This window comes from Dermacentor albipictus, chromosome 10, assembly GCF_038994185.2.
Source record: "Dermacentor albipictus isolate Rhodes 1998 colony chromosome 10, USDA_Dalb.pri_finalv2, whole genome shotgun sequence".
NCBI lineage: Eukaryota > Metazoa > Arthropoda > Arachnida > Ixodida > Ixodidae > Dermacentor > Dermacentor albipictus.
Genome location: NC_091830.1, coordinates 97,199,350 through 97,419,663, shown reverse-complemented (window position 1 = coordinate 97,419,663; position 220,314 = coordinate 97,199,350). Strand labels below are relative to the sequence as shown.

Below are 220,314 nucleotides of genomic sequence, written 5' to 3'. Positions count from 1 at the left end.
CCATGGACATCAGTATCGCCGCGTTTTCTCGAACGCTGAATTCACAACGAAGAAGAAGTGGCGACATCATGGCGAACGCGGAGCCGGGTGAGTTCCGACTTTCTGCAACTGTAGTTACCTAATACCCTTGGATTATGTGCCCAGTTTTTTGTATGCTGTGCCTTAGTAGTGCATTAGTGAGAAGGCATTTGAGATATTTTGTTTGCACGTGCAGCTTTTTCGCAGTGGCATGCTTTTGTCATGTACGATTTTGACACCGTCAGGGCTCAACGGTTGCCAATGGCGGTGTGCGAGTCAATTGTGGCGCCTGTTTTAGATGCGCGATATCTGAATGAATGCTGACGCGGTATATCAATTACCATGTTTGTTTTTGTTCACAGGTGCGGGTATACCTGTGACTTCGTTTTATCCGTGCCACCGAACCCGTTCCACACGGCTACAAGCAACAATAGACGTGCTGTTCAAGGAGCTCGACAACGGCAACTTGTCCGACGTAGACGGCAAATTTTGATGACTCTGACGTCAAGGGTGTGCGGCATTCTGCTTCTGATGAAGCTCAAATGGAGAGCGACAGTGAAAGCTCTGATGACGAGAGTGCATTGGACACATCTGGCGGCTGGAGACGAGAATTGTTCAAGGCACCGGACTCAACATACACATGTAGGTGATGTCCACGAAGCACCGGAACTCGGAGAGCTGCTGTCACCGAGTATTTTGAAGGGAATGTGCCGAATATTGTATTTCTGGATCTGGTTGAAAAAACAAACCAGTACTCAATGATTCACGAAGACAGCTCCGTCAACACCAACGAGGCAGAGATAAGGCGTATAGTTGCATTACATATCACGATGGATGTTCTCCACTACCCGAGGCTGGGACTTTATTGGAAGCTGAACATGAAGTGCGATCATGTGGCGTCTGCAGGCATGTCGCGCAACCGTGTATCACGCGGACTCTACCGACCATCTCTGTAATGTGGACCACTGCTTGATGTTTTCCAAAGCAAGTGTAAATGACTCGTAGCAGAGGAGCGCCTCTGCATAGCAAAGCAGATGGTGCCTTTCAAAGGGCGGCTTGACATAAAACAGTATATCAAAGGCAAGTCGCACCCATCGGGCATGGAAATATTTATGCTCTGCGGCGAATCTGGCCTTGTATATGACTTTCTACCCTATCACGGGTCCACAAGAAAGGTTGAAGTCCACGTCAAGCAGCACTATGGTGTTACAGGCGCGATAGCTTTGCAATTAGCTGACAGAATTCCATCTGCTGTGGGACACAAGCATTTTTCTACAGCTATTTCATGTTCTGCCACTGCTCAGTGAAATGTTGTGTTGCTGTTGATGAAATGTTGATGCCGGCACTGTAAGATCGAACAGGTGTGAAAAGTGCCCTTAGAAAACTAAAAAAAGTACTGAAAAAAGTGGCCGCGGTTCTTCAGAATCGAACTACCATTCACTCGCGAAAGTGGATCTTGAGAATGACGTTTCATTTTATGAACCTCCAGTGGTCAACGCTTGGTTTGAGTACAGGCGTGACGCAGACAAACAGAGCATCCCTAAGCAGCTTGATCTCCTTGTCTTCATTGTAAGAGTCATTGAGGCACTGTCAGCAGCTGGGTCGAAACATGTGGCACCCAAGTGGGGAAGGCCTTCAATCACCATTGCAGGCTTCAAAACACCCAAGAATGGCAGAAAATAGACCTGTCCAGGATGTAAGGTTTGATCAGCTCGGACATTGCCAACTGCACGCTGACACGAGGGAAAGAAGAAGCAAGATGGAAGGCTGCACAGGAAGAACCCGCATAATGTGCGAGAAATGCAAGGTTCACTTGTGCCTAACAATGTTGTGAAACTGCTTCAGGGCTCTCCATACGCGTGTATAACATCTCTTTGATCACTTTGACGATTTGGAGTTGCCCTATGTCCTTTTGAATAAAGCTGCCACATATTTCACTTTGCAACCATTGAGCCCTGATGTACGGTTTTAACACCATGCTTGTAACTCTGTAAGTACCGACATTATGAATTTGAAATTTTTTGGTGATGTTATTTATGTCCTAAACAAGAAAATAAATGCATCGAAAAAAATCTGCGAAGAAAGTAAAAAAATCAGGGCTGAAAGGGTTAACGCATGTATCTGATTCTTGCCTATCCCTAGTTTCTTCTTCACTACTTTTAGGCTTCCGCCATGTGCACGGTGTCCTTTTAGGACACCCTGCATATGGAGTAATATGATATTGTTCGAAAGGTGCTTATTTACAGGGTGAAAGAAGGTTCATGAGGAAGCTACAAGCATGGTCCAGCCGGCGCAGAGTACCCCAAAGATCACGTGCACGCACTACCCTTCTTCTTTCTCTGCTTCAGTCGCGCAGTGCTGCGACATTTTTCCCGGGAGCAGACGAAGCTCGCTAATCGAGTTAAGGGGACATGTGATGATACTGCTTTAGTTTGGCCACGTGAACAACTTGCGTCGCACGTGAACGCTGATTACTTACCATCACTTTAGTTGCGACATAGTTCACATCACTCAAGCGGCTGAGTATAATGAATGGTCCCGTGTAAGTGGCGAAAAACTTGCGGAAGAATCTATTTGTGCGAGCAGGTGTCCAAAACCAAACATAGTCACCTGGAGTAATGCTGACGGGGATATGCCGCCCATCGTAGCCAATCATGCTGTTGCCTTGTGAGGACAACGTCCTAAAATGCTCCAGTCGACGTGCATCTTCAGCACGACACAGAGTTTGGGTGATTCAAGGATCTTTGTGATCCGATAAAGGTAGAATAGTGGCCAGAAAGCTCTGGGGAGCACGTGCGTACAGCAAAAAGAAAAAAAAACGGCGCATATCCAATAGCTTCATGCTTGGCACTATCGTACGCGTACGTTACAAAAGGTAAGACGGCGTCCCAATATTTGTGGTTAGCAGCGACATACATTGATAACATGTTAGTAAGGTTTCAATTTGTCCGCTCCGTGAGGCCATTGGCTTGTAGCTGGTAAGTAGTGCAATACAGATCCACACGATAAGCAGATGCACAGATGAATACGATATGCAGATCCACACAGCCGTAAAAGTTCTTCAACAACGACGGCAGTGAATAGCCATCCAAGGTCACTGATGACAACCTGTGGAGCACCGTGACGGAATATGACGTGATCTAAGAAAAATGAAGAGACACATGCTGCAGTGGCAGATGGAAGTGTCGTCGTTTGCGTGTAGCGAGTAAGGTAATCTACGCATAATATAATCCAGCGTTAGCCAGCTGACGTCTTTGGGAGCGGGCTGAGCAAGTCGATGCCGACTTTTTCACAGGGTAATGTTGGGGACCTAAGTTGTTGCAAAACGCCTGCTGGGGCTGTCGTCGTGTGCTTGTGGTACTGGCAAACGCCACAGCTGGCGACATACTTTTTCGTTGTTTTCCAGAGCTAGGGCCAGAGAAATCTCTGGCTAAGTCGATGTAGTGTGCGTGCGAAGCCAAGGTGTCCGGACGCGATATTGTTATGCATGGAACGAAGGATAGCAGGGCGCAGGTTTTCGGGCACAATTAGAAGCAATGCGGACCACCAGCCGAGTAATTTTGTTTTGTATAGCAAATCATTAGAAAAGTAAATTGTGTTGTTCCTGCTGGCTCACATCCAGCTGGCCGTAGGGATTTCAAGGTAGGATGGCAACGATGCTCGATCTCGAAACTACTCAGGTCTTGAAGGTGGGAGCAGATGGAAACTAGGTAGTCATCGAAGTCTTCATCGTCAGCTTCAGTGTGCGGCGAAATGCGACCGGATAGGCAATCAGCATAAGTGTGGCACCGTCCGCTCTTGTAGTTGACGGAAAAGCTGTACTCTTGAAGGCGCAAAGCCGAGCGGGCCAACCGGCCAGACGAGACACACAGCCCAACGAACCAATAGAGTGAATGACGGTCAGTTACAATCGTGAATGCGCGACCGTGTACATACGGACGGAACTTCTGAAGGGGGAAGATTACTGCTAGACACTCGAGTTCAGTAACGGTGTAGATTTTCTCCGCTTTTGTAAGAGTCCGACTGGCATAGGCAATGGCATACAGGCGGCCAGCGCAGATCCGAACAAGCACAGCGCCAACACCCACGCCGCTGGCGTCAGTATGTACCTCAGTTGACGCCTCCGGATCAAAATACCGCAGAACCGGTCCACAAGTCAACAAAAATTTTAGCTGTTGAGACACCGATTCGCAATCAGCAGTCCACAAGTATGGGGTGTCTTTGTGAAGGAGAGACGTAAGGGGAGAGGCAAGCTGTGCGAAATTCTTGATAAAGAGCAGGAAATATGAGCAAAGTCGCTGGAGCGTTCCATAAGCCAAAGGACATAACGATGAACTCAAGGAAACCGTCAGGTGTCACGAAGGCTGTTTTCTTCTTATGTGAGGGGTGCATGGGAATTTGACAATATCCTCACCGTAAATCAAGAGAAGAGAAAGACGACGCGGAGTGGAGGCACTCGACGGCGTCGTCTATTCGTGGTAGCGGGTACACGTCTTTCTATGTGAATGTGTTTAGGCGGCGGTTTGATTCCTGGATCGCTCCTTTCCGTACCATTTCTTTGACCTGCTCGGCGGTGACTTTTCTCTGTGAAGGTGAAACGCGATAAGGCTACTGACGAATTGGCGTCGCTTGCCCTGTATGGATGCGGTGTTGCATACGAGACTCCGGTGGTTACTTATTAGCCGTCATTATACTTATCACTCGCCATACACATTGCAGAAGCTTTCTGACATTTTTGACTGGTTTATTTGCATACGCCTACCAATAGCAATATTAAATAAAGAGAAATTGTAGGTGTTCTCTTTATTAATAAAGTTATTATTTATCGCATTCACTTGCATGTCCGTATTTTACACGATTGCTACGTATGCGATGGTGAATGCACCTGGCCATTTCATTCACAACATCCCACTACACGAGGTATCCAACCTATGTTTGTGAAAGGCCGTCCTATTATACGTGTCGCATTTGGCGTAAATGTCGTCAATAATTAAAATTAGACATTTTACCGTAGGTTTACTCTGCATTCTTGCACATATTGATGTTCTGCTCTTAGTAGGGCTGTGGTGCTACATGGAATATTGTCTTCAATTTACCATTTATGCTATGTTGTCGAATGAGAATAATATCATTTTCTAGTTTCGTTGCCCAGTCATAAACTATATCAATTGCTTCGTGATTCGCCTTGAAGAACTCTATGTATCAACCAAAAGAATAGTGTTTTATAATTACCAAATGCCTCTTGCCTTATTAGCACACAAGAGCTGCACCCGCTGCTAATTTGAATATACACGAGCATGAGTGGGTGAGCGTACGAGGCATATAATCCTAGAACAACTCCCAAGTATCACACAGGCATCGAAATATGCGCCGTGAAACATGCGGCAAAAATGCGTTCTTGTTATCAGTTACCTTTTTAAGAAACCACCGTTTTATGCTTTAAAGCAACAACTTGACTGCAATGCTTAGGAATTTGCCACTTATTTTGGTGATGAACTTCTCGAAACAAGCGTCATCCTGAAACTTCGTTCTCAGCGAATACGCCTTGCAAACATGCCGGCTACAATTTGAAAATGGCCATATGCGTCGTACCCTTATTCATTCGAAAGGTAACTTTTGAATTATTGCTATTTGACGATTATGTGTGTCCATTTTTCCTGCAATTATTGTCCGCCTCAGTAGATTATCCAGCTGAATGACTACAGTTATGCTGTCGGTCACAGCTGATTGTGTAGAAGTTATTTATGATCTAAAAAAGCAGCCGGTATATTGTAGCGGATACAGCTCTACCAAATTTCCCACATGACCTACTATAATGTAGCGTTAACAAATCTCTCGTCTCGCTACCCTTGTAGCATGCATGACGTGCTGGCAAAATGATCCACTCCCAAGCGCGGTGTCTCCTTCTGAGCTTTCCGAGAATTTAAAAGGCATTTGAGATCTTCCGCAAGTGAAAGTAAAATATTTCAGCAATCTAGGTCCGATACCTAAAATTTGCACACCATTCGTGTATTTCCACTATGGGCAAGAAGTAATCAGTGCTTCTCAGAGCTCATTCTGCTCTGTTGAAACCATTCGGTGAAAGTGAAGCCTTGTGTGGAGTTCTTGTGGTGCCGTCGCCAGCCATTGGCAGCTTTCTACACAATACTTAACCAAGCGCGCTGTGGATTTTTACCAGGAAATTGTGTCACGTGCAAAAACCCAATTTATTGTGTGCATGAGCCGGTTGGAAGAAAAATCAGATGTAAAGTAAAACCAATTGGAATAGTTTAGCGGAAGAACTGTGCTGATACAAAGTTTGCATTATCACAATATCATCGTCATTGCCTGTTCCAAGCGCCATTCTCCCCAGTTCGACGAAAAGTTGGTATTGTACACCGACATAAGTAATACAATGGAGTGTGATCCATCATTTTTCCCAAATGCGTTCGAACAATATGCTGCCATCTTTTTTTACCTCGTGTCGCGTTCACGCAACGCTAAGAAGAGCAGCCGCGCTAAAGTTCTTTTTCAGTTTTACAAGCTTATATTTTTCTTTTAAGCGCTTTCAATGAAAATTGCACATTTGCGCCTCATAGTTCACCACCATCGGCCGCATTTACACACAGTCTTCATTTTGCAGGGATTTAGAGTGCGCACCTTTTAGAGTGAACCTGGCAACGTTTAATGCTAGAACGTTATCTAGTGAGGCGAGTCTAGCACTACTATTCGAGGGATTAGCGGGAATTAAATGGGATATAATAGGGCTCAGTGAGGTTAGGAGGACAAATGAACCATATACAGTGCTAAAATGCGGGCACGTGCTGTGCTACCGAGGCTTAGCGGAGAGAAGAGATCTAGGAGTCCGATTCCTGAATAATAAGGATATAGCTGGTAGCATACAGGAATTCTATAGCATTAATGAGAGGGTGGAAGGTCTTGTTTTGAACCCTATCAATGGTACAAGTTGAAGGTCGTACACGTCTATGCGCATACATCCAGTCATTATGAGCAGGAAGTCGAAACCATCTATGAAGATGTGGAATTGGCGATGGGTAAATTCAAAACAAGATACACCATACTAATTGGCGACTTTCGTGCAGGGTAGGAAGAAGCAGGCTGGAGACAAGTCAGTGGGGCAACATGGCCTAAGTTATAGGAATAGCAGGGGGGAGTTATTAGTAGAGTTTTCAGAACGGAATAATTTGCGGATAATGAAGACCTTCTTCCGCAAGCGGGATAAACCAAAGTGGACGTGGAGGAGTCTGAATGGCGAGATTAGAAATGAAATAGACTTGATACTCTGCGCTAACCCTGGCATCATACAAGGTGTGGACGTGCTTGGCAAGTTGCGCAGCAGTAAGCATAGGATGGCAAGATCTCAAATTAGCCTAGACTTGAGGAGGCAATGGAAGAGCCTGGTACATCAGAAGCTGATCAATGAGTTAGCTGTAAGAGGGAAAATAGACTAATTTCGTATCAAGCAACAAAACAGGTATTCGGCGTTAACTCAGAAAGATGACCTTAGTGTTGAAGCAATGAATGACCATCTTAGGGGCATCAATAAATAGTAACTTAGATAGTAGTAAATATTAACTTCCTGAGACAGGATATCGGTCAGCTAATCAAGGAGACGAAAAATCTGATTAAGAAGCGCCAATGTATGAAAGCCTCTCACCCTACAGCTAGAATAGTATTGGCAGAATTTTCCAAGTCAATCAACAAGCGTAAGATAGTTGACATAAGGAGGTATAATACGCATATACTTCAGCTTGCTCTCAGGAACGGAGTAAGCCTAAAAACAGTGAAGAAGAAACTAGGAATACGCAGGATTCAATGTATGCGTTAAGAGACAAAGCCGGCAGTACTATTACTGATATGGATAAGATAGTTCAAGTGGCTGCCGATTTCTACAGAGATTTAGACAGTACCAGTGGCACCCACGACAATAATGGAAGGGCGAATAATCTAGAAGTATTGACATCCCACAAGTTACACCGAAGGAACTACAGAAAGCCTTGGGAGCTTTGCAAAGGCGAAAGGCTGCTGGGGAGGATTAGGTAACAGCAGGTTTGTTGATGAATGGTGGGCAGATTGTTCTAGAGAAACTGGCCACCCTCTATACGCATTCCAAGAGAAAGGAAGCGTAGCAGTGGGTGGCAGAACGTTAGGTGGGCGGATGAGAATAAGAAGTGTACAGGGACAACATTGCCACAATTACCACATGACCGGTGTAGTTGGAGAAGTATGGGAGATGCCTATGAGCTTAAATGGGCGTAGCCATGCTGATGATGACGATGATGATGCTTTATTTTTAACTGCAAAGCGCTTATTGTGAAAACACTGAAGACACACGCATATATTTGCGCGTATGATCAGTGTTCGAAAGCTCGTATGCGCGGCACACTGCGACCGGAATAGAGTAGGCGTATATATATTTACACGATCACTTATTGCAGCTTTTCGCAGAGGGCTAGCTCTGCCATTTTCTACATATCTTCACAAGGTGTACTGTTTACGTGTTCAATAAATTATTGTTACATGAATCTTTCTCAGTTTAAGCGCTCATTCAGACAGCGTGTATAAGTTCCTCGCAAAAATAAGGAGGTCCCCATACCAAAATGAAGAAATTCTTTGTTTCTTGCAGGAGAGTGTAGTCGCTGTATTATTACAGTGAAATGTCCATAAAACTTTAAGCAGGGAGCCCTTTCCGTATTTGAACGGAGAATTTCGCCGTATTCTAGAAATTACATACTTTCTATATTTTACCTGCGATTCCTACATATAATGAGGGAAATCCTCCATATAATGACGGGAATTTTTGCAGTGTAGCATCATAGCATCGCATGCTGGACTTTAAGCGTGGCTTCGGGTTTATCTTTGCGTTGTGAGGACTAGACAGCGTGGACACGGGGTTTTAGAGAATAGATGTGGTTTTATAGGGAAAAGAACACGGCAAAACTATAGTCCCGGTGCACGTGCCGCGAAAATAGCTACGAAACTGAGCCACTACTTGTGCAACATGCAAGACAAGGTTGCCAGGATACGTGAAGGCTCACATCGCACTCCTTTTTGTTAATGTTCGCGATGCGCTTTCTATTTCACACCCTACCCCTCTTCTTAAAAGTCATAATCTTGCAGCCACTGAGGTTTCCGAACGAGACACCGAGGCAAGTCACAACAGTGAAGTGCAGCGTAGTCATTGTCACTTGGAGTCGGGTGTGGCGTTTCAGTTGCGTATCCTTTGTCTAGTCGCTTACCGAAGAATCACGAGTGGCAGTACCAGCTTGAAATTCTTCACAGATGGCAGTGGTTGGTTGTCTATCGAACTGCTAGACCTGACTTAAAGTGCATAGTCGACATATGAATGTTGAAATGGCTTCAGTTGGCTGACATGGGCAACCTTTTCGTCGGCTGTCGAAGGACTTTCCATGGCAGCACTGACACCGCGCGTAACAAAAGTAATAGGAGTTTTCTTGTCTTTGATCTTGTATGGGCATTGAAATGTTGGAGTTAGGTTTGTTCTACCATCAGTAATAGGCTCCATATGAGAGCCACATATACTGACGGACACGAAAGGTCACGTCACGATGGGTTTTATCATATTGACGTTTGCGACTATAATTTGCCTTTGCGGAGTTTTCTTGTGCTTCAGCACGAGTGCTTGCGAGGGTCTCATCTCTTGGAATGCGGAACCGTTCTGTTGGTAGGTTTCGAATATAACTGAGGAGGAGTTCGAATGGCGACAATTGTAAGCTTGTGTTCAGGTTGTGTTCGCGGCGAACGCAACAGCAGAGAGAACAACGATGACTGGGAAAGCCCTAGTACTCAATCATGGCATACTCGTACGTTTCGCAAGAAGTGCTCGACTCTGGCGCTCAACAAAGTCGCGGTCCTCTATACTGTATCTGTAAGGTTGATGGTCATATGGTAATTCATCAGACACAAGGTAAACAGAGTGGTCAATCTCTTCGTAATGACCCAGATCATTGTTATGATTGGAGAAGAGGTCGACATGCTGGCGCATGAACCCGCCGCGGTTGCTCAGTGGCTATGGTGTTAGGCTGCTGAGCACGAGGTCGCGGGATCGAATCCCGGCCACGGCGGCCGCATTTCGATGGGGGCGAAACGCGAAAGCACCCGTGTACTTAGATTTAGGTGCACGTTAAAGAACCCCAGGTGGTCGAAATTTCCGGAGTCCTCCACTACGGCGTGCCTCATAATCAGAAAGTGGTTTTGGCACGTAAAACCCCATAATTTACATTTTTTTATGCTGGCGCATGAGGTCTTCAACTGCAGTGGCTTCTAGCTGTACTTGTGCACCTATGTGAGCATCGCTCAGCTTTGGGTATTGGTGTTCAAAGTTGTCATCGTTCCTTAAAAGGGTTTAATCTGGTTCACGTGGTAATATTTCACGTAGCTCTCCGTGAATTTCGAGAGATAACCACGTCGGTTGGGTGTTTTCCGGCAACCGTACTAACTACAGGAAGCCTGTAGATTACGTTCCTTGTGTGAAAGGATCAATAGTGCTACTGGGCAACACAACAGCATTGGACATCCTTGGTAGCACTTTCTCCCGCCATCATATCCCAACACCCATGCTAGGAGGGTGAATGTCCGTTGGACGAGGTGGCCATACAAGGAGCTATGCGGAGCTGCCTCACACTGGTTCTCCCTGAGAATCTATAAGCAAGGAGTTTCTAGCCAGAACTAGCACCTCGGGTACTGCATAAACAGGACCTACAGTGATTCGAATGCATAATGTGCAAGCTTGTACGATGCCATCACCACCTACAACAGATGGGAGGTTGGTTGATTGTACCAGTTTGACAGATCGAATGAAATTGAGCGAGAACATTGTCTGTACATAACCACTGTCTAGAAAGGAATCAAGAATGCCTATAAGTGAAATGCCTGCTTCAGTTACAGAACACTGCAGACGTCCCTACTCAAGTGGCTCAAAAACGTGAAGGTACGCCATGGAAGCAAAATTCCTTTCTTGGCTGGATGGCTGTCGGGCATCGGAACTGGCATGAGGGCACTGCGATGCAAGATGGCCGGTTAGACGACTGGTATATCATCATCAGCAGCAGCAGCAGCAGCAGCAGCCTGGTTACGCCCACTGCAGGGCAAAGGCCTCTCCCATACTTCTCCAACAACCCCGGTCATGTACTAATTGTGGCCATGTCGTCCTTGCAAACTTCTTAATCTCATCCGCCCACCTAACGTTTTGCTGCCCCCTGCTACGCTTCCTTTCTCTTGGAATGCCTATACAGGGTGGCCAGTTTCTCTAGCACCATCTGCCAACCATCCTTCAACAAACCTGCTGTTACCTGATCCTTCCGCCTTCTCTCATTGCTTCTGTTGACAGACCTGCGATGGGGTGCCTCGGTCAGCTGGTAGCACCTCGTCGAGACGCAACGCAATGACGACCTGTGCCGGCGTGTACTCGAGCAGCTAGGTGGCTCTAGTGCGCAAGAGTCTACCGTCGGTGAGTTTTACTGTTATGTGCTCCTTGACGATGGCCTAATCCTTCGCTACACTCGGCAAACTGGCTACAACGACAGCAAGTCCCTCTTTCGCGCAATGATCTCTAAGTCTTTTAACGCCCTTGTTTAGTTACTTCCGCAACTCTGCTTTGGCTTGTCAAAGTTGTGACAGCAAAACGTCATCATCATCATCATCAGCCTGGTTACGCCCACTGCAGGGCAAGGCCTCTCCTATATTTCTCCAACTACCCCGGTCATGTATTAGTTGTGGCCATGTCGCCCCTGCAAACTTCCTAATCTCATCCGCCCACCTAACCTTCTGCCGCCCCCTGCTACTCTTCCCGTCCCTTGGAATCCAGTCCGTAACCCTTTATGACCATCGGTTATCTTCCCTCCTCATTGCATGTCCTGCCCATGCTCATTTATTTTTCTTCATTTGAACTAAGAAATCATGAACTCGCGTTTGTTGCCTCACCCAATCTGCTCTTTTCTTATCCCTTAACATTACACCCATCATTCTTCTTTCCATAGCTCGTTGCGCCGTCCTCAATTTACGTAGAACCCGTTTCGTAAGGCTCCAAATTTCTGCCCCGTAGGTGAGTAAAGGTAAGACACAGCTATTATACACTTTTCTCTTGAGGGATAATGGCAACCTGCTGTTCATAATCTGAGAATGCCTGCCAAACGCACCCGAGCCCTTTCTTATTCGTCTGATTATTTCCGTATCATGATCCGGATACGCCGTCACTACCTGCCCTAAGTAGATGCATTCCCTTACCACTTCCAGTGCCTCGCTACCTATTGTAAATTGCTGTTCTGTTACGAGACTGTTCTGAGACATGGTTTGTCTACGACTATGCGGAAATGACTGTTACTGTGAGGAAATGTGAGCAAAAATGCAACTTCACATGCTGTCTTTCTACTTACGACGCAGATTGCACAGTTGCACAATGTGGCCATCTAAAGCGCGTAAGAGGGCTTCAAGATCATCTCAAAAGCTCTATGTAAAATAAAATACCTTGTATTGTTTAATTCCAAGTGCTAGGCATAACAGCAACACTGTCACACTTGAAACAGTTCTGCTGTGAGATGCATATATGGGAGAATGTCTGCTAATACAATTACATAAGATTATAATCAACCTGCTCTTTAGCATAGTGTAACAACTTGATTTTGCAAGCGTTCCAGCTACTATTAAAAGCGTTAATAGACGCTGACTGCATAACGCATCACGGACAAGATGTAAAGTATGCATGCACAATAATATGCTATCCATGCAAAGAAATGAGAAACATAAATGTCATGACTTGCCACGAGAAAAGCTTTTCTCATTACTAGGTGTTGTTACTTTTGCAGCTTTCTGTTCTGTGCCTGCTCGGCATACAACCGTATAACATATATTAAGTTTGCAGCATTTTAGCCGTACTGACGTTGCTTTGTTTGCAGATGAGGAGAAGATTTCCCGCCACTTCATCGTGACCTGCACATGTCCGTCACCAGTTCCTACTGATGGGCGGTGTTCTGCACTTCCAAAGTCATCTTCCGCGGATTTCCTGGAATTCAGTGTTCTTCAAGGTGACTTTCCATTCTTCATTTCCAGCGCCTTCGCGAACTTGTTTCGCATGACCTCGTGCAGTAATAAGAATTCGTTTCGGTTTATTTATATTAAGCATGTTGTGTAAAGATATACCCACAACATTTTCTCAAATTTCTCATGACTTATGAGGTTTCTTGAGTGACATGATATGAAGTCAAGTTCATAGAATTTAGGAAATTCAATTTGTCCTATAAATTACATTCTTCACTTGTTGCCATTTGTTTGCACTCATTTCATTATTTGTAGTTTTCTACTCACCATATCATTGCTTCGTTCTTGACAAATAAAATATTTAAGTGTGCATATGTGCTTGTGTCTAGTAATTACTTTTTCATCACTTAGCATACTCTACTTAAAACTGTCATTCATTTAGCACCGTAATTTGGATTTCACACAAATGCTCCTTTTGTGCGACACTTTGTGCAACAATATTTAACTTATTTGTGTTTCGTTTGGCTATGGAAGTTTAGATTTCTATTACAGGGTATCGAACTTTTTCATTTCTTTTTACACTAGTAAGCCTCTCGCTTCATTCAGTTAACCACAAACCCAGTAGGCTGTTGTTTCATATCTTAGATCGCAATAGAATCCACATATTTGGCGTCCACAAACTCTTTCACAGACCTAAAGAAAGTAGCCAATGTTTGTACTAGAGTTATGAGGTGTGCCTTTCTGCAGTGACCACTGGCAGTTCAAAATCATCTGCAAAGGAAATTGTCTGTTCCTTTAGAAGTGCTGACTCTTGGAGGTGCTGGTAATCCATACTCCGTTTGTTGCCTTGCTCCGATCTGCTCCTGACACTCACGTCCATGCTATATTCTTGTGCCTTGTTTGTTGGCATCGGTTCATCTATTGAAGTACAGGAATGACTACAGTGACTTGGTAATCCGCGTTTAGTGCTGTTCATGGATATTTCAGTTGCTTGTTGCGTGTGATTTGAACATGCTTATGATGGGCTGACGTTGCCAAGGTCATTTTCACCATCATTTTGCCATTGTTGCTGTTCTCACCTAAAGGGTTCTCCAACGTATGTTTTTAGATTATTCCTGTAGTCCGAGCACTTAAGTTCATTCAAATTATGTGAACGTGGACTTAATGAGAACTTTTGAGGGTTTTGAATTTTGTGTCGGAAAGTAGGAAGAAAGAACCAGAAGAAGGGGAGCCAGGGACAGCTTGCACGCTTTAGTTACATTAGATATATGTAAAGCCTATGACAGCATTGAACATAGAATTTTAACAAATCGGTTACAGAACCATTGGTTTGCAGGCTATATTGTAGCATGGATGCATGAATTTTTAAAAGACAGGGAATTCTATTGTTTTCGAAACGGCTATTCTTCAAAAAACATGAGCGAACAAGAGGCATGCCTCAGGATTGGTACTTTGATAGTATCATTTAATATTTTACTGAGCAGATCCCCGTTCACCCAGGTGTCAGTACATACCTTTATGCTGACAATGTTGACTTTTTTGGTATGGCTAGCAACATATACTCTGTTTACGAAATTTTGCAGTCCTATCTAAGGAAACTGGAAGGCTGGCTGGATAGCTTACACCTAAATCTGAATACTAATAGGTGTGCTATCCTTCCTTTTGCCGTAAAACCCAGTATACATATCATTTAACAATCATTTCGAAGGTATCCGACAAGTAGAGTCACTCAAGTACCTTGGAGGTGTCTACAAGGGGAATTCTTGACTGGCGGCCGCATATTGAATATATTGCGACAAAAGGAGCTTGTACAATGGGCATTTTGTGCGAGTTGTGCAATCGAAGAACGGGTACACGAAAAAAATCCCTTTTGATGGTATATAATAGGTACGTTCGTCCAGTGTTAGAATTTGAATGTGTTTTATTCTCAGGTCTTCCATCATGCAAGCTTCGGCCGCTAGTTTTGTTAGAATGAGAGGCGATACGTCTGGTGTTTAGGTCTTCCGAAATACTTTGCAAATGCCGTGTTATACCTGGAAGCAAGAATCCCATCCATTTTATGCCGATTTCAACTTCTGACCGGTCAGACTTTCTTAAGGCTATCTAAATCACCAATAAACCCCAAATAATTTTCATCTCCGATCCAGAATTATTTTTTCCTGTTCGTTAGCCCAGGGTTGATACAGCACAGATTATATTCGTGCAAACATTACTTGAATCACTAGATGGGCAAATTCGCGATGTGCTTCCTAATATTACGCATTCAAATTGCCCGGAGATCAGGTTTGATGACATTTTCCCAAACCGCGCGAAACTACTCCCTCACGGCATCTTAAACGTCATATTGCAAGACCACCTAAGCACCCTAGAAACTAACGTTATCATTGCACAGATGCCTCACAGTGTGAGGAAAAAAACTGGCATTGGAATATTTTGTCCTGCACTCGACTGGTTTTTTCTTTGGGATTTCCTGATTTTGTGCCTATCTTTTGGCCGAGTTTTTAGCAGTAATCCTAGCTTTACGTAAATTAGACCGAATGATTACAACAGCTGCTATTCTGACTGACTCCCTTTCTGTATGCTATTTCCTTCCCGCTACTAATGAGTCACCCATGCTCAAACACCTCCACTTGCCATTTCCTGCCCATGTGCAATGTGTTGATTTGATTAGGGTGCCTGGTGAAACTGCCGATTCACTGGCAAAGTCATCACTTTCCGGCCATGTTCTTCCTATTCTCCCAGTGACAGCACAGATCACAGTGGCAAGATTTCGGATGCGATCAATTAGACTAGCCTTATCAAATCCAGATCTGATTGCTTCTCCAGATTATAAGCACCTAGCACCTAGTCCTAAACGAAAAGAAAGGGGGTTAACCAAGGAGCCCGATTTTTATTAGTCATATCATGAGAAGCGAAGGTTGTGGATTCGGTTCCCAACTGCGCCAAATTGTTTTTGGATTTCATTTCCAATGTTTATCATTTCTTTATTTCATTTATTAAGCACAAGTAACTTCCCCTATGTTTTGCGTGGTGTCAGTGTTGGTTGGCTTCTCATGATATAGCACCTAGTCCTGTTACACAAAGATGCTTGAGGACTCTCTCACCAAATTACGTTGCTGCATACCCTCCCTGAATTTCTACTTACACAGGACGACTTTGGTTCCCCTCCCCACTCGTCATTTTGTAATGAGGAGGAAACGATACAGCACTTTCTTCCATCTTGTCGCTGCTTTACTGCGGCGACGGAAAAAGATTGTTGGAAATAACTTTTCGAAGGATTGGCCTGGATTTCACAGAACCTAGTCTTTTGTTCGGGGCGTCCACTTTGGGATTCAGCCACAGAAAAGTTTGCTTCGCTGTCCAAGCATTCCTTACAGAATCTTAACGAATGCCCTGCTAAATTCTTTCTTTTTTTACTGATAAATTAATTATTACTCATTCCATGTGACCATCGTGATAATATTTTAACAGTTATTTCTGCGCTATTCAATACTGATTGCATAGATATGGGTAAATTTATGCTCCATATTAATTTAGAATAACCCACCCATTTCTTGGCCAATCCCCCATCGTGGGTAGGAGCCACACCCTGTGACAGGCTAAAATAACAAAAACAACTGCTCGCACGCTTGGTAGCATCAGCAAAATTGAAGAACAGAAAAGGAAGAAGAAGAAGCGGGTGACGAACGACCAGGCGAGGCACTCGTGATTTGGAAGACGCAGGACCAGTTCGCTGTTCCGGGAGCTCCTGATGCAGTACCTGGGGCGGCCTTGAGGATGCGCCTGTCTGTTGGTGCAGATGCGGAGTGGCGCCTGGTGTAATGCCGTTGAGAGCAGGCCTGGCTGTTGCTGCTCGTAGCCACCTGTCCTAACAGCGTAAGGCGGTGTCATGGACGAGGCTTAATTGAGGCCTAACCGAGGCCTTTGCATTGAGGCCACCTCTTGCTCAAGGTGGCACGTAGAGTTGTGGTGGTGGAACCCACACGCCTGACACCGGTTCGAGTGCGCTGGCCGCGGTAATGCAAACGGGGCCCGTCGCCTACGTCATCTGATTATCAGTGCCGTCATCGTGTCTTTTCTCGCCTCGCACGATGGTCATCTTGGCTTGGCTCGCCTCCAACTAGAATCGTCACGACAGTATTCCCGCCAGTCATCGTCACCATCGGAACTGAACCTGTAACACGTTTTCACTTCTGTCCTGAACACTGCGCACAGGATCTAATGAAGACATGTGTTTGTTTTAGTGAATTTCGTTCTGTGCTCCGTTCACTGCTTGTTTTGCTTTAATTTGAACATCTTCCAGAAATGTTAGGTTATGTCTGTGCGCGTCTCTGACGTTCATTACCGCTTGACTGCATGTCGACATACGTGACGAACAACCGTTACAGTTGCTGCTCGGTTCCTTCCGTCCTAACTACCAGTGATTCCAGAAGCGCTGCGTCCCTTCTCTTGCTATGCCTCATCACTTATTCAAAATTCCCAGGACACCTAAGCGCATATGATGACTTGCCAGTGCGAAAGCATCAATGTTCATTTGAAGGCCGCGGTTCTTCGAGGTTTCCGCTGCGGGTAATGTTTTCGAGATTTCCCGTGGGGTATTCTATGAAGTTTTCCGATTAAATTGGTGCGTGTTATTGTTTCACAATTGCTATGTTCGCACAACTTTACGTGGCTGAGTACATTTGGCATAATCAATTTAAAGACAGGAGCAGTGCACATGCACACGGTCTGCCATGGTTAAATGCGGCGCCTGATGAAAAAATTGGTTCACATATGCGAGCCTCGACGGAGCAGAGCGAGCTAAATGGAACACCTGCTGTCCCGTTGGCGTCCAGCTATTGCGTGAGGGAAGAGGGCATCGCCGTAACGTGCCTCTGCCTCTACGCTCGCTTTTCTGCATTCTTCCGCACCTTTACATCGTTGGCGATGTATTGGCGTGAACGGCCACATTTTGATGCTGTCGAGGTGGATGCCACCGACAATGTAGATGTTTCGGTCTTCATAGCGGTACGTGCTACATGAGTCAGCAAGCAGGAGCAGCCTGCGGTGCCAACGCCACATGCAGCCGACGTCCTGCGCGAGGCTAAACCGAAGAGGCAGCAGCTCCTACAAAGGCCGGCTTGCGTGCGCAGCAGCTAAGCCCAGATGGTGTGACAGAGAGGCGGGGCTTCGCTTTGGGCGAGTTGCTTCGTAGTTAGTAGGGAATGTGTGAGGAAGAAAAGGACAGAGAAAACTCGATACACAGATGAGCGCTGACTTGCAATTGAATTTTCGTTGCAGCAACCACGCCTATCCATATCACATTTCCAAAGGACAAACATGACCTGTTTTATCCATAATACCTACGTTAACACGGAAACGTTCGGACGTAAACTTTGATAACACTCTACACACGCTACCATAACACTCAAGATCATGGAAATGGCTACAACAGGATCTTAACACAAGGAAGATGAAAAAGCAACAAGACCATTGCCTAACATGCCAATTTCTTTACAAAGGCAGGTGCACACGAGGGGCGCGACAGCATTGCAAGGATGACCAGCTTACGTCCACTGTTTTTGCAGGTTACCCTTACATGGTTCATCTGCTCCGAGGTGTGGAATTGCTGACTGCTGAACGGCGAAGATCAGCCACCCGTTTGTCTGATATTTCCAAACCCGATGCCAACTCTTCACACGATCAGCACATGCGCCTGGCAACACGGGCGTTCAGTCACTTCACCTACTGCTGATCCCACTACCAGCGGGACCGGATATAAACAGCCACCATCGACGATTCTAGTTGGACACGACACCATTGCAAGGATGGCCAGCTCACGTCCACTGTTTTTGCAGGTTAGTTATTTGAAGGGCGCTGCGTCTTCCAAGACCAGAAACTACTGCTTATTTCAACTGTCGTGCCCGACAGATTTCGCTGATGCACTTAAACGAATGCTAGCGTTTTCAGGGGTTGTTTTTCTCGCTCTACCTGTACTTTTGCTAGTACTTTCTGGTGATGTTGCTTGTACTTTCTTGTGATACCCCACAAAATCTTGCAGTTTACGTTGTCATAAAAGGCCACATATAACGGTCTGCTTTCTATTCTTGATATTTTAATAGACTGAGTAAGAACAAATAAGTTCTCATCCAAACGCCTATCTATTCAGAATCCATTTTGATGTTCTCCCAAAACGTCATTATTCTCTGCTCATTCTTGCAGCTTTAATTTGATTGCCGGCATTGCTAGCGTATATATTACAGATGTAATTGTTAACGGTCCACGCAACTGAATTCTATCTTTCTCCCCCTTACCTTTAAAAATTAAGTTTATTCTGCTTTGCCGCCAACAGTCTAGTATTCGTCTATCTTTTGAAGTTTTTTTCCCCTGCTTTTTGCAGAGCTCCGTTAATTGTTGGTCCTAGTTCAATAACCAGCCTAACGGGAACCCCGTCTAGCCCTGCGGCTGTGCGCTTACGAATTTTCTCTTCGGCTTTCTTCCAGTTGAAATTACTCAGCACCAGCTCCTTTTCCACCTGGTCTTCTCTCATGCGCTTTTACTGTTCACATAAAGCCTTGGCATTGCCTTGGAAAGATTGAGCTGTTATTTTCAGGATGTAATTTAGTGCAGGTTCCCCTATCAGTTTGTTTCCATCTTTGTCTAGGATATATTGTTGTATTGTTGTTGATGTCCTGTCTGGGGATGCGTGGAGGCGAGCGCCACCTGGCTAGTGTTGCTAGGAACAGAGCGCGGCGCGATGGTCCTATTAAGACAGACTAGAAACGGCAGCTGGTAAGCGGTTTCTGTTTGTGTATCCCCGTAACACAATTATGTTTTGTATATTGGAATGACATTCCGACGCTATCGTATCTGCAGGTTGTAAGCCGTACTTTGCGAATTTTTTGATGTATTATACTTTGAGAAATTCAATTAGTTAAGCAACGCGTGTGTACCATGCGGTGGGGCTGCGTGGATCGGGGTCAGTGGTTCCAGATGATTTTACTCATACGGACAATGCCGCCCGACGCCGACGCCGGATTTTCTGCAACATCGGGCCCTGGACACTATCGCGTCAAAGCGGAACGTGGGATTGTAGAGGCGCTCCTTATCAGGGAGTCGGCTGACATTTCCGTCAGCAAGCCGTACGTTTTACTAACGGACGCTGATATTCGGCTATCTCACAGGACACAAATAGGTAATCTCATTTGCCGCTGTAAGAATGCATCATTCGTTAATAGTTTTTTTAATTATGGGGTTTTACGTGCACTTTCTGATTATGAGGCATGCCGTAGTGGAGGACTCCGGAAATTTTGACCACCTGGCGTTCTTTAACGTGCACCTAAACCTATGCACATGTGTGTTTTCGCGTTTCGCCCCCATCGAAATGCGGGCGCCATGGCCGGCATTGGATCCCGCGACCTCGTGCCCGGCCACCATAGCCACTGAGCAACCACGTGGGTGATGCATCATTTCTGTTTCACAGGTGTGATGTTGTCCTCGTAGACATCTGCCTTCATAAAAAAATTGGAATGTTAGGCAGTCGTCTTGTTGCTTTTTCATCTTTCTTGTGTTAAGACCCTGTTGCAGCCGTTTCTATGATCTTGAGCTTAATGGTAGCATGCGCAGAGTGTTATGAAAGTTCACGTGCAAACGTATGCGTGTTAACGTATGTATTCATGACAAAACAGGTTATTTTTGTCCTTTGGAAATGTCATATGGCGTCTTCCACTCTTTATAAGAAGGCGTGGTTGCTCCAATAAAAATTGAATTGTAAGTCAGCGTTCATATGCGTACCGCGTTTTTATTGTTCTTGTCTTCCTCGTACGGCGTTCCCCAACTAACTGGGAAGAAACTCGCCCAAATCGAAGCCCTGTCTGTCTGTCACCCCATCTGGGCTTAGCTGTTGCGCGCGTACGCCGCCCTTTGTAGCAGCTGCTGCCTCGTCGGTTTAACCTCGCGCAGGACGTCGGTTGCATGTGGCGTTGGCACCGCACGCTGATGCTGCTTGCTAACTTATGCAGCACGTACCACTGTGGAGTGTGAAGCACCTACATCGTTGGCGGCCTCTACCTCGACAGCAGGAAAACGTGGCCGTTCAGGTCCACACATCGCAAACGATGTAAGGGAGCGGAAGGATGCGGAAAAGCGAGCGTAGAGGCAGAGGCTCGTCGCGGCGATGCCCTCTCCCCTCACACAATACCTGGGCGCCAACGGGGCAGCAGGTGTTCCGTTTCGCTCGCTCTGATCCGTCCGAGGCTTGCATGTGCGTGCCGATTTCTTCATCAGGCGCTGCATTTAGCCATGGCTTACCGTGTGCATGGGCATTGCCCCTGTATTGGAATTGAACACGCTTAATGTACTCGACCACGTAAAGTGGTGCGAACGTAAAAACTGTAAAACAACCCACACCAATTTGATCGCAAAATTTGATGGCGTACACCGCAGGAAAGTCCGAAAACATTACTCGTAGCGCAAAATTCGAAAGATCGCTCAGTGGCGTTCAAATGAACATTAATGCTTTCGGATTCACGACTCATCATAAATGCTTAGGTGTCCCGAGATTATTTTAAATAAAGAGATGAGGCGTAGCAAGCGACATGGCGCAGGGCTTCTGGAATCAGCGCTAGGGAGGACGAAAAAGATGGAGCAACAATAGTGTCAAAGCATACATCGGATAAAATTTTAACTTGGAACCGCAAGTACGCCTATATGTTGATCAAAATGACCATGGCGACTTGAGCACAGCATAAGCGTTTACAAATCAGACACAATAAGTAAAGACAATATTCAGGAACTCAACGATATGTGGATTACGATGCCACAGTACTCATTTCGATAGCTTCAGTACTTCCCTGAATATACGCGAGCGCCAGGGATTACGCTAGAACCTTCTATGAGTGAATTTCACTTCCTGACATCCTGGCATGACGTGACAGCATGATTGCGAACTTTTGCGAATGTCATGAATTGTTCCGTTCCTTGTCTGTTGTCACTAAACCTTGAGTAATCTGACTGTATGAGCGACGCGAACTGTCTAATGCTTTCATGAAGGTACGCCGGTACCAACGATTACACTGAAACCTTCTACGAGTCATACAGAAAAGCCGACGCAGATCAGATTTTCGACGATTGCAAATTTTGCTAGCTGCTATCGCTATTGTGCTCTTCGCCGTCACTACAATTTCATTATATACAAGCAATTAGCCTTAGCCGCCGCACTTCATGGCCTGCATGAAGTGCGGCCATGAAGCGACACAACAACGTCCACTGTCTTTTTTGTGTGTGATTTCAGAACCGCTAATGCTCCTGTCCTTATATTTCCAAGAGAGAAGCGGTGTTTGTTCCACCAGTGACAGCTACCAAACATGTTATAACTTCCAAGCATGCCTTTCCAGAGAAGCCGTAGGATGTCACCCCTCCTCCTCCTGGCAGTTCTAGCACCCAATTATATTTTTGATACTTGGCTGAAATATGTTACGGCGGAATTCTTTTCGCCTGACGAGGACATGAAAAACAAGTTCTGCACTGCAGCAGCTAGCTAGGGTACAGCTTATCTGACAACATCGAAAACAAAAACGTTTCTTTTGTATATTTTCACATATTCTGGATTCACTTGCACTTTAAAACATCCGTTTAATATTGCGGGAAAACAAAAATATCAAACGTAGGATAACGTGCTCTTCATTTGACAGACATTTCTTTGTATCCAGCTTATAAAGAAAGAAAGAAACAGATGGCGTAGAAAGCAAGCGTTCTCGCAATGCAAAGAGCGCTGCCCTGTTCTATTACTCACGTCCTGGATACGACAGATGTCAGACAATTTTGTTCAGTTTAATTACTCCCAAGGGAAAAAATAGCTTGCAATAACCGCAGTCTAGTAAACCCAGCTTCGTGTTACAGGCAAAGTGCGCTGCGCCGAGGCACACCGTAACTATATGCAGCATATTTTAAATGTACGCAGTGGTGTGTTTCAGGCACTTCGTTATTCAGAAACTTTAGTGAGACTTCAACATGCGGCAACCGCTCCTAATGCTGCGTTACCGTTCTCGGAAATACCGAAGATTCCAGCATTTCCACTGGTCGGAAGTGGCTGGATTTATTTGCCTCTGATCGGTGAGTTAGCCCAGCGTTTGCATTTCATGGAAACATCGATGTCTGTCTTACGTCAGAGGTATTGTGAGGATGTCTGCCACAAACTACTCGATAAATAAGACAGATGCAGAGGCAGGCTTTAATAAGGGTACAGCATTTGGCGCGAATATTACTTTTTACATGAAAAGTTACATCTCAACATAAAATATCTCGCAGCTGATTAACACATGAACTACTACTTGAAATAGTAATCTGCTTCTTCTTCAGATAAGAGTTCACTAGATTAGTGATTGCTCGCGGAATTTTTATTAAACGTTGTCCTGACAAGCTCGAGTTCCCGGGTTTCATCCAAGACGCGGAGGCACCATGTGAATGGGGGCCAAATGAAGAGGCACAGATGTTACCTTGATCTGGAGTGCCGCATTACTGTTTGCTTCATATGTAGATCCTATATAAATATTATAGATTGGGATAAGGTGCCCCAGAAAGGCTGGCTAACGTTTCGATAGGAGGGCATATATTTGTCTAATGCGGCATTGTCATCCTCGGCAGGGCTAGCGCAAGTTTCACGGGTTAGTAGAGTGACGTCACAAGCAACCGTTGTCGGTGGCGGCTGGCCGTGAAGGGAGAGACTTAAAAGAAAATGAACGCTGTCGCCTGACATCTCTGTGCACGGTTTCTAAGAGGAGAGGGTAAGGGCGGGATGGAAGGTGGCAAAAGAAAAAACAATGGCAGTGGCTTAGCTCGGCTATGCCAGGATATACGTAGCGAAGGCTAAGGCGTAGCATGTCTAGCCTTGGTTAAACTTGATTGCAAGTCCAGGTTAGTCTGGTTGTCTAACTATGTTGCGACGTTTAGCCCGTCGTTCGGCGCGCTGTTCGTATGTTTCCTGGGCGATTCGATTCCTCTTCATCTTGGTCTGATGTCGATTCCAGGTCTCCTCCTGCTTATCAGAATTGTCGCCGTCCCTACTGTCGCTTGAAATGTGGTTGCGGCGCACGCGCCCTCTCCTTTTCAGTTGTCTGACATGTTATCATGCACGCGACGCAGCTGGCGAAGCTAGCGCAGGCGAACACAACGACGAGGAACGCGGTGTGACGTCATGTGCCTCCTTGGAGCACGGCCATGGCGAAATCGCAAGTTCGCGGCCAGTAAAGCTTTCGCTTTGAAATAGAAACAAACAATGAAATAAAAATACGGACATATGAGAGTGTTGGGGAAGCGAGAGGCTAAGGAGCCTTGAGTTGTGTCGTAGGCGACTTCCTATTGTGGTTTTAGAAGAGCAGGTCATTGCGTGAGTAACGAAAATCAGTAGTTGAAATGATGACTTGAGTAGCGTAGCAGCAGTGCCCCGGGTAATTTTGAAGTTTTTAAGATGGCGAGAAGGAGTCTCGGGGCAATGAATGGGGTAGTTGGAAGGCGAAGGCTTGGTCTTTCAATAGATGTTTAGCCTCAGTAGTTCGCTGTAGGCGTTGTCACGCCATTGCATAGAAGTGGTGCGATCCTTTGCAGTCGAGCCGCCAAAATAGGTGCCCTTGCTTCCTTGCGTATGGGACTCAGTATGGGCGAGGGTGCTGAAAAAAATAAGAAGTCAAAGGGACAATAAATAAACTGAAAAACAGATAGGAGGGTGGAAGGAGAAAAAAAAGTCCGAGTATTACGATACTCCCTAATGTGCAATTATAGCGCACCTTTATACGTGTTTTCATTTCGTGATATATTCAGCCAAAGAATTTGACACCGAAATCGTCGCACCGACTGGCAGTAGACCAGTGCCATCAGCGCCTTCGAAGAGGGAGGGGCAGTACGGGAATGCTGGAATGATGAGCGGCATCGAAGCCAGCTGCGGAACATCCAGATGACGAATGCGCGACCAGGGGAACCCGCGCTTTCACACGATTAAGCCCAGACCACACGTACGCTTGCGGACGCGCGCACGCTTGCGTTCGCGCGTCCACGCATGCGCAGACGGTGCGGCATGGCTTGTACGCGTCGAAACGTGGCGAGATCTCGGGGAACAGCTCCTGCCTGTTATCGCGCGCTTGGATTGCCTCGCGTCGGCGCGCCTGGCTACGCAGCTACGGCGCGGAACGTTCAGCCCTCAGTGAAGCAGATATATATCGCAAGGCCGATCCAAATAGGTCGCGAAGCTTCAGCCGAAAAGCGGTTCAGTACAGATTGTCACCGACATCAGCATGGGGGATTATGGGAGCAGCGATTGAAGCGCGACTATGTTTGGAGGGAACAAACATTGGGAAAGAAAAACGCGTTTTTTAATTCAAAAGAGACACAGTTAGATTCATTCAACGAAAATAAAATTCCAAGACAATTTTATACATTCTTGACGAGTTAAGAAAATAAAAGTTTAATTTTATTATTATTAAGAAATGCATTTCTTTTAAGCGCCCATCGCTACAGGGAGCGTTGACGCCACTATCACTCGCAATGCAATGCACGTCTTGAAATGGGCAGAAAGGCGCACTCGTATCACCTGTTGAAATACGCCCCCCTCACAGTTTGTGCTTTCTTGCTTGTCAAAGTTTGTCTGATTTTGGTGACGCGTGTACCTTCATTGCTTCTTAATCTGTTCAGTCAAATGTAGTGAGTTACGACCGCCAGATAATTGTGTAGTTGTTTTCGTGCGACCGCGCTGGCCGATGGGCTTGGCATCCAACAATAGGATCAGCACTCTACATCTAAAGCTTTCGTCGGCTTTCAAAGAAAGTACGTTCTGTGCAGGGATGCGATTTCGACAACCGTACGGCTGGCCTTTTCCTGCATCGCTTTCCACGCTGAAAGCTCGAAACGCCCATCAAGTCGAATGGCAGGGCATTTGAATATATAGCTCCAAAGGAAGAACAAAACAAATTTCGCGCCTTCGAAAACAAAATGACGTCACTTTTGCTTTTAACGGACATGGCATCACATTATTTTTTCTTCCGCCGGAAGTGTTCCCACCACATACAGATGGCGCTAAGCCCCATGGACCGCCGATGGACTGCCAGGTTTTGAACGTATAGGCTCCTATGGAAGCTTCGCTACCAGGTACATTTACCTTGTATATCGTGCAAGAATTTCCTTCTTATGCTGATTTAGCAGCTATAAAAATATAACAATTACGTTTATAGATATGGAAGCATTTTTAAACACTGGCAATAATAGGGGGTTGTGACCAAGTACTGCGCCAGGGTTGCCAACCCTGCCCTGGTTCCAGATAAATAAGCTTGGAGCACCATGTGGGCAAAAGTATGAAACCTCCCCCCACCCCCAAAATATGGAAATTCTCATCATGGGACAACGAGTCATGGAAGTGGATAGCATGCGCGTACTAGACATGCTAATACAAAAAAAACCCAGGAAATTGAAACATCATTGAAGAACTACCCACCACGGTCAACCACACGCGTAGACTCCAGCGGCGAATAAGTGCATGGAAGCAAGGCATGAAAGAAAAAGACGTGGGTTGACTCACCAGTATCCTAATCAATAGCCGCCTTACATACGCTCTACCGTACGTACATCTCCAAAAGAGCAAAAAAGTAGAAGAGCACAGTCCAGACCACCGAGTTTGCAAAATAACGCTCGGGCTACCACGAAACACCTCCACCGCGAAAATCATGCAAATCAGCCTACGCAACGCCACAGACGAGCTCATTGAAGCACACACAATGGAACACAGCCACCGACTAAACCTCAGCGAACAGAGCGGTGGAGATTCGCAAAACTGGGGCACGTCAGCCGCGACGCCGACAGATTCACACAAGTACCGCATGAAATAAGGAAAATAATCATAATCAAACCGCTACCCAGGGACGTGCTTTCCGGTCGCCACGAAGCCACAAGGAGAAGCGAGCAAAAACACTTCAGAAAACCTACGGCGAAAACCCATGGGCCGTCTGCACTTAAGCAGCCCAATATTCCAACGGAAAGGTAGGATGTGCCATCTGCGCCAGGACAGACTCAACCTTGGGCAACACAGCGAAAATTGCCGCGGCAGCGACGATTTGAACCAAAAGGACAGAAATGGCAGAGGAGGCAGCTGTAGTCCTAGTCATTGACTGAACAGGCTGTCGGACTTCCTTAAGTGATTCTAAAGCAGCCATAAACAACATTGCAGAGGGCTCACTAGCGATTCCAACCATGCGAATTCTGGAAGGAAAGCACGCCCACATTGAAAAAAAAAATGAGAGTGCTATCGGTGCTGGCACACGCGGAGAAACCCTGTAACGAAGCGGCACATCAGCGCGCTCGAGGATTCGCAGCTGAGTAGACGAGCACCTCAGACCCCGCACGACCCAGTAAAAGGCTTTTGCGCATACCACGACATCACACAATATTATAGCCTAAACAGACGCACAAAACCCCTAGAACACTAGTCGCTCACCAAACACCAAGAAACCCCATAGCGGCGACTACGAACGAACTCCTACCCAAGCCCCACAGATATGCACACGCATACTCTAACCAAGTAAGCAGAATCTGTAGATTTTGTTGGGAACTATCAACACTGTGTTATGTAATATAGGACTGCGAGGAGGACAAGCTTTCTCTTAACCTCATGGGCTCTCCCTCACCTGAAGCATGAGAGGCGGTGCTGCTCAGTTATTGGCTGGATACCCAACTACAGGCCATATAACGATCTCAAGAGGTCGCCATCCAACATCGCTTCAAGGCCATCGCGCCGGCCTGAAGAAACCACGCCTAATCATCCCACATAACGCTGACGAAAACGCAGACAGTCACATTAACATACGCTGAAGAGGATAAAAGTGATAGCCTCCGCGCTCATGACGTACTCATTACAGTACTTGATATTTTTATTCGAACACGTTGATACTCCCTGTTGTTTTCTCTAATCAAAGGTCATGTGTGTGAGTGTCTTAATTACGTCTACAATTAATTTACTGTGCCTAATGAACTTCCTCCTTATTAACACCAAAGCTCGCATGATTCGACTCCCACCAATGCTTCGACTCCCGCCAGATGTTGTGGTCTCGACTTCCTGAATTAGCAATATCTTAATCAGCTTGCCCTGATTAACAATAAAGGTCGCTTGTTCGACTCCCACCAAAGGTCCTGGGTTCGACTCTCAATCTACACGATGTAAACTGGAATCCAACTTGGAAATATGGCCAGTTCTCGCGCATACCTCCAAATGGGTTACACTTCCACCAAAGGTCGTGCGTTCAAATGCCCTAATTATTTGTATCTTAACTGTGTCCTATTGAACTTTGCCTTAACACCACATGTCGCGTTGATGCTTCTTCGTGTCGGCTTCACACATTCTTATAAAGAAATTGACGACCTAATTCTTCTTAACACCAAAGGTCATGGGTTCGACTAGGATCAAAGGTCGTGGGTCTTCACTTCACCTTAATTAACACTACAGAGGGTGGGTTCGACTCCCAACAGATATCGTAAGTTCGACTGCCTATGAAGTTCGGTGCTATGACACCAGACAGCAGATTTCGCCTTAATAAAATTTTCCAGGCTACCTCTCCTCCATCATGTAGCGCATGAGTGTGTTTACCAAAGAAGCGTCTCTAGATATACAGCCCACCATCTCTCGTATGACACTCTTCACAGTTTGACTCTGTTTGTCATTGTGAGCGCTTAAGTTTTCACGGCTGCAGGCGTCATTCCTCCGTCGACATGTTCGTCGTCTTTGCAGGTCGGTATGATATTCGTGATGGCAGTGTAGCTGCGTGGGATATGCACCAGAGGTATGGCCCCATTGTGGCCCAGCAGCTGCCGGGTCGCAGGGCAATTGTGCGCCTCTTCAGCGCAAATGACATTTGGATGCTGTACCAAGAGGAAGGAAGGACACCGCGCCATGTTGGATCACTGGCTCTTAAGCTATCCCACCAAAGCCAAAAGCCGCAGGTTTTTGCAAATGACGGCCTACTGCACGCGTAAGTCTTATTTATGCATGTGTCCTTTTCACTGTACTCAAACGCACACGCGAACTTCATATACATATCCGTTTTGTTCTGTGCAACTCACACTTTGCAAAATTATTTAGTTCACCCTTTGGAAGCGACGCCGACGACATGCTGCCGTACGTGCGGCTGGTAGCCATCTTTATTTTGCAAAAATGCTGTACCACTGCACGCGCTCCCCTGGGGAGACGAGGCTACTGAGCGAGCTGCCCACTCCGGAAACACACACACTCGCTCGAAATGTGGCCTGTAAACACGCTGAACTCTAAGTATCTAATAGGCCACGCTTGCTTATACTCGTTTACTACAGGATACGACGTAAAAAAAGTACCCGATTGGATTGGAAGCAATGCTCAATATTGCAAGCCGAACGCATTCAAGCACTGCACCTCGCATCCTCTGCACCGGTGAACACATACACATTAGGTCACAAATGCCGGCGGGAATAAACGAAGAAGATTTTTCATTGGCCTGATCATGCGCACCATACCGGAGGGCTCGCCGTGTACAGCGAGGGAAATGCACTGCCTGCGGAATTCGTGCATCGGTGGATTGTTGTTCGCATCATCGCAGTGGCATTTAGGTGTACGTTCTTCTTACCAGATTCGCACATGCATGAGGCAAATGAGAAAAAGCGTTTAGCAGGAGCGAAAGTAAACTAAGTAACATTACGCACCATGGGACGTGTATAGTTTGGGGAACCAGCGCTGGCCAGGAGGCGCGTTGGACGTTTGAGTGTGCAACTGAAATATGCTGGTGTCATCCGATAAGGAGCGCACGAAAATGGTACGACATTGTGGATTATACCAGACTTGCGCCTGTACCAGCGTTTCCTTTAGCTCTATGCGTTCAACCGAGCTCTGGTCACGATCATGCGCATTAGACATGCGCTTATGCATTCTCACACGGCGATGTCCAGTCACGCCTGAATGTAGACGCGTATACTTCAAGGTGAGTGGTGAAATTTACCACGTTAAATCGCAGTATGTGCTGCTCAAAACTATTTCCACCGCTCGATAGGCTGCGCTGATAGGCTGCATGCAAAGTTCTATAGCTGGTTGCCTATAGGCCTCTTTGATATCATTGCACTTTCTCCATTGCAGTGAAATCTTTCTCCAGTGACCTCCCCCATGAAATTGCAGCCATCACTTGTCCATCAACCTTCCTAGAAAGAGTTACGTCCCACCTGTCATCATGAAAAAAAAAATGTTTTACTTTCGCACGTTAACCCCACCCCTTATGTAAAACCCCCTGAAAGGGATCTTTAAGGAAATAAAAATGAAATGAAATGAAAAGTAGTTCAGGAAGTGCAGCAAATTCTTTTTATTTATTTTCTTAGTGCAGCGGACGGCCTCTGTATGTTTCAATTTTTTTCCTTTGTGAAAATGCGCGAGAGTTCTCGACAAGTTCACAGTCGGCCTGCGCTTGTTTGCTAGGAGGTGTAGCTCATGTGCAGCACGTACACGGCAGCAGCCTAGCTTCGTGTGCACGAAAGCCGCCAGTTTGCCGCTTCGTGTTAAGGGCGTTTATTGAATAGCTTCGTCGCTGTACAGATGGTTCCTTTCTAAGACAAGGAAACGGCTGCGTCTTTACAAAATGACTTGTAAGGAAGGTTGTTTAGGCACCATGGTAAACATCTGACGAGCTTTGATAAGGCCATTTTCATCCTGCTCCTCGCCATTGCCCAGGTTGTTATCGCTAACTTCTCAACTGGAACGCCTCGTTTCGGAAAATGTCGCTGCCTATTCTTTTGGACATCAGTTCGCATGCTTAGCGTTTCGGCCTTCCGTTTGTTTTATGCGTTGACATTAGGAGTGTCGAAGTGGAAAGAAGTGTATATGAGTAAATCGTTGGAAGCTGGTCAAGTGGCACAGGTAATGAGCGAGCGGAGCAGCTTAGAAGACAATGTCTACGTAGCTCCCTACCAAAAACTTGCAATGTCCTAAACTCGTTTTACCTGATGGATCAGAAACAACAAAGAGGTGTGATATATTGATAATGCATGTGTCTCGCATTTACCGTACAATTGCCACTGATCCCAAAATTTGGCAGATACACTTAAGACTACTTGCGTAAGAATAGCCCAATGAATTTTACTGTTTGTAGAGGTCGCAACGCAATCTACGCGCTTACGTCATACGCTCTTGACGCGTGTCACATTGTCCCCATTGCCTGCCCCGTACCGAGCCCAAAGATGGATGCGCTGGTCCTCACCTATAGTCAACGAGATGGCTGCGACGTGACGTGTGCAGTGACGCACGCACTAAGAACGCCTTTAGTCAGCTAGAACTTTAGAGCCACCATGGCGTGGGGAAAGCGTGCTAGTCTCGCACCCCACCGATACTGAAATTTACCAAAATTTCCTGAAAAGCAATTACTTAAATTTGTTTACACAGGAATTTCACGTCGATGCGATTGTTCTTTGAAGTGTCCCTACTCACTGCGCATTCGACCATTTTTGGTACCTCCTTTTGGTCACGTCGATGAAAGCGGAATTTATTTGAGTGGGGCATTATGCGCCATCATCCATTTTCGAATTCGCAGCTTCGAGCAGCTTAAAACCTGAAAACGGGAAACCTTTTCCACTGAAAAGTGTAAAAGAGCGCCAGTTTTTGCGAGTTACCACGACTATCTCCTATCGGGTATGTTTCAAGCATCTTTGTGTATCCTGTCTATGTATATGTATGATATATATATATATATATATATATATATATATATAAATGTTTCTTATAGCTATATAATAATTTGCAGAAATCCATGGTCAAAAAGATAAGAAATTGGTGTTCAACGCTTACGCCGTTTGAAGGGCAAGCTTTGTCACAGTCACAGTATATTGAAAAAGTCTGGTGCAGCAGCCGAGACAGCGGAAATATATTGTTAAAAAATAACAGAGTCTTGTCTCTGAAAAATAAGTAGCAGTTCTATATATATATATATATATATATATATATATATATATCGAGAGAGAGAGAGAGACGGAGAGAGGAAGCGCGCAGCTAAACATTGACGTCCAACATTTCGAAGTAATCGTCGAAATTATGTCTGTTCTTGCTTTTCTAAGTGCGCGTGCACTTCTATCAATTTATTAAACACCGGATACCAAGTACTAACTTCAATAGGTATATCATAAGCAAGACAACGCTGAGCTGGCCTTGGGGTGCTCGCTCGGCAAACGCGAGAAAGCAAAGCAAGAAGAGAGAATAGAAGTCATTCCGGGGAACGGGTGTTGTCTCTGTTTCTACTTCTCAATGGTGCAACCGCAACGTCCGAACCGGAGCTCCATTGCCACTGGAACTAATTGAATGCCTGGTGAGCGTTTAGCGTTTACATAAAAATTTCTGCATTGCTTGTGCGGCCCACAATGCACCGTTGTAACGTGTAACTCCGCTAATGCGTGCTTGTTTGCTAAACAGTACCTCCAGCAAAAGTTTGCATGGTGGATTCTTCGGCTGGAAGATTACACTTACGACATCCGACACTGTGCAGGAACGCAAAACCAGGTTTCAGGCGCCCTCTTATGAAACCCGACTGCTGTATGCTCCCCACAAAACCGAGAAGGCTGGATCATGCTCTCCCAGCAACACGTTTCGAAGAATCAGTGTGTGCACATAGACTTAGAACCGATTATTATGAATTCCCTGAAAGATATGAGACGTACCTCTCAGCTTACTTTGCGCGAATATGCATTGTATCGTCGTTGCTGAATAAATCAGGAAGACGAATGCCCCCTTCTGGTCATTCCTAACTCCTTACGATCAAGCATTTTGCACGCCATCTATGATACACTCAAAGGAGGCTACGTGGGATATCGAGCCACCTTGCGCCAGGCACAGGAGCGCTTTTGGTGGCCGATAATGGGCACTGCCATCGAACGGCGGCTCTGGAACGGCAAACGGCGTGTCATCGTGTCGCTAACGTGCACGGGTCTTTGCTCGATTTCTGCGGTTTGGAAATGGCTTGACTCACAGCGAGGCATGTCCGTCGACAGACTAAGCATGCCTTGCGCGTGGTCCGCTTTAGGCAGGTTGCTAGAAAGCAGCCGTTCGTGCTTTCGAACTGAACAGCTCTAAACGCCACTCATGGATAGAATTGAACTAGCCCTCAGGAATGGAGGAAGCCTAAAAGCAATGAAGAAGAAACTAGGTGTTGGCAAGACTCAGATGTACGCGTTAATAGACAAAACCGGCAATATCATTACTAATATGGATGAGATAGTTCAATTGGCTGAGCAGTTCTATAGAAAGTTATACAATACCAGTGGCACCCCCGACCATAGTGGAAGAGACAATAGTGCAGAGGAATTTGGCATACCAGAAGTAATTCCGGAAGTAAAGAAAGCCTTGGTACCTATGTAAAGGGGGAAGGCAGCTGGGGTGGATCAGGTAACAGCAGATTTGTTGAAGGATGGTGGGCAGATTGTTCTAGAAAAACTGGGCACCCTGTATGCGCTATGCCTCATGACCTCGAGCGTACCGGAATCCTAGAAGAACGCCAATATAATCCTAATCCATAAGAAAGGGGACGCCAAAGACTTGAAAAATTATAGACTGTCCGTTTATAGCTTACTGTCCGTTTCCTACAAACTGTTTACTGAGGTAATCGCAAATAGAATCAGGAACACCTGAGACTTTTGTCAACCAAAGGACCAGGGAGGATTTCGTAAAGGCTCCACAACAAAAGACCATATTCACACTATCAATCAGGTGACAGAGAAATGTGCGGAATATAACCAACCCTTATATATAAAGCTTTCATTGATTACGAGAAAGAATTTGATTCAGTGCAAACCTCAGCAGTCAAGGAGGTATTAAGAAATCAAGGTGGAGACGAGCCCTATGTAAAAGTACTGAAAGATATCTATAGCGGCTCCACAGCCACCCTAGTCCTCCATAAAGAAAGCAACGAAATCCCAATAAAAATCCATCAGGCAGGAAGATACGATCTCTCCAATGCAATTCGCAGCGTGTTTACAGGAGGTATTCGGAAACCTGGATTGGGAAGAATTGGCGATAAGTGTTATTGGAGAATACTTTATTGAATTTGCGTTTTGCTGATGATAATGTCTTGCTCAGCAACTCAGCGGACCAATTACTATGCATGCTCACTGACCTGGAGAGGGAAAACAGAAAGGTAGGTCTACAAATTAATCTGCAGCTAACTAAAGTAATGCTTAACAGTCTCGGAAGACAACAGCAGTTTACGACAGGTACCGCGGCACTGGAAGTCGTAAGGGAATACATCTGCTTAAGGCAGGTAGTGACTGCGGATCCGGATCATGAGACTGAAATAATCAGAAGAATAAGAATGGGCTAGGGTGCGTTTGGCAGGCATTCTCAGATCATGAACCGCAGGTTGCCGTTATTGCTCAAGAGAAAAGTGTATAACAGCTGTGTCTTACCAGTACTCACGTATGGGGAAGAAACCTAGAGGCTTACGAAAAGGGTTCTATTTAATTGAGGACGACGCAACGAGCTATGGAAAGAAGAATGATGTGTGTAACGTTAAAGGATAAGAAAATAGCAGATTGGGTGAGGGTACAAACGCGATTTAATGAGATCTTAGTTGAAATTAAGAAAAATAATGGGCATGGGCAGGATATGCTGAAGTGAGGAAGGAACAGCGAAGTGAGGAAGGAAGATAACCGAAGGTCATTAAGGGTTACGGGCTGGATTCGAAGGGAAGGAAAGCATGGCAGGGGGCGGCAGGAAGTTTCGTAGGCGGATGAGATGAAGTTTGCAGGCACAACATGGCCACAATTAGCACATGACTGGGGTATTTGCAGAAGTATGGGAGAGGCTTTTGCCGTGCAGTGGGCGTAACCAGGCTGATGATGATGGTGATGGTGATGATGATGATGATGAAACGCCACTCTATTTTCCGTGTCTTCGAGTGCCCGTGCGGCATTTCGCAATGCACTAGCGTGATGACTGGGCTTTCTGCGTGCTAACTGCGCCTTTTGACACACTAACTGGTTTCGCTTCCTCAGACAATCTAAAACGGCGAAGTTGCACACTGCTGGAGCGTACTTATCAGACCCCCGTGTCAATTGTCAACATCTTTTACAATTTATGAAGCATAAGGAAGAATACAAATTTATTTCTGTGAGATTTGATCACGGTGCCACTAGGCACAAGTGCCTAATCCGCTAATCATTATGCCACATATATTTTTACGCGAAACCATAGCTATCGAGCTCCTTATAACGGCGGTGGCTGTCAACTGTGAAGCAAGCAAACGATAAAGGCGCCTGGAGCTGAAGAAAATAAGGCGTTGGGGTAAATACCGAGCGCGCGGAAACGTTGCGCAACCTAGAGGAAAGTATTGTTAACGTTAAATTAAGGCGGAAAAGACAAACAAGCCGAAGCATGGCGGAGGACAAAGGTAGGCACAGGCACGCTGGGTTCACCTCCTCTGGTAGTTTTTACAGGTTTAGTTTGCGAGGTAGATGGACTGGTATAGATGTATCCTCCTCGCGCGCATACGCTGTGTGCAAGTCAAAGCGTGCGACGTTAAGGCGACGATGGCGGCTCAATCTCGCGCGCGCAAGGCTGAAAGCGTGCCGTATTCCTGCACGCGCATGGCACCGGCAAAGTCGAGGGAGGCACGGCGTTGTACCTCGGCTGCGCGCTGTTGTCGCAATGGGCTAATCGTGAAAGGGAGCACAGTCTAGGTAGGCCGACGGTCTCTATCTTTGAATGCGCTGTGTTACAGTAAGCGAATGTTATCAAAAGGCATTCTTCTGCCTCGACTACTGCGTATGGCGTGGCCGCCGGTCTGCGATGGGGGCAGTGTAGAGCTTGAATCATACACCTTCAAGATGAATGATTCAAGGTGACTGATTTGGCGTCATTCACATGACCTTGAGTCATTCACGACTTGTACTCTCGCGATTCGTATGATGGGCAGCACTGAATCAGTGCTCATAACATTCGCTAGCACCTTCAGAACCCACTTTGTATACTTTCATTTCGTCGCTTTCCGATGCCGCCCTTAAAAGCCTAAGCCCCCCATATGCACACGTTGTCTTGCTCTGGGACAACGTGCCCACCAATGCTCTCAGCACAGCGTTCAGGCAAAGTGCCATCGCTGTGCTGGTTCTCTACCCACAGATCCTACCGCTCACATGTGTCCAACCCTGGTGCACTCATTGCAAAGTAAACACTCATCCCTCTCTCAAGACCACCTTCCCGTTCCTCCTTGCTAAGCAACGCGAGTGTGCTAAAGCCGCGTATCTCCGTTAGACAGCTTTGCGCCAGGCCATGCAGCCGAGCCTTTCCTCCACCGCTTCTTTCGCTAATCATGCATCCTCTTCACTTCCGGCCCCTTTACAGAGCGTACCGAGCTAAATAAGAACATCGCCACGTTCACCACCCTGTCCTCTAACACCCTGGTCGCCCCATTAGCTGACCTGGTCGAAACCAGCACCACCGCACACCAAACTCGCATAGTTCAGCTCGAAACTTCGATTGTCCAGATTCTCACCACTCCCCAAGCCCAATCGAAGCAATCGGGATCTTTCGCTTTTGTGCTCCGCTCCCTCCAGGAGCCACTACCCCCGGCCAAAAGAACAAAGATTTACCTGGAAATTCTTCTACATCTATGCTATCGTAGATGGCGCGTGGAAAGCACCTCGCGATTGTGCAGTGGGACTGCCAAAACCTTCACCGCAATAACACTCCCTTCCACGGGTACGTCCTCACCCACACCTTCTTGCCCTATTTTCGCCTTCTCCAGTAGGCTCGCACGGCCTGCACAGTCCCAGGTTACCGCGAATACCATACCCAGACCGACGTGCTGCTTGCGTCCATTTAAGCACGCAGCGACATCCTCGTCGAGCCACTTGATATCCCCTCCAGCCTCCAATTTAGTTGGTGTGGTGTATTACCAACCTTCTTCCCGCATCTCACTCGCCCTTCTGTCTTCCTCCTGTCACATCCTCTTTATTCACTGCCTTGGGCAATTTCCTTCATTCCCATCCTCCCACTACCCATCTCCTCCTTGGGGCAGACATTAACGCTCCTCAGACGCTCTTGGGCTACTCCCACACACTCAAACCTGGCAGCCTTCTCCACTGTCTTGCCCTGGAACGCCACCTCAACCATCTTAATACCCCTGGCTCCCCTACTCGAGCGGGCAAGCGCTCCATGGCACCCGACCTCACTTTCTCGTGGGGCTCCCTTTCCTTTCACTGGCAGGTCAAAGCCGAAACCCTTCTCAGCGATAACTTTTTCATTCATATTAGCACACCTTTTTCCCACATCCCTCGATGGCACCCAGAAACTCATACTGGCCGTCACACATTTCGCACTAACCTTTCCGCCTGTTTTGAATCTTACGACGAGTGGACGTCGCGTATCACCGCAGCGGTTTCCACCAGTAGCCGTCACGTTCACTCACGTCACCCGATCTCAGACCCGGATCTTCATTTTCTCCCTCTTAGGGCGTCGCTGTAAAAGTCTTCAACGTTCCTTCCGCTCCCAACGGCCAAAATACCAAACTTTTCTTCCGGATTGCTGCTTTGCGGGCCGAGATAGTCACCCATGGCGCATCCCTTGAGCATTCCCGTTGGAGTGCGCTTTGTGAAGACTTCGAATCCGCATTGCATTGGTCCGTTTTTAAATCTCTCGTAAGTGCTAAGCCTGCCTTTGCTCCCACTCTAGCAAAAGCCCTCACTCAGGGGACTCCGTCCGAGGTCTTTGACAAGCTAACTTCTGTGTATCTCTCGCCCCCTCTCACACATTCCTACCCAGCCTACTTGAGCGATCCTGTCCCAGACCGAGACCGCCTTTTCACTCTCCGCAGCTCGAAGTCGCCCTGCCTGCTATTGCTACTCGCTCGGCCCCTGGTGAGGAGCCATCACATACACCACACTCTCTAACCTTCCTGGCCATGCCAAGAAATTTCTCCTACAGACTTTCAACAATGCCTGGGACAGCAGCTGCTTGCTGAGTTCTCGCCCATCCTCCCTTATTTCTATGATCCCGAATCTGGGCGACCCTCCCTCCCTTTCTAACCTTCGCCCTATCTACCGGACGCCGTGCGCTGGCAATACCCTCGAGCGAATGGCTCTAAATCGTGTTTCTTATTTATAAATAAATAAATAAATAAATAAATAAATAAATAAATTGCGTTCACTTGTTTGTATCCGCAAAATAAAGGTACATGAAAGGATATCACGATTGTCGGTATTCGTTCAACTAAATTATGTTTTAGTTTGGTTCACGTGCAGCTACCGTGGTTCTTTAGTGGCTATGGTGTTAGGCTGCTAAGCACGAAGTCGCCGGATCGAATCCCGGCCACAGCAGGATTCATTATGATTTTGATGGCGCAGAAATGCGAACACGCTCGTTTACTTAGATTTAGATGCACGTTAAGGAAACCCGGGTGGCCCGAATTTCCCGAAGTCCCTCCCTACGGCGTGCGTCATAATCAGATCGTACTTTTGACACTTAAAACCCATAATAATAAAAAAAGTTTGCTTTACGTGCTTTTGTAAAACTGAATATTTAATTGCAACACTCTCCTCGCAATTTTCCTCAGCCAAGGTGACGAGTGGCGCCGAATTCGGTCTCAGACGCACACCAGCGTTTCTGCACCGCGTGCGGTGCAAGCATACGCCAAAGGCATTGCTGACGTTGTCGACGACGCAATTTCTCTGATTGCATCGGCACGGGATGAAAAGGAAGAAGTGGAAGACTGCCATCTGCTGATGAGAAGGTGGGCTTTAGAATGTAAGTGCAGCACCTCAAGACATCTTTTAGTATGTATCGTGGAAATGTGCATGAACAAGGCATAATTCCATGTGTGTTTCTTCATAAATGCGTTCCGTCCCCTCTGCGACGCCATTTTTCATCACAGTTTGCTTTCATGAGCTTCCGATATTGCAATGGGATTGTGCCTGCTGTTGTAATTGCTGCACTCCGCAACGCCATCATGTAACCACCTTTCGGCTGTCACGCGCTACTGGTACCAGATGGCGCATCTGACTTCAACACGGTCGTTCTTTCTCGACGAATCAGCCCGTCTATCATCTGATATCCGGTAACCTTCGAGAAATCTTCGCGTTTTCTAAAACAAACTTGATCGCCAGTGCCATGGAGGAAGGAAAGCGTAGAAGAGGTGCCGGTGAGCACGGACGTGTTGGCGGAAGTCAGCTACGCCGGAAGTCACGTGCTGTTTTCACATACGAGCAGTTTGACTAGTATCCTAAGCCTAAACGTAAACGTCAACGGCACTTGGCCCATAAAAAGTGAGATAAAAATTCTTTTCCCGCGCATTCCTCGGAGCAGATTCTGTTCGCGAGGCAAGCTGATTATGGAGCGTGGTGTGTAAGCTGAAAAGTTGTGTTTCGGTCAATGAGTGCGAGTGCCAGCCGGCGGCAGACACTCAAGTAATCACGGCGCGGGTCTTCGTCGTCGTCGTCAAGGTCCCACACAAAAGCACAGAAGCGCGTCTGCTTCACTGAAACTGTTCCATAAGTTTCGTAGGCTTTGTTCTGACGCGTGCGCGCCGTTAAAAGATCGCACCTATTGGCCCCGGTGAGGTGACTGCAGGCGGAAAGGTAGATGACACACCAACATGGCTGTATTTCCGCCTTCAACAAGGGAACGTCATGGCCTCTCCTATTTTCTTTCTTTTCTCCGTGGCCAGTGTTGTGTCTGGAAACCGTGTAACGCCTGTAAATATAAGTACAGACGAGTGCGGCAGGGCTGTGCGACGACCGCGCTTGTGGCCATCACCGCCGAAATGTTTAGGGCACGCGTTCGCCGAATGAATTTGCAGCGTTGATTTTCGCAATTTAGCTGCCTTTTCTTGCTGTTTGTCCGCCCGCCGGCTTACACCACCACACGAACGTGACACTATGATATTCTGTCCCTAACGTTTGCAACATTTCTGAATAATATAGAATGGAAGCGCAGCAATGTTTTATGATCGCTGACATATGTGACCACTTGGCCTAAATCAACGTGCTTCATTTGTTGCACCTCAAACCACCTCATCCGATATTACAGAGCGATCCTAACCTTTTCTTATTCTTGTTCTTCGGTTTACAATGGGCAAGTAAAAGGAAACACTATCCTCCTGTCTCAGACCTTTGTCTCGCTGGAGCAACAGAAGTAGGAAGTGATCTCTACTTTAAGATAATCACAAGTATCACAACTTATTGAACAATGCAAACATTCCATTCCAGCCGCCTGGTAGGCAATGAGCGGTAATACAATATATAGATCAAACGATATTACAACGGCAACATTGCCGCTATATATATATATATATATATATATATATATATATATATATATATCAGTCATATAACGAGCAGCCAACAAACACTGACACCAAGGACAACATAGGGGAAATTACTTTTTTCTTAATAAATGGAATGAAGAAACGATAAACTAACGGAAAATAAAGTGGATGAACAAACAACTTGCCGCAGTTCCCACCTGTGGCAAGTTGTTTTTTCGTCCACTTTATTTTCCAATAATTTATCGTTTGTTCATTTCATTTATTCAGTAATTTCCCATGTTGTCCCATGTTTCCCAAGTAATTTTCCCCATGTTGTCCTTGGTGTCAGTGTTTGTTGGCTTCTCATGATATGACTAATAAAAAATGGCTGTGGCTTAGCTTAGGGTAAGCCCAGGATGCGAAGCATACTAGCCTTTATTTTAGATGTGAACCACTGTTTAGCCTGGTGAGCTGCTGTTGCTTGGCTATATTTGGTTCGGCTAGACGACGAAACAACTCATGCGTTACTCTGCTTCGCCTTCAAGAGTGGAACGCGACAGCGTTCCCGTCGACCCGCCAAGGGGTCGACGGCGCTGCGACTGCGTGCCTCGCATTGGACGCGGTGAGCGTCGAGCAACGCCGCGTTCGGCGCGGCAACAAAATGTGCGCCTGAGCAAGCGACGTACGCCTGAGCCAGAAACAGCTCGTTTCTAAGGCAACACCGCATTCACTAGAGGCGCTTTTGTATCGCTTTGAAGCATCGTACTCGTGGCTCAGTGGTAGCGTCTCCGTCTCACACTCCGGAGACCCTGGTTCGATTCCCACCCAGCCCATCTTGCAAGAGTTGAGCCAAAGCCACCTAGAAAATCAGTCTCTGTAGCACGCCGCAACATTCGCTTCTCATTCCAACGAGCAGCTCTGACTCCAGGAGGCATCTCTCCTCGTGAGTGTCTAGCAGAGGCAAGCGCAGCTGCTTATATACCGCCGCGAGCGATGGCGCGAGTTGGAGCCTCGTTTCTCTTCTGTCGTGACGTCACGGTGTCACGTGGTATTGACGGCGACACCGCCGCGCCTGAGGAGCTGGGTTGAGCTCTCGTAATATGCTTCGCATAAAATCGGGCTCCTCGGTAACCCCCTTTCTCCTCGTTTATTACATAACGAGGGTCTCGAATCCGGCAACATTGATGCCTTCAGGTAGCATATGTGGGTTTATTGACCAGTTGCCCGCACTCAAAAAGATCACGTTCTCGTGAGGCCTGCGGCAACAAGGACGTTCCACGTCCACCGCCAAGGTCTGTGTGTGGTGGCGCTGGCTAACACTCCCAGGGTTTTTATCATCATCATCAGCCTAGTTACGCCCATTGCAGGGCAAAGGCCTCTCCCATGCTTCTCCAACTGCCCCGGTCATGTACTAATTGTGGCCATGTTGTCCCTGCAAACGTCTTAATGTCATCCGCCCACCTAATCCGCCTTCCTGGATGCATCACCGCTCGCATGTCATCACGCCCTTATGTTCCCGCATGCGCGCGATGACTGCCCTATCTCCGCCCTGGAAGATAGTCATGGTCTGTTCACCGCTGGATTCGACAAGATACTGACCTCTGCCATCGGTGACGTCAGCCTGGATGGTGCACTAATGCGAGTCACGACGCCGGCTCCGTTCAGTATAAAAGCCACACCGCAGCTTCATCGCTTCAGTGGGCAAGGCAGCAGCAATACAGGCCGGATGTTCAAACGCTGTCTCTTCTTCGTGCAGGTATGTTACCTTAAGGACGCTTATTGTATTCGATCTGACAACCACTTCTTATTGCTGATGCCTTGCCCACACGAACGTCTTTCTGCATATATTTCTGTATGTGCTGATCTTGTTTACTGTATGAGCAGCCTCCTACTGAGTGGCGATATTGAAACAAACCCGGGCCCTACAAAACGCTCCGCCACTCAAACAGATGAGTCTGGCTCTATGATATCCGAAATGTTCGCTCAGCTTCTTGCAGGGCAAAATAAGATAACAAAAGATATAGCCGACATGCGAAAATCTATCGACGCTCGATTTGAGGCAATTGAAAAACGCATAGTTGATCTTGAGCAGCAGGCGCCCACGGTTAGCACAACCCACTACGATAACCTGCAGAGCCAAATTCAGAAAATGTCATCCACTATTAACACACTTTCTTCCCAAAACGATGATTTGGAAAATCGCTCGCGTCGCAACAACCTTATTCTTTATGGTCTGACAGAATCTGAGCATGCCACTAATGAATCGCTGCAATCGCAAGTTAAGAACTTTTTTACTGACGTACTAAAGCTTGATTTTCCTCAAATCGAGCGATTGCATAGGCTTGGTAGACCTAGAGGTGGGAGACCTCGCCCCATCATTATGAAGCTCCTAGATTTTCGCGAAAAGATTAGTGCTCTAAAGAACGGCTATAAGCTAAAAGGGTCTCAGTGGCGATTATCTGAAGATTTTTCTTCAAACGTACGATCCATCCGTAAAAAACTATGGGACGCTACAGCAGAATTCCGTAACAATGGTTCAGTGGTACACCTCAGGTACGACCATGCATTTGTTGATAATCAGCTCTACAATTGGGATGTTGTTTCCAACTCTCTTGTAAAAGCTCCTGACCGCACCACTCACCATCATTTACCGCTATCCCAGGGGAACAATCCTTGACTTAACGATGACAAGTACGATAAACTTTGTATATTAAATCTTAATGCAAGAAGCCTCTCTAACAAATATTCAAGCTTTTCCTCTTTGGTGGCATCACATTCCCCACATGTTATCGGTGTTACTGAGACCTGGTTGCATAACGACATCCTTGACTGCGAGGTAACTCCCCCAGGATATAACGTCATAAGAGTAGACAGGAATGCGGGCAGAGGCGGAGGCGTTGCCTTGTTTTTGCGCTCTGATCTACAGTTTTCTGTACTACAATCCCCACTTGAAATCGAGACGGTCTGGTGTAAGGTGCACATTGGTAAAACAAATGTAATCATTGGTGTGTTTTATCGTCCTCCCAGACATACCTCAAATGAAATAATGATCCCTAACACGTTCATCCAAGAGCACGGTTTTGGCTCCTCAAATTTAATCTGCATGGGGGACTTCAATGTACCTAACGTTTCGTGGGCTTCATAATCGATAACTGGAGATAACGTCCCTCTTTCTAGAGAGCTGCTTGAATTTACACTATCCCTTGGATTGAAACAAATTGTATCTAACCCTACTAGAGAGTCCTCCATACTAGATTTGATTTTCCTAAGTGCACCGCTCTTTACGAGTGGCTTTGAGTGTGAGATTACGGACAGTATTTCCGATCACAAAGCTGTTATTACTACTATTAATCTTTCAGTTTCAAGGCGCCACTATGAATATACCAGTTTTTACGATTATAATCATGCAGATGATACGTCCATACTTGATACATTAAGCATTTCATTCGACAGATTCTCCCAGTTATGCACTACCAGTGATATCAATGCTATAGTATCCCATTTTGAAAACATTGTCCATACTTGCATAGAGCGCTATGTGCCATTGAAAACAAAAAAGAAAAATCTAGATCTTCCTTGGATGACAAGGGAAATACTGCATTTGAAGCGTCGAGTAGCCAGAGCACGTCGGAAGCGCCACATGAATGCCGAAACAAATGTCCAGTTCCGCTTTATGAAGGAAGAACTCCGTCAAAAAATGGACGCAGCTAAGAACTTTTATTATCAGTTCACTCTACCTAACTTAGTTAAAAATAACCCACGAAAATTTTGGAGCTCAATTTCGCCAATAAAGAACACCACCCAGACATTTCTATTAGATGATTCCGAAGTAAGCGATCCTGGTCGTATTGCTAAAGCATTCAATGAATATTTTCAGTCTGTATTCACACAGGACAATGGCGTAATTCCTCCCTACTCCACGACAACTAACATGTCCCGTGCAATTAACAATGTTACAATATGTAAGCAAGGAGTCCTGAACCTTATTTTAAATCTTGACACCAAAAAAGGCTGCAGTCCAGACAATGTCAACAATGTGTTCCTTCATCGTTATGCGCTCTGGACGTGTCAATACCTCACCATGATTTTTGAGAAATCTGTATCCACTTGTACAGTTCCTTGTTCATGGAAACGGGCTAGAGTCATTCCATTGTTCAAATCTGGGCAGAAACAATCTCTACTAAATTATAGACCCATTTCGTTAACTTCTCATGCATGCAAACTCCTTGAACACATAATTTATAAACACATTATCACTTTTCTCGACTCTAATAATATTTTATGCAGCGCTCAGCATGGATTTCGTAGTGGTTTTAGCACAGTGACTCAATTAACTGAATTTACACATGACATCGCTTCTGCTCTTGATTTAGGTCATCAATTAGATGCACTCTTCATTGATTTCTCCAAAGCATTTGATACTGTACCACATCCTAAACTATTACATAAACTAAGCTCTATCCTTAATAACCCTCTTCTCGTTGACTGGATCCGTAGTTTTCTTTATGATCGTTCACAGTATGTTTCTTTTAATTCATTCAGCTCTCCTGACGCATCAGTATCTTCCGGTGTGCCCCAAGGTTCTATTTTAGGGCCATTGCTTTTTTTGCTTTACATTAACGACATTCCAAGCTCTGTTTCAGTAAAAATTCGGCTTTACGCTGACGACTGCGTTCTCTACAATGTCATTTCCTCACCTAACGATCATAACACTCTGAATCAATCTTTTATAAGTTTTTGTGAATGGTGCGAACTCTGGCTAATGAACACTAACTTCAAGAAAACAGTCGCCATGTCCTTTCACAAGCATGCTAATTGCTCATATTTCAACTACTCCTATAAATCTACTTTTCTGCAGCGCGCACATGAATATAAGTATTTTAGGCCTCCTTTTCACTCCAAGATTATCCTGGTCAGAACATATTCTAACAACTTGCAACAAAGGACTAAAAAAACTTGGTTATCTAACCCGAACTCTACGTGCTGCCCCCCAAAGAAACTAAACTCATCACATACAAAACACTTGTAAGACCTATTCTTGAATATGCGTCTACCATATGGAACCCTTACAAAATTTCGGACATCCACAAAAATTGAATCTGTTCAGAAAAAGGCGGTTCGTTTCATATACCGCCGTTATGATAGAATGTTTTCACCGTCATCTCATCTGAATATGCTTGGTTTAACCCCTCTTTCCCACCGTCGTCACATTAATTCTCTGAAACTTCTACACTCTCTATTTTACTCTCCACATTATGCTTCCCCTAACACATATCTGGCCCGTGCAAAGCCCCTAATCACGAGAAACAGCAATGACTTAAACTTATCCGTCTTTTTTGCTCGCACCAACACTTTTAAATATAGTTTTTTTCCTCGGACAATTGAACTCTGGAATGACCTGCCTGGTTCCATCCGTTGTTTACCACATAGAGAATTTGGGGATGCCATTGAATGCTCCCCTTATTCATGTTACTCACGTATGCTTCCTTTGTATAATGATTTTCTTTCTCGCATTTGTATTCACCCACTCCTGCAATAGCCCTTCTGGGCTGCAGTATTTGTAAATAAATAAATAAATAAATAAATAAATAAATAAGTAAACTTTCTGCCGCCCCTTGCTACGCTTTCCTTCCCTTGGAATCCAGTCCGTAACCCTTAATGACCATCGGTTATCTCCCCTCCTCATTACATGTCCGGCCCATGCCCATTTCGTTTTCTTTATTTCAACTAAGATGTCATTTACACGCGTTTGTTGTCTCACCCAATCTTCTGTTTTCTTATCCCTTAACGTAACACCGATCATTCTTCTTTCCATAGCTCGTTGCGTCGTCCTCAATTTCAGCAGAACCCTTTTCGTAAGCCTCCAGGTTTCTGCCCCATATGTGAGTACTGGTAACACACAGCTGTTATACACTTTCCTTTTGAGGGATAGTGGCAACCTGCTGTTCATGATTTGAGAATGCCTGCCAAACGCACCCCAGCCCATTCTTATTCTTCTGGTTATTTCGGTCTCATGATCCGGATCCGTGGTCACTACCTGCCCTAAGTAGATGTATAGTACACATAAATACCCAAGAAAGCGTTAGCTCAATTGGTAGAGCATCGCACGCGAAATGTGAAGGTTGTGGGTTGGTTCCCACGTGCGGCAAGTTGTTTTTTCATCCACTTCACTTTCCATTAATTTATCGTTTCTTCATTTCATTTAATAATTTATTAAGAAGAAAGTAAGTTCCCCTACGTTGTCCCTGGTGTCAGTGTTTGTTGGCTGCTCATGATATGACTAATACAAATCGGGCCCCTCGGTTAACGCCCTGTCTCCTCGTTGATATATATATATATATATATATATATATATATATATATATATATATATATATATATATATATATATATATATATATATATATATATATATATGCATTGCCACGCTGACGAAGACGATGTTGTCAACTTGTTTGGAAGAAGACGACGCGCTGAAATTCGCCCACTGCCTACCATCTTGTCAGCCGCTATGATTGTTGTAAATATACGTCTGACTGTGTTTAATCTCGTAACCTTTTTGGTGTGGGTTGCGGGATCATTATCAAAACGCATTTACGCAGCGGGCGCTCCTTGGCTGCATCTACAATGGCAGCACAAGGCGAGGATGCTTCGGGCCCGTCTGCACCCATGCCCACCGTCATTCTAGTACAACCCCGCAACCCAGGAAACTTTTCTGGCACCGACAACACTGATGTTGAAGACTGGCTTCAACTATACGAGCGGGTGAGCTCCAGCAACAACTGGGAGCAGACCATCATGCTCGCTAATTTGACATTTTACCTCGCGGGCAAGGCACGCGTCTGGTTTCAGACCCACGAGGAGGAACTTACCAGTTGGGACATTTGTAAACAGAAGGTGAAAGATTTCTTTGGCAAGCCTGTTGGACGTCAGCGCGCCGCCCCAAAAGACCTCGCTCCGCATGCCCAGACGTGCACTGAATCCTACTTCACGTACATTCAGGACGTGCTCGCTCTTTGCCGCAAAGTGGATCCGAAGATGTCCGAACCTCATAAAGATTCACGCGTCATTAAGGGCATCGCAGATGATGCCTTCCACCTCATTGTTTTCAAGAATTCTTCCAGTGTGCAAGCCATTATTACCGAATGCCGGCGGTTTCAAGAAGCCAAGAGTCGCCGCATTGCCCAGCCATTTCCCCGCCTTCCCAACACGGCTGCTACGTCCACCTGCGAAGACCTTATCAGTCCACCCACGCCCGATCGCTCTGATGACGTCCTACATATCATCCGACGTGAAATAGAAGCCGCATCTCCTGTACCAACCCCAACCCATGGCCCCGACAATTGACGGGCGACCGTCTCACTGATACAGTCCGTCGTGCGCCAGGAATTCGCCAACATTTGCTTGACTAACGACTGCTCAGCTAATCGATCTGACTACACTCCGTCCAGCATTGTCATACTTACCCGCAGCCTGAATGCCCCAGCGCGGTATCGCAATCTGGCCGAATGGCGCACTCCAGACGACAAGCCTATATGCTTCACTGGTGGCCGTATCGGCCATATTTCACGTCACTGCCGGTCTTTGTGGATTTCGACCCCCTGCCCCTACCTCCCAACCTACGGCCCTCAAGCTGCTCTTCGGTTCCCTGGTATAAATCGTCACTTACAGCGCATACGTAGACGGAGGACAAAAAGGACGACGTAGACAAGCGCTGACTTCTAACTGATTTTTACTTTCAGAAACAAACGTATATACCCTGAAGCACCAAGACAAAAGCGCCCTCTACAAGCAGCAACCCGACATGAGAATGCATTCAGAATTTATTACCTAAGATGAACGAGAACGCATGTGCGATCTCAGGAAAACCAGTTCTCTGTCTGTTAGTGCGATTGATGGCTTACTAACGTACTAGCGTACTCAAACCTTGCTTTGGTTCCCCCCGCAAACGCAGCCAGTACATTCTGGCGATACTTCTCTGCCTACCCGCTCTAGCCGCACTCCTTCGCCACGTCGCTGCTTCTCCCGATCGCCCCTTACTCGCCGATCATTGTCCCCTAGCTCCTTCCGGCGCACCCCTCTGGAAAACTAATGGGTGCAACACCTGGTAGTGATGCTGCCAAACCGACCAGACGCGAAAATTCTCTTCTGACCTTGCCCACACATCGGAACCTCATTAAAGTGAACGTGGATGGTGTACTTGTTACGGCTCTGATTGACACTGGCACGCACATATCTGTGATGAATGCTCAGCTTCGGAATCGTCTCAAGAAAGTCCTTACTCCTGCCCCGTCGCCTATGGTCCAAGTCGCGGACGGTGGAACACCTGCCGTTATTGGCATGTGTCCGGCTCACATGAGTGTCGCCGGACATCATACTTCTGTTTTATTTTATGTTCTAGAGCACTTCCCTCACGACCTCATTCTGAGCCTTGACTTTCTGTCTACACATTCCGCTTTGATAGACTGTTCTGGTGGTGTTGTGCAACTCGCTCTACCTGCTCCTATTCACCCGCCCTATAGTGCTCCGATACAGCTATCTTCAACAAAGCATATTCGCCTCCCTAACCGTGCTGTTACCTACATAGGTGTCTCCCCCGTTCCACCTATACCAGACGGTGACTACATCGTATCCCCTAATCCGGATGTCCTGCTCTCGCATAACGTCGCTTTTCGTCACACCGTCATTACCATTTCGGACAACGCGTCCTGCCTTCCACTTGTGAACTTTGGACTTTGTACTCAAGTACTCCCGCGCGGAATATCCCTGGCGCAAGTAACGCCGGCCAGAGACTACAATATTTCGGCTTTAACTTGTAACAGCTCCTCGTGTTCAACTCTTGCTTCGCCCCCTGTTCCTTCAGACTTCAATGCCCTAACAGAAATGATTGCTCCCGACCTTCCACCTCAGTGTGCTAATGAACTACGTTGCCGCCTTGCCTCATACTGGGATATATCCGACCTTGGAGAGCGCCCTCCAGGACAAACATCTGTCGTAAAACATCGAATAAACACTGGTGATGCAAGCGCGATCCATCGGTGACCCTACCGCGTCTCACGTACTGAGCGACAAATCATTCAACATGAACTTGAGAAGATGCTTTCTCGAGACATCATCGAACCTTCCTGCAGCCCATGGGCATCCCCTGTTGCACTAGTTAAAAAGAACGAGAACGGTTGGCGATTTTGCATGGATTATCGACACTTCAACAAGATAACCGAGAAGGACGTCTATCCGCTACCACGCATTGACGATGCGCTGGATTGCCTGCATGGAGCACAATATTTTTCGTCGATCGACCTTCGCTCCGGCTACTGGCAAATTGCCGTCGACGACATGGACCGTGAAAAGACAGCATTTATTACTCGCGATGGCCTGTATCAGTTAAAAGTGATGCCTTTCGGTTTATGTAATGCCCCGGCCACATTTGAACGAATGATAGACGCCCTCCTACAGGGTTTCAAGTGGTCAATCTGCCTCTGTTACCTGGACGACGTGAGTGTTTTTTCTCCGAATTATGCGACACACCTCGAACGCCTATCGACGATCCTATCTGTTTTCCGTCAGGCGGGGCTACAATTAAATTCGTCCAAGTGCCACTTCGGTCATCGCGAAATCTCTGTGCTCAGGCATCTCGTCGATTCTTCTGGTGTATGCCCTGATCCCGATAAAATACGGGCAGCGAAACTTTCCCGTGCCAACATGTGCCAAGGATGTTCGTAGCTTCTTCGGCATTTGCCGCTACTTCCGTCCGTTTGTCCTAAATTTTGCGAACGTTGCGCGCCCTTTCAATCAGCTCCTCAAGGAAGACGCCGCATTCATTTGGGGCCCTGAGCAAGCTGGGGCTTTCACCGAGCTGATTGGGCTGCTTACGTCCCCGCCAATTCTCGCTCACTTTGATGCATCAGCTCCAACAGAAGTCCGTACCGATGCAAGTGGCCACGGTATTGGCGCTACCTTGACACAGAAAGAACAAGGGCGAGAACGTGTTCTCTATCGCCTACGCCAGCCGCCTTCTTTCTTCTGCTGAGCGCAATTATTCCATCACCGAACGCGAGTGTCTGGCTCTTGTTTGGGCAGTGGCTAAATTCCGCCCCTATTTGTACGGCCGTCAATTCACAGTCATCACTGATCACCACGCTCTGTGTTGGCATGCGTCCCTCAAACATCATTCAGGGCGCCTTGGCCGCTGGGCTCTGCGCCTTCAAGAACACAACTATTCAGTTGTATGCAAGACCGGCCGCTTACATCAAGATGCGGACTGCTTGTCGCGCCGTCCTGTCGACCCTCCTGGCGTTCCTGCGGCTGGCATACCTGTCACCGTTCTCTCCCTGGCTGCTTTTCGGGATATTAGAGCCGAATAACGTTGGGACGCCTCCTTACAAGACCTTATTTAACGGCTCACTTCAACGACGCCCGATCCTTCCCTTCGCATGCTTGAACTCCAAGATGATATATTGTACCGCTCTAACATGCGCCCGGATGGCCCTGCCCGGTTCTTCGTTGTGCCTGAGCATCTGCGTCAGACTGTTCTCGCCCAGCTTAATGATTTCCCGACTGCCAGTCACTTTGGCGTGTCATGGAGCTATGACCGCGTTCGTCGGCGCTTCTATTGGCCTGGTCTATACCATGACGTCTGCCGTTAGGTCGCTGCGTGTGACCTTTGCCAACGACGCAAAAAGCCGACCACACTCTCCGCTGGTCGCCTTCAACCACTTGACGTACCATCAGAATCATTCTTCCGTGTAGGTGTTGATCTTGTAGGCCCTTTTCCTACTTCTGATTCTGGAGACAAGTGGATTGCTGTAGCTACAGACTACGCCACCCGATATGCAATCACACGGGCTCTTCCAACAAACTGTGCAACCGATGTCGACGACTTCCTCCCAGAGAACGTCATCCTTCACCACGGCGCACCTCGACAGGTCCTCACCGACCGCGGCCGCTACTTTCTTTCTAAAGTTGTGAACGATATTCTGCACTCGTGTGCGACTAAACACAAACTTGCTACTGCTAACCATCCACAAACAAACGGTCTAACCGAGCGCCTTAATCGCACCCTTACTGACATGCTGTCCATGTATGTCTCCGCTGACCATCGCGACTGGGACGTTGCGCTGCCCTTCGTTATTTTCGTCTATAATTCGTCTCGCCATGATACCGCCGGCTTCTCTCCATTCCTCCTCTTGTTTGGCCGCTACCCTACGCTACCTTTCGACACCATTCTGCCTGCTAGCTTGAATTCCACGTCCGAGTACGCCCGTGAAGCCATACTCAAAGCTCAAGAAGCACGCCATATTGTCCGACGTCGAATTGTGGAGTCGCAGGACGATCAGCGGCGCGTATATGACGCCCGCCATCGGGGCGTCCATTACACAGAGGGCACCCTGGTTCTCCTTTGGTTGACGTCGCAACGCGTTGGCCTCTCGGAGAAGTTACTTTCACGCTAATCTGGCCGTTACCGTGTCTTGCGTAATGTAACGGATGTCACGTACGAAATCGCCCCTCTTGACCGAACCGTCGCTCAGCATCACTCCGAGGTGGTCCATGTCGCGCGTTTTAAGTTGTATCACTTGTCCGCCTCCTAACCAGCACCGAGCCGGTGCTTCCGCCGCCAGGGGTCATGTGACACGCTGACGAAGATGTCAACTTGGTCGAAAGAAGACGACACGCTGGGCTTCGCGCGCTGTCTACCATCTTGTCAGCCGCTACGATTATTGCAAATATCCTGTAAAAATTCTAACCCCGCAACAATATATATATATATATATATATATATATATATATATATATATATATATATATATATATATATATATATATATATATATATATATATATATATATATATATATATATATATATATATATATATACTTATATATATATATATATAAAGAGAGAGAGAACAGAATAATGTGCGGGTGATGAATACCTTCTTCCGGAAGCGGGAGCCCGAATGGGGACACTAGCAATGAAATAGACCTTATGCTCTGCGCTTACCATGGCATCATATCAGATGTGGACGAGCTCGGCAAGGTGCGCTGCAGTGACCATAGGATGGCAACAACTAGAATTAGCGTAGACTTGAGGAGGGAACTTAAGAAACTGGTACATATTGTTACGTAGGAAGACACCGACGAAAAGTTATTTACAAGTATATTTACAAGGCAATACGCCGCAGTTGACCAAGAGGCAACAGCCCGCGCTAGCTTCCAATCGTCGTCTTCGTCTTCTTCCTGCGCGGCTCTTCGTCAGTGGGAATACGACCCCGTAGCATTACCCCCGGCGGCAAAAGCGCCGTCCCGGAGCGACTAAAGGCTGGACTCGGAAGCAGTGTAGTAGCTCTTGAGCCTACTGACGTGCACGACATCACTGGACGCCAGAGTAGATGATGAGGTTGAGCTCACAGGAGCAATTTCATAAGTCACAGGCGTCACCTGGCGAAGCACGCGGTAGGGCCCTGTGTATCGCGAAAGGAGCTTTTCGGAAAGTCCAACGTTACGACAGGGCGACCACAGGAGCACGAGTGCACCAGGCGAAAACTGGACGTCACGGTGGCGGGCGTTGTACTGACGCTGCTGCGTGGTTTGCGAGTCCGTCAGTCGAGCACGGGCAAGCTGGCGTGCATGATCGGCGAGGGCGATGGCGTCGCGCGCATACTCGGTTGTTGAGGTCGCAGCAGGAGGAAGTACCGTATCAAGGGGCAAGGTCGGTTCGCGACCGTAGAGTAGATAAAATGGAGAAAATCCGGCGGTGTCGTGCCGGGAAGAATTGTAAGCAAAGGTGACGTAAGGAAGGGCAACGTCCCAGTCGTGGTGGTCCTTCGAAACGTACTTGGACAGCATGCCGGTAAGGGTACGGTTTAAGCGCTCTGTCAGGCCATTCGTTTGGGGATGGTATGAGGTAGCAGCTTGTGTTGAATAGAGCAGGAACGCACAATGCCGGCGATAACTTTCGAGAGGAAGTTACGACCGCGGTCAGTAAGCAGCTGTCGCGGGGCGCCATGCACTAAGATAATGTCACGCATGAGAAAGTCCGCGACGTCAGTGGCGCAACTGGTAGGTAGAGCCCGCGTGATAGCGTATCGGGTGGCGTAATCAGTTGCGACGGCTACCCATTTGTTCTCAGAGGATGACGTGGGAAAGGGACCGAGGAGGTCTAATCCAACACGAAAAAACGGTTCCACAGGGACGGCGATCGGCTGGAGATGACCGGAAGGTAGCACCTGAGGCGTTTTCCGACGCTGGCAGGGATCACAGGCAGCAACATAGCGTCGGACGGAGCGAGCAAGACCAGGCCAATAGAAGCGGCGGCGGACGCGGTCGTACGTGCGGGTGACGCCAAGATGTCCTGCAGTGGGTGCGTCATGCATCTGAAAGAGCACAGTCTGTCGTAGATGTTGTGGCACGACAAGAAGAAGATCAGGGCCGTCAGGGAGGAAGCTCCTTCGGTACAGAATGCCGCCCTGGAGGACATATCGGCGAACGGATGCGTCGGTAGGTGCAGAGCGCGGACGCTCGATGAGTACTCACAGCGATAGGTCCCGGTACTGCTCATCGGCGATGTTAGCGAAGGCAGACACAGAGAAAATGCCGTCGGCGGTACTACTGTCGGCGTCGTCAGGCCCGTCTACCGGGTAGCGAGACAGGCAGTCAGCGTCCTTGTGTAGTCGGCCAGATTTGTAGGTGACAGAGAACGAATATTCTTGGAGGCGTAAGGCCCAGCGACCAAGTCTTCCTGAAGGGTCTTTCAATGAGCATACCCAACAAAGCGCGTGATGGTCTGTGATAACAGAAAAGGGTCGGCCATATAAGTATGGGCGGAACTTAGCAACCGCCCAAACTAGGGCCAGACACTGACGCTCAGTGATGGAATAGTTGCGCTCCGCGGGCGAGAGGAGCCTGCTGGCGTAAGCGATAACACGGTCGTGGCCACGCTGGCGTTGTGCCAGTATTGCGCCAATTCCGTGACCGCTGGCATCAGTACGGACTTCGGTAGGCGCAGAAGGATCGAAGTGGGCCAGAACGGGGGGCGTTGTGAGAAGATCGATGAGAAGCGAGAATGCAGAGGCCTCGTTATCGCCCCACTGGAAAGGGGCGTCTTTTTTCAAAAGCTCGGTTAGTGGTCGTGCTATGGCCGCGAAATTTTGGACGAAACGGCGGAAGTACGAGCAAAGGCCGATGAAGCTGCGCACATCCTTGACACACTTCGGAACAGGGAAGTGCGTAACAGCATGGATCTTGCCTGGGTCCGGTTGCACTCCGTTCGCGTCAACGAGATGTCCAAGGACGGTAATCTGTCGACGGCCGAATTGGCACTTCGATGCGTTGAGTTGTAGACCGGCTCGGCGAAAAACGTCCAGGACTAGTGAGAGGCGCTCGAGGTGCGTAGCGAATGTTGGGGAGAATACTATAACGTCGTCTAAGTAGCACAGGCACGTGGACCATTTGAAACCGTGAAGAAGGGAGTCCATCATGCGTTCAAAAGTGGCAGGAGCGTTACATAGGCCGAACGGCATCACCTTGAATTGATAAAGACCGTCGGGTGTTACAAAGGCAGTCTTCTCGCGGTCGAGATCGTCCACGGCAATCTGCCAATAGCCGGAGCGAAGATCAATAGAGGAGAAATAGCGAGCACCGTGGAGGCAGTCAAGGGCGTCATCAATCCGAGGTAGGGGATACACGTCCTTTTTGGTAACCCTGTTAACGTGCCGATAATCCACGCAAAAGCGCCATGAGCCATCCTTCTTTTTTACCAGCACAACCGGTGACGCCCATGGACCACATGACGGTTCAATAATGTTCTTGGCAACCATTTTGCGAACTTCGGTGTGAATCACTTGACGCTCAGCCGGTGATACTCGATACGGGCGGCGATGAATAGGAGGGGCATCTCCGGTATTAATGCGATGTTTAACAGCTGTTGTTTGGGCCAAAGGACGATCGTTAAAGTCAAAAATATCTTGGTAGGAAATGAGAACGCGGTAGAGCGCACGAGCGTGCTCGGACGGCATGTCGGGTGCAATCATTTTCTGTAAGTTGGCGATGGTACAAGTCGCCGACTGCGATGGTAGAGGAGGATCGGTTGAATTGTCGTCTATTGAAATCGATGCTACAGAGTGATCCTCGAATGAGCAAAGTTGGGCCAGAGACATCCCGCGTGGCAGCACTTGTGTCGTCAAGGCAAAATTGACCACTGGCAGGCAGACGCAATTCGCCGTAATAGATAAAATAGTATGAGGTAGTGTGATCCCGTGCGTAAGGAGGACGTCTTGCATAGGAGCCGCGATGTAGTGACCGTCGGGCACTTGCGGGGATGACACGAAGTCAACGTAAGTCAGTGCCGAAGGTGGTAAGCGAACGAAGTCGACGGAACTGAGGCGAGGAAGGTGTTCTTCAGCGGGATCCAGAACAGGCAGGTCGAGGCGGAGAGTACTGGCGGAGCAATCGATGAGAGCAGAATGTGCGGAGAGGAAGTCGAGGCCGAGGATGATGTCGTGGGGACAATGAGCGATGACTGTGAATAGCACGGTAGTGGAGCGATCGGCGAAGGAGACGCGGGCGGCACACATACCAATTACGGGGGCTGTTCCGCCATCGGCGACACGGACAACAGGCGTCGTGGCGGGCGTGACTATTTTCCTCAGCCGGTTACGAAGATCCGCGCTCATTACCGACAAATGCGCCCCAGTGTCTATGAGAGCTGATACAGGAACACCGTCGACTTGCACGTCAAGAAGGTTCAGATGGGTGGGCAACGTCAGGAGAGGATTTGGCGGCGGAGGGAGCAATGCAGCGTCACCTCGAGGCGCTACATCGTCTTGTTTTCCGGCTGGGAGCGGCGTCCGAAGGGAGTCGGCGAATATGAACGACTGGGCTGGGGAGAGCGAGATTGGCGTCGTTGGGGCGAAGGCGAACGAGAATAGGGTCGGCTCGGCGCAGGAGAATCGGTGGCGGCATTATCTGAGCGGGCAACATAGGGACGAGAAAGGCCACCTGGGGGGCGAGAGTAGGCAGAATATGTAGACTGGTTCAGAGAACTCCAGCGACTGCGGCAGTGCCGAGAAATGTGCCCAATTCGATGGCAGTGAAAACAAATTGGCTTGTCGTCTGCAGTGCGCCATTCAGAGGGGTTGCGGAAACGTGGAGGGTAAGAAGGTGCGGGACGGGGTGGAATCGAAGATGCCGGGTGGGGATCAGGGCGATGGGCCGAGCAGATGGTGTGAATACCCATGTTGGCGAACTCCTGGCGGACAACTGCCTGGATCAGGGAAACAGTGACTGCAGGTGCATTGGAGGGGCTGGAGTCGAACGCAGCCGGATAGGCGGCCTCTATCTCACGCCGGACAATCCTGGTAACATCGCCAGTGTTGTTGGGACGAGGAGCGTCGGCACAGGAAGATGTCGCTGGGGTGTTGGGCAGACGGGCAAACTGTTGGTCGATACGTCGGCTTTTAGCGAATTCCAGGCGGCGGCACTCTTTTATAACTGCATCCACGGTGGCGACGTTGTTAAACACGAGCAAGTTGAAGGCGTCATCGGCAATGCCTTTGAGGATGTGGGAGACCTTGTCGGACTCAGTCATGTGTGCGTCAACTTTGCGGCATAGAGCCAAGACGTCCTGAATGTACGTGACGTAGGGCTCCGTTGACGTCTGCACACGACCGGAAAGCGCCTTCTGCGCGGCAAGTTGGTGACCGTAGGGGTTGCCGAACAAGTCTCGAAGCTTTTGCTTAAGCGAATCCCAACTGGTCAGCTCATCTTCGTGCGTCCGATACCAAACTCGAGGTGTGCCACCGAGGTAAAAGACGACGTTGGCGAGCATGATAGTTGGGTCCCACCGGTTATTGCGGCTGACGTGTTCGTAAAGGCTGATCCAGTCCTCGACGTCTTCCCCATCTTTTGCCGAGAATACGCCAGGATCACGGGGAGCGGAGAGGGTGATGTAGGTCGTCGAAGTGGCAGCAGGTGTCGGAGCTGGTGGAGTCGGGTAGGCGTCGCCGGGAGCCATGAAGGTAGGCTCGACGGACCGTCCACTGCGAAGCTCTGTGACGAGGTACAGGGAACGTCCACCTCCACCAAATATGTTACGTAGGAAGACACCGACGAAAAGCTATTTACAAGTATATTTACAAGGCAATACGCCGCACTTGACCAAGAGGCAACAGCCCGCGCTAGCTTCCAATCGTCGTCTTCGTCTTCTTCCTGCGCGGCTCTTCGTCAGTGGGAATACGACCCCGTAGCAATATGAAGCCGATCAATGAGTTAGCGGTAAGATGGAAAATGAAGGAAATACGGATCAAGCTACAGAGCAGGTATTCGGTTTTAACTCAGGAAAGGACTTTAGAGTGTTGAAGCAATGAGCGGCAATCTTATGTGCATCATTAAGGAGGGTGCAATAGAAGTAGGTGGTAACTCTATTAGACAGGATACCGGTAAGCTATCGCAGGAGACGAAAGATCTGATCAAGAAACGTCAATGCATGAAAGCCTGTAACCCTACAGCTAGAATAGAACTGGCCGAAATTTCCAAGTTAATCAACAAGAGTAAGACAGCTGACATAAGTAAGTATAATATGGATAGAATTGAACATGTTCTCAGGAATGGAGGAAGCCTAAAACCAGTGAAGAAGAAACTATGCGTTAAGAGACAAATTCGGCAATATCATTACTAGTATGAATGAGATAGCTCAAGTGACTGAGGAGTTCAATTGAGATTTATACAGTACCAGCGGCACCACGACGATAATGAAAGAGAGAATAGTCTAGAAGAATTTCAAATACCAGAAGTAATGCCGGAAGAACTAAAGAAAGCGTTGGGAGCTATGGAAAGCGGTAATGGAGCTGGGGAGGATCAGGTAACAGCAGATTTGTTGATGAATGGTGGGCAGATTGTTCTAGAAGAGCTGGCCGCCCTGTATACGCATTGCCTGATGACGTCGAGCGTACTGGAATCTTTGAAGAACGCTAAATTAATCCTAATCCACAAGAAAGGGGACGCCAAACACATGAAAAATTACAGACTGATCAACTTACTGTCCGTTGCCTACAAAGTATTTACTAAGGTAATCACAAATACAGTCAGGAACACCTTACACTTCTGTCAACCAAATGACAAGGCAGGATTCCGTAAAGGCTACTCAACAATAGACCATATTCACACTATCAATCAGGTGATAGAAAAACGTGCGGAATATAACCAACACCTATATATAGCTTCATTGATTGCGTGAAAGCGTTTCATTCAGTGGAAACCTTAGCAGTCATGGAGGCATTATGAAATAGAAATGAGGGTGGAGACGAGCCGCGTGTAAAAATACTAAAAGCATCTATGGCGGCTCCACAGCCACAGTAGTCCTCCATAAAGAAAGCAACAAAATCCCAATAAAGAAAGGCGTCAGGGAGAGAGATGCGATCTCTCCAGTGCTATTCACAGTGTGTTTACTGGAGATATTCACAGACCTGGATATGGAAGAATTGGGGAAGAAGGTTAACGGAGAATACTTTAGTAACTTGCGATTCACTAATGATATTGCCTTGCTTAGCACTCAGGGGACTCAGGGGACCAATTACAATGCATGCTCACTGACCTAGAGAGGCAAAGCAGAAGGGTGGGTCTAAAAATTATCCTGAAGAAAGCTAAAGTAATGTTTAACAGTCTCCGATGAGAAGAGCACTTTACGATAGGTAGCGAGGCACAGGAAGCGCTAAGGGAATACATCTACTTAGGGCAGGTAGTGACCGCGGATCCGGATCATGAGACTGAAATGATCAGGAGAATAACCATGGGCGGGGCAGCATTTGGCAGGTATTCTCAGATCATGAACAGCAGGTTGCCATTATCCCTCAAGAGAAAAGTGCATAACAGCTATGTCTTACCAGTACTCACGTGCGGGGCAGAAACCTAGAGGCTTACGAAAAGGGCTCTACTGAAACTGAGGACGATGCAACCAGCTATGGAAAGTAGAATGATAGGTGTAACATTAAGGATAAGCAAAGAGCAGATTGTGTGAGGGAACAAACGCGAGTTAATGGCATCTTAGTTGAAATCAAGAAAAATAAATGGGCATGGGCTGGACTAGTAATGAGGAGGGAAGATAACCGATGGCCATTAAGGGTTACGGACTGGATTCGAAGAGAGAGGAAGCGTAGCAGGGGGCGGCAGAAAGGTAGGTGGGTGCATCAGATAGAGAAGTTTGCAGGGACAACATGGCCACAATTAGTGCATGACTGGGGTAGTTGGAGAAGTTTGGCAGAAGGCTGATGATATATGTATATATATATATATATATATATATATATATATATATATATATATATATATATATATATATATATATATATATATATATATATATATATATATATGTCCTAAGCCCTATTAACGTACTTCGTCGTTTTCCTTTGTACATTGCTATTATAATCTTCCCTGTTCTACCTCGCGCATGAGCTGGGGCGGTACCTTTTTCGGAGTAAAAGGCGTTGGACAGCTTGGTCGGTCTGAGTCTGATAAAGTGGTGGAGGTGTGCGGGGTAACAACATGTAGATCGAAGAATGGGGAGGCTGAGAATCGCTGTTGTCATGTTGAAGACGAAGAGGCTGCAGCTCGTCTATTCGCGCACATGTGAAAGTGATGTCTCGGACAGAACTCTGATTTTGCACAATTAGGGCGCTGAACGCGACATACCCAGTGCCTTTTAATATGTGTCGAACGGGATCAGTTTCCATCATGCTAGTGTTCGTATCGCGGCACAGAACCAAGACGCACAAGACGAGATGGAAGACACTTGTGGAAGTTGGAGGCGCGTGCCCAGCCTGTTTGGTGACTTTTACATGGCCAGAGGAGCAAGCGAAGATTTTCCGCAGGTTGGAGGTAAACGTAGACCAATCCGCGATGTCGGATTCGGGGTTGAAATACCCCGTCTTTGCAACACCGGTCAAGTATAATGCGACGTGCTTCAATTTCTCGGTGTCGTTCCACTTATTGCAAGAACTCACGCGGTCGTAGTGGTCGATCAAATCACCGACGTCATCAACGCTGAGTCTCACAAAGATGGCTCTTCGCGTTGAGGGCTCGTCACAGTCCAAGAGGGCGCCGCAAGCGTAGTCGTTTTTGTGGTAAGGTTAGAGACACCGGAAGAGCCGGGGTTGGAAGTGTCCATCGTTGTAGGGGTAGCGGTGCGCAGGCCATGACCGGAACGTAGCTCCACGGAGGACGGGAATGCGAGAGGGATTCGGGATCTTGATGTACCTCCACCAGTTTTGCTTCCCGAGTTGCACATTGCCATGAACTCGCCCGGCAAGGCACAGAAGCTACCCCAGCTAAGCGCAAACGTCAATGCGACAACAGACACTGTGACATACGTTTTCCCACTGGAGACCAATTCATGCTTTGGACTCCAGTCCGCACTCCAGGATTTTGTGAGAAGTTTCTTCAACGCTAGATGGGCCTATACACCATTGTGTAGAAAACATCTGCAGTGAACTATCTGTCCACCCAGTACTCCATCACTCACTGGCACCGCCCCAATGGCAAAATTGTTCATGTCTCGCTGATGAAGCCCTTCACTACCCGGTTACCTAAACTATAATCGGCTGGCCGCTTCCATGACGGGGCGAAGTTAGTGTAAGCACTATTAGCGCGCTTCGTCATTTTCATTTGTACATAGCCATCTTCATCTTCCCTGTTCTTCTACTTCTTCGCGCATGAGGCCGGGCGTTGCCTTATTTGGAATGAAAAGCGCTGGTCAGCTTGGTCACTCGCGGTCTTATAATATATATATACATATATATATATATATATATATATATATATATATATATATATATATATATATATATATATATATATATATATGGCCTTCTGGCAGACCGCTTCAACAGTTTGGAATGGATTTGTGGGCACCTTTTCCGACGTCAACGTCCGACAACATGTGGATGTGCGTCGCCACCGACTACGTTACCCGCTACGCGGAAACAAAAGCCCTGCCCAGAGGTAGTGCAGCGGAAGGAGCCAAATTTTCCCTAGGGAAGATCCTGCTGCGACATGGTGCGCTTGCATTCCTCATTACTGACAGAGGAAAAGCTTTTACACCTGAGCTTACTCAAGCCATCCGGCACTATAGCCAGACAAGTCATCGCAGCACAGCTGCCTGCTATCCACAGATGAATGGTCTTACGGAGCGGCTGGATAAGACCCTCGCCGGCATGCAGAAAGTTGACGACGACACTCGACGCCATGCTGCCCTACATCGCTGATGAAAAGAATATCTATGTCGCCGATTATCTCCAGCCCGCCGCAGAAGCCTGGCAGACAACGCGGCTGCGCATCAAGAACCAGCAGAGGACCGACAGCCGGCACTGCCATCTCCGGTGACGCGACGTCGAATACCAGCCCGGCGACGGTGTCTGGGTCTGGACTCTAATACCACGTCGAGCACTTAGCGAGAAGCTGTTACGCTGCCTTTTCGAACCCTACAAGATCTTCCGACGTATTTGTGCACTGGACTATGAGGTCGTGCAAGAAAGCTTGTTGGAATCATAGCGGTGCCACGCCCGATCTGAAGTGCGCTCCGTGGTGCGTCTTAAGCGATTTTACGGTTTACGGTTTTATGATCATTACTACGGTTGCTTTTGTTGTTCGTTTTTCTCTGTGTTTGCAGCCTATGGGCGATGCCTTTTAGGAGGGTGTATTGACACGTGTACTTGATTATCATTCATTGGGGAACCGCGTTTCACCGTCTTACATATGTTATCGCTCAGCGCAGGATGAGCTAGCACACATCGGAAGTTTCTGGAATGATGTCGATCGTGCTATCGGCTGTCTGTTGTCAATGAACCTTTTGTAATCTGACTTGCATATATTCACGACGCAAACTGTGTAGTACTTTATGAAAGACAGGCGTAAACCAGCGATTTCTCCGGAACCTTCGATGACTCACGCAAAACGACCACGTGCTTGACCCGTTGCTTAGATTTCGCTGATCGCCGACCTGTGTTTGGCGAAATATAGCTGCGGTTTCAGTGTGATTGTGTCGGCACAAGTTCGCCCACTAAAAAGTTAGTTTTGACATTCACAGATGTGGCACTGTGTTATTCACCGTTATTACTACGTGACGTTTCGGCCGGACCCCGGCCGAAACGGCAATAAACCGCTACATACGCGTGTCTACTTCACTGAGAATATTTACCCGGACCCAGAACTGCTTTCGTTTTGATATATATATATATATATATATATATATATATTATATATATATATATATATATATATATATATATATATATATATATATATATATATGTGTGTGTGTGTGTGTGTTACGGATGAGAGAGATTTATTACAAGATCATTGGGGTGGCGTAGAGACGTAGTCAGGGAACCACTTATGTGGCATTTCTTGATTCGGGAACACTATGATGGTAGTGCTTCAGGCGGCCCACATGAACCACTTGAGTTTTCCGCGACCAGCGATTATCGACGGTCAGCTTAGAATTAAGTAGTTGACGTAACTTAATCGGCTGACTATCACGAATGGACCACTGTACGTTCAAATGAACTCGCGATACAAGCCTTCCTCCCGTAGAGGTGTCGATAGTAAAACATGATCGCCAGGAGCGAAAGTGACATGTATATGCCGGGCGTCACATAGTGCCTTGGTTGAAACTTACGAAGAGAGCCTTCCTAAGCGAGCTAACCGATGCGCTTCTTCGGCACGACACAAGGACTGCAGAATCGGTGTGTCTTTTTTTAGTGTGAATGGCAAAATTGTGTCTAAGAACGTTTGGGGACTGCGGGCGTACAACAGATAGAAAGGCGCATGCCCGGTTACTTCGCGCATGGCTGTATGGTATGCGTGCGTGACCAAGGGCACTAGGGCATCCCAATTGTTGTGATCAGCTGAGACGTACAGTGAGAACGTCTTGCGAAGCGTACGATTCATGCGTTCGGTGAGGCCATTTGTTTGTGGGTGGTATGGCGTTGAATGGCGATGAGTAAAACCACAAAGGCACAGCAGTTATTCAACAACATCGGCGGTAAATTTCCTTCCAGGTCATTTATAAGAACAGTGGAGCCCCGTGACGCAGGATGACAGAATGAAGCAGAAAACAGGACACATCATCGGCGGTAGCACAGGTAAGCGCCGGAATCTTAGTATAGCGCGTCGAGTAGTCGGCGCAAGCAATAAGCCAGTGACGGCTGGTAGAGCTCTTGTGAAAGAGGCCGAGCGAATTGATACCAACTTCTTCAAATACTAAAATAGGTGGGTTCACTGGTTGCAAGAAGCATACAGGAGGCGTCGCCGGCTTCTTATGACGTTTGTCAACATAGGCAACATGCAATGTACTGTCTTGTGCTCTTCGACAGCTTCGGCCAATAAAAACGCTGGTGTAATCGATGAAGCGTGCTAGCAAAGCCAACGTGGCCCGATGACACCGACCGCTCTTGTATTGACAGAAAAGGTATGCTCTTGAAGGCGTAACGCCCAGCGTGCCAGCCGTCCACAAGGATCTCGCAGTCTAACAAGCCAACGAAGATAATGATGACCCGTCACTATCTTGAAATGGCGACCGTACAGATATCGCCTAAACTTCTGGGTGGCGAAGACTACTGCCACCAGACATTCCAATTCAGTGACAGTAATTTCGCTCTGCTTTCGTTACAGTTCGGCTTGCGTACCCAACGACGTGCTGGCGCCCATGATGAAGTGGAACGAGGACGGCGCTGACATCCTCACTGCTAGCGTCAGTGTGGAGCTCAGTCGGCCTCGGGATCGAGCTGGTACAAGAGAGGTCCAGAGGTTAGTAGATACTTCAGCTCACGGAACACGTCCTCGCACCCTGTATACGTAGAAATTGTCGTTGTGAAGCAGGCACGTGAGTGGATCCGCGAGCTGGGCGAAGTTAAAAAACCGGCTGCAGTACGACCACAGGCCCAGGAAACTACAGAGGCCTTTCGTTGTCTTGAGTTGGCTAAAATAGCGCACTGCAGCAGTCTTTTCAGGGTCAGGTCGAATGCCATCTTTCTCTGCGAGAAGACCGGGCACGAGGGTCTGGTGCTCACCGAAGTGGCACTTCTTTGTGTTTAAAGCCAATCCGGCGTTTTGTATACGGTCCAGTACGACGCTAAGTCACTGATTGCGCTGCTCAAGTGGTTTGCTAAAAATGATTACATCATCGTGGTAACGCATGCAGGTCTCCCATTTAAATCCGCACAGCAATGCGTCCAGAAACGTCTCAAAAGTTTGTGGCGCGTTGCATAAACCGAAAGGCATGGCATTAAACTCGAAGAGACCGTCTGGCGTCACAAAGGCAGTTTTCTCTTTCTCTGTCGGGTGCATCGGTATTTGCGAGTATCCCGATCGTAAGTCAACGGTGGAAAAGCTGGGGGCTGCATAAAAACAATCAGCAGCATCGTCAATTCGTGCCAGAGGGTGCACGTCCTTCCTTCGGCTGCGTTAAGTCTTCCATAATCAATACAGAATCTCCAAGAATCGCCCCCTTTTCTTAACTAGTGTCACTGGAGCGGCCCAGAGATTGCAACGCTCCAGAACAATACCTCTCTGCAGCATTTCTTGAACTGCTTATCGGTTACTTTTCGTTCCGGGTGGGAGACGCGGTACAGCTTTTGGCGAATAGGCGTCGCTTGGCCGGTGCTCATGCGATGTAGCGGCCGCGAGTCAGAAAGCGAAATTGGATGCTCATTGGATGCAAATGGAAAACTTGCGCATTGCGGGCGAGCACCTTTTGCAATTCTTTCCGTTGTGAAGAGGATTGCGACTTGTTCGTCATACGGTAGAATTCCATGGTGTAGTCGCAATTTGCAACCCTGGCATCGGCGGAAGCGTCAACGGCGTCTATACTGACGGTCGCTCCTTAGTCAAAGGTGGCCTGCTGGAGTCCCCTCGGCAGTAAAACTTGCTCCTAATACGCGTTCACCGTCCACACGTGAGCACGACCATCTACACATACGATAATGGATCGAGGAATCAATACATTTATCTTCGCCATAGCATGGTAGTACAGCTCAATTAAACAATGACAGCGATGCGGAGGGCAATGCGTGGAAGTCACCGGAACAAATGCCGCAGTCTGAGCCGGTAAAACGACATTGTGAGGCACAGAAAAACTCTGCTTGTTGACGCCAGAGATTGCTCGTGTGGCTCTTATCCCGTGACTTCGAAGAGAAATTTAAGCAGCCCCACAATGTAACATTACACCACACACATAAAAAAGTGAATCCCAAGGATGATGTTTCGAGTGGTGTGTTCAAAAGTAACAAATTCATTTGGAAAATCTTGTCCACCCACACTCACTGTACCAGAGCAAATTCCATCGTGCCGCTGCACTTAACCCCCCACTCCACGAGAAGGTCTCTTTGTCTGACGCGAACATTACTTTGTGTCCTAGGCGATTCTCAAACAAAACACTGATTACAGAAACTGTAGTGCGGTATCGACTAAGGCATCAGTATTTAAACCATCAACACAGATACACACTTTGTCTTTGTGCATGGCGACAGGCGGAGGACTATTTGACCGTCCCGCGAGCTCACATTCATCGGTCGCACTAGCTAGTTTCCCAGCTGGGATGGTGGTGAAAGTGAATGACGAGGAGGTGATGGCAAGGGACGATAGCCGCTCTGACGAGGAGTAAGATTGCGATGGGAAGCTGGGGACTCACGCCGGGATGCACGTTCCCGCGGTTGCCGTCGAAGAGGCAGGCGTTCTGCCACAGTGCACTATGTTGGGCTCCAGAGTGATAGTCGGGTATGCCTGAAACTTGCTCCTGCCGTCGGCGACAATACCTGGCTATGTGTTCACCAATACCGCAGCTAAAGCAACTAGGTGGCTCGTGGTACACAGCATAGGCATAACAATTGACACTGATTTAGCTTGGCTATGCCAGGATATACATAGCGAAATTTAAGGCATAGCATGGTTAGCCTTCGTTAATCTTGCTTGCAAGTACAGGTCAGTCTGGTTGTCTAGCTATGTTGCGGCGTTTAGCCAGTCATTCGGCGCGCGGTTGGTCTGCTTCCTGAGTGCTTCGTCTCCACTTCATCTCGTTTCGATGTCGATTCCAAACCTTCTCCTGCTTATCAGAATTGTCGCCGTCCATACTGCCGCCTCAACTGCAGTTGCGGCGCACGAGCTCTCCTTTTCAATCATCCGACATGTTATCAGGCATGCGACGCAGCTGGTGAGCGGAGGGTAGCGCAACGACGTGGAACGTGGTGTGACGTCATACCAAACGGGGGAGCGGACTGGCGCGGCGCTGCGCAGCTGCGGAAAGCCTGTGACTAGTGGCGCATGTGCAGTAGTGACTAGCGAGCGAGAGAGAGAGAAAGAGAGGTAAATATCCGCGGCGACAGACGCGTTGTGACGTCATGTACCTCCTCGGAGCACCGCCCTGGTCAAATCGCAAGTTCGCGGCCAGTAATGCTTTCGCTTTAAAATGGGACTACGGCTGGCTATAACGGGGAGCCAGGCGTTTGGGTGGTGTGGTCTGACAAGTTCGAAGGTACACGAAGGGCGCTGAAACTCCAGAGTGTCGACGCGCACGCGTTCATCATGCAAAGACAGAATTTCGCTGTTAGATTGCAATTGGCGAATTCCCGGCTATTCGAGACAGCGAACGTAAAGCTTGCATTTGGGGCACTACAGCCCTGCGTCTCTTCCTCCACCTTGTGCTTGAATGCGCTTAAAATAATTAACGAGTTGACGTACTAACAAGGCGATGTCGCGGGACGACCAGACGTCCACGCTTGCAACGGTGTTCCCGTTGTCATTACACGACGCGTCTTCAGCACCTCAAGTGCACGGCAGTGACATAGTAGATCGGACGGAGTAGGCAGGCCTTCCTTTAATATACAAAAATTGTAGACATCTTCAGCGGTCCCCTTCAGAAGATGTACGACCTTAACTTCATCCGATATGGCCGTATTCACAATTCTGCACCACAGTTTCAATACCTCTTCAACGCAAGTTGTGCATGCTTCTCAGGGCAACTGTGCTCTACGCGAAAGCGTATGGTCAGCCTTCTTTCTTTCTTGAAAGTCAGCCTCCGAAGCAGCTCTCGATTTCGTCAACGAACCTTTCCACGTTGTCATCGTGCATTCGCTATTGTCGCTGTTATAGCTAAGTGCGGTTCCGATGAGAAAGAAAGCGACGTGAGCAAGTTATGAGTTGTTATCGCTTAGCCGTTGATAATGCTTCAGCCTGTCGTTAACGGCCTCTTCAGCTTTGCCGGAAAAGGTGCGCCGTTCTTTCTAAAGGCCCGCTTATAGTCCGACGTTATGGGCGCGCGGGCGAGCGTCGTTCGCGGTCAGTCACGCTACGTCGGTTGTGCTGCGCCAGCCGAGATGCCATCCCCTCTATACGCGGCGTGCACGCCGATGGCCGCGCCACTGGTGGCGGCCTTGCGCAGAACGCATGGGAGAGGAGCGAGCCGCGCGCCGTAGCACGCCGTAGTTTGTTGCGTCGCTGATAGTGCTTCTCCGCCTTATTTGTGTTTTCAGAGCAAAATAGGCAACACCCTTCGCATGTGTGGGATGGCCAAAGCTTCCGAAGAATGTCGAAGAAAAATTGTTGCAGGGTGGGGGGCTCAAATACCGGCGAAAACGTGCCGGCGATACGGTTCCAATTATTCCCCGCAAAGCCTCATCAGCAGGAGCAACGGTGGCAATGGAACGTCGCTTCGGCGCGAAATTTCTTGTTCTCATCCTTTCCTTTGTCGCTTCGGTGTCTTTTCTTTTTTATTATTATTCTTTACTCGATTGTTGTTAGACGCGTAAGCGACGAAGTTCGTCTGCAGTGCAACATGCGGTTTAAAGGCATTTCTAAAGTTCGGAATGCCGTTTGCCGCTTATATTGTTTTCCGCTTCTTTACCGCGTTGGGCTAGCTAGGAAGCACGACTGCACGAGCGCATTGTATTGTATGTTAAAGCTACAGAAGTTTGCAAGAACTGAAATTGTTAGTTTTATGTGGCTCGGTAAATCCTCGCACCAGCTGTCACGCACTTCATGTTTTTACATCGATTTTATGCGTGGCTTCGCACATGTTTAACTGTTGCTAGTTGCTTCATGCATAACTCTTGATTCTTTTAAGCTGCGAGGTTTTCACCCTGCCTCGTTTGTAAAGGGTATAAATCACGCTGTGTCTTATCGGAATGACACCAAGCAAGTGCTTCTTTAACAGCTTTATTCATTTCGCCCGAGGGCATCTTAAATATTCTGGCTTTTTGGGAAATGTGTTTAGAAAATAGGTAGCTCAGGGCGAGAATTGCTAATAGTTCCTGCATATGGTATTTTTGTTACATTTTTCGCTGATCCATTTTTCGCTGAATAGTTCGCGTCACGTTTGGTAAGTCATCACACATTGATGCTTTCTGAGCAGACTTAACACGCCGAGTGATTTGTTTGTTTCACAACGTAGTCGCTTCTTGCAAGTGAATTTTGTACTCAACTGAATTCTTATTATGCTTACGCCGCATAGGACTAAATTCGGCCTTGCCGCCAGCGCTGGATCTAATTTGACTGGCGCTGCTCTGCCTTTAAATATATCATGTGGCACCTCTCTCTAGTAACATTTAAAAAAAACTACTGCAAAGTTAGTCAGACTATAGCTTTGTACGTTTCCAAGCAGCTCCCTTAGGGAATTTAAAATTGCAAAAACTGCAGCGCGAACGGCAGTTCATCGGCGGTACAGCGCTAACACGCGCTTTTATTAACCCGTGCGTTTGGTGGCTTCGTTGACTATGTAGTGTACGCGTTTCTATCAATAAATCCGCAATTATTCTTCTTCAGGCGACTTTCACTACACTTATTCGGCGGCGTCACATGTATTCATCGGCAGAATAATCACAACGGCATATGCAGACATCGCACCGTGCGGATTTGTTATCTAAGTCTGCACTAACGACGGGTGCTTATTACCGAGGTACAGAAGCAGCTTTACGGCAAGGGTAGAATTTAAAAAAGAAAACACGGTCGAGACATCGCATTAGTCAACAAAATTTGTCGGCTAGTTTACATGAGCTCCACTTCATGTAAATGGTCTTCATGGCGTTTGTCTGCGGGACGCACCTGGCGCGTATGTGGACCATGTTGCCCCAAACACCGGTAACATCTTGTTCATACCCGCTCCCACAGAGGTCTGCGTCTTCCCTACAGCTGTCACCGCAGAAGAAGCAGTCTGGCGCCCGAATAAAGGACAAATCGCAGCCGCGAACTTCAGTCACCCTTGCTGCAAAGCGTTGTCGTCTGCTACTGCTCCCACGCGTATTGTTGGAAGCGCCCGCTAGGTGGCTATCAGTGGCGCCTCTATAGGCGGTGCACGCGGCCTATACTTCAACGCGCGCGCCGTCGGCTGCTATCTTCGGAGCATGCGCAGAGCGTTCGCCAAGTCGCGCGCCGTCCGCAAAAGCCGTCAGCGGAGTTGTGTAGGCGCCTTTTTCTTCGCGCGCAATGCATTGTGGGTCGACGCGGTTGGCGGCGCCGGCGCGCGAATGGAGCAGGAGCCAAATATGCGCCGAGCTCGTCGGGGCGCGCTGGCAGCCGCCGGTTACGTCGGCGCTGCAGTGCGTCGGACTATAGAAGTTGTTTTCGCCAACGTAACGTAGCTTGCGCGCGCGCGTTACGTCGGACTATAAACGGCCCTTTAAAGGGAAGCTGAAACACTTTTCGAAAAAAATGAGTTCTCTGCGGCATTCTACAGTTTTGAGTCCCCTGAACACGAATATATCGTTCAAAAAGGGCGGAAACAAGCGCAAGCGGCTGTTTTTTCATGAAAACGCGCACCAGCGCCTCAGGGTATCGCGCGAACGCCGCTGTTGCCTGTGATTGGTCGGAGCAGCTGTGACGTCAGTGGCGGCAGTCGCCGGTCGGCGCCGCCGTTTCAGAGCGTAGCACGCTGTTCTGTTCTGGCTGCATAGCTGAGTTGTAAGCATTATGGAACGTTCTCGCTGTCTCGGACAGCTTGTATTTTCGCCGTACATGTTCGAACCGACAGCCGATACGGAAAACGATGGCGGCAACGGCGGCAACGACGATGTTGAGTGTACCAAAAGCGAGAGCGATGTGTACACCTTCTCGCGCGCTGGAAATCTTAGCTGTTACGTATGCTTTTTTTTTCATGTAGCTGCACGTTCCAATGACGGGATAAAAAATGCGCTAAAGTGTCACTGGGAACTTGCTGCTGGAAGATTGCCGAAGCCCTAACTTCTCATTATATTGTAAACACAGGTACAATTCCGCGATGTCAAGCACCTTGCCGCTGCTTGTCGGAAGTCCCGTGGTTTTCTGAGCGTTGATACACGATCGCGAACATAAGTGCCGCGTTTCAAAGCGCGCTCATGCAGTGCTGCGAGGTACAGTCATGGAAGTTGCTTATCATACACATCCAGATCGAGATGGTCAGGGGGATTATAAGTGCAATATTCAGAATATGGTTCGACGACTTTGCGATTGTGGCTCGATCAAGAATCGGTATGCGCGCTCCATGCTAGTGTTGACATAAAGATATTAGGCAGTTTTAGCACCGCCGTGTGGTAAACATGATAACTGCAACCGTACGTCGAATGTCACTAGGCAAGCCTATACTCCAATTTATACCTCAGGTGCAACGCTCTGGAAGCTACGCACGAAGTCCGGTTACCAAAATTTATTACTGCGCGCGTTTCCGTCTATGGTTCGCAGCGTGCCAGCGGCATTTGCTCGCGCGAGCATGAACGTGAAGCTGCCGCGACGGGCTGCAATTAAAGAATGCCGAAAAGAAAATTGATTTAAAAGAACGTGTTAGCAGCCGTATAAGTACACGGATTGTTTCTATGGGTAAATTCTTTTTTTTTCATTCAGAACTGAGCTTATATATGAAAAGTTTTCTCAAAAATCGGGTCAAGAAACACCGAACTTTTCTAAGTGCGAACGCAGCCACTGCAAGAAGTATCTCAAGCCTCCACAGCGTTGCACCTGATGTATGAAACGGAGTATAGCAACGCTAGCAACAACGCGTTTCCGCATTTGTCGTAAGGCTATCCGGCTATCGCGGAAATGGTCCGAGCACAGCACAGTTGATTTCGTCGGCACGAACTTATCTCTCCTCACCGCACTGCGCTGCAAGCTTCTTGTCCTTCGGGAACCTGTGAAACACCACATCGTCTCGCCCGCGTGTGTTCGCGCAGCCGATTGCTGCACAGAACGAGGGCATGTTGGGCGCCCTTGGCTGTAGGCACTCACGCAGCACAGAAGGAAAGAACAGTTTACGAAAATCGCAAAACAAACGTGAGCGGCGGCGGCGGCAAATCTCTCGTAGCGTCGTTCAGTAAAGCGCAGGACGGAAAGAGGCATGCCAGCGCATGCCAGCACGCCGGTCCGGCAGCTCGGTCCCCGCCAGTGACGTCACTCTCGCCGGTTCTCTCCTCTGGTAACCTCCTCACCCGGCGCTCCGGGAAGATATGGGGGCGTGTCCGCGGGGGTGATTTAGAAAGCGATTTCCGCCCCTTATATTAACAAAACGAAGAAAAAATTTCGGAACCGTAAATTATTAGGTCTGTTCTTCCCAATCCCAGCAATTCATGGAAATTGAAAACCGCTTCAGCTTCCCTTTAAAGGCCAAGATATAGTCCGGCGTTCTCGGCGTGCCAGGCCGCGGCAGGCGAAGTCGGATACGCTGCGCTAGCGACGCCAGGGGTGCAAGAAATTTGCTTCCTCTAGAATTCGGCGTGCGCGCGCAGCTCGAGGCTGCCGCCATCTGTGCGTCCAGGAGCGCAAATTCATCGCCGCGGCGAACAGCTGTTTACATGGCGCATGCGCGTCTTGCATATACCCTCGCCGTTCGGGTAGCGAGCGCGCTTCTCGTTCCGCGCGCTGTTTGTGCGCTAAGATGAAAACTTTTGCGGGATGGCGTTAACTTGTCCTGACAGCCAGAAAAAAAAAACATAAGGTTTTACGTGCGAAAACCACTTTCTTTCTGACCTGGGGTTCTTTAACGTGTACCTAAATCTAAGCACACGGGTGTTTTTCGCATTTCGCCCCCATCGAAATGCGGCCGCCGTGCCTGACAGCCAGAGCATCGCACTCATATTGCTTGTACTTCGGCTACGTCAAAAACGGAAGCGGACCATGTATGTACATGCGAAAGCTATTCGACAAGCGCCCTCAACTCGGGGACTACCACCAGCTAGTACAGGAGCTGCGAAATGCAGCTTACCTGTGGCGAGACCACACTGCTTTCGTATAGCTTCCCACGCGTTGTTCTTGCGCTCTGTGTCGCGGTAGCCCATGCGTTTCACATCGTATACACATGGAATGTTGCAAATCGCTTCAAGCAGGCGTCCTCACCCGCGCTGTCATCCCACACGGATGTTGAAAAAACCACAGCCACACTGTCAGTACGCGCACCGCAGGCCGCCATTCTGCCTTCTGCTCGCTGCCGCTGCAGCGCGCAGTGCATTCTGGTCTAGCGGCAGCCACGTGAAATAGAACACGCTCTATGTCCGCGCCGGCGGCGCTGTGCTCGCCAAGCGCGCCTGGGCACGCCGGCTACGCCGTGACGCCGGACTGTAGAGTGCGCGCTTTTTACCGACGTCGCTTAACCGCGCCGCTCGTGGCCGCGCGCGCGCGTTACGCCGGACTATATCTTGCGCTTTTAAGGGATCCAGCAGATGACTTGCCTTGGCGCTCACTGTCATCTTGCATGCTTGCGTCATGGCTGTCGCCAGTTGCTTGTGGTTCGTTCATGTCCCTGTCTTCAGGCGGTAGCGATCGTTCAGCACCGTCCACCAAATCTTTCGGTACGGATGACATGTATTTCTTGCCAAGAAGATCGAGGGGGCCTATACAAGATATTGCAGGCAGTCGGGCAATTGCTACACTACGCGCAGTTTTTCCATGTCTTCTTCGGCGGCGCCTCGCCGCCTAACAATATATATATATATATATATATATATATATATATATATATATATATATATATATATATATATATATATATATATATATATATATATATATATATATATATATATATATATTGTTACGGAGCGATCCATATCTCAATGAGCGCAAGGTTTGGCAGAGTGGTGAAGGCGACGTTGCGGACTCTTGCACGTTTGCTGGATCGGACTTGTCTTGCCCAAGTTCTGTTTCTAAATATTTTCAAACATGTCCTTCACCTACGTCTCGCCTCCATTGCGCTCTGGTGGAATTGCTGGGAACGTCACGCCTTGCAACGGAACTCCGCAGTGGCCGTCGTGTTGGAGATATGCCTGCAATGGTGGAAAACTCGGCGCCTACGTCAGCGCCCGCCACTACAACGCCCATGCTTGTGCAACTCCGAGATCTGGGCGTGTTCTGCTGTTCCGGTGAAAAGGAGTTGAAGACTTGGTGGCGGAGTGTGTGAGTGCTAACAACCAATTTGACCCTACCCAGATATTGGTAAATGTTATTTTCTACCTCAGAGGCACTGTCAATATATGGATAGATAAGCACGAAGCTGAGACCGAGAGCTGGGCACTTGAAAACAAAAACTACGAGAAACCCGCCGTGGTTGCTCAGTGGTTATGGTGTTAGGCTGCTGAGCACAAGGTCGCGGGATCGAATCCCGGCCACGGCGGCCGCATTTCGATGGGGGCGAAGTGCGAAAACACCCGTGTACTTATATTTAGGTGCACGTTAAAGAACCCCAGGTGGTCGAAATTTCCGGAGTCCTCCACTACGGCGTGCCTCATAATCAGAAAGTGGTTTTGGCACGTAAAACCCAATAATTTCATTTCAAAAACTACGAGATTTGTTTGGGAAGCCCATTGGCCAGAAGATCACCCCGAAAAAGTTGTTCGCGTCGCGTGCACGTACGTCTAAGAAATTTTACGTCTCGTACATTGAAGACGTGTTATCGTAATGTGGAAAGGTTGATGCCGAAATGCTGGAGGACGACGATGTCGGGCACATCTTGAAAGAGATCACCGACAATGCCTTCAACTTTTTAGAGTCGCCGCCTTTACAAAGGAGTGCCTACGTTTTGAGAAGGCTAAGAGCCGGCGCATTCGGCATGCGTTTGCCAGTCTGCCCAAACGGCGGCAACGTTCTCTTGCGAAGACCACACGGCAGCACAGCCCCGAATTCCACCACATCAACTTACGCGGATTCTACTCTGCGAACTTGAGGCGATGACCCCTTCCCCAGTTCACGCCGGGGATTCGAGCTCGATTACGACTCCATTCTTTCAAGGCAATCTCCGCCAGGAGCTTGCCGACATGGACATTCACCCTGTGTGCACCGTGGCCAGCCTAGCACAAACTTCTAGGCGTCCGCCCTTATACTATAGAGAGCGGCGATTCGCTACGCGGTCTCGCGCCCTGTTGCGTGGACAGCTAATGATGACCGAATGATATGGTTTAATTGTCACCGTATCGGCTACGTCGCCTGTTACTGCGCGACCCGCTGGTCATCGCCGAATCCAATGCCGCCTACGCCTTACCGCACACCGCACAGGAACCGCTTCCCACCTTCAAACTAGTCATATTTCAGCAACGCCGATGCTCCCACAAGAACTAGTCGCACCCCATCGCCGCGTGGAACCAGCCACGCTCGCCTCTAATCAAACGCTCGTAGTGTCGCTCGCTGCTGGCTAGCCGCCCGCTGCGGACCCGCACGTTAGCGTTCGTAGCGTAAGTGCTGATGTACAGGTTTTCTAAATCAACTGACTGCAAAATAATGAAGAAGGCAAAGCATGATCCTGATCATCTTCAAAACCACCAGAAGTTAGAGGATAATGACTTCCAAAGCCTACTGTAGTTCGCCAACTAAATTTTGAGGAAGTGCTTCGATGAGCCAGATTTATTCAACCACGTTCTTTGGACGTAGCAAGCTACCTTTACGAGAAATGCACACGGCGAACTAAATAACGCCCGTTATGGGGGAGACCAGAACCGGAGCTGGTTGCGGCAATTATACCACCAGCACAAATCTTTGTTTAATGTCTGGTGGAGAATTTTAGACCGTAGGATTACTTGCCCAGTCTTCTACGACCACTGGCTGAATGGACTGGGCTAACTCGAAGGAATTTCGAAAAGTCCATTGGACGGTTTTTGCAATGACTTGCCCCTGAAGGGTCTTCGTGACACATGGTTACAGCATGATGGTGTGTACGCTGCCCTCCCCCCCCTCCATAGGAGCAGTCAAACTCGAAGATGTCTTGATATTACCTTCCAAGGACAGTGAGTTGGGCGGCACGGTCTAGTGTAATCGCCCGCAAAGTCATAGGACATCCCCTCTCTCGACATCTCTTGATGCGGATGCGTCAAAGACCGCGTATGTCGAACCGATAGCACGACACCAGATGCACTAAAAAGTGGAATTGCGCATGTTTGCAGCAAAAATTCCGATGTCCTCAGAAGCGCAGGGGCAGACGTATTGAATCGGCGGCAGTGCTACATCGCTTCAGAATTCTTGTTCGAGCACATCTTGTAATGTGGAAAAAATAAAGGCATGCGCCCGCAACACGCATTTCGAAAAGCATATATGTGCGCTGCATATGTCATTCATGACGCGTGCTACAATTTCTGTCATGAAGTTTTTCCGCAACACAGCACGAACCTGAAGAACCTGATGGCCTTGCTCCGTTTCTTTTTGTTTTCTGCTAATTAATAAATCACATAATTCGCTTTTCATTTATTTCCTCTGAAATTCTTTAGCCTAATGGCCTGGCTCCTATTTTTGCACTCGAGAAATAAAGCAATGTTGTGCTCTTCTTTACACTCTCAATTTAAGCCTGGCCCATATTAAGCTATCTTGCACGATGAGCGTGCGTGGCCGTGCCGGCCAGGTGGTGTCTTATTAGTTAAATAGTTTCATAAAATAATTACTAGAGTGAACTGTGGCGCTGCGATCGTCTGGTTGGTCTGATCTTCGGACTCGTGGATTCAGACGTTCTTGTATATATGCTTATTCCGCTTTACATATCCACATTGTCCTAAATATCTAACTGATGTATACTTTTCAAGTGTAGAATACTCTGTTAACAAGCGCAATTGCTACCAAGTGCCGCGGCTCAACCCATCGACGTGGTTAAATTGAAACGCACCAATCTTCTCAACATGCTGGCTTGCTCGGAAGAAATTCATAAGAGCGCTCTATCCCTCTTGTACATGCTTGCGTTGTTCATGGCCTAATGGTTTCAACATCGGGCCTCGGTGCAAGAGCTCCCATGTTGAAATTCTGCCATCGCGCAATTTTATTGACGTTTGTGTATTGATTACTTAGTACTTTGTTTAAGAATGCGAACTGAGAAAGCCGCGGAGCCCTTTGAAGCCAGAGTGAGAAATTTTAGTAAAATTTATGTAAGTAAATGTTATTCTCGCAATTAAAAACTATGGGGTTTAACGTGCCAAAGCACTTTCTGATTAGAAGGCACGCCGTAGTGGAGGACATTGGAAATTTCGACCACCTGGGGTTCTCTAACGTGCGCCTAAATCTAAGTACACTGGTGTTTTCGTATTTCGCCGCCATCGAAATGCAGCCGCCATGGCCGGGATTCGATCCCGCGACCTTGTGCTCACCAGCCCAACAGTATTCTCCAATTGCCCATAATTCTAAAATGTAATGTAACTTGCGCTTTTATTGGAATTTTCATTGCGAGCAACCTAAAACCTCATTTACAAAGTTGCCTTTTAATCGACTTAGATCGTCTTTGAAAAGGTAGTCTATGAAAAGGTACTTGCTTTCGTACCTTTATTTAATGTTTACTCAGACCTTCGTTGTCTCTATTCATTTCCCCTCATCATCATCATCATCATCAAGCTATTTTAAGTACACTGCAGGACGAAGGCCTCACCTTCGGATCTCCAATTACCCTTGTGCTGCGACAACCGCTCCCAGCTTGCGATAGCGAACTCCTCAATTTCATCACCAAACCTAGCCTTTTTGCCCTACTCGACTGCGTTTCCCTTCTCTTGGCACACATCCTGTAACCATAATGGCCCATCGGTTAGCTAACCTACGCCTTACATGACCTGCCCAGCTCCATTTCTCTCTCTCAATGTCAATTAGAATATCGGCTATGCCCGTTTGTTGTTTGATCTAAACCGGTCTCTACCAGTCTCTTAACGTTACGCCTGCCATTCTTCGTTCCCTCTTTGAACGGTCACTAACTTGTTTTCGAGTTTCTTTGTCAGCCTCCAAGTTTCTTCCCCATTTGCTAGCACCGGTAGAATGCACTGATTGTACAGCTTTATTTAGTGTTAATGGTAAGCTTTCAATAACGATCTCCCCATGTCTGCCATATGAGCTCCAACCCAATTTTCTTCTGTAAATTTCCTTCCCATGATTAGCGCCTCCTGTGAGTAATTGACTTCGGTACAAGTATTCCGTCGCAGGCTGTAAAGGCTGACTGGCGATCCTGAACTCTTGTTTCCTTGCCAGGCTCTCGATCATTATCTTTATTATCTGTATATTATTCTTCAACGCCAGTCTCACACCCTCTTTGTTAAGGTCCTTAATGATTTGTTGTAACTCGTCCCCAGCGTTGCTGAATAGGACAATGTCTTCTACAAAGCGAAGGTTGCTGAGATATTTATCGTTGATCCTTACTCCTAAGCAGTCCCAATTTAATAACTTGAATACTTCTTAGAAGTATGCAGTGAATTGCATTGGAGAGATTGTGTCTCCTTGTCTAACCCCGTTCTTTATAGATATCTTCCTACTTTTCCTGTGGAGAATTAGGGTAGCTGAAAAGAAGCACTCACACAGTTCTTACTTTCGGGCCTTCTCCTGAATGTGTATCACTGTCATGTATGTATGGTATTTCGCATTTATAATAATAAACTTCAATCAAGTTTATCAATATATTTCAATCAACCACTGTTTCCTCTAATTATTATTTTATGAAACTGAGATAATAGAGCATTCTCTTGCGTGCTTCGTCCGGCTGTGCTTTTTGTGTTTTCTCGCCATCTGCCACTTTCACGGGGGCATCTATTAAAAGAAGGAATCTTTTCCCCCAAAGCTAGCTGGAGTCGACCATCCGCCACCTACATCGCTCCAGATGGAAGATATCGCCAGTGGAAGCGTGGGGCTCACCGAGTCTGCCGATAGCACCACAGAAGAGGCATGGGAATGAGAGGGTGGATTCGCAGTATTCAGAGGTCGTGGTATGAAAAGGCAACTTGGCCGGAGATCAGCACGGTGTGACTGGACGATGACTAAGGACGCCCAGTAATTTATGATACGGTAGATGGCTACATCGACAAGTGACAACTTGAACAGTCTTACTAGACAATTCTAAAAAGAATTCTTCAACTACAGAGCACCAGGCCAGTAAATTAACCTGGAATCAACTCTCGCAATAAAGTAGTTACAGTTGATGCGACAAGTGCAACCACACTAGAGAATTCGAAGGGATGTCAGACACTTTAAGAATTCCCGTGCGCCCTTTAAAAGTGTGTGAAGGATACCTCAATTGGCGTTATTTCTGACGCCGATTCTCAAATCACGGAGGAGAATCTAACCAAACTTGTGACATCAACAGTTCGGGTATTGAATTGCCGTCGTTTCAGACAGTCACATTGCATCAAGCTAATGTTTGACTCAGCTTCTTTACCAGCATGGTTTAATGTGGTGTATTGAGGCATCCTGTGCGGCCATACGTGCCAAAGCCTCTAGAACGTCGCATATGCCAGCAAGTAGGTTACTTGAGTGCAGTCTGCAAGAATGTCATGACATGTGAACGATGCGGTGGGAGTCACCAAATGTATTAACTGTCAACGGGATGCACCAGTGTCCCAAGCATGCTAAACCACATGACTCGGCCTCCTCCTTGGGGCAGACATTAACGCTCCTCAGACGCTCTTGGGCTACTCCCACACACTCAAACCTGGCAGCCTTCTCCACTGTCTTGCCCTGGAACGCCACCTCAACCATCTTAATACCCCTGGCTCCCCTACTCGAGCGGGCAAGCGCTCCATGGCACCCGACCTCACTTTCTCGTGGGGCTCCCTTTCCTTTCACTGGCAGGTCAAAGCCGAAACCCTTCTCAGCGATAACTTTTTCATTCATATTAGCACACCTTTTTCCCACATCCCTCGATGGCACCCAGAAACTCATACTGGCCGTCACACATTTCGCACTAACCTTTCCGCCTGTTTTGAATCTTACGACGAGTGGACGTCGCGTATCACCGCAGCGGTTTCCACCAGTAGCCGTCACGTTCACTCACGTCACCCGATCTCAGACCCGGATCTTCATTTTCTCCCTCTTAGGGCGTCGCTGTAAAAGTCTTCAACGTTCCTTCCGCTCCCAACGGCCAAAATACCAAACTTTTCTTCCGGATTGCTGCTTTGCGGGCCGAGATAGTCACCCATGGCGCATCCCTTGAGCATTCCCGTTGGAGTGCGCTTTGTGAAGACTTCGAATCCGCATTGCATTGGTCCGTTTTTAAATCTCTCGTAAGTGCTAAGCCTGCCTTTGCTCCCACTCTAGCAAAAGCCCTCACTCAGGGGACTCCGTCCGAGGTCTTTGACAAGCTAACTTCTGTGTATCTCTCGCCCCCTCTCACACATTCCTACCCAGCCTACTTGAGCGATCCTGTCCCAGACCGAGACCGCCTTTTCACTCTCCGCAGCTCGAAGTTGCCCTGCCTGCTATTGCTACTCGCTCGGCCCCTGGTGAGGAGCCATCACATACACCACACTCTCTAACCTTCCTGGCCATGCCAAGAAATTTCTCCTACAGACTTTCAACAATGCCTGGGACAGCAGCTGCTTGCTGAGTTCTCGCCCATCCTCCCTTATTTCTATGATCCCGAATCTGGGCAACCCTCCCTCCCTTTCTAACCTTCGCCCTATCTACCGGACGCCGTGCGCTGGCAATACCCTCGAGCGAATGGCTCTAAATCGTGTTTCTTATTTATAAATAAATAAATAAATAAATAAATAAATAAATAAATAAATAAATTGCGTTCACTTGTTTGTATCCGCAAAATAAAGGTACATGAAAGGATATCACGATTGTCGGTATTCGTTCAACTAAATTATGTTTTAGTTTGGTTCACGTGCAGCTACCGTGGTTCTTTAGTGGCTATGGTGTTAGGCTCCTAAGCACGAAGTCGCCGGATCGAATCCCGGCCACAGCAGGATTCATTATGATTTTGATGGCGCAGAAATGCGAACACGCTCGTTTACTTAGATTTAGATGCACGTTAAGGAAACCCGGGTGGCCCGAATTTCCCGAAGTCCCTCCCTACGGCGTGCGTCATAATCAGATCGTACTTTTGACACTTAAAACCCATAATAATAAAAAAAGTTTGCTTTACGTGCTTTTGTAAAACTGAATATTTAATTGCAACACTCTCCTCGCAATTTTCCTCAGCCAAGGTGACGAGTGGCGCCGAATTCGGTCTCAGACGCACACCAGCGTTTCTGCACCGCGTGCGGTGCAAGCATACGCCAAAGGCATTGCTGACGTTGTCGACGACGCAATTTCTCTGATTGCATCGGCACGGGATGAAAAGGAAGAAGTGGAAGACTGCCATCTGCTGATGAGAAGGTGGGCTTTAGAATGTAAGTGCAGCACCTCAAGACATCTTTTAGTATGTATCGTGGAAATGTGCATGAACAAGGCATAATTCCATGTGTGTTTCTTCATAAATGCGTTCCGTCCCCTCTGCGACGCCATTTTTCATCACAGTTTGCTTTCATGAGCTTCCGATATTGCAATGGGATTGTGCCTGCTGTTGTAATTGCTGCACTCCGCAACGCCATCATGTAACCACCTTTCGGCTGTCACGCGCTACTGGTACCAGATGGCGCATCTGACTTCAACACGGTCGTTCTTTCTCGACGAATCAGCCCGTCTATCATCTGATATCCGGTAACCTTCGAGAAATCTTCGCGTTTTCTAAAACAAACTTGATCGCCAGTGCCATGGAGGAAGGAAAGCGTAGAAGAGGTGCCGGTGAGCACGGACGTGTTGGCGGAAGTCAGCTACGCCGGAAGTCACGTGCTGTTTTCACATACGAGCAGTTTGACTAGTATCCTAAGCCTAAACGTAAACGTCAACGGCACTTGGCCCATAAAAAGTGAGATAAAAATTCTTTTCCCGCGCATTCCTCGGAGCAGATTCTGTTCGCGAGGCAAGCTGATTATGGAGCGTGGTGTGTAAGCTGAAAAGTTGTGTTTCGGTCAATGAGTGCGAGTGCCAGCCGGCGGCAGACACTCAAGTAATCACGGCGCGGGTCTTCGTCGTCGTCGTCAAGGTCCCACACAAAAGCACAGAAGCGCGTCTGCTTCACTGAAACTGTTCCATAAGTTTCGTAGGCTTTGTTCTGACGCGTGCGCGCCGTTAAAAGATCGCACCTATTGGCCCCGGTGAGGTGACTGCAGGCGGAAAGGTAGATGACACACCAACATGGCTGTATTTCCGCCTTCAACAAGGGAACGTCATGGCCTCTCCTATTTTCTTTCTTTTCTCCGTGGCCAGTGTTGTGTCTGGAAACCGTGTAACGCCTGTAAATATAAGTACAGACGAGTGCGGCAGGGCTGTGCGACGACCGCGCTTGTGGCCATCACCGCCGAAATGTTTAGGGCACGCGTTCGCCGAATGAATTTGCAGCGTTGATTTTCGCAATTTAGCTGCCTTTTCTTGCTGTTTGTCCGCCCGCCGGCTTACACCACCACACGAACGTGACACTATGATATTCTGTCCCTAACGTTTGCAACATTTCTGAATAATATAGAATGGAAGCGCAGCAATGTTTTATGATCGCTGACATATGTGACCACTTGGCCTAAATCAACGTGCTTCATTTGTTGCACCTCAAACCACCTCATCCGATATTACAGAGCGATCCTAACCTTTTCTTATTCTTGTTCTTCGGTTTACAATGGGCAAGTAAAAGGAAACACTATCCTCCTGTCTCAGACCTTTGTCTCGCTGGAGCAACAGAAGTAGGAAGTGATCTCTACTTTAAGATAATCACAAGTATCACAACTTATTGAACAATGCAAACATTCCATTCCAGCCGCCTGGTAGGCAATGAGCGGTAATACAATATATAGATCAAACGATATTACAACGGCAACATTGCCGCTATATATATATATATATATATATATATATATATATATATATATATATATATATCAGTCATATAACGAGCAGCCAACAAACACTGACACCAAGGACAACATAGGGGAAATTACTTTTTTCTTAATAAATGGAATGAAGAAACGATAAACTAACGGAAAATAAAGTGGATGAACAAACAACTTGCCGCAGTTCCCACCTGTGGCAAGTTGTTTTTTCGTCCACTTTATTTTCCAATAATTTATCGTTTGTTCATTTCATTTATTCAGTAATTTCCCATGTTGTCCCATGTTTCCCAAGTAATTTTCCCCATGTTGTCCTTGGTGTCAGTGTTTGTTGGCTTCTCATGATATGACTAATAAAAAATGGCTGTGGCTTAGCTTAGGGTAAGCCCAGGATGCGAAGCATACTAGCCTTTATTTTAGATGTGAACCACTGTTTAGCCTGGTGAACTGCTGTTGCTTGGCTATATTTGGTTCGGCTAGACGACGAAACAACTCATGCGTTACTCTGCTTCGCCTTCAAGAGTGGAACGCGACAGCGTTCCCGTCGACCCGCCAAGGGGTCGACGGCGCTGCGACTGCGTGCCTCGCATTGGACGCGGTGAGCGTCGAGCAACGCCGCGTTCGGCGCGGCAACAAAATGTGCGCCTGAGCAAGCGACGTACGCCTGAGCCAGAAACAGCTCGTTTCTAAGGCAACACCGCATTCACTAGAGGCGCTTTTGTATCGCTTTGAAGCATCGTACTCGTGGCTCAGTGGTAGCGTCTCCGTCTCACACTCCGGAGACCCTGGTTCGATTCCCACCCAGCCCATCTTGCAAGAGTTGAGCCAAAGCCACCTAGAAAATCAGTCTCTGTAGCACGCCGCAACATTCGCTTCTCATTCCAACGAGCAGCTCTGACTCCAGGAGGCATCTCTCCTCGTGAGTGTCTAGCAGAGGCAAGCGCAGCTGCTTATATACCGCCGCGAGCGATGGCGCGAGTTGGAGCCTCGTTTCTCTTCTGTCGTGACGTCACGGTGTCACGTGGTATTGACGGCGACACCGCCGCGCCTGAGGAGCTGGGTTGAGCTCTCGTAATATGCTTCGCATAAAATCGGGCTCCTCGGTAACCCCCTTTCTCCTCGTTTATTACATAACGAGGGTCTCGAATCCGGCAACATTGATGCCTTCAGGTAGCATATGTGGGTTTATTGACCAGTTGCCCGCACTCAAAAAGATCACGTTCTCGTGAGGCCTGCGGCAACAAGGACGTTCCACGTCCACCGCCAAGGTCTGTGTGTGGTGGCGCTGGCTAACACTCCCAGGGTTTTTATCATCATCATCAGCCTAGTTACGCCCATTGCAGGGCAAAGGCCTCTCCCATGCTTCTCCAACTGCCCCGGTCATGTACTAATTGTGGCCATGTTGTCCCTGCAAACGTCTTAATGTCATCCGCCCACCTAATCCGCCTTCCTGGATGCATCACCGCTCGCATGTCATCACGCCCTTATGTTCCCGCATGCGCGCGATGACTGCCCTATCTCCGCCCTGGAAGATAGTCATGGTCTGTTCACCGCTGGATTCGACAAGATACTGACCTCTGCCATCGGTGACGTCAGCCTGGATGGTGCACTAATGCGAGTCACGACGCCGGCTCCGTTCAGTATAAAAGCCACACCGCAGCTTCATCGCTTCAGTGGGCAAGGCAGCAGCAATACAGGCCGGATGTTCAAACGCTGTCTCTTCTTCGTGCAGGTATGTTACCTTAAGGACGCTTATTGTATTCGATCTGACAACCACTTCTTATTGCTGATGCCTTGCCCACACGAACGTCTTTCTGCATATATTTCTGTATGTGCTGATCTTGTTTACTGTATGAGCAGCCTCCTACTGAGTGGCGATATTGAAACAAACCCGGGCCCTACAAAACGCTCCGCCACTCAAACAGATGAGTCTGGCTCTATGATATCCGAAATGTTCGCTCAGCTTCTTGCAGGGCAAAATAAGATAACAAAAGATATAGCCGACATGCGAAAATCTATCGACGCTCGATTTGAGGCAATTGAAAAACGCATAGTTGATCTTGAGCAGCAGGCGCCCACGGTTAGCACAACCCACTACGATAACCTGCAGAGCCAAATTCAGAAAATGTCATCCACTATTAACACACTTTCTTCCCAAAACGATGATTTGGAAAATCGCTCGCGTCGCAACAACCTTATTCTTTATGGTCTGACAGAATCTGAGCATGCCACTAATGAATCGCTGCAATCGCAAGTTAAGAACTTTTTTACTGACGTACTAAAGCTTGATTTTCCTCAAATCGAGCGATTGCATAGGCTTGGTAGACCTAGAGGTGGGAGACCTCGCCCCATCATTATGAAGCTCCTAGATTTTCGCGAAAAGATTAGTGCTCTAAAAAACGGCTATAAGCTAAAAGGGTCTCAGTGGCGATTATCTGAAGATTTTTCTTCAAACGTACGATCCATCCGTAAAAAACTATGGGACGCTACAGCAGAATTCCGTAACAATGGTTCAGTGGTACACCTCAGGTACGACCATGCATTTGTTGATAATCAGCTCTACAATTGGGATGTTGTTTCCAACTCTCTTGTAAAAGCTCCTGACCGCACCACTCACCATCATTTACCGCTATCCCAGGGGAACAATCCTTGACTTAACGATGACAAGTACGATAAACTTTGTATATTAAATCTTAATGCAAGAAGCCTATCTAACAAATATTCAAGCTTTTCCTCTTTGGTGGCATCACATTCCCCACATGTTATCGGTGTTACTGAGACCTGGTTGCATAACGACATCCTTGACTGCGAGGTAACTCCCCCAGGATATAACGTCATAAGAGTAGACAGGAATGCGGGCAGAGGCGGAGGCGTTGCCTTGTTTTTGCGCTCTGATCTACAGCTTTCTGTACTACAATCCCCACTTGAAATCGAGACGGTCTGGTGTAAGGTGCACATTGGTAAAACAAATGTAATCATTGGTGTGTTTTATCGTCCTCCCAGACATACCTCAAATGAAATAATGATCCCTAACACGTTCATCCAAGAGCACGGTTTTGGCTCCTCAAATTTAATCTGCATGGGGGACTTCAATGTACCTAACGTTTCGTGGGCTTCATAATCGATAACTGGTGATAACGTCCCTCTTTCTAGAGAGTTGCTTGAATTTACACTATCCCTTGGATTGAAACAAATTGTATCTAACCCTACTAGAGAGTCCTCCATACTAGATTTGATTTTCCTAAGTGCACCGCTCTTTACGAGTGGCTTTGAGTGTGAGATTACGGACAGTATTTCCGATCACAAAGCTGTTATTACTACTATTAATCTTTCAGTTTCAAGGCGCCACTATGAATATACCAGTTTTTACGATTATAATCATGCAGATGATACGTCCATACTTGATACATTAAGCATTTCATTCGACAGATTCTCCCAGTTATGCACTACCAGTGATATCAATGCTATAGTATCCCATTTTGAAAACATTGTCCATACTTGCATAGAGCGCTATGTGCCATTGAAAACAAAAAAGAAAAATCTAGATCTTCCTTGGATGACAAGGGAAATACTGCATTTGAAGCGTCGAGTAGCCAGAGCACGTCGGAAGCGCCACATGAATGCCGAAACAAATGTCCAGTTCCGCTTTATGAAGGAAGAACTCCGTCAAAAAATGGACGCAGCTAAGAACTTTTATTATCAGTTCACTCTACCTAACTTAGTTAAAAATAACCCACGAAAATTTTGGAGCTCAATTTCGCCAATAAAGAACACCACCCAGACATTTCTATTAGATGATTCCGAAGTAAGCGATGCTGGTCGTATTGCTAAAGCATTCAATGAATATTTTCAGTCTGTATTCACACAGGACAATGGCGTAATTCCTCCCTACTCCACGACAACTAACATGTCCCGTGCAATTAACAATGTTACAATATGTAAGCAAGGAGTCCTGAACCTTATTTTAAATCTTGACACCAAAAAAGGCTGCAGTCCAGACAATGTCAACAATGTGTTCCTTCATCGTTATGCGCTCTGGACGTGTCAATACCTCACCATGATTTTTGAGAAATCTGTATCCACTTGTACAGTTCCTTGTTCATGGAAACGGGCTAGAGTCATTCCATTGTTCAAATCTGGGCAGAAACAATCTCTACTAAATTATAGACCCATTTCGTTAACTTCTCATGCATGCAAACTCCTTGAACACATAATTTATAAACACATTATCACTTTTCTCGACTCTAATAATATTTTATGCAGCGCTCAGCATGGATTTCGTAGTGGTTTTAGCACAGTGACTCAATTAACTGAATTTACACATGACATCGCTTCTGCTCTTGATTTAGGTCATCAATTAGATGCACTCTTCATTGATTTCTCCAAAGCATTTGATACTGTACCACATCCTAAACTATTACATAAACTAAGCTCTATCCTTAATAACCCTCTTCTCGTTGACTGGATCCGTAGTGTTCTTTATGATCGTTCACAGTATGTTTCTTTTAATTCATTCAGCTCTCCTGACGCATCAGTATCTTCCGGTGTGCCCCAAGGTTCTATTTTAGGGCCATTGCTTTTTTTGCTTTACATTAACGACATTCCAAGCTCTGTTTCAGTAAAAATTCGGCTTTACGCTGACGACTGCGTTCTCTACAATGTCATTTCCTCACCTAACGATCATAACACTCTGAATCAATCTTTTATAAGTTTTTGTGAATGGTGCGAACTCTGGCTAATGAACATTAACTTCAAGAAAACAGTCGCCATGTCCTTTCACAAGCATGCTATTTGCTCATATTTCAACTACTCCTATAAATCTACTTTTCTGCAGCGCGCACATGAATATAAGTATTTTAGGCCTCCTTTTCACTCCAAGATTATCCTGGTCAGAACATATTCTAACAACTTGCAACAAAGGACTAAAAAAACTTGGTTATCTAACCCGAACTCTACGTGCTGCCCCCCAAAGAAACTAAACTCATCACATACAAAACACTTGTAAGACCTATTCTTGAATATGCGTCTACCATATGGAACCCTTACAAAATTTCGGACATCCACAAAAATTGAATCTGTTCAGAAAAAGGCGGTTCGTTTCATATACCGCCGTTATGATAGAATGTTTTCACCGTCATCTCATCTGAATATGCTTGGTTTAACCCCTCTTTCCCACCGTCGTCACATTAATTCTCTGAAACTTCTACACTCTCTATTTTACTCTCCACATTATGCTTCCCCTAACACATATCTGGCCCGTGCAAAGCCCCTAATCACGAGAAACAGCAATGACTTAAACTTATCCGTCTTTTTTGCTCGCACCAACACTTTTAAATATAGTTTTTTTCCTCGGACAATTGAACTCTGGAATGACCTGCCTGGTTCCATCCGTTGTTTACCACATAGAGAATTTGGGGATGCCATTGAATGCTCCCCTTATTCATGTTACTCACGTATGCTTCCTTTGTATAATGATTTTCTTTCTCGCATTTGTATTCACCCACTCCTGCAATAGCCCTTCTGGGCTGCAGTATTTGTAACAAAATAAATAAATAAATAAATAAATACGTAAACTTTCTGCCGCCCCTTGCTACGCTTTCCTTCCCTTGGAATCCAGTCCGTAACCCTTAATGACCATCGGTTATCTCCCCTCCTCATTACATGTCCGGCCCATGCCCATTTCGTTTTCTTTATTTCAACTAAGATGTCATTTACACGCGTTTGTTGTCTCACCCAATCTTCTGTTTTCTTATCCCTTAACGTTACACCGATCATTCTTCTTTCCATAGCTCGTTGCGTCGTCCTCAATTTCAGCAGAACCCTTTTCGTAAGCCTCCAGGTTTCTGCCCCATATGTGAGTACTGGTAACACACAGCTGTTATACACTTTCCTTTTGAGGGATAGTGGCAACCTGCTGTTCATGATTTGAGAATGCCTGCCAAACGCACCCCAGCCCATTCTTATTCTTCTGGTTATTTCGGTCTCATGATCCGGATCCGTGGTCACTACCTGCCCTAAGTAGATGTATAGTACACATAAATACCCAAGAAAGCGTTAGCTCAATTGGTAGAGCATCGCACGCGAAATGTGAAGGTTGTGGGTTGGTTCCCACGTGCGGCAAGTTGTTTTTTCATCCACTTCACTTTCCATTAATTTATCGTTTCTTCATTTCATTTAATAATTTATTAAGAAGAAAGTAAGTTCCCCTACGTTGTCCCTGGTGTCAGTGTTTGTTGGCTGCTCATGATATGACTAATACAAATCGGGCCCCTCGGTTAACGCCCTGTCTCCTCGTTGATTTATATATATATATATATATATATATATATATATATATATATATATATATATATATATATATATATATATATATATATATATATATATATATATATATATATATATATATATGCATTGCCACGCTGACGAAGACGATGTTGTCAACTTGTTCGGAAGAAGACGACGCGCTGAAATTCGCCCACTGCCTACCATCTTGTCAGCCGCTACGATTGTTGTAAATATACGTCTGACTGTGTTTAATCTCGTAACCTTTTTGGTGTGGGTTGCGGGATCATTATCAAAACGCATTTACGCAGCGGGCGCTCCTTGGCTGCATCTACAATGGCAGCACAAGGCGAGGATGCTTCGGGCCCGTCTGCACCCATGCCCACCGTCATTCTAGTACAACCCCGCGACCCAGGAAACTTTTCTGGCACCGACAACACTGATGTTGAAGACTGGCTTCAACTATACGAGCGGGTGAGCTCCAGCAACAACTGGGAGCAGACCATCATGCTCGCTAATTTGACATTTTACCTCGCGGGCAAGGCACGCGTCTGGTTTCAGACCCACGAGGAGGAACTTACCAGTTGGGACATTTGTTAACAGAAGGTGAAAGATTTCTTTGGCAAGCCTGTTGGACGTCAGCGCGCCGCCCCAAAAGACCTCGCTCCGCATGCCCAGACGTGCACTGAATCCTACTTCACGTACATTCAGGACGTGCTCGCTCTTTGCCGCAAAGTGGATCCGAAGATGTCCGAACCTCATAAAGATTCACGCGTCATTAAGGGCATCGCAGATGATGCCTTCCACCTCATTGTTTTCAAGAATTCTTCCAGTGTGCAAGCCATTATTACCGAATGCCGGCGATTTCAAGAAGCCAAGAGTCGCCGCATTGCCCAGCCATTTCCCCGCCTTCCCAACACGGCTGCTACGTCCACCTGCGAAGACCTTATCAGTCCGCCCACGCCCGATCGCTCTGATGACGTCCTACATATCATCCGACGTGAAATAGAAGCCGCATCTCCTGTACCAACCCCAACCCATGGCCCCGACAATTGACGGGCGACCGTCTCACTGATACAGTCCGTCGTGCGCCAGGAATTCGCCAACATTTGCTTGACTAACGACTGCTCAGCTAATCGATCTGACTACACTCCGTCCAGCATTGTCATACTTACCCGCAGCCTGAATGCCCCAGCGCGGTATCGCAATCTGGCCGAATGGCGCACTCCAGACGACAAGCCTATATGCTTCACTGGTGGCCGTATCGGCCATATTTCACGTCACTGCCGGTCTTTGTGGATTTCGACCCCCTGCCCCTACCTCCCAACCCACGGCCCTCAAGCTGCTCTTCGGTTCCCTGGTATAAATCGTCACTTACAGCGCATACATAGACGGAGGACAAAAAGGACGACGTAGACAAGCGCTGACTTCTAACTGATTTTTACTTTCAGAAACAAACGTATATACCCTGAAGCACCAAGACAAAAGCGCCCTCTACAAGCAGCAACCCGACATGAGAATGCATTCAGAATTTATTACCTAAGATGAACGAGAACGCATGTGCGATCTCAGGAAAACCAGTTCTCTGTCTGTTAGTGCGATTGATGGCTTACTAACGTACTAGCGTACTCAAACCTTGCTTTTGTTCCCCCCGCAAACGCAGCCAGTACATTCTGGCGATACTTCTCTGCCTACCCGCTCTAGCCGCACTCCTTCGCCACGTCGCTGCTTCTCCCGATCGCCCCTTACTCGCCGATCATTGTCCCCTAGCTCCTTCCGGCGCACCCCTCTGGAAAACTAATGGGTGCAACACCTGGTAGTGATGCTGCCAAACCGACCAGACGCGAAAATTCTCTTCTGACCTTGCCCACACATCGGAACCTCATTAAAGTGAACGTGGATGGTGTACTTGTTACGGCTCTGATTGACACTGGCGCGCACATATCTGTGATGAATGCTCAGCTTCGGAATCGTCTCAAGAAAGTCCTTACTCCTGCCCCGTCGCCTATGGTCCAAGTCGCGGACGGTGGAACACCTGCCGTTATTGGCATGTGTCCGGCTCACATGAGTGTCGCCGGACATCATACTTCTGTTTTATTTTATGTTCTAGAGCACTTCCCTCACGACCTCATTCTGAGCCTTGACTTTCTGTCTACACATTCCGCTTTGATAGACTGTTCTGGTGGTGTTGTGCAACTCGCTCTACCTGCTCCTATTCACCCGCCCTATAGTGCTCCGATACAGCTATCTTCAACAAAGCATATTCGCCTCCCTAACCGTGCTGTTACCTACATAGGTGTCTCCCCCGTTCCACCTATACCAGACGGTGACTACATCGTATCCCCTAATCCGGATGTCCTGCTCTCGCATAACGTCGCTTTTCGTCACACCGTCATTACCATTTCGGACAACGCGTCCTGCCTTCCACTTGTGAACTTTGGACTTTGTACTCAAGTACTCCCGCGCGGAATATCCCTGGCGCAAGTAACGCCGGCCAGAGACTACAATATTTCGGCTTTAACTTGTAACAGCTCCTCGTGTTCAACTCTTGCTTCGCCCCCTGTTCCTTCAGACTTCAATGCCCTAACAGAAATGATTGCTCCCGACCTTCCACCTCAGTGTGCTAATGAACTACGTTGCCGCCTTGCCTCATACTGGGATATATCCGACCTTGGAGAGCGCCCTCCAGGACAAACATCTGTCGTAAAACATCGAATAAACACTGGTGATGCAAGCGCGATCCATCGGTGACCCTACCGCGTCTCACGTACTGAGCGACAAATCATTCAACATGAACTTGAGAAGATGCTTTCTCGAGACATCATCGAACCTTCCTGCAGCCCATGGGCATCCCCTGTTGCACTAGTTAAAAAGAACGAGAACGGTTGGCGATTTTGCATGGATTATCGACACTTCAACAAGATAACCGAGAAGGACGTCTATCCGCTACCACGCATTGACGATGCGCTGGATTGCCTGCATGGAGCACAATATTTTTCGTCGATCGACCTTCGCTCCGGCTACTGGCAAATTGCCGTCGACGACATGGACCGTGAAAAGACAGCATTTATTACTCGCGATGGCCTGTATCAGTTCAAAGTGATGCCTTTCGGTTTATGTAATGCCCCGGCCACATTTGAACGAATGATAGACGCCCTCCTACAGGGTTTCAAGTGGTCAATCTGCCTCTGTTACCTGGACGACGTGAGTGTTTTTTCTCCGAATTATGCGACACACCTCGAACGCCTATCGACGATCCTATCTGTTTTCCGTCAGGCGGGGCTACAATTAAATTCGTCCAAGTGCCACTTCGGTCATCGCGAAATCTCTGTGCTCAGGCATCTCGTCGATTCTTCTGGTGTATGCCCTGATCCCGATAAAATACGGGCAGTGAAACTTTCCCGTGCCAACATGTGCCAAGGATGTTCGTAGCTTCTTCGGCATTTGCCGCTACTTCCGTCCGTTTGTCCTAAATTTTGCGAACGTTGCGCGCCCTTTCAATCAGCTCCTCAAGGAAGACGCCGCATTCATTTGGGGCCCTGAGCAAGCTGGGGCTTTCACCGAGCTGATTGGGCTGCTTACGTCCCCGCCAATTCTCGCTCACTTTGATGCATCAGCTCCAACAGAAGTCCGTACCGATGCAAGTGGCCACGGTATTGGCGCTACCTTGACACAGAAAGAACAAGGGCGAGAACGTGTTCTCTATCGCCTACGCCAGCCGCCTTCTTTCTTCTGCTGAGCGCAATTATTCCATCACCGAACGCGAGTGTCTGGCTCTTGTTTGGGCAGTGGCTAAATTCCGCCCCTATTTGTACGGCCGTCAATTCACAGTCATCACTGATCACCACGCTCTGTGTTGGCATGCGTCCCTCAAACATCATTCAGGGCGCCTTGGCCGCTGGGCTCTGCGCCTTCAAGAACACAACTATTCAGTTGTATGCAAGACCGGCCGCTTACATCAAGATGCGGACTGCTTGTCGCGCCGTCCTGTCGACCCTCCTGGCGTTCCTGCGGCTGGCATACCTGTCACCGTTCTCTCCCTGGCTGCTTTTCGGGATATTAGAGCCGAATAACGTTGGGACGCCTCCTTACAAGACCTTATTTAACGGCTCACTTCAACGACGCCCGATCCTTCCCTTCGCATGCTTGAACTCCAAGATGATATATTGTACCGCTCTAACATGCGCCCGGATGGCCCTGCCCGGTTCTTTGTTGTGCCTGAGCATCTGCGTCAGACTGTTCTCGCCCAGCTTAATGATTTCCCGACTGCCGGTCACTTTGGCGTGTCATGGAGCTATGACCGCGTTCGTCGGCGCTTCTATTGGCCTGGTCTATACCATGACGTCTGCCGTTAGGTCGCTGCGTGTGACCTTTGCCAACGACGCAAAAAGCCGACCACACTCTCCGCTGGTCGCCTTCAACCACTTGACGTACCATCAGAATCATTCTTCCGTGTAGGTGTTGATCTTGTAGGCCCTTTTCCTACTTCTGATTCTGGAGACAAGTGGATTGCTGTAGCCACAGACTACGCCACCCGATATGCAATCACACGGGCTCTTCCAACAAACTGTGCAACCGATGTCGACGACTTCCTCCCAGAGAACGTCATCCTTCACCACGGCGCACCTCGACAGGTCCTCACCGACCGCGGCCGCTACTTTCTTTCTAAAGTTGTGAACGATATTCTGCACTCGTGTGCGACTAAACACAAACTTGCTACTGCTAACCATCCACAAACAAACGGTCTAACCGAGCGCCTTAATCGCACCCTTACTGACATGCTGTCCATGTATGTCTCCGCTGACCATCGCGACTGGGACGTTGCGCTGCCCTTCATTATTTTCGTCTATAATTCGTCTCGCCATGATACCGCCGGCTTCTCTCCATTCCTCCTCTTGTTTGGCCGCTACCCTACGCTACCTTTCGACACCATTCTGCCTGCTAGCTTGAATTCCACGTCCGAGTACGCCCGTGAAGCCATACTCAAAGCTCAAGAAGCACGCCATATTGTCCGACGTCGAATTGTGGAGTCGCAGGACGATCAGCGGCGCGTATATGACGCCCGCCATCGGGGCGTCCATTACACAGAGGGCACCCTGGTTCTCCTTTGGTTGACGTCGCAACGCGTTGGCCTCTCGGAGAAGTTACTTTCACGCTAATCTGGCCGTTACCGTGTCTTGCGTAATGTAACGGATGTCACGTACGAAATCGCCCCTCTTGACCGAACCGTCGCTCAGCATCACTCCGAGGTGGTCCATGTCGCGCGTTTTAAGTTGTATCACTTGTCCGCCTCCTAACCAGCACCGAGCCGGTGCTTCCGCCGCCAGGGGTCATGTGACACGCTGACGAAGATGTCAACTTGGTCGAAAGAAGACGACACGCTGGGCTTCGCGCGCTGTCTACCATCTTGTCAGCCGCTACGATTATTGCAAATATCCTGTAAAAATTCTAACCCCGCAACAGTATATATATATATATATATATATATATATATATATATATATATATATATATATATATATATATATATATATATATATATATATATATACTTATATATATATATATATAAAGAGAGAGAGAACAGAATAATGTGCGGGTGATGAATACCTTCTTCCGGAAGCGGGAGCCCGAATGGGGACACTAGCAATGAAATAGACCTTATGCTCTGCGCTTACCATGGCATCATATCAGATGTGGACGAGCTCGGCAAGGTGCGCTGCAGTGACCATAGGATGGCAACAACTAGAATTAGCGTAGACTTGAGGAGGGAACTTAAGAAACTGGTACATATTGTTACGTAGGAAGACACCGACGAAAAGCTATTTACAAGTATATTTACAAGGCAATACGCCGCAGTTGACCAAGAGGCAACAGCCCGCGCTAGCTTCCAATCGTCGTCTTCGTCTTCTTCCTGCGCGGCTCTTCGTCAGTGGGAATACGACCCCGTAGCATTACCCCCGGCGGCAAAAGCGCCGTCCCGGAGCGACTAAAGGCTGGACTCGGAAGCAGTGTAGTAGCTCTTGAGCCTACTGACGTGCACGACATCACTGGACGCCAGAGTAGATGATGAGGTTGAGCTCACAGGAGCAATTTCATAAGTCACAGGCGTCACCTGGCGAAGCACGCGGTAGGGCCCTGTGTATCGCGAAAGGAGCTTTTCGGAAAGTCCAACGTTACGACAGGGCGACCACAGGAGCACGAGTGCACCAGGCGAAAACTGGACGTCACGGTGGCGGGCGTTGTACTGACGCTGCTGCGTGGTTTGCGAGTCCGTCAGTCGAGCACGGGCAAGCTGGCGTGCATGATCGGCGAGGGCGATGGCGTCGCGCGCATACTCGGTTGTTGAGGTCGCAGCAGGAGGAAGTACCGTGTCAAGGGGCAAGGTCGGTTCGCGACCGTAGAGTAGATAAAATGGAGAAAATCCGGCGGTGTCGTGCCGGGAAGAATTGTAAGCAAAGGTGACGTAAGGAAGGGCAACGTCCCAGTCGTGGTGGTCCTTCGAAACGTACTTGGACAGCATGCCGGTAAGGGTACGGTTTAAGCGCTCTGTCAGGCCATTCGTTTGGGGATGGTATGAGGTAGCAGCTTGTGTTGAATAGAGCAGGAACGCACAATGTCGGCGATAACTTTCGAGAGGAAGTTACGACCGCGGTCAGTAAGCAGCTGTCGCGGGGCGCCATGCACTAAGATAATGTCACGCATGAGAAAGTCCGCGACGTCAGTGGCGCAACTGGTAGGTAGAGCCCGCGTGATAGCGTATCGGGTGGCGTAATCAGTTGCGACGGCTACCCATTTGTTCTCAGAGGATGACGTGGGAAAGGGACCGAGGAGGTCTAATCCAACACGAAAAAACGGTTCCACAGGGACGGCGATCGGCTGGAGATGACCGGAAGGTAGCACCTGAGGCGTTTTCCGACGCTGGCAGGGATCACAGGCAGCAACATAGCGTCGGACGGAGCGAGCAAGACCAGGCCAATAGAAGCGGCGGTGGACGCGGTCGTACGTGCGGGTGACGCCAAGATGTCCTGCAGTGGGTGCGTCATGCATCTGAAAGAGCACAGTCTGTCGTAGATGTTGTGGCACGACAAGAAGAAGATCAGGGCCGTCAGGGAGGAAGCTCCTTCGGTACAGAATGCCGCCCTGGAGGACATATCGGTGAACGGATGCGTCGGTAGGTGCAGAGCGCGGACGCTCGATGAGTACTCGCAGCGATAGGTCTCGGTACTGCTCATCGGCGATGTTAGCGAAGGCAGACACAGAGAAAATGCCGTCGGCGGTACTACTGTCGGCGTCGTCAGGCCCGTCTACCGGGTAGCGAGACAGGCAGTCAGCGTCCTTGTGTAGTCGGCAAGATTTGTAGGTGACAGAGAACGAATATTCTTGGAGGCGTAAGGCCCAGCGACCAAGTCTTCCTGAAGGGTCTTTCAATGAGCATACCCAACAAAGCGCGTGATGGTCTGTGATAACGGAAAAGGGTCGGCCATATAAGTATGGGCGGAACTTAGCAACCGCCCAAACTAGGGCCAGACACTGACGCTCAGTGATGGAATAGTTGCGCTCCGCGGGCGAGAGGAGCCTGCTGGCGTAAGCGATAACACGGTCGTGGCCACGCTGGCGTTGTGCCAGTATTGCGCCAATTCCCTGACCGCTGGCATCAGTACGGACTTCGGTAGGCGCAGAAGGATCGAAGTGGGCCAGAACGGGGGGCGATGTGAGAAGATCGATGAGAAGCGAGAATGCAGAGGCCTCGTTATCGCTCCACTGGAAAGGGGCGTCTTTTTTCAAAAGCTCGGTTAGTGGTCGTGCTATGGCCGCGAAATTTTGGACGAAACGGCGGAAGTACGAGCAAAGGCCGATGAAGCTGCGCACATCCTTGACACACTTCGGAACAGGGAAGTGCGTAACAGCATGGATCTTGCCTGGGTCCGGTTGCACTCCGTTCGCGTCAACGAGATGTCCAAGGACGGTAATCTGTCGACGGCCGAATTGGCACTTCGATGCGTTGAGTTGTAGACCGGCTCGGCGAAAAACGTCCAGGACTAGTGAGAGGCGCTCGAGGTGCGTAGCGAATGTTGGGGAGAATACTATAACGTCGTCTAAGTAGCACAGGCACGTGGACCATTTGAAACCGTGAAGAAGGGAGTCCATCATGCGTTCAAAAGTGGCAGGAGCGTTACATAGGCCGAACGGCATCACCTTGAATTGATAAAGACCGTCGGGTGTTACAAAGGCAGTCTTCTCGCGGTCGAGATCGTCCACGGCACTCTGCCAATAGCCGGAGCGAAGATCAATAGAGGAGAAATAGCGAGCACCGTGGAGGCAGTCAAGGGCGTCATCAATCCGAGGTAGGGGATACACGTCATTTTTGGTAACCCTGTTAACGTGCCGATAATCCACGCAAAAGCGCCATGAGCCATCCTTCTTTTTTACCAGCACAACCGGTGACGCCCATGGACCACATGACGGTTCAATAATGTTCTTGGCAAGCATTTTGCGAACTTCGGTGTGAATCACTTGACGCTCAGCCGGTGATACTCGATACGGGCGGCGATGAATAGGAGGGGCATCTCCGGTATTAATGCGATGTTTAACAGCTGTTGTTTGGGCCAAAGGACGATCGTTAAAGTCAAAAATATCTTGGTAGGAAATGAGAACGCGGTAGAGCGCACGAGCGTGCTCGGACGGCATGTCGGGTGCAATCATTTTCTGTAAGTTGGCGATGGTACAAGTCGCCGACTGCGATGGTAGAGGAGGATCGGTTGAATTGTCGTCTATTGAAATCGATGCTACAGAGTGATCCTCGAATGAGCAAAGTTGGGCCAGAGACATCCCGCGTGGCAGCACTTGTGTCGTCAAGGCAAAATTGACCACTGGCAGGCAGACGCAATTCGCCGTAATAAAATAGTATGAGGTAGTGTGATCCCGTGCGTAAGGAGGACGTCTTGCATAGGAGCCGCGATGTAGTGACCGTCGGGCACTTGCGGGGATGACACGAAGTCAACGTAAGTCAGTGCCGAAGGTGGTAAGCGAACGAAGTCGACGGAACTGAGGCGATGAAGGTGTTCTTCAGCGGGATCCAGAACAGGCAGGTCGAGGCGGAGAGTACTGGCGGAGCAATCGATGAGAGCAGAATGTGCGGAGAGGAAGTCGAGGCCGAGGATGATGTCGTGGGGACAATGAGCGATGACTGTGAATAGCACGGTAGTGGAGCGATCGGCGAAGGAGACGCGGGCGGCACACATACCAATTACGGGGGCTGTTCCGCCATCGGCGACACGGACAACAGGCGTCGTGGCGGGCGTGATTATTTTCCTCAGCCGGTTACGAAGATCCGCGCTCATTACCGACAAATGCGCCCCAGTGTCTATGAGAGCTGATACAGGAACACCGTCGACTTGCACGTCAAGAAGGTTCAGATGGGTGGGCAACGTCAGGAGAGGATTTGGCGGCGGAGGGAGCAATGCAGCGTCACCTCGAGGCGCTGCATCGTCTTGTTTTCCGGCTGGGAGCGGCGTCCGAAGGGAGTCGGCGAATATGAACGACGGGGCTGGGGAGAGCGAGATTGGCGTCGTTGGGGCGAAGGCGAACGAGAATAGGGTCGGCTCGGCGCAGGAGAATCGGTGGCGGCATTATCTGAGCGGGCAACATAGGGACGAGAAAGGCCACCTGGGGGGCGAGAGTAGGCAGAATATGTAGACTGGTTTAGAGAACTCCAGCGACTGCGGCAGTGCCGAGAAATGTGCCCAATTCGATGGCAGTGAAAACAAATTGGCTTGTCGTCTGCAGTGCGCCATTCAGAGGGGTTGCGGAAACGTGGAGGGTAAGAAGGTTTGGGACGGGGTGGAATCGAAGATGCCGGGTGGGGATCAGGGCGATGGGCCGAGCAGATGGTGTGAATACCCATGTTGGCGAACTCCTGGCGGACAACTGCCTGGATCAGGGAAACAGTGACTGCAGGTGCATTGGAGGGGCTGGAGTCGAACGCAGCCGGATAGGCGGCCTCTATCTCACGCCGGACAATCCTGGTAACATCGCCAGTGTTGTTGGGACGAGGAGCGTCGGCACAGGAAGATGTCGCTGGGGTGTTGGGCAGACGGGCAAACTGTTGGTCGATACGTCGGCTTTTAGCGAATTCCAGGCGGCGGCACTCTTTTATAACTGCATCCACGGTGGCGACGTTGTTAAACACGAGCAAGTTGATGGCGTCATCGGCAATGCCTTTGAGGATGTGGGAGACCTTGTCGGACTCAGTCATGTTTGCGTCAACTTTGCGGCATAGAGCCAAGACGTCCTGAATGTACGTGACGTAGGGCTCCGTTGACGTCTGCACACGACCGGAAAGCGCCTTCTGCGCGGCAAGTTGGTGACCGTAGGGGTTGCCGAACAAGTCTCGAAGCTTTTGCTTAAGCGAATCCCAACTGGTCAGCTCATCTTCGTGCGTCCGATACCAAACTCGAGGTGTGCCACCGAGGTAAAAGACGACGTTGGCGAGCATGATAGTTGGGTCCCACCGGTTATTGCGGCTGACGTGTTCGTAAAGGCTGATCCAGTCCTCGACGTCTTCCCCATCTTTTGCCGAGAATACGCCAGGATCACGGGGAGCGGAGAGGGTGATGTAGGTCGTCGAAGTGGCAGCAGGTGTCGGAGCTGGTGGAGTCGGGTAGGCGTCGCCGGGAGCCATGAAGGTAGGCTCGACGGACCGTCCACTGCGAAGCTCTGTGACGAGGTACAGGGAACGTCCACCTCCACCAAATATGTTACGTAGGAAGACACCGACGAAAAGCTATTTACAAGTATATTTACAAGGCAATACGCCGCAGTTGACCAAGAGGCAACAGCCCGCGCTAGCTTCCAATCGTCGTCTTCGTCTTCTTCCTGCGCGGCTCTTCGTCAGTGGGAATACGACCCCGTAGCAATATGAAGCCGATCAATGAGTTAGCGGTAAGATGGAAAATGAAGGAAATACGGATCAAGCTACAGAGCAGGTATTCGGTTTTAACTCAGGAAAGGACTTTAGAGTGTTGAAGCAATGAGCGGCAATCTTATGTGCATCATTAAGGAGGGTGCAATAGAAGTAGGTGGTAACTCTATTAGACAGGATACCGGTAAGCTATCGCAGGAGACGAAAGATCTGATCAAGAAACGTCAATGCATGAAAGGCTGTAACCCTACAGCTAGAATAGAACTGGCCGAAATTTCCAAGTTAATCAACAAGCGTAAGACAGCTGACATAAGTAAGTATAATATGGATAGAATTGAACATGTTCTCAGGAATGGAGGAAGCCTAAAACCCGTGAAGAAGAAACTATGCGTTAAGAGACAAATTCGGCAATATCATTACTAGTATGAATGAGATAGCTCAAGTGACTGAGGAGTTCAATTGAGATTTATACAGTACCAGCGGCACCACGACGATAATGAAAGAGAGAATAGTCTAGAAGAATTTCAAATACCAGAAGTAATGCCGGAAGAACTAAAGAAAGCGTTGGGAGCTATGGAAAGCGGTAATGGAGCTGGGGAGGATCAGGTAACAGCAGATTTGTTGATGAATGGTGGGCAGATTGTTCTAGAAAAGCTGGCCGCCCTGTATACGCATTGCCTGATGACGTCGAGCGTACTGGAATCTTTGAAGAACGCTAAATTAATCCAAATCCACAAGAAAGGGGACGCCAAACACATGAAAAATTACAGACTGATCAACTTACTGTCCGTTGCCTACAAAGTATTTACTAAGGTAATCACAAATACAGTCAGGAACACCTTACACTTCTGTCAACCAAATGACAAGGCAGGATTCCGTAAAGGCTACTCAACAATAGACCATATTCACACTATCAATCAGGTGATAGAAAAACGTGCGGAATATAACCAACACCTATATATAGCTTCATTGATTGCGTGAAAGCGTTTCATTCAGAGGAAACCTTAGCAGTCATGGAGGCATTATGAAATAGAAATGAGGGTGGAGACGAGCCGCGTGTAAAAATACTAAAAGCATCTATGGCGGCTCCACAGCCACAGTAGTCCTCCATAAAGAAAGCAACAAAATCCCAATAAAGAAAGGCGTCAGGGAGAGAGATGCGATCTCTCCAGTGCTATTCACAGTGTGTTTACTGGAGATATTCACAGACCTGGATATGGAAGAATTGGGGAAGAAGGTTAACGGAGAATACTTTAGTAACTTGCGATTCACTAATGATATTGCCTTGCTTAGCACTCAGGGGACTCAGGGGACCAATTACAATGCATGCTCACTGACCTAGAGAGGCAAAGCAGAAGGGTGGGTCTAAAAATTATCCTGAAGAAAGCTAAAGTAATGTTTAACAGTCTCCGATGAGAAGAGCACTTTACGATAGGTAGCGAGGCACAGGAAGCGCTAAGGGAATACATCTACTTAGGGCAGGTAGTGACCGCGGATCCGGATCATGAGACTGAAATGATCAGGAGAATAACCATGGGCGGGGCAGCATTTGGCAGGTATTCTCAGATCATGAACAGCAGGTTGCCATTATCCCTCAAGAGAAAAGTGCATAACAGCTATGTCTTACCAGTACTCACGTGCGGGGCAGAAACCTAGAGGCTTACGAAAAGGGCTCTACTGAAACTGAGGACGATGCAACCAGCTATGGAAAGTAGAATGATAGGTGTAACATTAAGGATAAGCAAAGAGCAGATTGTGTGAGGGAACAAACGCGAGTTAATGGCATCTTAGTTGAAATCAAGAAAAATAAATGGGCATGGGCTGGACTAGTAATGAGGAGGGAAGATAACCGATGGCCATTAAGGGTTACGGACTGGATTCGAAGAGAGAGGAAGCGTAGCAGGGGGCGGCAGAAAGGTAGGTGGGTGCATCAGATAGAGAAGTTTGCAGGGACAACATGGCCACAATTAGTGCATGACTGGGGTAGTTGGAGAAGTTTGGCAGAAGGCTGATGATATATATATATATATATATATATATATATATATATATATATATATATATATATATATATATATATATATGTTCTAAGCCCTATTAACGTACTTCGTCGTTTTCCTTTGTACATTGCTATTATAATCTTCCCTGTTCTACCTCGCGCATGAGCTGGGGCGGTACCTTTTTCGGAGTAAAAGGCGTTGGACAGCTTGGTCGGTCTGAGTCTGATAAAGTGGTGGAGGTGTGCGGGGTAACAACATGTAGATCGAAGAATGGGGAGGCTGAGAATCGCTGTTGTCATGTTGAAGACGAAGAGGCTGCAGCTCGTCTATTCGCGCACATGTGAAAGTGATGTCTCGGACAGAACTCTGATTTTGCACAATTAGGGCGCTGAACGCGACATACCCAGTGCCTTTTAATATGTGTCGAACGGGATCAGTTTCCATCATGCTAGTGTTCGTATCGCGGCACAGAGCCAAGACGCACAAGACGAGATGGAAGACACTTGTGGAAGTTGGAGGCGCGTGCCCAGCCTGTTTGGTGACTTTTACATGGCCAGAGGAGCAAGCGAAGATTTTCCGCAGGTTGGAGGTAAACGTAGACCAATCCGCGATGTCGGATTCGGGGTTGAAATACCCCGTCTTTGCAACACCGGTCAAGTATAATGCGACGTGCTTCAATTTCTCGGTGTCGTTCCACTTATTGCAAGAACTCACGCGGTCGTAGTGGTCGATCAAATCACCGACGTCATCAACGCTGAGTCTCACAAAGATGGCTCTTCGCGTTGAGGGCTCGTCACAGTCCAAGAGGGCGCCGCAAGCGTAGTCGTTTTTGTGGTAAGGTTAGAGACACCGGAAGAGCCGGGGTTGGAAGTGTCCATCGTTGTAGGGGTAGCGGTGCGCAGGCCATGACCGGAACGTAGCTCCACGGAGGACGGGAATGCGAGAGGGATTCGGGATCTTGATGTACCTCCACCAGTTTTTCTTCCCGAGTTGCACATTGCCATGAACTCGCCCGGCAAGGCACAGAAGCTACCCCAGCTAAGCGCAAACGTCAATGCGACAACAGACACTGTGACATACGTTTTCCCACTGGAGACCAATTCATGCTTTGGACTCCAGTCCGCACTCCAGGATTTTGTGAGAAGTTTCTTCAACGCTAGATGGGCCTATACACCATTGTGTAGAAAACATCTGCAGTGAACTATCTGTCCACCCAGTACTCCATCACTCACTGGCACCGCCCCAATGGCAAAATTGTTCATGTCTCGCTGATGAAGCCCTTCACTACCCGGTTACCTAAACTATAATCGGCTGGCCGCTTCCATGACGGGGCGAAGTTAGTGTAAGCACTATTAGCGCGCTTCGTCATTTTCATTTGTACATAGCCATCTTCATCTTCCCTGTTCTTCTACTTCTTCGCGCATGAGGCCGGGCGTTGCCTTATTTGGAATGAAAAGCGCTGGTCAGCTTGGTCACTCGCGGTCTTATAATATATATATATATATATATGGCCTTCTGGCAGACCGCTTCAACAGTTTGGAATGGATTTGTGGGCACCTTTTCCGACGTCAACGTCCGACAACATGTGGATGTGCGTCGCCACCGACTACGTTACCCGCTACGCGGAAACAAAAGCCCTGCCCAGAGGTAGTGCAGCGGAAGGAGCCAAATTTTCCCTAGGGAAGATCCTGCTGCGACATGGTGCGCTTGCATTCCTCATTACTGACAGAGGAAAAGCTTTTACACCTGAGCTTACTCAAGCCATCCGGCACCATAGCCAGACAAGTCATCGCAGCACAGCTGCCTGCTATCCACAGATGAATGGTCTTACGGAGCGGCTGGATAAGACCCTCGCCGGCATGCAGAAAGTTGACGACGACACTCGACGCCATGCTGCCCTACATCGCTGATGAAAAGAATATCTATGTCGCCGATTATCTCCAGCCCGCCGCAGAAGCCTGGCAGACAACGCGGCTGCGCATCAAGAACCAGCAGAGGACCGACAGCCGGCACTGCCATCTCCGGTGACGCGACGTCGAATACCAGCCCGGCGACGGTGTCTGGGTCTGGACTCTAATACCACGTCGAGCACTTAGCGAGAAGCTGTTACGCTGCCTTTTCGAACCCTACAAGATCTTCCGACGTATTTGTGCACTGGACTATGAGGTCGTGCAAGAAAGCTTGTTGGAATCATAGCGGTGCCACGCCCGATCTGAAGTGCGCTCCGTGGTGCGTCTTAAGCGATTTTACGGTTTACGGTTTTATGATCATTACTACGGTTGCTTTTGTTGTTCGTTTTTCTCTGTGTTTGCAGCCTATGGGCGATGCCTTTTAGGAGGGTGTATTGACACGTGTACTTGATTATCATTCATTGGGGAACCGCGTTTCACCGTCTTACATATGTTATCGCTCAGCGCAGGATGAGCTAGCACACATCGGAAGTTTCTGGAATGATGTCGATCGTGCTATCGGCTGTCTGTTGTCAATGAACCATTTGTAATCTGACTTGCATATATTCACGACGCAAACTGTGTAGTACTTTATGAAAGACAGGCGTACACCAGCGATTTCTCCGGAACCTTCGATGACTCACGCAAAACGACCACGTGCTTGACCCGTTGCTTAGATTTCGCTGATCGCCGACCTGTGTTTGGCGAAATATAGCTGCGGTTTCAGTGTGATTGTGTCGGCACAAGTTCGCCCACTAAAAAGTTAGTTTTGACATTCACAGATGTGGCACTGTGTTATTCACCGTTATTACTACGTGACGTTTCGGCCGGACCCCGGCCGAAACGGCAATAAACCGCTACATACGCGTGTCTACTTCACTGAGAATATTTACCCGGACCCAGAACTGCTTTCGTTTTGATATATATATATATATATATATATATATATATATATATATATATATATATATATATATATATATATATATATATATATATATATATATATATGTGTGTGTGTGTGTGTGTTACGGATGAGAGAGATTTATTACAAGATCATTGGGGTGGCGTAGAGACGTAGTCAGGGAACCACTTATGTGGCATTTCTTGATTCGGGAACACTATGATGGTAGTGCTTCAGGCGGCCCACATGCACCACTTCAGTTTTCCGCGACCAGCGATTATCGACGGTCAGCTTAGAATTAAGTAGTTGACGTAACTTAATCGGCTGACTATCACGAATGGACCACTGTACGTTCAAATGAACTCGCGATACAAGCCTTCCTCCCGTAGAGGTGTCGATAGTAAAACATGATCGCCAGGAGCGAAAGTGACATGTATATGCCGGGCGTCACATAGTGCCTTGGTTGAAACTTACGAAGAGAGCCTTCCTAAGCGAGCTAACCGATGCGCTTCTTCGGCACGACACAAGGACTGCAGAATCGGTGTGTCTTTTTTTTAGTGTGAATGGCAAAATTGTGTCTAAGAACGTTTGGGGACTGCGGGCGTACAACAGATAGAAAGGCGCATGCCCGGTTACTTCGCGCATGGCTGTATGGTATGCGTGCGTGACCAAGGGCACTAGGGCATCCCAATTGTTGTGATCAGCTGAGACGTACAGTGAGAACGTCTTGCGAAGCGTACGATTCATGCGTTCGGTGAGGCCATTTGTTTGTGGGTGGTATGGCGTTGAATGGCGATGAGTAATACCACAAAGGCACAGCAGTTATTCAACAACATCGGCGGTAAATTTCCTTCCAGGTCATTTATAAGAACAGTGGAGCCCCGTGACGCAGGATGACAGAATGAAGCAGAAAACAGGACACATCATCGGCGGTAGCACAGGTAAGCGCCGGAATCTTAGTATAGCGCGTCGAGTAGTCGGCGCAAGCAATAAGCCAGTGACGGCTGGTAGAGCTCTTGTGAAAGAGGCCGAGCGAATTGATACCAACTTCTTCAAATACTAAAATAGGTGGGTTCACTGGTTGCAAGAAGCATACAGGAGACGTCGCCGGCTTCTTATGACGTTTGTCAACATAGGCAACATGCAATGTACTGTCTTGTGCTCTTCGACAGCTTCGGCCAATAAAAACGCTGGTGTAATCGATGAAGCGTGCTAGCAAAGCCAACGTGGCCCGATGACACCGACCGCTCTTGTATTGACAGAAAAGGTATGCTCTTGAAGGCGTAACGCCCAACGTGCCAGCCGTCCACAAGGATCTCGCAGTCTAACAAGCCAACGAAGATAATGATGACCCGTCACTATCTTGAAATGGCGACCGTACAGATATCGCCTAAACTTCTGGGTGGCGAAGACTACTGCCACCAGACATTCCAATTCAGTGACAGTAATTTCGCTCTGCTTTCGTTACAGTTCGGCTTGCGTACCCAACGACGTGCTGGCGCCCATGATGAAGTGGAACGAGGACGGCGCTGACATCCTCACCGCTAGCGTCAGTGTGGAGCTCAGTCGGCCTCGGGATCGAGCTGGTACAAGAGAGGTCCAGAAGTTAGTAGATACTTCAGCTCACGGAACACGTCCTCGCACCCTGTATACGTAGAAATTGTCGTTGTGAAGCAGGCACGTGAGTGGATCCGCGAGCTGGGCGAAGTTAAAAAACCGGCTGCAGTACGACCACAGGCCCAGGAAATTACAGAGGCCTTTCGTTGTCTTGAGTTGGCTAAAATAGCGCACTGCAGCAGTCTTTTCAGGGTCAGGTCCAATGCCATCTTTCTCTGCGAGAAGACCGGGCACGAGGGTCTGGTGCTCACCGAAGTGGCACTTCTTTGTGTTTAAAGCCAATCCGGCGTTTTGTATACGGTCCGGTACGACGCTAAGTCACTGATTGCGCTGCTCAAGTGGTTTGCTAAAAATGATTACATCATCGTGGTAACGCAAGCAGGTCTCCCATTTAAATCCGCACAGCAATGCGTCCAGAAACGTCTCAAAAGATTGTGGCGCGTTGCATAAACCGAAAGGCATGGCATTAAACTCGAAGAGACCGTCTGGCGTCACAAAGGCAGTTTTCCCTTTCTCTGTCGGGTGCATCGGTATTTGCGAGTATCCCGATCGTAAGTCAACGGTGGAAAAGCTGGGGGCTGCATAAAAACAATCAGCAGCATCGTCAATTCGTGCCAGAGGGTGCACGTCCTTCCTTCGGCTGCGTTAAGTCTTCCATAATCAATACAGAATCTCCAAGAATCGCCCCCTTTTCTTAACTAGTGTCACTGGAGCGGCCCAGAGATTGCAAGGCTCCAGAACAATACCTCTCTGCAGCATTTCTTGAACTGCTTATCGGTTACTTTTCGTTCCGGGTGGGAGACGCGGTACAGCTTTTGGCGAATAGGCGTCGCTTGGCCGGTGCTCATGCGATGTAGCGGCCGCGAGTCAGAAAGCGAAATTGGATGCTCATTGGATGCAAATGGAAAACTTGCGCATTGCGGGCGAGCACCTTTTGCAATTCTTTCCGTTGTGAAGAGGATTGCGACTTGTTCGTCATGCGGTAGAATTCCATGGTGTAGTCGCAATTTGCAACCCTGGCATCGGCGGAAGCGTCAACGGCGTCTATACTGACGGTCGCTCCTTAGTCAAAGGTGGCCTGCTGGAGTCCCCTCGGCAGTAAAACTTGCTCCTAATACGCGTTCACCGTCCACACGTGAGCACGACCATCTACACATACGATAATGGATCGAGGAATCAATACATTTATCTTCGCCATAGCATGGTAGTACAGCTCAATTAAACAATGACAGCGATGCGGAGGGCAATGCGTGGAAGTCACCGGAACAAATGCCGCAGTCTGAGCCGGTAAAACGACATTGTGAGGCACAGAAAAACTCTGCTTGTTGACGCCAGAGATTGCTGGTGTGGCTCTTATCCCGTGACTTCGAAGAGAAATTTAAGCAGCCCCACAATGTAACATTACACCACAAACATAAAAAAGTGAATCCCAAGGATGATGTTTCGAGTGGTGTGTTCAAAAGTAACAAATTCATTTGGAAAATCTTGTCCACCCACACTCACTGTACCAGAGCAAATTCCATCGTGCCGCTGCACTTAACCCCCCACTCCACGAGAAGGTCTCTTTGTCTGACGCGAACATTACTTTGTGTCCTAGGCGATTCTCAAACAAAACACTGATTACAGAAACTGTAGTGCGGTATCGACTAAGGCATCAGTATTTAAACCATCAACACAGATACACACTTTGTCTTTGTGCATGGCGACAGGCGGAGGACTATTTGACCGTCCCGCGAGCTCACATTCATCGGTCGCACTAGCTAGTTTCCCAGCTGGGATGGTGGTGAAAGTTAATGACGAGGAGGTGATGGCAAGGGACGATAGCCGCTCTGACGAGGAGTAAGATTGTGATGGGAAGCTGGGGACTCACGCCGGGATGCACGTTCACGCGGTTGCCGTCGAAGAGGCAGGCGTTCTGCCACAGTGCACTATGTTGGGCTCCAGAGTGATAGTCGGGTATGCCTGAAACTTGCTCCTGCCGTCGGCGACAATACCTGACTATGTGTTCACCAATACCGCAGCTAAAGCAACTAGGTGGCTCGTGGTACACAGCATAGGCATAACATTTGACACTGATTTAGCTTGGCTATGCCAGGATATACATAGCGAAATTTAAGGCATAGCATGGTTAGCCTTCGTTAATCTTGCTTGCAAGTACAGGTCAGTCTGGTTGTCTAGCTATGTTGCGGCGTTTAGCCAGTCATTCGGCGCGCGGTTGGTCTGCTTCATGAGTGCTTCGTCTCCACTTCATCTCGTTTCGATGTCGATTCCAAACCTTCTCCTGCTTATCAGAATTGTCGCCGTCCATACTGCCGCCTCAACTGCAGTTGCGGCGCACGAGCTCTCCTTTTCAATCATCCGACATGTTATCAGGCATGCGACGCAGCTGGTGAGCGGAGGGTAGCGCAACGACGTGGAACGTGGTGTGACGTCATACCAAACGGGGGAGCGGACTGGCGCGGCGCTGCGCAGCTGCGGAAAGCCTGTGACTAGTGGCGCATGTGCAGTAGTGACTAGCGAGCGAGAGAGAGAGAAAGAGAGGTAAATATCCGTGGCGACAGACGCGTCGTGACGTCATGTACCTCCTCGGAGCACCGCCCTGGTCAAATCGCAAGTTCGCGGCCAGTAATGCTTTCGCTTTAAAATGGGACTACGGCTGGCTATAACGGGGAGCCAGGCGTTTGGGTGGTGTGGTCTGACAAGTTCGAAGGTACACGAAGGGCGCTGAAACTCCAGAGTGTCGACGCGCACGCGTTCATCATGCAAAGACAGAATTTCGCTGTTAGATTGCAATTGGCGAATTCCCGGCTATTCGAGACAGCGAACGTAAAGCTTGCATTCGGGGCACTACAGCCCTGCGTCTCTTCCTCCACCTTGTGCTTGAATGCGCTTAAAATAATTAACGAGTTGACGTACTAACAAGGCGATGTCGCGGGACGACCAGACGTCCACGCTTGCAACGGTGTTCCCGTTGTCATTACACGACGCGTCTTCAGCACCTCAAGTGCACGGCAGTGACATAGTAGATCGGACGAAGTAGGCAGGCCTTCCTTTAATATACAAAAATTGTAGACATCTTCAGCGGTGCCCTTCAGAAGATGTACGACCTTAACTTCATCCGATATGGCCGTATTCACAATTCTGCACCACAGTTTCAATACCTCTTCAACGCAAGTTGTGCATGCTTCTCAGGGCAACTGTGCTCTACGCGAAAGCGTATGGTCAGCCTTCTTTCTTTCTTGAAAGTCAACCTCCCAAGCAGCTCTCGATTTTGTCAACGAACCTTTCCACGTTGTCATCGTGCATTCGCTATTGTCGCTGTTATAGTTAAGTGCGGTTCCGATGAGAAAGAAAGCGACGTGAGCAAGTTATGAGTTGTTATCGCTTAGCCGTTGATAATGCTTCAGCCTGTCGTTAACGGCCTCTTCAGCTTTGCCGGAAAAGGTGCGCCGTTCTTTCTAAAGGCCCGCTTATAGTCCGACGTTATGGGCGCGCGGGCGAGCGTCGTTCGCGGTCAGTCACGCTACGTCGGTTGTGCTGCGCCAGCCGAGATGCCATCCCCTCTATACGCGGCGTGCACGCCGATGGCCGCGCCACTGGTGGCGGCCTTGCGCAGAACGCATGGGAGAGGAGCGAGCCGCGCGCCGTAGCACGCCGTAGTTTGTTGCGTCGCTGATAGTGCTTCTCCGCCTTATTTGTGTTTTCAGAGCAAAATAGGCAACACCCTTCGCATGTGTGGGATGGCCAAAGCTTCCGAAGAATGTCGAAGAAAAATTGTTGCAGGGTGGGGGGCTCAAATACCGGCGAAAACGTGCCGGCGATACGGTTCCAATTATTCCCCGCAAAGCCTCATCAGCAGGAGCAACGGTGGCAATGGATCGTCGCTTCGGCGCGAAATTTCTTGTTCTCATCCTTTCCTTTGTCGCTTCGGTGTCTTTTCTTTTTTATTATTATTCTTTACTCGATTGTTGTTAGACGCGTAAGCGACGAAGTTCGTCTGCAGTGCAACATGCGGTTTAAAGGCATTTCTAAAGTTCCGAATGCCGTTTGCCGCTTATATTGTTTTCCGCTTCTTTACCGCGTTGGGCTAGCTAGGCAGCACGACTGCACGAGCGCATTGTATTGTATGTTAAAGCTACAGAAGTTTGCAAGAACTGAAATTGTTAGTTTTATGTGGCTCGGTAAATCCTCGCACCAGCTGTCACGCACTTCATGTTTTTACATCGATTTTATGCGTGGCTTCGCACATGTTTAACTGTTGCTAGTTGCTTCATGCATAACTCTTGATTCTTTTAAGCTGCGAGGTTTTCACCCTGCCTCGTTTGTAAAGGGTATAAATCACGCTGTGTCTTATCGGAATGACACCAAGCAAGTGCTTCTTTAACAGCTTTATTCATTTCGCCCGAGGGCATCTTAAATATTCTGGCTTTTTGGGAAATGTGTTTAGAAAATAGGTAGCTCAGGGCGAGAATTGCTAATAGTTCCTGCATATGGTATTTTTGTTACATTTTTCGCTGATCCATTTTTCGCTGAATAGTTCGCGTCACGTTTGGTAAGTCATCACACATTGATGCTTTCTGAGCAGACTTAACACGCCGAGTGATTTGTTTGTTTCACAACGTAGTCGCTTCTTGCAAGTGAATTTTGTACTCAACTGAATTCTTATTATGCTTACGCCGCATAGGACTAAATTCGGCCTTGCCGCCAGCGCTGGATCTAATTTGACTGGCGCTGCTCTGCCTTTAAATATATCATGTGGCACCTCTCTCTAGTGACATTTAAAAAAAACTACTGCAAAGTTAGTCAGACTATAGCTTTGTACGTTTCCAAGCAGCTCCCTTAGGGAATTTAAAATTGCAAAAACTGCAGCGCGAACGGCAGTTCATCGGCGGTACAGCGCTAACACGCGCTTTTATTAACCCGTGCGTTTGGTGGCTTCGTTGACTATGTAGTGTACGCGTTTCTATCAATAAATCCGCAATTATTCTTCTTCAGGCGACTTTCACTACACTTATTCGGCGGCGTCACATGTATTCATCGGCAGAATAATCACAATGGCATATGCAGACATCGCACCGTGCGGATTTGTTATCTAAGTCTGCACTAACGACGGGTGCTTATTACCGAGGTACAGAAGCAGCTTTACGGCAAGGGTAGAATTTAAAAAAGAAAACACGGTCGAGCCATCGCATTAGTCAACAAAATTTGTCGGCTAGTTTACATGAGCTCCACTTCATGTAAATGGTCTTCATGGTGTTTGTCTGCGGGACGCACCTGGCGCGTATGTGGACCATGTTGCCCCAAACACCGGTAACATCTTGTTCATACCCGCTCCCACAGAGGTGTGCGTCTTCCCTACAGCTGTCACCGCAGAAGAAGCAGTCTGGCGCCCGAATAAAGGACAAATCGCAGTCGCGAACTTCAGTCACCCTTGCTGCAAAGCGTTGTCGTCTGCTACTGCTCCCACGCGTATTGTTGGAAGCGCCCGCTAGGTGGCTATCAGTGGCGCCTCTATAGGCGGTGCACGCGGCCTATACTTCAACGCGCGCGCCGTCGGCTGCTATCTTCGGAGCATGCGCAGAGCGTTCGCCAGGTCGCGCGCCGTCCGCAAAAGCCGTCAGCGGAGTTGTGTAGGCGCCTTTTTCTTCGCGCGCAATGCATTGTGGGTCGACGCGGTTGGCGGCGCCGGCGCGCGAATGGAGCAGGAGCCAAATATGCGCCGAGCTCGTCGGGGCGCGCTGGCAGCCGCCGGTTACGTCGGCGCTGCAGTGCGTCGGACTATAGAAGTTGTTTTCGCCAACGTAACGTAGCTTGCGCGCGCGCGTTACGTCGAACTATAAACGGCCCTTTAAAGGGAAGCTGAAACACTTTTCGAAAAAAATGAGTTCTCTGCGGCATTCTACAGTTTTGAGTCCCCTGAACACGAATATATCGTTCAAAAAGGGCGGAAACAAGCGCAAGCGGCTGTTTTTTCATGAAAACGCGCACCAGCGCCTCAGGGTATCGCGCGAACGCCGCTGTTGCCTGTGATTGGTCGGAGCAGCTGTGACGTCAGTGGCGGCAGTCGCCGGTCGGCGCCGCCGTTTCAGAGCGTAGCACGCTGTTCTGTTCTGGCTGCATAGCTGAGTTGTAAGCATTATGGAACGTTCTCGCTGTCTCGGACAGCTTGTATTTTCGCCGTACATGTTCGAACCGACAGCCGATACGGAAAACGATGGCGGCAACGGCGGCAACGACGATGTTGAGTGTACCAAAAGCGAGAGCGATGTGTACACCTACTCGCGCGCTGGAAATCTTAGCTGTTACGTATGCTTTTTTTTTTCATGTAGCTGCACGTTCCAATGACGGGATAAAAAATGCGCTAAAGTGTCACTGGGAACTTGCTGCTGGAAGATTGCCGAAGCCCTAACTTCTCATTATATTGTAAACACAGGTACAATTCCGCGATGTCAAGCACCTTGCCGCTGCTTGTCGGAAGTCCCGTGGTTTTCTGAGCGTTGATACACGATCGCGAACATAAGTGCCGCGTTTCAAAGCGCGCTCATGCAGTGCTGCGAGGTACAGTCATGGAAGTTGCTTATCATACACATCCAGATCGAGATGGTCAGGGGGATTATAAGTGCAATATTCAGAATATGGTTCGACGACTTTGCGATTGTGGCTCGATCAAGAATCGGTATGCGCGCTCCATGCTAGTGTTGACATAAAGATATTAGGCAGTTTTAGCACATCCGTGTGGTAAACATGATAACTGCAACCGTACGTCGAATGTCACTAGGCAAGCCTATACTCCAATTTATACCTCAGGTGCAACGCTCTGGAAGCTACGCACGAAGTCCGGTTACCAAAATTTATTACTGCGCGCGTTTCCGTCTATGGTTCGCAGCGTGCCAGCGGCATTTGCTCGCGCGAGCATGAACGTGAAGCTGCCGCGACGGGCTGCAATTAAAGAATGCCGAAAAGAAAATTGATTTAAAAGAACGTGTTAGCAGCCGTATAAGTACACGGATTGTTTCTATGGGTAAATTCTTTTTTTTTCATTCAGAACTGAGCTTATATATGAAAAGTTTTCTCAAAAATCGGGTCAAGAAACACCGAACTTTTCTAAGTGCGAACGCAGCCACTGCAAGAAGTATCTCAAGCCTCCACAGCGTTGCACCTGATGTATGAAACGGAGTATAGCAACGCTAGCAACAACGCGTTTCCGCATTTGTCGTAAGGCTATCCGGCTATCGCGGAAATGGTCCGAGCACAGCACAGTTGATTTCGTCGGCACGAACTTATCTCTCCTCACCGCACTGCGCTGCAAGCTTCTTGTCCTTCGGGAACCTGTGAAACACCACATCGTCTCGCCCGCGTGTGTTCGCGCAGCCGATTGCTGCACAGAACGAGGGCATGTTGGGCGCCCTTGGCTGTAGGCACTCACGCAGCACAGAAGGAAAGAACAGTTTACGAAAATCGCAAAACAAACGTGAGCGGCGGCGGCGGCAAATCTCTCGTAGCGTCGTTCAGTAAAGCGCAGGACGGAAAGAGGCATGCCAGCGCATGCCAGCACGCCGGTCCGGCAGCTCGGTCCCCGCCAGTGACGTCACTCTCGCCGGTTCTCTCCTCTGGTAACCTCCTCACCCGGCGCTCCGGGAAGCGATGGGGGCGTGTCCGCGGGGGTGATTTAGAAAGCGATTTCCGCCCCTTATATTAACAAAACGAAGAAAAAATTTCGGAACCGTAAATTATTAGGTCTGTTCTTCCCAATCCCAGCAATTCATGGAAATTGAAAACCGCTTCAGCTTCCCTTTAAAGGCCAAGATATAGTCCGGCGTTCTCGGCGTGCCAGGCCGCGGCAGGCGAAGTCGGATACGCTGCGCTAGCGACGCCAGGGGTGCAAGAAATTTGCTTCCTCTAGAATTCGGCGTGCGCGCGCAGCTCGAGGCTGCCGCCATCTGTGCGTCCAGGAGCGCAAATTCATCGCCGCGGCGAACAGCTGTTTACATGGCGCATGCGCGTCTTGCATATACCCTCGCCGTTCGGGTAGCGAGCGCGCTTCTCGTTCCGCGCGCTGTTTGTGCGCTAAGATGAAAACTTTTGCGGGATGGCGTTAACTTGTCCTGACAGCCAGAAAAAAAAAACATAAGGTTTTACGTGCGAAAACCACTTTCTTTCTGACCTGGGGTTCTTTAACGTGTACCTAAATCTAAGCACACGGGTGTTTTTCGCATTTCGCCCCCATCGAAATGCGGCCGCCGTGCCTGACAGCCAGAGCATCGCACTCATATTGCTTGTACTTCGGCTACGTCAAAAACGGAAGCGGACCATGTATGTACATGCGAAAGCTATTCGACAAGCGCCCTCAACTCGGGGACTACCACCAGCTAGTACAGGAGCTGCGAAATGCAGCTTACCTGTGGCGAGACCACACTGCTTTCGTATAGCTTCCCACGCGTTGTTCTTGCGCTCTGTGTCGCGGTAGCCCATGCGTTTCACATCGTATACACATGGAATGTTGCAAATCGCTTCAAGCAGGCGTCCTCACCCGCGCTGTCATCCCACACGGATGTTGAAAAAACCACAGCCACACTGTCAGTACGCGCACCGCAGGCCGCCATTCTGCCTTCTGCTCGCTGCCGCTGCAGCGCGCAGTGCATTCTGGTCTAGCGGCAGCCACGTGAAATAGAACACGCTCTATGTCCGCGCCGGCGGCGCTGTGCTCGCCAAGCGCGCCTGGGCACGCCGGCTACGCCGTGACGCCGGACTGTAGAGTGCGCGCTTTTTACCGACGTCGCTTAACCGCGCCGCTCGTGGCCGCGCGCGCGCGTTACGCCGGACTATATCTTGCGCTTTTAAGGGATCCAGCAGATGACTTGCCTTGGCGCTCACTGTCATCTTGCATGCTTGCGTCATGGCTGTCGCCAGTTGCTTGTGGTTCGTTCATGTCCCTGTCTTCAGGCGGTAGCGATCGTTCAGCACCGTCCACCAAATCTTTCGGTACGGATGACATGTATTTCTTGCCAAGAAGATCGAGGGGGCCTATACAAGATATTGCAGGCAGTCGGGCAATTGCTACACTACGCGCAGTTTTTCCATGTCTTCTTCGGCGGCGCCTCGCCGCCTAACAATATATATATATATATATATATATATATATATATATATATATATATATATATATATATATATATATATATATATATATATATATATATTGTTACGGAGCGATCCATATCTCAATGAGCGCAAGGTTTGGCAGAGTGGTGAAGGCGACGTTGCGGACTCTTGCACGTTTGCTGGATCGGACTTGTCTTGCCCAAGTTCTGTTTCTAAATATTTTCAAACATGTCCTTCACCTACGTCTCGCCTCCATTGCGCTCTGGTGGAATTGCTGGGAACGTCACGCCTTGCAACGGAACTCCGCAGTGGCCGTCGTGTTGGAGATATGCCTGCAATGGTGGAAAACTCGGCGCCTACGTCAGCGCCCGCCACTACAACGCCCATGCTTGTGCAACTCCGAGATCTGGGCGTGTTCTGCTGTTCCGGTGAAAAGGAGTTGAAGACTTGGTGGCGGAGTGTGTGAGTGCTAACAACCAATTTGACCCTACCCAGATATTGGTAAATGTTATTTTCTACCTCAGAGGCACTGTCAATATATGGATAGATAAGCACGAAGCTGAGACCGAGAGCTGGGCACTTGAAAACAAAAACTACGAGAAACCCGCCGTGGTTGCTCAGTGGTTATGGTGTTAGGCTGCTGAGCACAAGGTCGCGGGATCGAATCCCGGCCACGGCGGCCGCATTTCGATGGGGGCGAAGTGCGAAAACACCCGTGTACTTATATTTAGGTGCACGTTAAAGAACCCCAGGTGGTCGAAATTTCCGGAGTCCTCCACTACGGCGTGCCTCATAATCAGAAAGTGGTTTTGGCACGTAAAACCCAATAATTTCATTTCAAAAACTACGAGATTTGTTTGGGAAGCCCATTGGCCAGAAGATCACCCCGAAAAAGTTGTTCGCGTCGCGTGCACGTACGTCTAAGAAATTTTACGTCTCGTACATTGAAGACGTGTTATCGTAATGTGGAAAGGTTGATGCCGAAATGCTGGAGGACGACGATGTCGGGCACATCTTGAAAGAGATCACCGACAATGCCTTCAACTTTTTAGAGTCGCCGCCTTTACAAAGGAGTGCCTACGTTTTGAGAAGGCTAAGAGCCGGCGCATTCGGCATGCGTTTGCCAGTCTGCCCAAACGGCGGCAACGTTCTCTTGCGAAGACCACACGGCAGCACAGCCCCGAATTCCACCACATCAACTTACGCGGATTCTACTCTGCGAACTTGAGGCGATGACCCCTTCCCCAGTTCACGCCGGGGATTCGAGCTCGATTACGACTCCATTCTTTCAAGGCAATCTCCGCCAGGAGCTTGCCGACATGGACATTCACCCTGTGTGCACCGTGGCCAGCCTAGCACAAACTTCTAGGCGTCCGCCCTTATACTATAGAGAGCGGCGATTCGCTACGCGGTCTCGCGCCCTGTTGCGTGGACAGCTAATGATGACCGAATGATATGGTTTAATTGTCACCGTATCGGCTACGTCGCCTGTTACTGCGCGACCCGCTGGTCATCGCCGAATCCAATGCCGCCTACGCCTTACCGCACACCGCACAGGAACCGCTTCCCACCTTCAAACTAGTCATATTTCAGCAACGCCGATGCTCCCACAAGAACTAGTCGCACCCCATCGCCGCGTGGAACCAGCCACGCTCGCCTCTAATCAAACGCTCGTAGTGTCGCTCGCTGCTGGCTAGCCGCCCGCTGCGGACCCGCACGTTAGCGTTCGTAGCGTAAGTGCTGATGTACAGGTTTTCTAAATCAACTGACTGCAAAATAATGAAGAAGGCAAAGCATGATCCTGATCATCTTCAAAACCACCAGAAGTTAGAGGATAATGACTTCCAAAGCCTACTGTAGTTCGCCAACTAAATTTTGAGGAAGTGCTTCGATGAGCCAGATTTATTCAACCACGTTCTTTGGACGTAGCAAGCTACCTTTACGAGAAATGCACACGGCGAACTAAATAACGCCCGTTATGGGGGAGACCAGAACCGGAGCTGGTTGCGGCAATTATACCACCAGCACAAATCTTTGTTTAATGTCTGGTGGAGAATTTTAGACCGTAGGATTACTTGCCCAGTCTTCTACGACCACTGGCTGAATGGACTGGGCTAACTCGAAGGAATTTCGAAAAGTCCATTGGACGGTTTTTGCAATGACTTGCCCCTGAAGGGTCTTCGTGACACATGGTTACAGCATGATGGTGTGTACGCTGCCCTCCCCCCCCTCCATAGGAGCAGTCAAACTCGAAGATGTCTTGATATTACCTTCCAAGGACAGTGAGTTGGGCGGCACGGTCTAGTGTAATCGCCCGCAAAGTCATAGGACATCCCCTCTCTCGACATCTCTTGATGCGGATGCGTCAAAGACCGCGTATGTCGAACCGATAGCACGACACCAGATGCACTAAAAAGTGGAATTGCGCATGTTTGCAGCAAAAATTCCGATGTCCTCAGAAGCGCAGGGGCAGACGTATTGAATCGGCGGCAGTGCTACATCGCTTCAGAATTCTTGTTCGAGCACATCTTGTAATGTGGAAAAAATAAAGGCATGCGCCCGCAACACGCATTTCGAAAAGCATATATGTGCGCTGCATATGTCATTCATGACGCGTGCTACAATTTCTGTCATGAAGTTTTTCCGCAACACAGCACGAACCTGAAGAACCTGATGGCCTTGCTCCGTTTCTTTTTGTTTTCTGCTAATTAATAAATCACATAATTCGCTTTTCATTTATTTCCTCTGAAATTCTTTAGCCTAATGGCCTGGCTCCTATTTTTGCACTCGAGAAATAAAGCAATGTTGTGCTCTTCTTTACACTCTCAATTTAAGCCTGGCCCATATTAAGCTATCTTGCACGATGAGCGTGCGTGGCCGTGCCGGCCAGGTGGTGTCTTATTAGTTAAATAGTTTCATAAAATAATTACTAGAGTGAACTGTGGCGCTGCGATCGTCTGGTTGGTCTGATCTTCGGACTCGTGGATTCAGACGTTCTTGTATATATGCTTATTCCGCTTTACATATCCACATTGTCCTAAATATCTAACTGATGTATACTTTTCAAGTGTAGAATACTCTGTTAACAAGCGCAATTGCTACCAAGTGCCGCGGCTCAACCCATCGACGTGGCTAAATTGAAACGCACCAATCTTCTCAACATGCTGGCTTGCTCGGAAGAAATTCATAAGAGCGCTCTATCCCTCTTGTACATGCTTGCGTTGTTCATGGCCTAATGGTTTCAACATCGGGCCTCGGTGCAAGAGCTCCCATGTTGAAATTCTGCCATCGCGCAATTTTATTGACGTTTGTGTATTGATTACTTAGTACTTTGTTTAAGAATGCGAACTGAGAAAGCCGCGGAGCCCTTTGAAGCCAGAGTGAGAAATTTTAGTAAAATTTATGTAAGTAAATGTTATTCTCGCAATTAAAAACTATGGGGTTTAACGTGCCAAAGCACTTTCTGATTAGAAGGCACGCCGTAGTGGAGGACATTGGAAATTTCGACCACCTGGGGTTCTCTAACGTGCGCCTAAATCTAAGTACACTGGTGTTTTCGTATTTCGCCGCCATCGAAATGCAGCCGCCATGGCCGGGATTCGATCCCGCGACCTTGTGCTCACCAGCCCAACAGTATTCTCCAATTGCCCATAATTCTAAAATGTAATGTAACTTGCGCTTTTATTGGAATTTTCATTGCGAGCAACCTAAAACCTCATTTACAAAGTTGCCTTTTAATCGACTTAGATCGTCTTTGAAAAGGTAGTCTATGAAAAGGTACTTGCTTTCGTACCTTTATTTAATGTTTACTCAGACCTTCGTTGTCTCTATTCATTTCCCCTCATCATCATCATCATCATCAAGCTATTTTAAGTACACTGCAGGACGAAGGCCTCACCTTCGGATCTCCAATTACCCTTGTGCTGCGACAACCGCTCCCAGCTTGCGATAGCGAACTCCTCAATTTCATCACCAAACCTAGCCTTTTTGCCCTACTCGACTGTGTTTCCCTTCTCTTGGCACACATCCTGTAACCATAATGGCCCATCGGTTAGCTAACCTACGCCTTACATGACCTGCCCAGCTCCATTTCTCTCTCTCAATGTCAATTAGAATATCGGCTATGCCCGTTTGTTGTTTGATCTAAACCGGTCTCTACCAGTCTCTTAACGTTACGCCTGCCATTCTTCGTTCCCTCTTTGAACGGTCACTAACTTGTTTTCGAGTTTCTTTGTCAGCCTCCAAGTTTCTTCCCCATTTGCTAGCACCGGTAGAATGCACTGATTGTACAGCTTTATTTAGTGTTAATGGTAAGCTTTCAATAACGATCTCCCCATGTCTGCCATATGAGCTCCAACCCAATTTTCTTCTGTAAATTTCCTTCCCATGATTAGCGCCTCCTGTGAGTAATTGACTTCGGTACAAGTATTCCGTCGCAGGCTGTAAAGGCTGACTGGCGATCCTGAACTCTTGTTTCCTTGCCAGGCTCTCGATCATTATCTTTATTATCTGTATATTATTCTTCAACGCCAGTCTCACACCCTCTTTGTTAAGGTCCTTAATGATTTGTTGTAACTCGTCCCCAGCGTTGCTGAATAGGACAATGTCTTCTACAAAGCGAAGGTTGCTGAGATATTCATCGTTGATCCTTACTCCTAAGCAGTCCCAATTTAATAACTTGAATACTTCTTAGAAGTATGCAGTGAATTGCATTGGAGAGATTGTGTCTCCTTGTCTAACCCCGTTCTTTATAGATATCTTCCTACTTTTCCTGTGGAGAATTAGGGTAGCTGAAAAGAAGCACTCACACAGTTCTTACTTTCGGGCCTTCTCCTGAATGTGTATCACTGTCATGTATGTATGGTATTTCGCATTTATAATAATAAACTTCAATCAAGTTTATCAATATATTTCAATCAACCACTGTTTCCTCTAATTATTATTTTATGAAACTGAGATAATAGAGCATTCTCTTGCGTGCTTCGTCCGGCTGTGCTTTTTGTGTTTTCTCGCCATCTGCCACTTTCACGGGGGCATCTCCTATTAAAAGAAGGAATCTTTTCCCCCAAAGCTAGCTGGAGTCGACCATCCGCCACCTACATCGCTCCAGATGGAAGATATCGCCAGTGGAAGCGTGGGGCTCACCGAGTCTGCCGATAGCACCACAGAAGAGGCATGGGAATGAGAGGGTGGATTCGCAGTATTCAGAGGTCGTGGTATGAAAAGGCAACTTGGCCGGAGATCAGCACGGTGTGACTGGACGATGACTAAGGACGCCCAGTAATTTATGATACGGTAGATGGCTACATCGACAAGTGACAACTTGAACAGTCTTACTAGACAATTCTAAAAAGAATTCTTCAATTACAGAGCACCAGGCCAGTAAATTAACCTGGAATCAACTCTCGCAATAAAGTAGTTACAGTTGATGCGACAAGTGCAACTACACTAGAGAATTCGAAGGGATGTCAGACACTTTAAGAATTCCCGTGCGCCCTTTAAAAGTGTGTGAAGGATACCTCAATTGGCGTTATTTCTGACGCCGATTCTCAAATCACGGAGGAGAATCTAACCAAACTTGTGACATCAACAGTTCGGGTATTGAATTGCCGTCGTTTCAGACAGTCACATTGCATCAAGCTAATGTTTGACTCAGCTTCTTTACCAGCATGGTTTAATGTGGTGTATTGAGGCATCCTGTGCGGCCATACGTGCCAAAGCCTCTAGAACGTCGCATATGCCAGCAAGTAGGTTACTTGAGTGCAGTCTGCAAGAATGTCATGACATGTGAACGATGCGGTGGGAGTCACCAAATGTATTAACTGTCAACGGGATGCACCAGTGTCCCAAGCATGCTAAACCACATGACTCGGCCTCTATATGGTGCCCGAAAATTGTACATGAAACACGGATAGTCAGGAAGATGGCGAAAGATAATTCTTGTCGCAGAGAGGCAGCTGCATCAGTTCACCGATGGCGATGGCGCTCACGGCAAAAGCACACGCGTGCCGACAGAAAGACCGCATGAAACGGAGGCTCGACCAGCGCCCCTCAACTTGTCCGCACAACCTTTAATAAAATCGGGAAACCAATCGAAACACCGAGTGATCGCTCCGCTTAATCGAGGGGGGCTAGAACGCCCGCAGTAAATGGCCTCGCGCACGATGCAGATGAGGTTTTCTGGCCTTCCCTGCCATTTATAGCTTCTCGCAAGGACATACGGACGAAGGCTCTACGATGCGTCCTGCTGACGGGCTTGATGGAGCCAAGCTCTAAGAGCATGCTTCGAAAGCGGATGAATACAATGCGGCATGCGCTCTCTAGTCTCCGCACGCCATCAGCTTTGGGTGCCGCTTGTGGCTCCACGGTAGTACCTCGATATGACGCTATCATCAAGAACATGTTCTTATGAAAAGCGCATGTTGTCGTTGTTGTTGTTGTTATGCAGTAGAACGTGTGTAGTCTGCGTGGACGCCTTTCAGGTCTTCGAATATGCATATTCAAATATCAATTCCCTTTGGTGGTTGTTTGCGCGTCCAACATTCGATCCCTCTTCCAACTGTAAGGATGTTTACAACTTTGATTACGGAAAGACGTTTCCAGAAGCAAAGTTCTGATATTCATAGTTAGTGACATGGCTTACGCCCGATATATGGTCCCTGAACATGCTTCTAAATAATTCGTCTGTTTGACGGTAAGACATCAGCACCACTTGTTTTCGATCATTGGAGGCTACACACCGTCGAGAGAGAGGTTTGATCGCCTACATGTTAGCTCTCTCGTCTAATTGTGCACTGGACCACATGTAATAATTGCAGACCTTAACGCCCACCATCAATTATGGGGCAGTGTTACGGTGAATACGGGGCGAAGAATTGGCAAACTTCATGCATACCGAAAGTTTCGCAAGTATTAATGATGGTTTCCCTACATTTCTCGGAGGCGCAACATATAACAACTCCTTACACGTTGCATTTGTGTCAAGAAGCTTTCTAACCTCAACAACCTGGCGCACAGATCTGGATATGCGTGGCAGCGACCACATACCTACATATGTAGAACTGCAATGGTTCCTTCAAGCTCCTCCACCTCGTATTCGTTGTACTAACTGGCAAGATTATTAGACATTCGTGGACAACGCTTGATCAAAGCAACCTTCGCCGCCTGATCTTGAACGTATTATTGCCACAGCCCTTCATGATATGACAAAATTCATGCGCGTATGGGTACCTAGAAGCTCCACGTATTTGCAGAAGCGAGGTCTACAATTGTCGCCTGCAATGTGCGCGCCCTTTCATATAAACGCAAGGCGATGCACCGCCACGACATTACGATTAACGGCTCAGCCATACCGCGCGTAACGAAGCACATATTCCTAGGAGTGATGATTGACCGAAACTTATGCTAGTCGAAGCAAGTGTCCATGCTGACGTCCGAGTTATCAGCTTCATACACATGCTTAAATATATAGCATGCAATTGTGGCGTCCGTCAGAGAGGTCACTGCTCCAGCTATATGAATTACTTTTCGTAGGCTACCTACGATACAGCTTACCGATTATTACAACATTCGCCCCTGGTGCATACGTACACTGGAGAGCTTACAAGCTCAAGCACTCAGAACATGTCTTGGTCCCCCACGCTTCACTTGGACAAAGGCCGTGCTTTCGGAATCACGCGTACATCGTATAGACGCTTATCTCTCACGCCAACCTTTAAAGGCATATGTCCGAGCATTCAGCCGCCATGAATGTCGCCCTCTAATGACTGTACGCATGCTGCGTCCTGACAGCACTATCTTGTAATCTCTTTCGCGTCCTGAGAACGTCCTTCCCTGCGGCTTTGCTACGGAAAAAGCAGCCACCGTACCAGCGTGTACTTTGTCAAGACCTGTAGGGAACCTATCCATTCTCAGAATAAGGAAAAAATGGCCAGGCTTAGCTTGGTTAAGCCAAGAATGCGTTGCATAATGCGCGAGTTGGGGCCCAGCGTTTCCTCCGGCTGTCGTGACGTCACACCACTTGGTTGCGCTAAAGGTCAATGGTGGCTGCCCGGCCGCGCCCAAGGGCTGAACTGAGTGATTGCAACATGCAACGCATAAAAATAGAAGCAACTTAATAACAAACATAGCAAACTTAAAAGAGAATGGACCCATATATGAGACGCGCAGCAATGAACAGTGGCTCATACCCTCAATGGTGGCTGCCCGGCCACGCCCAAGGGCTGAACTGAGTGATTGCAATATGCAACGCATAAAATCGCGTATCCCCTGATGTAGACCTAAACAACTTACTGACAATATCTGAAGCTTGGCACACACGTGTATCTGAAGAACACGCCGCTTCCATAAAAATAATTACTGATGGTGCAGTGTCGACAGCCACTTCAACCTCGGCATTCGTAATACCATTTAAATGGAGATCAGTAAGCGCTTTCATCTCGACCACCAAACTAAATCAGTGGTCGCAGAGATTTTTGCCATTCCGGAGGCAATTCGTTATGTATCGATGGAGCCGCATAAGACTTGGACCATGCTTTGTGGTTCAAAGGTGGCACTTCAAGCGATCGATTTCGCACTTTGATGAGGAACTTACTGTGCCCTTCCTGAAGAGGTGACCGAATCACACGATGTAGCCCTAAGAGGTTGCCACTGCATAAGGTATCACTGGATTCTGGTACATTGTGATTTACATGCGAATGACCTCGCCTACGCCGAGGCAAAGATTGCACACATTAATGCCACACCGGTGCGCATCCCATTCTCACAGCCAGACACTAATGCCCTAATGTATAATAGATTTCTGCGGTATAATACTGAAATATATTGGGCCTCACTAGGCTACCGTCATCGCCGCATGCACGTACTCGACCCAGAGATCAAAGTACGCATACTAGCAACGATGAAAAGGTGCAATGCAAGATCGCCGCATAGGCGTAGCGTCTGGCTGCGAAGTTCTAGGGCTCTACAGGGCCCTTCACGTCATCCAAATGTGGATAGGCGTTCTAGTTTACCTAATGAAGCCCTCAGAGAGGAAGACAGGAGAGCACCGCAACAAAGGTCACACAACTCAGGCAATGCAGGCACAAGGCTTCGACCAACTCGTGGTGTCGTCCCCTTTCTCGAAGCTGTGCATAGTACTTGTTATTATCCACTATAATATATATATATATATATATATATATATATATATATATATATATATATATATATATATATATATATATATATTGTAGCGAAGAGATTGTAGAAGGGACGCTAGTGGGTCGAGCGCTCCTGCTCAGCGAAGGCTCTCGTGCTTGGAAGCTGTGACTGCCCTGCCCGTCGACGTTGCGCTGCTCCCGAGCTCTGCCAAATAAACACCTTCAGAATTGGTGGAGGTACGGGGTAACCTCAGACGATCATCCTCGAACTCCGGTCCCGTACCCTACCATCTACCATGCCCAAAGACGCCTCCCAGCAAACGCCTCCTCCTGCACCCACTGCGTGTCCCGGGGTGCCTCGTCATCGCGACCCTCCTATCTACACTGGAGCGGACGACACTGACCTGGACGAATGGCTCATGGCGTACGACAGGGTAGGCGACCACAACAAGTGGGATGAAGCAGCCAAATTGAGCCATGTTCTGTTCTACCCCGCTGGAGTGGCCAGCCTGAGGTATAACAACCATCAAGCAGAGTTCCAGACATGGTCGGAATTTAAGACTTCCCTCGCCGATGTATTTGGTCACCCTGCTGTTCGCAAGCTGCGTGCCGAGCAACGTTTGCGAGAACGAGCTCAACAGCCAGGCGAAACATTCACCAGTTATATCGAAGATGTCCTGGATCTATGCAGGAAAGTCGATTCGACCGTGGCGGAGTCTGATCGAATCCGAAACATACTGAAGGGCATAGAAGACGACGCCTTTAACATGTTGCTGGCCAGAAGTCCACGCTCTGTGGCTGAAATTGTCACACTGTGCCAGAGCTATGAAGAACTCCGCAGGCAGCGGTCACTGACCCGTCGATCTCTACAGCGTGACGAACACCTCGCTGGTTTGGCTGGCATGTCCAACCAGGCAGCGTTGCTCGCCGAAATGAAGGCGTTCGTCCGCGAGCAAGTCGCCCGGCAACTCTCGTTGATGGATTTTGCACAGCCGCAGTCGGTACACGCGCCTACGCCAAGTTTTGCGCCTCCGCTTCCCCGCGTCATAGCGCTAGAACTGCACGAGGTTTTGCCTGAGCACAACTAGCGTGTTCCTGCGGCTGCGCCTCACAGCTACGCCGAAGACATGGCCAGCCCCAAGAGATCCCGACGGCTGTGCCACTCAGCTACGCGGAAGTCGTCACCAAGCCTCAACAAGTCCCTCAACGGGGACCTCTCACGTACGCCGAAGTCCTCGCTATGCCCCGACAACAGCCTGCTATGCAATCACTTCACCAGGCGCCACGTCCAGCGCGTCCTTCCACATGGATGGGACCTGCCGCAACGACTCGGTGGCGTACAGCGGACAATCGACCAATATGTTTTGCGTGCGGCTATGCAGGCCAGGTCGCACGCTACTGTAGTCGCGTGCAGTCGCCTAGCGCTACACCTTATGGGCCAAGTTCTATGGCGGGTTCTCCGCGCCCTTATTACGACGACAAACCTCGGGCTGCGTCACCACCATTCCGCCGGTCCGCCAACATCCGCCGCTCAACATCTCCACGCCGACGCTCCCCATCACCGATGCGGCCTCGTCCCGAAGCTCGGGATGAGGAAAACTAATCGTCGCAGTCCACGAAGCAAGGGCTGCTGCGCCGTCGAAACGCGGAAGTCCTCAACGTAGCCCGACCAATGTGATAGACGTGTTAGTTGACGGTGTGCGCACATATGTCCTCGTGGATACCGGAGCTGCTGTATCAGTAATGGACGCAAAGCTTTGTCGCTTCCTTCGAAAGGTTACGACCCCAATTGCTGAATTCGCCCTCCGCACAGCAGGCGCACAGCGTATTCACCCGATTGCGGCGTGCACCGCTCGTGTTCTCATCGAGGACCTTGTATACGCCGTCGAATTTATTGTGATTTCCTCGTGCTCCCACGAAGTTATCCTGGGGTGGGACTTTCTCACCCGCCACGATGCCGTCATTCATTGCGCACGGGCCGAACTAGAACTGTCGCCGATCTCAGATATGACGCTTGCCGATGATGCTTCTTTTGCAAACAAACTACTCGTCAGGCACAACATCAACGTTCCTCCCAACTCGTCAGTGATTGTATCAATGCATTGCAGCAGCCTCTCTGACGCCATCGCACTACTTTCTCCATCAGGCCGCTTTTATACTCGAAAATGTCTGTTGCTGCCTTTTGAGACTGTGAACGTCAAACAGGGCTCCACAACTATTTTTGTCTGTAACCCCTTCTCATACCCTGTGATGCTGCTTCAAGGCGAATGTCTTGGCCACGTGGAAGTGAGCGACGCCGTACAAATTACGGATGTTCCCGAAGACACGTCCTGCGCCAGTTACAACACGCTCGGTTCTCTCTCGACGTCCGACCCTTTGCCCACAGGTGTGTTCGATTCATCTATTGCCGATGGCCTCACCCCACCTCAGCGTTCGCAGCTTCTGCGCATCTTAGAAGAATTTCGTTCTTCTTTTGATGTCGAGCAACCTTCCTTGGGCAGGGCGTCTACTGTCACGCACCATTTGACACTGGCTCCCAACCGCTATTGCAGCAACGACCATATCGCGTCTCTGCCACGGAACGTCGTGTGATTAATGAGCAAGTGGACGATATGCTTCTCCGCGAAGTGATCCGACCCACGAACAGTCCATGGGCATCCCCTGTCGTCCTTGTTACTAAAAAAGACGGCTCGGTACGGTTCTGTGTAGACTATCACCGCCTGAACAAGATCACTCGCAAAGATGTATACCCGCTGCCGCGAATTGATGACGCCATCGATAGCCTACAAGGCGCAGAATTCTTTTCATCTCTAGATTTACGCTCCGGCTATTGGCAAGTACCCATGGCTGACGTCGATAGGCCGAAGACAGCCTTTGTCACACCCGACGGCTTATACGAATTTAACGTCATGCCGTTTGGACTTTGTGATGCGCCAGCAACTTTTGAACGCATGATGGACACAGTCCTCCGCGGTTTGAAGTGGCACACGTGCTTATGTTATCTCGACGACGTTGTTGTTTTTGCCTCTGACTTCACCACGCACCTTCAACGCCTACGGCGTGTTTTGGCTTGCTTAGCGAACGCTGGCCTTCAACTGAACCTAAAGAAGTGCCGATTTGCAGCGCGGCAGCTCATGATACTAGGTTATGTCGTCTCGAAGGATGGAATCCTCCCCGATCCAGCCAAACTTCGTGCCGTAGCTAAATTTCCTACACCGACGTCCATCAAAGAACTGCGCAGTTTTGTAGGTTTGTGTTCCTACTTCAGACGCTTCATTCGCAATTTCGCCGCTGTCATATCACCCCTGACGAAGCTCCTTGGCAGCAACGGACCTCTCCATTCGTGGTCGTCGGAGTGCAACGAGGCGTTCACTAAGCTCCGTCGTTTGCTGACGTCTCCTCCCATTTTGCGCCACTACGATCCAACGTCACCTATTGAGGTACACACAGATGCCAGCGGTGTTGGCCTCGGCGCTGTCTTAGCACAGTGCAAAGAAGGGTTTCCTGAATATGTTGTGGCATATGCAAGCCGTATGCTTACTAAAGCTGAGACCAATTACACCGTCACGGAAAAAGAATGCCTGGCGGTCATCTGGGCGCTTACCAAGTTCCGGCCCTATTTTTATGGTCGCCAATTTGATGTCGTCACGGACCATCATGCACTATGCTGGCTGTCGTCATTGAAGGATCCCTCAGGCCGTCTCACCCGCTGGGCGCTTCGCTTACAGGATTACGATATCCGCGTACTGTACCGCAACGGACGCCAGCATGCTGATGCTGACGCCCTCTCACGTTCTCCCTTGCTAGACGACAATGCCTGCTGCGCAATATCCCAGCGTGACGTTTCGTCCATCGACATTGGGACCATCGCTTCTGAGCAGCGCAAGGATCCCTGGATTGCCTCCATCATAGACTGCCTTGCTGATCCGTCATCGCAGCCAACCACTCGTGCATTGCCCCGTCAAGCTCGCCATTTCGCCATTCGCGACGACCTGCTTCATCGACGCAATTACACCTCTGACGGCCGCCAGTGGTTATTAGTTGTACCTCGAAGCCTGCGTTCTGAAATTCGCGCATCGTTCCACTCTGATCCACAGTGTGCGCACTCGGGACTTTTCAAAACCTACCAGCGCCTCCGACTACGCTACTACTGGCGAGGAATGTACAACTACATTCAAAAGTGCGTTCGTTCATGCCCCGACTGCCAGCGCTGAAAATCTTCACCCCACCTCTCGCCAGCAGACCTGCAGCCTCTACCCTGCCCTACCCGGCCGTTCGGGCGCGTTGGCATCGATTTGTACGGACCACTTCCCCTGACGTCGGCTGGTAACCGCTGGGCCATTGTGGCAGTAGATCACCTTACACGATACGCTGAAACCGCCGCTCTCCCAGCAGCTACAGCGCGTGATGTTGCATCGTTCCTGCTTCACCGATTCATCCTGCGGCATGGTACACCTCAAGAATTGCTCAGCGATCGCGGACGCGTCTTCCTGTCGGAAGTAGTTGAAGCGATTTTCAAAGAGTGCCACGTTGTTCATCGTACGACTACACTCTAAACATTTTCACACCCTTATGGGTGTAATGCGGGTGTATTCATCTTTTCACCCTTGTAAACACCCTTGAAGCACCCTTTTTTGACGAAAAAGGGTGTTCAACAAGAAAACACCCTTGGAACACCCCAGTCTTTCTAATTTACACCCTAATTATAAGGGAGTAAGTGAACAAGCTTACAGTATATGATGAATGAACATTTCCAGTTAAGGCGTTGATATTGGCTGTACATGAAACGCGCGCTACCTGCGCTTGAATCAGGTAGCTGGAATGATTAGATCGGGGCACCTAGGCAGCAGCGCACTGGCTCCGAACAATGGTCAAAAATGAAGTTTCCCACGAATGTCGATATTGAACGGATGACACTAACGCGCAGACTTTGCATAGCCAGATATCTGCAAAAGGCTTCATATGATCAATAGCAAAATATTTACAATGCTATCACTGAATACTTAAAGGTGTGCAACCAGTTAGACTGGGAATGGTTAGGAGTGAGGGCTAACGGTAAATAGCTCACCAACTTACGGTTCGTAGATGACATTGGCATACTCAGCAACACTGCAGACTATTTGCAACAAACGTTTGAGGAACATGTCGAAGAAAGTGTAAGTCTGACTGAGAGTTAGTATGCAGAAGAGAAAAGTAATGTTCCGCAGCGTGGCGAGAGAACGAATGTCATGGTCGGCAGTCAGCCTCTAGAACCTGCGCAGAAATACGTTTATTGAGCTTAATTACTCGCAGGGGCCTCTGATCAAGGAAATTAACAAAAATAAAACATTAGCTGGAGAGCTTACGGCAGGCATTACTAAATCATGACCAGGGAGCTTACTGCTAACCATTGCTTTCTACCGTTACTAACGTATGGGGCCGAAACTTGGAAGTTACCAAAGAAGCTTGGGAAGACGTTGAGGACCGCGCAACGAACGATGGAATGAAAATTATTAGGCATGGTGGTAATAGACTGGAAGACAGGGATGTGGATTAGAGAGCGAACGGGAATAGCTGATATACTGGTTGACATTATGAGGAAGAAGTCGTGCTGGGCAGACATTGCAATGCGTAAGGGAGAGAACTGCTGGTCTATTGGAGTTGCAAAATGGGTGCTAAGGGAAGGAAAGCACAGTCGAGGACGGCAGAGAATAATGTGGACGTGATGGAATCGGGAAACTTGAAAACACGTGGAACCAGTTAGCATAAGACAGGGGTATGGGAGATCGCTGGAGAAGCTTTCGTCCTGCGATGGACGTCAAAATAAGCTGATGATGATGATGATGTGACGACATCCATGCTAGCTTCGCGGCATGTCTTTCATGTTATGTCATGCATGCGTGTCATGCACGTTCTGATAGCTCGATTTCCGTCGATTGCGGGGGGGGGGGGGGGGGGCGCTAGTAGCGGCGTAGCCAAGTGGGGCACACCGGGCACTTGTAACGCTCACTAAAAGTAAAATTTTTGCTGCTATGGCAATGGCACCGCTCCTTCCCCCTCCACGGTCAATTGGGACCCCCCCCCCTCCCCCCCCCACGAAAAAATTTTCTGGTTACGCCACTGTGGGGAGGGGGGTGTAAGATTGCTCTAGACCCCTCCCCCTAACTTGTCAACGGAAACGGGGGACGGGAGGGCAGCTGCCGCCGGGCCGCAAACCTTAGGCAGCCCAATTAACGGCTGCATTTCCCTTTGGACGTGAATACTGCATTAATGCCATTACACTGCAGGATTCGTGGCGGTTCGAGGGCATGCGACAATAAAAAAAAACACATACAGCCATCAGAAAGTCTTAGCTTGAGCAGATCTTTGGGAGCTGGGCAAGACTCTCACAAAAGAAAAAAAGCTTGGCACCCCTCTTACAGGCATTGTCAACTGCAGGTCCCACCGCTGACTGTACATTTCCGGTAAAAAAAATTACCCATGAACTCCTCTCGGATTTGTCTAAGTGTGCGTAAGCATTGTGACTCTTCCTCATCTACACGCAGTCCATGTCGTTATCAATGTTATGAGACTTGATCCGACAAGTATAAGCGCCAGCGCTGCGGCGACACGGGCTGCTCTGGTCGGCAGCGCAAGCAAAGTACTGCAGGTGGTGGGGCCAGGCGCGCTGGTGACGTTCCGTTCGTTTTGAGCCGTTATCGCTCTTTAGCCCTCCTCATCCGCGACGAACCATTATCAACCGTTCTCCGGCGGCGGCTGCTTGTGGCACGGCCAGGCGAACCGTATCTTGAAAGCGAACTGCATTGTGGACAGAGTGTGCCCACTGCTGAAAACTTCACGCGCTGTGTTCTCACCGTTTACTTCGCTTTGAAAACAGACGCGCGCACACCTATCTTGAAAGTGATCTGCGAAAAGCGCATAGTGCGGCATAAGCTGAAAGCTTCGTGAGCGCAGTGTTCTCGCCGCTTCGGTCGCGTTGAAGCCTTGAAGCGAGAGCTAGCACGAAGGTGAATTCACTCGCTGCTGCGGGTTCTATATTGAAAGATTTCGTGCGGTACGGACTGACGGACGGATGGTTTTTCTTGTTGGGGAAGTATAGGAATGCTTACGTTATAAAAAAAAATCGCAGGGTTCGCGAATTTCGCGATAAGAACCAACACCAACCTACTCCCCCACCCCCCGCTGAGCGATGCCGTCTTGATCGCCCCCTCCCAACCCCAGGAAAAGGGACACTACCTTTCTATCTCAGTTGAAGAAAGGATGATGAAGCGTTAACAACGACAATAACGGCATTTTCTAACGAGTTGTCTTATGGCCTCTGAGATTTGCGCGCGAAGCTGGCGCGCGCGAACCTGAGAGGCCATAATTGGCCGCCTAATAGCATAAAAAGACAAAGATAATGCCAAACGACACAACTAAAAATTCAAACAAAGAACTGATCTTAGCTATACTGTTTGGGGAAAAGAAATAAAAAATTAGACAGCCGCAACACACGCCACTAAAGCCACCATCGCCGGCATAACGCGGAACCAACTGTTGGCAACATTCATTCGCGCGTCATTGCTTCGTCCGCGTCGTCTCCGCAACAAGAGCCGCCATCTTCTCGCGCCTAACGTTTTGCATGGTTTTGTTCTCTGCAATCCGCGCACACAGCTCATCGGTGGCTGCACGTCTGCTCGGCGTCGCAATGCGGCCTGCGTCATTTTCTGGTGCTCGCGCAATCGGTGTGAAACATGTCGCATGTGAAATGTTTGATAGAAGTGCCTCACGTCCAAGTCAAGCCGCCGTACGGGTGTATGGCTGTGCGCCCCGTTCTCGGAAGCGTCGACGGGTTTCCGGCATGCGGATTTCAGGTACGTGCAAATGCGTTTCGCCCTCCTATTGAGCTCCGGAGCAAAGCGTGCAATATTTCATGTGAAAGATGCAGTGCCCGTGATCATGGTGTGAATTTCGAGCGGCAAACGAGAACTTTGGCACTTAAAGCATACCGCGGCTGCTAAGTCAGCGTGGAAATTCTTTTACGTTACCGTAATATGTTGCTGTCAGTCTAATCTGCGGCTTGTGGATAGCTAGGCCATTGACGTTTGCTTGTGGCAGCGATAGGTGTATAAATGGAAGCGGTAATAATTTTCGAGAGCAGAGTTTTTTCGCTCGATGTTTGGTCGTGTTTATGGCGTTATGAAAGCTGGAAAACTAAATGGCTTGATCGTGCTTAGTTCCAACTCTAAGGGGCGTAACGTTGGCGCTGTATATGTTTGTTTTGGGTGTCACGAGTACCACTTTCATGCTTTTGTTGCATGAGAGTGCTAGCTGCTGCGTGCCGTCTGGGTAGAACACAATAAAAGCAATTTCCTCACTCATACGTATGCAATGTGAGGTAACAAAATTTCCAGCGTTTTATTCGGAGCATAAATATCCAGTATAGTTTAGTAAGAAACTCAAATTCTGTGTTAGCTTAGTAGGCGTGAAACAAGTGAAACTCGCAATTCCTTTTTGAATTGTTAGCCCAAACTGCACCGCCCCCAGATGCGTCATCGGGTAATTGACAGTAGCTTCGCTACGTGAGTTGTTTTATGCGCCTATATTGCCCGGTTAAGTATCCTGTTCATTTATGCTGACGCTCGTTCATCTTGATTTTAAGCGGTTACTATCCCCGAGTACCGGACGATGCCAAACTTGTGAGGTGTAGTAAACGCGGGAAATTCAAAGTGGCGTGGCTGCAAGGCCCTGTTTTTACGTTTCTTGCATTCAAAGCCAACAGACACAGTATCACTGATTTATTTTCCATTTCTGCTGTACTTGATCAATCTAATGTGACAACTGCATTTGCTCTTTAATGTTCTTCGTTTACTGTGTATTCAGCTTGGCTGCCGCCCTCTCTTCAGAGGATGCCGCTGTGATAGCTCTTTCGTATAGCACATGCCTCTAGGCCCTTGTGTTTCAAGGGCTCCCGCGAGGCAGCAGTGCTCCAAGTAATTTTACCATCCTATATATTTTCTATTTTGCATCATTCTTCCACGATGGATTTTAATGTTAATAGTATTTGTCATTAGTCATCGCCATAATGTTATAGCACGTAGATTTTACGCACTTCACATCGACAATTTTTAGGCCAGTTTACAGCCAAGTCACATCTCCCATAATACATCGTCAACATTACCACTTGTCATGGCGCTCTTTGGCCAAACCTGGCCCTTGCGCCATAAAACACCACACATCATCATCATCAGCTTGGCTGCCAGAAAATGCTTGAATTCCTTTCAGTATCCAAGTGACGAAATATTTCACTGACGGCCGTGTGTGAAACACGCAAGATGACAAAACTGATAGCAAAATGATGAGATATTTCTTTTATAGCGTTTGGACTCTACTTTTGGTGAGGATGTCGATCGACCTTGGGCCTGGCGACAGCACACCCGACATCGCCAAAGTGCAGCCTATCAGCTGAGTGCCCCCGAATGGACCATCAACATCGGAAAATGAAGCAGAGCCAGGTAGGGACAATTTTTACTTTGGAACAGAATACTGACAGCTGCCTCTTTTTTTAAGAACTAAATAACATATTTACAAACCAATCCTTTCTCTTTGTGCAGCCTACATATAATTGTTTTTTGCTTGTTATACAGACCTTCAGAAAGCAGTTCTGAACCCTTTTTGCATGCACAAATTAATAAAGAGGAGTGCACTTTCTCAAGAAATTGATGCACTGAAATGTGCGTTCGACACACAGTGAGATGCAAAATAACCAACAACTTTAAAGCGGTAAAAATAATTTGAAACATGTTCTAACATCATAGCCCGCCTTGGCATACGGATCTAAATATAACAGCAACGGAGGTGCATGCAGAGAAGTGTTTGTAAATGTTTGCAAGATATGTACATTGTCTAAGAAATTGTTTTTATTTACTTGGAGCTTCTTGGTGCCATGGTAGTGCAGTAAAAGCTCAAAATGATGCCCCTGCTCCTAATAAAGCACTTTTAGATTTTAAAATTAAATTATGGGCTTTTACATCCCAAAACCTAAAGTTTTGGTAACCAGGCTTCTTTAATGTACACCTGAATCTCCGTGCATAAGCGGTATTGCATTTTACCCTCATTGGAGGGCAGCTGCCATGGCCTAGATTGAAGCTGGGACCAGCATGACTGAGCAGCATGGCATCATAGTAAGTGGGCTATTACACCAGGTCAGAATGAGAAATACTGCTTAGAACTACCAACTTCTTGGCTCACAAGCACTTTGCACTAAGTTAAAGGAGTATGTAGTACTGTCAGTGGCCGTTTATGTACCAATTTCTTTTTAACCTGACTCCATTATTAAAGTGCGAAGCTTCAATTAGTCAAAACCAGCCTAAATTACAGAACCAGCTCAAAACACGCACCATGTATAGCTGGATTTGGACATGAAAATGGAGTCAATTCATGTCGCCGAAAATGGCGGTGGCAGTCACACTATTTCATGCATTTTGCCTAAAACATAGTCAATAATAATTAATCAATTTCTAAAATATTCTTCTCAAAAAGTTTTTTTCAAGCATGAAAGGCGGAGCCAAATGGTGTTCAGGTGCACGAGCAGTTAGTTGCACGGCACTTCTTGCATGTGTTCACTGGCTTCTTTCTAGCTTGAAAGAAAAATTTGTTGCACCTATTGAGCAGTAGAAAGCTGGATTGGGAATTTTTCAGGATGCTCTACAATTTTCGCACTGACACTTTTGCTTTGAATATAATATTTGAGCAGTTAAGTAATCGTTACTAACTAATTAACTAATTAGAAGAAATGTAAGAATTGGTTTCGCTTCCTCAAAACGATGGCAAACGACATTGCCTTGGTGCTGTCCAGCTACGTGGCACTTGTACATATTTAAAGCTTGCACATGTCATACAGACCACCTGGTAATTACAAGGCATATATAGAAGTGGCTAAGTTGTGTGAGCCAGCCATATGTAGCGAATCATGAGAAACAGCCATGTTTCTTTCACTTAAGGGCATGATAAGATTTACATGCTCGACACCTTGCATCAGTGTGTTCTAGGCCTGTTCGTAGTTTAGCTGCTACATAAACAATATTTCTCCACACGTAAGCTCATATGCATCTTTCAAGTATATTGCCCCGTGTGTCCAAAATAAACCATCCTCGCGCTTCCTTCATTATGTATACATCTGTTGCTGTGCTAAATTTTTAACATGCAACTGCACAAATTTTCATCTAGTTTACATATTTCCTCGTTGTTTGGTGGCTTTATTTCTGAGAAGTTGTTTTCGTTAAACCCTGTTGCACACACCAGTACACAGCATTTCTGCCTACAGTGGGAATTGTTTTTTTTCAGATTGACATAAATACACCTTGCCTGGGCAATGTAAGGCATTCTACATAACACGGCCCTGCAATAATGTTTCATATTGCATTCCAGCATCATACAGAACTGTTTACTTACCAGATTAGAATATGTATAAGTGTTGGAAGTAACAGAACTGGAAGAAGCCAGCAGATAATGAGGCCAAGGAAAGCATAGAGGAACATGTTTTAAGTTTTTTATATGAAGTATAGAACTGATGAATTCTAGGTAAGTGAAAGTGGATTAAAAGATATCCACCTCTTGGTGGGGAACGGACCCATAACCTTCACATTACGCATGTTATATACTAACCACTGTGGTACTACGGCCGTGTTCGAGCGCGGACAATCTGAGGGGCCATTGTGGACGGTTGAATGCTGCCTCGGTGGCACAGTGGTTAGTGCATCGCATGTCTAATGCAAAGGCTGTAGGTTCGTTCTCCCCCCATGCCTGTTTTTTAGAGCGCAGCTCTTTGGCGTCCGTTCCTGGGTTTCGCGTCGTCGTCGGCGTTGTCGGCCTCGTAACCAGCTCCGCCCCCCTTCGCTGGAGTGGGAGACGAAGGACGCGAGCCGCGAATGGCGGAGACCAATGAGAGCGGCCCCTTCAGTGACGTGCGCGCGCGATGCTGGTGTCATGCGGACCCTCCTTACGGCTCGATGCGCACTCGTGTCTGGTCTCAGCCGATCCGCTCGTTTCGTACTATCGTCTGCTCGCGCCACAGCTCTCGCCCGCGCCTGTTTGCTTCTGTTGGGTCGGTCTCGTTCGCGCTTGTTTTGGTTGTTATTTCGACAACAAACGGTTACAAATATCCCTCGAGGCCAGCGCACCTTCCACAACTTAATGCGGTGAGTGTAAGACTCGTATCTCCGCGAATCCCATTCATGCAAGTGCGACGACTGATGCACGGCGGAGGCCAATATGGCATTAAGGGCCCAGTTGTGAACGTCTTTGTGAACGTCTTTGAGAATCAAGCATTGGTGTACCAAGTCGAACATATATCAGTCTATTTCTCCGACCACAAAGCTTCCTTCATGACTGTCAAGAACTGTTAGTGGAGTCTTTGTTAAAGGAATACGTGTGAAAAATAAAAAAAAAATTCTGTGATAGCGCATACATGTGTTGCTCGATTTCTTTGCCTCAATCTATCGAAAAGGTGAAACTGCTTATTTGCTGCGCTCAAATTTCGCATTAGGAAGTAACGTAATCGTGGGTAATTTTTTTTACCATTTTCATTTCCTTTTATCATTTCTACATTTAAATAGAAAATTAGAAATAAGTTTCCACGTGCCTTCCCTGGCATCTTCCAGCTGTGATTCAGAAAAATTTTGACCCTCAGTATCCGTTCTTCTCGTTTGGAAGAACAGGAGCTTCATTTTAAAAATAATGAATTCACCTTGTTCAGCATCTCAATGTGGTCTCAAATCTTATCACAGCATGTGTATTACTAAGTGAAGTTTTTGTTAAGATGATATAGCATGCGACCTAATTAGTAGCCTTTGTGTACAGATATATGACTAGTCTAATAAATAGGAGGATTTTAAGAAGCACTTCTAACATGGTCTGAGCATGTGTTTAAAAAAACTAATCTAGCATGATTTCAGGCATAGCTGTTGCCCCTGAAAAATATTTGGATCATCTGCATTGGCATTGTTTTTAGAGAGCACCAATACTGCTTTGATAGAAGTAGCCTCGTGGAACATGAAGCGTCGCTTCTTGCTTAGTCAAGGAAATATTATCTGCATATCTGACGTGCATGTGTCATATGCTCGAATGCTGTTTAAAGGCTGCTAATAAGAAAATTACTTCACTTGCCTTCCAGAGATTGCTTCAGTAGTCTATGCTACTCGATCATAAACAATTTACCAGAGTGAACTTTCATCACAGTTGCCTTTGCAATGTTTATGCAAAATACAATTGCCTACTAGACATGTGACTGCACTAAAACTTGGAATTAATGACCAGTAAGATTTATGGGACCAGCAAAACTTAGTTTATTACTCCAGAACAAAATGCGAGGCACTTCGGTTATTTCTGCCATAGAGTTTCTTACAGTAATTACTAGAGGGAACTCTGGCGCTGCACTCGTACCACCATGGGAATGATGGGAAGCACATGGATTTGTCTTATATTCGTGCTTGTGAATTCAGACGTTCTTGTGGCTTCGTATATTATACGCTATATAAATCTTATTGTCGTAAATTTCAGCGCAGTCTATACTCTTCGAAGTGCAGAAGACGGCGCCAACATGCACAATTGCTATTAATTGCAACGATTGAGCTTGTCCAGGTAGCCAAATCGAAGGGCACCAAGCGTCTCAAGGCACTAGTATGCCCGCGATAAATTCATCAGGGCGTTGCACTCGCTTGTCCTTACATGCCTCCGTCGCTTAATAGTTTCAATATCAGACTTGTGTTCTAGAGTTCCTGTGTTTGAATCCTGTCGTCGGACGATTTTAATGTTTATTTATTTATTACACAGTATATTGTTGAAAATGACTAGAATACAAAGTCACAAAGCCGTTTGAAGCCAAACAGACGAAGTTTAGGCAAATCCATGTACTTCCCATAATTTCCATGCTGGTACAGCCGTTCTTGTTTGATCTCCTGTGGACACTAACGTCAGAGTTCCCTCTAGTAATTATTGTATGAAACTCTGATTTCTGCGCCTCGCTCGTGCAGAAGCGGCACCACACCTGCTGCGTAAACGTGCACTACCTTTCGGCGGAGTGCAGGGAATGCTGTGAACTCGCCATGTACATAGCCTGCACTAAGTAAAACAAATCACAACGTGCAGGTGCTACCACGTTGAACTGGTGGAATGAGTAGTGAAATGCAGTACCTCCTGAACTAGTTCAGAAAGTGCAGGTTAATCAAGTGGAGATTATATAGCAACAGAAGTTGAGTGATTCTGCATTACATTCACGAAATGTACTTCATGATACTTTTCCATTTATTTCCTCAGTTATTAAGAATCCCTTTTGCATTGTTGGACAAAACTACAGAATGCCAACATATTTTCCAGCATTCACTGGTAGCAAACATGTCAAAACATGTTCTAGTGTCTGGATTGCCGCTTTAGCTGTTAACCCCCAAGTTAATTCCGGAAAATGTACCAAATGTTTTACGTACTCAATTTTCGGTGTCATTCTCTTTCTAAAAATATATTACTTATTGGTCTCTGGTTAGAAATAACACAAAAATAAGAGCTGCTCTTGAGGGCAGCTTTCCCTCAATGCCGACTGTAACTCATCTTTGACAAGAGCAGCATAACGTCGGGCAGAAAGAGTGCAACTAGTCATTGGCGATATTGGTACTACCTCCAGTCACTAGTACAGCTTGTGATCAATGGTTAAAGGTTGCGACTTTGTTGCTGCCCAATTTTAATTCTGCAGTTGTTACACTTGGGTGTAGCATGTGTACGTACGTGTGCATGCATTAAAATGACTTCACGCTAGAGCAAAGCAACTAGTGCAGAGAGGCATTAGTCATCTTTATATATTTGCTTTGTAAAGATGCACTAACTTTATCTTTTGCAATATAGACTTGGCGCTCATTGGCCAAAGATGCACTTGTGCTACTAAAACCTACCAATTAATTCGCTTTTTGCAGTAGCAGGTGCTTATTCCTTTTTCAGGATCGGTCTGTGAGTTCTAATTTGTTTTTCTTGAACTGTGCAATTCCCACTCACAGGACTGCATGTCATCTAAGGTGTTCCTTTTTCAATCAAGAATGTTGAGGTTGTGTTTGTGAAACTCGATTTCTTGCCTCAAACGAGCTTGTACAAACTGACCAAGCTGATAATTCTACCTGCTTATAAAATAAATGTGTTGCGGTTATGAACCCTCATAATGAATGACACACAGTATAAAAATTTTATCTAATAAAACAATTTATTGAAAATTTTCATGTTTTTCGCGTTCGTGTTCACTTCTCTACTCGTGTCCTGTCTGCATGCCTCACCTCTTTTTTTGCATATTAAATATCGTATAAACTTAACCATGCTTTTTTACCACAATGCAGGAGGAAAAGGTTCCGGTAACACTGCATTCAGTATGGTGGCCCAGACGTGTATGCAAGCAACCTCCTTCATGTGGACCAAGAACTACTCTGCAGTGTCTCACAGACTTCCATGCGAAGCCCTCAACATTCTCGTCTCAGTGGAATGGCTGCTCATCTATCTGCGTGTCCATCACCAAGATGGCCAGTTGTAAAGCTCCTGTACCCGTTTAAGACAGCTTAATGATTTTTTTTTATTTAGTTTTCATGGTTGGCCGTAGAATCTTAACATTTTTGATGTTTCCAACGTTTTTACCTGGCCCAAAGTGGTGCAATAACTTTAAACCAGTGTAATGTATTTGAGTGATGCTCACTCTAATGCCTATCTGGTTTTGTTTGTGTTTAAGAAATTTGAATGTCTGATGAGGTAACAGCATTTAAACTTGTCATCGTGGCTCTTTTCAGTGAGCTGCTAGGAAATAAGATGCAAAACTTATCACACGCCAGTTGTAGCATTTTTGTTTTCAAGACTAAAGTATACATGTTTCAAAAGATGGAAAGTGGGGAAAAAAGCCTCAAGAACATAATCATCCTAGGATTGTCATGTCCTTACAACTCTGCAATGACTAATGCCTCATACATCTTGGGAGCACATTGGTCGCAATGCCTACAGGTATACTTGATAAGAGAATAGCTTGCACTCAGATTTGCCACGCAGTTGATGGCTGATAGCTTTTGTTTGTCGTCTGCATGTTACTACTATGTATTCAATATTCATTTACATGTGCTGCGGTTTTTTGCAGTCACACACACACACACACATATAATATATATATATATATATATATATATATATATATATATATATATATATATATTCTTCGTTTCAATAAAAATTTAGTTGAGAGTTAGCGCTCATCCTGTCTGCTTCTAGTCTGTGTCCGTGTCACTTCGCGCTACAATCCAAGATCAGGTTACTGTACCAACTTGCCCAACTTTTTATCTTTGTGTTAAAGACACACTCAGACTTGTTCTTACTTATGTGACCGGTTATATTTGTGCTTTCTAATAAGATGCAGTGCTTTTCAAATGAAAACATGTGATAGTTCGTAGTGAGGTTATTTAAAAAAAACTGTTCTGCTTAAAATTTAATTGAGCAAGCCTGTGCCATTATTCGGTGCTTATGTCTTTGTATTGATATAGTTTTACTCATCTTCCTTTTTACTTTTAAAATGTGCAAACATTATTATGTAACCATTTCTCTGGAATGAAATAAATACTTCTGACATTTCGTCACAAATTTTACAATGATTTTGTTCAATTAGGTAACCTTAGACTAGCTGATTGTTATTCTGGTAGCTTAACTTACAATGCCTGTAGAATATTCAATGCAAGCACATGGTGAAAAATACACTAACTTATTGGGTATAAGCAGGTCACTGTCAGTAAATGGAGCATACGTATATTTCAGAAAATAGTGCATGCTTACATATTGAACAGCATGCACAGCTACACATGCTGTTTTGTTCGTAAATGCTGAAAGATTATTCGACGTGGAAGCACTTTGTTCTTGGGCTTTCAGTGCTACCTTTAAGTCATATATGTGAAGGTACTAGTAGAAGCATCCCGTGGAGATAAATGACAACTTTGATGAATAGAGGTATAAAATATGTGCTTAAAACGGCAAAATACTGCTTGACAGGCAAACGTATGCTTCTGTAGTACTGCACTTGTTACCGTCGCCAATACATGCATTGCTTGCGCTCTATTGCATTCAATATGAGCTACAGCAGCGAGCTGTGGTGTCTTTCCCTCCTGGTCGAGCTGGTGTTGCGAAAATTTTTGACCAAGAAAAGTGGAGGTTTTTAATCATTTCTGAAATGCATGTAACTATGCTTTTGGCTGTGTGCTGTTTCCACGGAGTTATAAGTACTGGTGCACCAAGGTGCGGGAGATCCTGTGTCCTTAGTGCAGCGCGCATTGTTATTGCGCTCTGCATCCTGCCGGCAGTGTACTATCACTGCAGAGGAAGATTACGAAAGCATGGCGTGTGTGCCTTGCTGCAATGGCGAAACCTTAAATTGTTTGCCTGAAAGGGCCACACGTTATGCTACCACATGACGGACCAGAAGCGCAATATGACGACGCCTCACAGATTCTGGCTCATACTGAACAAGGTAGTACCATAGCTAAGGCTAGGCAGCATTCACAACAGCTAGTCTGCCCATTAACTACATGGCTGTAGTGAACGCTAAAATACTTGCAGGGATAACACCCTTTTGGAAGGGTGTTGTCACATGCTACATCCATATTGAAAGGGTGGTTGTCTGTGTTACACCCCATATAGAAAGGGTGTTGTTTGCTTTACACCCATAGGTGAGGTGACGTCATATTAACACCCCTTCTTTTGTGGGGTGTTAATGTGCACCCTTTGCTTGGGGTGTAGCAATACACCTAAAAGGGTGTCACCCATGGGACAAGCCATTTACACCCTTAAGGGTGTTAAAAATTTTAGAGTGTACGGCGTACCAGCTTCAAACGAATGGCCTCACAGAACGCTTCAACCATACGCTCGGCGACATGCTTTCAATGTACGTTGCCTCCGACCACACGAACTGGGACGCCATTCTGTCATTCGTCACCTACGCGTATAATACCGCTACGCAGAGCACCACTGGATTTTCGCCCTATTTCTTGCTGTATGGTCGACACCCTTCGCACACCATCGACACTATTCTTCCGTACCGGCCGGATGCATCCGAGTATGTCCCTATTTCTGACACGGTCGGACATGCAGAAGAGTGCCGCGACCTCGCACGGGCCTTTACTTCTGATGATCAAGAGCGCCAGAGGAGCACCCGCGGTGACGCCTCTGCCACGGTCACCTTCTATCCGGGAGCGCTCGTGTGGCTCTCAGTCCCTTTAACTGCCCCTGGCCTCTCATCAAAACTGGTCCCTAAGTATGAAGGCCCTTATCGTGTTCTCGAACGCGCATCTCCTGTAAACTATGTCATCGAACCAGTTGAGCCATCTGAAGATATGCGCCGCCGTGGACGAGACATTGTCCATGTCGACCGTTTAAAGCGTTACTACGACCCGCTCATCGTGATGAGCTGTTAGGTCGCCGGACGGCTCCCTTCTCGCTCCCGGGAGGTGATTGTAGCGAAGAGATTGTAGAAGAGACGCTAGTGGGTTCAGCGCTACTGGCTCTAAACGCTAGTGGGTCGAGCGCTCCTGCTCAGCAACGGCTCTCGTGCTTGGAAGCTGTGACTGCCCTGCCCGTCGACGTTGCGCTGCTACCGAGCTCTGCCAAATAAACACCGTTAGAATATATATATATATATATATATATATATATATATATATATATATATATATATATATATATATATATATATATATATATATCAGAAGAAATACCGGAAGGGAAGGAGGTGCAATGTCAAGGAGATGAGCAAAACTAGAACACGGTAAAAGCGAGAGCCAATGTTACGACAAGACTTGCCTTTTTCAAGGCCATACATGCTTTCCTCGGCATAATAAATGTAGGTGTGGTTCTTCTAAAGGGGAGAAGTAGTAATGCGGGTCAGTGCTGCAACGAGTGAAGATGTGTAATCGGTGAGGGTGCAGAATTGAGAATAAGGGATGGCTGTGCTGAAGAAGGCCGTTGCCCCAGTCGTGTGTCAGCCGGCATGTCAACGGCCATGTGCACAGCACCCCTTTATTACCTGTTCGGTGGAGGTCATGGGCTAGCGGGTCTCTGACAGACATAACAAAACGAGCGGCAGAAAACGGTGCTCGTGAAAAAATTACTGAAATGGAATAAATATTTAAATAAAGAAAAAAACAGCAAAAAGCCACTAAGAAACCAAATTAGGTGTTGCGGGCTCTATCTTGAAATTTAGCATAGCGAATAGAATCCAAAGATCCCTTTCAAACGTTTATGCCTATTAGCTTCAATGTGTTGCAGTTATGGATAACGTATGATCTCTTTATTTTCTTTCTCGTTAAGAACAGAAATTTGGCTGTAAGCTAGCATTGTCTAAAGGTCATTTAGGTGGTGGATATAAATGCTGTCCCCCGCAGGGGCGTCTGCGTAAGCAGGCGTTTGATGGTTTGCGACACCACGTACCCGAGCATACGAGGGTTGGACCCTCCCGCGTGTAGCCGTGCGCAGCTTAGCCGTGTCAGGGGAAAGGGGGATCCTGGAGGTTGAGCCGATGCTGGGTGTCTGGGCCTTTAACGCCCCCCGGCGGAGGCAACACACATCCATGGCCTCTGCTTCACATAGACGGCACCTCCAGACTGACCCACTTGGAGGAAATCGGCAGTCGCCTTTTCCTGTCCCTCTATTCAATCTTTTGCTTTCCCTCTCGCTATCTCTTCTTTCCTGTCTTCTCATCACTTCTTCTCACTTCCGAAGTTCTAGGCGGCAAGGGTTAACCTGGTGTAAGTATCCAACCTTGGGTATGTTATATTGGGTTATAGAGGCTACGTACAGCTGGCGTCTGCGTTTCCTCCCGGACTCGTGGCGTCCCCTTGTTGGGCTCGGTGGTGGGCGGCTGGCGTAGCTACCGAAATAAATGAATTCTGCATGGCTAACACGTCATTCCCCCCCCCCCCCTTTCCGATCGTCCTCTTTCAAAAAGAGGGTGCACCGAAGAAACTTTTCAACTATTCAGCCAGTGCAAAGAAACTTTCCCCCGCTACCATGTAATACACAATCAACATCCTGAAAAGACAGTCAGAACTATCTCACCTTTCATCGTAGCTAAATGCCTTACGGAAACACTAGGTGCTGTCAACAAAGTGACGAAACTGAGCAGTGGCGACCTTCTTCTTGAGGTCCGCGACACTGTACAACATGGCAAACTCTCCAGTCTCTTAGCGTTCCGTAATGTGAAAATCACTTTTACTCCCCACCGATCACTGAACACGTCTAAAGGAGTCATCTCTGATGAAGCTCTGTTGAGCCTAAGCGAGAAAGAGCTCCTGGAGGGCTGGAAGAAACACAATGTGATTCAGGTGCAAAGAATAAAGATCCAGCGAGACAACCAAGATATCCCAACTAAACATCTCATTCTCACCTTTGCGTCCAGCGTTCTACCAGAAACTTTAGAAAAAGGATATATCAAACTTCGAGTCCGGCCTTACATCCGAAACCCGCGAAAATGCTTCAAGTGTCAGAGATATGGCCACGGTTCGCAAAGCTGCCGTGGCCGACTGACCTGTGCGAAGTGTGGCGAACACGAACACGAATCCAACAACTGTAATGGCACACCCCACTATCCCAACTTTGACGGTGGACACGCAGCATACTCTCGAACCTGCCCCACGTGGAAAAAAGAAAAAGATATAATAACAATGAAAATCAAAGGAAACATGTCATTTCAAGAAGCGCGGAAACTTGTTTCCTTTTTCCATACCTCAGGGTATGCTGGTGCGGCGCGCAAGGGGGCAACGTCGCAGCAGACGCCGGCTCCGGCCCAGCCCACAACGAGCGTGGCTGCGGCCTTGCCACCAGCCCCCCTGGCGTCAGCAGCCAGCGCTGCTGCGCCGTCCCCGAAGGAGGGCCCATCGACCTCTGGGTTGGTGGTCTCCAAGGCCCTGCTTTTCGAGGCAAGGCCTAAGGTGAAAACACCCCGCTTGTGTGAGCGGAACTCCAGCGGTTCCCAAGAGTCGATGGACACAACCCCGAGCCAGAAGGCGCATCTAGCGCCTCGGGAGCGGCGCGAGTCTCACGACCACTCCAAAACAGACAAAACTCGTACCATAACCACGGGGCCTGAAAAGGCTCCGTAAGTCGTTCCTCTGACTTGACTCCTCTTGACACTCAGCATAAAAACACGAACAATATGGCTACACAAATCATACACTGGAACGTTAGAGGTCTTATCCACAACCTCGATGGCATTAAAGAACTCTTACACAAACATAGCCCAAAGGTGCTGTGTGTTGAGGAGACACATCTTAAATGCACACAAACTTTCTTTGTCAGTACGCCATATACCGTAAAGACCGCAACGAGACGAATACCTCGTCTGGCGGTGTTGCAATAGTTGTAGGCAAGTCCGTAGCTTGTCACCAGGTCGCCCTTCAGACGCCCCTTGAGGCAGTGTCAATTCGGGCAATTATATTTAGTAAATTGATCACTGTATGTTGCTTATACATACCCCCTAATTTTCATCCGGAAAAAAATTGATTTGTATGACCTTATTGACCAACTTCCGGACCCTTACATACTCGCCGGCAATTTTAATGCCCACCACACCATGTGGGGAGACTCACGATGTGACGCGAGAGGCCATTTCATTGAAAATTTCCTCGTGAACTTCGGTGCATGCCTCTTCAACAAGAAGGAGCCAACTTATTATAATATCCATAATAATTCATATTCATCAATAGACCTGTCTATTGGCTCGGCTTCAATTTTCCCGAACTTGTACTGATATGTAATAAAAATCCCTTTGGAAGTCACCACTTTTCTGTAATGTTAAATTCAATGCCTCAACATGAATGCCCCCTACATACACCCCGGTGGAAACTAGCCTCCGCCGAATGGAATAATTTGAAGGAAGCAACTTATTTATCACGAGATCTTATCACTGATTTTAACTTAGACAATGCAGTAGCATATTTTACTTGTTTTATAATCGACGCAGCTGAAAAGTTCATTCCCCAAACACAACGTCTCTCTTGTGAAAGACGGGTACCCTGGTGGAATGAACAGTGCAGACTGGCACGAAAGAAACAAAACAAAGTGTGGGGTTGGCTGCGTCGCTCCCCGACTGCAGAAAACCTCATAGAATTTAAACTGACAAAGTCACAAGGGAGGCGCACGCAGAGACAGGCAAGGAGAGCTAGCTGGGAGAGGTTTCTCTCGGGCATCACATCCTACACTCAAGAATGTAAAGTTTGCAATGTTGTAAGAAAGATAAAGGGGCAACAAATTCACCCCCTGCCCTTAGTGGCCGACCAAGGGACTACCTTGGAGGACCTGGCGAACGCTCTGGGCGAACACTTCGAACATTTATCAAGCTCCACTCATTACACAAAAACATTCCTCAAATATAAACACTTAGCTGAACTTAAGACACTTGATCGTAAATGCCATCCGGATGAAACATATAACCGTCCTTTTAACACTGCCGAGCTTAAAGCTGCATTGAGCACATGTAGAAACTCTGTACCGGTAGCTGATAGAATCATCTATGACATGATTAAGAACTTACACGAAGACACGCAAATGACACTTCTGGCACTTTTAAACTCTATCTGGGCTGCCGGATACCTCCCATCCTCATGAAAGGAAGATATTGTTATTCCCGTCTTGAACCTGGGTAAAGAATCTTCCTTGGCGGCAAGTTATCGCCCAATAGCTCTTACAAGTTGTCTTTGTAAGCTAATCGAAAAAATGATTAATCGTAGACTAATACATTTCTTTGAACTGAACAATATGCTTGATCCCTATCAGTGTGGCGTCAGAGAAGGGCGGTCCACAACTGATCATCTTGTACGCATTGAATCAAATATCCGCTATGCATTTGTACATAAACAGTTCTTCTTATCGATATTCCTCGATATGAAGAAGGCGTATGTCACGACGTGGCGATACGGGATCTTGTGAGACTTGTCGGGGATGGACATCCGTGGAAATATGCTAAACATAATAGAAAGCTATGTGTCCAAACGTACCTTCCTCGTGAAAATCGGCAATGTATTGTCGCGACCCTTTATACAAGAAAATGGTGTACCTTAAGGAGTTGTGCTTAGCTGCACACTCTTTATCGTGAAAATGAAGAGCCTTCGTGCTTCATTACCACCAGCGATTTTTTATTCTGTTTACGTAGATGATATACAAATAGGCTTCAAATCCTGCAGCCTTGCAGTGTGTGAGAGGCAAGTACAACAGGGCTTGAACAAAGTATCTAAATGGGCAGACGAAAACGGATTTAAAGTGAACCCGAACAAACGCTCTTGTGTGCTTTTCACAAGAAAGAGAGGCCTCGTTGCAGATCCTAATATCGAAATGTATGGCCAGCAAATCCCTGTAAACAAAGAGCACAAGTTCTTAGGTATCACACTTGACTCAAAACAAACATTTATTCCACACATAAAGTATCTCAAGGTGAAATGCTTAAAAACAACTACCTTCCTGAAAAATTGGAGGACGCTTAAGCTTCGCCTTCAAGAGTGGAACACGACAGCGTTCCCGTCGACTCGCCAAGGGGTGTAAGACAATGCGCTACGGCGCAGCGACTACGCGCCCCGCATCGGACGCGGTGAGCCTCGAGCAACGCAGTGTTCGGCGCGGCAACGAAATGTGCGCCTGAGCAAACGGAACGAACCAAAGAACTCGGTGTCTCGGAGGAGGAAACGATCTACGCCAACCGAACGTCGTGATCGGCACGGGCAGAGAGATAGATAGATAGTAATCTAAAGAAAGGAACGGCGCTTGATTCTGCAACCCGTGTGGGAGAACGGCGAAGCGTCGTCAGGGGAGAGGGAGTCGGGGCCCCGACGCGCCTGGCACCGGTCCGCGCACAGCCCCAATGCGCACGTGGCACGCCACCTGTCGGGGCAGCACCGTACAGTGAGAGGAGGGGGTCATCTGTGTTTGCCGCAAGATGGCTCTGCGTGTGCGGTAAGCACAGAAGAAATGTTGCGCAAACGTACTGCACTACTCATGCAAATGCGACTTCTGTAAGTTACTTGCTCATAATTACCGATATACACCGCAGTATAACTTTCTACGGCACGTTTCGAAGGCAACACCGCATTCACTAGAAGCGCTTTTGTACTTCTTTCAAGCATCGAACTCGTGGCTAAGTGGTAGCGTCTCCGTCTCACACTCCGAAGACCCTGGTTCGATTCCCACCCCCCCATCTTCGAAGTTGCTTTTTATTTATGAAGTGCCTGCCATGATTTATCGCTCACGGCCAACGCCGCCGACGCCGACGACACCGGCTTTTCTGAGACACGAGCTCTTTAATGCTATCGCGTTAAAATTTTATCCCATACAACATGGGGCAGCGACAGAAAATGTTTTATGAATCTTCACAAAAGCCTCATTCGATAACGATTGGACTACGGTGCCGTAATTTATCATTCTGCAGCCCCGAGTGCGCTAAAGATGGTAGATCCGGTTCACCATTTAGGAATTCGATTCGCCACTGGCGCTTTCAGAACATGTCCCATTGAAAGTCTGTATGTCGAATCAAATGAGTGGTCACTCCATCTCGACAGAACATACAACAGCCAAACATATTTCCTGAAAGTCCACTCTAATTCTGAACATCCGTGTTTTAGTACCCTTAACGATATGACATATGATACACTCTTTCGTAATCGTTCCTCTGTAAGACAGCCCTTCTCACTTCGTGCGAGGGAGCTTAGTGTTGAAATGGATGTCCGAATCCTCAAACATCGCCTAATGCCTCCAGCTAAGCGGGTACCTCCTTGGGAGTGGCAGGTGATACAATGCGATATACCTTTCATACAAGTTACAAAACACGCTCCAGAGATTGAAATCCAAATGCATTTCTGGGAACTCCAATACAAACACTGCTGCATGGAGTTCTACACAGACACATCGAAGTCACGCGAGGGGGTGTCATATGCAGCCGTCGGCCCACCCTTCTCGGAATCCGATGTACTGCATCCGGAAACAAGCATCTTTACGGCTGAGGCCTATGCACTACTGTCGGCTGTAAAGCATATAAGGAAAACAAAACTAAAAAATCTGTTATATATACGGACCCCCTAAGCGCTGTGAAAGCTTTGATGTCATTTTGTAAGCACAAAAATCCAGTAATCAGTGAACTATATTCCGTCCCATGTAAAGCGTATATATGTAACCAGCATGTCATCATATGCTGGGTGCCGGGTCATAGGGGCATCGAAGGTAACCATCTGGCGGACCAGATGGCCACATCAATTGCATCGTATTCTGTTCATCCTACCGCAGCAGTCCCTGTTACAGATCTGAGGCCCTCCTTGCGCAGGAAACTGCGAAACTACTGGCAACGCTTGTGGGACAGGGAAACAAATAATAAGCTGCACGTAATAAAGCCACAATTAGGGTTCTGGCCTTCTGCAATAAAATCACGCCGGACAGATATCCTATTCTGTCGTCTTAGAATAGGACACACATTTGGCACCCATAACTTTTCACTCACCGGAAATGACCCTCCAACCTGTGGCAGATGCGGAGAGAGGCTCACCGTGCTCCACGTCCTCCTGGAGTGTCGGAAAGCCGAATCTGAGAGAAGGCGACATTTTTCCTTAGGATACCGTCAACACATTCCTCTTCATCCTGTAATGTTTCTCGGTCCAGAACCGCTTTTTAACACAAAGACTGTCCTAAGTTTCCTCAGAGATGTTGTCCTACACGTTATTAGTCCCATACATTCGTAGCGCTTCCTCTCTTGAGAGGATGCCGCTGTAACAGTCATACTGTATAGCACATGCCTCCAGGCCCTTGTGTTTCAAGGGCTCTGGCGAGGCAGTAGTGCTCCAGGTAATTTTACCATCTCACATATCTTTTATAATGCATCATTCTCTCACGATGGATTTTATTGCTCCTAGAACATGTCATTATCATCGACATAATCTTATAACAGATAGTTTTTGCGCACTCTAGAGCGACTATTTTTAAGGCCCCTTTACAGCCACGTCACGTCAACCTCATTGAACTCATAACTACATTGCGAATTCATCAACACTGGCTTGGCACTCTTTGGCCACACCTGGCCCTTGCGCCAATAGAAACCAAACATTCATTCATTCATTCATTCATTCATTCATTCATTCATTCATTCATTCATTCATTCATTCATTCATTCATTCATTCATTCATTCATTCATTCATAAACGTTGTCTTTACTGCAGATTCTTATTATTGGTTTCGCTTGTCCGACAAAAATTCCTTGCTTGCAGTGTGGCGGGTGATCACCACGTGAGCAACACCCGCTTATACGGAAGCCCACAACCACCCACGAAGCCTTAAAGGAAACAGCTACCTGCAGTAATAAGCATACAGACACACAGGCAGACATCAGTGCAGGACTCCACAAGAAAATAAAGCGTAAAAAGACACTACCTGAAGAAGTTTCGTCCCGGACTTTTGCCCGAACCAAAGAAAAATGACTGCCCCGCACTACGGAGAGAACACGCTATAACAAATCTCGCCCTTTCCTCCAATCCCGCAAAGTATGCGTCAAAAAAACAGGGGGCGGCAGGTATAGCCAGCAATGTTTACACTACAAGAGTCGTCACCCGCGAGAATGCAAGCAAGGAATTTTTTTGGACAAGAAAAACGAATAAGAAGAATCTTCAGCGAAAATAACGATTATATCGACCACCTAAATGACCTTATAACAACGTTGCCAGAAAGAAACTGTTCACAAGTTGCTCTCAACTCGTACCCGAGCACATGAGGGTTGGAGCCTCCCGCGTATAGCCGTGCGCGGCTTAGCCGTGTCTGGGGAAAAGGGGATCCTGGGGGTTGAGCCGATGATGCGTGTTGGGACCTTTAAGGCCCCCCGGCGGAGGCAACACACCCCTTTGGCCTCTGCTTCACATAGACGGCACCCGCGGACTGACCCACCCGGGGGAAATCGGTAGTTGCCTTTTCCTGTCTCTCTCTCCCTACAACCTTCGTCTTTTTCTTACTTTCCACCTTTCCTGTCTCCTTCTCATTTCTTTATTACTTCCGACCTTCCTGGCAGCAAGCGTTAACCTTGTGTGAGTAGCCAACATTGGTTATATCATATTGGTTATAGCGGCAACGTACAGCTGGCGTTTGCAGGCCCTGTTTTTCAGGCCCTGCAGCGTCCCCTTGTTGGACTCCATGGTGGGTGACTGGCATTGCTGCCGAAAACTACAGGTCCACACATGGCTACTTCCCTCCCTCCACTACCTGACCGCCCTCAGAGAAGAGGGCGCACCGATGAAGTCTTTCAATTTTTTGGCCGCTAAAAAGAATCGTTCCCGCGTTTCCATGTCATCCATTCTGCAAAACCAGATAAGCCAGTACGAACAATCTCATCCTTCCTTGTTTCCAAGTCATTGACTGAAGCCTTTGGTCCTGGATATAAGGCGTCGCGGATGGCATGCGGTGATCTCCTCCTGGAGCTCTGCGATCGAAAACAATACGAAAAATTGTCAACACTAGTGTCATTTGGGGAAACCCAAATAATTAAAACCCCGCACCGCACGATGAACACCACCCGTGGTCTTGTCTCTGACGATGACTTGGTGGAGCTCACTGAGGCTGAACTCTTGGAGGGCTTCAGTGACCAGAATGTTATAAATGTAAGACGAATTAAGATGAGGCGAGATGGAAAAGAGATCAAGACGAAACACCTGATACTCACGTTCGGCTCAAGTGTCCTTCCCGAGTCCATCGAGGCCGGTTATATAAGACTTCGTGTTCGACCATACGTTCCCAATCCTCTCAGATGCTTTAAGTGCCAACGTTTCGGCCACAGTTCACAGAACTGTCGAGGCCGGCTGACTTGTGCCATGTGCAGTGACAAAGAACATTCCTCTGAAAAATGCCAGAACACCCCACATTGTGTTAACTGTGATGGCGAGCATGCCGCATACTCGCGCGCCTGCCCGTCCTGGAAAAAAGAAAAAGAAATCGTGACCATAAAAGTAAAAGAAAACATCACTTTCAAATAGGCACGGAGGAGGGTGTCATACCTGTCTAAGAGCAGCTTTGCCGATGTGGCGCGTAAGGGGGCAGCGTCACAACGGCCTCCGGCGGCTGTCCGACCCACAAGCAGTGAGTCGGCAGTTACTCCATCTGCCCCCGCGGCGGTTGCAGCTAGCGCTGCTCCGTCAACACAGCAGGGGGGACCATCGACCCCGAAGGTGGGCGCAGCTGAGGCTGCCTAAACCCCCCCGGCCCCTCCCAGCGCTGGCAACAGCCGGCGCAGCCAAATCCCGCAGGGTGCCCCATCGACCTCCGGGCTGGTGGGGCACATGCTCTCAAGAGCATGTGTCCGGCGCCTCGCTAGAGGCAATGGACACTTCACCTGTCCTCAAGGCGCACCAAACGCCTAAGGAGCGGCGAGGCTCCCTCGAACGCTCCAGAAAGGGCAGAACCCCCGTTACAGGGCCTCGAAAGAGCTCTGTAACCTAAGACATCACTTCCGTTTCCGTAAACACAGCACAAATTTTCTTTAAATATGGATACGCAAATCATACAATGTAATGTCAGAGGTCTTCTAAAAAATCTTGATGACGTGCAAGAACTCATCCATAAACACAATCCAAAAGCGCTGTGTTTACAGGAAACACACTTAAAACCGAAACACACAAATTTTCTTCGACAACACGTTACTATTCGCAAAGATCGCGATGATGCTCTCGCATCATGGGGCGGTGTAGCAATTATAATTCAAAAAAGCATAGCCTGTCAACGTTTGTAGCTACGAACGGCCCTTGAGGCAGTGGCGGTTCGAGTCATTCTGCTAAACAAGCTTATCTCTATTTGCTCACTTTATATACCCCCACATTATAAACTAAGCAAACATGAATTTCAGTCCTTTATTGATGAATTGCCAGAGCCCTATGTTGTTCTTGGCGATTTCAATGCACATAACTACCTGTGGGACGACCCTCGTATAGATGCGCGAGGACGCCTTCTCGAACAGTTCCTCTTTTCTTCTGGTGCTTGTCTGTTGAATAAGAAGGAACACACATATTACTCTCTTGCAAATAGAACCTATTCTTCCATAGACCTTAGCATAGTCTCCCCGTCTGTACTGCCTGAACTTGAATGGGAAGTTACCGACAACCCTTACGGCAGCGACCACTTCCCTATACTGCGAAGATCACCGAAAGAAAATGAATACCTACCACACGCTCCTAGATGGAAGGTTGAGACAGCTGATTGGGAGAAATTCCGATCTCTGTCTAGTATCTCATGGGCTGACCTGTCTTCGTTAGGAATTGATGCTGCAGTCGAGTTCTTTACAGCATTCATAATAGATGTCACATCTAAATGCATGTCCGAAGTGAGTGGTCTGGCATGCAAACGACGTGTGCCGTGGTGGAACAGCGAATGTAGGATCGCCCGTAAGAATCAGAACAAGGCGTGGGGGTTGCTACGCGCTTCTCCCACTGCAGATAATCTTATGAACTTTAAAAAAATGAAGTCCCAAGGCAGGCGAACCCGCCGACAGGCCAGAAGAGAAAGCTGGCACAAGTTTTTATCAAGTATTAAGTCACTTAGGGATGAGGCCAAAGCCTGGAACAGAGTAAATAGCGTTAGAGGGCGGCAAACACATTCACTCCCCCTGGTAAACACACAGGGAGATACACTGCAAGACCAGGCTGACTCACTTGGGGAATATTTTGAAAGCGTGTCAAGTCTAACAAATTATACACAATCCTCTCTAAAACACAAAGAAACAGAAGAACGTAAGCCATTACCAAGTAAAGGTCGAGAGAATGAGCCTTACAACCGTCCCTTTAGCATTGCCGAGCTAAGAGCTGCCTTGATCACATGCAAGAGCTCTGCACCAGGACCTGACAGAATTATGTACGACATAATTAAGAACGCACACACTGATACACAAATGACTTTACTTGCACTTTTTGACACTATTTGGGCTGCTGGATATCTTCCACTTGCATGGAGAGAAGCGATTGTGATTCCCATTATGAAGCAAGGTAAATATCCTTCGTTGGCGTCAAGTTACCGCCCGATAGCCCTCACAAGTTGCACTTGTAAGCTGTTTGAGAAAATGATTAATCGGCGACTCATACATTTCCTGGAATTAAACCAAATGCTTGATCCCTTTCAGTGTGGCTTCAGGGAAGGGCGGTCCACAATTTATCACCTTGTGCGCATTGAGGGAAACATTCGCGACGCCTTTCTACATAAGCAATATTTCCTATCCGTGTTCCTCGATATGGAGAAGGCGTACGACACAACGTGGCGCTACGGAATCTTGAGAGACTTGTCGGGAAGGGGCATTCGTGGCAATATGCTCGCCCTAATAGAAAGCTATTTGTCCAACCGTACCTTCCGAGTAAAAGTCGGTAATGCACTGTCACGTCATTTTACGCAGGAAACTGGTGTACCCCAGGGAGGTGTGCTCAGCTGCACTCTTTTTATTGTTAAGATGCACACACTACGTGCTTCACTGCCACCGGCCATTTTTTATTCCGTATACGTCGACGATATACAAATAGACTTTAAATCCTGCAACCTCGCAGTATGCGAGAGACAGGTACAGCAGGGCCTGAACAAGGTTTCCAAGTGGGCTGACGAAAACGGATTTAAGACCAACCCCCACAAAAGCTCTTGTGTTCTATTTAATAGAAAGAGAGGCCTGGTTCCAGATCCTTGTGTTCAACTGAGTGGACATCAAATACCTATCAACAAAGAACACAATTTTTTAGGTATTATACTTGACCCCAAGCTCACTTTTATACAGCACATTAAATATCCCAAAGAAAAATGTCTAAGGACAATGAACTTGCTTAAAGTTCTATCCCACTCAACATGGGGTAGTGACAGGAAGTGTCTGATGAATGTTTATAAGAGCCTAATTCGATCACCATTGGACTATGGTGCCGTCGTATATAACTCTGCCGCTCCGAGCGCACTAAAGATCCTAGATCCTATCCACCATCTAGGTATCCGCTTAGCCACTGGTGCTTTCAGAACAAGCCCAATTGAAAGCTTATACGCGGAATCAAATGAATGGTCGCTCCATCTACAGAGAACTTACATCAGCCTTACATATTTTCTAAAAATACACTCCAATAATCAACATCCATGTTTTAACACTGTTAACGATATGACCTGCACTACACTTTTCGATAATCGCCCCTCTGTAAGAAAGCCTTTCTCGCTCCGAGTGAGGGAGCTTAGTGAAGAAACGCGTGTGCCACTCCACGAGCTTCGCCTAATGCATGCAACCAAGTTGTTACCGCCTTGAGAGTGGCAGGTCATAGAATGTGACATATCCTTTTTAGAAGTAACAAAACATGCAGCAGAGATGGAAATACGAACTCATTTCCTAGAACTCCAGCACAAGCACTCCTGCGCAGAGTTCTACACAGACGCTTCGAAGTCTAATGCCGGGGTGTCGTATGCTGCCGTCGGCCCATCCTTCTCGGAATCCCACGTACTGCATCCGGAAACAAGCATATTTACGGCTGAGGCCTACGCATTACTCTCTGCTGTGAAGCATATAAGAAAATCAAAACTTCCAAAAGCAGCGATCTATACAGACTCCCTAAGCGTCGTGAAGGCCTTGATGTCAGCCTATACACACAAATATCCTGCACTTAGTGAACTCTACACCGTCTTGTGTAAAGCGTACATATCTAACCAGTGTATCATCATATGCTGGGTGCCTGGCCACAGGAGCATTGAGGGTAACGTTCTGGCGGACGAGATCGCCACGTCAATCGCATCGCAAACTGCTAACTCTGCCGCTGCGGTGCCTGTCACAGATCTGAGGCCTTTCTTGCGAAGGAGATTGCGGGACCACTGGCAACGCATGTGGGACGCGGAAACGAATAATAAGCTCCATCTCATAAAACCACAGTTAGGATTCTGGCCCTCTACTACAAAATCGCGCCGAACAGATGTCCTATTCTGTCGTCTTAGAATAGGACACACGTTTGGCACCCATAATTTTCTACTCACCGGAAGTGAGCCTCCAACTTGTGGCAGATGCGGGGAGAGGCTGACCGTACTCCACGTCCTCCTGGAGTGTCGGGAAGCCGAAACTGAGAGAAAGAGATATTTTTCATTAGCATACCGACAGCACATTCCTCTTCATCCTGCAATGCTTCTTGGTCCAGAACTGCTTTGTAATGCAGACACAGTCCTAGGTTTCATCAGAGATGTGGTCTTACACGTTATTAGTCCCATGCATTCGTCCAGAGGATGCCACTGCGATAATTGTTTTGCATAGCACATGCCTCCAGGCCCTTGTGTTTCAAGGGCCCTAAGGAGGCAGTAGTGCTCTAGCATTTCTTAAAATCTGCTATATTTTACCTATCGTATCATCCTTTTTAAGTGCACCTAAATGTTCATAGTACAAGTCATACGTCATGGCCATAATTTTATTATACAGATTTTACGCACTCCAGTGCGTATATTTTAAGGCCCCTTTACAGCCACGTTGCACCAACTTCATTGTAATCATAAGTACACTGCAAACCCATTAATTAGCACAGACATGGCGCTCTTTGGCCATACCAGGCCCTTGCGCCAAAAAACCCCATACATCATCATCATTGCTCTCAACTAAGCTTATGATGTCGCGTCAAGATGTCGCGTCGGAATTAGCTATGGAAAAGCCTAGGCCAGAATCTGACAGACCGCCAGTCTTTATACAAAGATTGGCAGTGGCTTAGCTCGGTTATGCCGGGATATACGTAGTGAAAGCTACGGCACAGTATGGTTAGCCTTGGCTAATCTTGATTGCAAATCCAGGTTTGTATGGTTGTCTAGCTATGTTGCGGCGTTTAGCCAGTCGTTAGGCGCGCTGTTCGTCTGTTTCCTCGGTGATTCGTTTCCCCTTCATCTCGTTCTGATGTCGATTCCAGGCCTCCTCCTGCTCATCAGAATTGTCGCCTTCTATATTGCCGCCTCAACTGTGGTTGCAGCGCACGCAAGCTTTGCTTTTCAATCCTCCGACATGTTGTCAGGCATGCGACGCAGCTGGCGATCGACGTGGAACGCGGTGTGACGTCATACCACATGGCGGCGGCGGACAGGCGGGACGCTGCGCAGCGGTGAAACCAAAGGTCAGTGGGTCGCCTCGCATTGGGCGCTCACGGGAAGGCTACAAATGAAGCTGTGCATATTGGCTGCACTAGTTTCGAAGTGAGGGAAGGTTGCAGGAAAATTGAATATGAAAATCGACTGAGGAATATGGAAGAAAGTAAATGGACTAGGAGAGTGTTGATGTATGTGCACAGGAAAAACGTTGATTCACAGTAGAGGAAAAGTACTAGGAAGCTTACCAGCAAGTATGCGGCCTGTAGCGCGGGCAACAGAGTAATAAAGAACGTCAAGGGTGAAAGTCACAGAGGCTGAAATAACCTCATGGGTGGCGGTAGTGGAAAAGAAACCTGCCATGAGTAACTACTTAAGAGGAAAAAATGAACTCAGGAAAGGAACAATTTTTGATAACTCAAAGAGAAGCTCATTACTTTTCGAAGTAATATCGGGATGCCTTATAACAAGCACCTATAAAGCGAGATATAAAACTGAAAAAGAAGCATGTGCTTGCCGGGGTAAAGCTAGGGAAGTTATGGAGCATGTTTTATTATAATGCGAAGACGTCTACCCGGCAGTCGATTTAGGCACCACTGGGCTCCTTGAAGCGCTTGGGTTCAGCGAGAGCAGTGAAAAAGTAAACATGTCCGTAATAGAGATTAGTGAGAGGGGATTGGAGGATTGGTGGAAGAAAAGTAGGGAAACGACAGAAAACGGAGACGTACAAAAGCCCAGTTCGCAATAGGGGATCAGAAAATTTGGTTGTGGGAGTTCATCATGTGTTTTTTTATTGTTTAACCTAGGTAGGACATTAGGCAGTACAATAGCAAGAGCTTGGTGGTGCCACCCACCGCTCCATTCCAAAGGGGACGCTCATAACATCCATCCATCCACACCTGTGGCTCGGTGCTACTAGTGGCGCATGCGCAGTAGTGACTAGGGAGCGAGAGAGAGAGAAATACCCGTTGCATGGCGCACGTTCTGATGTCATGTGCCTCGTCGGAGCACTGCCACGGCGAAACCGCAAGTTCGCGGTCAGTAAAACTTTCACTTTAAAATATCTTAGTGTTTTCCCAGACATAAACAACATCCTAAGAAAATACCGCCCAATATCATCAAGTAACGGGCGTCTGAGAAAAGCCTTCGTGGATGTACCAAAAGTTACGTATCGCTACAAGAAAAACTTCATAGACATATGTTAGTGCACACAAATGTCAGCCCACATCATTTCCTCGTAATAAAGGCATGTTGTCGCCCCATGTGCAAAACCCGCAGTCACCTTCAAAGTGACATTAAAACTAAATCCACAGCAAACAGTTATATAGACGAAGAAAAAACTAGCTTTAGTTGTACATGTTCGAATGTGATTTATATGATGCTTGAATGTTCCTTCTCAAAGAAATAATATATCAATGAAACGGGACAATCAATGAACGTAAGATTAAAACGACATCCGCGGACACCGCTAGAAAGCTTCCAAAAGTCGTCGCCGAGCATTTCAACCAACCAGGTCATGACATTGATGAACGTAAAATCTACATCTTCATTCATTCATTCAATTTTATTTCAGCATTACGGTACATTACAGCATGTACAAAAATACTGAGGCACAGACTAAAGCAAGAAGCTTGACCGGGTCTGTACCCTATAGTTTCACTTTCACAGGGGCTACAGCAAATGTTCTTATGCGACAAGCTTACAATGCCAAAACTACACGTTTGAAAAATAACGCTAATGGTGTTGAAGTTAACATACTTTACTTTTATGCACGACATCAAAATTTATGAAAACTTGGAGAAACATTTCAGCACAAAATAAGAACTTAACAGCAACAGCATTGCAGAAAACAATGCTGATTGTTTAAAAGAGTAGGCAATGTATAAGCGATCATTTGTTGGCCATAGTACGGGTCTGTGGTGTAAACTAAAAAGTGATTTCGCGCGTGTCATAAACATGTATTCTTTCAGTAAAATTAGCAAGTTCTTTAGAGCACAGATTGTGTGCTTTAATGCCTTGTTTGTAGCGTATCATTAGTAAAGAATCGTAGAAGTCAACAACAGGTATGACGTTTACACATATACAGATGGGTCCTGTGTGTGCGTTATATGGAGCATTGACAATGAAACGGACAGCCTTTTTCTGTAAACTAGAAAGCCTCAGAATGTTGGAAATTGTGGTGGTTCCCCAGACAAGGTAGCAATAGCACAGTCTTGAAAGGAAAAGTGAATTATACAACAACAGTTTTACTTTCTCAGGCAAAAGAAAATGTGTGCGCGATAATATACCAACCGAGCGAGAAAGGCTGGAACAAAAAGAATCAGACTGCGAATCCCAGGACATGTTTTCATTAAAGAGTACGCCAAGGCATTTCACAGCAGGAACCACCTTAATTTTTGATGTACCAAGAGAAAGCGCTAAATCAAAGTTGACTTTCCTGTTTTTAGCTCTAAATAAAATCGCTTTTCTTTTTGACGTATTTATGGTGAGCGAGTTGTTCGCACTCCAGGTGTGCAGTTTCGCGAGTACGTTATTTGCTCGGGATTGAATTTCCAATAAATCTGATCCTAAAAAAAATAAGCTAGTATCGTCAGCATAAACTATAAATTGGGTATTTTCATCTATTCTTACTACGTCATTAAAATATACATTAAAACGTAGGTGCCCTAGGATGCTTTCCTGCGGTACTCCGCTCCGCTGTTTAGGGATCGAAAGCTTGATTTAGAGTTATTAAGTTATACCTGCTGCTGGCGATCACTCAAGTAGCCTTGCATAAGTGTGTAAAATGCCCCAAGGAATCTGTAATGCTGTAGCTTTTTTAAAATTGCGGTATGATTATACTGATCAAAGGCTTTCGAATAGTCTATAAATATTCCAAGTATCTAAAATTGACGCTCGAACCTATCTAATATGATTTCTTTTTGAAGAAGTAACGCGGATTCCGTGGAACGTTTTTTTACTAAAACCAAACTGAAACGGCGTTATAATGTTATGGCGACTCAAAAAACTATTCATCCTTATGTGATACAACTTTTCAATAGCTTTCGAAAAAATGCGCAGTGTGAAAATAGGCCTGTAGTTTGATACATTATTTTTGTCACCACGCTTGAAAATAATGGTGACTATAGCAACTTATAGCTGTCTCGGGAAATCGCCAGAAGAAAAGATTAGCTTGATCACATACATGTGTTAGGGCTGGGGCAATGATGCCAAGCGCGTACTTGACCCGTCAAATTTGTAGATCATCAGGGTCGCCGCAGTAGCTATTTTTGAGGGACGAGAACACTGCTACAACTTCTGGCAGGGAGACGGGAAACAAGTACGTCACGTGTTCTCGAAGGCATAGATTCCACGCAGGACGTATTATGAACACTGCTTGCGACAGAGGCAAAACAATTGTTAAAAAGGTCAGCCAGCTTACAGCCAGTCAAAGTATCGTTATCTAATTTGATTTCACTGGGACCAGTGTTTTCTTTAGAATAACCTTCCAAGAAGGAATTTAGCCTTTTCTAGAGAAGTTCCGGTTTTTTAGATACTTCGTGAATAAACAATTTATAATAGTGTTGTTCTTTTTGTCTGCGCAAAAAGCTATTTGTTTTATTCCGATGTTTCTTAAACGCTTGCAAATCGGAGGTGCTTTTTGTCCTAAGGAACATTTGAAATAGTGCATTTTTATTGATGATAGCTTTCAAGCATTCCGAAGTAAGCCACGGCTTTCTTGCCTTACGGAGACGGGTCTTTTTGATGTAAGGAAAACTTACAGTGAAGGCTGTTTTAATTTTGTCTATTAGTAGTTCATACGCATGAGTAGCATTACCACTGCCATAGATGGAGCGCCAGTCTGCAGTTAGTAAAATTGTACGAAAACGCTGCAATGTCTCGGGGTTTACGTTAAGGTATGTGAGAAACATTATCAACAGACAAACGGTATCTTACAGTCAAATTTCCGGTCTGAACAAGAAATAAAATAGAGACTCATACCTTACCCATAACTTCAAGACATTGAAACCAGTGGGTACAAACGTTGCAAAAAGAGCTTTAGAGTAGTCTTATTATGCTAAATTTCAAGCTATAGGCAATAACACCTTATTTGGCTGCTTAGTGGTTTTTCGCCTCGCTTTCGTTCCTTTGTTTATTTTATTTATAGATATATTCCTTTTCTGTATCTTTCTTATTTTTTACAACGAGCACCGTTTTCTGCCGCTCATTTTATGTCTTATAGCTACACGATAGCTCTCGATCATGAGAGGAGCACGTCATAGAGGTGTCGTGTGCACATGGGCGTTGACACGCCGGCTGACTCACGGTTTTGTCACCGGCCTTGTGCAGAGCACTCTGTTATTCTCAATCTTACAACCCCGCTGCTAACACATGTTCGGTTGTTGCCGCATCCACCCACCTTACCCCTTCACCCCTTTAGAAGATCTGCACCTATAGAGGGTGTTCCACATCAATTTAGCAAAGAATTCGAAAATGAAAGAGGCATCGGAAGCGAATTGACCCGAACGCATACTATTCGCGATAACCCATGGTAACTGAGACAATTTTTTGTTTTCATCATAACTCAATAAATATGTTTATTTACTAACTTTCTAATTATTGGCTGAGGAACCAAAGAATGATACGCAGATTCGTAGATCACCTTCAGAAATCATCGACCGAGTTGTTTCCTTTAAGATACCTCTCACATGGTTCTTTTTTCTGAGTTGCAAGGAAAGCCCGCGAAATATAAAAGAACCATTTGACGGAGCGCTTGCGCATAGGTATCAAGCTGCTCTCAAGCATACGTTTGGTGAACAACGTTGGCTGCAGTGTGACTGGCGACAAGGAAGCGGCAGGGCGTTCTTTATCTCATCGGCAGCGCTCGACGAGCAGCATGCATTTTCGCCGTCATCCGACGGGAGCTTACGTTATTCACCAAACGCACGCCTGAAAACAGCACGATACCACTGGGCAAACGCTTCGTCACCTGGATTTTTCATTTTTTTCATATTTGGCGAGCTTTCTCTGCAACCCGAAAAAAGGGCCTGCGTGAGACGTATCGTAAAGGAAACAGCTCGCTCAGTGGGTTCTGAAGGCGCTTTGCAAACCTGCGTATCATACTTGCGGTCCTCAGCCAATCATTAAAGAGTTCGGCAACTAAACTTATTAATTTGTGAGTTAAGGGGAAAACATAAAAACTTGTCTGAGTTACTATAGGCTATCCTGAACATTATGCGTGCGGTTCAATTCGCTTCTGACGCACCTTTCAGTTTTAAATTCTTGGCTCAAGATATGTGGGAGACCCTGTATATACTGTGCCAAGGAAACCATACGTGACCTTAAAAAACACACGTCCACTTGTCCAAACGTTGACTTCCACTTTTACATCCTTTTCGTTCCTCTCAACATTGTTCTCGTTTTGCTCAGCAGAAAGTAAAAGAGTGCGCGAGGAGCTAGCCGCTTCCTTTTTGCCCTGTATGACTGTGCAAGTCTTGCGCTACGCTAACCATCTATCATTTCCTAAATAAACTGATTGCATCCATTACAGTATTGGTGGACGTTGCGGCTACATCACCCAGTCCCACCAAACTCTACCGCCCATTCGAAGCAGCAAGCAGTTGGCCAGGCTTCCGCGGTGACACGCTGACATGAGCGATTTTGATCAAGGTGACGCTGGCAAAGGAGCTGCGGCAGACAGCATTCGCCAGTCAAGCAGCCTACTGGACACCTCATCCAGAAGCACGCGCATTCTCGGGCAAAATGAATAAGGGCGTCCAATACTGGTTGAGACACTACTACAGGGTGATCCGCCACAATAAATGGAGCGCGTCTGTGCAGCTCTCTAAAGTTATATATTCTCTTGCGGGAACTGCCCGTATATCGTTCGGCAATAACGCGGGTTCGCTCACAACTTGGGAATGCTTCATCGGGGGATCTGGAAATGCTTTGGTGACTCAGTTTAGAAAAACAAAAAGGCTGATAGGCACTTTCACGATGAGCGCAATTACGAGGAGAGACGTCTAGTTTCTACATCGATGAAATCCTGAAGCTTTGCGGAATTGTGATCACAAACATGTCGGACCAGGACAAGATAGGACTCAGACTCAAGGGAATTCCCGCTGATGTGTACAATGTATTTAATCTCGAGAGAAAGAACTCCCTACCACGTCCGACTTAAGGCGTCACTGTTCGAGGCTCTTAAAGCGGCCCTCATTTTTCCGAAGCTTGGCCGGCTGGAAAACGTGACCAACATAGGAAGGGTGGACATATCTGTCTCTAACGACCTTGCTGTTTCAGTACGGCGGCTTATCAGAGATGAACTGGCTCATTTTCGAGGCACAGATGCCAACCGCGTGTGTCCCCAATACACCATTGATGAGAATTTTTCGTAGGCCCCGGCGGCCTGGCACGACCTGCCTACTGCGACCGCCCCGTTTACGACAACAGCCATACCGAGAACCCCATGATCCAGCTACACTGCACGATCTTTAAACGTCAACATGACAGGCACCCTCGACGGGCGTCTCCCGTCCGCAATACGCCTTCGATGCCAAATCTATGTCCAATTTTCAATGAAAATGGCAGCTAACCTGTGTGCTACAGGTGCGGGCTGCAGAAACACACCGCGAGATTATGGCGCCGTTACCTACAGCGTGCTCCACGTGGTCGGGCATATCCGCCTCGCATAAAAGAAGCTGCATCCCGGCAACTATGTGTTTCTTTTCGGCAGCCACTTCGAGAGTACATGCACACGCCATGGCATCACGCCCCAGTGTCTGACCGCAGCCTGACTCCACCGCCGACTCGGTTACGTCAATCGCCATTTTCACGCCGCCGCTCGCCTACACCGCCCCACTGAGAAGCTAGCTGGTGATACTAATAGAAGTGAGGTCGGAGGACGCTCACTTCTGCAAATGCTTCCGTCTGTCGTCATGGTAAAGAACAAGTGTTTGGGTCAATGGTGGAAATACTGTAGCTCTGGTAGACATAACCATGATGATGATTCGTATGATGGGCTTATACACATGTGGACGACGTACACAGTTTTGGCTATATATATATATATATATATATATATATATATATATATATATATATATATATATATATATATATATATATATATATATATGGGTCATTCCATCTCAAGTGTACTCGGTGTTTTATCGACCATCTGCGATTCTGCTGAAAAAAATCATACTGTATTACCTCAAAGTGCGAAGTAATTATTCAAGCGATTTTTCTTGAAAAAATAATTTCTAATGCCCTGAGGACGCTTTGAAGATTGCGCACACAAGTGAAACTGTGCCAGGTAGAAAAATTTCTACAAAGTTATTGCTTTGACCTGTTACTGCGAATATTTTTTTAAATAGTCGCCAGACGGTGCTCTTTCGTGACTATTGTCGTTTATTACTTTTTGTTTTAATTTACATAATTTTTAGCCGTAAGGAAAAGTCGACAATTGCCCCTTTTTAAATATTTTTTATAAAAGAAAGTAACGTTTCCACGAGGAATATATTGACAATAGGGGCTTGGTATGTATGTATACTAGATGATAAAAATATTCGTATAAGAAATAAAGCCTAAGCTTTTGCTTAATGTCATGGTAAATATGAAAAAAATTACGTTCTGACTCAATTTGTGGCCTCATTTTCGCAATGTAGCGTTCCAAGTAAAAATATGGCATAGTCGGCATCGGATAGTATGCTTTGTTGTCTATCTATGTACAAAGATTCAAAAGATTAAATTTTGTTTTAAGCGAGAAAAAAATTTTTGAACTGCACAATAACAAGGTTGTGCGGAGCATCTCTTTGCTTCGCCTTCACTGCATAGCACGTCGGCCGGTGTTTCAGTCTCGCTCATTTTACGCGCTTCTTCTTTTTCTTTTTGAAGACGAGGTCTTTTTTGGCGACTTCAGGTTGATTTGCGGTTCGTGGGGACTGAGTTTCTGGCCATTGTCATCTTGTAAGATTATATAATTGCAGGCCTTCTAGTGCACGTAGGACAACAAATAGGCGTCTGAGTTAAGCTTGGAACGCAAAAGATGCAGAAAGTTAGTGTGCTAATATATACGGAGAAGTTATAACGCGTAATTCTTAAAAAATACGGTGAAATAAGTTCGATCAACATGCCACCAGTCACTAAAAACGCGCCAGAACAGGAACCAGAACTGTGGCTTTATTCAACGAACAGGCGATTTGTGGCGTTCTGCTAAACCTAAAACAACGAAAAAGGCCACTGGCCGGCTTGATACCTAGAAAGTCTGCGAAGCGGCCTTAAATGTCTGGTTGGAACACGTATTCGTATCGTAAACGCGTCCCGCGATGCCACCCACCGAGGCTGGGAAAGCGACGTCAAGGCGACGGGAGGAGCGTGCATTACGAGCAGACGATAGGTGTGTCGTCTGTTACTGCTCCGCTTTATCCCAGGCAAAGCTACAGCTGTCACAGAAGCAAACCGGCGTTCATGTTTACAGTTTCTTTCCGATGATCGAGGTGTGAAGAAAATGTATCAAGTCGACAGACTGGACGTCAGTTTTGGTGCGTCTTCAGCTTCTGGGAATTCAGGTACATGGATTTGCGTAATAATTCATGGCACGTTTAAACTACACGATGTCTCTAGTTCATGTATTTCCTCTCCAGGACAAGGGGTGATTTTAACGCCATTGTGTTGCCGGATGCACATAAAAATTCTAGCCTTACATTCGTAGGAGGACGAAAAAACGGGGCCGTAAAGTTGAATTACGTTTCTTGCTCTTCTTGCGTGGCACATGGTGGCTTATAAAGCCACAGTTCTGGTTCCTGTTCTGGCGCGTTTTTAGTGACTGGTGGCATGTTGATCGAACTTATTTCACCGTATTTTTTAAGAATTACGCGTTATAACTTCTCCGTATATATTAGCACACTAACTTTCTGCATCTTTTGCGTTCCAAGCTTAACTCAGACGCCTATTTGTTGTCCTACGTGCACTAGAAGGCCTGCAATTATATAATCTTACAAGATGACAATGGCCAGAAACTCAGTCCCCACGAACCGCAAATCAACCTGAAGTCGCCAAAAAAGACCTCGTCTTCAAAAAGAAAAAGAAGAAGTGCGTAAAATGAGCGAGACTGAAACACCGGCCGACGTGCTATGCAGTGAAGGCGAAGCAAAGAGATGCTCCGCACAACCTTGTGATTGTGCAGTTCAAAAATCTTTTTCTCGCTTAAAACAAAATTTAATCTTTCGAATCTTTGTACATAGATAGACAGAAAAGCATACTATCCGATGCCGACTATGCCATATTTTTACTTGGAACGCTACATTGCGAAAATGAGGCCACAAATTGAGTCAGAACGTAATTTTTTTTCATATTTACCATGACATTAAGCAAAAGCTTAGGCTTTATTTCTTACACGAATATTTTTATCATCTAGTATACATACATACCAAGCCCCTATTGTCAATATATTCCTCGTGGAAACGTTACTTTCTTTTATAAAAAATATTTAAAAAGGGGCAATTGTCGACTTTTCCTTACGGCTAAAAATTATGTAAATTAAAACAAAAAGTAATAAACGACAATAGTCACGAAAGAGCACCGTCTGGCGACTATTTAAAAAAATATTCGCAGTAACAGGTCAAAGCAATAACTTTGTAGAAATTTTTCTACCTGGCACAGTTTCACTTGTGTGCGCAATCTTCAAAGCGTCCTCAGGGCATTAGAAATTTTTTTTTCAAGAAAAATCGCTTGAATAATTACTTCGCACTTTGAGGTAATACAGTATGATTTTTTTCAGCAGAATCGCAGATGGTCGATAAAACACCGAGTACACTTGAGATGGAATGACCCATATATATATATATATATATATATGTGTGTGTGTGTGTGTGTGTGTGTGTGTGTGTGTGTGTGTGTGTGTGTGTGTGTGTGTGTGTGTGTGTGTGTGTGTGTGTGTGTGTGTGTGTGTGCCGTCAAGGATAATCCTTTAGTAGTGGGAGTAGCTTTCTGGAAGCCTTCGGCTACTGGCTCACACTAATGGTTCGTGCACAATTCTTTGAGTTCTTAATCTTGAGGGATACAACGATATATATATTTCTTTGTTCTCTTTTATTGCAGCTACGATGCTTCTGACTGTGGACGAGAGACTCGGAGTGTTGGAACCTAACCTCGACGCCCATTCGATGGCAGCAAACATGTTCAACATTATCGAAGACTTGTTCTGCATACTGAATACGCTGACAACAAGCTTTCCTTATTACCTCTACTTCCCGACGCCCATGTGGAGACGGTTCCATCGTCGCGGGGGCGAAGCCATTAGGTATCGCTTTGCGTGTACTTCTTGTGCTTGTTATTTTCATTTGTAGGTAGAAGGAAGTTGTTCACATGTAGTGGTATTCCTGCACTATGCTATGCCAAACAAGACCAATCGCGTGTCTCTAGGCACAAAGAAGTGAAAAAGGCAGCAAGAGAAATCCTAAGTGAGTGAATTAGATATTGATGCTACTGTGAAGGCCCCACGGCGTTGTAGAGGGGAGTGGTTGCAATAGTACAAGAAAACAGGAATAACTTAAATAACTCAGTATGACCAAAAAGGCACCTAATAAACAATATTAACTGTGATTAGTCACGAAGTACAAAAATACAATGGGTACATGGTAAGCAGTCGTAAGACAGAATTTCGCGTAGTTACAATGCTAGTTACATTTAACCAATGGAGTAGCTCTCATTAACAGTTTGGATGTCTTCCGGAAGGTGCTTTCAATCTTTTGATGTACGGGCTAAAACAGATGGGTAAAATCGCTGACTGTTACAAGATTCGGTGCCATCTGATGACGCTGCTCGACGTGCAGGGAGCGATACAGAGGTACTGTGCTAAACACTTGTGAAATATTGTAACGGATGGGATGGGTTGATTTACAAGATGATAGTAGGTCGTTACAGTACGGCAAGGGCCAGGACATTCATGCAAGACTAACAGGTAGCGACCAGCTCCTCGCTCACAGCTCTTCTTTCTCTTCCTTTGGCTGTGTCGTGCAGCGTGATAGTTTCTCTGGGGGCAGACGAAGCTCCCCGAGAGTGTTACATAGCCAGATAGCGAAGTTTGACTCGGGTGACGTGCACGACTTGTGTTTTACGTGACCGCCGGTTGCATGAAGTTACCCTTGCGATGGCATGTGTCACGTCACTCAAGCGTTTCAGCATGACGTATGGGCCGGTGTACGGTGTCAGAAATTTTGTGTACCGCCATTTTGTTCGTGCAAGAGCAAATGTGACGAGCATATGCTGAGCGTCATACGACGCTTAGCATGATCTTGAGAGGAGAGAGTCTGAATGCGGGCAAGTTGACGGGCTTCACTGGCAAGACATGAAGTCTGGCCTATAGAGAAGTCATCATGTAGAGACCAGGGGAGGATAGTGTCGATGAAGCTTTGGGGATTGCGAGCACACAGAAGAAAGAAAGGCGTATGACCTTTCACTTTATTGTACGTGTACGTAACAAATGGTAAAATGCAATCCCATTTTTTGTGATTTCTGGAGACACATTGCAACCATGTTTGTCAGGGCACGATTTGTGCGCTCAGTGAGGCCGTTTGGTTGCGTGTGGTAAGAAAGGGAGTGCCGGTAATCACATTTACAAAGACGTAGTAGTTCTTCAACTACGTCCGCTGTAAACAGTCGTCCACGATCACTAATTACAATGCATGGAGCACCGTGACGGAGAATGATTGAGTAAAACAGGAAAGATGAAATGTGAGCTGCTGTAGCCTAAGGAAGTGCCGCCGTGTCAGTATACTGAGTCATATAGTCCCAGCCCTCAGTCCCCTGCAGCTGCGAAGCAACAGACCACAGCGGCGGTCAGACCTGTCACGCAGCAGAGGGTGCTAAGCATCTCTGGATCCGGATAGGCCGCCATTGGAACCTGGCAACGTTTAACGCTAGAACGTTATCTAGTTAGGTGAGCCTAGCAGTACTATTGGAGCAATTAGCGGGCATTAAATAGGATATAGGAAGGCTCAGTGAGGTTAGGAGGACAAAGGAATCGTATATAGTGCTAAAAAAACGGGCACGTCCTGTGCTACGGGAGCTTATCGGACTAACGAGAACTAGGAGTCTGCTTCCTGATCAATAAGGATATAGCTGTTAACATACATGAATTTTGTAGCAATAACGAGAGGGTGGCAGGTCTTGTTGTGAAGCTTAATACGAGGTACAAATTGAAGGTCGTACAGGTCCACGCGCATACATCCAGTCATGATGACCAGCAAGCCGAAAGCTTCTATGAACACCTGGAGTCGGTGGTGGGTAAAGTCAAAATAAGACGCACTATACTGATGGGTGACTTCCGTGCCAAGGTATGCAAGAAGCAGGCTGGAGACAACTCAGTGGGAGAATATGGCATAGGTTGTAGGAATAGCAGGGGAGAGCTACTAGTAGACTTTGCAGAACAGAAGAAAATGCGGATAATGAATGCCGTCTTCCGCAAGCGCAAGAAGCGAAAGTGGACGTGGACGAGCCAGAACGGTGAGACAAGAAATGAAATAGACTTCATACATTGCGGTAAGCCGGCCATCATACAAGATGTGAACGTCCTCAGCAAGGTGCGCTGCAACGACCATAGGATCGTAAGATTCCGAATCAGCCTAGACTTGAAGAGGCAACGGAAGAAACTGGTACATAAGAAGCCGATCAATGAGTTGGCGGTAAGAGGCAAAATAGAGGAATTTCGCATCAAGCTACAGAATAGGTATTCGGCTTTAACTCAGGAAGAGGACCTTAGTGTTGAAGCAATGCACGACAACCTTATGGTTATAATTAAGGAGGGTGCAATAGAAGTCTGTGGTAACTTCGTTAGACAGGATACCGGTAAGCTATAGCAGGAAACGAACGATCTGATTAAGAAACGCCAATGTATGAAAGCCTCTAACCCTACAGCTAGGATACAACTGGCAGAACATAGCTGACATAAGGAAGTATGATATGGATATAATTGAGCATGCTCTCAGAAAGAGAGGAAGCCTAAAAGCAGTGACGAAGAAACTACGAATAGGCAAGAATGAGATGTATGCGTTAAGAGACAAAGCCGGCAATATCATTACTAATATGGATAAGATAGTTCAAGTGGCTGAGGAGCTCTATAGAGATTTATACAGTTCCAGCGGCACCAACACCGATAATCGAAAAGGAAATAGACTAGAGGAATTTCACATCCCTCAAGTAGCGCCGGAAGAAGTAAAGAAAGCCTTGGGATGTATGCAAATCGGGAATACAACTGCGGAGGATCAGGCAACAGCAGATTTGTTGAAGGATGGTGGGCAGATTGCTCTAGAAATACTAGCCACACTGTATGCGCAATGCCTCACGATCTCAAGAGTACCGGAATCTTGGAAGAACGCCAAAATAATCTTAATCTATAAGCAAGCGGACGCCGAAGACTTGACAAATTTTAAACCGATGAGCTCACTGTTCGTTGCCTACAACGTATTTACTAAGGTAATCGCAAACAAATCAGGAACGCTTTAGACGTCTGTCAGCCAAAGGACCAGGTAGGTTTTCATCAAGGATTTTCAACAAGAGACCATATTCACACTATCAATGATGTGATAGAGAAATGTGCGGAATATAACCAACACTTATATAAGGCTTTTATTGATTGCGAGAAAGCGTTTGATCAAGTCGAAACCTTAGCAGTCATGCAGGGATTAAGGAATCAGAGTGTAGATGACCCGTATGCAAAAACACTGAAACATATCGATAGAGGCTCCACAGCCACCGTAGTCCTGGATAAAGAAAGCAAGAAAATCCCAATAAAGAAGACCGTCCGGCAGGGAGATACGATATCTTGAATGCTATTCACATCGTCTTTACAGGATGTGTTCAAAGACTTGGACTGCGAAGAACTGCGAATGAGAGTTACTGGAGAATGCCTAAAAACAAGAAAGGGGCTGACAGATGGAATTGCACACTGTGATATAAAGTTTGTAAACAGGGATGAAAGTGCCTCAGACAGGCTGGCCAACGTTTCGATAGGAGGACCTATCTTCGTCAAAGGCGGCCTCGTCATCCTCGGCGTGTTAGTTTTAAAGGGTTAGTGCAGTGACGTCACGTGCGGGTGTTGTCGCTGGCGGCTGGTTTTAAAGAGAGAGATTACAAGAGGGAACAGGCGCTGTCGTCCGTCGTCTGTGAGCCTCATTCTCAAGACGAGGGGACAAGAGCGTGAGAGTGGGCACGCGGAGAGAAAAGAGAAAAAATAGAAGCAGAAAAAAAGCGAAAAAAAGAAAAAAAGGGGAGGGTAGCCAGGCCAGCACCAAGACACAAAAAAGGGGGGGGGGAGTGAAAGAAAAAGAAAGAGAAAAATGAAATCTTTAAGAAATACGGGGCCTTGGGAGCGTGTTGGGGATGCGAAAGGTTAGGAGGTATTCAGGGGGAGTCGTTGGCGGCATGTTTTTGAGGCATTGGAACGGCCGGTCAAGCGGTCTGTGCGCGAGGCGCGAGTAACAAAAGAGGCAGAAAACAAGGAGAAAACCAGACACACACACACAAAAAAAACATGAGTTGAAAGTGACTTGTGTAGCATAGTAGTATTAGGTCAAGTAATTTTGAAATAGTTAAGGTGGCGACGAGAAGTCTGCGGTGCAATGTATGGGGTGACTGAAAGGCAGTGGCATGGTCTTTCAAAGGGCACTGCCCCACGCGCTTAACGTAGGTGTCGTTACGGCGGCATCCAGAAGGCGATATTCTGGGTTGAGGCGCCGAAAAAGGCATATTGACTTCGGAATGTGTTGTCGAGGGGGTTTCAAGAAAAAAAGAAAAAAGATTTTAAAAAGGGGGGGGAAGGAGGGGGGCCGCAATCGGTATAACAAAAAGGAGGGTGACGCGTGCAGAAGCAGGCGGGGGCAAGTGTACATGGAAGAAGGGGATCGTACAGTTGGTATAGACGTAAAAACCTGAAAGAGTACATTAAATTGAGTAGTAGGCAGGAATTTTTTTTCCCTCGAAATGGAAGAGTAGGTGAGGTTAAGAATTAAATCTGGCTGGTGGCCTAATGTGTTTTGTGTATTGGTTGATGATATGAGAGTTTCAGATTTAAGTTACAGCTTTTAAAGATTCTAAGTTGCCGCGTGCCAAATTAATTCCTGTCGGGTGTAGGCAATTAAACTTGTGTATGAGGTATGATTCCGTATATTTCCTTTCGCGAGGGGAACGGAAATTTGTTTGTAGTATATAGAGCCTGCTTTGTCAAACATATGTCCATGTTCATTAATGTGGCTGGCTACTGCTTTGGGTAAATTGTGTTTTGTGTCCGCGCGGTGACCATTGAGTCTTGTATTGATTTGTTGTCCAGTCTCACCTATGTATTGTTTGCTACAAGCGGCGCATTCTAGACAGTAGACTACGTGGCTTGATGTGCAGGTGAAAGCCGAAGTTACCTTGTGTGTGTAAGTCGACGCTGTACTTTTTACTGTAGTAGTGGATTGAATGTGTTTGCATGTAGAGCACCTGGGGCGGCCACAGGGATTGGTTCCCAACTTCTTCTTTTTCTGTAGTTTGGCGTGCACAAGAACATCTTTAAAATTAGTGTTGCGTCTGTAGGCCACTCTGGGAGGGTCGGGAAAAATCTTCTTAAGTTTCTGGTTGCTGGTGAGAATCGGGTAGTATTTACTTAGGATGTTATTCACGTTTAGGAGTGCGTTTGAGAATTTATTAGTAAGAAGAGGCGTTGTTATTCTTGTGATCCTCGGGCGGGGCTTGAGGACCTCGGCTCGATCAAGTTTGGTTGCAGCAATATAAGCTGTTTGAAGGTCACTGTTTGGGTGGTTCCTGTTTGATAGCGTTTCTTTAAGGTGATCGAGTCTATCTATGTAGTCTTGGTTTTCAACGCAAATGCGACGTAGTCGTGTGGCTTGGCCTTTAAAGATGCCTTGTTTGCAATGTCTGGGATGGTGGCTGGTATATTCTAGGTACTGTTGTTTGTCGAAAGGTTTCCTATACAGCGTTGTCTTTAGTTCACCATTGTCAATGTATATTGTTGTGTCCAGAAAGTTTATGCGCTCAGTTGAGGATTCTGATGTGAATTTTATTGTTGGGTGAACAGAATTTAGAAAGGCTACATATTTATCTAGACTGTCTTGACCATGTCCCCAGATTATGAGTATGTCGTCTATGTATCGTAGGTATGTGTGGGGCTTGGTAGTGCAGTGCGATAGGAAATCTGTTTCAAGAATCCCCATAAATATGTTCGCGTAGGTTGGTGCAAAAGGCGTACCCATGCTTGTACCATGTATCTGTAGGTAGTAACTCTCTTCAAATTCGAAGTAGTTATGTGTTAGAACTAATTCAAGGAGAGACAGGTAGACATCAGTAGAGTGTTGTGCACTGTGTTTAGACAGCGTTTGTTTTATCGAAGATAAACCATCAGGGCTTGGAATGTTGGTGTACAGCGCTGTGACGTCTAGTGTTGCGAGAATTGTGTTGTGGGGTAGTGTGCCTTTAGTATTAATGTCTTCAATAATTCTCAGCAGGTGGGGCGTATCTTGTACAAATGACGGAAGTGCTTTTGGCAAGTCACCAAGGTAGTGGTTAAGGAATGTGGAGATGCTCTCAGTCGGGGTGTTGTTGTTTGATACTATCGGACGGCCTGGGATAATAGCAGTGTATAGTTCAGCGGATGGAATTTTATGAATTTTCGGAAGGAGGTAAAAACGTCCGGCAGTTTTGTTGTTTGGTTTAAGAAATTTGTATTCTGATGGTGTTATCAATTCATCAGCCAAAAGTGATTTCAGCCTGTTGGTAATTGTCACTGTGTAGGACAATGTCGGATCGTTATCTAGTTTGCGGTAATGTTCTGGGTTGTTTAGTTGTCTGTAAGCCTCGTGCTTGTATTTTTCTATTGGCCAAATAACTATACTTCGACCCTTATCTGCTTCCTTAATAACAATGTCATTCCGGCAGCTCAGATTTGAAATGATATGACTCTCCGACGCAGTTATGTTTTTAGGTCGCTTAGATGTCTTGATTGGCTTATAATTTCTTTAGTGATAGTTTTAAGGTATATGTCAAGTTCTATGGGTTGTTCTGGTGCGGGAGTCCAAGTGGATTGAGCTGTAAGTGGTGTCGTCCCGGTGTCTGGTGTGTCTGCAAAAAAATGTCGGATACGCATTCGTCGGGAGAATTCTGAGCGGTCCTTGTGAAGCTCGAATTCATTTATTGTGTTGTTCGTGGGGCAAAAGTTTAAGCCCTTGCTGAGTACGGCTATTTCTTTTTGACTTAATGTTTTGGAAATGTCTATAACATTGGAGCGGTTTAGTTCTGTGGAAATTTCCTTCCTGTCTGGTACTTCTAAGCTCGAGGTCCCTCTTGTCTGGGTGTGGTGGCTCTTTGGCTGGAAGGTTGTTTGTTGATTAAAATTTGCTTTTTTCCTTTGTTTTTGAACCAATTTTCTAGATTGTTTTTCGCCGTAATGTTCTAAATCTCTCTGCTCATCTGGTGTCAGGGTTATGTTCCTAAGTCTGTGGTTAAAAGTTTCGATTCGCTCTTCGCAGTGTTCTTTGAGAATATTTAATAGTGAAAGTGAGGCATTATGTAATGTTGTTTGCCAGTTTGCGCGATGGTGTGGTGGAAGTGTTCCTAGAGCAGGTACAGCCTTGAGTGTTAGGCCTTTAGGAATTATATTTTTCTCTGTGCAGCATGTGTAGGTTTTCAGATGGGAGGTGTAGCTCTCATGTTTTTTGGTAAGTTTTCTAGCCTGTAGGAATGCGGTGCTTCGTGGCATTGAAGAGTTATTGATTTGCGATGTCTGTCATTTACTTGTCTTCTTGCGGGTGGATTTGCGTGGGGTGTTTTTCTGTTTGGCCGGTTTATTATCGTATGCCTGGCTTAATTCGATCTCGGTCTCTGTTTGAGTTTGTGTGTGTGCAGGCAGGCGTGTGGGGGTCTGGGTGTAGACTTCAGTGGTGGGTCTTCTGTTGTCTGCTGCCATTGTGTCTGTTTGCATGGTGGTTGATGTCATTTTTGGTGTTATGTATGCCTTCTGGTTCTTTTCACATTCCACTGTCTGTGTTCCAACTGTTTTTGTGTTGACTGTTTTACTTGTGCAGTGGCTTGCTTCACATTCCACTGTCTGTATTCCCTGTGTTCTAGAAGTGATTGTCGCAGTTGTATTGTTCGCGGTTGCATGTTCCGCAGAGATGGTGGAGGTGGTATTTGAGGTGGAATTTAAAAGAGTTTTTCTGTACTTGTCCTTAATAAAGGACTTGATGTGTTGGGAAACTAGCTCTATTCCACTGCGGTTCAAGTGGAAGCCATCCCAAGCTAGGTGTTCGTGTGGTGCTTCGTGTATTTCTGCGTGGTGCATGGTGTCAACATTCTTATGGACGTTTTCTAAGTTGAAAATTAGTGAGTTTAGCTTGTTAATCTCCTCATTGTGTTTCATGAGTGCATTAGTTTGGTAGATTAGTGGGCGGTGTTTGTTTTGTAGGCGGGGAGCGACAGTCGCTATGGTTATATGTGCGTTTGGGCGAGCGGCTTGAATGGTTCTTATTACGTCGCTCATGGACTCTATCGTGTCCGCGGCGCTTTGTGTTCTTAGGTTGTTTGTACCTACATTGATAATAAAGTGTGTGGTGTCAGCTGGCGTATCACATACTAGTGGTAGAATATCTGATGTTTGTGCCCCACTAAGGTGTTTTATGTATGGCGCGTGTGGGCCTGGTGGAAAATGTTCCTTCAGGTATCTGTATTGGCTGTCTCCAAGGACTGCTACATGGGCAAAGGATAACAAGGGGCACTTACCCTGTTCCGTCATCGTCAGCTGTCATGGAAGTGCAAAAACAAGAAAGGGGCTGACAGATGGAATGGCACACTGTGATATAAAGTTTGTAAACAGGGACAAAACAAACACCGCCCACTAATCTACCAAACTAATGCACTCATGAAACACAATGAGGAGATTAACAAGCTAAACTCACTAATTTTCAACTTAGAAAACGTCCATAAGAATGTTGACACCATGCACCACGCAGAAATACGCGAAGCACCACACGAACACCTAGCTTGGGATGGCTTCCACTTGAACCGCAGTGGAATAGAGCTAGTTTCCCAACACATCAAGTCCTTTATTAAGGACAAGTACAGAAAAAATCTTTTAAATTCCACCTCAAATACCACCTCCACCATCTCTGCGGGACATGCAACCGCGAACAATACAACTGCGACAATCACTTCTAGAACACAAGGAATACAGACAGTGGAATGTGAAGCAAGCCACTGCACAAGTAAAACAGTCAACACAAGAACAGTTGGAACACAGACAGTGGAATGTGAAAAGAACCAGAAGGCACACATAACACCAAAAATGACATCAACCACCATGCAAACAGACACAATGGCAGCAGACAACAGAAAACCCACCACCGAAGTCTACACACAGACCACCACACGCCTGCCTGCACACACACAAACTCAAACAGAGACCGAGATCGAATTAAGCCAGGCATACGATAATAAACCGGCCAAACAGAAAAACACCCCACGCAAATCTACCCGCAAGAAGACAAGTAAATGACAGACATCGCAAATCAATAACTCTTCAATGCCACGAAGCACCGCATTCCTACAGGCTAGAAAACTTACCAAAAAACATGAGAGCTACACCTCCCATCTGAAAACCTACACAAGCTGCACAGAGAAAAATATAATTCCTAAAGGCTTAACACTCAAGGCTGTACCTGCTCTAGGAGCACTCCCACCACACCATCGCGCAAACTGGCAAACAACATTACATAATGCCTCACTTTCACTTTTAAATATTCTCAAAGAAAACTGCCAAGAGCAAATCGAAACTTTTAACCACAGACTTAGGAACATAACCCTGACACCAGATGAGAAGAGAGATTTAGAACATTACGGCGAAAAACAATCTAGAAAATTGGTTCAAAAACAAAGGAAAAAAGCAAATTTTAATCAAAAAACAACCTTCCAGCCAAACAGCCACCACACCCAGACAAGAGGGACCTCGAGCTTAGAAGTACCAGACAGGAAGGAAATTTCCACAGAACTAAACCGCTCCAATGTTATAGACATTTCCAAAACATTAAGTCAAAAAGAAATAGCCGTACTCAGCAAGGGCTTAAACTTTTGCCCCACGAACAACACAATAAATGAATTCGAGCTTCACAAGGACCTCTCAGAATTCTCCCGACGAATGCGTATCCGACACTTTTTTGCAGACACACCAGACACCGGGACGACACCACTTAGAGCTCAATCCACTTGGACTCCCGCACCAGAACAACCCATAGAACTTGACATATACCTTAAAACTATCACTAAAGAAATTATAAGCCAATCCAAGACATCTAAGCGACCTAAAAACATAACTGCGTCGGAGAGTCATATCATTTCAAATCTGAGCTGCCGGAATGACATTGTTATTAAGGAAGCAGATAAGGGTGGAAGTATAGTTATTTGGCCAATAGAAAAATACAAGCACGAGGCTTACAGACAACTAAACAACCCAGAACATTACCGCAAACTAGATAACGATCCGACATTGCCCTACACAGTGACAATTACCAACAGGCTGAAATCACTTTTGGCTGATGAATTGATAACACCATCAGAATACAAATTTCTTAAACCAAACAACAAAACTGCCGGACGTTTTTACCTCCTTCCGAAAATTCATAAAATTCCATCCGCTGAACTATACACTGCTATTATCCTAGGCCGTCCGATAGTATCAAACAACAACACCCCGACAGAGAGCATCTCCACATTCCTTAACCACTACCTTGGTGACTTGCCAAAAGCACTTCCGTCATTTGTACAAGATACGCCCCACCTGCTGAGAATTATTGAAAACAATAATACTAAAGGCACACTACCCCACAACACAATTCTCGCAACACTAGACGTCACAGCGCTGCACACCAACATTCCAATCCCTGACGGTTTATCTTCGATAAAACGAACGCTGTCTAAACACAGTGCACAACACTCTACTGATGTCTACCTGTCTCTCCTTGAATTAGTTCTAACGCATAACAACTTCGAATTTGAAGAGAGTTACTACCTACAGATACATGGTACAAGCATGGGTACGCCTTTTGCACCAACCTACGCGAACATATTTATGGGGATTCTAGAAACAGATTTCCTATCGCACTGCACTACCAAGCCCCACACATACCTACGATACATAGACGACAAACTCATAATCTGGGGACATGGTCAAGACAGTCTAGATAAATATGTAGCCTTTCTAAATTCTGTTCACCCAACAATAAAATTCACATCAGAATCCTCAACTGAGCGCATAAACTTTCTGGACACAACAATATACATTGACAATGGTGAACTAAAGACAACGCTGTATAGGAAACCTTTCGACAAACAACAGTACCTAGAATATACCAGCCACCATCCCAGACATTGCAAACAAGGCATCTTTAAAGGCCAAGCCACACGACTACGTCGCATTTGCGTTGAAAACCAAGACTTCATAGATAGACTCGATCACCTTAAAGAAACGCTATCAAACAGGAACCACCCAAACAGTGACCTTCAAACAGCTGATATTGCTGCAACCAAACTTGATCGAGCCGAGGTCCTCAAGCCCCGCCCGAGGATCACAAGAACAACAACGCCTCTTCTTACTACTAAATTCTCAAACGCACTCCCAAACGTGAATAGCATCCTAAGTAAATACTACCCGATTCTCACCAGCAACCAGAAACTTAAGAAGATTTTTCCCGACCCTCCCAGAGTAGCCTACAGACGCAACACTAATTTTAAAGATGTTCTTGTGCACTCCGAACTACAGAAAAAGAAGAAGTTGGGAACCAATCCCTGTGGCCACCCCAGGTGCTCTACATGCAAACACATTCAATCCACTACTACAGTAAAAAGTACAGCGTCGAATTACACACACAAGGTAACTTCGGCTTTCACCTGCACATCAAGCAACGTAGTCTACTGTTTAGAATGCGCCGCTTGTAGCAAACAATACATAGGTGAGACTGGACAACAAATCAATACAAGATGGTCACCGCGCGGACACAAAACACAATTTACCCAAAGCAGTAGCCAGCCACTTTAATGAACATAGACATATGTTTGACAAAGCAAGGCTCTATATACTACAAACAAATTTCCGTTCCCCTCGCGAAAGGAAATATACGGAATCATACCTCATACACAAGTTTATATGCCTACACCCGACAGGAATTAATTTGGCACGCGGCAACTTAGAATCTTTAAAAGCTGTAACTTAAATCTGAAACTTTGATATCATCAACCAATACACAGAACACATTAGGCCACCAGCCAGCTTTAATTCTTAACCTCACCTACTCTTCCATTTCGAGGGAAAAAAAATTCCTGCCTACTACTCAATTTAATGTACTCTTTCAGGTTTTTACGTCTACCGGGTGTCCCAGCTAACTTGAACCAAGGGTTTAAAAATGAAATATTGGGGTCAGGAGAGTGAAACTACCTGCATATTGGTGACAGGCATTTGGCGCACCACAGGAAATTTTTTGTATCGCAATTACTTAACTAGTAATTAAGATAATTTTTTTAAAATTTTTAATATTGACTTTAGACACTAAGTGTGATTCGCAAAGTTGGAGAGCACTTTCAGAAACCCCCATTCCATTATTCGCCATAAAGAAAACCTTACGTGTACCTCTTTTTTCGAGCTCGAAAGAAAGCCCGCGAAATACAAAAAAAACCACGTGACGAGCGCATTCGCGCGCCGCGATCGTGCTGCTCTCAACCGTGCTTTCAGTGAACGAAATCAGCTCCGGTATTCATTCGGCGGCCCCGTTTCAGAGGCAGGCCGATATCTTGGTGGTGGTTTCTTCGGCCGTGTCAGCCAGTTCGCGCGTGACGGTGTAAATTGCAGCGAGTGCGCTGCGCTTTGCAGTCGCGATAAAGACTGAAAGCACTGAAAGTTCACTGAAAGCACGGTTGAGAGCAGCACGATCGCGGCGCGCAAATGCGCTCGTCACGTGGTTTTTTTTTTGTATTTCGCGGGCTTTCTTTCGAGCTCGAAAAAAGAGGTACACGTAAGGTTTTCTTTATGGCGAATAATGGAATGGGGGTTTCTGAAAGTGCTCTCCAACTTTGCGCATCACACTTAGTGTCTAAAGTCAATATTAAAAATTTTAAAAAAATTATCTTAATTACTAGTTAAGTAATTGCGATACAAAAAATTTCCTGTGGTGCGCCAAATGCCTGTCACCAATATGCAGGTAGTTTCACTCTCCTGACCCCAATATTTCATTTTTAAACCCTTGGTTCAAGTTAGCTGGGACACCCGGTATACCAACTGTACGATCCCCTTCTTCCATGTACACTTGCCCCCGCCCGCTTCTGCACGCGTCACCCTCCTCTTTGTTATACCGATTGCGGCCCCCCTCCTTCCCCCCCCCCCCTTTTTAAAATCTTTTTTTCTTTTTTTCTTGAAATCCCCTCGACAACACATTCCCAAGTCAATATGCCTTTTTCGGCGCCTCAACCCAGAATATCGCCTTCTGGATGCCGCCGTAATGACACCTACGTTAAGCGCGTGGGGCAGTGCCCCTTGAAAGACCATGCCGCTGCCTTTCAGTCACCCCATACATTGCACCGCAGACGTCTCGTCGCCATCTTAACTATTTCAAAATTACTTGACCTATTACTACTATGCTACACAAGTCACTTTCAACTCATGTTTTTTTTTGTGTGTGTGTGTGTCTGGTTTTCTCCTTCTTTTCTGCCTCTTGTGTTACTCGCGCCTCGCGCACAGACCGCTTGGCCGGCCGTTCTAATGCCTCAAAAACATGCCGCCAACGACTCCCCCTGAATACCTCCTAACCTTTCGCATCCCCAACACGCTCCCAAGGCCCCGTATTTCTTAAAGATTTCATTTTTCTCTTTCTTTTTCTTTCACTCCCCCCCCTTTTTGTGTCTTGGTGCCGCCCTGGCTACCCTCCCCTTTTTTCCTTTTTTCACTTCTTTTTCTGCTTCTATTTTTTCTCTTTTCTCCCCGCGTGCCCACTCTCACGCTCTTGTCTCCTCGTCTTGAGAATGAGGCTCACAGACGATGGACGACAGCGCCTGCTCCCTCTTGTAATCTCCCTCTTTAAAACCAGCCGCCAGCGACAACACCCGCACGTGACGTCACTGCACTAACCCTTTAAAACTAACACGCCGAGGATGACGAGGCCGCCTTTGACGAAGATAGGTCCTCCTATCGAAACGTTGGCCAGCCTGTCTTAGGCACTTTCATCCCTGTTTACAAACTTTATATCACAGTGGAGAATGCCTTAGTAACTTGCGATTCGCTGATGATATTGCCTTGCTTAGTAGGCAAAGCAGAAGGGTGGGTCTAAAATTTATTCTGCAGAAAACTAATGTTTAAGCGTCTCGGGAGACAGCAGACGTTTACGATAGGTAGCGAGGCACTGGAACTGGTAAGAGTATACATCTACTTACGGAGGTAGTGACCCCGGATCCGTATCATGAGGCTGAAATAATCAGCAGAATAAGAATTGGCTAGGGTGCATTTGGCAGGCATTCTCAGATTACGAACAGCCGGTTGCCATAATCCCTCAAAAGAAAAGTGTATAACTGCTGTGTTACCAGTACTCACCTACGGGGCAGAAACGTGGAGGATTCAACTTAAATTGACGACTGCGCATCGAGCTATGAAAGGATGAATGATGGGTGTAACGTTAAGGGGTTAAAAAGAGAGCAGATTGGGTGAGGGAATAAACGCGACTTAATGACATCTTAATTGAAATCAAGAAAAAGAAATGGGCAGGAGCAGGGCTTGTAATGAGGAGGGAAGATATGATAAGAAGTTTGCAGGGACATCATGGCCACAATTAGGAGATGACCGGGGTAGTGGCAGAAGTATGGAAGAAGCCTATCTACGCCCGCAGTGGGCGTAGATAGGCTGATGATGATGATTGTTCTATGACGGGAACGGTATGCCTGGTCATCATTGGGCTGCGGCAAATTTCCGCCATTGCGTGAATGGCAGGCCTTTCAAAGTGATAAGCTACCATAGCGCGTTGAGATGGCTGCTGAATTATTCGTATCCCGTGGAGCCTCAGGCTGCGAGAATACAGTTTTAGTACTGCGTCATGACGATACGTACGCAGCTCGGAACCGCTTCGCGGAAGGTAAGCGTGCGTGTCACGTCTGGGCTTTTAGTACTGGGAATGCCTACCTACGTACGCGGTCTAGCGTTGTTAGACGCCGGGCGTGTCGGCGGGCGTTGGCCACGGCCGCCGTGCATCAAACCATAGGTCGAACTATAGGCGCTGTTGTTTAGCCAACGTGATGTAACGTGTCCGGGATTTCACACTACGTCGAACTATATTGCTACACGCGTGCGATATTTGACTGTTTGAACAAGGCGCATGGGCGCCATCACTCGAGAAAGGAGGAGGAAGGACGAACTGGGCTCGCGCTGTGAACATAACTGGTCAGCGCTGCAACCACTGTTGTAAATATAACCTGTAAATGGTTGCTCCTCTTACTGACTCGTCCTACGCATAACATTGCGGTATTTAAAGGATCCTACATTTATTACCCATGCAATACACGAATCACATCGAGAAAAAGAAAAACTGAGTTCTCGCTATCTGACGCTGGCACGGTAATTTGCGACGAACTGCGCCAATAGGAGGTCGAGCCTTTCGAGTGAACAGCTCACACACATTCATATTTTAAACAGCGCCAAAAAAAACACAGACAAAGCAGGACACAGGACGAGCGCTGATGCCAACACCTTTATTGGAGCCTGCGCAAATATATACAATTTGTAACGGGCATAAATAGAGTGAAAGAAGGAGGGAAAGGCGAGTCATCGTCAGTCAACTGCTGCTGCGCATGCGTCACTGACATTAAACAATATAAATGTAACCATAACATAGTGGACACATGCCAAATTGATTAACTTCTAAGGAACTTAAGTTCTTTATCACAAAGTGCTATGGAAGGGTAACTAACACAGGTGCCTCCTAACCGACTCATTGAAAATGCCTCAAAGTTTTCTCTGGTCATTTGTTCTCCTTCCATAGCACTTTGTGATAAAGAACCTAAGTTCCTTAGAAGTTAATCAGTTTGGCCTGTGTCCACCGTGTTATGGTTACATTTAAATTGTTTAATGTCATTGACGCATGCGCAGCAGGAGTTCACCGACAATGTCTCGCCTTTCCTTTCTTCTTTCACTCTCTTTATACCCGTTACAAATCGTATATTGTTACGTCCAAGCGCGTCAAAGGGACGCAGGGATCAAGAAGAGAGGGGAAGAGGAGGACGAAGACTGTGCAGCGGCCATTCCTGCTGTTCGTAGCCTGCCGTTCCCGCTCTCGCACGCTTGAATAAACCCCTTTTTCCCGTGCTTGTAACAAATTGGTGGACGGTGCGGGGTACACCTCGTAACCACGGAGCCTACGCTGCTACAACTTCGGCGAAGCCGTCGACTTGCCGGACTTCCGCCACCATCACCTGACATGACTGAATACGCCTGCCAGATTTCCGAAGGTTCTGACGCGGCTTCAAGGCCAGCACCTGGCGTTCCGTGGCAATACTACCGGGTGCCATTCACTTTCGGAGGAAAAGCCGGAGAAGATGTCGACGAGTGGCTCACAAACTACCGAAGGGTGAGCCGATCTAATGGTTGGAACTCGACCGCACAGTTGTCAAATGTTGTGTTTTCCCTTACCGACACAGCACTCGTCTGGTATGAGAATCACGAAGACACGCTCACTTCATGGGAGCTTTTCGTAGAGGCGCTCAGAGCGTGTTTTGGAGACTCTAGCGCAAAAAAGAAACGCGCCGAACAGACGCTTTCGCAAAGAGCTCAGATTCCCGGCGAGACCTGTACGACATATATCGAAGAAGTGCTGAAACTGTGCAAAATAGTGAACTCTCAAATGTCTGAAGAGGACAAAGTTGGACATTTGTTGAAAGGGATAGCCGAAGACGTCTACAATTTTTTGATCGGCAAAGAAAGCTTGGATTCCGTGTCTGACGTCATTCGCCACTGCAGGACCTTTGAGACGCTGAAGATGCGACGGATAATACCGAAGTTTGGTCGCCTGGCTCATGTCACAACGGTGGCAAGTGTAGACCCGACTTCGTGTGTTGACCTTCCATCAACAATACGGCAGATTGTTCGCGAAGAGTTGCTCCATCGGGAAGAGATGTACCGTTGCACACCCGGCATCGCTGGTGCGTACTTGCCACACGAGATGCGAAACACGGCCGTTTCGACCGCATGGCAACCCACGGTTCACTCAGCGACCGTCGAGTATAGGTCTACCCCACAAACGAGAGGGACCCTGAGCTATCAAGATCATGACTACGACCAACGCTTTCGCCGCACGCACGCCTCCGGGCGGCCGATGCCTAGCCATGATGAATGGGACCCACCTGCCGGCTATGCAGTCGACAGCAACATGCGTGACTACGTGCAAGAACATCGAAATGTGCGGCATCTGCCGGTGTGTTTCCAATGCGGTGTCGCGGGCCACATAGCGAGATTTTGCAATCGTCGCCCAACAACGTGGAATCGTCGATCGGGGTCTTCAACAAGGACCACACCTCCTACGAGGACAACTCGACAGCCATGCACCACCTCTTGGTCAGCTGGCGTCCCTCCTGGCAACGATTATTGGCAGAGAAGCTTCCGGAGCCACTCGCCGGCATCTGACAGGAGTTTGACGCCACCGCCAACTTCTCGTGCACCGCGTTTACGTCAATCTCCATCGCCAGTGCGCCGCTCAGCCTCGCCTTCACAACCGGAAAACTAGCTAGCGCGGCCGATGGGGGTGAGGTCGCTCGACACGTGCTATCGACAGAAATGCCCCCTGCAGTTGCTATGATTAAGAACAAAGTGCATGTACTTGTGGATGATGTTCCGACAATGGCTTTAGTGGATACCGGGGCAACTGTATCCGTAATGAGTCTCGGTTTTAAAGGTCGGTTGGGGCGCAAAGTTGTATTTCCGTGGGACCAGGCTGCAACGTTTTGTGGAGTGAGCGGCGAGTCGTTGCGCCCTGTTTGTGTGTGCACTGCTGAAGTGTCCCTGGCTGGTGGAGTTTTCGCGACGGAGTTTGTAGTTATTCCCCGATCGACGCACGAAGTGATTTTGGGCATCGACTTTTTGTGGCAGTGTGGTGCGACTGTTGATTGTCGCACGGGGGAAGTTTGCGTCGATGGCCATGTTTCGTCCGGGCTCTTAGAGGAGACTTGCAGTCAAGGTGAACTTTGTGTGTCTGCAGATACTGTTGTGCCTGCGTCCACCTCGGTGTGCGTGCCGGTTGTATGTCGCGGTGCAGTTCCAGACAGTTTCGATGCCTCCGTAGAGCCAATGCATCTAAATTGTGTGAAGAAGAACGTTTTTGTCCCTCATTGTGTGGTATCCATCGGCAACGGGCGAGCTGGCTTGTGGACGGCCAACTGCTCGGCAGAACCCGTCCTGCTTCCAGACGGCTTGAAACTCGCCTACTTTACAGAATACACGTCTTCGTCCGTAGCCGTACTAACAGACTCGCCGTGTGAACCTGCTGACCTTCGCCAAGTCTCAGACAAAAAGCTTCTGTCTATGATAAACAAGTCGTTCAGCACAAGGGAGCGCCATACCTTGGTGGATACGCTTTCTAATGGTATCTTCGACTGGTCGCTTCCATCCCCCGAAGCAGAGTCGGGCAGATCCGGCGTTCGCCGAGCTCAGAGGTAGAGGACGAGCGCGCAAGCCGAACGTGCGACTCGCTCTCGCAGGAGGCAACGACAGATGCTAAACCACGTGACTACTACCAACGTCCGATGTATCGCTTATCAAAAGCTCCCGGCGCTGCCGGGAAAACCGGCGGACGCGTCGGCGGGAAGAGCGTTCGTCGGAGTGGCCTAGGTTGCCTAGGTTACGGTGGGCCGTCGCCAACAGCAGCGACGCGGCTCTGCGATGACGTTTCAATTTCGACGACTGCTCCGACGACAGGGCTCGGAGCGCCTCAGAGCGTTCGAAGATGGAGGAGAGCAATCGAGAAGAGCCAGCCGAACGCAGGGCGGGCACCCTCTTTCAACCAGCCGAAGACAACGCCGCTCGCGAGAGCGCTCCAGAGCGCTCAGAAACGACCAGTCGAAGATGGCATAAGCATCTGTCAGTGTTTGCCTTTGCGCAGCCGGACAAAGCGTTCTCGATTCCCGAGTCACGAACGCGCCATACTATCGATACGGGATCTGCGCGCCCGATCAGGCAAAAGCCTTATCGCGTGTCGCTTAACGAGCGCAAGATAATCGGGGAACAAGTGAGCGACATGATGAGAAATGGGATAATACAAGAGTCCTCGAGTCCTTGGGCAGCTCCGGTCATACTCGTCAGAAAGAAAGACGGTAACTGCAGATTTTGCGTCGATTATCGAAAATTAAACGCCGTGACTAAGAAGGATGTCTACCCGCTGCCCCGGATAGATGATGCAATCGATTGCCTTCATTCGGCCTCTTATTTTTCTTCAGTGGACCTGCGCTCAGGATATTGGCAAATCCCGATACACCCGACCGACAGAGAGAAAACAGCCTTCATAACCCCGGATGGATTATTCGAATTCAATGTGATGCCATTTGGGTTGTGCAACGCTCCAGCAACCTTTGAAAGGTTCATGGACACCATTCTGCGTGGGTTAAAATGGAACATCTGTATGTGCTATCTTGACGACGTTGTTATATTCGGGCGCACATTCAATGAGCACAATACGCGCCTGGATATTGTCCTCAACTGCATCAAAAACGCCGGCCTGGTTCTGAACTCCAAGAAATGTAAATTTGGTGACCGTCAAACCCTTGTGCTGGGTCATCTTGTTGACAAAGACGGTATCCGGCCTGATCCCCTCAAGACGGCAGCTGTCGAGGCATTCAGTGCACCGCAGTCAGTGAAGCAACTTCGTAGTTTTCTGGGTCTTTGCTCTTACTTTCGCCGATTTATTCCTGGTTTTGCTGACGTCGCTTATCCTCTGACAAACCTGCTACATAAAGACGCACGGTTTGAGTGGACACCCGAGTGCGATTCTGCATTTCGTCAGCTAAAGTTCCTGTTAACCTCTCAACCTATCCTTCGCCACTTCAATCCTACTGCGCCGACAGAAATCCACACAGATGCTAGTGGCGTTGGTCTGGATGCCGTATTGGTCCAACGCTATGACGACCGTCAGCACGTGATTGCTTATGCAAGCTGCTCATTAAGCAAACCTGAACGGAATTACACGGTGACAGAGCAAGAATGCCTCGCTGTAATCTTTGCGGTTCAGCGATTTCGCTCGTACTTGTACGGACGCCCATTCCAAGTCGTCACAGACCACCATTCCCTGTGCTGGCTCGTGAACCTTCGCGACCCTTGTGGTCGCCTTGCGCGCTGGGCTTTGAGGTTGCAGGAATATAACTTCACTGTTTCCTACAAGAGTGGCCGAAAACACGCTGACGCAGACTGCCTTTCCCGTATGCCGCTTGCCACGACAGACTGCGACGCAGACGATTTTGATCATCTCGTCGCTTCTGTGACACCCGCTTTTCCAGATATTGATGCGTTCAAAACAGAACAACAGACAGACACCAAATTGGAGCCACTCTTTACTTCTGCCCATTCAAGTGCAACAAGCAGCTACTGTGTACGTGACGGGCTCCTGTACAAAAGGAACTACTCAAGCACGGGTGCACGCTTCCTTCTAGTGGTGCCAGAGCGTCTCCGGCCAGCAATCCTTCAGGCTATGCACGATGACCCTACCTCCGGGCACTTAGGCACTGTGCGCACACTTTATCGCATTCAAGAACGCTTTTACTGGCCCTGGATGCGACATTCGGTTGAGTTTTATGTCGCCAGCTGCATACAGTGCCAGCGTCGGAAACGCCCAACCACTGCCCCATCTGGTCTCCTTCAACCTGTGCCGCCTTCCAGCTCACCCTTTCGGCAAGTTGGAATTGATCTGTTAGGCCCTTTTCCAAAATCATCTAAGGGGAACCGCTGGATAATTGTCTGCGCCGACTATTTCACACGCTATTGCGAGACGGCGGCTATACCATCAGCAACTGCCACCGAAGTGTCGCTTTTCTTACTTCACGCTATTGTTCTACGACATGGACCACCTGGTGTTATCATAAGCGACCGGGGACGTCAATTCACGGCGGATATAGTGGAAGAGCTTGTGCGTTTGTGTAACTCGCACCTCAGGCACTCGACGCCATATCATCCGCAAACGAACGGCCTCACTGAGCGCACTAATCGCACGATCACACATATGCTTTCCATGTATGTCGCGTCCGATCACAAGAATTGGGATGAAGTGCTACCGTTTATTACTTATGCATACAACACCGCCAAGCACGAGACAACCGGCTACAGCCCCTTCTTCCTTCTATATGCTCGGCCGCCCCGGTATACGCTCGACACTGTCCTCCCTTTTTACCACCACGACAATCCTACGGTCGCCGATACGCTGTGCCTCGCTGAAGAGGCTCGGAGACTTGCGCGTCTTCGGACTTTGGCATCACAAGAACACTCCAAAGCCCGCTACGACGCACGACATCGGCCAGTTACATATAACCCTGGTGATCTTGTTTGGCTTTGTACTCCCACAAGGAAGCGCGGTTTGTGTCAAAAGCTGCTGGCAAACTACGATGGACCGTATGTTGTCATCGACAAAGTCAGCGAAGTGAACTATACTCTCGCGTGCCTCACGAACACTGGTCGACGTTCTGCTAGGACACAAGTCGCGCATGTCGCATGGTTGAAATCATGCACGCCACGACCGGCTAGTTGACTTGCCCAGGGGGCTTTGTCTGCGAGGGGAGGAATGTTACGTCCAAGCGCGTCAAAGGGACGCAGGGATCAAGAAGAGAGGGGAAGAGGAAGACGAAGACTGTGCAGCGGCCATTCCTGCTGTTCGTAGCCTGCCGTTCCCGCTCTCGCACGCTTGAATAAACCCCTTTTTCCCGTGCTTGTAACAATATATTTGCGCAGGCTCCAATAAAGGTATTGTTGGCAGCCAGCGCTCGTCCTGTGTCCTCCCTTGTCCGTGTATTTCTGGCGATGTTTTAAATGTGAATGATCCGTGCCAACTAGCTCGCACCCAAACCCTTCTGAGCTCACACTCAACACTTTTTCAAAATTAAAGTTACTAGTTTTCGCTATGCATTTCCACCGTGCAGGGTTCAAAAATGGCTTCTACTCGTTCACTTCACCCAGCGAAGCCAGATCGTAGGCCCTTGAAAAGTATAGCCTTCCGCTGGCCGCCTTTAACTCCGCCAATTTGCGAAACTCTTTTGTCTCGCGCTCTCCCGTACAAGCGACAACCACGAGAGCCGCACGCAAGGCTCTCCACGTACGCACGCAGGAATCGGATGTGTCTGCACGTAGCCGCCGCGTACGCATCCCGTACCGTTCGTGCTGCGTTGCGTTCTGCACATGCGCACTTTGCAGAACGTAGCGATCTTACGCAATTATGTTGCGGACGCAACGTACGCAGTACTAAAACTGTCTAATATGACATCGGCGGAATTCACACAGCCCCACGAAAACACACTGATGTCGACTGCCTGTCTCGCGCTTGCATGGACCCGATGGCCTAAGATGACCAGGACGAGGATGCCTTTTTAGGAAGAATAAGCGAAAACGACTTCACCGAGCAGCAGCGAACGGTGCCGGAGCTAACAAGCCTTCAGGGAAGAGCGACATTGACCCAAGGGCATTTGGGCGCGGATTGCCTTCGCTTTTATTGCAAAACGACGTTCTCGTAAAGAAAGGCTTACCGTCAGTTCAATCCAATTACCTTCTGGTCGTGCATTAAGTACTGCGGCCAAATGTCCTCCACCCCTTTCATGATTACCCAGTGGCAGAGAATCTGCGGTTTTCCCACACTGTCTCGAGATTACAATTACTGCCCGCGCTTCACCAATGACGTTGCTCGCTCCATGAAGACCTGCTACGCGTGAGTTCGCGGGATCGAATCCCGGCCACGGCGGCCGCATTTCTATGGGAGCGAAATACAAAAATACCCGTGTACACAGATTTAGGTGCACGTTAAAGAAACCCAGTTAATCGAAATAATTTAGGTGCCCCCCACTACGGCGTGCCTAATAATCAAATCGGGGTTTCGGCACGTAACACCCCATGTTTTTTTTATTTTGCTACTCCGTTCTTCACCTCTACAACAACGTGACAATGGTTGAGTGATTCAAGGACTAAGTTTATGGTGCCAAGCACTTTCAGTGCGCTTCGAGAATGCGTGGTTGCCACGCCCAATATATCACACGAATAGCATCATTGAGGTAAGGAAACATTGAAAGTTGTGAAAATTGGTGTAAGTAATGTCGGTAATTCGAAATAAATGCGAGAGGTCCCAGGATCTACCCCTTTGGTTCACCAGAGTGTAAAACAATAGAGTAGAAGTAATGACGGCTAGCGGTTGCAATTGCACGTGATTAGTTGACAAAGTGGCACTTTCCCCCGAAAGGCAAAGTATCGACTGCGATCTATGGGCTGTATAAACTGGTGATAGGTGTACTAACTAAATTAACAAACGTAGTATCATTCATGTACAAGCAACCTTAAACACATCTCAATCGATGACCGCGGAAGCTCGCTGTCAAGGCGCTGGAGTGAGGAAGCGTGTTAGCCGCTGCGACCGAATTGGCCTTCATGCTGCGCCTCGTATCAACGCGAACAAAGCCTCGGAAACAGCGCGTACAGGCATTCTCCTGGCCGTCGATCAATTTGAAAATATAGAGGCATGGGTCGGTGCGTGAGACCGCCCGGGCTGCTCAACCGAAGATTGCGCGCTTCCTCCCCACCTTGATCCCTTGCGTGCGCGAGATTAAACTGTAATCGCCATCTCACCCTCGCATGCTTTCACTCGCACATACAACATGCGGGGTACGGTCACCATATTATAGCTCTTGAACATTACAGGGAACCTCAGGGCGACACCAGAAATGAGCCTGGAGTTAAATTGCTATGACAATAAGAATGTTGACTCCACTTAAGAACGCTGCCGTATAGATCCAGTAGGCTGAGTTTGTAAATATGAATTTATCAAATGTGGCCGAAGGCATTGATGAAGTGCAAAAATATGCAATCGCCACTTGATGAATCATGTAAATGCGATGCAATTTATGTGTTAACAATATTAGCTGGGTCTGGCATGAAAATGATTTGTAAAATCAATGATCGACTCAAGTAAAGAATGAGGACAATTCGATGATTGTTAATCTTCTGAACGCAGCTTTTAGCCATGTAAACCATTCCAAACGTGTTCGGAAAAATAAGGAATTTGAATTTGCACCAAGCGAGTGAAGGCCACGAGTTTAAATAGTTTGCAAGTGCTCGTAAATGTCTAATTATTCTGGGGAATGTGGCATGATTTCAAGAGTGGAAGCAACTTCCTAGGTTTTCATTTAGAGCTCAATTGATTGTGATTAGGACTCAATGTTCAAGTGAGTACTCGGCCTGAAGGAACAATCGTAATTGCCGCCAAGGCTACAAAGTGTTTTAAGAATCTTGCCGGTGATCACACATATTATTTATCTCAAATGGTGGCACCGCGTCCTCAGCAGCGACAATAAAAACTGCAGCTTCTAGTGAACTGGTGCCTACTTCAGACGTTGATTACCGGTGGGCACGTCTGATGATATCCACGTAGCAAATTTGTGGAGTTGTTTACGTTATCTTATTTTTTTCTAGCACCCCGGAATTAGTTGACTATCGCGCATCCCGCGTCAGTGATATGTGTCATTCGCTACTAAGGTATTAGCACAGCATTGAAATAGTGAGCGGAGAAGCCCAATACAAAGTAGTGAATACTGTTTTGCAGGTTGCTGTCACCACTTGTCAGGAGAGCAGCAGAAAGGGCTGAGCATATGGCGGAGGGGGAACGCATCACACTCGCCGCCTCTCTACGACGTGAAGGAAAGCAAAGCTTGAAAGAAATCTTCACATTCGTTTTTGACTTCATTATGGCGGGTTCTGAAACGGTGAGATCTTGCAAGGACTTTGCGTGAAAATTTTTGAACACTTAATAGGCTTTATATAGCGTTGCAGAGATGCTCCCAGTCATTCGTGATTTGAAATAGTGCTAATAAACTTGAGTTATTGTAGCGGAATAATTGATGAATACGGATTGTTCCAGCATCGAAAGCATTATATTATAAGAACTACTACAAAGGAATGAGAATAAAAGCTGGAGGACAATGAATACAACACGGTGAATGATAATCATAGTTTGACCTTTCACAAGAGCAGAAAAGATTAGGAAAAAAATTATTTTTATATGGCTCAACAAACTAAAAATGCCACCAGTCAGGGACTAGGCTGAATACATGTCTTCCAAAACTGCTTGAATGATGGCATTGCCGAAAGCTTGACAGCAGCAGTTCTGCATTCGTATTTCATGTTGACGTACACACACATATTACTAGTTTCAGTGGTGCTACATAAATAAACGCAAAATGCAGAAGTCGTGATTAGCGTCGTCTCCTTCAACATTGCAATTTGCGATTGTCGTAGCTATTCATATAATTTTAAAGGATTGTAACTTGAATACATTTGTGACATTTGACGCTTTCGAAAAATTACTAAATCTAACATTTCCATAATTTGGCGTGTAAATATAAGAATAATATAGTGCAAATGCCAGTACTTTAAACTGTTGCTTCATGCTACAACGTTCCTAGTCGCTAGCTGCCGTAGGTAATACTGGGTCATCATTTATAAGTATTGCGGAATTTCCAGGAAAGCCAGCTGTTGCAGGTAACAAAACTTTTATCCTAGAACTGGATTATTCAAAGTGGTGTGCATTACTAGTGCGGGAAATGGACACACAATCTTAACCACCGGAAATTAGCTAATTATCTTCTAAATATTTTCTTTACGGCGCATATTGTAATTAACGAGTTGTAGTTGGTGAGTTTGCAAGACGTGTACACATGAAATCACCCGCCGTGGTTGCTTAGTTGCTCGGTTGTTGGGCTGCTGAGCACGAGGTCGCGGGATCGCATCCTAGCCACGGCGGCCGCATTTCGATTGAGGGGCAATGTGAAAACACCCGTGTACTTAGACTTAGGTGGACGTTAAAGAACCTCAGGTGGGCGAAATTTCCCGAGTCCTCCACTACGGCGGGCCTCATAATCACAATCATTTGTGTTTTCGCACACAAAACCCTATAATTAGGAAAAATTATATACACCTGAAATCAATATTCGGAATGAAACCAGTTTTGTGATATTGGTTCCAAACATGCGGGACGAAATGGACGTTCTAGGTAATTTTTTTTTTCGTTAAAGGACACATTGCTGAAAATATAGATGGGACAACCGTGCATTTTTAAAGCGCGTTTGGAGGCGCATATATCCAAGCTCGTGTCATTCTAGAAATTCATTCGAAGTGTATAGGCCTTGCCATCTCGCCAGCTAGATTACAGAAAGTGCTATTTGGGCCATTAGCTAAATAATTACGAGGTTAATTAGCACTTTTAATTAGTTGAATAAGTGTTTTGATTTCTCGTGCAAGTGGATGTCCTCATTCCTGAATAATCCAGCGCAAAAAATAAAATAACTACGTTATCTGCGGAGGCCTAGCTTTAAAGATTGCGGGCAACTTAACAATGATCACCCAGTATAGCAATATTGGCGAATCATTGCTGTTTTTCTCCCTGCGCCATCGTATATTTCAGGTTGCGGCTGGTGCAACGTATTGCTTATACTGCCTTGCAATGAACCCTCTCGCTCAACAAAAAGCAAGGGAAGACGTTCAGTCTGTTCTCAACAAAGCTCCAGACAGCGAAATAGCACTCAAGTACTCGGAGCTTTCCTACGTAAAGGCCTGTATCCGTGAATCACTTCGGTGAGGTTTACTAGGCGACGAATATCGTTTGATTTTTACTGTAATATATGTGATTTTCACTTCACCGGAAATAATTTCTTCACTATACGCTAGACAGCCTGTTTTCTTTCCCGCCAAGCGAAATCCTTTTTATGGATTCTAAAGCAATTCGAAGAAATCTTCACTAATTTCTTCGTGGTAATCGATGTCGAATACGATTAGAATTTGATAGGATGCACTGAATATGTGGTGAAAAGGTCTGGTAATGAAAGTACTAAATCGGCTCTACAGAGATGTCTCCTCATAATTATACAAATGAAAAGAATTGGTTTAGTTGAATAGAATTCCGCACGGTACAAGTGTGTAAGGCAATGGAAAATATTAATATAACACATGTGATAAGTTGCTTGAAGTTCGTAACTTCAATTGGCTTGGAGATAAACGCTGGGATACCTTAAAGGTAGCGCTAGGATGGCAGCGTGCAACAAGGATAATATATTTGTGCATGGAAATAATTAGGCAAGCCCATGCAACCCACAAAATACACGCAATCAGTCCAGCGCAGAAGTAAACATAAGGGAAATAATGAAAACAATTTGGTATTTAAAATAGTGGGGGTGACATAAATTTTCCCACATTAGCCATCATACTCAATTATTTTCTAAAAGTAATATCACCATAAGGTGTCCATTTTTCAGTTATATTAATACATAGTAGGCTAAAGAGCAATGCAAGTATGCAACTGATTCGGTGGCATGAACTTGCGCAATATGATTCCTTCTGTATTTATCCGTTAGTGTGCTTGCGTGTGAAATCAGTTCAACAGTATTTCCTCGTGTTATTTTCGATATTCTACAATAGCAGGCTTTTTTTCTGCTAAGCCCGTAAAATATAACACTGTGTGAGCAAAAAATGCTATGGGCTTGAAAATCGTCTAAGATTGCTTGCTTCGCATTTTTCGCTGCAGCGAATGCAGTTTGGCCTAAACTCTATGACAGAAATATTATTCTGCTGGAACCGTACTCTATAAGAGCAACACAAGTGCCAAAACGTGGGAGGAAACATCTATGAGAACCGACTTTAAAAGTTCCACATCATTTTTTTTTTCAGGCTCTACCCTGTCATCACCGGAATACACCGCAAACTAGACCACGACGTTGTTATGTCCGGCTACATGATACCGAAAAACGTGAGAGCACAGTTTATTCATCCCCACAGAAGAAAACTATCTCGCCTAACACATTGTATACACACTCTGCCCAAGCTTAACACAATATACATTAAGAAAATACTAGGTGTAGCTTGCTGCTGTTACCTAACCTAGATTCTAAAATATTACACAAGAACTTATGCTTCAACTTCTTAGATTCTCGATCTTGTGTTCATTTCCAACAATTTCTGACATCTACTAACACAGTGTCAAATTGTGGGCGGCTTTATCGATCAGAGGATGGCCGTCTACATTTTCAGTTTTTATCATTAGGCTTTCAATGGTCATGCAGAAGAAATCATACTCAACTTGTCAGCAGCTAATATTAATAAGCCCACCGGACTAAATAATCAGTGTGTTTGTTCAGTATATTGCTCTTTGGAAGTTAGGGGCCAGCTCAGCGGCACTACGGAGGTTTGTTGTTCAACAAATTATGATAGAGAAGTTTTGGCACCACAAACTCCTAAACCTCCCAAAAGAAGGAACCCGTTGATTACCATAGAGATCATACATGCAAAACGAAAACTGAGACGCAAGCGCAAGGCATCTCCATATAGAATTACGACTGAGAATAAACTGCGCAAACTAGAATTGAGTCAAGACCTAAAACAGATGATAAGGAAATCAAAGGACAAAGTTTTGCAATGTCACAGTTACTTCATTTCTGAGGAGTGCATCTAGCAAGTCTTAGTGGTCTGTCAATCCTTCTGACTTAAGTCAGTACAATGCAGTTAACGGCGCACAAGGGAGATCTTTATCTTTTAAAACCCTTTTACTCAGCATGATGGTTCCTTCTGGACTATCTAGGTGCTTCTTGTACACAGCGCATCAATAATATTGTTCTAATGAGCTAGGTGTATTTCGTCTTGAAAACTGACACCAAAAATGCTCTGGACTTGTTAAAACCACGAGCCCGTTTTTGCGAGAATCACTGACTGAATGTCTATTTACCAATTATTTTCCACCGATTACGGCTGCTTTCCAAATCTTTGGAAGAGCACAAAATTAACGATCTTTAATATGGACAATAAAAACAGACATTCTAAACTATACACCCATTTATCTATCTAAACCTCGTGCTAAAATATTTAAACACATTTTCTCAAAACAGTTATTAGCTTACCTAGACAAAATTTGTCTCCAACCATAACAAACACGGATTCCGATCAAGAATTCAACCGTAGCCCAACAGAAAGAAATGATTTACGTTCTTGGAAACGCTAATGATGGCCACAGTCGAGCAGATATCATACCAGATTTTACAAAGCTTTCGATAAAATTGAACATGCTACTTAACTGGCAAAATATCAGAGGACACGTAAGCACTTCTTAGGAGTTATGAAAGTGAAAGCATTAATTTTCACTTGAACGCTGCTGAGACGCCCTTCGACTTATGAGCTCTTCGTGGGCAAGCGAGCGCGTTACCTTGGCACGTTTTAACGCGATAGCGTTAAGGAGCTCGTGTCGCAGAAAAGCCGGTGTCGTCGGCGTTGGTGTCGGCGTCCGCAGCGTTGACCGTGAGCGATAAATCACGGCAGGCACTTCATAAATAAAAAGCAACTTCCAAGATATGCTGGGTGGGAATCGAACCAGGGTCTCCGGAGTGTGAGGCGGAGGCGCTACCACTCAGCCACGAGTTCGATGCTTCCTATCGGTACAAACGCGCCTCTAGTGAATGCGGTGTTGCCTTCGAAACTAGCCGTGGAAAGTTATACTGCGGTGTATATCGGTAATTATGAACATGTAACTTACAGAAGTCGCAATTACACGAGTAGCGAAGTGCGTTTACGCTGCATTTCTTCTGCGCTTTCCGCACACGCAGAGCCATCTTGCGGCAAACACAGAAGACCCTCTCTTCTCCATGTACGGCGCTGCCCGGAGAGATGGCGCGCCACGCGCGCATTGGAGCTGCGAGGACCGGTGCGAGGCGGTTCGCGGCAGGACTCTCTCTCCTCTGAAAACGCTCCGCCTTCCTCCCTCTGGAGAATCAAGCGTCCTTCCTTTCTTTAGATCGCTATCTGTCTATCTCTCTGCCCGTGCCGATCACGACGTTTGGCTGGCGTGCATCATTTCCCCCTCCGAGATACCGAGTTCTTTGGTTCGCTCCGCTTGCTCAGGCGCACGTTTTGTTGCTGCGCCGAACGCCGCGTTGCTCGACCATATGGCTCGACGCTCACCGCGTCCGATGCGGGGCACCTCGTAAGTGATGGCTGCCCTGTGGCCCATTGTCTTACACCCCTTGGCGGGTCGACGTGAACGCTGTCGCGTTCCACTCTTGAAGGCGAAGCTTAAGCGTCCTCCAATTTTGATTTGGCCTTACCGACGCTCAGAACAAACGCACTCATAATAAACGCTCATGACGTGGTGATACCTCCTCCCTACTGGATGCGCCGTCATCTGAAGAACGACGCATGGGCTTGGCGCACTTTTAGTCAGCTGGAAGAGTCGACTTGCCGTGGCGTCGAGGTAGTGTGCTCGTCTCGAAGCTCGAAGGTCCCTCCGGGTGGAAGCCCCACCCACACCGTACTTTAGGGAAATTCTTTTTCCAAGCCATCACTATTTTGTTCACAGGAGCCTCGCTGAGACATTTGACGTCAATCCGAGCATTTTGACGTGTTTTTAAACTTTTGGTAACATTCGGTGACGATGAGTGACGAATTTTCGAACAATGCCGCATGTAATACCTTCGGATTAAAATTGATACAACTTACAAAATTTCATTGCACACATTGCCCACAATCTCGGGTACCACGATGTAGCGTATTGAGCTCCATACTCTTTGTAATTTTTGTGAATGGCATGCGTAACATATTAAAGGCCATTAGAACTGCACATTTTTGATGGAGTTCCCGTAATTTTAGCTGCCTTGATTTAGCTTTCTGCTCGTCATCTCTTTTACGCAGGGTAAGGTACAGGACACCTCATATGGAAGGAATCATTTAGCTTCTGTCATCAAACACTAAATCATGCCAACTGCATCTTATAAACCACGCCGATGGAACCTGCAAATGGCAGACTGGAACGCTTTTACAGAAATTGCAAGGAGGGTGGTGTTCATTTCCCTGGAGCTAAGCTTTGTAGGAATCAATGAGGTTTACTGGGGTATCTTCCCGCAGCTGAAGAAGCTACTCCGGAATTTCTTGTCCTTTTTCAAAAAACGTTTGATCCTTGGTGGATACCTGAATGCACGGAAGAAAGAAAGCAGCAAAATAAAGCCTGAGATATCCTGCATAAGTACCCGACGCATAGCAACTTCCTCAGCTTCAAGCTAGCCACAACGAAAGCTCCTCTACAAAAGAAGACAATCTGAAAAACCTATGGTAGGCTTACGTACTTACAAATAATAGCACCATCACAACCAAAAGAATGTTGGAAGAGGTCAGGAAGTTTAGGATGGACTAATCACACATGATATCTTTAATTACAACTTCAAGCATACTGGCAACACTTACAGGAACAAGCAAATATACTTGGGGAGCACTTTTATAACGTCGCTAGCTTGGCGAAATGCTCAAACGCGTTCTTAAAATACAAACGGTCAGTACAAAAGGAGAAACTACTTACTGCTTGCGCCTGAAAGGCAGAGCAAAACGCTCGATTCACTTTCCAAGAACTAACCAAGGTACTCTGTGCTCATAAAGAAACGCAGTACGTCCTCAGCGCATCCATTATTCAATGCTGGCACACCTGCCCCAAGCATCAGTAGATGCTCTACCTAAAATTGTTTACAACACATTTGACTATGCAATTATGCCACAAGAATGTAAAAACGCAATAGTTGAGCCATTTTGAATAACAGGTAGATCGCCGACATCTTGAAGCAGCTCAGACCCACTGCATTGAGAAGTTCTCAAACGAAATTGTACGAAACTGTCGTAAATGCGAGATTGACACTGACTCTTCAAACACAGAACTGATGTTCATCATGGGGGGGGGAGGGGGTTATAAAGAAGGTTAACGACTGACCACCTAGTCCGGAGTGAAACATGAAATACGTGAAGCATTATTGCAGAAACAACCCTGTCTCACAGTCTTTCTTGTCGAAAAAGCGTATGACACTACTTGCAGATTTTCAATATTACGTGACCTCCCTGTTTTAGGAATCCGTGGCAAAATGCTAAACTGTCGCGGATTTCGTGTCCAGCACAGAATTCCAAGCACAACTAGGCACTGTGCTCTGGTGCATATTTATCTAGGAAAACGCCGTACCACAAGGTTGCATAGTAAAAATGAATTACACTACACTAAAAATGAGCTCCGTTAACAAAGTCATTCTTTCCTGTGTATTGTACTTCATATAAGTCGACAATCTGACGACAGCGTACGGCGCCTCAACTTTGCCAACATGCGAAAGGGAGCTCCGCATCACAATAAATAAACCTATTTGATGGGCTGACAGAAATCGCTCCCATTTCTCCACTAAATAGACCACTATAATGCTATTATCGCAAGAACGAGGACTACACTTGCACCTGACCTAACATTCAGTACTGTGACATTGCTGGTAAGATGAGAATATCAGTTCCTTGGAGCGGTTTTTGATAAAAACATAACCATCCGGGCCCACATAAACACAAGAAAAATTCAGGCGGACAGAGATTTGCCTTATAAGTACTGGGGCCTCCGACCGAACATGCCTCCTAGTTATTCATCAGTATGTTGTGCGTAGCCTTCTAGACTACGATTGCGTATCTTATGGCTCGACGACTTGATCTAGTACCTAATCTCGGACTGCGACTGGCAAGTGGTGCTTACAGAACATCACCTGCGCAAAGTTCCTACGTTGACTGTAGTGAGCCTCACTTACAACAGCAAAGACCTTTGTTTACTTTTTCCTGCTTACTTAGAATTCGGTGATCACAACACTCATACTGCAACTTCACGCGACGCAACTGACACTTGCAGTACGTATATAGTGCAAGCTTTATTAGCCCGCTTATCACCAGGAAGGGTTTATGGATGTAGTCCTATGCCGAACACGCCTTCGTCTCACACCTCACACTCAATGGTTTACTTAATTCAATTCAATTCAATTCAGTTTATTCGGACATACATAGATGGTACAGGATGTCCACAAGGCACGACAAAAGGAGGCAACAATGCCTCCTGACAGGGTCTTCACCTCGGGATCACCTTATGACAGCAGGTCAGCACGATAAAATACTGCATTCTGCAGATCTCACCACATTGCCAAGTCACTACAAGTCAAAGAAATCAGTGGAAGTTCAGAAATACAAAGCTGTGTCACATATGACAAATTATCCTATGATTTAATAATATACATTGAATTCATCATTCTTGTTCACGGAAACAATGATGTAGAAAATCATTCAAATAGCACTTGCTCAAAATAAAAGAAAGGTACAATTCTAAGCAAAAGAGGCCGGAGAAGAAAGCATCATTTTCATTTTTTTTTTAAATTGAGAAAGGGTTTGGCAATCATTTATGCAGTTGATCATTGAGGATAAGTGTTACAGAGTGTAACTATTAGGTTGTCTATGATCTGAGTACCATAACTTGTGCGTGGCTTCGACCAAACCATAGATACAGTGCGCAAGTTATGGGTAAGGTTCCTGTTTAAGTACTTAGTGCGGAAGGATGTAAAATCTTGCTTAATGTAATGAAAAATGAGTACAGCCAATGAGAAGCTGTAAAGTTGATAGTACGGCAGTACCTTAACTGCGCCGTACAGGGATTCTTTGACAACATGTGCGGAACGGAATACCGTCTTCAACGCCCTGAACTGAAGCGAGAAAAGGCGGTCTGAATCTGGTTTGTTACATGTACCCCAAACTAGCTGACAGTACATAAAGTAGGAGTGAACTACGGAAAAATAAATCTGCTTTCTCAAGCGCAGAGGTAAAAGATATTTTACGCGTTGCAACAAACCGATGGACCTAGATGCTTTCAAACGGACCTGATCCATGTGATCTATCCATGTTAAGTCATATTTGAAACAGACGCCCAGGAAGCGGCAAGAATTTGTTGGCAATAGATTGGTATTATAGATCTGTAGTTGGACGTGATGATTCAAGGGCTCATTTTTGGGACGGAAAATAATATATTGTGTTTTCTTTATATTTAAGTCAAGTTCATTGTTGTTTAACCAGATCTGTAGCTGACTCAGCCACTGATTTGCATGTTGTTCAAGTGAGGCTAGATTTGAGCCAGAAAAGAAGACATTAGTGTGATCCGCGTAAAAGATAATATCAGGTGTCAGGGGGATGTTAACGAGGTCATTGATGTATAAAATAAATAACAAAGGCCCAAGAATAGATGCTTGTGGTACACCGTACTTAATTATTCCTATATCTGACAGAAATTGATTCATACTAGTGTATTGTTTTCTTCCTTTGGGATAACTGTCTATCAGTTCATGTGCTATTCCTCTGATACCATACTTTCCCAGTTTTTCCATAAGAATTTCATGTTTAATAGAATCAAAGGCTTTTCGGAAGTCAAGAAAAATACCCAGTGTATATAGTTTTTATTCAAAGCTTTCCAAAATACGGTCCTTTATGAATAGCATTGCTGTCTCCGTTGATTTTCCAGCCTGAAATCCATATTGTTGTTTACATATTATATTATGAACATTTAAAAATTTGTTTAACCTCGTGTATATTATGTGTTCGGGGATCTTAGAAAAGAGCGGCAAAACAGAAATAGGTCTATAATTATTTAGATCATTTTTTTCCTCCTCCTTTGAATATTAAGGTTACGCGTGCAACGTTCATTTTTTCAGGGAATATACCGGTCTCTAATATGAGATTACAAATATATACTAGAGGACCCACAAGTAATGGACGTACGGTCTTGATGGGGCGTGCACTAATATCGTCATTTCCTGGCGAGCACCCATCCTTCATTGCCTTTACAACACCTACAACTTCTTCCTCCGATGGAGGTATCATAAACAGTGAATTGCTATTAGTGGAAGAAACATATGAAGTGACAGGCGTTAACGCTTGGCTCATGCGTGAGCAATTTGGCAAACCTGCATTGAGAAAATGTTCGTTAAACTTGTTTGCAAGTGGTACCCCTGAAAATCTTTTACCGTCGATGTAAAAATCCAGCGGTATGCGTGCTTTGCCACCTTTTATGATGTTGTTAGCTGTTTGCCACAATAGTTTAGGGCTGTTCATGACTGTGCAAAATTTGTTGTCGTAGTAAGCTGATTTTGCTTTCTTAAGATCTGAAGTTGAGTTGTTACGGAATTTTTTAAATTCCGTGAAATGAACCGCATTTTTCGTTTTTATGAAACGAGCAAACAGCCAGTTTTTTCTGTTTATACGTCTGTATAATACCGGAGTAATCCACTCTTTTCTTATCCTCCTGTGCTTTTTTATAGCCACGAGTGGAAAAGCACTGTCATAGTGGCGAAGCACTTTCTCTAAAAAAATGTTATATGCCTTACACGGGTTGCTTTCACTATATATATCATCCCAGACTACGTCAGCCATCAGTGAATGGAACTGCTCAATGTTATTTTCATTGATTATTCGTCGGAGGAAATTAGTTCTATCTATTTTTTTCACCACGGAAAAGAAGGCAAAAAAAGGAAGGTGATCACTTAAGCTCGTCAAAATTACACCGGATGTTATTTTATTTAAAGATAAATTAGTGAAGCATAGGTCTATGAGTGTTTCAGAGTGTTGACTGATTCGTGTGGGCTTATCTACAATATTTTCACAACCATATGATAGCATCAACTCGAGGAGATGCACCTGGCTAGCATTGCTTCTTAATAAATCAATATTCATGTCACCAAATATAATAACATGTCGTTTAGTGAATGTAGCATATTCAAGAAAGGACTCAACGTAAGTAAGAAAGGTGCTAACTAATCCGTGAGGGGGTCGGTACGTGAGAAGTATAATTGTATTCTGATTGGTCACACCAAGTGTCTCAAAGTCATCACAAACTACGGTGAATTCCGGAAGAACCCCATAATCAATGTCTTGTTTTATATACAAAGATACGCCACCGCCACGTTTTTCTTCCCTAAATACAGAGACGTTGTCATAACCTGTTAACTGTGTAACATCGCTATTTGATATATACCATGTTTCTGTAAATCCAATTATGTCAAAGTGACATTTTATGAGCTCGAGATCAGCCTCAATTTCAGCAATCTTATTTCTGAGGCTTTGTGCATTCAAATGATACAAGGAAAAATGTTTGCAATCGCTATTTTCATTTAAGAACGCGTTAAGGGAGTCGCTAGTATAATACATCGTGAAGGTTAACAATAACAGCAGCAATAGAAAAGAAACATACTTAAGCAATTAGCTCAAGGTCTTGTTCAGAGGCAATCAATATTGCCCTTGCGCCAGGTTCTTTCCTTACAAAGACCTTTCCATCGGAACACCACGAAAATTGGTAGCCTTGTTCGCGTGCTCTTGATTTGGCAAGCCATAAAAGCTTTCTGTTCAGTGCCGTCAGATTATCGAAAAAGGAAATGTCTTTATCACACTTCTTCACAACTTCACGCTTTGCAAGCCAGTTTACTTTCATAGATTGGCGAGAAAACCTTATGAGAATGATTGGCACTTTGTTCACACGTGCTGGCAGGCGATGCAAACCGTCCACATCACACTCATTCAGCAGGGGCAGCTCGAGTTTCTGAGCAAGATTATTCAGTTTACCGAGAAGGTTTTCTTTTTCGGTGAAAGATATACCGTGAATTTCCATGTTGTGACGCCTACTGTATTGCTGCAATTCGTTTAGTTCCTTAGTTAGCCTTGCAACTTCGTTTTTGTCTTGGTGTGCCTCTAAGACTTCTACTCTCTTGCTAAGGCTCTCGATCTGCCCCTCATGTCTGTCAGACGTTTGTAGGAGAGCATCATACTTGTCTGACACATGTTGAACAAACTTTTCAATGTTACCGACAGCTTCCTTTAGGTTTGATAAGTCGTCCACTTTGGCAGTTAGATTTACCAGATTGCCATTAATCGCAGCAAGTTGCTTAATGACAGTTGAAGGTAAGTCATTATTACGGTACACTTTGCGCGAAGCGGTCATGCGACATGTTGGACACTTCAATGTGTTCTTTGCTTCCTCAGTTTTCGTCTTGAATGCGCGTTCACTTATGGCAGAACATTTGCCTAGGTGGTAGTATTGACAACACTCAATACATTTCATGGATTCCTCATCATTTGAAAGTTCTTCACAACACGAAAGACAAGTATCGGTTGTCATAATAGCATTCAAAGCATAATACTTCAAGAAGAAAACCTACCGAAGTGCTATTTAGATAATCTACACCTACGTTTACACACTGCTTTAAATTTAGGAGACGATCGACTGGTGCTACTGATTGATTTGCAAAGAACTTTTAGACGAAACAGGTTTTAACATACATTATAGAACAATGCAAATTTTGCTGGCGTTACACTAGTTTTATGAACACCCTGCCGGGCGCTGTACAGCCTAAGTCGATTCTGTGTCTATAAACGCTATTTAACGACTTATCTCTTTGTTTTAGACTACAGCACAACTTCCGGGGCTATTGAGGAGCCTAAAATTCCCTGGTTGTCATTAAGGACGTGATTCACGTAGTCTCATCTCTGTTTTCTCAGGCATTTCGAGGGTTTTGATTTAGGGCTGAGATTTTCTCTCATGCGGTAATGTCATGAACGACGGCAACCTGCATCGATATTTGGTTCCGTGCTCGTTTGGGTAGGTCATTTTATAGGCGATACATTTCCGTAGTGGTCGTCGTAAATGACCGCCACTTCTTTATCGACAGCTTTTGTTGGCTTTTGAAATGGCAATTTCCGCTTTAACGCCATGTTGCTTTTAATATTATTAGTATTATTTAGCTACTTCAGGTGTTGTGATCTATCTATCTATCTATCTATCTATCTATCTATCTATCTATCTATCTATCTATCTATCTATCTATCTATCTATCTATCTATCTATCTATCTATCTATCTATCTATCTATCTATCTAGCCGCTTACGTACACCCAGTCAACCAAGTTCTCTACAGGCATCTGTCACATGGTATGTCCACGTTATAGTGATACTGTTGTCGTCATTCCATAATCGGCAGGGTTAGCCATCTGACTGTCGCTATGCCGACACTATGATATTATTAGTTACAGCGCGAATTACTCAACAGGGAGAAATAGGAAAGTTGAAACAATAGAAATATTTCATGATATCATCACACCATACATATACGCCAACCCAGAGGCGCAAGTTACCTAATCGGCTAAACCACTAGGTATGCGCTTGTGGTCACGAGTTGGTCGTGGTCATTGCATTGTCGTCATTGTAGCTTTCACATCAGAAAATTGTCGCGCCACTATCGTCACGCCTTCGTCGTCACACATTCGGTGTCATACCATAATCGTGAAGACGTCGTGGTCGATCGATCGTCGTGACTATAGCTTCATCATTTCACTCTCGTCACGCCGTCGTCCTAAATCCATGATTGTCGCGCTGCTTCGCAATTCATCGTTGTCGTCCCGCCATCATCGCCATACACTCACGGTCATATCATTCTATATGTACCATTTTCATGATATTGTTTTCACTGAATTATCGTCATATAGTCTTCGTCACGCATTCGTACTTAGGCCGGCGTGGTTGTGCCTATTGGTAGTTCCATCGCCGACGTTCTGACTTTCTCATCCGGCTCTCTTCATGTCGCCATCCTCACAGTGCCGCCACAATACCTTTGTTGACATGCTGTCATCTTCTTGCCGCCTTCCACGCTCTAACATGTGCTGGCTGTGAACAAGACCATTCCTTCGTTGCCATTTTATCGTAAATATGTTATCTTCATTCAATCTTCAATATGCCTTCATTGCATACCACCGTCATCATTTCGTCATGTTTAAATAGTCGTTGTCAGGCATCATACGACATCATGTGCATATGGTGAGTTCATCGTCATAATGTCGTCATGACGTCACGTTCGTGGGTGATATTGACTAGCGAGTACAATAGCAATGTCAGCCGATACCGGAGATAATGTAGGTCGCATATTGACAATGCAACACAAATCTCAGAATGACCTACAGAAAATTTAAGTGATCGTGACGTCAGCAACAAACTTTGTAACTACATTTCTTTAATGCTAATCACCTTACCTACCACAGTCATAGTGAGATGGTTTCTGCTGTAATCTTTTATCCTGTCTTACCACTTTCTTTGCCGCCAAAATGTCATCTGTCATTCGCGGTGCATCAACGTCCACTTGTGGCTCTTAATCATTCCAAGTGTTTTTCTTCCGCATCGAGTGCTTTTTGTTGTTCTGAGCCAGTGCAAGTAATTTTTCCGCTGTGGAGAGCCACCAGCGGCTTCCATCGCCACTTGGCACTGCACTTAACCTGACGATAACTTTACTCTGACCCAACGCGATCAGCTCTTCGATCTTGCTTAACTGCGCACCTCAGTTGCTTGTCCCCCCACATCACTTGTCCGAAGGATAGCTGCGGTGCCTACCATAAACACTGGCTCCGATGCCCCTCAGTGACAGTGACCTTGAAAGTTTTCCGCCACAGACCGGTGAATTCGCCTCCTTGTCCCCCATTTTACCTCTCTTTGTACCCGGTGTCCGTAATGAAATTCGTGCAAACACCAGAGGCGTTGGTGTTAGTGCAGGGCTAGCGCAACGAAAGCCTCTATTTCAAAAATATGTTTTTACTTAGGCCAAGGGCGCTATAACGAAAGCTATTCCTAGCTCTTCTATTCTATTTCTGAAATCCACTCTTCAGGATTGGTCAAACGTTTTAGGGCTATCTCGCTTTTGTTATCTCTCATGTGACGTCAGCAACACCGCGAACACTCTTCCTCTGGTGCGATGGTTACACTCGGATTATGCTTGATCGGTTGAAAAAAAGAAACAATTTTCCCCTTCTACCGTTTTTTACCGGCAGCCCTCCGCTATTGGTCAAAACTGGTCAGGCGGCACCCACTTCACCTGTTTGTCATAAGACGTCGCAAAACCGCGAAAAGTGACTTTGAAAAGCGGTATGTGTGCATTTAAGCTGCAATAATATGTCGAAGAAAATAGATTTCTTTTACAGCGAAGTTGTATGCCTCTGTCGCCCAAGGAAATTTTAGTGTCTACAGAAAAAAACTCCCCATACGTGTGCCGATCCCTGAGATAGTGCAAAACCGGCCCGGCCCGCGACGGAGGTGAACCAGGTGGTAATCACTCCCCATATGTGGGCCGATCCTGAAGCTAGTGCAATGCTGGGCCAAACCGCGGTGGAGATGAAGTAGGCGTTAGGCCTGCCCATAGGTGGACTGATGTCGAAGATAGCGCGATGCAGGACCGACCTGAGGCGGAGGTGAAGCAGGCGTTAAGCACCTCCCCCCCCCCCCCTATACGTGGGCCGATCCCGAAGACAGTGCTATGCAGGGCGACCCGCGGCGGAGGTGAAGCAGGCGTTAAGCACTCCCCATACGTAGGCTGATGCTGAAGATAGTGCAATGGCAGGCCAACCCACGGCAGTGGTGCAGTTCGCCATTAAGGGGCCCACATACACAACGTAGGCGGTGACTGCTTCGCTCGGAAATGAATAGAAAAACGCCGCCCGCGGGTTGCTCTAGCACTGGCTGCTCGTACTTTCCGAGCAGAAGGGATTTATTTGAGTTTAATAAAAATTTTCGCAGCAGTTTAACGTAGTTGAGCCCTTTGGTCACGCACACTACACCACTCTGCCAACGCTTCACAGCTGAGGATGCGCTTTACCTGTATGATAACCCTTCCATTGCACGCAGCCGCGATTTTCTACCAAGCACCGAAACCTAAGCAAGAAGCGGGCCTATTGCAGATGCCGGCAGAACCCGCTTCATCGGGGTATCTACTTTCTCTGTGCTATCCAGGTCTCACCAAACTTTCAGAAATTCTACGTGCTACTCGCCTCCGGTTAGCCAATTAGATCAGAAAAACCTTTCTTGTCTTGCAATTCCGTTCGGTTTGAAATCAAACAAAACCTACCTCCTATAGATACAGAGAGCGTTTCATTTACCTGTTCCAACAAGCCTGCCAGCACCGCACGGTGCTTGCGTCGGTGGTTACGTAAATTTGACGTCAGGAGATTGGAATAAGTTTACGCTGTAGCGCCCCAACTCTAGTCTAGCAGAAATGGTACGCTTGCGCAGTGGTAACGCTAATTGCAAAAATTCACTGCAATGTTGTTCGTCCCTTCTCCGTAGTTCCATGCTTCTAGTGAATTCGCGTTCAGGTCTCATTATTTTCACCTATTTATAAACACAATTACTACGGTAACCGACTTCTTTAGCGACCTGGGACCAACATATTCATCTTTTTTGGCAAATTACACATACATTTTGCGGGGCATTGTCCAACAGTATGCACAAATCCAATGTCAGAGACTGTTTTTATGTCACTATGTTCTCGCTGCTTTACAGACCGTATTGAGAACTGAAATATTTGTAAGTGGGAGATTGGAGGAAAACTTCACAAGAGCTTCGGAATTCATCCCAGACCGCTGGCTTCGTGGCAACGGGGACCGGCCAAGCGAACTTTTGGAAAATTGGACGCATCACCCTTTTGCGTCACTACCATTCAGCTCTGGTGTACGGATGTGCATTGGAAGAAGGATAGCCGAGATGGAGATGTGTATACTTATTGCAAATGTGAGCAAGACGATAACCAGATTCACCACCTTATCAAGAATGTAGGAAAGTCGTAACCTGGTTTTGACCGCGAAATATTCCCATACAATATTTTATACCGATAACAACCATATGAAAACTCCAGGCGCATTTCCATCATCGGCGACCGCAACAGCGGAAAAGTCCAAGAGCGAAAACATAGCGGCCGCGCGCAGTATGCTGTATGTGCAAGTGAAATCGTGCATCTATAAGCTTACTATGGTGGCTCGATTTCGGGCGCGCAATGCGTGAAGGCGGAGAGAAAGCACGCCCTTCTTCATCCTACGCAAGGTACTGAGGGGCCACAGGTGGCAACCCAAATAGAAAAGCAGCCTTAATACGTCACAAAAATTTTGCATTGGCCAGTTGGTGTTTGCTGAGCGGCAGCGTGTTCTATCGAAAAATACTGCAAAAAGAAGGATTCTAAAGGACAGAAAGAAGGGAAAGAGAGGCGGCGCTACACTCACAAATGTTTATTAGGCACAAAGCTTGCTACATATTGTCACGTGGTAGTGACGATGAAGGAAGCAAAACGGTAAATGGCGAAACTAGTGTTTTGTTGGGTGAACTCGTGCCCACAAAAGCAAGTTAAGCTCAAAAGAGAGCAACAGCGGCGAACACAATCGGTGGTCGTCGAAATCTACTCAGCGCATATGCTCAGCGGGTCAAGCGCGTCGGCATTTATGCATCAGTCGTCCAATGTTCCAGAGTAGTCACTGGGACCCGCGTGTATTCCACAAAGTTCCATATTATTCGCGTCGCACAGACATGCAATCGGATTACACAATGTTCGGTCACAGAGAACGGATAGAACCATCGATAACATTCCAGAAACTTCCGATACATGCATGCGCGTCCTGCGTTGTGTGATAACATTTGTTACGTGGTGAAGCGCGGTCGTCTGATAAAGATATACTAGTACATGGGTCAATATATACCGCGCACACTCTCGATATCAGGTGGCGGCAAATAGCAAGCGGCAGGTCATAGCCGTTTGCATCAAACCCAACAATTTCATTTCGACATTATATAAGGAGATTGATGTTTGGCTAACACATGAGTGAGTAATAATGTGAATGTGATATGCCTAGAGCAGTTCCGGCGCGGGTTTATCTGTACTGCTACCTAGGATGCTCATTTCAGAAAAACATGGAGTAGCAGCCTGATCTGGATTGCGCAGACAAGTGGGCGTTCATATCTTTCTTTTTAATTACTCGCTTGTCTCCTATTTCCCTAAGCACTCTAAAATTAATAAGAGAGGTATAGCGACATTCTGCCTTGGGTCCGTGTTTAGAAGGACGTGTGTTCACTGGCTCCAGTTTAGTTCGAGCACCAGGTCCAGTGGCTTTCAAGTGCCGGACTTCCTTATTCAGTCATCTCCTCGGTGGCAGAAACCGTGCTGCAGAAACTCAAACGTAGCAATGATCACAAGGCGAGTGAAGGAGGTGAGCAGGCTTTCCGAAGACTCAGGTGCTACCTTATTACCAGAAGGTGAGCCGGAACCTCAAGAAGGTGGCCAACAGGTATGTGGTACGTGTTGTGTTTCCCGCCCCGGAAAACTGGCTCGCATATGCCCCCGAATCACGAGTTGTGCAGAGCAAACGTGCAAAGTCAACACGCAAAATCCTGTGTGGAAATGTGTTCCACAGATGTTGTTTACCAGATACCGCTAAGCTGCAGGAAATCCTACGTTGGCCAAACTGGCCGTTGTGCGAACGGCCGAATTATGTCTATGCGCATTGCAGATCGTCCTGCTGTAAGCCACATTTCTCTGAGGCGAGAATCCTAGGTAGCAGTAGAGATAAAACCGCGTGAGAACTGATAGGCGCACATCACAATCATATCAGTAGTGAATCGCGTGTTAGTCAAACATCTGTTTCGTTATAAGATGCGGAAGTGAAAGTGTTGGATTTCATGCAAATAATGTCACCTGTCCCTTGCTTTTTGCTGCCCCCTGATGTCGACAGTGTGCGCGTTATATATGTAGAAAGCTCTGTACCAAAGAAACATTTGTGAGTGTAGCGCCGTACTTCTTTCGCTTCTTTCTGGCCTTTAGAGTATTTATTTTTCAAGTTTTTGCGCCACAACACCATGTCGTTCAGCCTTATTAAGATTCAGAACAATTATTTCGCGAATATCGGAAGCGAAAAGGCGCAGGGCCAAATGCATCGAATGGCTGTGATATTGCCTTGAAAGAACGAATAGCTGAAAATCTGTACGGTACATACTTTCTCCCAGCCAGATCTTGTTATGGATCATAATCGTTGCAATTTATTCAAGTAAATCGGTAAATTCCGTCTGAATATTGTGAAAATTACTTATTAAACACAACAGTAGACATTCTCCTCATGTGGCTTTCGATCTTTATAGGGAACGTCAATACGCCTGTCAATGAATGACAGAAAAAATTCTACCCTTGTTAGAGGCGTTTTGAATGCTACCACAAGTCTAAAAGACATGACAAGACATACAAGACATGACATGACATGTCTAATACAAGATATGATGTCGTTGTATTATGTCCTACTTGATACTCTCTATTTGACCATCGTTATTTCAAATAAAGTTTTACGCCAACGAAGGAAAAAGGCTCTACACATCCACTAAAGGCTATGTATGAGTTCTTGTGTTTCATTTTAGAGTACCATGAATAAAGATTCGTAAAGATTCTACTTCAGAGTCAGTAAAAATGACCTGTGTGATCGGTAGCCAAATAATATAGTGACTTATATACAAACTCTGTTTCTTCCCTTCCGCAGGTGCTCGAAGCATTCAGAGTGGAGAATCACCATGGGGACATCGGCTTCCTTTCCCAGCTTACAAGTCGCCCACAGAGACCAGCCAGATTTCGCTTCATTTTACTCTAGTGGACAGTTCATACGCGAATGTGGCATTTTTGAGTCACTATCAATAGTTATAATAAAAAAAAATTTGCTAAATGCCTACAAGTTAACTTTTGCGTGCGATCTGTTATTTGCTTTGTATTTCTATTAGACGACAGCGGTTTCAAGCGGCAGTGACCATGTTTCTATACCTGCTGATAGCAATGTGCTTTCTTAGAGACGAAATCTTGCTTAGTGCGGCACCACCACTTTCCTGTATCGGATATGTTTCTAGCCTCGAATCGCGCACCGATCCTGGAGAATGTGCATCTAAAAATGTGAGCCGATATGTGCTACTCGGGCCACTGTTCACCTTGTTGTTCCGAAAATGTTGTCACCGGCTGTAAAGTTAGAAGAAGAGAACATGGTTGATGGACTTGGAGACGACGAAGACTATTTTAGCTATCACTTTTCTACACATATTGGCTCAACAATTAAAAGCCATCTGTAAATAGACGCACGCTTCATCCTTCCCGTAATTTATTGGTGTGCGACCGTGGTAGCCACTTGCGCAAGACAGAGCTTCGCAACGGACGTGTCCTGGCCGCCTTGTGAACCGAAGGAGAGCCTTCAGCGGCGGCCCCGTCGATGCGAACAATGGTCATCCTGTCCTAGAATCGCGAATCTGGGACCTTTCCTGGGATTGGCATTCTTAACGTCGATGACTCCTTGCAGAATTCAGGACGGCTCAGCGCACACAACAGGTGGGGTAACATGCTTATGCTAGCTAACATATTTTACCCAAAGAAAGCTGCACGGCTCTTGTTCGAGACACATGAAGACTTTACAAGTCGGGCCTGTCGGCCGCCAACGTGCTGCTAAGAAGAACTTTACGACTAGCGCACAGACGTCTACTGAATCTTGCGCGACGTACGTCCAGGACGTCCTAGTTCTTTGCCGCATGGTGGAAAACATTATGGCAGAGGCGGACAAGGCAGCCGCGTTTTTAAAGCATTGTGGACACTGCGTTTAACCGCCTTGTTTACCGCAACATAACCACAGAACATGACATCAACCCAGGCGACAACCTAACACGCAGCATCATCGACGAGCGAATACCTTTGTCTTCCGCGCGACACGGTACAGTCGCAATTTTTTTGAGCGTGAACACGGGAGCGCGTCGCTTCGATACTACCACCGCAGTTAAGGGGCGCCTTACAATCTCTGTGCGCATGCGCAGCGAGAGTAGCTTTCCTACGCGCGCATCACGTCATCAGAGCGCTCGCTTGTCGTCTGCTAGCTGTTTTTTGTTTCCTCGGCAGTTACCGAATTATCACTGTAAGCATAATTGAGATGTTTCCAATGTGAGTTGTTTGTTCCTCATTGTTAGCGTTACGCTAAATACCTGGAAATCGTCACCTAATTGTTTATTTATTTTCTCCCGGGTTCCTTTAGTCACACAATGTAGAAAACAAGCTAAAAACGCAAACGTCTGAACTTTTATTTTGTGCATTTTTCACAAGATAACGAAAGACTAAGAAAAGTAATAGCTGTAAACTTAAACAATTCGCTGTTTCATTTTCTTTACTATTTTGTCATATTCCCTTTTGCAGCAAGAACTGCTGTCATTCCACACGGTAGGGAAGAGCACAGCGCAGGCGCAAAGTTACTTGCTCTAAGATGCTCCCACTCTTGGCAAACAGCTGCCCACAGCTCGTCCTCAGTTGCCAAATGAATAGGGTGTCGCACCATGGCTGCTTTTATGCGGCCCCATACATTTTCGCACATATTCATGTAGGCGCCCTGGGCCGGCCAGGAGACCAGATGGACCCTACTAGTTTCTAGGTGCTCTTTCACAATTTTCGTAGCGTGCACCGGCGCAAGGTCATGCTGAAACACAAAACCGGCATCTGGTAAAGTGGCGTGGGCCTAAGGAAGGAGCACGTTGTCCAAGATTTCACTGCAGTAGCGCTGCGAAGAGGGCGCTCGATGCGGTGTAGAAGCCCAACAGCAAGTTTTGACAGCGCGCCCCACACGTTCACGCAGGTGCATCCGCTCGCCGCGACTCCCTGCAGATTGGCTGGCTCGTAACAGCATCGAAAGTATATTGAATTCAGTTCTTCACACAAAATCAAATCCGTAGAGAAAATTTTCTTACCGTGTCCCTCTTGAGCGCCACAGCTGCGCGCACTGGTTTTGACGTGTTGAAAAAGTCGACTACTCCGAGAAGATTACTCGGCCCCAGTCATCGGAAGTCCACAAGGCGTGAGCTTCGGCGAATTGCAGTCGTGACATCTTGTTCGAAGCGCTGAGAACGGGCTTTTATGCACCCGCATAACTTCGCAATCCAGCGCACCTGAGGGGTGGCCGTAGGGTAAGAACTGAAGCGGCCACATTGAGGAGCTCCTGCACTTCCCTCGCGGACTGAAAGGGATTCTCCACTACTGAAGCTACCATAAGCCGGTCTCCTTCATCTGTCGCTGTACTATTTCCCGACGCCTATGTGGGTAGTCAGAAATACGGCCTTCCTTCCTGCATGCTTTGATGATCCTCTTGATAGTCTTCAGGGGCTTGTGCACCAATGCGCCGATGAAGCGCTGAAAATATTCCTTCAGCGAAAGTTTTACTATTTTCGACCTCTAGTCTTCAGGAACACGGGACATGCTGAGGTTAGACAGCTGCTCTGATAAACGAGGTAATGAGTGCAAATACATACCTTCCTCGAACACAGGGGTGGTCACTGTTACGCCTACAAGTATAGGAACGCCGGCAAAAGATAACAGTTTCAAGTTTATTCATGCTTCATGTGGAATGTAATTTCAACTTCAACATTGTTACCGCTCTTGCAGTGCACGGCTCCCTTGTCGCGGTGCGCGTAGCAGACGACACGCGCGTGCTTGCGTGACGCAATGCGCGCGAAGGTGGAATTATCACACGCCAGACGCACTGCGCATGCGCACTGCTTCTCGGTGTTCCTGCTAAACTGCGCTGGCAGTACGGAAAGCCACGCGCTCCCGTGTTCACAGTCAAAAAAATCGCGACTGTACGTATTGACCACCGAAAAACGAGAAATTTAAGCAGCTTCTACTGCAATGCCGTGAAGAACCGCTTTGGCGATTTCGGGCGACTTTCGTCCCTCAATTAATCGGTTATTCGCCAACAAGTAGCCAATGTGGGTGCGCGGTCCACCTGTTCCGCCAAGCGTCCTTACTTTGCTTTGTCAACTGCCTGTGACCTTCTTCCCCGGGGGCAGTACGGTCCCTATCGGAGCTATGGCAACACAGCCGAATGAGGCACGCATAATGATAAACCAATTTGCTGCTATTGTGGACGTGTGGGCGATATCTTTCGCCACTGCTGATGTTCCTGGCCCGCCCAATTTCGACCAAGATTTCCCACCTACCACCGCTTCCGACTGAATCCTAGACCGCATGCGCCATAACCGAGTTCGGAGATCCGCCTCACACCGCTCAAGCCACTATGACTGGCCAATCACCATCACCACACATCGCCTGTGCCGTTCATCTCAGCTCCAGGGGCAGCTTCTGGAGGTGAGGCTGCTCTAGCGCCCCGGCCTGAAATTCTTCTGCCGACCCTGCCTACTGGACGGAGCCTTCTTGATGTCGACGAGGATGGTTTGCCCCTTAGGGCACTCATCGACACCAAAGCGCAAATTTCCATCATCAGTGCAGAGCTACGAACACGCTTGATCGAAGTACTTGCTCCTTCTCCAACTCGACTGTTCAAGGTGGCCAACAGCGAAGAGTCGGCTGTGATTAAAATGTGTGCTGCACGAATCAGTGTCGCCGGGTGCCATACGTCCGTTTCGTTTAGCCTGCTCGCACGCTGCCTTCACAATGTCTGCCTCGGGCTCTACTTTTTGACCGACCGTTGCACTCTGACTGACTGTTAGCCGGTGTTGTATAACTTCACCTGCCTTTTCGCGTTTACCTTTCTGCTTATGCCCCAACTCGGCTTTGTTCTGCGGATTTTATTCGTCTCCCACCTCTATCAGCAACCTGTATCACTCTTTTAGCCTTCCCGCCTGTACTTTACGGGCACTTTATTGGTTCATTTATTGAATACATTATTTACAGAAATGCCTTGGGAGACGCGACAAGCGGCAGTGAAAGTACCCGACTGGGCCGCGCTACCTTCAGACTATGTAGTAAGATTAAGATTATGTCCTAATTCTCGCGAATTCAGTCCGACTTTCCCGCAATGTCCACTTCCTACACACCATCGTGTTTGTGGCGGGCAATCATACATGTCTCCCAATCCAATATTTCGGACAGTGCACTCAAGTGCTTGCTCGATGCATGTCTTTTGCCAAGTTGTCACCGTTCCGCTAGTGCCATATTCCCGCTCGGTTGTTTGCACGGTCTTCGACCAGTGCTCGTTTTGCGCCTTCTGCATGTGCCCAGAACGACGACGTTGCAGCCCAGACACCTCAAACCACACATTACTGGGACCAGTAAGCCGCAGCAATAAGGTGCTTCTTCATATGCGGGTAATGCCACAGTCTGTACTGTTGAAGGAAGAGGACATGGATAGTGGACTTTGATACAATGAAGAAGATTTTGGCTATTGGTGCTCTACGCATGTTGGCTCAGCCAGTAAAAGCCATCTGTACATAGACATACAGATCCTCCTTCACAGAACGATAATACAGGATGTGCCATCTATGTTTTCCCACAGTTTAAGAATATGTAAATGCCAAGTAGCTGAACAGAACAAAGGCAAGGCTGTTTGCCGTCGCTTGGAGGTACTGAAACTATATTTTTCATTACAGCTAATTAGACACTTGTTCTTAAATAGTTTATCAACTTCTGAAATATTATTGTAAGATGAAAAGTCTCACTGAAAGAGCTGTAGAGCGACATGAAAAACTCCGGATACAGCACAATGTGTTGGCGGGCTAGTTGGTGTGGATCCATAAACAGTTCGTTTAGCACAAACCAAAGCGCCTTGTCCTGTCACCTTTCTTGTGTCTGTTGTTTTGCGCTAAACGAAGTATTTATGGATCCGGATACAGCTTTCTATTGCTCAATACATGCTGCATAAAATAGCTTTTTTTTTCAGAGCGTGACAGAAGCCCGCAAATGCACGTGAAATTGCCACGCGACTGGACGGTCGAGGCAATTTGCGTGTGTTCGCGGGTTGCTTTCAGGCTCGGAAGAACACTTTTGTGTAGCACGTATTGAGGAACAGAAAGCTGCCTCGGAGGCTTTTGATGTCGCTCTACATTTTTCTCATTGACACTTTTCATGTAATTATAATAATTGTGATGATAATAATTATTAGGTCTATCTAACTAGGCGGAACGAAAAAAATAGTTTGAGTATTCTCAAGTGACGGCAAACAACATTACCTTTGTTCTGTCCAGCTACGCGGCATTTGCATTTATTTTGAAACTCTAGCTAAATTTAGCTCGGACACCTTGTATAAGTGAATATATTAGTGTATTTATTTAAAAAAAACTAACCAACCCACCGGGGTTGCTCAGTGGCTATGGTGTTGGGCTGCTGCGCACGAGGTCGCGGGATCGAATCCTGGCCACGGCAGCCGCATTTCGGTAGGGGCGAGAACGTCCGTGTACTTATATTTAAGAGTATGGTTAAAACCCCAGGTGGTCGAAATTTCCGGAGTCCTCCACTACGGCGTGCCTCATAATCAGAAAGTGGTTTTGGCAGGTAAAACACCACATTTTATTTCTTTTTAAAAATAACCTAACTAGCATTGTCCTATAGCTACAAGATCACAATACAGGACCGCTAGCAAACCAGCACGCTGCTTTAACCGCTAGACCAAATGTGCATGCCCAGGCGCAATGTAAAATCCTTGAGCATTTTCTGCGTTGACGCCAGTGCGTTGAGACGATTGGCACATTTCATTGCATTGTCCACCATGTAACCACTCCATGCGATATTTCGCCGTCGTGCATAATCACACATAATAATACAGATTTTTTGTAGTTTTGAAACGCATCCTGTAGAACAATACTCGCTATATCTGAACGCTTTCCCTTTGCGTCATAGTGTGAACGCCAAGGTACGACATACATCTTGGTGCGTTTGTGTTCCAACTGCACAGACTGGTGCAGAGAAGCAGCTGCATTTTAAGAACTCAAGTTAGGGAGCTTTGCATGCTGGAATAAATTTTAACCCAGCTATTGAAACCTTGCCAGCTCGTGCAATCGTTTTGCCACAAGTACTAGCCACCTCAGTACCTGTCGCTGCGGGGTTTCCCCAGTGAAGCACCACTTCCATCACACGTGGCAAACATGCTGCCGCGGGTTTATCCAGCCAGCGGAGTAGCTTCGGCGAAACGCTAATCGCACTGAAGCAAGGAGAGCCCGAATAAGCGCCAAGACCACGTCGTGGGCCAGACGCAGGAACGACGTATCTGATGCGCGTGCGGTACCAGCTGCAGATCAAAGGGAAGTGCGCCTACCTAGAAGCAGCGCTGCAGAAACAGCAGACCGATGCCGTGCCAATAAAACTGTGCTGTTCCAGAAACGCGCTGGCAAAACTACACTGTTCAAAAGCGTGAAGGGGACGTGCATGGCGCCAGCTGCGTGGATGCCGCTGTACGGGGACACGAGGCCGACGCGGGGCCGACCCAAGACCGACAATTTTAAGTTTGACTTCATATTCCCAGCCAAAACATGGCTTACTTCAGTATGTGACACTCCAAAACATGAAAATTACAGCACTTGTTTGAAAAACAGAGATAACCGAAATGATGGTGGTTTGCTTATGTATGTGAAAAGTGTCAGATGCGATTCAATGGTCAACTTTTCGTTAATGACGAATGACGTAGGGAGTCATGTTGTCCGGTCCAATGATCATATGTTTGCTATCATGTACCTCCCGCCTGATGGGAATTTACTCAATATTTCCGCCTACGTTGAAGGTCTGTTCATGTATGTGAACCAAAATGAACTGACACTTGTCCTTGGCGGAGATATTAATATTAACATGTTGGACACATCCACCCCGCGCCAAACGTTGCAGACGCTTTTAGATTCGAATGGTTTTCACTCCACACTTAAAACGGCAACAGGTATTACATCGACCACAAGCACATTAATCGATCTATTCATTACCAATTTAGCACCGCATCATAATATAGGTGGTGTTCACGCCTCCCATATTAGCGACCACTTACCTATATTCCTGCTTATTAGGTCGCCGCACCAGAGAATTGCCACACAACTATCAAATAATTGGAAAATACAAAACAATAATCGAATCACGCTTGAAACATATCGCTCTAATCTAAAAAGGATAAATCACTATATTCCACGCGGATACAGTTGATGAAGCGTATGATACATTCTTATGTCTGTTAAAAGAAGCCTACTATGAGTCTTTTCCCTTAATTACTATAAAAAAATCCAGCCGATCCCGGAAACATTGGATTCCAAACTTCTGTCTTAAACTGATAAGAAAGACAAACTTTATAGAAAGTTCTTGTCCACCAGAAGCCCTGATGTCTTGGAACAATTTCGGCAACATTGAAGCAATACAACCACCTTACTTCGTAACGCGAAAAGGGAATACTTGTTTACATTTTTCAATTTGAAATGTAATGCAAAGGCAGATGTAGTATGGAAAAGGATAAATCCATTATTGAATGGTTCACCTGCGGCTCAATATGCTCTAGAGATAAGCGTAAATGGTCTGGTTTTGAAGGGCAGCCAATCGGCTGAAGCTTTCAATGAATTTCTTGTCAATCTAGCGAACACTTCGCACTATCCAGAGACTGTGATGAAATCCAGATTAATAAAAACAGTATATATCTTAAGCCTACGAGTGTGAATGAGGTTATAACGATATTTAACCTGCTTAAAAATAGTAATGTCTGTGATATGGATAACGGAAAATTAAAACCTGTTAAGTACACTATTGATATCATTCGAGCACCACTCGCACACATTTATAACCGAGTGATTGCTACTGGCAATTTCCCCGAACGGATGCAGATCTGTAAGGTGTTATTCACAAAAGAGGTGATAAAAACCAGTTTTCTAACTATCGCCCCATTTCCATTCTTCCAGTGTTCTCAAAAACACTGGAAAAAATAATACTTGTAGAATTGAAAATTTCACCTCTAAGTTCAATTTAATCACTAACGCTCAGTACGGCTTTCGTAAGGGCAGATCAGCAGAACTTGCTTTACTAAACAAAAAGGAAATAATTTTAAAAACTTTTGAAGAGACGGAACTTACAGGTGGTGAATATATCGATTTTTCAAATGACTTCGATTGCCTGAACTACATAACGTTGCTAAAAAAACTGGAGCTGTATGGTATACCAGGTACACCTATGCAACTAAAACTTCAACTTTATTAATTCTTCTAGTACACACTAGAAACGTCCTCCTGGGCTAAAAGCTGCTGTAAGCAGCTTGACTGGACCCAAGAGGCGTTGTACCAGGCAGGGCGATAACAGAGAGTACTTTAAAACATCATACATATAACATC

The 220,314-nt window shown here is 46.9% G+C and overlaps 1 protein-coding gene and 1 long non-coding RNA gene across 7 annotated transcripts; both read left to right on the top strand.

Annotated features, from left to right (window-relative positions):
* Positions 1–22,819: 22,819 nt before the first annotated feature.
* On the top strand, positions 22,820–211,939 carry LOC135897288 (probable cytochrome P450 12a5, mitochondrial). 6 transcript variants are annotated; one of them, XM_065425892.1, is made up of 13 exons: positions 22,820–23,106; positions 28,757–28,997; positions 38,568–38,744; positions 63,310–63,393; positions 63,923–64,057; positions 73,502–73,654; positions 80,621–80,811; positions 167,409–167,610; positions 192,149–192,308; positions 194,006–194,175; positions 195,265–195,343; positions 208,759–208,986; positions 211,764–211,939. In XM_065425892.1, exons 5-13 carry the CDS (start codon positions 63,957–63,959, stop codon positions 211,869–211,871), a joined length of 1,392 nt encoding a protein of 463 aa, XP_065281964.1. In that variant the 5' UTR covers positions 22,820–23,106; positions 28,757–28,997; positions 38,568–38,744; positions 63,310–63,393; positions 63,923–63,956; the 3' UTR covers positions 211,872–211,939. The 6 variants fall into 6 exon arrangements, with proteins under 6 accessions (XP_065281964.1, XP_065281963.1, XP_070382624.1 ...); XM_065425891.1 differs by having other exon boundaries at positions 38,568–38,758; XM_070526523.1 differs by lacking the exon at positions 38,568–38,744.
* Positions 131,742–140,373, top strand: LOC135897300 (uncharacterized). The gene is made up of 3 exons (XR_010562997.2): positions 131,742–132,094; positions 133,599–133,735; positions 139,595–140,373. It is a non-coding gene; the product is annotated as an uncharacterized lncRNA (long non-coding RNA).
* Positions 211,940–220,314: the final 8,375 nt, after the last annotated feature.

What these genes read in the sequence shown, in the direction of transcription:
- LOC135897288 (XM_070526523.1), top strand. Translation starts at nt 63,957, where the DNA reads ATGATGAAGTGGAACGAGGACGGCGCTGACATCCTCACTGCTAGCGTC. An exon ending in GGTACAAGAGAGGTCCAGAG is followed by an intron (nt 64,058 to 73,501) that starts GTTAGTAGATAC and finishes GGAACTCCGCAG; the next exon opens with TGGCCGTCGTGTTGGAGATA. An exon ending in TTATGGCGGGTTCTGAAACG is followed by an intron (nt 192,309 to 194,005) that starts GTGAGATCTTGC and finishes CGTATATTTCAG; the next exon opens with GTTGCGGCTGGTGCAACGTA.